We start from the raw sequence: 287775 nt of genomic DNA on the forward strand, positions 1-287775 counted from the left end.
GAGGAGGGAGAGGACAGGGAGGAGAGAGAGAGAGAGAGAGAGAGAGAGAGAGAGAGAGAGAGGGGCGGAGGAGGGGGGGGATGCTTAATACGATTTGAGCCCGAACCAAAGGGATAACAACGGGGCAGAGCAGCGGCGGCTGGGAGCGGCGCGAGGAGACGGAGGAGAGCGGGATACGGTGTTGTACACGGGGTTAGGACCAGATCTGCATCGGGTTTACGACTGATACAAGCGAGATCTGGTTACGAGCAAGTCCTCCACAGAGTATTACTATAGTTTGATTTGTGTAAAGGCTGCGCTTGGTTTAGTCCTGGTTTATAGCACAGGTTTAGATGAGGTTTTGTCCTGGTTTAGTCTTGGTTTAGTTCTGGTTTTGTCCTGGTTTAGTCCTGGTTTAGTCCTGGTTTAGTCCTGGTTTTGTCCTGGTTTAGTCCTGGTTTAGTCCATGATATAGTTCAGGTATTGACCAATTAGTCCTGGTTTATTTATGATTTAGCTCTAGTTTAACCCTGCTCTAGTCCTGATTTGGTCCTAGTTCCACTTTAATCCTGGTTTAATCTTGGTTTATTCATGATTTAGTCCTGGTCTTGTCTTGGTTTCGTCCTAATTTAGACCTGGTTTAGTCCTGGTTTAATCTGGTTCAATGCTGGTTTAGTCCATGGTGTAGTTTTAGCTTAGTCCTAGATTAGTTCTGGTTTAGTCCTGGTTTAGTCCTGGTTTAGTCCTGGTTTAGTCCTGGTTTAGTCCTGGTTTGGTTGGGTCCTGGCCCAGTCCAGGTTATTCTGAAATGGTCCAGATATAGTCCTCTCCGCCTTCTGTTCTCTAGTCTATTGCCTTCTTCTGTCTGCTCCTCCTCTGCTCCTGTCCACTCCAATCTGCTCCTGTCTGCTTCCCATTTGCTTCTCTTTTGCTCCTTACTGCTCCTGTTTGCTTCTGTTTGCTCCTTCTCTGCTCCTCCTTTGCCCCTGTTCTGCTCCTACCTGCTCCTGCCTGCTTGAGCCTGGTTCTATCTACTCCTCCTCTGCTGCTCCTCTCCTCTTGTCTGATCCTTTCTGCTCCTGCCTGCTCATCCTCTGCTCCTGCCTGCTCATCCTCTGCTCCTGTCTGCTCCTGCCTGCTCCTGTCTGCTCTTCCTCTCCTCCTGTCTGCTCCTACTTGCTCCTGCCTGCTTGAGCCTGGTTCTGTCTACTCCTCCTCTGCTGCTCCTCTGCTCTTTTCTGCTCCTGTCTGCTCTTGCCTGCTCCTCCTCTGCTCCTCCCTTGCAGACACAGCCCTGTTCCTGTATCATTTACAGTAACATAATCATGTTTAAAATCCTCTGTTTGAACCTTATCTCCATCATGTTGCAGGCCTCCTCTGCTCCATCCTGAGACAGTGTCCATAACACCACTGTCCACATGTGCACAGCAGAGACATGTCAGGGACAATGAGCTGCAAATTAAAACAAAATGATGCTTTTTACTGACAGAAATCTTATATGAAATAACTTTATTTCATTATTGTTAAAAGAAAAGTGTCCTCCACTCCTTACACTCAATGTACACATGTCCCCTGGAGCGTACGCACACACTACACCACTACACACTACACGCTACACCTCTACACACTACACACTACACTCTACACACTACACACTACACTCTACACACTACACACTACACTCTACACATTACCACACTACCACTCTACACGCTACCACACTACACACTACACTCTACACGCTACAGACTACACACTACACTGTACACACTACACTCTACACACTACACTCTACACACTACACACTACACTCTACACACTACACTCTACATTCTACACTCTACACACTACACTCTACACACTACACTCTACACACTACAATCTACATTCTACACTACACACTACACTCTACACACTACACACTACACACTACACTCTACATTCTACACTCTACACACTACACACTACACACTACACCAGGGGTGTCAAATACATTTTCACAGAGGGCCACATCAGCAAAATGTCTGCTCTCAAAGGGCCAGATGTAAAATAAATCTAACACATTTTTTAACTTGTTAATAACTGTTTCTGTATTTATTACTTATACAAGTTACGAATATTGCATAAGCATTTGCCTAGATGCAAAATATGGCTGTGTAACTGCATATCTCCTGATAAATTGAGATTTTAAAACCATCATACTTTTTAATTTACCCTGTCGAGGACCACACAAAATGATGTGGAGGGCCACATTTGGCCCATGGGCCTTGAGTTTGACACATGTGCACTACACTCTACACACTAAACTCTGCACACTACACACTACACTCTACACACTACACACTACACTCTACACACTACACACTACACTCTACACACTACACACTACACTCTACACACTACACTCTACACACTACACACTACACTCTACACTCTACACACTACACACTACACTCTACACACTACACACTACACTCTACACACTACACACTTTCATTTATGGAACCTGTCGAATCCACCAATGTTTTCAATGATATAAACTGTGATATGGTTTAGTCATGCTTTAGTCCTGGTTTAGTCCTGGTTTAGTCCTGGTTTAGTCCTGGTTTAGTCCTGGTTTAGTCCTGGTCTAGTTCTGCTTTAGTCCTCATTTATACGTGACTGGCACGGAATTATCTCGACTAACCATGTCCAACCAGGAATGTAAAATGTTTACAATGCACGCTGCTGCTACTACTACCACTAGCCTACTACTACTACTATTACTACTACTACTACTTCTACTACTACTAAAGTACTTTGTGATTGGGCTGTTCTGAGTGCACACAATTTAAACATTCAGTGTTTTATAAGGTCGAGGTGTTTGTAAAAATAGAATTACATTTTCTTCACCTCGTCCGTGTATTTGATCACAGACCCCTGCCTCCTCACTACAGCACATACTCCAAACTCATGTGCAGTAGTACTCTCATGTGGGTAGTGCTCAGTTACATTTACTTAAGTAACTTGAAGACATTGTACTTTTCAGAGTACTTTTACTCCTACTTGAGTATTGTTTTTATTGAAGGCAAGGCAAATTAATATATAAATAAATTTGTTTACTCGTACACAAAGTAATTCAAGGTGCTTTACAGAATAAGAAAGACATTAAAACACAATGCAAACAAATCAAAACATAAACAATCATCATAAAATGAACATTAAAAAGGGAAGCTCAGAATAAACCTCTTTCGGTCGTATGCACAGAACTGTTGAGCCTTTTAAACATTCAAACGTCAAAGTAGAGGCCTGTCTCACATCTTCAGGAAAATTGTTCCAGGTTTTAGCTGCATAAAACTGAAACACTGATTCTCCATATTTAGTCCTGACTCTGGGACCAGCAGGAGGCTGGCCCCTGAAGTCCTCAGAGTGTGAGATAGTTCATGTGGCACTAACATGTGGGAGATTTTGACAGTAAACCTTTGATTTATACATGTTTTTAGATGGTAAAAAGCTGCAGATGTTATTGATTTGATGTGGTTGTTAAAGTTCAAGTCTGAGTCCATTATTACCCCGAGATTCCTAGCCTGAGTTGAAGGTTACAGAAAGAGAGTCTGGAGGTGAGCTAACACTTTCTCTATGTTTCTGTGGGCCAAAGATGATGACTTCAGTCTTGTCTGAGTTTATCTGGAGAAAGTTGTTTTGCAACTTTGCAACTTGAGTGTCATCATTGTGTGTATATGTGTGTGTGTGTGTGTGTGGGGGGGGGGGGGGGGGGTGCGTGTGTGTGGGGGTGCGTGTGTGTGTGTATGTATGTGTATACGTGTGTATGTGTGTACACATGTGCTGTGTGATAAACCTGATGAGAATATTCCTCCTCTCTTTGGGTTGGTCGGTCCATGCGGAGGATTACGGATTACTTTAGTCTGGATTAGGCCAAACTGTGTAGAGGAGGGAGGAGGGCGACACATAGAGAAGCACATAAACTGAAGTCTCTGTACCTGATTTTTACTGTCAAAAAACAGAACTAGTTGATTTAAACAGTTTGTAGTGCTCCAGAGTTATTCCTCATTTACCTTATGCATTCAGAGCTTCATAATGATTCACCAATGAGTTTAATAAGCACTTTCACAACTCTCAGAAAACTTTTCACTTTTGCTTTCACTTTTAAGCTAACACCAATTAGCATGCTAACATTCTCTTCCTGATGCTCAGACAATAAAACACTTAATAGATGCAGACAGGACACAGCTGACTTATTATGAGAGCTGCAGTATGTCTGTACTGAGACAAGACTAGTTTTACTCAAGTACATGGGAAAATGGATAAAGGACCTAAAAAATACAATTCATTATTTCAGTAATTCTAATTTTTACATGAAAAAAAAGCTTTAAGTTGGATTTCCTTTGCCTTGCACATATTTACTAAAAAAAAACAAATGTAAGATCCACTAATGTTAAATCTTGTCTTTTATGGACTGGCTCATTGTCACATGTGTGTCATGTTGTGTGTGTGTGTATGTGTGTGTGTGTGTGTGGGGTGTGGGGGTGTGTGGGGGTGTGTGTGGGGGTGGGGGTGTGTGTGTGTGTGTGTGGCATGCGTGCGGGTGTGTGGGTGTGTGTGTGTGTGTGCGCGCGCGCGTGTGTGTGCGTATGTGTGTGTGTGATGGTTTAGCTTCCTTTTAACTCTTGTACCTTTTATCTGATATCCGTCACATCTTTGGGGTTATATCTGCATCACTTCAGTTTCTATTGTGAAAAAATCATCTCACCTGTGTTTATTTAAACTGACAGAGGAGAAGTGGAGTTTGGGCCAGTTTGTGTTTCATGTGGACAGGCCCATTCATCAGAGATATTAAACATGAACCAGGTCCACACATCTGTAATCTGACAGTTACACAGAGAACTCCACCTGAGGATTCTCACCCTGATACTACATGTACTACAGGTACTACAGGTACTACAGGTACTACAGGTACTACAGGTACTATATGTACTATATGTACTATATAAAGGCAGATTATCTGTATTAATTTCTTAACAAATTTGGTACAATTTTCTTGAGGATCTATCATTTTTCAACCCAAACTCCCCTTTGTCTCCTGTGGCTGATGTGTCTTATGTGCAATGTATCAAAAGTATCACAAATTAGATAATCAGTACTGAAACTAGATACTCAAGTGTTGATACTAAAAAAGTGACATTCACAGGACAGAAATTTATATGTTTAGAATGGTCTTGAGTTGTATCTTTCACAAGTATAAGACACATAGACTAGTATAAACCCATGAACCACTATGGAACCTACTGGACACTGAGGATTACACAGAGATAAAACACATGGGAATAGAAAACAAAATACAACATTTAATGTGTTTTTATTATGACCGTGGTATCAGAATCGATTTCGAGTATGGAGTCTATTTCTTAGTATTGAAATCGAGTTTGAAATGTCAGTATCGAGACAACACCAGTGGAAACATTAGTCTGCGTGAATGGAGCCTGAACATCTGGAGTAGTTAAAGATTATTTGAAAAAAACGATCATATGAAGTCATTTTACAGAATCAGCAAAACGTTTAAATGTGATGAGGCAAATCTGTCCAATACAAGACAAATGAAAGTATAAAACAGGAATATAATCTGGGTTATGACACAAATAAATGTTTTAGGGACAGGAGTATCTGGACAGAGAGGAGCGGAGTATCTGGACAGAGAGGAGCGAAGTATCGGAACAAGGAGGAGCCGAGTATCTGGACAGAGAGGAGCAGAGTATCTGGACAGAGGAGCGGAGTATCTGGACAGAGAGGAGCAGAGTATCTGGACAGAGAGGAGCGGAGTATCTGGACAGAGAGGAGCGGAGTATCTGGACAGGGAGGGGCGGAGTATGTGGACAGAGGAGCGGAGTATCTGGACAGAGAGGAGCGGAGTATCTGGACAGAGAGGAGCGGAGTATCTGGACAGGGAGGAGCGGAGTATGTGGACAGAGGAGCGGAGTATCTGGACAGAGAGGAGCTTAGTATCTGGACAGAGGAGCGGAGTATCTGGATAGGGAGGAGCGGAGTATCTGGACAGAGAGGAGCGGAGTATCTGGACAGGGAGGAGCGGAGTATGTGGACAGAGGAGCGAAGTATCTGGACAGAGAGGAGCGGAGTATCTGGACAGAGGAGCGGAGTATCTGGATAGGGAGGAGCGGAGTATCTGGACAGAGGGGAGCGGAGTATCTGGACAGGGAGGAGCGGAGTATGTGGACAGAGGAGCGGAGTATCTGGACAGGGAGGAGCGGAGTATGTGGACAGAGGAGCGGAGTATCTGGACAGGGAGGAGCGGAGTATCTGGACAGAGAGGAGCGGAGTATCTGGACAGAGGAGCGGAGTATCTGGACAGGGAGGAGCGGAGTATGTGGACAGAGGAGCGGAGTATCTGGACAGGGAGGAGCGGAGTATGTGGACAGAGGAGCGGAGTATCTGGATAGGGAGGAGCGGAGTATCTGGACAGAGAGGAGCTCAGTATCTGGACAGGGAGGAGCGGAGTATCTGGATAGGGAGGAGCGGAGTATCTGGACAGAGAGGAGCTTAGTATCTGGACAGAGGAGCGGAGTATCTGGACAGGGAGGAGCGGAGTATGTGGACAGAGGAGCGGAGTATCTGGACAGGGAGGAGCGGAGTATGTGGACAGAGGAGCGGAGTATCTGGATAGGGAGGAGCGGAGTATCTGGACAGAGAGGAGCTCAGTATCTGGACAGGGAGGAGCGGAGTATCTGGATAGGGAGGAGCGGAGTATCTGGACAGAGAGGAGCTTAGTATCTGGACAGAGGAGCGGAGTATCTGGACAGGGAGGAAACGGAGTATCTGGACAGAGAGGAGCGGAGTATCTGGACAGAGAGGAGCTTAGTATCTGGACAGAGGAGCGGAGTATCTGGACAGGGAGGAGCGGAGTATCTGGACAGAGAGGAGCGGAGTATCTGGACAGAGAGGAGCTTAGTATCTGGACAGAGGAGCCGAGTATCTGGACAGGGAGGAGCGGAGTATCTGGACAGAGAGGTAGAGGCAGGTACTGATATTAAAAAAGGCACATTCTCAGGACAGAAATGAACCTTTCCTGAATATGTTTAGAATGATCTTGAGTTGTATCTTTCACAAGTATACCACACAGACTAGTATACACCCATGGACCACTATGAACCTACTGCACACTGAGGGATTACACACATATAACACACATGGGAAGAGAAAAGAAAGTACTACCATTTAATGTGGAAAATCACATTCTACTGTCGAAATAAGAGTGCTTTTATATTCTCACCGTGATATTGGAATTAGTTTCAACCCTCAGTCTACTCATTAATGCTAACGCTAATTTTGAGACATTAAAAATCTAAAAATAACACCATAAACTGAAGTATTGTACATTTAAAAACAATTGAGTTGCCTTTATTTTGTTTTAATCATCTTGAGAAACAAAACACCAAATTATAACATAAACATCTTGGCTGTTATGTCAAGACAGGTTTATTTGTGCAGCACAATGTAATTCAAAGTACTTTACAGAACAAGAAAGACGCTAAAATCACAATATGACTAATCAAAACATAAATAATCATCATTAAAACTGAAAAGTGCAGAATAAAAACCTTTCAGTCATATGCACAGATAAACAGAACAGTTTTGAACCTGGATTTAAACATTGTCACAGTAGAGGCCTGTCACACCTTCAGGTTTTAGCTCCATCTTCATAATTAAGAATAAATGATCATTATAATTGTTACCGTAAACAGTGTCTTTGATTTGAACATGTCCACCTCGTCTCTGGGGACACACGTAGCTCCAGTTTATTGAACATAAAACCCAACCCACACACACAGCTCCAGTTTCATTTAACCAGGAAAGTTTTCTCTTTTTCAAACAAACAACACAAGAATTCTCTCATCTCCAGTTCTGAATACTGATCTACACCAAAACAGATCTATGGAGACGAGTAAAAAGAACATCACCAAAAAATGTCTAAATCCTGCTCCGATTTATATATTATCTGAAATATTTAGGATGGAAAAGCTAACTTACACAATAAACATCCAGAGGAACTCATTTCATAATATTTGGAACAAGTGGATCAAGTACATCACCTCGACTAGAACAGATTTTTTGTGACGTCTCTATTTCGGGTGAAGAATTATTGCATTTAGACTGTTTGATTGCATTTTGTTTTTCTTGTTAGCTCCCCGGTTCTTGTAAATAGTTTTGTTTTTCCTTTTAACTCTTTAAATATAACAAAATGTGATGGGCCAAAGAACACGGCAAGTCTATGAAAAGCACCTTTAAGGGTTTTTGAATAATAATGCTCGTTTCATACTCTGTTTGAACTGAAGAAGTGTGTGTGAACAGTATGTGTTCTTCTCGAAATAAAAATGTAATGACTATTTGAAGTATAAAGCCTGGGAAAATGGGAAAAATGAATGGGAATTTGACTTCCAGAGCCAGAGTGGACGTGTGTGTGGACGTGTGCAGGACTGCTCCACAGATTTTAGGTACCTGTACTTTACTAAAGTACATTTTACCGTGCATGCTTTTTACTTTTACTTCAGTACATTTCAGAGCAGTATCTGTACTTTCTACTCCACTAGACTTTTGAATGGGACTGAGAAGTAAAAGTACTTTATTATTGTTATTATTATTTTTTTTTTATTTTAAAGTTTTTCATAGGTAAAGTAAAAAATATATATATAATAATGATAATAATAATGAAATCAATACACAAAGTAATTACACGACATATAATAAATAAATAAATAAATAAATAAAATACAATTAAATAAATAAATAAACAAATAAATTACAAATAAATAAATAAATAAATAAATAAAAGAGCATATTCACCTTTTGTCAAAGTACTCCACAAACACATCCCAAGTCAAGTGAAAAATGTCCACTTTTCCTCTAAGTTAATTTTTTTTTTCTTTCTAGTTGGACATGTTTCATTATGTCATACAATAGATTCATGTAAATTGGACTTGTTTTTGGTTTTGTTTTGTTTCCAATTTAGTAAGATAAGTCTCCAATAATGTAACAAATTTGACGAATGATTTTTGTTAATTCTGATGATTTGCAGTAACTGAGGACACACCAAACAGACTGAGCACAGGATCAGGACCAAACTGCCACAAATATCGAAGAGCATGTGAAATATTTTTGTCCAATAGGAGGATATTTTTGGACAACTCCAAAAGATATGAGTGAGTGAGGCTTGGTCCTGTCCACAGCGGTCATAAACTGTGTCCACTCCAGGGACATTTTGCAGAGTCGCACCTTTGACAGATGTAGTCTATGTAAAATGTTAAATTGCAGTAGACCATGACGGGCACAGAAGAAGAGTGGACATTGTCTCGAGCTTTAGTCCTTTGAATGTCAGTTATATTCACTCCAGTGTCCTGTTGCCAAGCTTCCTTTAGGACGTCCAGTGTAGGCATCATATTTTCCAAGTCCAACAGGTCATTGCAGATTGTAGAGATGAGCCTTTCTTCAGTGGGTCCTTCAGAAGCACAATATCAAGTTCACACTCAGGAGGAGGACAGGGGAATTACGGGAACATTGTCTTTACAAAGCTGCAAATTTGTAAAGATTTGGTTGTTTTTAGCATGTTCATGTAACATCCTGAGTAAAGTTTTCAAATTCAACCTTTGGCTTTGAGCAAATGAAAATAAATACACCAAATTCATAACAAAAATAAAGAAATAGATTTGTATTGTTTCTGTTGAACAAAATCAGTTTTAATGATCATTATTACATTGAATACTTTTACTTTTTACTCTTAAAGTACATTTTTAAACAATACTGTAATCTCTGCAGACTCGAGTGGGGTCTGTTCTGATATGAAGGCAAAATCATTCTATTTTAAATGCGTAAATCCAAATAAAAATGTATTCATAGGCTATGGAGCAAATATGGTTTGTTTATGTATCCATTTACTATACAAAGATGATTTTTAGGTATGATTTATGTTTATATATAAATCCTTATTACATGTGTGGCCACATTATGAAACCGGCTGCTTCATGTCACACTGTGGTTTGCTGTGGAGCATTTATGTCCTGAGGATGAGAAGCGCGCTCATGTTTTCCTTTTCCTCATCTATCTGCGTTTTAGACATAATTCCCTCCACACATCGCCCTCGCGCTCCTTTCTGTCTTAAAACTACGTCCTCGTGACACTCTCTCATGTTGCGTGCTTCTGTCACGTCTCTCCGGGTTTTTACAAAAAGCCAATCCCACGTTGGCATCATCTCTGCCGGGACTCGAACCCGGAGCCTCTGGATTAGAAGTCCAGCGCGCTATTCCATTGCGCCACAGAGACACACATCCATTTTTTTCGATCTGATTCGGGTTTAAAGCTCCCCTCCTCCTCCTCTGCTGTGCGCCGCATCCTCTGCTCAGACTCAGCATCAGCACCGTGGCCCCGCGCATGCGCCGTGCCGCTCCAGCAGGGGGTGCAGAAGAGGCCCGGGACATGCAGAGGAGAGCGGCAGAGAGAGGGGGAGGGATGGGAGAAGAGGAGAGTGCAGAGTGGAGAGAGGGGGAGGGCCGGGGGTTTGAAAGAGGCGCTGACAGGGCGCTATCTGGAGCGATGTGCGTCAATAAAGTGTCTACAACGCGTTTAGGATTGATTTGGCGCAATTAACTGGCCTTATAGTGCGGTTATACTGGAGGTAAAACGCGGATATGTGAAAAAAGGTTGTACATTAAAGAGAGAGGCTGTACGTCCCTCTAACAGCGCGAGACCAGGGCCACGAGGCAGTCACTGCAGTTATGAAACTGAGGAAGAGCAAAACTGTCTGTCCCGCAGGCTGGAGCCACTGGAGCATGTACTACTGCTACTAATACTACTACTACTGCTACTTATGACTACTACTACAACTACTACTGCTGCTACTAATACTACCACTACTGCTGCTACTAATACTACTACTACTGCTACTTATGACTACTACTACAACTACTACTGCTGCTACTAATACTACTACTACTGCTACTTATGACTACTACTACAACTACTACTGCTGCTACTAATACTACTGCTGCTACTAATACTACTACTACTTATGACTACTACTACAACTACTACTGCTGCTACTAATACTACTAATGGTACTTATGACTACTACTACTGCTGCTACTAATACTACTACTACTGCTACTTATGACTACTACTACTACAACTACTACTGCTACTACTACTACTACTACTACTACTACTACTACTACTACTACTACTACTACTTATGACTACTACTACAGCTACTTATGACTACTACTACTGCTACTTATGACTACTACTACAGCTACTTATGACTACTACTACTGCTACTTATGACTACTACTACAACTACTACTGCTGCTACTACTACTACTACTACTACTTATGACTACTACTACAGCTACTTATGACTACTACTACTGCTACTTATGACTACTACTACAACTACTACTGCTGCTACTACTACTACTACTTATGACTATTACTCCTGCTACTTATGACTACTACTACTGCCACTTATGACTACTACTACTGCTACTACTAATACTGCTACTTATGACTACTACTACTGCTACTTATGACTACTACTACAACTACTACTGCTGCTACTAATACTACTACTACTGCTACTTATGACTACTACTACTACTGCTACTTATGACTACTACTACTGCTACTTATGACTACTACTACAACTACTACTGTTACTTATGACTACTACTACTACTAATGACTACTGCTACAACTAATACTGCTGCTACTAATACTGCTGCTACTACTGCTACTACTGCTGCTGCTACTACTACTACTACTACTACTACTTATGACTACTACTACAGCTACTTATGACTTCTACTACTGCTGCTACTAATATTACTACTACAACTACTACTGCTGCTAGTAGTACTACTGCTACTGCTACTTATGACTACTACTACAACTACTACTGCTGCTACTAATACTACTACTACTGCTACTTATGACTACTACTACTGCTGTCACTACTACTGCTACTTATGACTACTACTACAACTACTACTGCTGCTACTAATACCACTACTACTACTACTTATGACTACTACTACTGCTACTTATGACTACTACTACTGCTACTTATGACTACTACTACAACTACTACTGCTACTTATGACTACTACTACTGCTGCTACTAATACTACTACTACTGCTACTTATGACTACTACTACTGCTGCTACTACTACTGCTACTAATACTACTACTACTGCTGCTACTAATACTACTACTACTGCTACTTATGACTACTACTACAACTACTACTGCTGCTACTAATACTACACTAATAGCTTACCTTATGACTACTACACTGCTGCTACTAATACTACTACTACTGCTACTTATGACTACTACTGCAACTACTACTGCTGCTACTACTACTACTACTACTACTTATGACTACTACTACAGCTACTTATGACTACTACTACAACTACTACTGCTGCTACTACTACTACTACTTATGACTATTACTCCTGCTACTTATGACTACTACTACTGCCACTTATGACTACTACTACTGCTACTACTAATACTGCTACTACTGCTATTTATGACTACTACTACTGCTACTTATGACTACTACTACTGCTACTTATGACTACTACTACAACTACTACTGCTACTTATGACTACTACTACTACTAATGACTACTGCTACAACTAATACTGCTGCTACTAATGACTGCTGCTACTACTGCTACTACTGCTGCTGCTGCTACTACTACTACTACTACTACTACTCCTACTACTACTGCTGCTACTTATGACTTCTACTACTGCTGCTACTAATATTACTACTACAACTACTACTGCTGCTAGTAGTACTACTGCTACTGCTACTTATGACTACTACTACAACTACTACTGCTACTTATGACTAATACTACTACTACTGCTACTTATGACTACTACTACTGCTGTCCACTACTAACTGCTACTTATTGACTACTACTACAACTACTACTGCTGCTACTAATACCACTACTACTACTACTTATGACTACTACTACTGCTACTTATGACTACTACTACTGCTACTTATGAACTACTACTAACAACTACTACTGCTACTTAATGACTACTACTACTACTGCTACTTATGACTACTACTACTGCTGCTACTAATACTACTACTGCTACTTATGACTACTACTACTGCTGCTACTACTACTGCTACTAATACTACTACTACTGCTGCTACTAATACTACTACTACTGCTACTTATGACTACTACTACTGCTACTTATGACTACTACTACAACTACTACTGCTGCTACTAATACTACTAATGCTACTTATGACTACTACTACTGCTGCTACTAATACTACTACTACTGCTACTTATGACTACTACTACAACTACTACTGCTGCTACTAATACCACTACTACTACTACTACTTATGACTACTACTACTGCTACTTATGACTACTACTACTGCTACTTATGACTAGTACTACAACTACTACTGCTACTTATGACTACTACTACTACTGCTACGTATGACTACTACTACTGCTGCTACTAATACTACTACTACTACTGCTACTTATGACTACTACTACTGCTGCTACTACTACTGCTACTAATACTACTACTACTGCTGCTACTAATACTACTACTACTGCTACTTATGACTACTACTACAACTACTACTGCTGCTACTAATACTACTAATGCTACTTATGACTACTACTACTGCTGCTACTAATACTACTACTACTGCTACTTATGACTACTACTACAACTACTACCGCTGCTACTAATACTACTAATGTTACTTATGACTACTACTACTGCTGCTACTAATACTACTACTACTGCTGCTTATGACTACTACTGCAACTACTACTGCTGCTACTACTACTACTACTACTACTACTACTACTACTACTACTGCTGCTACTAATACTGCTACTACAGCTACTTATGACTACTACTACTGCTACTTATGACTACTACTACAGCTACTTATGACTACTACTACTGCTACTTATGACTACTACTACAACTACTACTGCTGCTACTACTACTACTACTACTTATGACTACTACTACAGCTACTTATGACTACTACTACTGCTACTTATGACTACTACTACAACTACTACTGCTACTTATGACTACTACTACAACTACTACTGCTGCTACTACTACTACTACTACTTATGACTACTACTCCTGCTACTTATGACTACTACTACTGCCACTTATGACTACTACTACTGCTACTACTAATACTGCTACTACTGCTATTTATGACTACTACTACTGCTACTTATGACTACTACTACTGCTACTTATGACTACTACTACAACTACTACTGCTGCTACTAATACTGCTACTACTGCTACTTATGACTACTACTACTACTGCTACTTATGACTACTACTACTGCTACTTATGACTACTACTACAACTACTACTGCTACTTATGACTACTACTACTACTACTTATGACTACTGCTACAACTAATACTGCTGCTACTAATACTGCTACTACTGCTACTGCTGCTGCTGCTACTACTACTACTACTACTACTACTACTCCTACTACTACTGCTGCTACTTATGACTTCTACTACTGCTGCTACTAATATTACTACTACAACTACTACTGCTGCTACTAGTACTACTGCTACTGCTACTTATGACTACTACTACAACTACTACTACTGCTGCTACTAATACTACTACTACTGCTACTTATGACTACTACTACTGCTGCCACTACTACTGCTACTTATGACTACTACTACAACTTCTACTGCTGCTACTAATACTACTACTGCTACTTATGACTACTACTACTGCTGCTACTAATACTACTACTACTGCTACTTATGAGTTCTACTACAACTACTACTGCTGCTACTAATACCACTACTACTACTACTTATGACTACTACTACTGCTACTTATGACTACTACTACTGCTACTTATGACTACTACTACAACTACTACTGCTACTTATGACTACTACTACTGCTACTTATGACTACTACTACTGCTGCTACTAATACTACTACTACTGCTACTTATGACTACTACTACTGCTGCTACTACTACTGCTACTAATACTACTACTACTGCTGCTACTAATACTACCACTACTGCTGCAACTACTAATACTACTACTGCTGCTACTTATGACTACTACTACTGCTGTTACTAATACTACTACTGCTGCTACTACTAATACTACTACTACTGCTACTTATGACTACTACTACTGCTACTTATGACTACTACTACTGCCGCTACTACTAATACCACTACTACTGCTACTTCTGTAAGGTCTACTGCTACTACAACTCATACTACTACTACTACTGCTACTTATGACTACTACTACTGCTGCTACTACCCATACTACTACTACTGCTACTTTTGACTACTACTGCTGCTGCTACTACTAATACTACTACTACTGCTACTTCTGTAAGGTCTACTGCTACTACAACTCATACTATTACTACTGCTACTTATGACTACTACTACTGCTGCTACTACTAATACTACTACTACTTCTGTAAGGTCTACTGCTACTACTAATAATACCACTACTAGTGCTACTTATGACTACTACTACTGCTGCTACTACTAATACTACTACTGCTGCTGTAGGCTACTCCTGTTATCACAAATATGTTTTTGCACAACTACAACTACTACTACAACTACTACTAGTACTACTACTACTACTACTGTTGCTGCAACTAAGAGGTCTACTAATACTACTAGTATTTAATAGTAGTAGTAGTAGTATCAGTAGTATTGCTGCTACTACTAATACTACTACTGCTACTGTAGGCTACTGCTGTTGTCACAAATATGAGAAAAGTATTTGTATTAACTTGATATTACTTCAGCCTTTATTATCTACACATCTGCCACAAGCTTTGAGTGTCAGGGGCAGTGGTAGAATGAAGTAAAAATAAAGTTGAGTACTTGTTGAGGTATCTGTACTTTACTTAAATACATTCTTTTTAACAGAGCTGAAAAGTAAAAGTATATTTCATGATTGTTTGAGACCTGCTGAAAAGGCTGACGGTTTATTTTTTTTATCAAGGTCATATTTATGAGATTTTTTATTTTTTTTATTTATTTCTTGAGAAAGTTGTTTTTATGCAACTGCAACGGTTTTTAGAATATGTTACTGTCCTAGAGAAAATGGAGTCTGGTCCAGGTCACAGGTCACATTGGTCTGTCTGATGCCAGACGCCCTGTGTTTTCACTTATGTTTTGACACAGTCGTCCACATCCACTCGTCGTCTCACCTTAAGGACATCGGCATTTGTGGCATCGCACTTTCATGGTTCTTGTCATATCTGTCTATCATATAGGACGTTTTCTGTCAGGATGGTGACCTGTCCTCCTCAGTGGCCTCCCTGTCCAGTGGAGTGCCCCAGGGCTCCACTCTGGGGCCCATGTTATTTTCATTGTGCATGTTGTCACTGGGCGAGGCATAGACTAGTTTTTCATTGTTATGCAGAGGACCTGCAGATTTACTTACCTGTTTGTTTGTGCTCTTAAATCTGTGAGTGACTGTGTCACAGACAGAATTTCCTTCACCTAAATGAGGATATATTTTATTTGGTGGCTTTTCTTTTTTTTGTATTTTATATTTTAGTCATCGTCATAATTGTAAGGAATCTGAGTCATTTTTTTTATAACAATTTTTAAATTTGACTAACAGATCGACAGTGTGGTCAGATCAAGTTTTATTGAAAGTAAAACCTTTTTTAAATTTACACCAACCTTGAAAACACTTGAGGCTTTTATCAGCTCCAGAACAGACGACTGCAGTGCACTTTATGTGGGTGTGTCCGTCCTCAGTCACCTCCGTGCAGGACGCTGCAGCTCGTTTTTAACCAACACCTCCAGACATCAGCACATCACTCCAGTGCTTTTATCTCTTCATTGGCTTCCATTTTCCATTAGAGTTTGATTTTAAAATGTTATTGTTTGTTTTTTAAAGCTCTTAACGTCCTCGCTCCTTCCTGTTTGACTGATCTCCTGTCTGTCCACAGCTCAAATCGAGTGTTAAGGTCCAAGAGCCGCTCAGACACTGGGCTGATGGGACATTCTCTGTCACGAGCCCCAGACTTTGGACAAACTGCCCCTGATTTGCCACAATCACTTTGTCCCATTTAAATCCAGGCTCATAATGTATTTATTCAGACTTTGAAGTGGCTTTGAACATGTAGTAATACAGTGACACTTTATACAGTTTGTTTTTTATTTTATTGTTTGTTTTTAAATGTTGGTATTGTGTTGGTTTATTGAAAAGTACTCACAGAGGTCACAGAGTACAGTAAAGGGCTTCTAAGAATAAAGTTTGACTGATTGATTAATTTAAGCAAAATAAAAAAATAAAAATAAATAAATTAAAACAGCTACAAAAAAAAATTGATTCAGTTGTTTTCTGTTGAACAAAATTCAGCACAAATCTTTATTAAAATCACCATATTTTTAAGCTTTTATAAGACTCAAAATCTGAATGACATACTTTTACTGTTTTAGTCTTTAAGTACATTTTTAAACAGGTACTTTAATACTTTTACTAGTATAAGTAGATTTTGTGTGTGATACATTTACATTTAGTTAGTATTTTGTTCTTCTAGTATCTGTACAAGTAACAAACTTGAATACTTCTTCAATGTGGAATTTCCATGCTCTCCCTGTGTCTGTGTGAGGTTTTGCATGTTTGTGTGGAATTTGCATATTCTCCTGTGTCTGTGTGGAGTTTGCATGTTCTACATGTGTCCTGTGTGGAGTTTGCATGTTCTATGTGTGTCTGTGTGGAGTTTGCATATTCTCCCTGCGCCTATGTGGAGTTTGCTTGTTTTCCCGTGTTTATGTGGAGTTTGCATGTTCTGCCTGTTTCTGTGTGGAGTTTTGCATGTTCTCCCTGTGTCTGTTGTGGAGTTTGTGTGGTTCTCCCTGTGTCTGGGACAGTGGGGGTTCCTATGGGTGCTCCCACGCCTTTCCTGACAGGTTTCACCCACAGACAGTGAAGGATGTGTCAATGTCATGGCAGGACATGAAACATATTGTAGAAAATCTGTGTATTTAACTAAAATGTGTGATGTTTTTGTGGTGGAAGTGGAGAGTTTTTAGTTCAACCCAAATCTTGCTTTTGTCAGTTCAATTCAGTTCATTTCAAGTATATTCCTATAACACATTTAAAGCTACTTCAGCCGACCAAAATGCTTCACATAAAAGTAAAAAATATATATATATAGATACAGATAGCACAATAGATGCGATAAATATTTTTACTGAATGTGATGTGAAGCCTTGAATCTGCCCATAGAACAATTCCCACGAGCCTCTGGAGCTCAACAGTGTCCGCCCCCTCCTGGTTCTGGAAGTAAAGTTCTCATTCATTTTTTCCATAGATTTTCCAAAAAAATAAAAAATGATTTAAAAAAAACACTTTGAAAGCTCATTGCTAATCAGCTCTGTGGTAACTTATGAACTAATAAACCACCGCACAGTTGTCAGTTAGCATGCAGCTGGTTAGACTATGGACAAAATGAATAGAAAAAATATTATAAGTAAAGTCCTGTACTTAAGTAGAATTTTTAGGCATCTGTACTTTACTTAAGTACATTTTACAGTGGATACTTTTTACTTTTACTTCACTACATTTGAGAGCAGTATCTGTACTTTCTATTCCTCTACATTTTTGAACTGGAAAGTAAAAGTACTTTTCATGTGATTTGAAGCGTTATTTTTACCATGTCCGTGGAAACATCCTGACTAAAGTTTTCTAGTTCAAACTTTGGCTTTGAGCAAAAATGAATACACAAAATTCAGGAGAAAAATTGATTTGTATTGTTACTGTTGGCCATTTTTTATGAATATTTTTACATTTACACTTTAACAAATGAACAACACTTGTGAAATACTTTTACTTTACAAGTACATTTTTCAACAGGTACTTAAGTAGACTTTAACTTTTACTTGAGTAACTTTTTCCCTCTGTATCTGTACTTTTGCTGAAGTAACAACATTGTGTACTTCATCCACCCCTGGTAAATACATCATTAGTACCATTACTGCACATACGAGTAGTTTAATCACATAATACCTGTTAATTATGTAATTATTCTCCCACCTTTCTTCGTCCAAACACTTGTATGTGGTGAGTTTGTAAATCTTAGAGAATGAATGAAGGATTATGTAGTATTTTGAAGAAGCTACAGTGCTGTGTGTTTGTGGCATCAGACACATATAAAAGAGCCCATTAGAAGACAGATTACATAAGGCATTATAATGTAGGTCACGGCTAATTTTAGAGGCGCTCACACCAGTAACAAGTGCGCTAAATGGGTCACGTTTCACTTTTCACTCAGCACCAAAACACTGCCAAATCATATCAGCCAGAACTGATCATTTCAATTCAGAAAAGTAACCATGAATACTCACAGTAATTCAATGAACCCACTGTAGACTATAATAGGTCTTCCTTTGTATGTCACTCTATGTAAAAACTACACAAAAACATGACTTAAAGGGCACGTTTCACACTATTTCTGACCTGTTATGTCGTTTCCTCGCCACAAACAGACCTGGAGTTGCACATTTTGGCTGAGTTCGTCTCTCAAACTGAAAACACCCAGTTCCACCTTGTGATGTCATCATGTGGTAATACAGGAAGTGCTCAACCATGTTTTTAAACTCGATAACATCTTCACTAGAATCATTTGGATCATTCCAGCCCTGGAATTACCAATCTCTATTGAACAAAAAGGTAAAAGGAGCTGTTAACTTGAAAACTACCACTTCATGACATCACAAGGTGGAACACAGCATTTTGAGCTTTTAGGTATAATGCAGGGTTACTCAAATAAAACACAACTCCAGGTAGGTTTTTGATGAGGTAGCAACATTATAACACGGGTAAAATCTCACGAGGGTCAATTTTGTGTAATTTTGCACCTTTAAGACAACAAAAATATAACCAGATATTGATATTGATACAAGTCAAGAGACCAGATTTGCATTGTTTTTCCAATCAGAAGTACTGCGTCAAGGTGTATTATTTACTTATCTATTCATTTGATAGGGACAAGTCTGTACATTAGACGTGTAACATACTGCAACATTTATATCTCAGGCTAATCTGTAGTGTCCCTCCCTAAATGGACTTTGTATTTATGATTTAACAATATATAGGCAAATGCAGGTCCGACTTCTCTTTAAAACTCATTTAAGCTCATGTTTAAAATCAGCCCAGTCCAGGTCCAGTTTCAGCTCAAGGCTTAGAGTTCCAGAGTTCAGCGCCCTGGACAGAGATGGGATGCAGACTGGGATGTTTTTCTCAGGGGCACCTTCACATTTCCATTAGAGGCGCCTCGTGTGATGGAGCCTGCTGCTTTGAGTGGGACCATGAGCCGACGGAGAACACCTGCAGCTCCACTCTGCAAACATTTATACATCAATTTCAAATTACAAAACCTAATAACATTTTAAAAGCTAAGAAAGTGGAATCTCTGCTGTATCTGGCTCTACAGGCTTGGAACTATTTTTGCCAATTCCAGCCATAGTGATGTAGTTGGTTGAGGCAGGAAGGGCATCTGGTTTAAAAGGTACAGTACGTAACTTTGTGGAGGTGGCATCTCACTTCATTCATAGAGATAAGATGAGATTTAAGCAATACTGTGGAATATTATAGTTCAATATTTGTTATTAGTCATTATTGTATAAATCATCTCCATGGAAACAAGCAGGAAGCATCCTCCTCCATGCCAAGAGTCATTTTTGTGGAGAGGCAAGCTCGCTCACAGTAAGGATTCAGGTTTTTTGAAAGTTTTTCAATGCAAAAAAAAAAAAAAAAAAATGAAATAAAAAAAAAAATAATAATAAATCATTTAAAGCTTTTTTGGGGGGGCTAAAAAGTGACATACTGAGGCTTTAAAAAACAGCAGTTTTGCTCAGACCCCTGCAGAATAATGGCCCAACTGAAACTAAAGAAAACATTTGAGGTACAGGACTGTCAGATTGTAATAAAAAAAAAAAAAAAAGATAGAGACAGAAACAATAAATTATACTTAATAATAATAATAATAATAATAATAAATGACAGCAGATACTAAAATTAAGATTGATTTTGTTCTGAATTCAAGTCGTGTCAATTCCACAGTGAACCAAAAGAACCAAAAAAAAAAAAAACACACCCCACATCATTTAAAGTGCCGTATATATTTTAATGTACAATAAAGATAGACCAGAATACAACAGAGAGCTCTGAGTACGTGAGGATGGCTGCTTCTTCAGACGAGGAAGGCCACAGCGACGGAGGTGAGCACAGACAGGCCGATCACCGTGTAGCCCGTGCGGTACACCTCGGGGATCTTGAAGCCTTTTCCGATGTCCCACCACTGAAATCAAGCAGAACACAAGAGGAGAATGAGGAAGGCTGCACTCGTGAGTGTGTGCAAATATCAAATGTTTTCTTAGTAAAATGGGCAAACACAGAGATATTGAAAAGCAGCAGTGAATTTAAAGTAGTTAAAGGGGACAGTTATGGATTTTGTAAGGGCTTTTTCATAATAGTGAGTAAATGTCAGGTTTCGAGGAGGAGAGCGGAGCCAGCATCGGATGAACGTAATTAAACTTAACAATATATTACACTGTCTGTCAGGGATGAGCCAGTATGGATTTGTTTCCGCAGATTGTGATATTCAATGTCTGACAACCAATATTGCCATTTTAAAACCAAGGTATTCAACTTCCAAAATGATTCTGTGGCTGATCGCTTTTGGAATTTGGCAGTCCAAGAAAATCTATGACAATTTCTAAAGTAAGATATAATGTATAATAGAAAATTAGGACGGTCACAATAACATATTTTTAAGTGTGATATATTGCTGAAGTAAAGATGAACTATAATGAGTCATAGTTCATAATTTGACCCTCCAAATCATTGTGAAACAGAAAAATAACCAAAATTTCCCCAATACTGTAAAAAAAAAAAAAAAGTCCAACGATAAATATTAGCCCCCAAACATTGTTGACATGAGTGATAAGTCCATATAGTCCATACAGTACTCATGGTGACAGGTCTAACTACTGTACAAATGAGTGCGACTGGACAGTACATTGGTATCACTGATATCAGAGGATTTTCTATTGAGAAGTATTGAAATAAATCCAGATATCTGGCGCCAATATGTTGTTGTGCTGTGCCCCAGTCTGTGTACGCCTGTGCATCATTACATTTTGTCTTTTTGAGCAGATTCTTGAGGAGCAACGGAAATACAAGAACAAAGAAGCTAAAGAGGGGGGTGGTTTGTTTACATTGTCATAAAAAATTTAAAATCATACTAGACTGCATTATATTATTATGTATTCAATTGAAAAGTAAATTCATAAACTCTGCCAAAATATCACTTGGGGTCTGTGCAAGAGACACATTTTCCTGTTGATTATGCTGGACTTACAAATGTTGAACCTGATCTTTGTTATTATTCACCAGAACCCCTTCTTCTTACAGCAAAAATCTGCATTTGACCAATATTCATTTTAGTCCTCTCCATCTGTATTAAATAATATTGCCCTAATACTTTGCTAAAGATTCCACCATGTGATGTCACTGCAGTTACCATGGTGGCACAATGCACACATTAGCAAACACAAAAGTTGTAAAATAATTTGAAAACTCGAGAAAAAAGGGAATTTCATGTATTCAGAGCAGTACCTACAGTTAGCATCACACCCCTCTGAAACCCAGCCATAGTAGTTTATATTGGACTCCATATGTGACTCTCTACAAATGCCTTGACTTGCTACAGCCCCGCCTCACCAGGTGCCGGATGCCGTTGTACGTGTGGAAGGAGACGGGGAACGTGATGCCGATCTTTGCCAGAGCGATGAGCGCAGGCCCCACCCACAGGGAGTGGATCAGGTCCAGGTAGAACGGGTAGTTACCAGGTAAGACCAGAGCGGCCAAGGCGAAGGTCGAGATCGCTGTGGAGAGACAGAGGGAGGGAGAGAGAGAGAGGGAGAGAGGGAGAAACAGAGTGAGGGAGTGACAGAGGGAGGGAGTGAGGGAAAATTTGGATTAGTCAAGTAATTATTTAATTTAAATTATAAGGACATTTATATGAGACAAAAACAGAAAGGAGAAGTGAGTGAGTCAGCTCAAGATTTAATGTTTTTATATTTATCTGTAAAAAGGCAGTTTAAACTCATGATTCACCAGTTTAATTGGATTTAAAATAAATACTTTGTTTCCTAGAACTTTACTCTATATAAATAGTTGTTTTTGCATGAACTCCCCCTGCAGGTGTTGTCTTGTGAGTGCAGTTTGGGTTTTTCTGACAAACATTGTGACTGTGATTAGGTTTGCAATTTATGTTTTAATACTAGGATTCTGTTCGTAGTTTATATTTTAAATGTGTCCACAAAAAGACTGAGATATGAACAAACAAACTGATACAAGAATCACATTTGAGAACATGTTTGTACAGATCCAAGCTACAGGGTTAGATGTTTTTATGCAGAATAAAACATGCTGTTTGTGGTGGAAATCCTTTGTGATTTGCTAATTTTGTCCATTGAAATTGCGATTCTGATGTGATTGTGATTAAACTTGCAGCCGTAGTGTCTTGCCTAACAACACAACAATAATATAAACAGATCAGAGCTGGGATGGTAACCACCGGCCTTCCAAGACACTGTCGCCAAACTTGCGCATAGGTTTAAGAAATCGTTGCCATATCGATTAACAAACCCAAAAAATATTCTTATCTTTTGAATGTTAAAAGTCCTCCGAACGGGGCCTATGAAGTGTGGCATTAATATTTTAAAAGCCAATTAATTTGAGACACATTCAGGTCTGAACAATAACTTCAAATGCTCTTGACCTCCATTAACATTTGTTCTGTGCTTTTTAAAATGGACCAGAGTGGCCTCCATCCTCCGCTCTCACTTTGATAAAACAAAGTGCCTTATGTGGGTCACCGCCGTAAGACTATCAGAGCATTAAAACAGTGGGGCAGCGCAGGCTAAACTTCACTCAATGATTCTGGCACTGATCAATACAAAAGCATCAGAAAAAGCACGAGGACGCCTGCGGACGCTTTCAGATCAATCCAAATGTGACAACGTACAGATTAGAAACAACTCAACCAGGAACGCGCCAACTGGGCAAAAGGGAGCACAATATATGGCTTTAAATATTAATACAAATTACCAATAGAATTTAAGCTGGCAGTTCATATTAGTAAGATTGCTGTAACACTGCTTAAAACCAATTGGCCTGAATATATTTAGGCACTAATAAAAAGAGCTAAGGATAGAAATATTTAGGACTGACACATATGAGGTCATTCCTCTGTGGTGTACAAGGACAGAAGAACTGATTTTCACCTTTTTGAGTTCATACAATAAATGCATTTGAATGCACATGTATGTATTGATTCATGTTAACGTTTTTTTTTTTTTTTTTTTACTAAAAATGTATTACAAAATAAGAAAATTACCATTAAAGATTGGCAGTTTGAATCCTGCTCTTGACATAAAACATCATTGGTTGAGCGGTCACATTCACTGCTGAATACTGTCATTGTGTCCTTGGGCACTTAACCCACCTGTGTGTACACTGGTGTGTGAATGTGTGTAAATGTTTGAGTGGTTCCTTTATGTAAAGCGCTTTGAGTGCCTTGAAAGTGATGCTATATAAAAATGTGACCCTTTACCATATATTAAAAGATACACAGAAAAAAAAAACCCTCTAAGCCCATTTCCAAAGTGCAAATTGACCAGTTTGTATTTAAGTCACTTTTCTCTCTGGATTCTAATAAGAGACTTTGTGTTACTTACCTCCACTGAGGGCGATGCCTGTTCCTCTGTGTGTGACTGACATCATCATCGGGACGGACCATCTGAGACATACAATAAGGCGCATTTTAAAGATGACACTGCTAAAATGAAAGAAACAGAGCAGACCACAGCACACACACAAAAACTGCAGCCTGCCATTCTGATGATGTTCACTGAGTGGACGAGCCTGCTCCAGTGAGATTATGATGTGTGCAGCAGCATTTTATTTCTAATTATAATTATAATCTTTATTTGTACAGCAGTTACACAATTTTACGAGTGCTTCACACTGCAATTAAAATCTTACTCAAGACCCAAATACAAAAATAAACTAGAGAAATAGCAGCAAAAACCCAAAATAAAAAGAGACAATGAATAAAAAGTCAAAGAAAACTAGAAGTCTGGCACTACATGACATGTTTTTGTTCTTTTGTTTAGAGACATTTACTTATGGACCTGTACAATGATTTAGTTTGACTTTAGCCATGTAAACAATGGTTTAAATTGATTAAATGCTTAATTTAAAAATACTTCTATTAATTGTAATACAACTCATGTCACTGTCGCAATCATGTAGCTTTAAAACAGACATATTTGTGCTTGTTTCTGCTCTATAGTTATAATCTATGACACCTGTGGATCATTATGTTAGAAAATGCTAAATTCTCTAATTTTCTAAAACAACTTAATAAAAGAAACAAGTCTGCTGAAACTGCGGTGTCCAATGGGAGCTGACGTCGCTGTAAATGTTATCACAACAAAGAGTTAGCCGCTCCTATGGATAGTTGCACTTTGCACTAGTGAGTGGCAGATTTTTTTTTTTCCATTTGTATCAAAATGATTACATGATACTGCAGAACATGCACAAATCACTCCAAAAACAACTGTGAGAGGGTGAACAACTATAACATGAAGCTAAAGCTAAAGCTCAGAAAAGTCCATTTTGCAGAATAGGTCTGCTTTAATTTCACTTGAATGTTCACCAGAAATAAACACACATTTATCACCGAATAAGAATTTAATCCAAACTATCTGTGATCACAGCCATTAGGAAACACAGCCACGGTTATTACTAAATGGAGTATTCTAATCTGTGCAGTCCTCACCTGTAGATGGTGAGGTGAGGGGACATGGGTCGGTTCAGTTTGGCGTTTTTGGCCCAGAATTTGTTCATTTCCTCTTTGGCTGTTGTCCCCATCGGAGCAACACTGAAGCCAGAAAAGAAGAGCTTTAGAGTCAAAAACATCATCTTAATAATATCAAATCACATCCTAATCACAAACTGACTGTCTGCAGAGGAGAGGGGAGATCTGGAGAGAGGGGGTCCTGGACAGACACAACCCCTGTCGAGCCAACGACCTGAAAAATAAGGGACAGTTACAGCGTGTAGACAATACAACATTAGGACAAACTGATCTAAAGAAGTTACTGAAATTATCAGCAACTTAATATATTATTAGTATTAACTATCTCATTTGAAAATGTGGATATTTTTATATTGTGACACCCACATTTTACACACTGTGGCATCAGGATTCTTCTGGTTTATTTTGGGTTATTAGTTGTATTTCATAGCTAAGCTCATTCATGCTGTGATTCAACATTACAGTATTGCATAATGATGTCTTTTTTCTGAAACTGTTCCATAAAACCATAACCCTGTGGACAGAGAAGTGCTGTCAACATGTCGGCTTCCAGTTTCAATTTACTTTGAGACTATGACAATCTTTTGACAATTTGTCTAGAGACGTAACTATTCTGTGACCAAGACATTCCCTTGTCAATCAAATAAGTGGTTCCGAGTCTAGAAAATGAAACTATGATGCAAATGCACGTTTTGTGATGTGAAATCTGGGGACATAGTTCAAGTGGACAGCGATAACACTACGACTGCTACCGGCACTGATGCTGTTACGACCGAAACAAGCTCAATATTTGGAAAGTAGTGTACTGTATCACGTCGTATCCATTATATGCACATTTTATTACCATCGTGTGAGCATAAATACTTCTCAAGTAAAGAGTCTGTTGTTTAAAATCATTTAACGCTCTCGGTGTAAGTTGGGTTAGCATTAACTTTAGCCACGTCGAGTCTTTCTCACGATAACCTCAAATCAAACTCTACTACGCCTTCAACGTGATTACAGCAGGTGCAAATGTTTTATCTGAGATGTCCCATTCACAGAAAAAAAAACCCCAAACACAATAAAATCTTTGAGAAAACGAGAGGAGCAGAGACGCACTGACCTTAAGAGCAGCGCCATGTTGGATTTACGGTGTGCGGAAGTGACGTAGCGGATGTTGTTATCAGGCCGAAGTGTGAAGAAGGTCATTCTAGGTCAAGAAAATATAAAAGAAATGTAAAAGAAACTATTAAAAGTATTAATGGACTAGCCTGTAAGTCAAAGTGAAAACTTTCAAATATATAAGTATAAAAATGTTGTAATTATGTGAAAGAATTTTGTTACTTAAGTAAAAGTACTTTTTACAGTAGTGTCCACTGTAATATGGATTTCAGTAAAGAACAGATGCCCAAAACTCTACTTAAATGCAGAACTTTACTACTTTTACTTCATTACCTTCCATCTCTGCTTAACAAACAGTGCACTGAGGATGGGAGTACAAATGTTATTTAAATATTGTAATGTTAAGCTGACAGCCAGGACAATAATGAGTGAAAACTGAACTAAACAATGTTCGAAATAAATTATTATTATTATTATTATTATTATTATTATTACTATTATTATTATTATTATTATTATTATTAGGACATTTATAAAGGCTAAATGCAATTTGTAGGAGCTTCTTTTATTATTGTTTTTATTTTTTGTTCATATCAAATTAATTTACTAATTAAGTTTAGCTAATTTGCATATTTAATGTATTTAGCTATGTTCATCCATCCATCTATCCATTTTCTTCCGCTTATCCAGGGCCGGGTCGCGGGGGCAGCACTCTAAGCAGGGACTCCCAGACTTCCCTCACCCCGGACACGTCCTCCAGCTCCTCCGGTGGGACCCCAAGGCGTTCCCAGGCCAGCCGAGAGACATAGTCCCTCCAGCGTGTCCTGGGTCTTCCCCGGGGCCTCCTCCCGGTGGGACATGCCCAGAACACCTCCCTAGGGAGGCGTCCAGGAGGCATCCTAAGCAGATGCCCGAGCCACCTCAGCTGGTTCCTCTCAACGTGTAGGAGCAGCGGCTCTACTCCGAGCTCCTCCCGTGTGACCGAGCTCCTTACCCTATCCCTAAGGGTGCGCCCGGCCACTCTGCGGAGGAAGCCCATTTCAGCCGCTTGTATCCGCGATCTTGTCCTTTCGGTCATTACCCAAAGCTCATGACCATAGGTGAGGGTAGGAACGTAGATTGACCGGTAAATCGAGAGCTTCGCCTTCCGGCTCAGCTCCTTCTTTACCACAACGGACCGATACAGCGACCGCATCACTGCAGACGCTGCACCGATCCGCCTATCAATCTCACGCTCCATCCTTCCCTCACTCGTGAACAAGACCTCGAGATACTTGAACTCCTCCACTTGGGGCAGAGACTCACCACCCACCCGGAGAGAGCAAACCACCTTTTTCCGGTCGAGAACCATGGCCTCGGATTTGGAGGAGCTGATTCTCATCCCAGCCGCTTCACACTCAACTACAAACCGCCCCAGTGCCTGCTGCAGGTCCTGGCTCGAAGAAGCCATCAGGACAACATCATCTGCAAACAGCAGAGATGAAATCCTGTGGTTCCCAAACCAGGCCCCCTCCGGCCCCTGGCTGCGCCTAGAAATTCTGTCCATAAATATAATGAACAGAACCGGTGACAAAGGGCAGCCCTGGCGGAGTCCAACATGCACCGGGAACAGGTCTGACTTACTGCCGGCAATACGAACAGAGCTCCTGCTCCGGTCATACAGGGACCGAACAGCCCTTAGCAAAGAGCCCCGGACCCCATACTCCCAAAGCACCCCCCAAAGGACACCACGAGGGACACGGTCGAATGCCTTCTCCAAATCCACAAAACACATGTGGACTGGTTGGGCATACTCCCATGAGCCCTCGAGGACCCGATGGAGAGTATAGAGCTGGTCCAGTGTTCCACGACCAGGACGAAAACCACACTGCTCCTCATGAATCCGAGGTTCGACTATCGGTCAGATTCTCCTCTCCAGTACCCTGGAATAGACCTTACCGGGAAGGCTGAGGAGTGTGATTCCCCTGTAATTGGAACACACCCTCCGGTCCCCCTTCTTATACAGAGGGACCACCACCCCGGTCTGCCATTCCACAGGTACTGTCCCCGACCGCCACGCGATGTTGCAGAGACGTGTCAGCCAAGACAGCCCCACAACATCCAGAGACTTGAGGTACTCAGGACGGATCTCGTCCATCCCCGGAGCCTTGCCACCGAGGAGCTTGCCAACCACCTCAGTGACTTCAGCCAGGGTGATGGACGAGTCCGCCTCTGGGTCCCCAGTTTCTGCTTCCTCCTCGGAAGACGTGACAGTGGGATTGAGGAGATCCTCAAAGTATTCCTTCCACCGCCCGACAACATCCCCAGTCGAAGTCAGCAACTCTCCACCCACACTGTAAACAGTGTTGGTGAAGCACTGCTTCCCTCTCCTGAGGCGTCGGACGGTTTGCCAGAATCTCTTTGAGGCCGTCCGATAGTCCTCCTCCATGGCCTCCCCGAACTCCTCCCAACCCCGAGTTTTTGCCTCTGTGACTGCCCGAGCCGTGGCACGCTTGGCCCGTCGGTACTCATCAGCTGCCTCAGGAGTCCCACGAGCCAACAAGGCTCGATAGGACTCCTTCTTCAGCTTGACGGCATCCCTTACTTCCGGTGTCCACCACCGGGTTCGGGGATTGCCGCCGCGACAAGCACCACAGACCTTACGACCACAGCTACGAGCAGCCGCATCGACAATAGAGGTGGAGAACATGGCCCACTCGGAGTCCATGTCTCCAACCTCCCCCGGGATCAGGGAGAAGCTCTCCCGGAGGTGGGAGTTGAAGACCCCCCTGACAGAGGGCTCCGCCAGACGTTCCCAGCAGACCCTCACAATGCGCTTGGGCCTGCCAGGTCTGTCCGGCTTCCTCCTCCGCCAGCGGATCCAACTCACCACCAGGTGGTGATCAGTTGACAGCTCAGCCCCTCTCTTCACCCGAGTGTCCAAGACACGCGGTCGGAGGTCAGATGACACGACAACAAAGTCGATCATCGACCTCCGACCTAGAGTGTCCTGGTGCCATGTGCACCGATGGACACCCTTGTGCTCGAACATGGTGTTTGTTATGGACAAACTGTGACTAGCACAGAAGTCCAATAACAAAACACCACTCGGGTTTAGATCGGGGAGGCCGTTCCTCCCAATCACGCCCCTCCAAGTGTCACTGTCGTTACCCACATGGGCGTTGAAGTCCCCCAGGAGAACAACGGAGACCCCGGTTGGTGCACTGTCTAGTACCCCTCCCAGGGACTCCAAGAAGGTCGGGTACTCTGCACTGCTGTTTGGCCCGTAGGCCGACACAACAGTGAGAGACCTGTCCCCGACCCGAAGGCGCAGGGACGCGACCCTCTCGTTCACCGGAGTGAACCCCAACACGCAGCGGCTGAGCTGTGGGGCAATGAGCAAGCCCACACCAGCTCGCCGCCGCTCCCCGCGGGCAACGCCAGAGAAATGGAGAGTCCAACCCCTCTCAAGAAGTTGGGTTCCAGAGCCCAAGCTGTGCGTGGAGGCGAGGCCGACTATATCTAGCCGGTAACGCTCAACCTCCCGCACAAGCTCAGGCTCCTTCCCCCCCAGCGAGTGACATTCCACGTCCCCAGAGCTAGTCTCCATGTCCGGAGATCTGGTCGTCGAGGTCCCCGCCTTCGACTGCCGCCCGGATCTCTCCGCACCCGCCCCATTATGTTAGAATATTATGTTCATATTTCTTATATTTGTGCTAATTTCAATGCCTTATTGTTTACTTTAGCACCTTTTCTGTTGAGTTTAGTCCATGGTCGCCTTGGGGATAAAAGTGGTCACTTTAGCCTGACCAGAGGGGACCTGTGTGGCCCTATGGGTTTTTGCCAGTCTGCAGGAGAGGCAGCAGGTACACCAAACAATCCTGTTGTTTGTCTGTTCACTTAGAAAAAAAAACCTGGAACTTCATCTCTGGAACTGGACAATGACTTTGTTGAGTCCCAAGGGGGGAGCTAAGGTCTTCAATCTAGATCCTCACGTAACATGTAAATACAGAACCTTTTAGCAATGCAGTGTACTCTCTACCATTTTTACTTTGCTTTTAAGCAAGTTTAAATATAGTTGGCCCCTGTAGTGATTTATAAAACCAAACATTTCAATTCCTTTTTTTATTGCAGTGTCATTTTGAAAGCTCTCTTAAAATAAAATTAATGGCAAATAGTGATTCAGAATTGGTCAATGTTTCTACATAATGACTAGTAAAGATTTTACATTAAAATAATAAAAAATATGCAACTTTGTCTTGAGTAAATTTTATGATCTGATTTATGTTTAAGTAAGTAACTAATGTGTAAGTATTTCCAAAAGTTAAAAGGATAATAAAAAAAATTGGTGAATAAAAAACACATCTCAAAGGTAGGTATGAGAAATAAGCAATAAAACACACTCAAACATTTTGTCAACACATTTATTCTAGACATTTCATTTTGCAAACAGTCTATTTTCATGTTTCTCTGTGAATGTGTCCACTTTGCATCACAGTGGACAGATCATAATGTACCGACGAAAGATTCAAGTCTAGTATTTTCTACAATAAAACAAGTGATTCATGCACTTCTCCTGCTCGTACAGGCTCGCCGTGGAGGAGGTCAAAACACCACCAGGCTAATAATATGTTTCTTGCTCCACCCAACCTGACAGAGAGAGAAAGAGAGAAGAGAAAAAAGGAAAGAAAGAGAAAGAAATGCATTATTATTAGTAGTACATGATCAAACAGCATGTTGACCTGAGCATATGTGCACATTATTCTTAATTACACAAACACTGGACATGAGAGTCAAGTTGTTTTTTGTAATAATTTGGTGTTTTAGTTCAAGACAGTTAATGAGCCTCACATGAGTCTCTCATTTGTGTTGCCAGTTTCAAAGCTGAAATCCAGTTGTTTTAAACCTAAAATGTGTCTCTCTGATCTGAACGGTCACTACCTAAACCCCAGCACCTGCAGAACAATCATGAATCAGCGCCAGTGCAGCCTCTGAAGCTCAATAAGTGAATTCTGGAGGTTTATTAACATGAGGCCTGTCCATAAACTGAGAATGAAAAAAAACTTGGAGGTTAAAGCTCTGGCAACATATGTTCAGTTATGACTTTAGTACTGTACTGTAAGAGCGCAGGCTACATACAGCTCCTTCCAAAACTTTGTGTACCGTCAAGGACCATTTTCAGTTTCCAAATTGCAGTTGTTATATCCAATCCAGTCCACTTTATTTAAATAGCACATTTCACAAACAAATGCAGTTTCCAAAGTGCTGCACAAATACATAATAAATAAAAACAACTAATTAAGTAAATCAACATTTAGACTAGAATCAAATAGCAAAATTAAAATAATAAATATGTATATAAAAACAATAAAACAATGAGACACAGTTACTCTGATCAGGCCGATGTGATTACAAAAGTACAAAATCTAATCTTTTATGAATACCAATTAGAATACTATTTTACACAACAGTATATCAAACCATAAGCAAGTAATATTACTCTGACATTATCTGAACATTAGATCACTTTACAATTTGTTCCACTCATTCCTCAGTCACGCTCATTCTTCTATCCTCTGGTTTCAGAATGATGAGAAATTACTATACCTGCCACACCTGCCCTGCGTCAGACTGACAGAAACGTGGCTGCATATCTGTGCCTTTGTCCTCTACCATCATTCACACTGATATATTCATACTAACGACACCCTTTTATCCTCTGTGGCTTTTGTCAACCTAATTTTTCATCCCTGCTTTGTGAAAATCAAACTCGAATCGACAGCGACTTGCTAATCCTTTGTATCAAATTGAAAAAGTCTGAAAAGCGTTGGAGCAGATCTGTATTGAAGCCCCCGTCACGCCCCCCTCCTCCTCCTGTATCCCCGTGTCTGTATTCAACGCGGTGTCTCTGGCCTCGGCCTCTCCCAGTGGCCCTGGTTATTCGCCTGTGATGGAGCAGATTAACAGCGATGAGTAACTGTCAGATCGGATTGGGTTTGCGCGGCAAGACAAAATGGCAGAGAGCGGTGTTTTAATCTGAGGTTTCGAGTCATCAGAGGTTTGATTTCTGTCTGTTCTGTCCACCGGGGCCGGACAGATGTCGTGATCACACACTTTTGGAGGTAAGTTTGTGACAGAGATAAAGAGGTCTTTACATGGACACGAAAGTTTACAGTTCTTCGTCTAGGCCTGTCACGATAACACGTTTTTAACACAGCGAAGAAAAAATCCACTGATGGAATAACCTAGTCATTCAGTATATTCAGGTGTCAGCTGACCTCTTTCTTTGAGCACAGACTGTTGCTGAACCTAGACCTGACCAACTGCAGCAACCACAACATATTTGCTTAGTTAAATCCAGGTGGAGACTTTTTTTTGTTCAGGCACTGTATTTCTACAGAGGAATATTGAGATAAAACGATAATACTGAAACTACTTTGTGCCGCTGACATAAAGCAGGATAATCCCAGTAAACCTTTTTAAACAGACAGAAAGCCTGAGCTGCAGCAAATAAATGCCAGAACGAGCTGATAATTAGCCATAGAAGTTTTTTATTCTACTCTCTACAGCTCAAATCTGAACTCATGACATAAAAATGGCAAAGAAACAGTCCCAACGATAAATACTGAGCCCCAGAAACATATCTTAGAACAATAAATTAACGTGCTTGTCTCCATGGAGATGCTACGGATTTGCCTGGGATGTGACAATAATGGAAATCAACTCATCGATCTCCTTGAAGATAAAAAAAAAATGAAAGTCGCACTGGAAGTTAGAGATCAGATCTGTGGAGAGGCGAAGTAAGAATGCATGTTTTTTCAGGTCATTTTGAGCAATAAAAATACGTGGAATTGAGTAAAAGCAAAACAGATGAATTTAAAGCCACACATCAGGTGACAGAGAGTCCACCTTTAACTGTCAAATGATTAAATGCAACTTATTAACTTAATTTAATATCAGATTTTTTTGTTTTTTTGTTTGTTTGTTTGTTTTTTGGGTCAGTGGGTCATATCTCGTACTTGTTCTTTGACTGTGAACAATGAGCTTTTAGGGCAAATATATTCTCACTCGTCAAAATGTACTGGTCAGATACACAGATGTACTTAAATCCAATGTCTTCTTATTAACCTCAGTGATGTAACGCTGCTGTAGTTCCCACATGTGGTCTGCGTTTGACCCATTTTAATCATGTGTCACACACAGAGGCCGTAGTGTCCCTTCTAATCCCCAATCAAACATGAAATCACAATGAGACACACATGTTTGAATGGACAAGAGAAAAGATAGAGGAAAGGAGGGAGGGGAGGAACAGGAGGTGGAGAGGATGCAGAGCAGAGGAGAGGTAAAGGAGAGGGGGAGGAGAGGAGGTAGAGAGGAGGAGAGGAACAGAGGAAAAGGAGAAGAGGAGGAGAAGGAGGAGGAAAGGCACAGGAGACAGGAGCAGAAGAGGAGAGGAGAGGGGGAGTGGAGAGGAGAGGAGGAAAGGAGGAAAAGAGGTGGAGAGGAGTAAGGGGAGGAGATAAGAAAGGAAAGGAGGAGGAGAGGTGGAAAAGAGAGAGGAGGTAGGAGAAAGAGAGGGGAGAGGATGAGAAAAGAGGAGAGGAGAGAGAGGAGGATAGGAAAAAGAGGGAGCAAAGGAGGGGAGGGGAGGGGGAGTGGAAAGGAGAGGAGGAAAGGAAGAGAGAAGAAGAAGAAAGGAGGTGGAGAGGTGGAGAGGATGTAAAGAAGAGGAGAGGAAAAGGAGAGGGGGAGGAGAGGAGGAGGAGAGGAGAGGAGGAGGAAAGGAGGAGGAGAGGAGGAGGAAAGGAGAGGAGGAGGAAAGGAGAGGAGAAGGAGAGGCAGAGGGGATGGGAGCAGAAGAGGGGAGGAGATAAGAAAAGGAAAGGAGGAGGAGAGGTGGAAAGGACATAGAGAGGAGGAGAGGAGGAAAGGAAAAGAGGAAAAGGGGAGGTGGAAGAGGAGGTACAGAGGAGGATAGGAAAAAGAGAGGGGGAGGAGAGGGGGTAGAGAGGACGAGAGAAGGAGAGGAAGAAAGGAAAAGAGGAGGTGGAGGAGGAGGTATAGAGGAGGAAAGGAGGAGAGAAGAAGAAGAAGAGGAAAGAAGGAGGAGAGGTGGAGAGGACATAGAGAGAAGAAGGGGAAAAGGAGAGGGGGAGGAGGTCAGGAGGAGGAGAGGAGGAGGAAAGGACATGAGGAGGACATGTGATTGTGCCGATGGTAAATATGCTCCAACTGCTGCAGTTTAGATCAGATCAGACATTAGAGAGATAAAACAGGAGCAGAGGAAAGATGGAGGGATGTGACTCTGAACAGTGTGGGAGGAAGAGTTTACACAATGACAGGAATAAAACAAATACAGAGGCCCAAGAGGGACTATGTCAAATAGAGACTATGTACAGTATCATCTGTGTCCTCTGCATTTGGCCCGTCCTTCAGTGTCTCTGGGTCAAATTTGCACTTGACCCACCCTTCAGTGTTTCTGAGTTAAACCTGCATTTGACCCATTCTCCAGTGTGCCTGGGTTAAACCTGGATTTTGAAACATCCTTCAGTTTCTTTGAGTTAAACCTGGATTTTGACCCGTTCTTCAGTGCCTCTAGGTTAAATCTGCATTTGACCCATTCTCTACTGTCTCTGGGTTAAACCTGCATTTAACCCACCCTTCAGTGATTGACGGGAGAAGAAACCCACCCATCAGGTCCAAAGTCTCACACTGTAGACCATTGCCATGATGACGATGTGTTTACCTTCTACTCTGACAAGAACACCAGTGTTACATAACATTAATATTAACCACATTCTCCATTGATTTGTCATATATTTCCACATCCCAATGAAATCAAAAGCAGAACTAACACATCTCTGCTCCTCGACCTTCACGTCCTCACAAACTGAATTTCATTTACATCAATCCTGTGCATATTTATTATAGATTTATTGTGTGCAGATCGGAATATAAGACTCGTATTCTTCTTCAAAACACCTTACGTCAATGAACCTCTCAAACATTCACACACACATTCATACACAAGTGTACACAGACACTGGGGAAAGAGGGGGGTTAAGTGTCTTGCCCAAGGACACAACGACAGCATTCATCTGTGGGAGCTGGAATCGCACCGTATCATAGTAGTAGTAGGAGTAAACCACAGCGATAAAGCCCTCATCACCCCTTTCATTCCTGATCTGACATTTTTCACTTAGACCTTTTCCCTTTTTCCTGAGGAGTTTTGACATTGGAGCAGCTCTTCGTCTTCTTCTTTTCTTACTCTCAAAGCCCAACAGAAGCGAGTGGAAGTTTAGACTCGCCAAGGACAGATGAGGGCAGAAACAGGAACAAGATCATGGAGTTTAAAAGAGGGAGAGACGAGGCTAACACTGCACTGGGTCTGTCTGGTTGGGTTAGTAATCAGAGGTTTGATTAAAATAGAAAAAAACAAAAAACAACTCTTAATATACGGAGGAAATGGGCAGAATTAAACATGGAATAAATGAAGATTCAAACTGGACAAAACCTGAACTGAACTAGCTAGGTCGAAATCAGCACTAAACCAGGACTAAACCAGGACTAAACCAGGACTACAGCAGGACTAAACCAGGACTAAACCAGGACTAAACCAGGACTAAACCAGAACTAAATCAGGACTAAACCAGGACTAAACCAGGACTAAACCAGATCTAAATCAGGACTAAACCAGGACTAAACCAGGACTAAACCAGGACTAAACCAGGACTAAACCAGGACTAAACCAGGACTAAATCAGGATGAAACCAGGACTAAACCAGGACTAAACCAGGACTAAACCAGAACTAAATCAGGACTAAACCAGGATTAAACCAGGACTAAATCAGGATGAAACCAGGACTAAACAGGACTAAATCAGGAGTAAATCAGGACTAAACCAGGACTAAACCAGGACTAAACCAGAACTAAACCAGGACTACACCAGGACTAAACCAGAACTAAATCAGGACTAAACCAGGACTAAACCAGGACAAAATCAGGACGAAACCAAGACTAAATCAGGATTAAACCAGGACTAAACCAAGACTACACCAGGACTAAATCAGGACTAAACAAGGACTAAACCAGCACTAAACCAAGACTAAACCAGGACTCCACCAGGACTGAACCAGGACTAAACCAGAACTAAATCAGGACTAAACCAGGACGAAACCAGAACTAAACCAGGACTAAACAAGGACTAAACCAGCACTAAACCAAGACTAAACCAGGACTCCACCAGGACTGAACCGGGACTAAACCAGAACTAAATCAGGACTAAACCAGGACTAAATCAGGATTAAACCAAGACTAAACCAGAACAACAACAGGACTAAATCAGGACTGAACCAGGACGGAACCAGGACTACACCAGGACTAAATCAGGACTAAACCAGGACTACACCAGGACTGAACCAGAACTAAATCAGGACTATACCACGACTAAACCACGACTAAATCAGGACTAAACCAGGACTAAACCAGGACTAAACCAGGACTAAATCAGGACTAAACCAGGACTAAACCAGGACTAAACCAGAAGTAAATCAGGACTAAACCAGGACTAAACCAGGACTAAACCAGAACTAAACCAGGACTAAACAAGGACTAAACCAGCACTAAACCAAGACTAAACCAGGACTCCACCAGGACTGAACCGGGACTAAACCAGAACTAAATCAGGACTAAACCAGGACTAAATCAGGACTAAACCAAGACTAAACCAGGACAACAACAGGACTAAATCAGGACTAAACCAGGACTGAACCAGGACTACACCAGGACTAAATCAGTACTAAACCAGGACTAAATCAGGACTAAACCAGGACTACACCAGGACTGAACCAGAACTAAATCAGGACTAAACCACGACTAAATCAGGACTAAACCACGACTAAACCAGGACTACACCAGGACTAAACCAGAACTAAATCAGGACTAAACCAGGACTAAACCAGGCCTAAATCAGGACTAAATCAGGACTAAACCAGGACTAAATCAGGACTACACCAGGACTAAACCAGGACTACACCAGGACTAAACCAGAACTAAATCAGGACTAAACCAGGACTAAACCAGGACTAAATCAGGACTAAATCAGGACTACACCAGGACTAAATCAGGACTACACCAGGACTAAACCAGGACTAAACCAGCACTACACCAGGACTAAACCAGGACTAAACCGGGACTACACCAGGACTAAACCAGAACTAAATCAGGACTAAACCAGGACTAAATCAGGACTAAATCAGGACTAAATCAGGACTAAACCAGGACTAAACCAGGATTAAACCAGGACTAAATCAGGACCAAATCAGGACCAAATCAGAACTAAACCAGAATCAATTCAGGACAAAACTGTAGGTCTAAACCAGGACTAAACAAGGGCAAGTGTACACTAGGTTAAAACCAAGACCAAACCAGGACTAAACTAGGACCAAACTAGATCTAAACCAGGACTACACCGGGACTAAACTAGATCTAAACCAAGACTAAACCAGAAACAAAGGATCTCTAAACCAGAGCTAACCTAGAAACCATGACCAAACCAAAACTTACCCATTACCAAACCAAGACCAAACCAGGATTAAACCACAACTTAACCAAGACTCAACCAAGACTCAACCAGAACTAAACCGGACCAAACCAGGACTAAAATCAGCCCAGACCAACAGAAAACCAGGGCTAACGTTGGACTAGCAGAATGCTTTTGAACCCTTCTAAAACCTGCACTACTATAAGTGACTTGATACTTTTTCTGGTGTTTTTCTTACCTCCGGGGCACCTCCTCAGGATGTATTTGCGCACTTCATCGTAAATGAAGATGAGGAGGCTGTACGGCAAAGCGCAGAACCACCACAAGATCCTGAGAGCACAGAGCCACAGTGTCATCAGAGCAGAGCACAGGGTAATGGGGCTCTATTAGGCCTAATGTAAAGAGGCTATTTGTCGCTTGAGTGGAGTTATGCGTGTGTGTGCGTGTGTGCGTGAGCGTGCGTGAATGTGGTACTTCCCTCCCTTTAGCACCCAGGGCTAAACTGTGCAGAGTGGAAGCGAAAAATGTTGTGTAAATAAAAGTGTGTATACTTCGATTAAACAAAGTCCAGTATCATTGCAAATGTATTTATTAGAGAATTTGTATTATTATTACTGCATTTAGTGGTGTGTGTGGGTGTGTGTGTGGGTGGGGGGGGATTTTACTTGGATTAAACCGTAGCAAAGTCCAGTGTCACTGCAAATGTAATTATTAGAGAAATGGTAAAAAAATAAAAAAAATAAATCATCCTCATATCTCATCTTGACCCTCCACAGGTGGTGTCATCCTTTTTCCACTGTCGGGTCCTGGGAGCCTGAGGGGTCTATGCAGTATCTTTGCTGTTCCTAGTACTGTGGTTTCCTGGACTCAGCTCATTGTTTCTGTGTTGGTTGAGGGAGGGCTCTCTCAATGCTGCATTCACATCTTCCAGGAGACTTTGAGATGGTACTTCACTTAGCGTCTGTACTTGGTGTCAGGGTTGCCTTGTGTTCATTTGGGCCATGATCTTATCTTTCAGGTCAGTCACTGTCTCATTCAGTGTGATACTTATTGAGGCTTCGCACCCAATCTCCGGTTGGAGAGTTGATGTTAACTCCCCTCTGACTTAGCCTCCTGGCTCCCTCTTGCCGTAGCATTTGTGTTGTACCTTGTCAGTCTCAAGTTGTGATAGCAGTTGCTGTTTGCAGATATTGGAACACTAACCTACTTGTTGCTTAGCTATAAGCTTGGACTGTGTAACTATTTGTCCCACATCCTGTTCATGTAACCCCTCTGACTCGGGTCACTGGTGTAGTAGCATTCCAACAGAACCTTGTTCTTGCATCTTGCCCATTTTCATCTTGTTCCAATCGCCAATTTCTCATCAAGGTGCTCTGGTTCCCCAACACCTGACGCAGACCTTGTTTGGCCGTGCGACGTCTGAGCATCTCATAGGTTTGATTTGCACTCTGTCTGAGGTAGAAAGCAGTGCGAAGGTTCTTGGCCATGTATATATATATATATATGTGTGTGTGTGTGTGTGTGTGTGTAGACCCTCAGTCGTCCAGGTCTGATCCATAGCAAACAATGCAGTTAAATAAGATAAGATATGCTTTTGTTAGTCCCATAGTGGGGAAATTCCAGACAATTCTAGACAAATCTGTCAACTGGACAAATCTTGTGAAGATGTTTCGCTGCTCATCCAAGCTGCTTCTTCAGTTCTGGTCAGAATGGTGGTGGCCACTGCCTTTAAATCTATCTGAGGGGAGGGGCTAACTACACTGAAACTGTAAACAGCTATTGTCTCCAGTTTCAGCTGAAACTACCCTTTTCAGCCCTTAACGACCCTGCTATTGTTCTCATTGTTCTGGGTCTGAGGATGGCGTTGTAGGACTACAACTCCATCCTCCACCCAAGGTGTAGGCTGTGCAAAGAGGCCCCTGAGACAATCCCCTGAGAGGTCCCTGAAACAATAACTGCAGGGAAAACATACATGGAGCGGCTAAATTCCTTGAATGTTGTGAAAAGCACTTATAAACTCAGAATACATAAGGAGTAACTTTGGACCACTTATAATAAACTACTGTTTTTCACGATTTTAAGACAATAACAATTAGGTACAGTGCCTCCATGTAGTTGTGAAGGAAAGTTGAGTTGTATGTCATCAACTGATACCTTTCAAGTGATGCCATGAATAATTCTTTGGGTGGGTGAATCTAACTAGAGGCACTGCTCTCTCTAAAGCATTGTTACTCTCTCTGTTAGTCTGAGCTTTATTTTAACACAATCAGACCAGAAAAAAAATGGTTTAGCTGGAACTACAACAGGTGAGCTGATTTATGCTGTTAAACAAGTCCCTCAGTATGCAGTCCTCATGTATGCAGTGTAAATGTAGGTGGCGTACTTGAGCGGGTACATGCGCAGAGCCACGTCCATCCCGGGGCAGTAAGACAAGAAGGCAGCCAGAGCCGTCTCCACAAACAGCCCGAAGATCAGGATACGGTTTCTACAGGAGGCAAAGGGACAGAGCAGAACAAGAGCTAGTAACTTTTATACTCACCCAAGTTCATTTAATTTGCTTTACCTTCTACGATATGTCTACGATATGTGTAACAGGCATGACAGAATACTTTTAACCAATAATAAATTCATGACCAATTGTCATGTGCCAATAGAAGCCAATTAATGGGATTTTTTTATATCAATACCTGGTCAAATGAGTATCTGGTTTGGATACTAGTTTTAGTATCGATTCAGACAAATAAACTCTTCAGTAAAACCACACCTCGTTCTTAACTCCTTTCACGTGTCAGAAGTGCTGCGTTTACCTCTCTTCACTCTTTCTCCTCTTCACTGCATTCTGTCTAAGCACCAAAATATTCAATAAACTATTTTGTGCATGTCTCCAGTTCCCTTTCAGCGAACTAAATACCTCATGTTGTTGACCTTTTGAGGACATTTTAAAATCAGACCAATATAACAGTTGTCTTATCTCACACACAGACACACAGTCCATCTCTACACTGGGGTGACATTTGGGAGGGCCGCACATTCGGTTCATGTTTGCTCACTTAATCCCTGTGTTTTTTTGGCTTCAGAAAAAGGCCAAACTCAGATCAATGCTTTAAGAATGGACACGTGGGGATAAAAGAAGGATGTGGAGACTCAAAGGGAAAAATATCTGTCACAGTTTAACAATAACACTCGACTAACTTTGTGCAAAAGCATATAATAACAGTACTTCAGGACAAAATAACTACTGACCTTATCCTTAGACAGTTTAAAGGTGCACTATGTAAATTTTCTGGCATCTGTTTGTCTCTATGGAGAAGTTAATGCTTTTTAAAAGATTTTTTAGATAAATATCTTCAAGCATGTCTAAGAGAATATGCATGGAATTTTCTACAGCATGGCATTAAACTGACTTATTTTGCATTTTCAATTATAGTTGTTTTTATTGCCTTATAACCGGGTTTTCCCAGTGGTCTCCCATCCACGTATTAACCAGACCTGACGTCCGCTTAGTTTTCCAAATCAGGCAAGATCGGGCATTGTAAAGTAGGTTTGTCCTTATTCTTATACAGCAATGTGGTATAATTGAGGTGCGTTTGTTTTATGTACCTACAAATGTGTTTTTGCGATATTCCTGGGTTTTAACTGACAAATTCAGCATTTTATTGGCTAATATTATTAGTTTTGCCATGGCTGCACCACTGTGGCACCTTGTATTCCCAGATAAACAAAATGTCATACTGTGAAACATTCCAGGCACAGGAATTACAGATAGTGTACAAAGAGTTTGGATGTCTTTTCCTTCTGCATATGTCTTTAGAGAGAGAAAAAATACTATACTACTATATTGATGAGAACAGATTTGCCCGAGTTCCTTTGCCCCAGCTAGGACAGGTGTGTGTGTGTATCAGGTGTATGGTGTGCCTCACCTCATGCCCTGCTGGTAAAGAGAGTTCCTCCTGGTCTTACAGATGATGACGTCGGCCCACTGCACAATGACGATGCTGCTGAAGAAGGCCGTGTGACAGGTGAACTCCACGATCTTCCTCTGCTCGTACGTCTGCACAGAGACACAGGTTAAACGCACATCATTCACAAGATAAACATATATATTTATCTCATGTAGTGACATCAGAATCTGCACTTTGTTACTCCTCAGTATTGGTACCTACACTTATGTTTTTGTGGTATTGTTGGGTTTCACATGACAAATTCAGCATTTTATTGGCCAATATTATTTTTACAGATACATTTTATTGTCAAAATGCAGGTTTTGTTGTAATACAGTGAGTTCTTTGGTCTAGTCACTAAAATAAATCACCAGGTGCAACATTTGTGAATTTATCTTTTGAATAACTCCATCTGAAAACCACCAATAATAGAGGTGTGTTTGATTTACATACCCACTGCTGCCTGTAGGGGTGTTTGGAGGGCGCTTGTTTTACGTACCCACTGTTGTCCATAGGAGTCCTCCAGGTCGTTAACTTCCCGGTCGTCCCATTGGATCCTGACGCCCACCAGACTGCTCGGGAGGAAACCGTTCTCCGCCAGAATCACAAAGTATGTGAAGAAACCGGCCAGCGCCTGGATCATGCCTGCAGCGACAGGAGTACAGGGTGTTGTTACAAATACAGATACTGTATAGAAGAGAAAAGTATATGTTTGGGTTTGAATGGAAAAATTTAAAATATATAAAAAATACAGTCTATGTGCTGTATCTGATTTTTACTTTTACTTTCTTGTCTTAAAATGTGAAAAACAAAACTAGTTCATTTTAAACAGTTTGCAGAACATCCTAATTATTCACCACAATGAGTTTATAAGAGCTATTCACAACAAAACTAAAAACAACTAGCTAACTGCGCACTTCCTGATTCTAATAAAATGCTTTTTAATCATATGCAGACATCACACAGCAGATTTATTTTGACCTCAAGAGCTGCTTATACAATATATTTGCACTGGGACAAGACAGATTTTGCTCAAATACATGGGAAGAAATCATGTACAGGGCCTTTAAAATTCAACTATAGATCATAACGTTAGGTTCTGTTCATTGTAAACCTCAAATATTAATCTAAAACAGGAGTCTCAAACTAGCGGCCCAGGGGCCAATTGCGGCCTGCAAGACAATATTTTGTGGCCCATAGGACAATATTAAAGTTTAATGTTAGTGTGGCGTTACCATGTTTCATGTCGAAGATTCCGCCAAATCAGTAAACTCCAAACACACGTGTCACTCGCGCTGTGTACTCCCGTCGCAAAAGATTCAACAAAAAACAATGTCTGTAAAATCCACAAGAATTGACATATTTCCTCATGTATGTTGAAACGATTTAGAAGATTTTAACCAAGCTTTTTTTGTGCAATACTGGCCCAGCCTCACCCAGACTCTAATTTGAGTCTAAAATGTCCTTACTTCCTGTTCAAAACTACAGATCTGTAAAGTGCTAACAACAGATCTGAATCGATATTTTTAGTGCTGGAAAATGGCTCTGATATTTTGAAACCCTACATGTATGTTCCAGTGTCAGAATTTTTGTTTTTGCAATTAAGTCCCAAGCTGTGGGGGCGGGGAAAGGGGCTAAGTGAAACCAGACATTTTCTGAGCACTCAAGGTTTAGATCCAGAGCTACAACGCTGAGTAAGCTAATGATAATGGAAAACTTTTACGACATGGCTTAAAAGCTCTTTACATTTTACATAACACTTCCCCTTTAAGACAGAGCACAGTTTTATATAAGAGAACCTGTATTTGTCCCACTGTGAGGAGATAAATAAGACTACAAAAATAGACCTTTAATCTACGGGTTTAAATGAGAAGGATTTTAAATGAGAGTATTTCTTCTCTGAGGTACTGGGGTTTAATTGTCTGTAAGTGTTTTTGATGTGTCCTCTCTCTGCCGCTGAAAACCGGAGACGTAATGGGACTAAATGGCTTCTTCTCCAAACTCCTAATGGACGTTTAAATCTATTATTGTTTTTAGTTCTTCTCATTACCAGATCTTACCCGCAAGACGCAACCTCTCATCAAGCAACATGCAAAAAGCAAAATGACTGCCATCATCTCTTTAAAGCCTCAGTATGTAACTTATCAGCCAAAACATTGACTAAAATAAAAAGCGTCATTACTGTGATGTGCCGCCTCCAGAAAGTTACATACTGTACCTTTAAATGCCAATCATGTTTTGCTATATGTTTTGAAGATTAACATAACATTAATTAAACTCAAAGCATGTCCTGATTGAACCTCCAGAAAAGTTGCACAGTCCATCTTTAAATACCTTTAGTTAATTTTATCCAACAAAATCTGCTAAGAAACAACAGATATTTGTACCATCATCTTAAATGTACAGTACGTAACTTTCTGGAGGCAGCACTTCACCTGTATGACTCCATGGAAACCACACTTTGGACCATTCTTAATGTAGATAGGCATGTTTTAGTATAGTATAGCTAAAGCAACTAGATTTCCATGGAAACAAGCAGGAAGAGGCAGTCCTCCAAGCCAAATAAGAGCCAGGTTTGTGGATATGCGAGTAAAGATGCATGTTTTTCAGTGCGATTAAAACAACCTACAAACCTGAAGGATGATGCCATATTCTTGTAAATTTCCGTATACATTAGCCGCACAGTTTTCCTGTGTATGTCTTTAGCCTGTTGCGCTTAAGCTAACATGACAGCAGCGCTAACACCTAAGCTAAAGTGACAAGAATCCCCTGAACGCACCACAATTTATAGAGCCATCCTCAGTTCTGACGGGGATATTTTTACACGTTTAAATAAAAACTCTCCCTGTGGTTTGACGAGGAGCAGTACGCCTCAAGTTTGTCATAAAATATTAAAATCAAAAACGACACAGCGATCACGTACTCTTTCAAACGAGTAGTACTCAGTTACTTTACATGAGTAACTGTTTTCTTATACTATATACACCTTGAGTAATATATAGTACAGTGTAACAGTACTCTTACTCGAGTAATATATGGTACAGTGTAACAGTACTCTTACTCGAGTAATATATAGTACAGTGTAACAGTACTCTTACTCGAGTAATATATAGTACAGTGTAACAGTACTCTTACTCGAGTAATATGTAGTACATATATAGTACAGTGTATCAGTACTGTTTTTTGAGTAATATATAGTGCATATATAGTACAGTGTATCAGTACTGTTACTTGAGTAATATATAGTACATATATAGTACAGTGTAACAGTACTCTTACTTGAGTAATATATACTACATATATAGTACAGTGTAACAGTACTCTTACTTGAGTAATATATAGTACATGTATAGTACAGTGTAACAGTACTCTTACTTGAGTAATATATAGTAGATATATAGTACAGTGTAACAGTACTCTTACTTGAGTAATATATAGTACATATATAGTACAGTGTAACAGTACTCTTACTTGAGTAATATATAGTACATATATAGTACAGTGTAACAGTACTGTTACGTGAGTAAAAGTTGTGGTTCCTCTTCTCTCTGCGAGTGAGTCTACAGCAGGGGTGTCAAACTCATTTTCACTGAGGGCCACATGAACAAAATGGCCGCCATCAAGGGCCAGATATAACTGTGCGGCAAGATAAATGCCACTAAATGTAAGCAAATGTCATGTAAAATAAATGTAACTACTTATTAACTTGTTAAATAACTCTTTCTATTGTTAAATAACTTGCTTATTCAAGTTGGAAATATTTAAGTTTATCAGTGGATACACAGTTACAGACATTTTTAAAAGTGTATCGGGGCACACCTGCTCACAGACCTTCAGCACTGCTTCAAAAATAGCTTTTTAATTATTGGGCAATTTGTTGTTTTTCTTGAAGGCTAACGTTTGCATACTTGGCTCCGTATTTGGTCTCAAAATGCAGACGTAGATTGTACTTTTTCACAACCGACAACGCCTCATAACATAAAAAACATACAGGTTTTTCTCCTTGAAGCACAAACTTGTGTTCACCTTCAACTTTCTTGAAACTGCCCTCCATGTCCACACTTATCATCTTCCTGAACATTTTGGGATCATTATCTTGCAGGCCACATAAAATGACATGGCGGGCCGCATTTGGCCCCCGGGCCTTGAGTTTGACACACATGGTCTACAGTGACAAAAGCTGATAACTCTTTATAATGTAGAAGGTCTGCCACCTGCTCCATCTCCATGGAGATGTTCTTACTTTGCTTAGAATGTTCCACCATATGGCATTGTTGCACCATTAGGTCAAGTTATAGCTCAGATCTGTGGAGAGAGGACCTCACTCACAATATGAACACATGTTTTTCAAGGGTTGGAGTAATTTTTTTCTGCAAAAAACAAACAAAACCAAAACATGTCCAATTGCAGCTTAATGCTTTACTGTGGAACATTCTAGGTAAAGCAATAGCATTTTCATGGACTCAAGCAGGTGGTAGAACTGTAATTCATACTGCACAAACAGTTTATTAATAGTTAGGTTATTAAGAAGGATTCGGGCTAAGTAACAGCTTCACCTGACAAACCCAAAGCCCTTATTTAGGAACAATAGTAATAGTAATCATACAGTGTGACCCAAAAGCTTTATGTCGACAGTTTTGTGTTTCTTGCAGCACTCCTTCAGTTTGCCTCATTTTTGTGTTTATATCTTTTTGAAAACACCACAATTAGTGTTATTTAATATTTAGGTGGTATCCCTAAATGACTCTTCATCTCACCTGTGAAGTAGTTTTCTCTGAAATATTTTTCCTGGATCACTATTTTGTACTAGGACGTAGCAAAAAAAAATATGTAATTGTGATTTTTCTGACAAGCATTGTGATTAGATTAAATTTGTGATTTCTGATTTACTAAAAGATTCTGTTCAAAGTTCATATTTTAAACACATCCAGAACAACTGACGGAAAGACTGAAATCTGAACTGACAAACTAAAACAAAAATCACATTTCAGAACATGTCTGTACAGATCTAAACCACAGAGTGAGCACAAATTGCCTCGTCTTCGCGTCTATTCAAAGTGCAATTTCGATTTGATTTGCTATTAATCCTACAGCCCTACTTTGTACTTCTACTTGAGTATTATTTTGAAGTAGCTGTACTGGCGTGACGAGCGAGGACTGCAGTTCTTAAAGCCAATGACGTGGTTTTAATTGCACGTTGGCAGATGTGTTTTGTCAGAATGGGCGGAGCACTTTCAGCCTGATGGACAGCCGGTCGGAGACGTTTTGCAGTGGAGGAGAAGTACAGGCCGCTGTTATTAGGATCATTTACACTGATGTGATGGAAGTATACACTGACTTCATTATTGGGTAGAGCAGACAAAAAATAATATTCCAGGAGTACTTTTACATCCAAATAATATTACTCAAGTCTAAAACTATAGGGGAAATGAAAAGAAATTGTAAGAGGAACAGTCTGAGAGGGGTGAGTATGACCACGAGGAACATGCTTTTCTTTTGCTGTACTAGAATAAAGTGTAATTGCACATCCACTACAGTAGGTGGCAGTAGTGCTCTCATTGTCAGAGTGTGCACAGGTAGTATTAGCTCTGTGGTGTAGGGTTTGAGCGCATACAAAGAGCAGGAGATAGTGAACAGATCGTGAACACAGTAAGGGATGAAAACAAAGACAGAGTTAGACGGAGGTAAAGAGATAAACGAAAATCACCTGAAAGCTAAAACGAGGAAGTGTGACGAAGCATATGTAGCACTCGGCTTCACCGTGACTACGATAGGAGATGAGGAAAGACCGGTGTGTCTACTGTGTCTAAAATTTTGGCAGTGGAGAGCGTGAAGACAAATAAATTAAGACGTCACTTAAGATGCTGCAGAGAACATTCAGGTTTTTAAAAGCAGGCTCAAGAACCATCTTTTTAGCATAGCTTTTGATTAGTATTTATCACTTTAGTTTACTTCTCTACTTATTTAGGCTTATTTAGGCTGGCAAGTGTGTTTATGTTGATATCCATGTTTTACTTATGTTTTATTTACTTGTTTAGGTTTGATTTATTTTATTTCTTTTAATAATTTTAGATTTGCCAGTGTTTCCTCTGAGGAGCCCTCTGCACCGGGAGCTGTGGTTGGCTGTGGCTGCTGGGCCCTGGCTCCTGGGCCCTGGAGGTTTGGTCTTGACCTCATCTCTTCTCTGGGCCCTGGGCTGGTGTCCTGTGGCTGCAGGTGACCCTGCTCCTGGTGCAGATGGTTCCTTTGGTGGCGCTCTCTCATCTGGTTCATCTTTATCCTGCCTATTGCACTTAAACATATTTTAATGAAACCAAAGGTATTTTTACATGTGTTGGGGTGGTGGGTGGGAGTGTGCGTTGGGGTGGGGGGTTGTTTGGTTATGTTTATTGATGTGTTGGGGTTGGGTTGTTTGGCTGTGGGGTGGTTGGGTGGGTTTGGTGGGTGGGACTGTTTTTAATGCACTGTAAAGCACTTTGTGTTACATCTTTTGTATGAAAAGCGCTTTATAAATAAAGTTTGTTGTTGAGGACATCACACCCAATCACGCTGATAAGACACTTGAGTTTTTGCAGCAAAAATGTGCCAAATATTGTTAACGATCATCCCGTTAGCATCATATCAGGTGGTGTACCAAATTGCTCAGTGTAAAAAAAAACAAAAACACAAAATAGCAGAAGAGTTGATACTGCCTGCAGGGTTAGACATGGTCTAGTCATTTTTTGTCATACGTTGATCTATATTTCTTTCATTTTTTGTTTTTGTTTTGTTGTTATGTAGTACTTATGACAGTTTTATAGACAAATTGTATGAATATAGGAGGGGCACAACTAAAAATAATTAAGAAGCACTGCTATAGGGCAATATTTAACACAGATGTGGGCAGTTTCAGTGAATACTTTTCAAATACAGAGTTGTGTTGTAATGCACTGAGGTCATGGATAATGGAGTCACTCGCTGAAAAGGTTTTAAGAAGACTCCCGCTCATTGCCTCACTCTTGAGTCACTTTTATTAGTACAACGTTTTTTGGGTATAAGGTCAGCCTCTTCCTCTCCCCTTATATAAGTTAAGGGACCGCGCCTTTAAGAGTAATCAACCAATCACAACATACCCCAATGTAGCTACAGTGCTGTACGTAATTAAAACACATGGATCACAATTAGAAGAATAAAAAGATTGTTATTATCAGGCTGTTATTTGGACTTTTTAGTGTTGGATAACAGCCTTAAATCTCCAGCACAGCCCCATATTTTGTTTTGGTTAATCTGCTGCTTAAAAAATACACATAAAGCTTTATAATAACACTTTAATATGAAGAGATAGATGCACAAGACATGACTACAGCTCTAAAAAAAACAGGTCTTGGGGGGAGTTTGTAGTAAATTTAAATGACATAACTTGAGTAAAATAATCAAATATCAACCCAAAAATATTAGCAGATATTATTGACCATTGGTTGCTCTGGATTCTAAACAATCAGTGTCGAAATCGGCCATGAAAAATCCAATATCGGTCGATCTCTAAAAAATAAAAGTGTGTTGCATCGTCTTTTCCACTCGGTGCATCTCCTCCAGTGCACCTGCAGCCCTGTCAGGTGTGCAGAGGCTACACGGAAATAATGTAATCCATATGAAACACTATCTCTCGCCTCCATCTGAGAGTATGACATTATTATTTTACAACAGAGCCAAAATATATCAGCCAAAATATGAGCCACCCTAATCCACATGTGAACAGTGTTATGTGCATGTCTCCTCTGGGTGCTCTGGTTCTCCTCCCACTAAAAACATGTACAATAGGCTCCTCCCCTGAAAAACAGATTCTAGCACTCGATATTTGGACTACCCTGGTTAAACAACGCTCCATAGATCAATCATTAAAAGTAGTAAGAGTCATAAATGAGATGATATTATAGGAGAGAGGTCACAGTACAGCACCAGCACATCAATATGGGAGTCCAAACTACAGCCCATTTTTACTTTTATGAGGCATTACTTTTTACTGCAAATGTCCTGTACTTGATTTATTTCCCACGTATTGGAGCAAAATGTGTCTTGCCCCAGTACAGATATTGTGTAAAAGGAGCTCTAGAGGTCAAAATAAGTCAGATGTGCTCTGTCTGCACCTAATTATAAAGTGTTTGATGATCTGATAATCTGGAAGTACACTGTTAGCATGCTATTTATCGATATCTTTACCGTACTCTGCTCTCGTCTCTGAAAGTTGTGACAGCGTTTAAGAATTCATTGTGGTGTAAGTGAGGAATAACTGCAGAGCTTTAACCTGCAAACTGTTTAAATTAACTAGTTTTTCATGTTTTTAAGACAGTAAAAATGATGTATAGGCACTTTAAGTATTGTACCACACTGTAATAACCTCAAAAACATCAGATACAGGGTGATGCAAACCTCAAATGGTCTGATCCTTACTGTGGCTCTGTGTAAAATAGTCCATCAGTGTGCGCTCCTCTACTGTCTATATGTGACCTAAATAAACACCTATATAATCCTATTGATGAAAAACACAGCACTCAAACATCATTCTTCTCCACATGTAATTGGAACCATACAAACTACATGCATGCATCACCACTCCACGCTGCACGTTTACCCATAATGCCCCTCACCTCTCGCGTGTGAAGTGGGCCAGTCTGATTTCTTGTATTCGTCTTATAAAGGCCAGAGCAGGTGCGTTTAAACATTGTGTACCGCGAATGTCATGCCAATTAGCAGCAGATTGGCGTTCTGGTGCTGTGTCATCCTCTGCCCCATCTAAGTGCTTAAAAGCACGGGGTTACGTAGGTAAAGACGTCGAGTTAAATGTCAGTGCTTATTATGGGATGTCTATAGTGTTTATATGGCCACAGGTTAGCACGTGCCTCCTCCTGTCGCGGTGATTCATGTTGAGAAGATCAGGGAGCAAGCTCGCGTCTACAAATCATTTTCACGGACTGTAGGTTGACGGAGGAGTGTTTTGTTTTGGCTGTGTCGTATAAGTACAACACAGAGAAACAAAAGGGTGAATAATGGGTTGGATTTCATGCAGTTTACAGGCCGTATGGGAGGGCCAGCAGGACACTCTCAATCTGTGATTCTTAACCACAGTAGGGCCGTGAACGCCTCCTTTAGGCCCCCACAGTCCATCCATCCATCCATTTTCTTCCACTTATCCGGGGCCGGGTCACGGGGGCAGCAGTCTGAGCAGGGACTCCCAAACTTCCCTCACCCCAGACACGTCCTCCAGCTCCTCCGGTGGGATCCCAAGGCGTTCCCAGGCCAGCCGAGAGAGTCCCTCCAGCGTGTCCGCGGCCTCCTCCTGGTGGGACATGCCCAGAACACCTCCCTAGGGAGGAGTCCAGGAGGCATCCTGAGCAGATGCCCGAGCCACCTCAGCTGGCTCCTCTCAACGTGTAGGAGCAGCGGCTCTACTCCGAGCTCCTCCCGTGTGACTGAGCTCCTCACCCTATCCCTAAGGGTGTGCCCAGCCACTCTGCGGAGGAAACCCATTTCGGCCGCTTGTATCCGCGACCTTGTCCTTTCGGTCATTACCCAAAGCTCATGACCATAGGTGAGGGTAGGAACATAGATTGACCAGTAAATCCAGAGCTTCGCCTTCCGGCTCAGCTCCTTCTTCACCACAACGGACCGATACAGCGACCGCATCACTGCAGATGCTGCACCGTTTCGCCTGTCAATCTCACGCTCCATCCTTCCCTCACTTGTGAACAAGACCTCGAGATACTTGAACTCCTCCACTTGGGGCAGAGACTCACCACCCACCCGGAGAGCGCAAACCACCTTTTCCCATCGAGAACCATGGCCTCGGATTTGGAGGAACTGATTCTTATCCCAGCCACTTCACACTCGGCTGCAAACCGCCCCAGTGCCTGCTGCAGGTCCTGGCTCGATGAAGCCATCAGGACAACATCATCCGCAAACAGCAGAGATGAGATCTGTGGTTCCTGAACCAGACCCCCCTCCGGCCCCTGGCTGCGCCTAGAAATTCTGTCCATAAATATAATGAACAGAACCGGTGACAAAGGGCAGCCCTGGCGGAGTCCAACATGCACCGGGAACAGGTCTGACTTACTGCCGGCAATGCGAACACAGCTCCTGCTCCGGTCATACAGGGACCGGACAGCCCTTAGCAAAGAGCCCCGGACGCCATACTCCCGGAGCACCCCCAAAGGACACCACAAGGGACACAGTCGAATGCCTTCTCCAGATCCACAAAACACATGTGGACTGGTTGGGCATACTTCCATAAACCCTCGAGGACCTGATGGAGAGTATAAAGCTGGTCCAGTGTTCCACGACCGGGACGAAAACCACACTGCTCCTCCTGAATCCGAGGTTCGACTATCGGTCGGATTCTTCTCTCCAGTACCCTGGAGTAGACCTTACCGGGAAGGCTGAGGAGTGTGATTCCGCTGTAATTGGAACACACCCTCCGGTCCCCCTTCTTATACAGAGGGACCACCACCCCGGTCTGCAACTCCACAGGTACTGTCCCCGACCACCACGCGATGTTGCAGAGACGTGTCAGCCAAGACAGTCCCACAACAACCAGAGACTTGAGGTACTCAGGACAGATCTCGTCCACCCCCGGAGCCTTGCCACCGAGGAGCTTGTTAACCACCTCGGTGACTTCAGCCAGGGTGATGGACGAGTCCGCCTCTGAGTCCCCAGTCTAATGACGGGGGGATTGAGGAGATCCTCAAAGTATTCCTTCCACCGCCCGACAACATCCCCAGTCAAGGTCAGCAGCTCTCCACCCGCACTGTAAACAGTGTTGGTGAAGCACTGCTTCCCCCTCCTGAGGCATCTGACGGTTTGCCAGAATTTCTTTGAGGCCGTCCGATAGTCCTCCTCCATGGCCTCCCCGAACTCCTCCCAACCCCGAGTTTTTGCGTCTGCAACCGGGGTTGGCACGCTTGGCCCGCCTGTACTCATCGGCTGCCTCAGGAGTCCCACGAGCCAACAAGGCTCGATAGGACTCCTACTTCAGCTTGACGGTAATCCCTTGCTTCCGGTGTCCACCACCGGGTTCGGGGATTGCCGCCACGACAAGCACCGCAGACCTTACGACCACAGCTACAAGCGGCCGCATCGACAATAGAGGAGGAGAACATGGCCCACTCGGAGTCCATGTCTCCAACCTCCCCCGGGATCAGGGAGAAGTTCTCCCGGAGGTGTGAGTTGAAGACCCCTCTGACAGAAGGCTCTGCCAGACGTTCCCAACAGACCCTTACGATACGCTTGGGTCTGCCAGGTCTGTCCGGCTTCCTCCTCCGCCAGCGGATCAAACTCACCACCAGGTGGTAATCGGTTGACAGCTCAGCCCCTCTCTTCACCCGGGTGTCCAAGACACGCGGTCGGAGACCAGATGACACGACAACAAAGTCGATCATCGACCTCCGACCTAGAGTGTCCTGGTGCCATGTGCACCGATGGACACCCTTGTGCTCGAACATGGTGTTTGTTATGGACAAACTGTGACTAGCACAGAAGTCCAATAACAAAACACCACACGGGTTCAGATCAGGGAGGCCGTTCTTCCCAATCATGCCCCTCCAGGTGTCACTGTCGTTACCCACATGGGCGTTGAAGTCCCCCAGGAGAACAACGGAGCCCCCAGTTGGTGCACTGTCTAGTACCCCTCCCAGGGACTCCAAGAAGGCCGGGTACTCTGCACTGCTGTTTGGCCCGTAGGCCGACACAACAGTGAGAGACCTGTCCCCGACCCGAAGGCGCAGGGACGCTACCCTCTCATTCACGGGAGTGAACCCCAACAGTGGCTGAGCTGTGGGGCAATAAGCAAGCCCACACCAACTCGCCGCCTCTCCCCGCGGGCAATGCCAGAGAAATGGAGAGTCCAGCCCCTCTCAAGAAGTTGGGTTCCAGAGCCCAAACTGAGCGTGGAGGCGAGGCCAACTATATCTAGTCGGTAACGCTCAACCTCCCGCACAAGCTCCGGCTCCTTCCCCCCCAGCGAGGTGACATTCCATGTCCCCAGAGCCAGTCTCCATGTCCAGAGATCTGGTTGTCGAGGCCCCCGCCTTCGAATGCCGCCCAGATCTTCATGCACCGGCCCCTTACGGATCCTCTTACGGGTGGTGGGTCCACATGAGGACGGCCCCACGTCACTCCTTCGGGCTGAGCCCGGCCGGCTCCAGGGTTGGGGCCCCGGTAACGCCGGTCCGGGCGACGTAACTTGCCTTGATTGTACTCTTTTCATAAGGGGCTTCTGAACCGCTCTTAGTCTGTCCCATCTCCCTGGACCTGTTTGCCATGGGTGACCCTACCAGGGGCATGAAGCCCCCGACAACATTGCTCCCAACAGTCAGTAGTATATAAAGTATTTACAGTTGTCCCTCGCAGTTCACCTTTCACTGTTTCACGGATTGTTTTTTGTACAATTTTTCATGCTTCTTTACAGTGTATGAACGTGCATTGTGTTCTGTGTCCTGATTGGCTAAGGGACTGTAGACCATTGTCCATCAGTCTCCTCCGTGCCGTGTCTCCTGTACAGTACAGAATGTGTTCAGACAAATTTACATAAATGCTGGATCACACTGTGACTCTGAAGTGCTGTATGTTTGCAAGTTTTCTCCCAGACAAAACCCACAATGTCGATGAAACGTTCTGCACCGACAAAAGCGCCTATGAAGGTTTGAACTTTGAGAGTGTTTAAACAAGAGAGGACTAAACCAAGACTAAACCAGGACTAAACCAAGACTAAACCAGGACTAAACCAGGACTAAACCAGGAGTGAACTAGGACTAAAGAAGGACTAAACAAGGACTAAACAAGGACTAAACCAGGACTACACCAGGACTAAACCACGACTAAAACAGGACTAGACTAGGACTAAACCAGAACTAAACTAGGACTAAACCAGGATTAAAACAGGACTAGACTAGGACTAAACCAGGACTAAACCTGGACTAAACCGGGACTAAACCAGGACTAAACCAGGACTAAACCAGGACTAAACCAGAACTAAACTAGGACTAAACCAGGATTAAAACAGGACTAGACTAGGACTAAACCAGGACTAAACCTGGACTAAACCGGGACTAAACCAGGACTAAACCAGGACTAAACTAGGACTAAACCAGGATTAAACAAGGACTAAAACAGGATTAAACCAGGACTAAACCAGGACTAAACCAGGACTAAACTAGGACTAAAACAGGACTAAAACAGGACTAAACCTGGACTAAACCAGGGCTAAACCAGGACTAAACCAGGATTAAACCAAGACTAAAACAGGAGTAAAACAGGACTAAAACAGGACTAAACCTGGACTAAACCAGGGCTAAACCAGGATTAAAAAAGGACTTAAACAAGACTAAACCAGGACTAAAGCAGGACTAAACAATGTTTGAACTTTGAGACAGTTTAAACAAGAGTGTATAAAGTGTGTGGTGAGGGGTTTTACAGCTGCAAAACATATCGAATAACTGTAAAAAGTAAAGCTGATACTTTGCAGGGACCACTGTAATGTGAGTTTGGGACATGGGTTATTAGACCCTGAGTGAAAAGGTTCAGCTCTAAATTACATTTATCAGCTTTATATCTTTGGGCAGGGTTTCTAAAGCAGAACAATGTTTTTGAACCTAAAATGTTTAGGCTGCCATCTAGAAGTTATTTTCAATCTGAAGGTACAAGTCTGAGTAGGTCTGGCACGATAACACATTTTAAAGTTTGATATATTGGTGAAATAATATAGATGATAAACGATAATAATGAACCCAAACCATAAAAGAGAATTATCCCCCAAAAACTGTTCTACTATATGTACAGAACTGTTAAACACGAGCGGCAATAAATAAATGACAGAACACAGCACTAGTATTTCATTTGTATCTATAATGAGTCAGAGAAGGTCATAATTCAACCTTTTACATTTTTTTTTCCATTAGTGCATAAATACTGGCCCCTAAAAAGTATTGTCTCATCTGTCATGTACTGAACCATAAGTTGATATTTTCATTATGACAGGTTTAGGTTCAAGAAGGTAGAATATGTTCAAGGACGCACATGTCCTATTCATTTATCCCATAGACTTTCTTTCTTTCTTTATCTTTATTTACACTGAGGAACCCAATGAGAGCACTTGGACTCTCATTTTCATGGGTGTCCTACTGAAAATAAACATAAGTATATACAGTAAGTCCATGTTAAACACTAAAAACAGGTTCAGGAGTATGTGAAAAAGTTTGTTACCAGACTATTAAATAGCAATTGTAACATCTCCAGCTTTTCCTTGCAGTGTATTCCATTTTTATGAAGCAAAACAGCTAAAAGCCTGCTTCCCGTCTCAGTTGTGGTGCGGCTCGTCCTTAGCCTGATGCAGTCATGTGACCTGGTGTTAAATGCTCCTGTATCAGTGACTAACATGCAGGTGAAGAGTTCTGGCAGTTTTTGAAGTCGTCCCTTATAGACACATTTCATACAGTGCTGCTCTCTGCTGACAGACAGTGATGACCAACCCAAAGACATTTTAAGTTTGAAAGCTTGCTCAGGGTTAATCAGCCATAAGACCAATAATTTTATGTAATATCTGTTTCTGGAATTGTATAAACTGCTTTGTTAATGAAATTTTTTTTTCCAAATCTTGCGTTTTAAACATATATACACATGCTTTTGGTTTAAAGCAACTGCATCACGATCATTGAGTAGCCTCCACGATGCCTTTGAACACTTAATATTTGAAAGTCTATGTGAACCTGATTGAGATATTGACATCCAGAACCTGAGCTCTTTTGAAGTTGTTGGACGCTACCCTCAGAATAGTCGGTTTTCACAAGTTGTTGCTTTGATAGTTGGACTTAACTTTGACTTTATGCCACAGAAACACAGCCTCGTGAAAGCTTTTATTGGACTCGTTCATGTTTAGTGCCTAATTACGCTTGTCTAATTTACGTGATGTGACCAGTAAGAAAGAATACTGCACTCTCAGACAGGGCTCAGTGTCACAGTCTAGCCTTGTGCCGTGGCTTTTCGTTCAGCTCATAATCTGTACTGTATATGTGGAGTCTTTAAACACAGTGTGCTCCTTAGTGCACTGACCGATCTGCCCGTATGCCATACTGATAAGCCTCTCGTTCACCAGTTTGTCCGTTTTGGGGTTTCGGGGCTGGCGCTTCATGATGTCACTCTCTGCGGTCTCATAGGCCAGAGAGATGGCAGGGACCTGGAGGAGAGGAAGAGAGGAGAGAGTGAAGACAATGGAGGAGCAGAGTGGAGCTTGTTCAGAGGACAAGACACTGGGATGGAGCGGACAGATGTTTTAATTTAAAGGGACCGGGCGAGACAAACAAATATCGATGGGGTTTACAGTGGTGGACAATCAGGATTACAGTGGTCCTTCATGGTTCAGCTTTCACGGTCTCGCTGTTTTGCTGATTTTTTTGTGTGCAATTTTACATGTTTTTTATAGTGTATGAGCATGCATTGTGTTCTGCGTCCTGATTGGATAAGGGATGTGTTGTGTCTCCTGTGCAGTACAGAATGTGTTCAGCCAAATTTACATAAATGTGGGTTCGACACTACAGCGGAGCGACACCAGGACGAAGAGGCACGGTCAGAGGAACTGTGAAATACACGAGTCACTATTAATGAATTAAACAAGAGAGAAATGTGGGAAAATGTTAATGTCTGTCTGAGAAAAGTGTATAACGTGTGTGGTGAGGGGTTTTACAGCTGCAAAACATATAGAATAATTATAAAAAATAAAGCTGACTACTTTGCGGATTTCGCCTATTGCACGTTTTTTTAGAATGCAACCCCTGCGATAAACCAGGGAACATTGTATTGCCATTCTAATCTAATAATCTAAATCAGGGGTGTCAAACTCAATTTCACATCAGCAAAATGGTTGCACTCAAATTTGCATAAATGTAAAAAAAAATATGACTGTGTAATTGTGTATCTCCTGATAAACTGACATTTTAAGACAGTCATACGTTGTAATTTACCTTGTCACGGGCCACATAAAATGAAGTAGCAGGCCGCATTTGGCCCACGGGCCTTGAGTTTGACATATGTGGTTTCAGAGGTGTCTGAACAAGCATTTAAAAATTGAGACGTTTTGACTCCTATCCCTAAAGGAACTGTATGTAAGATTCTGTTTGTAAATTACCCAACATGTTCAAATCAAAGACAACTTTTAGACAAAACTTGGATATAATGTCCCTGGAGGTTCTGAGCTTTCACATGAGGCCTGTCCATAAACTCAGAATGAGATAAACGTATATGTCTGCAGGTTAAAGCTTTGGCAACAGATAGAAGGCCACATACATTCCTTTTAAGCCAATCTGAAGACAGGAGAAATATCAGGTATAACTCGTCCCTCAGCAGGTCTGATGTAGCTCAGGCCTGTATAAAGTCCAGCTTCTCAAACCAGCGCCCTCAGATGGAAACGTCTCCATTTCAAAAACAGTGTCCTGATGACTACCTTTTCTACCATTTTACACTGATTTGATTGTAATAAGGTAAAACATTCTGAATTCAGGTCATTATGATAAAATAAATGTTCCCTTTTTGCCGTGCAGGGAGCAATTAAAAAGACAGAGAAGTACGAGCCGGGTCTAGCACGTGGGGCTAAAGGTCCCTGTAATAAAGATCTCATATCACTTGGGTTTTGCGCAGACGCAGCGGTGCAATATGTGTGACTTAAGGACGGAAATCCAGGACTTATGTGGATCTGCGGAGGTCTGAGCTGCCAGCATACACCGGAATACACCAGGAAACAGCAGGGAAAAACAGGAGGGAAAACAGAAGGAAAGACAGGAGGAAAGACAGGAGGAGAGGTACAGAGGAGCCACTGTACAGAGACAAGATGAGACAGAGACTGATGGACTGGGGTTATAGGGGTGTTGTCACGATACTAACATTTCAAACTCAATTTCGATACTAAAAAACACTTTATTTAGACAATAGAATGTAATTTTCAACATTAAATGGTAGCACTTTCTTTCTCTTTCTTTCTCTGTGAATGGGACTTTATTAGTATTGATACTTGCTCACATGAGTGTCTAGTTTCGATACTAGTTTTCGTATCGATTAGTATCCGATTTTTGGTTGTGGCGTACTCCAGGCATCTATAGCATGGATAAAAACGCATCACACAAGTTTGCATTTTGTTTTCCTTGTTGCCGGCCTTTTTCATGCAATAGCAAATCTGTGGGCATTGTGGACGAGGTGTCTTGCCCAAGGACACAACAACCTGATGGCAGCAAGTAAGATTTAACTATATATCAATTATTCAGTATTGCAGATATGATTTTTGTGTTTGGGATCCTCTCATATTCACCATTGTACACTGAATCTACTTGAGCAACACCAGGGCCGGTCCAAGCTTTCAGGGGGCCCTAAGCTGAATTTGTCTCTGGGGCCCCCTCCTGGCTCAGCTGTTGGTGATTCACATTTGACACATTATGACTCTGCTCTCAAATTCTAGACATTTTTTCTTCGTTTCTGGTGGATTTAATGTGTTCCAGTTGGTGACAGTGGGCTTACATTTACATTATGTTGGGTCCTTACACATAGCTGCCCTCACCTCTGCCTGACTCAATAATAAACGTAGCAGCAGATATTTTACTACTAATTGTAATTAATTGTATTGTAAAACACACAAGCCCTGTGTCTAATAAAACTTGACAAATTATTTTCAATATAAATGTATGGGCTATTAACTAAGCAGAACTGAACTGGAGCTGAACCCACAGAGTTCTCCTTCAGTCAAATGAAGCTAATCAAGGCTATAGGGGCAAATTTAGAGATTTAATATTTGAAATAAAAATAGATTATGTAAGCCAGGTGAATGCAAACATTTTAAAATCAGCAGCAGTTACAGAAAGAGGGGACACAGTTTTTCAATATAAAGTGAATTGGAGCCAGAATCAAAGGAGCTGGAAGTGCACTCATGCTAACTTCCCATTTGAAATGCGGCGGCTAATGAGTTAGCTATGTCCATATATATATATATATATATATATATATATATATATATATATATATATATATATATATATATATATATATATATATATATATATATATATATAATATATATATATATATATATATATATATATATATATATACAGTCTATGCATTAATGGCACTTATTTTGGCCATGATACACTCACACGTTTAATCTCTAGTACGTACTTAAGTGAATATCTGAACATGAGCTGTGTTTGTCGCTGTTCAAAGCAGAGCTACACCCATGGTTACGTCAAAGAGAAACCAACGATAAGGAGGGAAGCAGCTCCAAATGAGCCCAGCAAACAAGCGGCCATTATGGACTAAAGTCAAGAAGGAAACCAGAGAGACATAAATAAGATAAACACAGAGGTGTGATCAAGATCAGATACAACTGAAAAAAGAGGGTAAAGACACACTGTAAGAGAAGGAGAGCAGAATTGGCTGATCAAAGCCCTGGAGAGAGGGGAGAGCTGAGAGAGAGAAAGAGAGAGAGAGAGGAGAGAGAGGGGGAGAGAGGAGAGCAGAATTGGCTGATCAGGGCCCTGGAGAGAGGAGAGAAGAGAGGGAGGGAATAGAGGAGAGAGAGAGATAGCAGAGAGAGCAGAGTCGGCTGGGCCCTGCTGCTGTCGCTCTGTGTGGGAGCTGTGGGGAGTGGAGCTAAAAGATTTCACACGTTCATCATTATTACACAGAAAGAAGCTCATCTAAAGAAACCACTGTGACATCAGAACTGAAGAGGTTCCTCACTGACAAGACAAGATTGATGCTACCGGGCTAATGCTAACGCTAGCGCTAAAGAGCTGTGGTGCCCGGCCCATAATTACCTCAACAGTCAAAGTAATGCATTTGTTATAAGTCAGCAGTTTGCAGTCACTTTATAATCCCACGCATTATAGCAGCGACAAGTGTCTGGCCAAGAGCACAACAACGACAACAACAACCCGTCAGAGCGAAGAATCAACAGTAAACAAGAGTGAAATGACAGAGGAGAGAGAGAGAAGGAAGAGGAGCAGTGAACAAGGGGGACAGAGATGAGAAGATAGTAGAGGGAAAGAGACAAAAACGGGAGGACTCAGAGTGGAGTGAGAGAGAAAAGGGAAAAAGAGATGGAGAGGGGGAAATGGAAGGAGAGAGTAGAAGAGAGAGTGAGAGAGAGAGTGTGAGAGAGAGGAGGAGGGAGAGAGTAGAGGAAAGAGAGAGGAGAGGAGGGATAGAAGAAAGAGCAATTGGGAATAGTTGATGTATACAACTGCCTTCCCCTCTCTTCTGTTTCTCTCTCACTCCCTCTCCCCTCTCTGTCTTCTCTCCCTTCCATCCCTCAGTCCTGTCCTGCCCTCTCTCTCTCCCCTTTCCTCTCCCCCACTTTCTCTGTCTCTCTCCTCTCCACCTCTCTCTCTGTCTCTCATCTCCCCCTCTCTCTCTGTCTCTTTCCTCTCTCTCTGTCTCCCTCCTCTCTCCCCTCTCTCTCTTTCTGTCTCACTCCTCTCTCTCCTCTCATCTCCTCTCTCTTTCTGTCTCTTCCCTCTATCTCTGTCTCTCTCCTCTCTCTCTGTCTCTCCCATCTCCTCTCCCCCCTCTCTCTGTCTCTCTGCTCTCTCTTTCTTCTTCTCTCTCTTTCTGTCTCTCTCCTCTCCCTCCTCTCCTCTCCCTGTCTCTCTCCTCTCTCCCTCCTCTCCTCTGCCCCTCTCTCTGTCTCTCTCCTCTCCTCTCTCTCTCTGGCTCTCTCCTCTCCCTCCTCTCTCCTCTCCCTCTCTCTCCTCTCTCCCTCCTATATCTGTCACTCTCCTCTCCTCTCCGTCCTCGCTCTCTGTCTCTCCTCTCCTCTCTCTCTCCTCTCCTGTCCCTCCTCTCTCTCTGTCTCTCTCCTCTCTCTCTGTCTCTTTCCTCTCCTCTCTCTCCCTCCTCTCCCTCTTCTCTCTCTGTCTCTCTCGTCTCCCTCATCTCTTTCCTCTCTCCTCTCTCTCTCTCTCTCTCTCTCTCTCTCCTCTCCCTCCTGTCTCTCTCTCTCTGTCTCTCTCCTCTCCAAACATGACCAAACATGCTCACACTAACAATACCAGACGGGTATTTTGCCATCAGGTGTTACCCTTGTGGGTATCACCTGATGGCCCCCAGATTACCAGATCAAATGTTACAACATTACATTGCACATTGCACATTGCACTTTGCACTTGGATGGTTAGATGGTTGGATGGGTACAACATTACATTACATTGCACATTGCACTCTTAACTTTTTAACTTTGACGGGTACATTGCCATAAGATGTTACCCTCGTGGGTATCACCTGATGGCCCCCAGATTACTAACCTATAGTGTTACTACATTACATAACATTACACTACATTACATTACATCACACATTGCACTTTTAACTTATATTTACTTAACTGTATATTTGTATGTTGTTCCTGTGTTATATTGCTCACATTTTATATTGTATTGTATTATATTGCTTATATTTTACATTGTATTGTATTTTTCACCTGTTCAGGGACTACAGACGGAAACTAGCTTCGGCTATAATCTGGTGCACAGCATTTATTTATGTTTTTTTGCACACTGTCCCTTCAAATAAACTAATAAACTAAACTAAACTAAACTCTCTCTCTCCTCTCCCTCCTCTCTCTCTGCCTCTCTCATCTCCTCTCTCCTCTCCTCTCTCCTCTCCTCTCTCCTCTCCTCTCTCCTCTCTCTCTACTCCCTCCTCTCTCTCTCTCTCTCTCTCTGCCTCTCTCCTCTCTCCTCTCCCTCCTCTCCTCTCTCCTCTCCTCTCTCTCTGGGCTGATGTATAGCGCCCCCATGGCTGTGAGCTCGCCTGTGCCTCCTTGTGTTGCCATGGGGAGTACACAGCACAATGCCTCTTGTGTGAAATCTTCTCAAATATAAAAATACATTGCTCCACACAGCTGCAGCCTATAGTGCAAACGAACGCTCCAGGCAGTGCTAGCTCACACCGTGGCTAACGCTGTTTCGCTACATGTCACCTTTGGCTAGCCCGCAGCTATCCAACATGCTAATAATTAACATCCCCCGTTTTATATCGATTAAAAGAAGCAGCTAAATGAATTTGCGGAGCCTTGGGAATACAGAGTAACAAAAATGAAGCACGAGTGTGTTCTGTTTGAGGCAAAAAGATGAATCATAAATATCTGAGAAGTTCTAGTTCATTTTTAAAGAGGAGACGTACACAATATTAGCTCTACTGGAGACTACACTGGAAATACTGCATGGACTGAACACAGAATGGGGTCTAATGCAGTGGTGGAACTATGATGTAAATGTAGTAAAAATTATCTGCACTGAAGTACATTTTACAGTGGATACTTTTTACATTTACTTCACTACTCTCCTCTCCTCTCCCTCCTGTCTCTCTCTCTCTGTCTCTCTCCTCTCCAAACATGACCAAACATTCTCACACTAACAATACCAGACGGGTATTTTGCCATCAGGTGTTACCCTTGTGGGTATCACCTGATGGCCCCCAGATTACCAGATCAAATGTTATAACATTACATTGCACATTGCACATTGCACTTTGCACTTTTAACTTGGACGGGTACAACATTACATTACATTGCACATTGCACTCTTAACTTTTTAACTTTGACGGGTACATTGCCATAAGATGTTACCCTCGTGGGTATCATCTGATTGCCCCCAGATTACCAACCTATAGTGTTACTACATTACATAACATTACACTACATTACATTACATCACATATTGCACTTTTAACTTATATTTACTTTACTGTATATTTGTATGTTATTCCTGTGTTATATTGCTCACATTTTATATTGTATTGTATTATATTGCTTCTATTTTATATTGTATTGTATTTTTCACCTGTTCAGGGACTACAGACGGAAACTAGCTTCGGCTATAATCTGGTGCACAGCATTTATTTATGTTTTTTTTGCACACTGTCCCTTCAAATAAACTAATAAACTAAACTAAACTAAACTCTCTCTCTCTCTCTCTCTCTACTCTCACCGCCTCTCTCCTCTCCTCTCTCCTTTCTCTCTACTCCCTCCTCTCTCTCTCTCTGCCTCTCTCCTCTCCTCTCTCCTCTCCCTCCTCTCCTCTCTCCTCTCCTCTCTCTCTGGGCTGATGTATAGCGCCCCCATGGCTGTGAGCTCGCCTGCGCCTCCTTGTGTTGCCGTGGGGAGTACACAGCACAATCCCTCTTGTGTGAAAGCGTCTCTTCTCAAATATAAAAATACATTGCTCCACACAGCTGCAGCCTATAGTGCAAACGAGCGCTCCAAGCAGTGCTAGCTCACACCGTGGCTAACACTGTTTCGCTACATGTCACCTTTGGCTAGCCTGCAGCTATCCAACATGCTAATAATTAACATCCCCCGTTTTATATTGATTAAAAGAAGCAGCTAAATGAATTTGCGGAGCCTTGGGAATACAGAGTAACAAAAATGAAGCACGAGTGTGTTCTGTTTGAGGCAAAAAGATGAATCATAAATATCTGAGACGTTCTAGTTCATTTTAAAGAGGAGACGTACACAATATTAGCTCTACCTGAGACTACACTGGAAATACTGCATGGACTGAACAGAGAATGGGGTCTAATGCAGTGGTGGAACTATGATGTAAATGTACTAAAAATTATCTGTACTTTACTGAAGTACATTTTACAGTGGATACTTTTTACATTTACTTCACTACATTTGAGAGCAGTATCTGTATTTTCTCCACTACATTTTTGATCAGGACTGAAAACTAAAAAAATTTGTATTATTACATGAGACCTGCTCAAAAGGTTGAGGTAATTTAATACTTCCACTTAAGTAGTAGTCAATTTGGGGGGAAAAAGTTACATCCTCAAAATTAAGACAAATGTTTTGCTTAATATAATATACTCCGTGCACAGGCTGACGGCTTCTCTTCCGGGTGAGAAGTGTTAGTGTGAACAGTTCTGTTCCATCTGTGAAGAGACTGTGGAGTGACAGCATGTTTGTTTGTGAGAAGAGGAATTGAGTTTGTTTAGTGTTAAAAAAGCCACTGGCCTTTCAGACTGCTGGGGTTTCAGCACTCCATTGCCTCTTTGTCTCCTCACGCTACAATTGAAACCTTAGTCTCCATTTCCTGTGGGTGACACAGGCCGTGTCACCTAAAATCCAGAGGGAGAACTGTACTCCCACCAAAGGTGGTACAGCTGCTGCCATGTCATACCAGGGCATATAGTGGCAACCCCCGGGGACTGAGAAAGTTAAAGAAAGGCCCTGTGCCTTTGCTGTTCCAATGGAATAACTCTGCCCACACCAACCCTCAGTGTGTGTGAACATCAGCAGTGAAGAGTCCTGCTGCAGAGTCCACTGAGGACACCTCGCACTCTGATGTGGAGGTCTCAGCTCCGTATCAGAGTATCACAGAGAACATGAATAACTGCTAATGAGTTTCAGCATCATAGCATATCTGCTACACGAGGTAAGTTTTGATCAGTTAAATTAGTTGTGAAACAGACTATAGTATTATCTGCCAACAGTGAAGTCTGTTATGCCTTTGACTTCAACTTGTTTTCACTGCTCCACATGCACTCGATGTGTTTACATGTGTATGTCCCAACTCCTGTAGCATATGTTTCATGTTCTCCTTTTCTTCCTCAAGTAAACAGTCATGTGTTTTTTATAGACCTGTAGCTGTTCATCTCACCTGCACTACTTGGCTCATTTTAATGCTATGTGCTGCAGGTCCCGTGTGGAGCGTGCGTGACTTTCATTTCCTTACTCAATCCAAATGTACCTCTTGACATTGATCACAAACGATGTTAGTGATGTGTTCTGGATTTGATCTGGCTCTTTCCCCACTATCCCAGCGTGTACAAGACACAGTGCAACCACTGCGTTTTTTGGAGACCTAAAGCGCGGAGCACCCGTTCTCCCTGTGCCACCCACCTACACAGTCCCATGTGCACATTCAATAAGCCGCTGTCTGATGTCTCTATTCTCTCTGCTGAGCGTGGACATAATGTGAGCCTGATCTGGAACAAAATGTGTGCAGGTTGTGCTGTACCCAGCCTCGCGTAAATTTGTTTAAATTCCCTGTGCGCAAAGTGGTACATGAGGAACTGTAGCGCCCTCTTGTGGCAATACTGTCAATCTATACATGAACAATCAGAGTCAATCTCACAACAACATACCTCATGCCTCCAGATGTTTTGTATACATATGGTCTGATTTTTTTGCTTTGTTTTTTTTTTTACAGAAACATCCTCCTGTTGATGAACTGTTGTTCCTCGTGTACCTTTCTGTTTCTTCTACTTTAAGATCTTGCTGTGAGGTTTGGCTTCCATCACTCAACAGTGAACAGCATAATGACCACCTGGACCAACTTTCCCAGCTGCTTGGAAGCAAATATCTGTGGTTGTCATATGAGGTTGTGAGGAGGCTCCTTCCATTCTGTGACACACTAGTGATGCTTGATTGCACAGAGATGTACTGCCAGACACCATCACATCTCCTCTTACAAAGTGAGCAGGGTTTCACATACAGGTCACACTCCACACTCATGGGACCTCATGGCACTCATATTAGTTTCCGTCTTGTACACTGGATCTGAAGGCAGCGGGTTTAAAACAGAGCCATTGTTTTCTTGGTTTTGCTATGTACCACTATATAAAGAAGTGGACTAAGTGACTGTCACTTCACCCAGTCAAATGAAGCTCATCGAGGCTAGAGCAGTTATAGCTGTGAATTTGGAGCTGAGTTCCATAATTGGAATTCCGACCACAAGTATCATAGCCGTCAATCTGGAGTGAGGCTGATGATGGTAACGCCCCTTCCCCGCAGACACCACTGGTTTAGCAGGGAGCGGGCGCTTAGCAACACCGTCAATCAAAGTCTTTTATTAAAGTTCATATCTTGATTTACCCATGCTCATGGCCCACTTCCTATTTGGAATGCGGTGGCTAGTGCATTAGCTATGTCCATTTATATATACAGTCTTGAACCGGAACTGTTCACGTTAACACTGGTCACTCAGAGGAGAATTACCACTGTGCACAGAGCCTGTTCTCCTCCACAGCCGCACCGCTAAAGCCGTGTTTGATAGTGCCAGAGGAGTGGTTGTGTTTGTCTCTATAACGAGCCCATATAAAGTACATTCCCCCTCTCTGTATAATGCATTTGCCATATGTTTGTTTACACAGCAGCACAGCCTCTGCTTTGGGCTTGTTATGTGGAGCTGTCCCACACTCACCACAACAAACTCAACAACATGTCTCTCATTATCTTCCCTCCTCTGTCAGCGCGCTGGAGAAAGATATATGTGCATGCATTAAAGGGCATTACGTAACTTTTCTAGAGGACGGTACGCCATCTGCTTGGAGATGTTATTGCTTTGCCTAAAATGCTCAACAGTATGGCATTAATCTTATCAAGTATCTTAATGGCGGCAAACAAGGGATGCCATTAGGCCAAGTTACAAGTCATATCTGTGGAGAGGCAGTACTGCTCATAGTAAGAATGCATGCGTTTCTAAGGAATACAAGAACATGTAATGAAATAAATGATATACATAGATATTTGAATGCCATACTGTGGAGTAATACAGGCAAACTAATAACAACTATTGTGTATTCGCTCTCACCATGTCTGTCCCCAAGTCGATGCAGAGGATGGTGACTGTTCCCAGAGGCAGCGGGACACTAGCGATGATGAAGAGGAGGAAAGGAGAGATCTCTGGGATGTTGCTGGTCAGAGTGTAGGCGATGGACTTCTTCAGATTATCAAAGATGAGACGCCCTGAGAAGCAAAAACACAGACAAGGTAAAGGACGCCAAAGTACCACCTTTGCAGAGGTCCAAAGTTATTCCTCACTTTCTGCATTCTGAACATTCTAATTAATCACAGTGACGAGTTAATAAGCGCTTTTCACAACTCTCAGACCATCGACAACTAGCATGCTAACGCCCAATTCCTGATTCTCTGAAGAAAACACGTGATAATCAGATGCAGACGCCTGGCAGTGGACTTATTTTGACCTCACGAGCGGCTTATACAATATGTCTGTACTGGGGCTTGTTTTGCTCGAATACACGGGAATAAATCAGGTATAGGCCCTTTAATAAATAATGGATAGAGATGTGAACTATAATTTCAGTTAATGCTTTTATATTCAAGGGTTTGGCTGTTTGGGTTCCTGTTATAAGCAATATTTTGAGGATTTTTCCCATTCAAAAGATGTAATATTTTGTTTTAAATTGTTAATCACTATGGCAGTATAATAGTACTAGTTTTACATAATTCTAAAATCCATGGATAGACCTAGTTTCTTGATTTAGTCGGGTTTCGGGGGTTAGAACAAAATCACCCACATCACCATATATTTAACCAAGAGTTTCAATATGACAAAGCGACTCTGCTGTCTTTGAACTTGCAGAAGAAGTGGAGGAATACATTACTGTCAGAAAATGATTGAAAATAGGACAAGCGCAGAGTCATTTCGTTACAGTTTTCAGAATGGGAGCGCGTTTTGCATATGTCTGATTTGTCTAAATGCGTACAGCTAAAGCGATCTGTTTCTTGTACTTTTACTGTTAAATAATACAGCCCCGGTTCGTCTCTCCTCGCCTTCGTGTTGTCGGCTGATTTTAGCATTTCAAAACGTTAGCGACTTCTTTCATGTTTGCGATGCTAACTCTCACCGGACCTCCTCACACGGATTTCTCATACTTGACTTGTGTTGTTTGGAGCGGCGGAGATCTGAGGCAGCAAATATGCATCTAGACAAGATGCTAACACTGGCGCTAATGCTAACAGTGAGGAGGGGTCTCAGGTGGGCCTCATAAAGAGAGAGTGTGTGTCAAAGTCCTTGTTTAAATGAACGTTACATGTTTGTGTAAAGTGGTTCAATGCAACACAAGTGTTTATATTCTCAAAAGGGGCCCGTGGTACTCAAGTTTGCACACTGGGGCTTACTCAACCTTTTCAAGATGACTGCAGATGAGTGAGAGGGAGAGAGGGAAGATATGTTTCCAAACTAATGTGGGCAGGCGACCATTGTACTTAAAGGTGCTGGACTAGTTTATTATTCCCATAGTCTGTATAAAGAAGTGGACTGAGTGAGTGTGACGTCACCCACAGCGTTAAGCTCCAGTCAAATGAAGCTCATCGAGGCTAGAGCAGCTTGGGGCTGAGTTCCACATCTGGAATTCTGAACAAAAGTATCAAAGCAACCAAAGAGCCAATCTGGAGGCAGTTGAAGGTAATACCCGTTCCTGCCCACTCCCTACTAAACCAGTCATGCTTAGCGACGCTGTCAATCAAACCGGTTGCTAACGCTAGCCAGACCAACCTCGGGAAAAGAAGGCATCTGATTTGTCTTTTATTAATGTTCATATCTTGATTTAGAGACAAATAGCAAAATAAAAACCCCAGTATCATGTAGAGAGGCTTAATATAAACATTTTAAGACCGAAATGATGAGTCTGACAGGAGCAGTTACAGAGAGAGGGGACAATTTTTCAATATAAAGTGAATTGGAGCCAATGGAGCCAAGTCCATTTATATCTTCACCAGTGCCTTCAATACAATCAAACCTCAAATTCTGAGAGGAAAGCTGGAGGTGATTGGAGTGGATCCCATGTTAATCACTTGGATTCACAACTACCTCACAGAACGTCCACAGTACGTCAGGGTGGGTGGCAATATCTGAGACAGTGGTGACAAACATTGGGGCCCCGCAGGGGACAGTACTGTCGCCGTTTCTCTTTACTCTATACACTGCTGACTTCACATATAAGTCTGAATCCTGTCACATCCAGAAATATTCAGATGATACAGCAGTGGTGGCATGTGTAAAAGGAGAGAATGAAATGGAGTATAGAGACCTTATTGCTGCCTTCACAGTCTGGAGTGAGAGAAACGGTCTTGTTCTAAATACATCTAAGACAAAGGAGATGATTGTAGACTTCCGTAGACCGAAACTCCCTCCCCATCATCCAGTTGTAATTGCTGGTGAGAGCATTGAGGTTGTCCAGTCTTATAAATATCTCGGAGTTCATCTTGACAACAAACTGAACAGGTCAGCGCACACAACTGCAGCTTACAAAACAGGACAAAGCAGACTCTTCTTTCTTAGGAAACTTAAATCCTTTGATGTCTGTAATGAGTCTCTGCATACTTTTTACCATTCTGTTGTAGCCAGTGCTGTGTTTTTTGGAGTGGTGTGCTGGGGAAACAGCATTACTGTGTGGGACCGTAACAGGCTTGATAAGCTAATCAGGAAGTGTGTGTCAGTGATGGGTGGGAGGGTGGACTCTGTTGGGGAGCTGGTGGAGAAGAGGATGAGGAGTCTGATGCAGACCATCCTCAACAACAGCAGACACCCGCTGCACAAGACTGTGTCAGCTCAGAGAAGCAGCCACAGTACCAGGCTTCTCTTGCTGCACTGTAGAACTGAGAGGTTCAGTAGATCAGCCATTCCTGCTGCTATAAGACTGTATAACAGCTCTTGTTGATTGGGTGCACTTTATTATCTTATCTTTGTATCCTTGTGATTTTATTCCTGTGTGCAATTTGTGTTGTGTCTCTGTTTTGCTGCTGGACAGGTGAATTTCCCTGGCTGGGGATTAATAAAGTATGTATGTATGTATGTATGTATGTATGTATGTATGTATGTATGTATGTATGTATGTATGTATGTATGTATGTATGTATGTATGTATGTATGTATGTATGTATGTATGTATGTATGTATGTATGTATGTATGTATGTATGTATGTATGTATGTATGTATGTATGTATGTATGTATGTATGTATGTATGTATGTATGTATGTATGTATGTATGTATGTATGTATGTATGTATGTATGTATGTATGTATGTATGTATGTATGTATGTATGTATGTATGTATGTATGTATGTATGTATGTATGTATGTATGTATGTATGTATGTATGTATGTATGTATGTATGTATGTATGTATGTATGTATGTATGTATGTATGTATGTATGTATGTATGTATGTATGTATGTATGTATGTATGTATGTATGTATGTATGTATGTATGTATGTATGTATGTATGTATGTATGTATGTATGTATGTATGTATGTATGTATGTATGTATGTATGTATGTATGTATGTATGTATGTATGTATGTATGTATGTATGTATGTATGTATGTATGTATGTATGTATGTATGTATGTATGTATGTATGTATGTATGTATGTATGTATGTATCTATCTATCTATCTATCTATCTATCTATCTATCTATCTATCTATCTATCTATCTATCTACAGTCTGTGGTTATTCCTCACTTAGCTTACACATTGTGACCATCCTAATTATTCACCTCCATAAGTTTATAAGCACTTTTCACAACTTTTGGAGGCCAGAGTGGAACCACTAGTATACTAAAGTGCACTTCCTGATTATCAGACAATAAAATGCTTTCTAATCAAATGCACACAGTACACAGCAGACTTATTTTGACCTCAAGAGACTCTTACCAACTATTCATGGGTTTCAGCTTCCTGTTTATAGGCGCCACTTACGAACACTTTTCACCATTCTAATGATATAATCATTCATTTTAAGTTGCCAATTGCTATGGCAATGCAGCCCATTTTCCCTCCTTACTCACCCTCCTCAACCCCGGTGACGATGGAGGCAAAGTTGTCATCAAGCAGGATCATGTCCGCGGCCTGTTTGGACACATCTGAGCCGGTGATCCCCATGGCGACGCCGATGTCCGCCTTCTTCAGAGCCGGAGAGTCATTAACGCCGTCTCCAGTCACCGCCACAATGGCTCCCTGCACATGGGGAGAGCAGCCATAAGCCTGTTATTTTGCATTGCACATATAGGGTGTGTGTAGGATTTTGATCCAAAAAGGAAGGAAAGAAGGGCATCTGGTTTAATAACAATGAATATTCAAGTCACTATGATGATTGTCCCAATCCTAAACAAATGAAGGATGGGAAACCAATGGAGTACTACTACTACCAAGACTATACAACTATAATTATTACTACAGCACTACAATAACTACTCCTAATAACATTTCCATTCCTATTACTATTCCTACTCCTGCAACTGCTACTACTACCACTACTACTACTACTATTACTATTATTACTACTAGTTTTTACCACTGCTGTACAACTACTACTGATATTCTCATTCCCATTACAAGAACTACTACTACTACTACCACAGCTACTGCTACTAGTACTACTACTGCACTACAACAACAACTACAACTACTAATATTCCCATTTCCACTACTACTAATACCACTACAAGCTGCTATTGCTACTACTACTTATTATAACTATTATTAATACTAGTTTTTATTACTGCACTACAACTATAGTTACTACTAAGACAGGCAGGGTTATTTTCAGTGTAAAGCGCAATTTGTACACAAAGTAATTCAGAGACCATAACAGAACAAGAAAAGATGCATTACTTTTACAAAAGAAGCAAATACAAACAAAAACACTGAACTTACCACCATGACTACTACAGAATACATACAGACATACATACTTCTAATACTATAGAATACATGCATAAATACTTCAAATACTACAGAATACATGCATAAATACCTCTAATACTACAGAACACATGCATTCTTCTAATACTACACAGTACATGCATGCTTCTAATACTACAGAATACATACATAAATACAGGGGAGGTCTTAGATCTTAAACTAAACTACCATTGCTGATAAAATGGCTAATGTTATGTTAGTATTACTACTCTTACACTAGTAATATTAGACTTTGACTACTGCAAATGTCCCATGTATTTATGGGCATGAGTTAATTTTATTCCCCTCCTCTCTTCATAAGACCTGTTCAAAGTCGCTCTGGGAAAATGAAGAGAGACATATTCCGTCATGTGACACCAGCGAGAACCGTAGCATGACCTCAATATACGCACATGTACATCGCAATTTAAGACACATCTACAGAAGTAGAGCAGATACGAGTGCAGTTAATATACGGCCTGGAATCATTTATATATGAATTCAGTATGGGCTGTATATGTCTATCTATAAGCAGCAGCAGAGAGGGGGCTGAACAAAAACCTGTGCAGAGGGACTATACAAAGAGTGAAGCGTTAAGATTAGCACTAACTATGGCTTATTCATGGACTTAACCTTCTACTAAAATTAGACTTCAAAGTACAAAAGGTGATGGATTTAAAATATAGAGTCGATCTGGTGGTTTGAGATGGCGTCATTTTGAACTGCCAGAGGAGTAGGGATTCATTTTCAATGTTGAGGGTAAAGGAACTGTGTGCAGCCTGCACTTTTATGTTTTTAAAAATATATTACAATTACAACTGTGCTGGGGTTTAGACAGTGACCATTCAGATCGAAGAGAAGCATTTTAGGTTTAAACCAGCTGGATTTCAGCGTTGAAACTGATGACACAAATGAGACGCTCTTTCTGCTTTCTGATTGGATAATTGTCTTGAACTGAAACACCAAATTATAACAAAAACCATGTATCCATCATGTCCAATGTTTCTAGAATTAACCAAAAAAATCTGCATTATAATTGTTATCAGTAAGAGCTGCTGCTGCTGCTGCTGCTACTACTACTACTAAAACTACTACTACCACCATTCCTATTACTACTACTACTACTACTACTACTACAACTACTGCTACCACCATTCGTATTACTACTACTACTACTACTACTACTACCACCATTCCTATTACTACTACTACTACTACTACAACTACTACTCTACTACTACTACTACAACAACTACTACTACCACCATTCCTATTACTACTACTACTACTACAACTACTACTACAACTACTACTACTACCACCATTCCTATTACTACTACTACTTGTACTACTACTACCACCACTCCTATCACTACTACTTGTACTACTACTACTACTACTACTACCACCATCCCTATTACTACTACTTGTATTACTACTACTACTACTACCACCTATTACTCCTCCTCCTGCTGCTACTACTACTATTTACTACTACTACTAATATAACCATTACCAATCCTGTTACTCCTCCTGCTTCTGCTACTACTACTACTACTACATATTCTCATTACCATTCCTATTACTCCTCCTGCTACTACTACTACTACTCCTCCTGCTGCTACTACTACTACTACTACTACTACTACTACTACTACTACTACTACTACTACTACTACTACTACTACTACTGCTATCATTACTACTTTTTACTACTGCACTACAACAACTTCTACTACCAATCTTTTTATTACCATTACTACTATTATAACTACTAGTTTTTACACCTGCATGACAACCACAATTACTACTACTACTATTACTACTACTACTACTACTACTACTACTACTACTACTACTACTACTACTACTACTACTACTACTAATAATAATAATAATAATAATAATAATAATAATAATAATAATAATAATAATAATAATAATATTACGATTCCTACTACAGTCTTACAAACTAAAACACCAAATTATAACATAAACGGGTTGTCCATCATGTCCAGTGTTTCTGTAACTGAGAATAAACCAGCGTCACAATTCTTCTCAGTAAAATCTATATTTGATCTAAACATGTTTACCTCGTATTTGGTGACACGTTTAGGTCAAATTTGAATGACATAATACTGCTGCTGTTGTTCATTAGGCAAAACAATGTCCCTACAGGGCCACCATAGCTGTCCAAATGCTCAGAAAATGCTGTGATAAACAAAAGTGAGCATTTGCGCCACTAAATGTCATCAGCTGTGTGTCTTTGTGCGTCTCAGTTCACACACAGTCCATAAACAAGGCCATTCCCAACTGTGCTGCAACAGATTAGAAAGAATCACATTATATAAGTGTCTATTCAACTCTGCAAATCGCAACATTATAAACATGAGAATAAAAGCAGAGCAATATGTCAGGCCTTGTACTCTGTAGTTAGGTTCTGAAGTTGTGCTTAAATTTGTGCGACTGTACTCTGAGCAGAACTTTTGAGACATTATATATGTAATTATACAAATACAGAGATATATTTGATTTGACATTTGTCGGAACTTTTATTTAGATGATAAGGATTTATATGTGACGAGAGTTGAAAGGAGAAGTGTCTGAGTGACTGAGTGAGCAGAGGATTTGGTCTTTGGTCTCATGCTCCTGAACCACTCTTTCACAATTTGAGCCTGATGAATCCTGGCATTGTCATCTTGAAATATGCCTGTGCCATTAGGGAAGAAAAAATCCACTGATGGAATAACCTGGTCATTCAGTATATTCAGGTGTCAGCTGAACCTAGACCTGACCAACTGCAGCAACACCAACATATTTGCTTAGTTAAATCCAGGTGGTGACTTTTTTTTCCTGTATTCTTTCCTAGTACTTTTGTCTACATAAATCGTAGTTTTTGCATGAACTCCCCCTGCAGGTGTAGTCCTGTAAGCGCAGTTTGTGTCAGATACATTTGCCTTGTCCCATTTCAATGGCTGCACCCTTCGAAGGCCTACACCACGGAGCGTACATCAACCACTGTCTGTGTGCTTACATTACATTGCTCGTGACTCCATTTTCTCCCGTAGAAGAAGTGACGCGCGGTGCATGATGGGATATAGAAGTCCGCGAAGTCTGCACGTTTTGTTCACGGCTGATCTCCATGGAAACGCAAGGCACTTTTGTTGGCTGCATTTGTTGCCTTTTCGCACCAGAAGTGACGTACATGCCCTGCAGTGCAGCCTTCGAATTGGGACACGGCAACAGAAATGCGTAATAGTTTAAAGCGCTTTTGCCACACCCCTTTTTTAGCCGACCAATCGATTGGCAGCACATGTCTTTGGTCCACTAAGAATTTCTTCAGTCGACTACAGCCCTAGAAATAAGCAATAAATGACAATATTTGTGTTGTATTGTGCAGCAGATAAATGTGTTTTTTCATTCAAATCCATTTCTTTTTATATAGTCCAAAATCACAGGAGCTGCACAAAACAGTTCATTTACCCAACAATCGTTATTTATTACTATTATAGAATTGCAAGCTAAAACATGCTAACCTTGCACTTTGCTTTTCTCAAACTCAATCTTGTTCTGTCTGCCTAAATCTGTCTCCTTTAAACTCCTCTTCTCGTATCTTCTCCCTTCTCTTTTCCTCTCCCCTTCTCTCCCCTCTCCCTTCCCATCTTTTCTAATCCTCTACTTCCCTCTCCCATTCCCTTCTCTCCTCTCTTCACCTCCCATCTCTTCTTCTCTTCTCCCCTATCCTTCCCTCCTCTCTCCTCTTCCTCTTCTCTGCCCTCCTTCCCTGCTCTCTCCCCTCCTTTCTCATCACTCCCTTCTGGCACTCTTCCCCTCTTCTCTTCCTTTCCTCTGACTCTCTCTTTCCCTTCCCTCCTCCATTCCCCCCTCTCTTTTCCGCTCCTCCTCATCCTTCCTCTCCTCTCTCCTCTACCTCATCTCCCTCTTCTCTCCTACTGTCTCTTCTCTCCTCCCCTCCTTTCAATCCCTCTGTCCCTTCTCTCTCTCTCTCTCTCCTCTTCCCCTGTGCTCTCCCCTTCTCTCCTCCCCTCTTCCCTCCTTCCCTCTCCTCTCCTCTCCTCCTCACCCTCCTTCTGTCCCTTGTCTCTCTCCTCCCCTCTCCTCTCTCTAATCCTCCCCTCTTCTCTTCTCCCTCCTCCTCTCCTTTCCTGTCCTCCCCCCTCTCCTCCTCCCCTCTCCTCCTCCCCTCTCCTCTCCTCCCCTCCTCTCCTCCCTCCTCTCCTCCCTCCTCTCCTCCCTCCTCTCCTCCTTCCCTCTTCTCTCCTCCTTTCCTTCTCCCCTCTTCTCTCCTCCTTTCCTTCTCCCCTTTTCTCTTCACTCCTCCTCTCCTCTCCTCCTCCCCTCTCCTCTCCTCCCCTCGTCTCCCCTCTCTTCCTCCACACTGTTCCCTTTCCGTTTCCCCTCCACTCCTTCTCCTCTCCTCCTCACCCTCCTTCTGTCTCTTCTCTCCTCTCCTCTCCCCTCTCCTCCTCTCTTCTCCTCTCTGGTACAGTCTACATGAATAGTCCTGTGAGAGTCCTGGTGTGTGCACTTTTGTTCAGGACAAATGTGGGACTGAGAGATAAACTGACAAAGCTGTACAGAGGAGGCGGCCATTTTAAACTTCCAGCTCTGTTATCGCCATGACAACAAATATAATGCACATGTTTATTTCCATGTAAATGTATAGGTGTGCAGTAGTCCAGAAAGTAAAAAATAAAAATCTTTACAATGAAAACATGAAAACAGTTGTATAAATTTGTATGTTTAGTCAATGGACCTGCTCAAAACACTACACTTCCACTATGTGTTTAAAAAGTACTTCAATACAGTACTACAGAATGAGACTTAAAAATAATACACCGTAATAAACTGTCAAAATAACAAAATTAAAAACTTGATTGATAACGTAATAATCTATTTTATATTGTTGAACCTCACTGTTAGCGTCACTACTTCCTGTCCAGTTGTATCTCTATAAGGTTTTTGCTGAGTCATGCTAAAATGAAGAAACACTTAAAGATGAGGCAGTGACAGGGAGTTGCAGGTGGATGTCACTAACAACATGTTAAACATGACACAAATAAAATGAATCCTTCACCAGAGATACTTCTGTGTTTAGAAGGAGACTTGTTTGTGTCTCAATGTTAATGCTAATGCTAACGTTGAGCCATAAAAAAATATAAAAACACCACAAACTGAAGTATTCTACATTTATTTTTATTAATTAGAATTTGAATAGGTTGTTTATTTTATATTTAATGATTTTAATAAAAGTTAGCATTAGCGTTGAGACACAGCGTGCTAGCTAGCATGCAGCTGAGTAATTTTTGACTGATCTGATCTTCGCCAACAGTAAAGATTGTCATTTGTTTAGCCAAAATACAGAAAAAATTGCTTGAAAATGACAAGAATACAAAATATGTACTAAACTGTACTGACTCACAACAAGAAAAGTGAAAAAGTCATGAATGGACTGAGTGCTAATAATATTCTTATTTACCCTCTTTTCATATTTGTATTATTACTAAACACCTCAACCTGGATGTGTCCAGTTTTTTATTTTGTAAATCTGGTCACCTAAGCTGTGCACAGAGCCAATTATGAATAAGATCATTTTAAACTGTTCAGGAAAGGTATTTTATGGATTTTGTATTGATTAAAATGAGAATTTAGTTTCGATACAAGTTTTCTTATTGAGTTTCTGTGAACATTTTCAGACAAAACTATTTAACAATGGAGTGAAATGATTTTTCAGAAGAAAATAGTTTGTTTCCTAACATTGTAAAACATTGTAAAACAAAGGGTGTGTTCTTGATTCTAGTAAGAATCACATTTCTAGTTTGTGAATTTTGTGAGATTTGTTCACTGACAACAACATTTTTATGTTTTTTTTATTTTCAGTCTTTCCCTTCTTCACCCAGTGGAGGAGGGAAAGACTGTTGTCAGTGTGGGGTCTGAACTGTTGAAATTTTAAACTGTTCCCTGTCTCTCCTCCCATTGTCTTCTTGTTATTGTCTTGCCACATTTATAGATGTGGTCCATAAATACAACTCTCCTTGTGCTTGTTAGTGCAGCCATTTGACCTGAGGCATATACAAAATCTTGTATTTTCACATCATTATCTGCTCACATATTTTGGGTTCTTCTGGGTTCTTTCACCAGCCCTGCATTTCAGACATAACTTTGTACCAAAAACTCCACACTACCTCTCCTTCTGGTACTCCCTGACCTGGTCCCCTACTACAATCTCACCCTCCTCTCTCCTCCCCCGTCTCGCTGCAACTCCTTCACTTGACTCCAGCACCCCTCCCCTCTGCCTCTCATCCCCTCTGTCCCACTTTCTCATTCCCTCTCTCTTCTCCTTCTCCCCCTCTCTCCTCCTCCTCCCTCACCTCTTTCTGGCACCCCTCCCCCTCTCTCCCCCTTCTCCCACACCTCTTTCTGGCCCTCCTCCCTCTCTCCCCCCTCCTCCCTCACCTGTCTCTGGCCCTCCTCCCCCTCTCTCCCCCTCCTCCCTCACCTGTCTCTGGCCCTCCTCCCCCTCTCCCCCCCTCCTCCCTCACCTGTCTCTGGCAGCCCTCCACGATGATGAGTTTCTGTTGGGGTGACGTCCGAGCAAACACGATCTCAGTGTGGTTCTTCAGCAGGTCGTCCAGGTACTCCGAGCTCATGTCCTTCAGGTCGGCCCCGTGCACCACACACGCCTTGGCATCCCTGAGGAAACAGAAATAAGTAAAGAATAAAAGCAGAAGTCAGCGGAGGGGAGGGAGAGCAGGCAGAGACACCAGGAACCAGGCCAATTATGCAGAAGGAGCACTGACATTTTCTCGCCTTCTCCTCCGCTCTTCTGCCCTTTTGCTCCTATAGACATGTGCACTATGTGACAAAAACACATCCTATATCGCCTGGTTTCAGTATACATGTAAATATTCCAGAGATTACCAAAGTGTTCCGTTCCTCCAAAAACATCCAATAAACTCAGGACCCCCAGTGAACTGAAATAAACTGTGTAATCATTTTAAGTGGGAAAACATGCTACAAGTTGAATGTTGTTTATTGGAATAATCTATTCTATTACATGACCTAAGTTAAATATAAAAAATACTGTTGTGAATTACATTATAGATTAAATACATACATACACTGTAACATTTCAAAACAAACTACTTAACTCTGAATACAGTGTTTGAATAGCACTGTCTACTGTTCCTAGTTCTTTTTTAGCAATGTTACTGCAAACTACCGTACATTTTCGACTATAACCTGTTACTTTTTTCCCACGCTTTGAACCCTGCAGCTTATACAACGGTGCCGCTAATTGATAGATTTTTACTGGCTATCAGCCACCGGTAGGCACTCTCTACCAGTGAATGCAAAAGTGAGCCAGACGTGGGTAAAAATTATGCGCTGCTAGTTTTGATTTTGAACTGTCACTTTGCGCATCATGCACACACCCTCATCATGGAAAACACACAACGAAATGCAAAAGATGCAGCTTTAAAGATATATGCAATGGATTTGTCCATCAAAGAAACAGAGATACTGCATGAAAGTTTGGCATTAATAATCGATGGTGCGACGTTGGAGGTGGCAGCTGGAAGAACTTAGTCAACATAAAAAGTTTTCAGAGGAAGTAAAAGCATCTGGATTGTGTTGCTCTTTTATTTTCTGAAAATGCAGGTGTGTTCATCCTGTGTTGATGGCGTGTTGATGGCGTGTTGGTGCTGTGCTGCCAACCTTCATGCTCAGTTTGAAAAAAGCCTGTCTTAAATTAAAACAAACAAAAAAAAAACCTCCTTGTACTGTCTTTCTGTGTAAATATCTCACAAAATGACTGTGTGCTGCCTCCTGTGGTCACAGGCATTTCAAGCACTATGTGACATCACACAGGACTGTTTGATTGCAGCCAGGTGTTTCTGATTACAAGTACATCACTGCAGGGGCGGAGTTTGAAGTGTGGATACCTGTTATAACTGTATCCCTGTGTTTAGCATCAGCACAGACCTGTACTGTATCCCTGTGGTTAGCATTAGCACAGACCTGCACTGTATCTCTGTGGTTAGCATTAGCACAGACCTGTACTGTATCCCTGTGTTTAGCATCAGCACAGACCTGTACTGTATCCCTGTGGTTAGCATTAGCACGGACCTGCACTGTATCTCTGTGGTTAGCATTAGCACAGACCTGTACTGTATCTCTGTGGTTAGCATTAGCACAGACCTGTACTGTATCCCTGTAGGTAGAATTAGCACAGACCTGGGGTTGACTTCGCTCAGGGAGATGTTGAGTCTCTCGGCGATGTCCTCCACCGTCTCGTTGCCCTCGGAGATGATGCCCACTCCTTTAGCGATGGCTTTGGCTGTGATCGGGTGGTCTCCAGTCACCATGATCACCTGAGTATAAACACAACATTAAACACCCAATAAAATACCTTTAAAACAACACTCAACACTTTTTGTTTCCTTGATTAGATCTGTGGAGAGGCAAGCTCACCTACAGTAGAACGCTGAACCAGAGAAAGCCTGTTTTAATGTGATCTCGGAAGCTAAGCAGGACTGGGACTGGATAGTAGCTGGATGGGAGACTGCTGAGAATACCAGGTGTGACAGTGGGGGCAGCAGTGTCATTGTGTCGTTAGGCAAGACACTTCACAGATTTCCATGAAAATAAAATGCAAGATGGATAAGTTTAATGTGCTACATATATACCAAATATCATGGAGACAAGCAGATGGCAGAACGCTCATCACAAAAGTGTACACAGTGCAGCTTTAACTATTGGTATTCAGTATAGGCTCTGCTTTGCTTAACTCTCAGTGTCTCTTTAGACTTATTTAATATTTGTGGTTTTGCTGTGCCACATTTAAATTGATTTCTCACTACTCGCTCTGTCCACTTTACTTTCTCTGACCTTTGCTGCCCTCTGACCTTGTTCTGACATACTCAAAACAACACAAGCTTTTACAGACAGCTCGAGTGGCACGACCAAATCTCCGTCCGCCTACACTGTACCCAGCATCCCACTGTCACGTCTCCAATGTCAGGATTTCATTCGAGTCTCCCTCTCCGTTTTGTCTCTCTGCGTCTAACCTTTTGTTCCGACACTGAATAAAGACTAAAGAAGTGAGTACGATTTTACCAGAAAGCACACCCGTCTCCGTTTCATCAGCGCTCACAAAAGAAGCGCTTCATTATTCAGTTTGTGGAAAATGGCAGTGCTATTACTAGAGTGTTTGTGTGGCGTTCTGACAGCTGCAGAAAACATATTTAAAACAAAGGGAAGGCTTGTAAAAGATGCCTCAGGATGAAAAACAACAAGGAAAAATGACAAATAACTAATCTGTTGTTTAAAGACAGGTCACAAGAATAACTGTGTGCTTCCATCTTCCCAGACATCTTCTCTACATTGCCCACTGAGATATTAGGGGAGTTGTGTAACACTATAAAGGGCCTGTACCTGATATTTTCTGTTTTATTTGAGTGAAATGTATCTTGTCCCCCCCCCCCCCCCCCCCCAAAAAAAAAATAAAAAAATAAAGTCGCCACCTCTAGATTTAACTAAGCAAATATGTTGGTCAGACTCTACCATCATCAATGCAAGATCTCGGTGAAAAATTAACGCAACACTGGATCGAAATAAATCTTGTGACATTGCAGAAACAAAATCAAAACAATGCCACAACCAAATATTAGAGTGTGTGACCTTTTTTTTTTTGGTGGAGACTTTTTTTTTTGCCAGTCGGTGTACATTGTAAAAGCAGCTCTTGAGGTCAAAATAAGTCTGCTGTGTACTGTCTGCGTGCTTATTGTCCACGTATCAGGAAATGCGCAGTTAGCATGCTAGTCGCTGTTATCTTTACCGTGATGGCAAAACTCCGCTCAGGCCTCTGAAAGTTGTGGAAAAAAATTACTTTTTATTGTTGAAAAATTGAACTAATTCATTTTCAAACCCTTTGTAGTGGTCCAAAGTTATTCCTCACTCACCTTACTCATTCAGAGCATCCTAATTATTCACCATGATGAGTTTATAAGTGCTTTTTGCAAGTTTCAGAGACCAGAGCGAAGTTTTACCATCACTGTAATGCTAACAACTAGCATGCTATTGGACAATAAAACGCTTTATAATTAGAAGCAGACAATAGCTGATCTCAGTATCTGTTTATACAATATATCTGTACTAGGGCAGACAAATTTTGCCATCTGACTCTAAAATATTCATATTCAGTGTATTTTGCCCCCTCATCTGCTTTCTTCCTCGTGACAGAATACAGTCCGTCTGATCTTCATAAGAAACACCTGACCTTCACTGAGGATCTTACATATTTATTCTCCTCTCATTCAAGCTGCTCATTCACATTTATGACACAAAGGGTTCAAGTCTTCACTCTAAATGCCAACCGCTTTGTCCTAAATATGGAAAACCACTAAATAACTTATCATCTTGACACTGTTTGAAATAGTGGCCAAAGAACGTTGACATTCAAAATAATACATCCTCAGGCCTCCATCCATCTACGCCTGGCAAGTCCACACTGATAACTCTGTATATTTTATGCAGAAGGATGTCAGTCTGGTCACCACTCCCCCTCGAGCCAGGCTCAAACATGGCCAGCCAATCGGATTTGTTTATTTCAGTGACACGTTTTTGATGAGGGAACATTATAACATGTTTAAAAGTACATTTTTCATAATATGTGTCCTGTATATGACTGTCTCTGGTCCTTGGGCAAGACACTATTGATACTTTGCAGCTGATGTCATCAACATTTCCTGGGTGGTGATGCTAACTGTAGACACTGACAGAGTGCAGAGTTTGACAGAGTTTGTTAGACTTTAATCTAAGTTTTATTTTAACACAATCTGACCAGAAAGAACTGACTGGAACTACAACAGATGAGTGGATTTGTGCTAAACAGGTCCCTCTAAAATAACATTACAGTCACAAGCTAGCTAGCATTAGCATTAGCATTAGCCACCAGTTTTTCAGTTAGTCACTGTCACCTTTTTGTTGAAAATTAAACCCCTAAACAATCCGTGGACACTCAGATTGATCACAGGCTCCTGAAAATGTGCTGTTTAAATCTTTTTTGTTTTGTTTTTGTTTTTCTTGAGTTTTTAAACAATTGATGACTGTCCAATTGATTGACCATGATAACGACTGAACATTCTACTATAGTAAGCAAGTATCAGTTAGTGTTTTTTAGATACAAAGTGATGATGATGTCATACTCCCAGATGGCGAAAACGAGCCAGAGTTTTCTATTAATAATGATATTTTCTATTAATAATCCTATAATTAAAACATAAATCGCAAATCTAATCGCCATCTCAATGCTTGTTAGAAAAAATATTTTGATAAGATATTTTTCCCAAATGGTTCCATGTATTGTATGAAACCGTGAGGGACCCTACATCAAAATATGCGGTGGTGACCGGCCTATGTGTGAGGAGCTGGTTCTGAGTATAGAATGTATTGCTTTGTTTCAGATGACTTCACAACATTCTACACGCCAGGGGTCTCCAACCTTTTTCCTCTGCTGAGCTACTTTTACAAAACAAAAATGCTAGAGAGTTTCTCATTTTAACAGTTGCAAAAAAGAGAAGAAGAAGAAACAAGAGCCGCGGGGAGCCTTAGAAGAGGTACAGTTAGACGCCTATAAAACATAAACCATGAGCCATTTATTATTGTACACATTTACAACGGGAATAGGCATTTAATTCATCACATTTGAGTTTTTCGGTAAAATACATAGAATTCAGAAATCCCATGGTGAGCTACATGGAAGGGGCTGGAGAGCTACTGGAGAAATGAGATCAACCAATATGATTTTTTTTCATGGTTGATGTCGATTTTTTAGAATACAGAGCAACTGATGACCAATAAGCTCTGTCGGTATTTTTGCGTTGATATTTTGGGCTGATTTTCATTATTTTCATCATATTATGTCATTTCAAGTTACAACAAACTCACCACAGCCCTAGTGTGTGTACCTGTGTGGTGAGGGGTTTTACAGCTGCAAAACATACAGAATAATTGTACAAAATAAAGTCGATACTTCACGGATTTCGCCTATTGAGGGTTATTTTTAGAACGTGACCCACGTGATAAACCAGGGAGCACTGTATTACATTTTGTGCAGCTGTGTTTTTGTATTAAAGTGTCTATATAAAGTTTTGTGTGCACTTTTTAGGCAGCAGATGGACCAAAACATAATACTTCTACTGGACGTATAGGCCAATTTTACAAAATAATATAGGACAATAATATTTCATTTAACACTGTACAGACTGGAGGCAGCTAAAATGAATATGATTTTGCTGTAATATTAAGTCTAGTCGCTGATATAAATGATCAGGTTCAACATTTGTGAATTCACCTTTTGGATATTTCATGACAAAGTACAGCGTAATCTGAAAGTGGCTGTGTTCACCTTGATGCCAGCGGAGCGACACTTGCCCACAGCGTCCGGGACGGCGGCACGCGGGGGGTCGATCATCGAGATCAGCCCCAGAAAGCACAGCCCCTCGATGGGGAAGTTTACATCATCAGTGTCAAAGGAGAAGCCACGAGGGAACTGAGAGGAAGGGAGGAGGAGGTGGCAGAAACCTGGGAAAAGGAGAGAGAGAGGAACATGAGAGAAAGAGAGGAGAGAGAAGCATGAGAGAAAGAGAGGAGAGAGGGGAGAGAAAAAAAGAGAGGAGAGAGAGGAGCAAGGGAGAAAGGGAGGAGAGAGGGGGCAAGAGATGGGGTTTAAGAAAAAGAGAGGAAAGAGAAAGAGAGAAAAGGAGGAGAGGGGGAGAGAGGGGGTATGAGAAAAAAAGGAGAGAGATGAGCATGAGAGAAAGGGAGGAGAGGGGGGAGAGAGGAGTAAGACAGAAAGAGAGAGGAGCAAGAGAGAAAGGCAGGAGGGGTGGTACAAGAAAAGAGAGAGGAGAGAAAGGGAGAGGGAGGAGCAAGAGAAAAAGGGAGGAGAGGGGGAGGGAGAGGAGGGTATGAGAAAAAGAGAGAGAGGTAGAAAGAGACAGAGAGAGAGAGAGAGAGAGAGAGAGAGGAGCATGAGAGAAAGGGAGGGAGGTATGAGAAAAAGAGAGATGAGAGAAAGGGAGAGGGAGGAGCAAGAAAGAAAGAGGAGAGAAGGAGGGAGAGGGGAGTATGAGAAAAAGAGAGGAGAGAAAGAGCAGCAAGAGAGAAAGGGAGAAGTGGGGGGGCAAGCAGAGGGCACAAGAAAAAGAGAGGAGAAAGAGAGGGAGCGAGAGAGAAAGGGAGGAGAGGTGGGAGAGAAGAAGAAAGAAAGAAACGAGAGATGAGAGAGGAAGAAGAGAGAGAGGGAGTAGGGGGAAGAGAAAAAGAGGGTGGAGAGAGGGGGAGAAAGGGAGAGAAAGAGCAGTAAGACAGACAAAAGAGAGAAAGGGAGCAGAGAGAAAGAGGGAGAGAAAAAGAAGGAGAAAGAGAGAGGTTAATTGGATAAAAGAAATGTCATTGGCTGTGTTAACACTTTCACACACCAAATCAAAACTGGGATTAAACCAGGACTAAACCAGGACTAAACCAGGACTAAACCAGGACTAAACCAAGACTAAACCAGGAATAAGCCAGGACTAAGCCAGGACTACACCAGGACTAAGCTAGGACTAAACCAAGAATAAACCAGGACTCAACCAGGACTAAACCAGGAATAAATCAGGACTAAACCAGGATTAGAACAGGGCCAAAATCTGAACTAAATCAAAACAAAACCCAAACAAACATCAACAAAACCAAACAGGCCTTTTATAATTCTGTGGCTCATTTCAACCCTCAGACCTAATTAATATAAACACACAAATGCTCCACAAATGCTCCTCTAGACCTGGTTTCAAAATATGTTTTTCAAATTGCATAGTATACAGAGCATATACTGTACAGTGGTCCCTGGTTTATCGCAGGGGTCACGTTCTAAAAATAACCCGCAATAGGTGAAATCTCTGTAACTGCTGCTGTCAGACTTGTCATTTTAGTCTCAAAATGTTCGGATTAACCCACTCTACATGATCTGTGATGATGATGTTTTTATTTTGCCATTATGTCCGTAAATCAAGATATGAACATTAATAACAGACAAATCAGGCGCCTTCTTTCCACAAGGTGTCTAACCTAGCACGAGCAACAGGTTTGATTGACGGCGTTGCTAAGCTACAGCCATGCTCCTGATTAGCTCTTTGGTTTCTATGATGATGCTCCTATAACTGCAAGCCTCTGTGATTTTAATTTGACTGGAGCAGAACGTTATGGGTCACACTCCTTTAATCCGCTTCTTTATACAGTCTATGGGTCAGAGACAATCTTTCTCTGTAGATAGAAGGAGGCGGACGTACGGTCAGTCTGGACGCTCCCTTTTTCAACTCTGATTTACAACATATTTGAGTAAACTGCTTTGATGGAAAAATCTGATTGAATATCTTCTCTTCCGGAGTGTTCAGGTGCCTGGATCAAAGTGAAATTGTCATACAGGTCATACAGTAAGTCAAAAAATCAATCACCCCATGAGACAGAGAATATGGCCGAGATACATGGAGGCAGACATATGGTCAGTCTGGACACTCCCTTTTTCCAGTCTGATTTACAACATATTTGAGTGAATTGCTCTGATGGAAAAATCGTCTCTGTTCAGGTGCCTGGGTCAAATTGAAAATGTCGTACGGGTCATACAGTAAGTCACAGAAACGATCACCCCAAGACACATACTGAATGAAATATAGAAACGTACGATGAAACTCTAAAAATCATACAAACACTGGAATGGCATCGGAAGTAACTCCAAAATGGCCCAAATGAATCAAATCAGTGGTAAATTAATCGTATTTAAACAGCACTTCTTGAACTTCAGGGTATTCAAAGACACTGGGGGCGGGATAAGTGTCTTGCTCAAGGACACAACAGCTGGAATCACACTGCCAACCCGAGGTACAATGGATCTGCTACTCTAACACCAGCAGAACAATCAGCCATAAGATCATTCTTCATACTGCCATCCATAAAATGTATAAGTTTATGGGACACACTCCACACAGACACAGGGAGAACATGCAAACTCCACACAGACACAGAAACAACATGCAAATTCACACAGACACAGACAGAACATACAAACTCCACACAGACACATAGAGAATATGCAAACTCCACACAAAGACACAAAGAACATGCAAACTCCACACAGACACAGGGGGAACATGCAAACAGTACACAGACACAGAAAGAACACGCAAACGTCCCACACAGACACAGGAAGAACATGCAAAGTCCACACAGACACAGTGAGAACATCCAAATGCCACACAGATACGGGAAGAACATGTAAGCTCCAACCAGATACAATAAGAACATGCAAAGTCCACACAGACACAGGGAGAATACGTAAACTCCCCACACAGACACAGAAAGAACATGTGAACTCTACACACAGACAAAGGGACAACATGCAAACTCCACACACAGACACAGGAATAACATGCAAACTTCACACACACACACACACACACCCACACACACACACACCCACACACACCCCCACACACACACCCCCCCCCCACACACACACACACACAGGGAGAACACACTAACTCCACACAGATGCAGAAAGAACATGCAAACTCCACCCAGACACAGTGGGAATGTGCAAACTCCACACAGACATAGAAAGAACATGCAAACTCCACACAGAAAGGCCAGGCTAAATACACACATATTATAGATGGATAAAAAGATAAATTTTGTTCATTTTATTTTATGTAGATATAATTTTCAGTGTAAAATTGTCGAGCTGCTGCATACAGACTCACATCATGTCCATTGTGTCCAAACATCCTGCGTGTTTGAGATGGTCTGATATGTGAAAATGAAACCTCCAGTATTCCTGCTCCTCTGATCCTTTACCTTTCCCTGCATACAAATCCATTTTAATTTTAGATGTACATTTTGAAATAGCGACGCTCGCTGCTCAAATTGAATCAGTCATTTTGATTAATTTATGACAGTCGCCTAGTGAAAAATGCATGGTCCCTATAGAGTCTGCTCCTGTTATAACGCTAACCGCTAGCTAACCGCGAGCTAACCGCGAGCTAAAGGCACGCTCAATAATTGACATCATCAGTGCACTTTTCACACACTCCGCTCCACTTTTGTCGTTTGGAAAAAGAGACTCTCACTCCAGCGAAAATGAAGCTTGTAATTGTTACCTGTGGCAATTTATAAAGAAGCAAGCTAACTTTTCAGCGCTATGTCAAATTTCATCATTTACAAGCTCGGAGAACTTGAGAAGACAAATCGAATGTGAATGTTTGGAACAGGAAAACTATTTTGGCACAGTAGTTATCCTGTCTCCTCCCTTCAGTGAGGAGGTTGTGGGTTAGACTCCTGATCTCTCTGATGTGAATGTTGGAGGCTAAAATGAGTTTATTAAAAGAATGAGTGTGTTTGTAGCATTGATTTATGCTAACAGAGCATTGTTTAATAATGTGCTCTGGGATACAAAATGAAAACGATCTTAATTTTGACGAGTTGTTGGATAAAGGCTCTCATTGATCGGTCTGTCTTCTATAATGGATTTGAATGGGGATTAAAACAATGAGGAGTATTGATGAGGCTCACAGCACAAAACACATCATAAATAATGAACTAAAAAGTCTATTTACAAATGAACGGGTTTTATAAGAGAAAAGATATTGTTCCAACATAAAAGATGATCACATTTACTTAAGTACATTTACTCGAGTAATTTTTTAATTAAAGATGTAAAGAGTTTTCAGACACCATAGTGACTTACTCGAGTAATATATAGTACAGTGTAAAAGTACTCTTACTCGAGTAATATAGTATACAGTGTAACAGTACTCTTACTCGAGTAATATAGTGTACAGTGTCACAGTACTCTTACTCGAGTAATATAGTGTACAGTGTAACAGTACTCTTACTCGAGTAATATAGTGTACAGTGTAACAGTACTCTTACTCGAGTAATATAGTGTACAGTGTAACATTACTCTTACTCGAGTAATATAGTACAGTGTAACAGTACTCTTACTCGAGTAATATAGTGTACAGTGTCACAGTACTCTTACTCGAGTAATATAGTATACAGTGTAACAGTACTCTTACTCGAGTAATATAGTACAGTGTAACAGTACTCTTACTCGAGTAATATAGTACAGTGTAACAGTACTCTTACTCGAGTAATATAGTATACAGTGTAACAGTACTCTTACTCGAGTAATATAGTATACAGTGTAACAGTACTCTTACTTGAGTAATATAGCATACAGTGTAACAGTACTCTTACTCAAGTAATATTGTACAGTGTAACAGTACTCTTACTTGAGTAAAAGTGTCTAGGCAGCACAGTGGCTGAGTGGCAACACTCATGCCTCACAGCAAGAGGGTTTGGTTCGATCCCTGGGTCACCAGGCCTTTCTGTGTGGAGTTTTTCATGTTTCTCCCCGTGTCTGGATGGGTTTCCTCCGGGTACTCCGGTTTCCCCCATCAACCAAAACATGAACGCCCTTTGAGACAACTGTTGTTGTGATTTTGGGCGTTACAAAAATAAATGAATTGAATTGAATTGAATTGAAATGTTGTGATTTCTCTTCTCTCTGTGAGTGAGTCTAAAGTAACTTGAGTTTTATGTAAGAATATGAAATTATTTGAATATTTGTTTCTTGCAGCTCCTTCAGATATGATTTAGTTTGTCTCATTTTTGTGTCTGTCCTTTGAAAATACCAGATGTGGTGCATTATTTAAAGATACAGTATGAAACTTTCAGGTGATACCATGTCACCTGCATTAGTGGTTCCTAGAGTGTCCAAAAGTACAGTGGGAGGGAGAGCATTCAGTTACCAAGCTCCTGTGCTATGGAATCAACTCCCTGCTGATGTTAAACAGGCCCCCACAGTCTCTGTATTTAAGACCAGGCTTAAAACCTTCCTCTTCGGTATAGCGTATGACCAGGTTACTTAGTGAGGGAGTTAGGGACATTAAAACCCGGGATAAGATAGGCTGCAGTAGGAGATAACTAGCTGGGGGAAGTATGGCAACCTGAGCACTATCCTCTACTTTGTCCTATTTTCTCATCAGCAATGCTATTCACATGTTGTCCCCTGTCCCACTCCCCCTGTGGAGTGTAACTCTTTCAGATGCCCCGATGACAGCTGGACCCTCTCCTCCTCCCCGCCTGGCCCTCCTCCTCGCCTGGCTCTCCTCCTCCTCGCCTGGCTCTCCTCCTCCTCGCTCTCCTCCTCCTCGTCTGGTCTTCCTCCCCCTCGCCTGGCAGATTTTTCTTGTGTTGTCTGATTTTTCCTGTTGTGTCTGATTTTCCTGTTGTGTCTGATTTTCCTGTTGTGTCTGATTTTTCCTGTTGTGTCTGATTTTTCCTGTTGTTTTGTTTTTGTGTGTAGGCGGCACGGTGGCTGAGTGGCATCACTCATGTCTCACAGCAAGAAGGTTGGTTCGATCCCTGGGTCACCAGGCCTTTCTGTGTGGAGTTTTTCATGTTTCTCCCCGTGTCTGGATGGGTTTCCTCCGGGTACTCCGGTTTCCCCCATCAACCAAAACATAAACGCCCTTCGAGACAACTGTTGTTGTGATTTTGGGCGTTACAAAAATAAATGAATTGAATTGAATTGCATAATTCCATGGAAATGGAGAGTTAAAAGGAACTTTCTTTGAGCCAAAAGAACAATATTCCCATGGAAACAAACCAGGATAAATAAGAGTCTGTGGAGGTCTGTGTAGATACAGTAAGGACACATGTTTCTCAGTGCGATAAACACAACTACCATGGAAAAAAACACATGCTTTTATTGATTTTTTGGCTAAAAGCTACACAGTATGGCTTTAAATTGTAAATCAGATGTTACAGTTCATCGTGGTAGTTTCTCCAAATCCTTTCTCCAAATCCTTTTTTACCAGCAATTTCTTGACCACTACTGTACTTCTTCCTGACTAACATTATTTTGAAGGAACAGTACTTTTAGCTCTGTTTGTGTCAGAGCATGGAACCAGTAGTTGCAGAAGGATCCAAGCCAACATGAACTTGCTTTGGCCTTTCTCTTCTCGCTACCTCCACCAGAGAAATGGGACACGAGCAAAACTTAGACAGCCCCATTAAAATTTGATCACGCCTCAAAATCCCACAACAACACCACTCCACGCAACACAAAGCACCACATAATGTTTATTCTGCAGAAACAATGGAACTTTACACACTCGAATAACCATTTTACAAACTTCACCATAAACCTCAACTGTCTCATGATTAACAGTGTTATGTGTTGATTTCATCCTTCTGACCCTCTCCTCTGCATCCTCTGCTCCATCTGACCCTCTCCTCTGCTCATCTGACCCTCTCCTCTGCTTATTCTGCTTCATCTGACCCTCTCCTCTGCATACTCTGCACCTCTGACCCTTTCCTCTGCTCCATCTGACCCTCTCCTCTGCATTCTCTGCTCCTTCTGCTCCATCTGACCCTCTCCTCTGCTGCCCCTGCTCTTTCTTTCAATCTCCTCTGCATCCTCTGCTCAATTTGACCATTTCCTCTGCATCCTCTGCATGCTCTGCTCCATCTGACCCTGTCCTCTGCATCCTCTTCTCCTTCTGACCCTCTCCTCTGCATCCTCTGCTCCATCTGACCCTCTCCTCTTCATCCTCTGCTCCATCTGACCCTGTCATCTGCATCCTTTACTCCTTCTGACCCTCTCCTCTGCTGCTCCTGCTCTTTCTGACCCTCTCCACTGCATCCTCTGCTCAATTTGACCATTTTCTCTGCATCCTCTGCTCCTTCTGCTCCATCTGATCCTGTCCTCTGCATCTTCTGCTCCGTCTAACATCTATCCACACCATATCCACAGTTTAGTACCAAAGCAAACAGTTTTAGTGTCAGTTCCAGTTGAAATAGTAGTTTTTCTCTTCTTACCGAGCACTCTCTCTCCCAGGCCGCCCAGTTCCAGATAAGCGTTTTGGAACGACTCCCTCCACATGTCGTCCAGAGGCACTTCCTGTCCGTTGAACATGATGGTGGAGCATCTGTGAGGACAACACAGGTTTGTAAACACACAACATTATGATTTCTTATCGCAGTAATTATCTATTAGGGCTGAACGAAGAATTGACAAAAAGGCTGAAATGTGAAACGACAAACTGATACAAGCGTCACATTTCAGAACATGTTTGTACAGATCTAAACTACAGGGTTAGACGTTTATATGCAGAATAAGACAGGAGATTTTGTTATTTGTGGAGGAAATGATGGTACTTCAAAATGGCAGCCTTGGTGATTTGCTAATTGTGTCCATTAAAATAGTGATTAATCTTTAGCTCTATTATCGGTTCACGTAATAAACCTGAAAATGTTCATCCCACCGTATAAACACCAGCGCTCCATAGTCAGTGGTGGAAGAAGTACTCGATTTTGTTACTTAGGTAAAAGTATTTCAGTATCTGTTTAAAAATGTACTTAAAGAGTATAAAGTAAAAGTATTTCATGCAGAGTTTGAGATGTAATGAAGCTTCAAATGGAGTGATTTTGATAAAGATTTGTGCTGAATTTCAAAAGACACAAACTAAATTGATCATTTTCTTTCCCATCTGTTTTTATTTGTATTTTTGTTTCCTCAAATTATGAACATGTTAAAAAATAAACCCTCTGGCTTTTCAGCAGGTCTGAGACAATCAGAAAAAAATACTTTTACTTTTCAGTCCTGTTCAAAAATGTAGTGGAGTAGAAAGTACAGATACTGCTCTCAAATGTAGTGAAGTAAAAGTAAAAAGTACCAATTTTCATCATCATCTCTGAGTTGTGAAAGTACATTTTACAGGTTCTGTTAGGAATGGGTCAACATTTCCTGCAACAAGATCAAAAATAAAAGTGCCAAATGCAAACATCTGGAAAATGATTCTTTTTAATATGTTGCATTTTTTGAGACGCTTTAGCTCCAAAAAACAGTGGTAAATGTAAAACGAAATCAGCTCTGTAGCCTCAATTGTGAACTTGCACAATTTATTCATTACAAATAAGGTCAAAATCTGGTCTTGTTTTTATTTTATTTATTTATTTATTTATTTAAATTAGGACTTTGCATATTAATCAACATTTCAACAAACACCATCAATGTAAATATGCTGGAATTAGCACAATAGCGAGTTTACATCCATTGTCCTAAGGCAGGTCAAAAACAGAACATTTAAAGAAACACACAGACGAGACAAAAGTGCACATAGACATGACAACAAGTGAACCACAATAGACCATTCTCTCAGTTTAAGAGGCCACAAGAAGAAAATAATCTACATGTGAGCATGTTGTCTCGTTCTTATGGACCCAATCTCATGTCTCATCTCATTTTGTGAAAACTGTCTCTCTAATATTCATGTAAACATTTGCATAACAATATTAAAATGATATCAGTCCGCACATATACTATCTCTGTATCTGCTGCTCTGTGTAAACCCTCGTCTTGAGCCATTCGGTCTCCTCCTCCTCCTCCTGTCCTATGGTCTCCTGTGACAGAGGAACATATGGACCAGTCTGAGCTCCAAACGAGCAGCCGGACTCAGTGACTCAGTGTGACCTCAGATCTGCACTGCGCTTTTCTATTGGGTTTAGCAGTAGCGCACGCAGGAGACTCGGCTAAACAGTACCCCGAGTTAGGCAGGGATGTACCATCATGGATCGCTGTGCTGTTTACCTCTGAACACTGATACTGCGAACATGACCAAACTTTACAGAACAATAGAAGATGCCGGGCCATACGCCGAGCAGCTCGCATGTGTCACCAACAGCCAGTTTCCCCTGCAAGCCACAATAGTCAGCTCATTTAAATCTCTGAAACATGTGACCGCGCAGACTCATTATGAAGTACAATATGGTAAATGGTCACTACTCATCCATCCGCTCACACATTTGTACAATGGTGTGCGCAGACACTGGGGGCGAGGAGGGTTAAGTGTCTTGCCAAAGGACACAACAGCAGCGTTTATCTGTGGGAGCTGGAATCGCACCGCCAACCTGTGGGTCAGTGGATCTAACCGCTCTACCAGTGATGTTTATGTCGGATCTTCAGATCAGAGGACGGACACTCTACCAACTGAGCTACTGTCGCCCGCTATCTAGTTTTCTGTATCGTTTGGGCTGTTTACCATGTTATTTAGATTTTGTTAATAAAAGATGCCAAAATATGACCGCTCTCCCTCATTACCCTACTTGTTTTTTTTCTGCCTTGTTTCATGACCAATTATATAAAGCACATGTGTCAAACTGAAGGCCCGGGGGCCAAATGTGGCCCACCATGTCATTTCATGTGGCCCGTGACAAGGTAAATTAAAATGTATGACTGTCTTAAAATGTCAGTTTATCAGGAGATACACAGTTATACAGTAATTTTTTTTCTCTTTTTTTTTTTACATCTATGAAAATTTGAGGGGAACCATTTTGCTGATGTGGCCCTCGGTGAAATTGAGTTTGACACTCCTGATGTAAAGCGTCTTTGGCTTGCAGTGAAAAATGCTATATAAAACCATTTATTAGAGGAGGAGAGGAGAATCCGACTGATAGTCGAACCTCGGATTCAGGAGGAGCAGTGTGGTTTTCGTCCTGGTCGTGGAACACTGGACCAGCTCTATACTCTACATCGGGTCCTTGAGGGTTCATGGGGGTTTTCCCAACCAGTTCACATGTGTTTTGTGGATCTGGAGAAGGCATTCGACAGTGTCCCTCGTGGTGTCCTTTGGGGGGTGCTCCGGGAGTATGGGGTCCAGGGCTCTTTGCTAAGGGCTGTCCAGTCCCTGTATGACCGGAGCAGGAGCTGTGTTCGCATTGCCGGCAGTAAGTCAGACCTGTTCCCGGTGCATGTTGGACTCCGCCAGGGCTGCCCTTTGTCACTGGTTCTGTTCATTATATTTATGGACAGAATTTCTAGGCGCAGCCAGGGGCCGGAGGGGGTCTGGTTCGGGAACCAAAGGATCTCATCTCTGCTGTTTGCGGATGATGTTGTCCTGATGGCTTCATCGAGCCAGGACCTGCAGCAGGCACTGGGGCGGTTTGCAGCCGAGTATGAAGCGGCTGGGATGAGAATCAGCTCCTCCAAATCCAAGGCCATGGTGGTGAGTCTCTGCCCCAAGTGGAGGAGTTCAAGTATCTCGGGGTCTTGTTCACGAGTGAGGGAAGGATGGAGCGTGAGATTGACAGGCGGATCGGTGCAGCGTCTGCAGTGATGCGGTCGCTGTATCGGTCCGTTGTGGTGAAGAAGGAGCTGAGCCGAAAGGCGAAGCTCTCGATTTACCGGTCAATCTACGTTCCTACCCTCACCTATGGTCATGAGCTCTGGGTAATGACCGAAAGGACAAGGTCGCGGATACAAGCGGCCGAAATGGGTTTCCTCCACAGAGTGGCTGGGCGCACCCTTAGGGATAGGGTGAGGAGCTCAGTCACACGGGAGGAGCTCGGAGTAGAGCCGCTGCTCCTACACGTTGAGAGGAGCCAGCTGAGGTGGCTCGGGCATCTGCTCAGGATGCCTCCTGGACGCCTCCCTAGCGAGGTGTTCTGGGCATGTCCCACTGGGAGGAGGCCCCGGGGAAGACCCAGGACACGCTGGAGGGACTATGTCTCTCGGCTGGCCTGGGAACGCCTTGGGATCCCACCGGAGGAGTTGGAGGACGTGTGTGGGGTGAGGGAAGTTTGGGAGTCCCTGCTTAGACTGCTGCCCCCGCGACCCGGCCCCGGATAAGCGGAAGAAAATGGATGTATTATTATTATTATTATTATTATTATTATTATTATTATTATTATTATTATTATTATTATTATTATTATTATTATTATTATTATTATTATACTGTCAAAGCCAGACATAGAGAGACTTATCAATGCCTTTGTTTCCAGTAGGTTAGACTACTGTAACGGCCTGCTCACTGGCCTCTCCAAACGAGCCTTAACCCACCTGCAGTACATCCAGAACGCTGCTGCTCGGGTCCTGACTAGAACCAGGAAGTACGAGCACATAAGTCCTGTGCTCAGGACTCTGCACTGGCTTCCTGTAGCTCAAAGAATAGACTTTAAAGCAGCTCTGCTTGTGTATAAGTCTCTCCATGGCCTAGGTCCAAAGTATATCTCCGACATGTTAGTGCCATATGAACCATCTCGCAATTTGAGGACCTCAGGGACCGGCCTCCTGCTGATGCCCAGAGTCAGGACTAAACATGGGGAATCAGCGTTTCAGTTTTATGCAGCTAAAACTTGGAACAGTGTTCCTGAAGATGTGAGACAGGCCTCTACTTTGACAATGTTTAGGCTCAAAACGGTTCTGTTTAGCTGTGCATATGACTGAAAGGTTTTTATTCTGCACTTTTCTCTTTTAATGGTAATTTTATGATGACAAAAGAAACATGGACTGACGGACTTTTATTAGACATAGTAAAGTGACAGGAAAGTAATTGAGAAGTGACAGGAAAATTTTGTAAAGTAATGGGAAAGTTCTTAAACTGAGCAAGACAGTGTTTAAAGAGTGTGAGAGAGAGTTTTTAAAGGGTGCAAACGAGTGGGTGAGAGAGTTGCAGATTGGGTGATTATTTATGTTTGGATTTGTGTGATTTTAATGTCTTTCTTATTCTGTAAAGCACTTTGAATTACCTTGTGTACGAATTGTGCTATACAAATAAACTTGCCTTGCCTATTATTATTATTATCATTATTATTATTATTATTATTATTATTATGAAATTTCAATGTTTCAATTTTAATCTAAAATATGACATTAACATCTGCCATTTCAAGTTTAAAACATTTAATTTCACTTGTTTGTAAAAGGCACTTGAATTAAAATATGAATGCATAAATCATTATTTAGTTTTAAATTTGCAGTAGTGTCTCTTTAAAGACCTTTGCTTCATGTTGTCTCAGATTAATGAGTTTGTGCCTAAAAATAAGGTGAGGTGTGAGGAGAGGAGGGACATATGGAGCACTATGGGGGAGACACAGAGGGAGCTTCACTCTCCACAGTGACAAACTGTGGCCCAAACCCAAGTCTGTCAGGCTGCTGGCATTACACTGTAACGTCAACATGTACAGTAATGTTATGTAAGGCAGGGTGCATTTCACTTGAATAACAATTAAGGCTGTGGTAATTAGCAAAGACTCTAATTAGGCATGTCTCTATGGAGTGTCATTATGTATAAACCTGCTTACCCTATATAAACATGTTCTGATATGCATGAAATTCTTGTGTTTAGCAGTTGCTTCATGTTTCAGCCTCAAACGTTGACACTCTTGGATGTCTTTAAACTCTGCACTGTGAGGTTTAAGGCGAGATAAGTTTTACATGAGCAGTACATTTGTTTTAATGTGCAAGTCAAGGGTCGGGTTCCAACATTTGAACCCATTTCTTCGCGTCGGCTTGGATTTGAACTTTGAACTTGAGCGGGGCAGGTCAGGAAAAAAGCTGTCCCACGCATCATTAGTACTTTATTACCTGTGTAGGGAAATGTGTCCTCTGCATTTGACCCACCCTTCAATGACTCTGGGTTAAACTGCAGGAGCTTAGCATCTTAGCTGGAGGATTTGACATATGGTGTGTGGTATGGCTGATGGAGGAGAGCCCAGAGGACACCCACACAGACTCAGGGAGAACATGCAAACTCCGCACAGGCACAGAAAGAACATGCAAACGCCACACAGACATGGGGAGAACATGCAAACACCACACAGACACAGAAAGAACATGCAAACTCCACACAGAAACAACATGTAAACGCCAGACAGACACAGGGAGAACATGCAAACTCCACCTGGACATAAAGAGAACATGCAAACTCCACCTGGACATAAAGAGAACATGCAAACTCCACACAGACATGGGGAGAGCATGCAAACACCACACAGACAAAGAAAGAATATGCAAACTCCACACAGACACAGGGAGAACATGCAAACTCCACACAGAAACAACATGTAAACGCCAGACAGACACAGGGAGAACATGCAAACTCCACCTGGACATAAAGAGAACATGCAAACTCCACCTGGACATAAAGAGAACATGCAAACTCCACACAGACATGGGGAGAGCATGCAAACACCACACAGACAAAGAAAGAATATGCAAACTCCACACAGACACAGGGAGAACATGCAAACTCTGCAGAAACACAGGAAGAACATGCAGACTCCGCACAGATACAGGGAGAACATGCAAACTCCACCCAGACACAGAAACATGACATAACATGCAAACTCGACACAAAGAGAACATGCAAACTCCACAAAGCATACAGAGTGAACATGCAAACTCGACACAGACACAGAGAGATCATGCAAACTCCACCCAGACACAGAGAGAACATGCAAACTCCACACAGACACATGCAGAGCATTCAAACTCCACCCAGACAGAGAAATAACATGAAGACTCCACACAGACACAGAGAGAACATGCAAACTCCACACAGACACAGAGAGAACATGCAAACTCCACACAGACACATGGAGAGCATGCAAACTCCACCCAGACAGAGAAATAACATGCAGACTCCACACAGATACAGAGAAAACATGTAAACTCCACACAGACACAGAGAGAACATGCAAACTCCACACAGACACAGGGAAGCATGCAAACTCCCTCAGAAAGGCCCAAAATCTTGCTGTGAGTTGGGAATACTACTAATACCCTTGACACTGTTACAAATACTGCATTACTATATATAATAAATATAAAGCTCAGGGCTGATGTGAAGTGTGACTCACCTGTCCAGGATCCTCTCTGGCGCCCCCTTCATGACCAAAATGTGTCCTGCAGGGGTCTCCTCACACCCGTGAATGGAGAGCTGCAGAGACACAGTAGCAGCGTTACACACAGTTTTTAGACACACACACAAACACACACACACACACACATCAGTCAAGAATTAATTTGTGAAGAAAAGTTGTGAAGAAAAATATGCTGAAAACGACAGGAAGTAGAGAGTTATTTTAGAGAGTTCTGTACTGTTGACACTACAGAGAATTCTATCCAAACGTTTGGCACATCTTTTGGACAGATAATCATTTGTGAGTACATTAGAGGGGTCTTGGACCAGTGTAAAAAGCGGTTGCTTGGTAACAGCTATGGAATTCCCTGGCGTGTTGTCATCATTTCTAATGGGGAAGTACAATTTTGAACTTATAAAACTGGAATTTAAAAAAAATAATAATACAAAAAACTAACTTTTTTAGCTAAATCTCTAGTAAACTTAACTGTGTTTCAGTAAAATGAGTGGTCCAACCTGTCAGAGGCACTTTAAGTAATATCTCTCACATTGTGGAGACTAAAATCTGAATACACATTTTAGGGGGAAAACAGGTTAAAGCAGATCTATTGTGATGTTGTTTAAGGTGACATCAGCTCCATTGGACGTCACAGTTTGGTGGACTTGTTCCTTTTATTATGACGTTTTATATCAACATTGCAATTTAAAATGTCCAAATTTTAATGGGTGTCATAGATTATAACTATTGATTAAAACAGCAGCAGACACAAGCCCAATATCTTCAGGGGTTTAGGTTAAGTTAGGCAAGTTGTGCCTATGGTTAAGGTTCGGATCTGTCTAAAGTGAACCGTCCTGCCCTGTCTGAGGGATCTGAAGTGTACGCTGGAGAGTACTAGCTCCCAGGGACAACCAGCATAGTACGGATCACTTTAGCAAAGGCATGGCTACACAAGAAATGAGATGATTAGACAAGAGAGAACTCAAGACGACAAAAAGCTGATATAAACAGAAAATAATCATTATTTACAGTTGTGACAATTTCATATGTTGTGCCGATACATGTCGCTAAACGAAGCACAAATGCAGCAGCTGTTTTCTGTTTATTGATGCACAGAACTCACCTATAAAGACCAAAAATATAATATTTCCAGTGTGTAATGTATCTAACATGAGCCAAACCCATGTGTTACATAAAGAGATGCTGAAACATGGAGCAGAGGCACAGAGAAGTGACAGAAATGGAGAAAAAACTGGTGATAAAGCAGAAGACGTTTTATGTTTACCACGTGTCACAGCGCCACAAACTAAACACAAACTGTGCCTGGTGCGTGGAAACACAACTGGGCTGGACTGATCCGCCCCAAGGTGACCCCAAGTCATTCGTGCTAGAAGAAAAGAGGCTATAATGTCCCAAGAAGTATAGAAACCAAACATGTGTGTGTGTGGGTGTGTGTGTGTGTGTGTGTGTGTGTGTGTGAGGGGGGGGGTGTGGGTGTGTGTGTGTGTGTGTGTGTGAAGAAAAGAAGGATAATATATGGTCTGTGTCTGCCCAAACACCTTGTCAACACAACAAAAGCAGCCCCTTCAAATGCATTGTGACTGCTCCCACCATAGTGTCTATAATAACAGTAATAATGCATTTAAACTCCTCTCACACATCTGGTCCTGCACTTGTGTTTTGGAGCTGCTGGTCTGCACATTTGTCATATTCCTCTGCTCACTTTTTCAAAACAAAAGCCTCATATTGAGTCGGACATGACGGAGAACTCTGCAGAGAGCATTTGTTTTCTCTACTGACGGAGCGTTCATTCATTCACACCTCCACCTTCCCCCTCCTTCTCTTCACATGCATGCTCCTGTCACGTGCACTCTCTCTCTTCACGTGCCCCCTCTTCTCACGTGCACGCTCCTCTTTCATTCAGACCAGAACCTTTCACTGTTTCTTACCCTCTGCTGTTGGACTCTACCCAGATTGACATGTGCAGCTCTGAATGAGTGTTACACATGCTCTTACTGAAAGTGATGGGGAAAAGGGACGTCATGATAATACTTGAATCTGATTGGTTGAAGCATCATAAGACAAAAAAAACCCCAAAAAAAACAAAACACTCTTTTGCTACTTCCAGTTGAGAGAAAAGAATAGACATCTTTCCTTCCACAAAAGCATCATTATGTTTGTCTTGGGCGTGTCACCTCTGGCTCCGCCCAAACCACAATACTGCTCTATGATTGGCCTATTGCGCCAGTGAGAGCCTGCCAGCATGTAACACTTTACACCTGTCACTTTAAAGAAGTGAACTATCAGCGAAACTACTTACACTGATCAGTCTTCCTACATATACACAAATTTCACAGTACTGTATATTTTTGTATTAGTATTCAGTCAAAGACTAGTGTCAACTGACAACAGCAATAACAGTTGAACTTGATCTCATTCACATGCACTTCCTGTCATGTGCACGCTTTTGTCACATGCACATTCCTATTACGTGCACACTCCTGTCACGTGCACTTTCCTAGCACGTGCACGCTCCTGTAACAAGCGCGCTCCTGTCACATATACATTCCTATCACGTGCACACTCCTGTCACAAGCACGCTACTGTCACATGCACTTTCCTATCACGTGCACGCTCCTGTCACATGCACATTCCTATCACATGCACGCTCCTGTCACATGCACATTCCTATCACGTGCACGCTCCTGTCACAAGTGCACTCCTGTCATTTGCACGCTCTTGTCATGTGCACACTCCTATCACATGCACATTCCTGTCACATGCACACTCCTATCACATGCACGTGATAGAATGTGCATGCTCTCGTTATGTGCATGCTTCTGTCACGCGCACGTTCCTGTCACATGCACACTCCTGTCACCCGCACACACTCCTATCACACGCACGTTCCTGTCACATGCACACTCTTGCTATGTGCACAGTCCTATCACGTGCACGTTCCTGTCACACGCACACGCTCCTATCACATGCACACTCTGGTCTTTGCTATCGGAGTCACAGCACATCTAATATCTGTAAAATTGCCTTTTTCCTGTTGCCTGTAGCATTGCCATTTTAAAAACAGGTGTTGTCGCCAAGTCAAATCTCCAGATGGGATAAGCAAGGCATGAAAGTGCACGGTTCAACTCCCCTCTGCTTCTTCTAATTGCCCATATGCCCATGAGCAAAACGGTATGGCTTAGCAACCTTTTATAGTTTCAAAGTTAGCAATTCAAGTCAATCCCTTTAGCGACACCTTGTAATTGATGCTAACTTTTCTCCATAAACCGCTACTTTTTGTGTTCGTCTGTCACGCCATCAACAAACAGACTGCGATAAACTATAAAAATGGGATTTATTGGGAGTAGGTGTAGCTTTGTGCAAGTTTACAACGTAGAGTTTTAGTGCTTTGGTAGTTTGAAGCCAGACAGAGGGAGAATGCTAAGCAGGAAACGCAAAAAACTAAAGCTAGCATAAAGCAGGATGAGAAAGGTTAAAATGAATATGCATGAATCTGAAACGTCGCCAAAACAATGGTCACTCCAAGGAACAGTTGAGTTTTTGAAAAGTTGAAATTGCCCTATATCTGTGTGTAATATCTCACTGCAGGTACAGACGCAACTGCCATATGTTAACAGTGTGGGATAAGATAAGGAGGAGGGAGAGGAGGAGGAGGAGGAGAAGGGGGGATAAGAGGAGGGGGAGGAGGAGGGAAAGGAGGAGGAGAAGGGAAAGGAGCAGGGAGAGGAGGAGGGAGAGGAGGGAGAACAGGAGGAGGGAGAGGGTGGAGGAGGAGGGAGAAGAGGAGGAGGGAGAGGAGGGAGAAGAGGAGGTGGGAGAGGATGGAGGAGGAGGGAGAGGATGGAGGAGGAGGGAGAGGATGGAGGAGGAGGAGGAGGAGAGAGAGGATGGAGGAGGAGGAGGGAGAGGATGGAGGAGGAGGAGGGAGAGGATGGAGGAGGAGGGAGAGGATGGAGGAGGAGGAGGGAGAGGATGGAGGAGGAGGAGGGAGAGGATGGAGGAGGAGGAGGGAGAGGATGGAGGAGAAGGAGAAGGAGGAGAGAAAGTAGTAGGGAGAGGGTGGAGGGAGAGAAGGGAGGTGAGAAGGAGAGAGAGGAGGAGGAGGGAGAGGAGGAGGAGGACAGAGGACAGAATCAAATGTACCTTCACTTTAGCTGTAAATGTCTTGGTTTTGGCTACAATAATGTGCGTGAACAGATGATAAAACCAAACCCAAAACCTGCAGAAATATCACTGTGTTCACTCATGAAATATCACACTGTAAATAGTTTTATTCTATTTATTTTCAAGCCCTTTTAATCATTTTATGGCCTGCTCAATATTCCAACAGCCATATGTTCCGCCTACACACTGAGGAGCACAGAGCTCTATACGGGGGCCTTATATCTTGAGGTGAAATAAACTGTTAAACCTAAAAATACAACAAAATTAGATATTTTACCTCCCATATGTACAGTATATGGAGTGCAAGTAACGTGTTTTATTCCGTGACACAACAGCAGAACATGTATGTTTAATTACCTATGTTAAAAAGTGTAAATGTATTTTTGTACACGACCAGTCAAAAGTTTGGACACACTTTTTCATTTACGTTTCCTGATTATTCACACTGTAGATTCTCACTGAAGCATCACAACTATAAATGACACAAGCGGAATGTTGCAAAAAATAAACTCAAAATAACTCATTTCAAAACAGCCTTTACCCTTTGCTTTAAACCCTGGTTTTCATTTTTGTCATTTCTTGACCTTGACAGAACAGCTGTGAAGTGAAAAACGCAGATGTAAATATAAATAAAATATAAATGATTTAACTTTTTTTCTTCACTACACAATTCCATGTATCTAGCTTCATGTATTTGATGTATTCCTGAGGTATATAACATGTAGAAAGTAGTAAACATTAAAAAAAACATAACATAGTGTCCAAACTTTTGACTGGTCCTGTATAAATAAATTTATCAAAAGTGTGTCTTTAAATGTATTGGAGTTGCCTCACCTGTCAGCCCCGTCTCACCTGTCGGCCTCCTGCATCACCTGTCAGTCCCCGCCCCCAGCCTCACCTGTCAGCCCCGTCTCACCTGTCAGTCCCCACCTCACCTGTCAGCTATCTCCTCACCTGTCAGCCCTGTCTCACCTGTCAGTGCCCGCCCCCAGCCTCACCTGTCAGCCCCGTCTCACCTGTCAGTCCCCACCTCACCTGTCAGCTATCTCCTCACCTGTCAGCCCTGTCTCACCTGTCAGTGCCCGCCCCCAGCCTCACCTGTCAGCCCCGTCTCACCTGTCAGTCCCCACCTCACCTGTCAGTTATCTCCTCACCTGCCAGACTCTGCTGTTTAACCCCAGAGCAGCAGACTTCAGAGGGGATACACACGTTTCCATTGAGCAGAGATATACAGCCCATCTCTGTGGTCAGGCCTTCATTACAAGCCTGACCGCACAGCACACGCACCATCTACACATCTGCACATCTGCACCAGGAGGCACACCCGATAAAGAGCCAGTGTGGGTTAGCTAAGGCACTGAGGAAGGAGAGGAGGAAGAGGAGGAAGAGGATACTGACAATACTGACAAAAATGTGTATCTCCATTTCTTCAAAAATCTGTCAGAAATGTGTCAGAACATACCTGGAATCGACCCAAAACATGCACAGTGGGTCAAATCCTCCCGCTAAGGTAGTCCTGACCAAGACTAGCTCAAGATCTGGAGATGGGTCCACTGCTCCTGACAGGTTTAACCCAGAAACGCTAAAGAACGGGTCAAATGCAGGTTTAACCCAGAGACAATAAAGTGTACCTTCTAGCCTCCTCAATATTCCAATATGCAAAAAGAGCCATTTTTCAATATATGTCACACCTGTAGCTGGATGTTTTTTGAACACACTTTGACAATTTCACAGTGTCCCTGAAGGGCCACCGTATCTCCCCAAAGCACTAAAAGGCAAACACGTGTACACATAGCTCTACAGATGTGTCCAAAATGGAGACAGCGTGACGCCAGTGGTACTTTTCAACCAAAAACTAGGCCATCAAAACAGGTCAGAGCAGAAACCAACAAGAGGAGAGGGGAAGAAAAATATGGGTTGGAAAGATATGCCAAAAAAATAAATAATAACAATTTAACTGCAGCTTTGATCAAATTTAGAAATATGTTTACAGTAAAAAATGAAATTACAGTTGTCATTTCTGATCTAATTTCTGTTTTAATCATATCAGATAGAAAAGCATCACAAAAAGCATTAAAGGAGCACTATGTAACTTTTTTGGTGTAGCCAAACTAGCCTCTTGACTAATTCTGGCATGTTAAACAGTTACTGTTGGTCAACATGCACTGTCCGCTATAAATAAATAAATAATAAATAACTGGCCACCTGCCCATCTCCATGGATGTAACACCTTTGCCTGGAATGTTTCATAGCAAGGCATTAAAGGTCCTGTATGACACAAAACTGATTTGTGTAACTTAGTCATGTTATAATGTTGTTTCCTCCTCAAAAACAGACCTGGAGTTGTGTTTTGTTTCATTCACACATGTTTGAGTAACACTTTATTATTAGTCTGTCTACATTTCCAAAGCTCAAAATGCTCTGTTCCACCTTATAATGTCATTTTGTGGTACTTTTCAAATTAACAGATCCTTTAGTTCAGTAGAGAGTGGCAGATCAAGGGCTGATTGTAATGAAGGTGTGTGAGTTTAAAAACACAGTGGAGCACTTCCTGTATTACTGCATGACATCACAAAGTGGAACAGAGTGTTTTCTATTTGAGAGAAGTTTGAGAGAACTCCTAAATATGCAGGGTTTGTGTTAAACATATGTTAATGAAACTAAACACAATTCCAGATATATTTTGACGAGGAAATAACATTATAACATAGATCAGAGAATAGCATAACATGGGCCCTTTAAACATATCTGTTTCCATGGAAACAAACAGCCGATCCCCTTTAATTGAACAAATGCAAGATGAACTTGCCACAAAAGTTACATAGAGTGCCTTTAATATTCTGAATTCAAGCCATATATGAAGTAGTCTAGATATTTCAACTTTTGCACTTATTACATCTCTGCACATTAACACAAACACTATGTTTACATGTAAATAAAGGAATGATGAGTTTGCACAGGAGGTAATATCCAAGCTTTCAAAGCCAGAGGAAACAGTCCCGTCCCCCTGGCATGTGCAGTCTCTTAGCCTCATGCTAATATTTACCCAGCATAAATAAATATGCAGAATCAGGATATTAATGTTCCAATGCTCTGAGGGAAACACCCACACCACATGAAACCGCTAACTCAACATGTGCTCTATGTGGTCTGCATGCGCAAACACGTTTGTCTTCATGAGTACAGTGTTACATGATCATTATGGCTTTAATGTACTCTGAAGGGTCAACTATTTATAAGGCAAAATAAAACAAGAGATGTTCAACAGCTTAAACATGGCAGACATTGTTCAGATTCTGAAGGTGTCACTTAAAGGTGCTGTACCTGATTTTGAAACGTGAAAAAAGGAACATTCTTTTTAAACAGTTTGCAGTGTTAATCCTCACTTAACGTATGCATTCTCACCATGATGAGTTTATAAGAGCTTCTCACAACTTTCAGAGACCAGAGCTAGTTGTTGTTGATGTTACAGACATTCGCTGCCACTGTAAAGTTAACAAGCTGCACACTTTCTGATTATGCTTTCTTCTTACATACAGAGAGTACACAGCAGACTTATTTTGACCTCAAGAGCTGCTGATATATATATATCTGTACTGGCACATATTCTTATATCAGGTACAAGCTCCTTTAAATTTAAAGGAGCTGTATGCAGCCTGCGGTCTTACAGTAAAAAGTACTACAATCACAATTGAACCTGGGTTTGCCCGCATCATAACCTACAGACAGAAGGTTGTCCTCATTTTCTCAGGCTTCATGTGAAAGATCAGAACCTCCAGAATTCACTCCCTGAGCTGCACAGGCTGCACTAGCACTGAGTCATGATTGTTCTGCAGTTGCTGGGTTTTAGGCAGTGACCATTCAGATCAAAGAGAGGCATTTTAGGTTTAAACCAACTGGATTTAGATGTAGAAATGGGCAACCCAAAACTAGAGAGTGCACAAACCATAGTTTTTTTGTGACAGGCCCATAGAGTACATCTCCTCCCACATGTCCTCCCTGCTCTCTCATGGAGCTTTCAGAGCCCTGTATATTTGATGTGCACGTGTTTAAACAATGAGAGCTAAAATGAAAACGCACACCCAGCAGAAAAAATGTTTAATGCTTGATTTCACCTTTATTTGACAACTGTGATTCTGCAATATCTGTTATCGCTCTTTAAAGAAATGGAGAAGACAGAGCCTTTACTAAAAGTGCCTACACCAGGAACAAATCTGGACTAAACCAGGTTTCAAAAACTATAAAGGACCAGATCAATCATGACTGAACTTTTTCTGATGCTAAATGGAGCCTGTAAACTGCATCTTGGGCCTGACCTCGGTGGCCTCTCACACACAGGCCTTTGAGCTGCTGTATTTTTGATGTGCACATGTTTAAAGGATGAGATGAGAATATGTGAGAGAGCAGAGTCTGCGGAGGAGGAGAGCTTTAACCCGGGACTGTTTGGACCGGGTCTTATCCCCTCTGAGTTCTGATGGGTGTGAGGACTGGCAGGTGGATTAACCAATCACATTCATTTCTGGTCACACATTGTGGCTTACAAGTAAAAAGTAAAATGATTTTGTAGCCACAGCTGCCCTAGAGCAGACTGATGAAAGTGAGTCTACCAATCTCCCACCACCAACACTCAAGGTGCTTCAATTGGAAACTAAAATTGAAAGATTGTTGCACTTTTCATTGGGTACAGATCACGTTCTCCACAAACTTCAGCTCAAACAAAGATAAAACAGAAGATATCTCTCGTCTGAGGTGGTGCTGCATCACAAATAAAGCGGGAAATGACAATGAAGCAGAAACCACACTCACCTATTGGCTAGAGGAAAGTCCCTACCTGTGTTACTTGTCAATAAAGGTTAGGCTGCATCAGATTTTAGCAATGTTTGGATTTCGTATTTGGATTTAACAATTATATCTGACATATGTGCATGGAGCTGGGCCATCAGAGGCAGCTAACGAAGCGTCAGACCATTAGAAAGTTTACTTCAGAAAATGTGACAGCTGCATGACAGGAGGCAGACAAACCACAGAATTATGACAACTTCATCACCTCTATCCAGACAATAAAGACACACATCAAGGTGATACATGACTGTACAGGCCGTTAGAGCATTATACCAGCGTAAATACATGTAAATGCTGTGAGGATTAGCCACAGCTCTTTACTTTACCAGCCCCTGTAACTGATGAACCTGTCAACTACACTGTTCCTTGTGATCTGTGATATATTTTTGTCTAATTGTATGAAATGGCAGAGATCGTTAATTTCCTCTTGTCATTGCCTATTTTTCCTTCCTTTTCTATCCTTTCCTTCCTTTTCATTCTGGGGTTTATTTTATTCTTGCTCCACAAACTACGGAGGCTTGTTTAGGGCAAAAAGTGTGTGTTGGATCAAATCAAGACAGGTTTGAACTGCCGCCTTGCTGTTGGTGGATGAACGCTCTTCCTGGTTCTTATTGTGTTCACGTGACATCACAACTGTAGAATCTCTTTAGTTCAACACTGAGCTGGGACAGGTCAGTTTTCAGGTGAACTTTGACGTGTAACTGTCAGATTACAGATGTATGGACCTGGTTTATGGTTAATATCTGTGTAATCACTGGGCTTATCCACATAAAACAAAAACTGGCACAAAGTTCAATGTCTTCTGTCAGTAAATACATAAAAATGAAAGGACTTTACACCATTAAAATAATCTTTGGAGCCAGTCCCACACAAAAACTGATAAGCTTCAACATTTGTGTGTCATAAGTTTGGAGATTTCTTTCAAAAACAGTGAGTTCCACGTTTACCTGGTACTTGTTGGTGGAATTGAAGGGGATCTCGGCCACTTTGGGGTTTCGGTTCCTCATCTCGGACACACTGCCGCAGCAAACCTCGATACATTTGAGCAGAGCCGACTCCGAAGCGTCTCCGGCCGTGTCACGCTGAAAAAACAAGAACAAGAGGATGAGAGGGTGAGGAGATGTACTGTTATTGTACAGTTTGGATTATAATATGGAGACAGTGAAGTTCTGTATTTGACTAGGACATCTATGTATCCCATGTTATTAAAATTCATGTTTTTTTGCTTTCATTGCGGTAGAAATATCAATCAATTTTTCTTTGAATCTTGGTACTTTTTTAAAGCTAATTTAATTCTTATTATAATTATTATTATAATTATGATTATTAATATAATTATAATTATGATTATGATTATGATTATGATTATTATTATCATCCATCATTTTTTCTTAGAATCAAAATTAAGTTTAAAATTTCAGTATTGTGATATTTAACGTGGGCCATGCTGCAAAAAATAATACAATATAATAATAATAATAATAATAATAATAATAATAATAATAATAATAATTATTATTATTATTATTATTATTATTATTATTATTATTATTATTATTATTATTATTATTATTATTATTATTATTATAAATACTCATCAAGTTTTGTTTTTTTTCATTGATCCCATCATCGGTTTTATTTTGTCTAATTTAAAAAAAACAAAACAAATAAAAATCATTTCAATATTATTTCCTGAACATACACAAAACAGCTTTAAAATCCTCATGTTTTTCCAAACCACATGTTTTAACTGACCGAGGAGTGACCGTAGACCTCTTCTTTAAAAACACCATTACAAACGACTCAATTGAAACGTTATTAAATGCATAGCCCTAATTTGGCACAATCACATCCATGGACCAGCTGAGCAGCCTGGACACCTTTAGGTACTGCTGTGCGAAGTCTGAAAGAAATCAGATCACTCACATCAGATGGAACCGTTCACATGACATTTCAGTAATCTGAGAACTCCAGAAATCAGACTTTGGTGTTGTACAGTATGTCCACACCTCTCCACACTTCTCTCTCCAGTGTGTTACAGTGGCTCAGAGGAGTGGTGTCTCGTCTCCGTTGCCGTGTCTCGTCTCCGTTGCCGTGTCTTCTCTCTGTTGTCATTGATTAGACTGAACCTGAGAGCTCATACTTTAGCTCCATTATGCTCCTCATGTATTATTCAGGGGCTTGTTTTATCTTCAGAGCGCCGCATGTCTCGTCTCATCGCAGCTTTAGACTCGCACAAACACAGATGGAACAGACGACTACATTTCCCAGATATAACATTTTCATCGAAATAAGTCATATTTAAACATTTAGGTGTTTTATGACTATTACTGTGATTTCTTAAATAGTTTGAGTCAAATAAGTTTTTTCTGTCAGTGTGGTGTTGAACTGGGAGGTCATGTTGTAGCTCTGGATTCTCAAATGTCTTTAGCGTTTTTGGCTGTTGTTCAGTTTGTAAAAATAAACTTCCGTCATCCAACAACTCATTTGACCCGTTATCAACAAGTGCTGGTGTTAACAGTGACTGATTCTGACTGATGAAGAAACTTTTGATTCTTAATAAATATCGGGGTGCATTATTTTCTGTTTTCGGCTTGGAGTATATATGTACTTTTAACTCTGAATGAGAGCATTTTTAGCTTCTGTACACAAACTGAGCACATAAAAGTTGCTCTAAATGGAATGTTTTTAGCGCGTTAGCTTCAGATTCAGAGCACAGGGATGGGATCTTGCTCTCAATGGGGATTTTTTTTTTGCCTGTTAGCTTCAGTACAGTCAAAGCACATGAATATGGCTCTGAATGAGTGTTTTTTTTGTGCGTTACTTTGTGAACACAAACGGACCACGTGTTAGTTGTTCTGAATAAGAGCAGTTTTAGTACTTGAACTTTGCGACTCATGGCACTCATTTGATTCATAAGAGGTACATTTTGCTTACATTTTGGGCATGTTAGAAGTATTTTAGTGGCTGGAGTATTCAGGGGCTAGCCAGGGGAATATTTCATTCAGAAACAGACTGTTGCTGTTATTTTTTAGCTCGCTGTGATGCCACTACATGCACAATGATTGTTCTGTTCTGTTTCCTCTCAGGCTGCAAACAGCAAGAGTGAAATATAAAGAACGGCACAAGTACATTTGCTCTGAAGGGCAACAAAGCTTTTCTTCATTTTTGGCAAATGTTAAGTCTCTTTTTCATGTAGTTTTGAGAATATGCTTAATCTATATTGGGTGTTAAGTTCTCATGATATAAACATCTGAAAATGCAGGAATAAGAGCTAAAAATGCCATGTGTGTGGCCTCGTGTGGGTCATTTTACTGTCATCTCACTTTTAAAAATCTAAAGTAACACATTTAAAGGCACATTTAAAGGCACATTTAGCACGTTTCTGTTCGCTTGACATATCCAGACTGAATATTGTTATTGTGATGCTCCAAACCACATCAAAACATTCTACTGTTTGTTCATCTTTTACACAGAAGAGTACACATATTTGTCTGTGGTTCATATGGTACTAATATACACATTCAAATCCATCTCACACTCTGAGGACTTCGGCTGGTCCCAGAGTCAGGACTAAACATGGAGAATAAGCTTTTTAGTTTCATGCAGCTAAAACCTGGAACAATCTTCCTGAAGATGATGAATCAAAGACCGAGGTTGCTGAGGGCGTGTTTGAATTTCTTCTTAAAAACAAGGTCTGGGTGAACTTGAAATTTGTTCTCCACATGAAGAAGGTTTGTGATTTAGCTTTTCTTTATCTACGTTCAGTGCACCAGGTTTACTTTTTACCTCAGGGACCGGCCTCCTGCTGGTCCCAGAGTCAGGACTAAACATGGAGAATCAGTGTTTCAGTTTTGTGAAGCTAAAATTTTCTTCCTAAAGATGTGAGACAGGCCTCTACTGTGACGATGTTTAAATCCAGGCTCAAAATGGTTCTGTTTATCTGTGCATACTGGTTTTTGGTTTTATTCTGCGCTTCTCTTTTAATGTTCATTTTATGACGATTATTTTTTTATTTGTTTATATTCTGATTTTAATGTCTTTCATATTCTGTACAGCAGTTTGAATTACTTTATGTATCCATTGTGCTGTACAAATACACTTACTTTGATTTGCCTTTATATTAACTTGCAATAATTCATCCTGTATTTTGCAGATGCTTTGAGTTCCCATAAACAGCCCCTCTGAAAGCTACAGTGGAGATAATGAGGGTGATTCTGATGACACAATGCTACTACAGCATAGCCCTGCTTCAGTGAAGAGTAAAGAGGACACTCGCCTCTCGTAAGCTCAAGGATCATTCACATGTAATGTCAACAGTGATGTCATATTATATTAGTTGGAACTTTTACGGTACATGTTTTTTGTTTGTGTGAGTCTGCAGACAATTAAGAGCATCCTAAAAAACAAACCAGGAGATGATGGAGTCCTAAGTGAGTATGCTCGAACAAAAAGCCAAGATGGAAATAGCTCTGTGCTGACGGAAAGGTCGTGTTGTGAAGCAACGGCACTTATGAAGCACACACCTGAAGAAGGAGTAATCAAAGAGAAGATGAAGCAGACTTTCCACCGTCGTAAAAACTTGATCCATGACCCTCAGAACTCTTCAGAGATCTTCAGTCTTTCAAGATTTCTGGACATATCAGGGCTGTAAGCTATTCTGTCATGAAACTATTCTTTTGACAAATTTGCCTTTTATTTTACTATTATTTTAAATAGTAATTTTAATGTTTTCAAACAGAAGACTTCAGACTTATGTTTGGTGATCCAACCTGAACGTCAAGATCTGGCCCTATGCTGAGTCTCCCTCAGAAGTTGAAGATATGTTTATATGTTTATATATTGTGGGTGGATTGTCATTTGTATAAGTGTGTCATCTATTTTGATTCTTCTTCACCTTCTGCCTCCACCTCCTCATGAGTGCTGGAGGCCAGGGAAGTTCTAAGCCAGACAAGCCAGTCATCAGCTGAAGAAGTTCCTCAAGGTGAGTCCTCAATAGTCCTACATGACTTGTCTGGTTGATTTATTATCAAAATAATTTTATTTGAAGACAGATTATGAAGCTAAAAGGAATCTGTTACCCCAGTTTAATCTGAAGGACCCCCTCAAAAACAAACCATGCTCCATGTCAAAAGGTTTATCCTCTTAAATAAATGTGAATTCAAGCTGTTTTTACTCTATAGTGGTGTATGGAATGTGTATATTGGCTCCACCAGTATATTCAGCTTGCCTGTAGACGATAGAGAGACCATGGACTAGAATAGTGGTGGAAAGGCTGAGTAATGATTTTATTTTCTTATTTTAGACAGGGACCATCACCCAAGATCACCTGCACAGCATTAAAGAAAGTCAATGCTACTCGCCTGTGGCTACACAAAGAGCATGATTCACAAGTACAACATCCTGAATGACAAGCACGCTCTACCATGTGAGTCACCGGACTCTGTTGCATTTGTATATGGCATCTCCTATGACAAAGATCTAATAAATGTGTACAACGTCTTTTCAGAACACCATTTGTGACATAGATGTCGGTAACAGTAAAGTCAGTCTCAGGGTTGCAGAGTTATTGCAGTGATTTAATGAATGTCATATTTTTCTTTGTAAAATTATTTGTAAAATGCCCATGCCAGAGAATGTGCTAATGGACATTGTTAAGGAAAAACACTTAGGATTAAATATGCTCAAAATGGTTGGTAAAAGATTTATGGAACCTTTTCCAGGTTTAGAAAGCATCTCACAAAGGCACATGAAAGTCATTCCAATGTTCCGGTTGAAGGCCCCTCTCTAGAGGATGTTGTGATTTTGATGAAGCTGAGACCTGAGTTCCTCCTGTAAAAGTCTTGTTCAAAGTTACCAGAAAGTTCTGAAAAGTTCTTGAAAGTTGTGCTGCTACAGTAGTTGGTATACAAACACTCTACACTAAACTGCATGATACAGTGATACAGGTTCAAATGAAAACCGTGCAAATTTCTGTAATAGTTACAAAAATGACAAGTTGCTTTTTGTCACTTTTGCCTTAAAATGCATTTGTCTTGGTGGACATTTTAGTGCTTTTAAAGCTGCAGGTACAACAGATGGGCTGAATGAAGTGAATTTTACATCTTTTCACTTTTAAAGCATTTGATAAACATCTGTCATACTGTGATCAATCACACCTGTTTATTGTGTCACTGTTTCATATAAAACACTGTAAAGCAGTATGTGTTACACTGTGTGCAACTGAATCAAGATTCCATTGTTACACATACTGATTTTGTTTTGTTTAGAAACAGTAAAATTATGATCTTGTTGCAGTAAAATATTGGAGTAAAATAATGACAGAGTAAGTTAAGGATTCATCTTAGAGCAAACAGTAGGACCAAATATATATATTTTTTCACAGTACAATTTTCTTCAATTAGAGTAAAATGTACTGTGCAGGGTCTAGGATCAGCAGCAAACTGGACACACCTCAAAGACTATGACCACTCAGACTCTGTATTATCTATAGACATGATGGTTTCAAAGGGTGGTTAGTGCAGGGGTCTCCAACCTGTAGCTCTGGAGCTACCAGTGGCTCTGCAGCCTCTTCCAAGGAGCTCACCAAGGGTCTTCTGAATTATACGTTTTATCATTGTAAATGTATCATTTTGATGCTCAACTTTGTGCCCTAATAAACTGGATAATGGTTTATGTTTTATAAGCATCTAACTGCGCTGCATCTGAGCCTTGCTGTGGCTCTATGTACTCGATCTTTAGCGACCACTAAAATTAGTAGCTCTTTGGCATTTTCATTTTGTAAAGGTACCTCAGCAGAGGAATAAGGTTGGAGACCCCTGGGTTAGTGCACGTCTAGAGTGAGAGACATAAGTGCATGTAGGGCTTTCAAGATTAAATGCATTTTGAAAGATGGAAAACATGACTATAATCAAAGGTGCTGTACCTGATTTTTACTGTATTAAAATGTGAAAAACAGAACTAGTTAATTTTAAACAAATCCCAATTATTCACAGTGATGAGTTTATAAGCACTTTTCACAACTCTCAGAGGCCACAGTGGAGTTTTACCATGATGCTAAAGCTAACAATTAGCATCATAATGGGGTACAGGGCTGGTCATCCATCATTTTGATTAACAGAGTTTAGTGCTCTACTTGATTTTGCAGAAATCTGTGATAGTTTTCAGTCCCCTGTGATACTTTCTCCCCTTTTTCCTTGTAAGCAGCCTTATTGTTTTGATACGGACAGACCATGCATGTCTCTGATTGGCTAATCCACCTGATCCAATCACTGAACTCAGGGAGATTCACCGGTGACCAGACTCACACCTTCATAAAGTGTAAAGAGTGTATTGTTCTCTTAACAGCTCAGCTTCACATGAGACAGCAAGTGTTTGACAGCAGGAGCTCCACACTGATTCAGTTAGTGCCTTTATAGCACCTTGGACCTGATTCATGATGTCATGATTTAAATGAACAGAGGAAACTAAAGCAACATTACAGCATTGTCTGCCAGCACAACACTTTCACTAATTGGCTTTGTGCATCAGCTCAAACTCGAAACTCTCTCATTCCCTGCGTAGCGGTGGTCCTATCTGCTCCATTTTGCTCCACTCATAAGTTACGTAACAACATCAAACGGCTCTCTGAAATGGAACCGAGCCTGTGTGATCTGTTATTGTCGTAATAAATGCAAAAACGACCCGTAAAACTCGCAAATTACACGTTTTTCTATGCATTTAAATGTTGTGTATTAACTCTGAGACTGTCCCGCTGCAGTCTATCACACAAACGGGATCAGGAGGTTGTTTTGGAGCCCAAATTCCGATTATCCTTGTTTTGGATGCACGGCACTCCAACATTTGTTTTTCATGCTTTCGTGGCTTTATCGATTCAGACGTGGGTGACACTAAGTTGTTGTTTTTAGGGGAGATTTTGAATGAGGGAAATTCATTACCTGTGAAATCCAGTCTGATGATCATTGCAAATCATCCCAGCAGCAAAACCAATATATTAAAATGATGTTCAATACCCACAAGGAGAGGGAGGGGGCGGTGGTGAGACAAGAGAAGGCCTTTTATTCCTGTTTACTGATTCATGACAGTGTTCGGAGAGATGTGTCCTGTTTGGGATCGTCATGAATGGGAAAGCAGAGGAAGGAATGGCATTTGTGTGTCGTCAGCTGCATGGGGGACTTGGTTGCTTTCATTTAAAATACACTACAACATTTTTACTTGTGTGTGATGGAATTGTTCAGATGGAGGTAGCACGAGAGCAAACAGTAGGTTAAGCAGGTCGCCATAAACAAAATGCTATAGTACTTTGGAAACGGTCCTTTTGTCTTCAATTACAACAGTTATAGTTTGTCTCTTTTAGGCAGATGAAACACTAGTGAAGACGAAACGAGATGAAAACGAGAAACGAGATGATGTAACATCCCTCATTTGTCCAGGAGTGGTCCAATGTGGAGAAGGTTTCAGCAGTTTTTAAATCAAGATGTGTTGGCTCACATCCAGAAGCCATTTTCAATTTGATAGTGCTGGTTTGAAGTACTAGGATTTATACTACACTGAGGTAAATAAATCTAGCCCCAAATGGAAGCGTTTTAGACAGGGGTGGGGCCAGATATTTTCAGTTGGAGAAGTGTACCCCCCACCCCCTACTGTTTAAATGTAGTTAGCCCTTGTACTGAGTGAAAAAAGCGAATATAGAAATCTTTTTTTTTTTTTTTTTTATTGTAGTCTCATTTTGAACACTCTGGTTGCTATTTGAACATTTTTAGTCGGAATTAGATGGAGCTATGGGGGTGCACTGGCCATTCTAGAGGAGGCTAGTGCCCCCTCAAGCCCCCCCTCTGGCGCCACCCCTGGTTTTAGAGCAAAACAGCCCGGTTCTTGTTCACTCGTTGTCTAATTATGGCTTGCCGTGTTGTAATTTGCCTGACGTACCTTCACTTCATAAGGTGAGTCTCATACGTAATATAAATCAGTACCATCAAACTGAAAGTGTCTTCAGAATTGCAAAAAACAGTGTCCAGATGAGCATCTCTGAAACCTTCTCTACATTCTAATCCCCTTGTTGACATGTTTGGGCTGTCCCCGGTGTCAATGGGCCCCGCGGTGGATTAAGGAGCCATTGAAATCAGGAAGCTGTGCACAGATAGCATCAACCGTTACTCGTTTCGCACGCACCTGGGACACACTCCAAGGACCACCGCGCGTCAGGAGTAACAACAGCTATGTGAAGATCTGAAGATGTGTCACAGCGAGCAGCCCAAACATGTCAAGGTAAATACATTTCACTAACAATGTTGTTGAAAAGAAATTCACTATTACACTACTTTCTGATCTTTGTTATAATGTTCTTTTCCTCATCAAAAACATGTATGTTGTTAGTTTCATTCACTTCTCTCAAACAGAAAACACTCTGTTCCACCTTGTGATGTCATCATGTGGTAATACAGGAGGTGCTCAACTGTGTTCTTGATCTCCACACACCTTCACTAGAATCATTTGGATCAATTCAGCCTTGAAATTGCCCATCTCTACTGAACTAAAGGTAAAGGTTAGCTGTTAGCATGAAAACTACCACTACATGACATCACAAGGTAGAATAGAGCATTTTGAGCTTTGGAGATGTACAGACTAATAATAAAACTTGGCTCAAACATGTGTGAATGAAACAAAACACAACTCCAGCTTTGTTTTGATGAGGTAACAGCATTATAACATGGCTGAAACCTCACTTTTTGCATAATATAAGGCCTTTAAACATCTACTAATAATTGTTGAAGATTTAAACTGTCAAATGAATGTCCCTTTTTCTATGTACAGCTCTCATTTCCCAAGTAAACTTCATCAACAAATGACAAACTAAAGCCAAACGCTGCCCAAACACCAATGCGCCGTGAGCTGGTTCAGGATTGGCCTCGTTCCTGTAGGTGGCGCTCTCCTTCAGACCAACCGTTTGTATAGATCTCTGTGTGTTTGGCCAGAGCAGAGATCCAGGTGCTTCCACTGGCGCGTGGGCTCATCTCTAGCCTGGATCGGAGCCTTCATGCTGGGGAGGTGTTATGTGAGCTCTGGTGCCTGTGGATCACTGGACTCAAACGATATCGACCGCTTTTTATAGTCTGTTTTACTCACGGTGGGAGCGGAGTTAAGAGCGGCGGAGAGCGGAGAGGGGCAGAGAGCTGTCAAGTTACGAGAAAAATACACATAGGGCTGCAAGATTAATCGCAATCAAATCGGAAATCGCAATTTGAATGGACGCAATTAAACAAAACATCCTGTCTCGTCTAACCCTGTAGTTTAGATCTGTACAAAAATGTTCTGAAACGTGATTTTTGTATTAGTTTGTTCACATTTCAGCTTTTTGGTATGGTATAGTATGATTTTTATTTGTACAGGGGCAGTGCACAACAATACTTTAATCAAGACAAGTCATAGGAGAGATGCTGGTGCCCGGTTATAGCCTGAACGCTCATTTACACCTGTCATGCCTGTGCAGGTCGGTGGAAATACTGAAAATATGAATCCAACATATATATATACATACTGCCAAAACACACACACACAGAGACATTCTACTGATCATTCAAACCACATTCATCCCATGTGTACAAACTTGTCCAGACATCAGCAACTTCTTTCTCAGACGTGCAGACATTTGAAAACCTGCGCAGGTTAGAATCTCTGTTGGCAAATTATTCAATGACGCACAACAACAGAGGAAAAAGACGATTTGGTGACTGCGGTCTGACATTTGGGGGCACTGCACAGGAGGATGAGCGTGTTTTTTTCTGCGTTCTGTAAGACAAAACCCTTCAGAGGGAAAGCAGCACCATCAGTCTATTCTTCTGGACAGGTTTAAAATGTGAACAGGATCATATTATCATAACATAAATAGCAAATCTAAACGCATAAAAATCATGCATAGTGATATTGGTAATGTTCACCCTTAAGACACATGACAAGTTTGAATAAAACGCGCTAAACATAGTACAGGAGAAGTGTTGCTTGACCAGTCAGTCTTTTATACATCTATCATCTACAGGGTTTGGAATTGGACCATAGAGCAGGACAAACCTCCATTCTAACCTGGGAAGGTCCAACTACAGCCACTAATTTTCATAACATTCAGAACAAAATAACACTTATAACTTTGTCCATAAACTGTATAAAAAAGTGGACTAAGTGAGTGTGACGTCATCCACAGCATTCAGCTCCAGTCAAATGAAGCTCATCGAGGCTAGAGCAGTTATAGGGGACAATTTGGAGCCAAATTCCAACCACGAGTATCATAGCAACCAAAGAGCCAATCTGGAGCCAGGCTGTTGAAGGTAGCGCCCCTTCCCGCCCACACCACTGGTTTAGCAGGGAGTAGGCTCTTAGCAATGCAGTCAATCAAACCTGTTGCTAAGTCAATCAAGTGCCTCAGAGAAAGAAGGCGCCTGATTTGCCTACATTCTAAGACCAAAATGACAAGGCTCACTGCAGCAATTACAGAGAGAGGGGTGACCATTTTTCAAATTGGAGCCAGACTCGATGGAGCCGGATTTTGAACGTGGCGGCTATCAGCTTTGCTATGTCCATCTATATATGCAGTCTATGGCTTTTTCAGTCCCTTTAGTTTTTTTCCCCCTATTTTTCTCCTTTTTTACTCCTAAACCCATTTTGTTTTTTACCAGAACTGACTGTGCATCTCTCTGATTGGTTAGTCCGCCCGTCAACCACACCCTCTGGAATCGTGGAGTCAGGATGCGGCTCCAGACTCATTTGTCTTTGTAAGGATTTGTCAAAAGCGTGTAGTTCAGGCTGGACAGGTAAAGGAGAACTGGGTAGAGACGGCAAAAATTCTACTAAAGTAAAAGTACTGTAATTTCAAAATCATATTACTCAAGTACAAAGTTGTGGTCCAAGAAATGATTGAAGTAAGATAAGCTACTATTCAGCTGGATTTCCTGGTATCAGCTCTTGTGATTATGTGATTATTCATGATTATTCAATGCAATACTGTGGAACATTCCAGACAAAGCAAAAACATCTCCATGGAGACGAGAAGGTGCAGACTCTCCCCGGTTCCTGTCCATTGTGTCAGTGTTTGTCTGTAGATGTAGTTCAGTCCTCTGAGCAGGTGGATCAAACCTGTGCCACAGACGCTCGTCACATCTCATCACACAGCAGATGTTTGGTCTCACACACCTTTACACACAGGATCCTCACGTCTATATCGAGACTAATGCCACACATGAGACACTTTATCCCTCAGGTCTTATAAGGGGTGTAACCTGATTTTCATTGTCTTAAAAAAGTGAAAAACAGGAGTAGTTCATTTTAAACAGTCTGCAGTGCTCCAAAGTTACTCTTCACTCATCTTTTACATTCTGACTATCCTAATTCTTCACCATGTCAAGATTATAAGTGCTTTTCGCAACATTCAGAGGCCAGAGCGGAGTTTTATGTCACAGGAAAGCTCACAACAACTAGCATGCTAATATGTACTTCCTGATTTTTGTACAGTAAAACAAGAAATTTTGCTCAAGTTTTTGTACATGAGAAATATTCGTTGCAGGGGCTTTAAAGACCAGCAGCATATTAAAATGAAACACAGTTAAGGAAAATAATTCTGCTTTTGTTCTTATGGGTCAAAATTCATGAATAATTCTTATACTGTGATGTTTCTTCTTATAATAATGGCAACACAAATTAGATATGGTGACATCTCTAGTCCTTATGTGAGTGTATATTCATACAGTCAGTGTCAGATCACAGCTCGCTCTCAGTCTACAGCAGTTAAGTGGTGCTGTGTTTGTACAGGACGCTCTGATCTGTGCTAATGTGAGAGAGTCCTGTCCTGTGAATGATGTGCCTGTGGCCTTAGACTGGTCTAAACCAGAGCTCTTTGATCCTAATACTGCAGCTCCATGTGGCTTGGGAAAAGAAATTAAGTATTTGATTGAAGTTTTTATTTTTTTTGTGTTAGGTTTCTTTTTTAATTGTAGTTTAAATTGGAAGATTATTGTGATCTTGAAATACTAAAATAAAATTATATTTTATTATTTTTCGTTGCTCAAAATAAGTGCCAAATTTGAGGAAGACAGCTCACAGTCCTGTGTAAAGATGAAAGTGACTTCAGCCCTGACAGACACAGACGCTGTGCAGAGGGTCAGAAGAAGTCTCTGTAGCACTTCAAGCAACACAATATACAAAGCGTAAAGGTAAAAAAAAAAACAAACAATATATACATCTTACATTATATATATCTTCATTTTTAGATAAAAAGTATTTGCAGCTCCCAGTGTTTTTTTTCCGTGGAAACCAGGTCCAAAGGCTCTTTGGATGTTGCCGACCCCTGGTCTAAACCAACAGTGCATATTATTTATTATGGACTGAATCATGTGGTGTCACTGTAAAACAGACTGGATTTAGAGAATTTATACATGTTTATCATGACTGGATTTGCAAAATTTCAGGCCAGTTTTGAGAAAATTCTATTTAATGTTTCAAATTCTTCGTCAGTGGGGAACCGAAAATCAACTTGATACAAAATCAACTTCCTTTCTCGATGAATGATTTTAACAAGTCAGAAAAGACAATAAAAATTAGTCCAAGCTAATCAAAACAAGACGGCATTTTAAAGGGGAACAGATTTTTTACTTTCCAAATCTTGCCCTTTAGTGAGTGAACATGTGCCTTTTGGCCTCTGTTCATGACTGTGTAAGTACAATACATGTATAGTGTTAACTGTCCAATATATATACATATATATATATATATATATATATATATATATATATATTATATATATATATATATATATATATATATATATATATATATATATATATATATATTTAAGTATTATATAATTTTTCAGCTATTTAACATGAAACTATAACATAGATTCTTATTTTGAAATGAGTTTGCTGTAAAATCATATTGATCTAAAACGGCTTAATAACAGACTAAACTAAATACTGACTTTTTGTTAAAAAATGTGGAACTAGTAAACTAGAGATGGACGGGTTATATTGGTTGGTGGATATATTGGGCTGATATTTGCACCTTTTAGCACATCAGCGTTAAATTTCCTCCATAAAGCTTTATTTGAACACCTCAGTGCAAAGTGAGAACTGCAGAACACGTGAGTACACAGCGCTCTTTAAGCTTTGTGGTAAAAAGTGCTTGGTGGGGGTTTGTAGTAAGTTTAAATGACATCATTTGGGAAAATAATAAAAATCGGTCCTACATATCGGCTCAAAAATATCAGCAGAGTTTATCGGCCAAGGGTTGCTTTGGATTCTAGTCCATGGTATCGATATCGGGCAGGATACCCGTATGGAACCCATATCGGTCGAACTCTATAATAAACCTCTTATTATAGGAGCAGATTTGTATTACTTTGTAATATTTTTTAAGGATATATGTTTTTCACAAGCAAGTACAGAGCAGTGGGTGGAGAAAGGGGGTAGGTGAAAATGCACCTTTCAAACACATCAGAGAATGCAGAAGAACACAGGATTACACAAACACGCCTGAATCTACTGAAATACAACTCTGAGTAAGGCGACATAGGGTCAAAATAAACCCCCTTTTAATTTGGAGTAAATTGTAAAATGCGCTCTTTACGTCCAAATCAGACACACTACACACTGCAACTAATTATAAAACAAAGGCGGTGTCCGAATGTCTCTTCTAGCACATAACCCCTCATTCACTACTCAGCCCTGCACTCTTTAGCAGACTTTAATAGTGCCTCATTCACAGAGAGATTTGGACAAACACTTCACTACTGTCAGGTCACATGACTCTGGCTGAAAAAAAGTCTAAAGGCTAAACCTAGATCATTATTTATTACAGAAATCAAGTTTTATAAGATTCAACTGGCACAAGTATTTATGGACTAATAACAGTTTATTTAAGAGTTTTATTCATAATTAGGGGTGAGATAAACAAGTGCCCCTCCCCGAACCGCCACCTTAACGTGGTGGAGGGGTTTGAGCACCCGAATGATCCTGGGAGCTATGTTGTCGGGGGCTTCATGCCCCTGGTAGGGTCACCCATGGCAAACAGGTCCTCGGAGACGGGTCTGACTAAGAGCGGTTCAGAAGCCCTTCATGAAGAAAAATACAACAAGGCAGTTTACGTCGCCCGGACTGGCGTTACCGGGGCCCCACCCTGGAGCCAGGCCTGGGGTGGGTGCTCGGCAGCGAGCGCCTGGTGGCCGGGCCTTTCCCCACGGGGCCCGGTCGGGCCCAGCCCGAAGAAACGACGTGGGGCCGTCCTCCCGTGGACCCACCACCTGCGGGAGGAGCCATGAGGGGCGGGTGCGGAGAGATCCGGGCGGCAGTCGAAGGCGGGGACCTCGACGACCGGATCTCCGGACATGGAGACTAGCTCTGGGGACATGGAATGTCACCTCGCTGGGGGGGAAGGAGCCTGAGCTTGTGCGGGAGGTTGAGCGTTACCGGCTAGATATAGTCGGCCTCACCTCCACGCACAGCTTGGGCTCTGGAACCCATCTTCTTGAGAGGGGTTGGACTCTCCATTTCTCTGGCGTTGCCTGCGGGGAGCGGCGGCGAGCTGGTGTGGGCTTGCTCATTGCCCCACAGCTCAGCCGCTGCGTGTTGGGGTTCACTCCGGTGAACGAGAGGGTCGCGTCCCTGCGCCTTCGGGTCGGGGACAGGTCTCTCACTGTTGTGTCGGCCTACGGGCCAAACAGCAGTGCAGAGTACCCGGCCTTCTTGGAGTCCCTGGGAGGGGTACTAGACAGTGCACCAACCGGGGACTCCGTTGTTCTCCTGGGGGACTTCAACGCCCATGTGGGTAACGACAGTGACACTTGGAGGGGCGTGATTGGGAGGAACGGCCTCCCCGATCTGAACCCGAGCGGTGTTTTGTTATTGGACTTCTGTGCTAGTCACAGCTTGTCCATAACAAACACCATGTTCGAGCACAAGGGTGTCCATCGGTGCACATGGCACCAGGACACTCTAGGTCGGAGGTCGATGGTCGACTTTGTTGTCGTGTCATTTGACCTCCGACCGCGTGTCTTGGACACTCGGGTGAAGAGAGGGGCTGAGCTGTCAACTGATCACCACCTGGTGGTGAGTTGGATCCGCTGGCGGAGAAGGAAGCCGGACAGACCTGGCAGGCCCAAGCGTATTGTGAGGGTCTGCTGGGAACGTCTGGCGGAGCCCTCTGTCAGGGGGGTCTTCAACTCCCGCCTCCGGGAGAGCTTCTCCCTGATCCCGGGGGAGGTTGGAGACATGGACTCCGAGTGGGCCATGTTCTCCACCTCTATTGTTGATGCGGCTGCTCGTAGCTGTGGTCGTAAGGTCTGTGGTGCTTGTCGCGGCGGCAATCCCCGAACCCGGTGGTGGACACCGGAAGTAAGGGATGCCGTCAAGCTGAAGAAGGAGTCCTATCGAGCCTTGTTGGCTCGTGGGACTCCTGAGGCAGCTGATGAGTACCGGCAGGCCAAGCGTGCCGCGGCTCGGGCAGTCACAGAGGCAAAAACTCGGGGTTGGGAGGAGTTCGGGGAGGCCATGGAGGAGGACTATCGGACGGCCTCAAAGAGATTCTGGCAAACCGTCCGACGCCTCAGGAGGGGAAAGCAGTGCTTCACCAACACTGTTTACAGTGCGGGTGGAGAGCTGCTGACCTCGACTGGGGATGTTGTCGGGCGGTGGAAGGAATACTTTGAGGATCTCCTCAATCCCACTGTCACGTCTTCCGAGGAGGAAGCAGAAACTGGGGACCCAGAGGCGGACTCGTCCATCACCCTGGCTGAAGTCACTGAGGTGGTTGGCAAGCTCCTCGGTGGCAAGGCTCCGGGGGTGGATGAGATCCGTCCTGAGTACCTCAAGTCTCTGGATGTTGTGGGACTGTCTTGGCTGACACGTCTCTGCAACATCGCGTGGCGGTCGGGGACAGTACCTGTGGAATGGCAGACCGGGGTGGTGGTCCCTCTGTATAAAAAGGGGGACCGGAGGGTGTGTTCCAATTACAGGGGAATCACACTCCTCAGCCTTCCCGGTAAGGTCTATTCCAGGGTGCTGGAGAGGAGAATCCGACCGATAGTCGAACCTCGGATTCAGGAAGAGCAGTGTGGTTTTCGTCCTGGTCGTGGAACACTGGACCAGCTCTATACTCTCCATCGGGTCCTCGAGGGCTCATGGGAGTATGCCCAACCAGTCCACATGTGTTTTGTGGATCTGGAGAAGGCATTCGACCGTGTCCCTCGTGGTGTCCTTTGGGGGGTGCTCTGGGAGTATGGGGTCCGGGGCTCTTTGCTAAGGGCTGTCCGGTCCCTGTATGACCGGAGCAGGAGCTGTGTTCGCATTGCCGGCAGTAAGTCAGACCTGTTCCCAGTGCATGTTGGACTCCGCCAGGGCTGCCCTTTGTCACCGGTTCTGTTCATTATATTTATGGACAGAATTTCTAGGCGCAGCCAGGGGCCGGAGGGGGCCTGGTTTGGGAACCACAGGATTTCATCTCTGCTGTTTGCAGATGATGTTGTCCTGATGGCTTCTTCGAGCCAGGACCTGCAGCAGGCACTGGGGCGGTTTGCAGCCGAGTGTGAAGCGGCTGGGATGAGAATCAGCTCCTCCAAATCCGAGGCCATGGTTCTCGACCGGAAAAAGGTGGTTTGCTCCCTCCGGGTGGGTGGTGAGTCTCTGCCCCAAGTGGAGGAGTTCAAGTATCTCGGGGTCTTGTTCACGAGTGAGGGAAGGATGGAGCGTGAGATTGACAGGCGGATCGGTGCAGCGTCTGCAGTGATGCGGTCGCTGTATCGGTCCGTTGTGGTAAAGAAGGAGCTGAGCCGGAAGGCGAAGCTCTCGATTTACCGGTCAATCTACGTTCCTACCCTCACCTATGGTCATGAGCTTTGGGTAATGACCGAAAGGACAAGATCGCGGATACAAGCGGCTGAAATGGGCTTCCTCCGCAGAGTGGCCGGGCGCACCCTTAGGGATAGGGTGAGGAGCTCGGTCACACGGGAGGAGCTCGGAGTAGAGCCGCTGCTCCTACACGTTGAGAGGAACCAGCTGAGGTGGCTCGGGCATCTGCTCAGGATGCCTCCTGGACGCCTCCCTAGGGAGGTGTTCTGGGCATGTCCCACCGGGAGGAGGCCCCGGGGAAGACCCAGGACACGCTGGAGGGACTATGTCTCTCGGCTGGCCTGGGAACGCCTTGGGGTCCCACCGGAGGAGCTGGAGGTCGTGTCCGGGGTGAGGGAAGTCTGGGAGTCCCTGCTTAGACTGCTGCCCCCGCGACCCGGCCCCGGATAAGCGGAAGAAAATGGATGGATGGATGGATGGATAAACAAGTGCTTCTATCTGTGTCATTCAGTCGTGTTGTGTCCAGTTTATAGACTGTATAAAGAGTGGACTGTGAGTGTGATGTCACACATAGAGTTCTAGGGCTGAATTTGGAGTCAGGCTCCATATTTGAAATCCCAAGTAGTAGCAATACTAAACCCAACTCTCCCAGTGCATTGTGGTCTATATTGACTGTTCTAGTGACCACTGATGCCCACTACTAAAGTGCATTGTTGGAAATTTTGAGTGCACTACTTTTTCACCAACTGGTCATTCAGACACAACAAAACAATGTCCTAAGTAGGGAGGAGTGCAGACTGGAGGCTGACGTCTGTTTATTGTGGGTTGTGTTGGGATAGGTAATTTTTTCACAGAAGAAAAATCTATATTACTATACTATTACTACTATATTACTACTATTACTATTATTACTATATTACTATAAAATACTTTTAACCAAACTAAAATTCATCTACACTGGCCTATGTTTGACTGTGTTTGATGCCTATAACCTGACGCCACCGTGGCACACTGTGGCGCGCCCCCTTTGTGCAGCATTGTGCTCTACCCACACTCACCACTTTAGCCAATCGCAGGCATTTGCCACAGTAAACAAAGCCAAAAACAAGTGATTTGGAGATGGAAGATGAGGTATTATTTTGTTTTGAAAGGAAACTACGGCTGGTTCATCGTATTTATTTATTTTTTTTATTTATTAGTTTATTTGAATAGGGACAATGCACATTAATCGACATTTCTGTAAATGCGCCAGTATTAGCTATACAGCTAGTTTCCAACTGCAGTCCCTATGGCAAGATGTAAAATGCCACCACACATAAAATACAAGATTATAAAAAGTTAGTTTGGTAATTAGTAAAATGTTTTAAAAGTTAGTACAGGTAACTAGGCAATTAGTAAAACACTGTGATACAGACAGACAAAATCTACAGACAACACAGAACAGATGAGGCTGGCAGGCAGCACATGGCAGCACAATTTCACATTTGATGATCACAGGTATTGAAAGATTCACTCCCATTATGTCTGTTTTCAAGCACGTTTTCACTAAAATAAAGCTGCATTTATTGACATATTTTTACAGTGTATTTAATAATTGCGGGTGCGTGTCGGGCGGGTTGTATAAATAGATTCTGCTGTGCCGGGCGGGCTGAGGTGGGCTATATATAATCAGAAATGCGGGACCCGGGGGATGGAAAAAAACCTGACCTGCATCACTCTCTAGTATGGACATTCAGACACAGACAACATTTTGAAGCATCACGATACATCAATATTGGTAAAGCTGCACCAGGAAGTAGAGGTGCAGGTAACACCTCCTCAGCTTTACTCTAAGACAGATATTCTTGTGTTTATTATTCCAGGCTTGGTTTTCTAACAGCAGACAGAATGACCATTGATAAATGATTGTCATAGAAAAGATTGTCTAAACTTTTGGGTTTGTTGACTGGAGAGTACTTCCTGGAGTGTGAGTATTATGTGACAGTTGAGACTAAGTGTGAGCTCTTTCAGAGGACATGAGGAGATGACTTAAACATGTAAGAATCAAATATAAAATCTCTGTACCATGGGGATGGGAACGTGATCCTGATCCGCTTTGAAGACGGCGCGGTTGCACAGTCCGGCCACACGGGACAGCGATGCCCAGGTAGCAGAGGTCTTGTCAAAGCCCGACCCTGAAGAAGAAAAGCAGAGGCGCGTTTCACTTCCTCATTCAGTATTTATGGCCTGTGTGCAGCTCGTAGTAGAGCTCGTGTCCATGTGAAACTATGGTTAAAGGTCCTGAATTACACACAATTGACTCTACTAGCTTTAAGCCATGTTATAATTTTGTTTCCTCCTCAAAAACAGACCTGGAGTTGTGTTGTTTCATTCACCTCATGTTTGAGTAACACTTTATCATTAGTCTGTCTGTCTGTTCCACCTTGTGATGTCATGAAATGGTAGTTTTAACAACTCTTTTTATCTTTTGTTCAGTAGAGATTGGAAATTCTAGGGCTGAAATGATCGAAGTGATTCTAATGAAGGTGTGTGGAGTTAAAAAACACAGTGGAGCACTTCTTATTTTACCTCATGGCATCACAAGGTGAAACAGAGTGTTTTCTGTTTGAGAGAAGAACTCAGCATAAGGTCGTTTTCATACTGTCACTAGATAGATTGGCGTAAAAGAGCATTTGCTGTGAGAGCAGTGCTTGGCCCGTTGTGAACAGTCACACTCTGGACCACACTAAACGGCCGGTCCAAGAGCTCTTGAAACAGGAGGTCTCTGAGCGGCTCCACTCTCACTCTGGAGCAGGGCCAGTGCAGTGTGAACACGGCTGACCTCGGGCTGACCTCGGGCTGACCTCGGGCTGACCTACGTAGTCCACTGTGACAGTAAAAGCGTTTGAAATTGGGCAAAAAAGTGTTTGAATCACTTGTATGAATGGGCCCTGCAGAGCTGCTGTTTGACACGTTCATCTGACGAGATGATTTGGATCAGTTTAATATCAGAGTCTCCTCCTGCCTCTGTCTGTGCAGGTGAGTCTGTGTGTGTCTGCACAGCTGAGCCTGTGGGGGTGTGTCTGCGCAGGTGAGCCTGGGTCTGTCTGTGTGTTATTCAAAAAGCTTTTTTCTCCTCTTCCACCAGCGTGTCATCACTGTGTATTTATCCAAAGGTAAAAGAAAAGACACTGTACAGGTGAAGTGTGTGTGTGTGTGTTCACGGGGCTCTGTCTCTTGAGACTTGTTGTAACAGAAATAAGTTCTTTGATCAGTTGATGGACTCTCGCGGCTCATGTGTAAAAGTAAAGTAAGCAGACCTAAATCTAATGCCACTGGGGGCGCCACAGAGCCACTCACATGTGTGAAAACCACTTAAATATACTAGCTTTGGGGGATTAAACATGTGTGAATGAAACATAACACAACTCCAGGTCTATTTGTGATGAGGAAACTACATTATAACATAGATCAGATAGAGTAACATAGAGCCTTTAACACAATAGCAGTGGGCACGCTTAAAACGCACAAAAACATAGTTAACAAAATTATATTTAAGATTTTACTTTTTTTTTTTTTTTGGTTTATAATTTCCCCTCCCCGAACCGCCACCTTAACGTGGTGGAGGGGTTTGAGTACCCGAATGATCCTGGGAGCTATGTTGTCGGGGGCTTCATGCCCCTGGTAGGGTCACCCATGGCAAACAGGTCCTGAGAGACGGGTCTGACTAAGAGCGGTTCAGAAGCCCATCATGAAAAGAGAAACAACGAGGCCAGTTACGTCGCTCGGACTGGCGTTACCGGGGCCCCACCCTGGAGCCAGGCCTGGGGTGGGTGCTCGGCAGCGAGCGCCTGGTGGCCGGGCCTTTCCCCACGGGGCCCGGTCGGGCCCAGCCCGAAGAAACGACGTGGGGCCGTCCTCCCGTGGACCCACCACCTGCGGGAGGAGCCATGAGGGGCGGGTGCGGAGAGATCCTGCAGCAGTCGAAGGCGGGGACCTCGACGACCAGATCTCCGGACATGGAGACTAGCTCTGGGGACATGGAATGTCACCTCGCTGGGGGGGAAGGAGCCTGAGCTTGTGCGGGAGGTTGAGCGTTACCGGCTAGATATAGTCGGCCTCACCTCCACGCACAGCTTGGGCTCTGGAACCCAACTTCTCGAGAGGGGTTGGACTCTCCATTTCTCTGGCGTTGCCCGCGGGGAGCGGCGGCGAGCTGGTGTGGGCTTGCTCATTGCCCCACAGCTCAGCCGCTGCGTGTTGGGGTTCACTCCGGTGAACGAGAGGGTCGCGTCCCTGCGCCTTCGGGTCGGGGACAGGTCTCTCACTGTTGTGTCGGCCTACGCGCCAAACGGCAGTGCAGAGTACCCGGCCTTCTTGGAGTCCCTGGGAGGGGTACTAGACAGTGCACCAACCGGGGACTCCGTTGTTCTCCTGGGGGACTTCAACGCCCATGTGGGTAACGACAGTGACACTTGGAGGGGCGTGATTGGGAGGAACGGCCTCCCCGATCTGAACCCAAGCAGTGTTTTGTTATTGGACTTCTGTGCTAGTCACAGCTTGTCCATAACAAACACCATGTTCGAGCACAAGGGTGTCCATCGGTGCACGTGGCATCAGGACACTCTAGGTCGGAGGTCGATGATTGACTTTGTTGTCGTGTCATCTGACCTCCGACCGCGTGTCTTGGACACTCGGGTGAAGAGAGGGGCTGAGCTGTCAACTGATCACCACCTGGTGGTGAGTTGGATCCGCTGGCGGAGGAGGAAGCCGGACAGACCTGGCAGGCCCAAGCGCATTGTGAGGGTCTGCTGGGAACGTCTGGCGGAGCCCTCTGTCAGGGGGGTCTTCAACTCCCACCTCCGGGAGAGCTTCTCCCTGATCCCGGGGGAGGTTGGAGACATGGACTCCGAGTGGGCCATGTTCTCCACCTCTATTGTCGATGCGGCTGCTCGTAGCTGTGGTCGTAAGGTCTGTGGTGCTTGTCGCGGCGGCAATCCCCGAACCCGGTGGTGGACACCGGAAGTAAGGGATGCCGTCAAGCTGAAGAAGGAGTCCTATCGAGCCTTGTTGGCTCGTGGGACTCCTCAGACGGGCCAAGCGTGCCGCGGCTCGGGCAGTCAAAGAGGCAAAAACTCGGGGTTGGGAGGAGTTCGGGGAGGCCATGGAGGAGGACTATCGGACGGCCTCAAAGAGATTCTGGCAAACCGTCCGACGCCTCAGGAGGGGAAAGCAGTGCTTCACCAACACTGTTTACAGTGCGGGTGGAGAGCTGCTGACCTCGACTGGGGATGTTGTCGGGCGGTGGAAGGAATACTTTTAGGATCTCCTCAATCCCACTGTCACGTCTTCCGAGGAGGAAGCAGAAACTGGGGACCCAGAGGCGGACTCGTCCATCACCCTGGCTGAAGTCACTGAGGTGGTTGGCAAGCTCCTCGGTGGCAAGGCTCCGGGGGTACCTCAAGTCTCTGGATGTTGTGGGACTGTCTTGGCTGACACGTCTCTGCAACATCGCGTGGCAGTCGGGGACAGTACCTGTGGAATGGCAGACCGGGGTGGTGGTCCCTCTGTATAAGAAGGGGGACCGGAGGGTGTGTTCCAATTACAGGGGAATCACACTCCTCAGCCTTCCCGGTAAGGTCTATTCCAGGGTACTGGAGAGGAGAATCCGACCGATAGTCGAACCTCGGATTCAGGAGGAGCAGTGTGGTTTTCGTCCTGGTCGTGGAACACTGGACCAGCTCTATACTCTCCATCGGGTCCTCGAGGGCTCATGGGAGTATGCCCAACCAGTCCACATGTGTTTTGTGGATCTGGAGAAGGCATTCGACCGTGTCCCTCATGGTGTCCTTTGGGGGGTGCTCTGGGAGTATGGGGTCCGGGGCTCTTTGCTAAGGGCTGTCCGGTCCCTGTATGACTGGAGCAGGAGCTGTGTTCGCATTGCCGGCAGTAAGTCAGACCTGTTCCCAGTGCATGTTGGACTCCGCCAGGGCTGCCCTTTGTCACCGGTTCTGTTCATTATATTTATGGACAGAATTTCTAGGCGCAGCCAGGGGCCGGAGGGGGCCTGGTTTGGGAACCACAGGATTTCATCTCTGCTGTTTGCAGATGATGTTGTCCTGATGGCTTCTTCGAGCCAGGACCTGCAGCAGGCACTGGGGCGGTTTGCAGCCGAGTGTGAAGCGGCTGGGATGAGAATCAGCTCCTCCAAATCCGAGGCCATGGTTCTCGACCGGAAAAAGGTGGTTTGCTCTCTCCGGGTGGGTGGTGAGTCTCTGCCCCAAGTGGAGGAGTTCAAGTATCTCGGGGTCTTGTTCACGAGTGAGGGAAGGATGGAGCGGGAGATTGACAGGCGGATCGGTGCAGCGTCTGCAGTGATGCGGTCGCTGTATCGGTCCGTTGTGGTAAAGAAGGAGCTGAGCCGGAAGGCGAAGCTCTCGATTTACCGGTCAATCTACGTTCCTACCCTCACCTATGGTCATGAGCTTTGGGTAATGACCGAAAGGACAAGATCGCGGATACAAGCGGCTGAAATGGGCTTCCTCCGCAGAGTGGCCGGGCGCACCCTTAGGGATAGGGTGAGGAGCTCGGTCACACGGGAGGAGCTCGGAGTAGAGCCGCTGCTCCTACACGTTGAGAGGAACCAGCTGAGGTGGCTCGGGCATCTGCTCAGGATGCCTCCTGGACGCCTCCCTAGGGAGGTGTTCTGGGCATGTCCCACCGGGAGGAGGCCCCGGGGAAGACCCAGGACACGCTGGAGGGACTATGTCTCTCGGCTGGCCTGGGAACGCCTTGGGGTCCCACCGGAGGAGCTGGAGGACGTGTCCGGGGTGAGGGAAGTCTGGGAGTCCCTGCTTAGACTGCTGCCCCCGCGACCCGGCCCCGGATAAGCGGAAGAAAATGGATGGATGGATGGTTTATAATTTTACTTCCTAGATATATCATAAAGTTACCAACCACAATGTAAACAAGGGCCTAAACTGCACAAATCATGAAAAACATGTTCCTGTATTTTGGATGTAATCTTCACTCACTGTTACTTCCTATATTTCTGTACTTTTTTCAGTTTCTTTCCACACACTGCTGCTTACTTGATGTAAAACTATGATAAATATTTATTACAGGTAGCCTACTATCCCACCAAACCCAGTGATAATTAGAGAAACATGAAACTCTGTCATATGCTCTTTAAACAACAGCAGTGGGGCCGCTTAAGCTGACAGATCATCTCTGCTTGACAGAAAGTGTATTTGAAAATTCCCCAGTCGCAACATGGCTGAATTTTGAAGTAGAATAACTAACAGGAAAGCACCAGGTCAAAAATTCTTATATTAAAATTTCATCTTTCTGCTGCGATCGAAGCGAAAACGACCTTGTGGCGCTCCACACCTGATTTATTTCTGGTTCAGCCTTGAGTTTGTACAGAGACCAGACCATGGTATGAAAATGAAAGTGATGAATCAAGCTGCACACATGCAGCGTCCACACAGACAGGACACACAGGGCTTACTCTGCTTACATTCATGGTTAGCAAGCAATCTATGGTCAACAGGCCCACAAGAGCAAAATCACTATTTCAAACAGTAACAAAAAGCAGTTCTTTTTGGTAATATATGTCTCGTAGCTTTGCATATATATGTAATATATGTGTGCAACCTTGCACAGCAAAACAGATTCTCATGATATTTGTGAGTCCACGAGAATACATCGTGTCAGACTCCCACTGGTGTGATGGGGCCCGGAGACTGGACCAATCACAGAGCAGCATTGCGGTTTGGGCAGAGCCAAAGACGAAGCGGTCTATTTTAGCAAAAACACAGACTACTTTGTTTATGAAGACTATGCAGAGGGAAGCACTGTGTGTATTTGTGAACAGGGAAGAAGGATGTGCTTTTCTCTCAATTGGATTTAACTAAAGTTGTGGCGCTTCAACCAACCAGCTTGGAGTATTTTGAATGTCCTGATAGGCTCTCTCTTTCAGGGAGAGTTATTCCAGATGATTCAGAGTGCTTCACATATTAATTTGGTGTTAGATTATATGTTTTGTGCAGGAAACGTAGTGTCACTGTGCTTTCATGGGGTCTTATTCTGTTTAAAAGCTGCTGACTCTGGAGTTTAGACCTCTACAGTGGCGAAGTGGCACTTGGGAGACACAGGAGATTTCCTGGCGGGTCAGCAGCCTCTGTGGGCCGGTGTCGGGGTTTGTTTGATGCCAGACGGAAAAGATGTAAGAGGGGTGCATGGCTGAAGGAGTTGGGTACTGTTGCACTATCTTACAACCACACATCCCTCTCACATCTCTCCTGTCTGGTCCAGAGTGACTGTTGTGGCTGATCCTACAGTAGTACAGGCCCATTGCACAGGTTTAAGCATAGATGAGCTCTCATCAAGTTATTATTGTCTTATTATTGGCAAAAAATTATAACAAAATGTAGCGGAACACAGGAATTTATGTGATTTTTTTGCAAAATTCTCCTTCCCCCATAAACCCCTCTTCACATGTGGGTCATTTGTATTGATAGGCTGCTGCATTGCAACGCTCACAGTTTATTTCAGAGCTCCACTCGCCCCTGGACCTCTACAAACACGCTCTGAAATGCATGGAATTCTTGTATTAGTATCAGTTCAGATTCAATGTTAATAAAATAAAAATACTTTGTGCTTTACAGTCTCGTCGAAGCCTCTCCACACTCAGAGGTTAATATTGTTTTCATTGTTTTGTTTCATGTGGATAGTTCCAGAAAGGTACAAATGCAATCTGTAATCTGACAGTTACACAGCAAATCCCACCTGAGAATTCTGCCCTGTCTCCAGCTCAGGTTAAATTAGAGGGACTGTACAATGTTGTGATGTCACATGACTGCGGCCTAATGAGTGTCTTTTTATGTTGGATGCCACACAACTCAAACAAACCAAGTTAATGACTGTGTCTCTGGTGAAGGTAACAACATTTTTCTAAAGACGATTGAGCTAAGAGACCCTTGTGAACATGTGACTACTTCCATACTTAATGTCCACACTTGATAAACTGAGCGCACATTCTTAGTGCACTGAATGCGCTCTACGTCTCCCCGACATGTGCCTGGGTGCAGTGATTGGCAGCAGATATTGACAGCTCGTTCTGACAGTGGCTCGTCACGGGATAAACAAGTGTTAATTAAAACTGATCCCTCAGACAGACTGCAGCAGAGTGGAGGAGAGGGAGATATTAAATGTCTAAGTTCTTCACTAACGCTCTATCTGTGTACAAGCAGAGGTAGATCTTACTGCGTTTTACAGATAGTAAGATAGATAGACGATACTAAAATTTCAAATCCAATTTTGATACTGAAGAATATGCTCTATACTCGTTACTGACTTTGAAATCCATATGATCATTTTAAAAGCTCTTTATTAGACAATACAGTTGTCCCTCACTATTGGCCAAGGGACTGTAGACCATTGTCCATCAGTCTGTGTCAGTTATGTGCTTTTTTTCAGTATCAATACTTAAATAGTATCTAGTTTGGTACTAGTTTTAGTATCGTTCAGTATTTGATTTTAGCAGATCGTATTCCTATATTGGTCCATTGGTATCATCATAAGAAATATCTAAAAAACGAGAAAATTCAAAAATGTACTGTACAACTACATCAAGAACTATATCTGCAAATTAAAACTGCATTATGGGACTTTTCTGCTTTTCTTTTCTGGAGAGTGAATCACCTGCTTGTCTCCATGGAGATGTTGTTGCTTTGCCTAGAATGTACTATGCATTAAACCTATCCGGCAGGTGTTACAACCAGGTCAGATCTGTAGGGAGGCAAGCCCGCTCATAGTAAGAATGCATGTTTTTAAACATATTTATTTATGCATTTGTTTATAGCAATTAAACTACAGCTGAATAAATACAATTACAATCCAAGTAAAGCATAGCATCTCCATGGAGACTAGGTGAAAAGGTACATGGTGCACCTTTAAATGAAGCCATTGAACTTGAGTTGTATAAATATAAATATAGAAGTATGTATTCCTGTTATAGGCAATATTTTGAAGGCTTTTCACCATTTAAAAGATAACATATTCTTTTTGAAATTGTTAATTGCTATGACAACAGTCCTGATTTTTCATCATTCTGAAACCCATGTATAGGTGGTAGTAAATGTTTGTGCTTTTTAAGTTGTCCAAAAGTGCTGTGCCAGTATCTCTCGCCCTCACCTCCCAATGAACTAATCCACCGTCATGTTGAATACATCAGAGGTCTCCCTCAGCTATGGACTGTCAGCCTTTCTACAAGATTTTCTGATGTTTTATAAATCCGACCTGCTACGAGAAACTGTCCACGCCGCACTATTCAAACAGACCCAGGTAGTGTATTTCCCACAAGATGTGTTTTTAAAGAAAGGAGGAGAAGAACGTGAGGTACAAACCTGTCAAACACAACCTGATCAGATGCTACTGTTGTTAGCGGCTACGTGGGCTAACCTGTCAGGAGCAGCGCCCAAGGATCCAGCTCCAGATCTGAGCCACAATCCAGGTCAGGAATACTAAAGTGGACCCTATTCTAGACCTAAAGCTCGCTATGCACTACAGCAGTTTTCAGGAGAATCGGATGAGAGCTTGAATGTCTGAGCGGAAAGACTGCAGCGAAGAGACCGCACACCGCAAGCTAAAAGTTGTGAGCGCACCTCGACTCAGCTGTTTACAGTAAAACGACTCATTTTGAAGTATTCCAAAGATCAGAGCATTGTACTTCTGCTTTAAATAAAGAACAGAGTCATAGTCACTGTGGCTAAACTGTAGCAGCTTCACCCTGATCCTCGCTGTGTGGATGTAAACAGACACACGTGTGGATCTATTCTCGCCTTTTTACTTCTTAAAGAACGCTTCAAACTGGATAATAGCACTGTTTTGTGGACTGAGGGTCATTATTTGCAGAGGACACACGTCTAATGGATAATATGGATGAGAATATTACAGTTTAACTTTACAACTTTGGGAGCCAAGTTGCCACGTCGTCTTAAAAATCGCTCACAAAGATCCAAAATCGGGTCACACCTCTGTAAAGTCGGGGAGAAGCAAATCGGGTCCTAAATGGGGCAAATTATCCTGCAGTGTTTGACGGGATATAGATTTGAGCCAGAATCTTGTTCAGGTTTCAGAATGATGGACAAACTAGGACTGTTACCATAGAAATTAACAATTTAAAACTAAATCATATATATTTTAAATGGTCAACTGTCCTTAAAAGGGCTTCATATCTTACTAGTCATGGAAACAATAGCACTAGACAGCTACTTGAGATGGTTGTATTGGAGAAAGAGAGGAGGAGAGAGGAGGAGAGAGGAGGAGAGAAGAGGAGATAAAGACAGAGAGGAGGAGAGAGAGGCAGAGAGAGGAGGAGAGAAAGACAGAGAGAGGAGGAGGGAGAGGCAGAGAGAGACAGAGAGAGAGTAGGTGAGAGGAGAAGAGAGGAGGAGTGAGGAGGAAAGAGGAAGAGAGAGAGACATAGAGAGGAGGCGAGAGAGAGGAGGAGAGAAAGACAGAGAGAGGGGGAGAGAGAGGAGGAGAGAAAGACAGAGAGACAGAGAGAGGAGGAAAGAGGAGGAGAGAGAGACAGAGAGAGGAGGAGAGAAAAGGAGAGAGGAGGAGAAAGAGACAGAGAGAGGAGGAGAGAGAGAGAGAGAGAGAGAGAGAGAGCGCACTGTTGACGACATGTTTCAAATGCATTAGTGGTTTGCATGTAGCCTGAAATATCTTCGGTTCCACTTGGTCAGTCATGTTCAGGAATTCTGTGATGGAGGAAAGAGAGAGACAGAGAGAGAGATGGACAGGGGAGAGGAGGAGGAGGGGAAGAACAAGCGACACCTTTGCCTAATTACTGTGATGAGGCACAAAGAGAAGAGAGAGAAGAGAAGGAGGAAGAGAGCATTTTGAGTAGTTATTGAGACGGGGACTAGAGAAGAAGAAGACGTGTGAGAGAGTGAGAAAAGAGAAAGCAAGAGAGAAAAGGAAAGAGAGAAAGAGAGAGGAGAGGTGCTGGCGTGTAAACAATGGACAGATGATAATCAGCAGGAGGCTCAGCTTGCCCTCATCACTACAGCCGCACAGACACAGCACACACTGATCTGTTCTCACTCTACACATGAGACACAGAGCCAGCACTTCACACCAGCTTTTCACATTCACCAACAGCTGCATTTTAAATAAACTGATTACCACAAGGGGTTCAACTCAAAACCAGATCTCTCTCAGGACAGCGTTTGTTATCGGTTCTTACACTTTCAAAGCTGAGGCGGAGCTAAATGACAATTCTGAGGAAAAGATTCAGAGTACACATAGTAAAAAGTAACCTGGCTAGATTGATTTGAATTAGTTCTACACATTCATCCGGGATGCCTCTCGCTGGAAGCACCAGTGGGAGTCTGGCCAGATGGATTCTTGTGAGTTTGTGAACTAAAGGTCTAAACTTCCTCTCTTCCGCTCTCTCACTTGTTGAACCATATATGAGCCACAGTCATGCATTCTGGGTGAGTGTGCCCGTTTCCTCCCCCGCTGGCCCCTTCCCTCCCATTTTCCTCCCTCCCCTCTCCTCTCTCACTGCTCTGGTCTTCAGTGGTATCCGCCTCGTGCACCATGTTGTCGAACCACATATGGGAGACAGTCATGCGGTTTTGGGTGAGGGTGCCGGTCTTGTCGGAGCAGATGGTGGAGGTGGAGCCCAGCGTCTCCACAGCCTCCAGGTTCTTCACCAGACAGTTCTTCTTGGCCATGCGTTTGGCCGTGAGCGTTAGACACACCTGGAGGAGACACAAGGTCAGAATATAATGTCACAACACAAGATGATTCAATATTTGTAGTAATTTGTAGTAAAAAGGGGAAATCGTGTTCATGTTTTTGTATATTTATGGAGGATTGTCGTGTGAGAGCATGGGTGACGTAGGCTTGTGGGTGGAGCACTGTGGCTAATTACACATTTATTGTTAATTGCTATACTTTTTCCTCTGCATTTGACCCATCCTTCAGTGTCTCTGGGTTAAACCTGTCAAGAGCAGTGGACCCATCTCCAGATCTTGAACTAGTCTCGGTCAGGACTACTTCAGCTGGAGGATTTGAACTATTGTGCATGTTTTGGGTTGATGGGGGAAAGAGGAGACCCTGGAGGAAACCCACCCAGACACAAGGAGAACATGCAAACTCCACAAAGAAAAGGGTACGGTGACTGAGTTTTCTGCACTCTCACTTCAAGGTAAGAAAGTTTCAGGTTCAACTCCCAGGCTGAACCATAGACTGTATAATAATAGAAGTGGACTAAGGGAGTGCGACGTCACCCATCGTGTTTGGCTGAAACCAAATGAAGCTCATCGAGGCTAGCAGTTATAGCAGCTAATCTGCAAACAGGGACCATATTTGGAAATCCGAGCATGAGGTGGTTGAAGGTACGTGCCCCCTCTCATCCGCACCGCTGGGCTTAGCAACGAGGCTGTCAATCAACCTGTTGCTAACACTAGTGGGAGGACTGCGAGGAAAGCAGGCTCCGGATTGGTCTGTTATTAATGTTCATATTTTGATTTAGGAACAAAATGGTGAAATAAAAACAGCAGGATCATGTAGAGCGGGTTTATAAGAGAAGTTTAAGATCAGACGGCAGGACTGACAGCAGCAGTTACAGAGAGAGCGATGAAGGATGAACTGCAAACATGCTCACCTCCTATTTAGAGTGCAGCGGCTAGCAAGTTAGCTATGTCCATTTATTTATATATATCTGGAAATTCCTCTTGTTCTTTTTGGATTGTTGCTTCTTTAATGTTCACACTTGTTCATCTAAAATCAGTGTATTAAAACTGATGAATCCTGACGTTTTGAAGGAGAGTGGGATAGAGGGATGAGGGGCCTTAGGAGAGGAGGAGGACATGGTGCTCGTTAGAGGAGGAGTGGCCGTGTGGGGTTTGTGTTTTGGGAAGAGGAGAGGAAAAGAGAGAAAAGGAGCGAAGGAGGGGAGGACGAGGAGAGAAAGAGAGAGGCATGAGGAGAGAAGGAAGAGAGAAGAGTGAGGAGAAAAGAGTTTGGTTGTTAGCGGAGGAGTGACCATTGGATCATTCTCATGTTTGTGCTTGGGAGGAGGAGGGAAAAGGAGAAAGGGATGAGGAGGAGAGAGAGACGGTGATTGATAGTAGAGGAGTGACAATTGGAGCTTTCTCGTGTTTGTGCTTGGGATGAGGAGAAGAAAAGGAGAGGAGAAAGGGATGAGAAAGAGAGAGTACAGAGGGATGAGGTGGTGGAGGAGGAGGAGGAGGAGGAGAAGGAGGAGGAGACTGTGATTGTTAGAGGAGAAATGATCATTGGAGCATTCTTGTGTTTGCGCTTTGGAGGAGAAAAGGAAAAAGAGAGGATAGAGGGATGACGAGTCTAGAAGAGAGGGGGAAAGGGTGATTGTTAGTGGAGGAGTGACCTCTGGATCATTTGTATGTTGGTGCTTGGGAGGAGGAGAGGAAAAGGAGAGAAAGAGAGATGGATGGAGGAGGAGCAGGAGGAGAAGGTGATTGTTAGCGGAGGATTGACCATTGGAGCATCCTCGTGTTTGTGCTTGGGAGGAGGACAGGAAAAGGAGAAGAAAGAGGGGTGAGGCGGAGGAGAAAAGGAGAGAGGGATGAGGAGGAGGAGGAGGAGGAGGAGGAGAGGGTGCTGTTTGTGCTTGGGAGCTCATGCGTGGTACAGGTGCTGCTTGTTGTGATTTCTTGTCTCTGCTCGGCTGGATTAGGAGCAGGTGCAGGAAACATGAAAAGACATGGCCCATATGCTGAGGCACAAATACACACATATATACTGTTTAACTGTGCATTTTACTCTGTACTGGCTCCACATATACATATACATCTTCCATTTTATTCTGTATGTTAATATATGGGACTTGCCGCTGGTCCACAGTGGTAGTAGAGGTGATTTTGTAACTGTTACCTAGCAACCGCGCAGTAAACAAGGGTCAGTTATGATTAAACTAATAAAAATAATTAAAACACCTTTATTTTGTGAAATTAAGGTTTAAACTCGTTGTTACTTCCTGTATTTTTGTACTTTTCTTTTCAAAAGCTGCTGATTAAGCACTTCCTGTATTGGTGGAATGGAAAAAACTCAGCCTAAATCTGCAGGGTTTGTGTGTTAAACAATGTGTGAATGAAACAAAAACTCCAGGTCTGTTTGAGATGAGGATCAGAAAATGGCGTAACATAATCCCTCAGTCGTCCCGGCAAGAGCCATAGTAAATTGAATTCTTCTTTTACTACATAATATGGCTCCTTTAACAGCAAATTCTCCCATAAATCTGGACCTGTCCTCCAGCCCAATTTTAAACCGTGGTCTATAAAATATTGTGATGTTTTGTGAATCTAAATTATTCACTCACAAACGCTCAAACTCCAATAAAAACATGTGTAATCTTCTTCTTTGTGCGTGGCATCGATGTGTCTAAATGCGGTTATTATTTGGCTCAGTGGCGCAGCCCGGTGGTGAATGGGCTTGTTCGCGCCTCGTAGAGCACACATTACTGTAGTCCTTTTCAGATCAGACGCATTATCTGAGCTGGAGCTGATAAAGAGGCTGATGGAGCCATTGTGCGTTTCAAAATGCTCTTTGTCAAAGGTAAAATATGATGTTTGGGAAAATAATTTGACTTACTGAAGTGATGATCTTCCAAAGTTTAAAGGAGCACGGAAAAGGTTTGATGATAAAAGAAAAAATAGAAATGAATGGAGCCTGTGTCTCGTAAGTGATTTTATCGATGATTCGTTCTCCTCTTTCATTTTGATTTCTAAATGCCGCTATCAGACTAAATCTGCAGCATTTTCTGGTATTTTGCTTGCCTCAATGGCTTTGCCTGGAATGTTCCCTAGTATGGCATTATTAACATTTATCTTACAATTACAGGTGTTTTACAGCAATAAATAAATAAATAAATAAATAAAAAATGGAGATAAATAAGATTACTTTCATTCTGTGAAACATTCCAAATAAAGTCATAACATCTTTTAAAGAATCATATTTCTATCTATAACCTACATTTACATGGGTCAAATGCAGAGGACAAATTTCCCTACAGCGACAATAAAGTATAACCTTAATGTTAATCTTACAGCAATGGTACCGACGTGGACAAAGTGTCTTGCCAAAGGGAGCAAGAACAGAATGGACTATGGTGTTACACATTCAGCGTGTTCTACCTCTGTTCTACATCATTCTACACGGGGGCATGGGGGTGGGCTACATGTCCTGCCCAAGGACACACTGGCTGTAATCATTAGGGGGACACAGGGATTGGATACATCCCAGTGTGATACATTTTGTGGATTAAGAGACTGGAGTGAGGTGGAAGATTAAGGTTCAAGGTAAAGTTAGTCTTTATTGTCCCCACATTGTCCTCTGCATTTGACCCATCCTTCAGTGTCTGAGTCAGGAGAAGTGGAGCTTCTTGAGCTACTTAGGCCTGTCACAATATGTCGATTACTTTATCATGTGCACAATTCTTTGTAAACGTGGGAAGTTTTGGGGTATTTTTATTCTAATACAATAATATTTGAGCTGTAAAAGGTTGAAGTGAAGTGACTTTTACGGCAAATTATTGACCAATAATAGTTAATTTTGTTATTTATAATGAGTGAACTATTTCAAAATGGTTCACTGGCTTTATCGTGCATTACTGTTATTGTGTCAGTGGTTTAAAGAATTTTCAGTATTATCGTTTACTGCAATATACCTCTGTACCAGTATATAGTGCTCTGAAATGTGTTATCATGACAGGTCTAGAGCTGGTTTTGGTCAGTACTACCTTAGCTGGAGCATTTGACCTATTATCCATGTTTTGTGAAGAAATCCTCATCTAACTTCACCCTGTGCACCAAAGGACACCATTACATACAGACTAAACAAAAACAAAATCATCTCAAACGGAAAGCAAAACCCAGACTGTTGTATATCTTAAATCATTCTGAACTGCTCCATCTTGACTTCCCCCCTCACAATAGACTGATTTGTTTTGAATGATAAGATCCTTTGACATTCTCCATCTGTCTCTGAATATAAGTGACATCTATTGTCCGGCATTTTAAACACGACAAACTGCGAGATCGTCCGCACGAGCCAAGAGTCTGCAGACACTCGGAGAAATGGGAACCGTCAATCTGCCCTCGTAAATGAACTCGCACACGGCAGACGGCCACTGTGGAAATGGACTGGATTCTGAATATTCCGGCGTGGTAGAAAAGATTTAATAGGTAGTCATCAGTGCAATGGTTTGGAGACATTTGAAGTAGTTTTTACTCCTCAGGCGACAGTAGCTCAGTTGGTAGGGTGTTTTTCCACTGATCCGGTTCAAAATCCCAGTCAGATCCACAGGTTAGCGGTGCAATTCCAGCTCCCACAGGTGAACGCTGTTGTTAAAACACTTAATCCACTTCCCCCAGTGTCTGCGTACTCTGGTGTATGAATGTGTCCGTGAATGGGTGAGTGGTTCCCTGACGTAATGTGCTTTGAGTGCTTTGAAGATGGAAAAGTGCTATATAAAAACGTGGCCAATTACCATTTACTACAAACCACAGGTAACAAGTATATGCCATCACTTACTGTATTGAAGTACTAAATTAGAGACAAGATACTATGCAATTTTTGTGTTTAACAGAGCATTACCACCACCCGCCAACTGTAAATGGTCTCAAAGATGGTTTACAGACTATCAAATGTACCACGCAAGATTCAGAAAATGAGAAATAAAAAAGAAAATCTCTCTCTTATGTTATTTAAACTGAGCTCAAGATAGAGACTGAACCTCTTTGTGTACTTGCTCAACAGTAATGTTCTTAATACCCAAATACTGTGCAGCACACTTCGAAACAATGTGCACTTTCTAAACCTGGGACGTCCGGTTTATGAGCTCAGTCATAAAATACAAAAAGTCAGATTAGGTGTTAAAACTAGAAACTTGCCCTGAACTTGTTTACTTGCCTCACTGCGCTATTTACCTGATTCGTCTCTGACTGACTGTGTTCTCTGCCGTGGTTTGAGGAGACTGTTCAAACCATCCATTCTCTCAGTTTAAAGTCTATAACTCACTGCCTTTAAATAAGTGGTATGTGGCATTAAGTTAAAGGTGAACAGCAGACTGTAAACCAGAATGTGAGTGTCGTCTGTGCTGATACAGTCTTTGGTGCAGCGGTTGTTTAGTTTATCCAATGTAATGTATCAAATATAAGGCAATGGCTCAACAGTTTCCACCCAGAACCACAGTCTTTTTTAATGTAATGAGAATGAGCCGAAAGTGCGTCCATGATCACTTCCTATTTGGAACGTGGTGGCTAGCAGGTTAGCTATGTCCATTTATATATACAGTCTATGGTCAGAACTGAAGAAGCCTTTTGGACGAGTGATTAATTCTGCAGAAATACGTTATGTTTTTCAGTCCTGTGATATTTGTTTCCTTTCTTTTTTCCACAAGCAGCCATATTTGTTTTGATACAAACTGTGTGCGTGTCGCTATTTGGCTAATCCACCTGTCAATCACGCCGAGCTGAACAAGTCTTAGAGATTCACAGGTGAACAGACTCACATCTTTGTAAAGTATTTAAGCGTGTACTCTGATTCCAGGCAAATGGTTGATATAAACAAACTAAAGCAGTAAGCAAGTATGCACGGTGTTGTTACTCACAGTGACAGTGGCCAGCAGCCCCTCAGGAACGTTAGCAACGATGATTCCAATGAGGAAAATGACGGCCTCGAGCCAGGTGTATCCGAGGATGAGGGACAGGACGAAGAAGGACACTCCCAGGAACACGGCCACTCCGGTGATGATGTGAATGAAGTGCTCGATCTCGATGTTTATGGGTGTCCTCCGCACCTCCAGCTCTGAGGCCAGCGTAGCAATGCGCCCCATTACCGTGCGGTCACCGGTCGCAATCACAATACCATGGGCCGTACCTGAGGAGAGGAGGAAATGGCATCTGTGTGAAGCATATATTTGTATTTACTAACAAGGAAGTCCCATTGTGGCGGAAGGTATCAAAGTAAAAGTAGTAACGTAGTTAATTAAATTTTACAGTGGATACGTTTTACTTCACTACATTCGAGAGCAGCTTTCTACTCCACTATATTTTTGAACAAGACTTAAAATTAAAAGTATTTTTATTATTGTTTGAAACCTACTGAAAAGGCTGAGGGTTTATTTTTACCACGTTCATAATTTGGGCAAAACAAAAATATACAAATAAAAACAGCTAGGAAAGAAAAAAGTAGTTTCTGTTGAACAAAATTCAGTACAAAACTTTATCGAAATCACTACTTTTGAAGCTTTATTAGATCTCAACCTTTGCGCAAAACACTTTTACTTTTTACTTTCATACTTATGTAAAAACATCACATGAAAAAATTTGTACTTTTACTTAAGTAACAAAATTGAGTGTACCACTGTGTCGCATTTACAAGTTTCAAAAGGTCATATTTCGTGACTATTATTGCTTCTTTTTTTTTACTGTAAACTTTTTTTTCAGTTCTAAAAAATAATAATCCCAAATTTTTGGATTATTTTGCACAGCACTAATCTATCCTCTCTTCCACTGATTGACCATAATGTCGGCCACAGCTGCTAATAACACACTGCTCAAACGTAAACGTAAAAATGTTGTGAGGATCCTGTATTTTTAAATCAAGTTATAGTGTAAGTTTATTTCTCTGTGCCGGTGTAGACCCTCATTTGCCCAGGTACGTTCAGTCACTGGGGGCTCAGTTGATAAAAAAAATTGATTTTCCTGCACAGTCCACATGCTCCACACGCAGGTTTACATTCCGCTCACACACACACATAAATACTGTTGTATAAATACAGGATACAGCTGTAGGCAGAGGTCAGGGGGTCACCGAGCTGCACTTTGACTTTTGACCTATGACCCTGGCTCCTCTCTCCTGCTCTGGATGATGTGGAGGTGAGTTTTAGCAGCAGGTGCTTAAATCCCAAGTGAGAATGTTAGCTTTGCTCGTGCTGGACAGTGAGTCTAAGATTTCCAGATTTATTTCAGGAAATACTGGTTCTGTTTTTGTGTATTTTATGTTTACATTTTATATAAGCTTATTTATGATTTATCTCAGTGTTTCTCAGACAGTGGTACTTGAACAGCTCTTGGTGTTGTTGGTGGGTTTGTGTAATTAAGATTTCATTTGATCCATTTGTTAGTCCACTTTTAGACCTGGTTTAGTCCTAGATTAGACCTGGAATAGTCCTGTTATAGACCTGGTTTAGTCCTAGATTAGACCTGGAATAGTCCCGTTATAGACCTGGTTTAGTTCTGGATTAGACATGGAATAGTCCCGTTATAGACCTGGTTTAGTTCTAGATTAGACCTGGAATAGTCCTGTTATAGACCTGGTTTAGTCCTGGATTAGCCCTGGAATAGTCTTGTTATAGACCTGGTTTAATCCCAGATTAGACCTGGAATAGTCCTGTTATAGACCTGGTTTAGATCCGGTGGTACTCGGAAAACCAAATCTTTTTTCTTTTTTTGGTGGTACTTCTTGTGAAACTGTTTTATCTTTTCTATGTTCTGACTGATGCAGTTTAGGGTTTTCTTGTAATGTTGTCTCCTGCCAAGTCAATCTTCAATAAATCTAATCTAATCTAATCTAATCTAGGTTCTATAAAGAAAATGCATAACCTTTACAAATCCAAAAACACACACTAGAAAGTGATGTGAAGCTATTTAAAGAGGACACATCCAGAGTAACAACCAGAGGTGGATTGAGCAGCCAGAACATCTCACAACTCTAGTAAGAATAAATAAAACCAATTTAACCTTCTTGTTTCCATAGAGGTGCTCGGAATGTTCCACAGTAAAGCATTACCATCACTATAAATATAGCCATCCCTATGGAGATAAGCGGTTGCTACAAAGACAAGCAGTTGATGCGTCATTTTTAGCAATAAAGACACCACAATTGCAATAAATAACATAAATAAGTTTAATGCCATGCTGTGGAGCATTCCAAGTAAAGAAATAATATCCTCATGGAGATAAGCAGGAGATAGAGCCCCAACCAGTAAAGTTACAAAATTGCAAAAAAAAGTTGTGACCTTTTCACAATATAAATTTGGAAATCAACTCATAAAATAAACCAAATTTTATGTAGAATAATCAAAAATAATAATAATAGTACAGTGTTTTCCAGTTCTTACTCATGTAGACGATATTAAAGTAGTCCCTCATTTCCACCTCTGCACTCTGCCTAACGATAAACACTGAGCGATGGTGGATGGCGCGTTTGCCTGTAGCTCGCAGCGTGCAGACTGTACTGGGGTCTACAGGGGGCGCTGTACTCTGCAGGGGGGGTCAGGCAGAGGTGAGGATGGAGGGGCAGGACACTGATGGATGGAGCGGAGCTGAGTTTAAGCCTGAGTCAGTGATTGATGTGAGGGCTGTGATTGATGTGAGGGGCGGCCGAGGGGATCTAGACGGAGTGAGGGAGTGAGTGCTCACATACAAATGAGCCGCTGACACTGTAACGGCTCTATTAGGACAGATACGCCAAGGAGGACCATCATACAAAGGTTTCAAATAGTCGTTGATCTGCTTGGGTGTTTTTTAAAGGGCCTGTATTTGCATTTATTCTAAACAGGACAAATGACCCTTACATCATGCCAGGGCGCTCGGGTTTTATTCTAGTCTAAATATCCTTTTTAAAAATTAGATGTGTTTTTATTTCTCTTCCTCTTAGTGAAGTTTTAGTGACAGGACTTTTCAGAATGGACTCGAAATATGTCCCCAATTTACCCTATCGAGCCAGAAGGACAAAACACTGAGGCTGGACCTGTATAATCGTGCAGACAGGACACACATCAGAGAGACAGAGGACAGCAGGGGAGTCCGTTTATTACACTGGCTGTTTTTGGTTGTGGCTCGTCCTTTTGTCTCTAAATATCAGATGATGTGAGTGAAGTTAAAGCGTCACTGCTCCTGTGTCACATTAACAACGTTGATTATGGCGGAAACCTTTGTTATATCTGCTGGACGAACGACCTGTGAGTGACTCCTGAATGTTGTGAATGCTCATATAGGGATGCACTAATACCACTTTTTGCAAAACGAGTACCAGTACTTAATCTTGAGTACTCGCCGATACCGAGTAAAGATTCTGATACCAGACATAGTTTTTACTGGTGTTTGATTATAGTAGTAAATCGAATTCATTTCATATGATTTTTATAGTATAGCCGACTTTTCATCTTAGAATACTTATTTGAGGCTGTTTTAAATTTCTACTGAAATCACTGTAGTCAGGGATAATTCAGATATAATGTATTTACCGTAGATAAACACCTGGTTTTAATATTTTCCACTTTGTCTTCGCAGCTGTGCTAACTGCTAATCAGCTAACTGCTAATGGGCTAACTGCCTTGCCTGCCTGTCTTACTTTGACCAAAGCCACACTGTGGTTAATATGGACTTGCTCTTTTAAAACCTCTGAACTCGCTCTGTTCAGTCGTTAAATGTGTTTGTCAATTACAATAAGTTACAATGCAGCACAACCAAATAATCACCAGCACCACTTAGCAACGTTAGCATGCTACTATCCTAAACACAAGCACTCTGCTGATGTCCTCTGAGAACTATAAAAACCTTTAGAGTTCTAAATATTTGTATATTTCATGTGACAGTCACATGTGATTACAGTTGAGCTTAATGTGCAGAACAGTGAATGTGCAGCTTCATGGTCACCTCTGCACATGTGCATCATTGATATGTGTCTTTACGCGAAATCTCCTTTCATTTTGTATGCAAATTTATGTCCCGTAACTCAGCTCTGCATTCAAATAAATGCTGTGATCCTAAAATCTTCTCTTATTTAATGTTCAGTCTAAATGATCTGATGATTATAAATCTGATGTCATGTCCAGGATGTTTCTCTTAACTTGAATCACTACTTTGTGCTTCTTGAATGATATGATTTTGAAGTAAGTGTACTCTTGCTTAAGTACATCTATCCAAGTTTGCATTTTATTACATAAAGAATTGATAAATGTAAGCCCACTTTAGTCAACTGGAACACATTAAAATGCACAGAGAAACCAAATCAAGAAAATATGTGCAGAATAAATAAAATTTTCTGTCAGACCCCCTTCCCTACATGTTTCTACACTTACACCTGTGGCTGTTGTGAGCCTCTAAAATTTTCAGTCTCTTTAAAACTGGTTGTGATGATGTCTTAATTTTCTCAAATATGAATACGTGACACTGAAGTGGTGAGGGCCCCAATGGCACATTCAGAGCCGGCCCTGGATCATGCATCATAAGCTACTAAATAAGAAATAAATGAGACAGTAAAGTATCATCTATTCATTTTACATAGTCTCAGAGACAGATTCACTGATTTTCAATCAGGCACCTTGTTACTAAGAATCATGGGAAACAACTGCCTGACACAGTCCCAAACACTTGATTCTGCCACTGTGATATTGCCCCATGACAAAGTGCTCCTAACTCATGATCTGAAATCAGCTACAGGCCCATATTTGTGGTGTATTTGTGTGTGTTCTGTAGTTATAATCTAACACACCTGTGGATCTTTGTTATAATCTGGACATTTTAAATTGATAAAACAACTTTATAAAAGAAAGAACTCTGCTGACTTCAGCGTTGGAAAACTGCAGAGCCTAAAGTGAGCTGACGTATCACAACAAAGAGCTGCATGCTGTCAGCACCTCACACTAGTGAGCTGCACATTTTGATTTATTTGTTATTTATAACAAAATGACACAATACTGCTGAATCCTACCTCACCGATTAAGAAAATAAAACTGTAGAGTGAAGTACAGAGCAGTGGATGTGTAACTTTGGCAGTTTTGATTTGAGCAGTGTCATTTTGTTCAAAATGATGAGTGACCAATGAGCTCCTTTGTAACACATGTGCTGGACAAACATATTTGGTTGTGGCTCAAGGTGAGACCCTCTCACTGTATAAATACACAGGGCGATGTCAGTGTGGACTCTGTTTTGGATACTGGTGTATTACTTTAAGATTAGCTTCCTTATAATTCTTTCCACATATATTTCTTGTATATTTTATGACTTTAATTTAATGCATTTTGATGATTAATTCCTGCTTAATCTTGGTCCAGTCTCTGCTCTTTAGATCTACAGCCAGGAAATATTCTGACGACGCAGATTATTTAAATATGGACACCGCACTGACAGTTTTAATACGTACATCTGAGCGAAACGCCTGACAGACCGAGCAGCCCTATATCTGCGCCGTTTCATCCGTAGTGGTCAAAGGGGCTTTGTTGATTGACGAACGACTTTACGCTAAGAATAAATAATGAGTTGGAACTGTTCAGTATTCAGGCCACACTCTGAGAGGGCTTCAGCCCTGGAGAATTACGTGCATTTGTCAATCTTGGAAAATAAGTCTAAGCTGAAATCTTTACAAAGAGAAGAGTCAATAGTGAGATTAAAGGCACTGTACCTGCGCGCTGTCCCAAGAATCTGAGCAAAATGTGTCCTGTCCCAGTACAGATATTTGTATAAGCAGCTCCTGAGGTTAAAGTAAGTCAGCTGTGTTCTGTCTGTATTAGAAAGCATTTTATTGTCTAAAAAGCAGGAAGTGCGCTTTAGCATGGTAGTTGTTATTAGCTTTGTCATCACAGCAAAACTCTGCTCTGTCACCAACCTAACCTGGTCTGATTTTTAACAAAAAACAGAACTAGTTCAAAACAGTTTGCAGTGGGCCAAAGTTATTCCTCACCTTCTGCATTCTGAGCATCCTAATTATTCACAGTGATGAGTTTATAAGCACTTTTCCCAACTGTCAAAGACCAGAGCAGGGTTTAGTTGTGACGGGGATCAGCAGACTTATTTTGACCTTAAGAGCTGCTTGTACAATATATGTGCACTGGGGCAAGACTCGTTTTGTTCAAATACATGGGGAAAATACTCATGTCGTGGGTGGTGCAGTGTAGTGTAGTGTCCAGGTGTTTGTACAGCACCCACAGCACCCATGGGAGCCCCTCACTGCAGCTGTGGCTCACTGACCCTCCACACAGTTGGTGGAGAAGAAGCAGATGTTCCTCGTCTCCAGAGGGTTCTCATGGGTGAAGTCTGGAGAACGGGTCTGAGGCTCCGACTCCCCCGTCAGGGAGGAGTTATCCACCTGAAGAGAGAGAGAGAAGAGAGAGGAGGAGAGAGAGAAGAGAGAGGAGGAGAGAGAGGGCGGAGAGAAGAGAGGGACAGGGAGAGAGAGAAAGAGGGAGGACAGGAGAGGAGAGCGACCGGGAGAGAGGAGAGAGAGACACAGGAGAGAGAGAAGAGGAAGAGGGAGGAGAGAAAGACAGAGAGAGGAAAGAGTGAGAGGAAGGAGAGGAAACAGAGACAGAGAGAGAAGAGTGAGAGAAAGGAGAGGAGAGAAAGAGACAGAAAGAGAGAAGAGTGAGAGGGAGGAGAGGGGAGAGAGACAGAGAGAAGAGTGAGAGGGGGAGAGGAGAGTGAGACAGAGAGAGGGAAGAGTGAGAGGTAGAAGAGAAGAGGAGAAAGAGAGAGAAGAGTGAGAGGAAGGAAAGGAGACAGAGAAAGAGAGAGAAGAGGGAGAGAGAGACAGAGAGAGAGAAGAGTGAGAGGGAGGAGAGGAGAGAGAGACAGAGAGAGAAGAGTGAGAGGGAGAGAGAACAGAGAGAGAAGAGTGAGAGGAAGGAGAGGTGAGAGAGAGACAGAGAGGGAGGGAGGAGAGGAGAGAGAGACAGAGAGAGAGGAGAGTGAGAGGAGAGAGAGAAGAGTGAGGAGAGAGACAGAGAGAGAGAAGAGTGAGAGGAGAGAGAGATGAGTGAGGAGAGAGACAAAGAGAGAGAAGAGAGATGAGAGAGAGAGAGACAGAGAGAGAGAAGAGTGAGAGGAAGGAGAGGAGAGCGACAGAGAGAGAGAGAGAAGAGAGAGAGGGAGGAGATGAGAAGAGAGAGAGACAGAGGGAGAGGACAGCAGAGAGGGACAGAGAGAGGGAAGAGAGAGGAGGGAAAAGGGGGAGAGGAGAGGGGGAGAGAGGGGGGAGAAAAAGAGGTGAGGGAGACAAGATAAAGGAGAGAGAGGTCAGAGAGCGAAAGAGGGAACCGGGCAGAGAGAGGGTGAGGGGGAGAGAGATAAAGAGAGAGGGGAGCAAAGAGGGAGGAGGGAAAGGGAGGGAGTGAGAAGAAGGAGAGAGAGACAGAGAGAGAGAGAGAAGAGAGAGTGAGGGAAAAGGGGGAGAGGGTCAGATATAGAGAGAGAGAAAGAGAGAAGAGAACAGAGAAAAAGAGGGGAGGGAGATGAGAAAAAGGAGAGAGAGATGAGAGGAAAAAAGATGGGAGTGGGCAGAGAGAGTGTGAGGGGGAGAGAGACAAAGAGAGAGGAGAGAAAAGAGGGAAGTGGGAATGGGAGGGGAGAAGAGAGGGGACAAGACGGTGAGAGAGAGGAGAGGGAGAAGAGAGGAGAGGAAACAGATTGCAGAGAGAGAGCAGAGGGAGAAAAATAAAAGTTAGCACTTGATTGATGTGATGAGCTGTGATGTGGCTCACTCACAAGAGGACAGTGTCAGTTACCATGAAACTCTGAAGATATCATCATTTTGAAAGACACAGACAATAGAGTCAACCATCACACACAGAATATTGAACTTAAAGCCCCAGTATTATGCAAAATCTACTTTTTTCTCATGTCATAATGTTCCCTCATCAAAAACCTGCCTGAAGAGGTTTTATCTGTCATCCATGCTTATCTGAGCAATTTTCAATAAATATACTAGAGCAGGACACAAAACAATAGACTACAACTTCACAGTCCTGATGTGATGTGCAGTAGTTTCATTAGTGAGATGCAGCTGATTGTGTTGTGGTCACGCTCTTAAGGGTAAGTGACTTAGCACGGAGAGCAAAGAGCAAGGAGGCTCAGTGTGAAAAACGAAAGTGAAACTTAAAACATGTTGATATATTGTTTTGGGTCAATATAACATTTTCAAAACAATAAAAAAGTAACATAGTGATCTGAATATGTTATGTGTTACAATTAATACCCCATAGAAGTAAAATACCCCCTCTTTAATACCCCATAGAAGTAAAATACCCCTTTTTAATACCCCATAGAAGTAAAGTACCCCCTCTTTAATACCCCATAGAAGTAAAATACCCCCTCTTTAATACCCCATAGAAGTAAAATACCCCTTCTGTAATACCCCATAGAAGTAAAATACCCCCTCTTTAATACCCCATAGAAGTAAAGTACCCCCTCTTTAATACCCCATAGAAGTAAAATACCTCCTCTTTAATACCTCATAGAAGTAAAATACCCCCTCTTTAATACCCCATAGAAGTAAAATACATCCTCTTTAATACCTCATAGAAGTAAAATACCTCCTCTTTAATATCTCTTAGAAGTAAAATACCCCTCTTTAATACCCCATAGAAGTAAAATACCCCTCTTTAATACCCCATAGAAGTAAAATACCCCTCTTTAATACCTCATAGAAGTAAAATACCCCTCTTTAATACCCCATAGAAGTAAAATACCCCTCTTTAATACCCCATAGAAGTAAAATACCCCCTCTTTAAGTGCATTTGAGCTGCACTTTTTCATTTACAAATTGTTCATCTTTGTCCAGATGAATGATTGTGTTTGCGTATTTTGACTTGAGCATATGTAGAGTGACTGTTCTATAATCTGAGTGAGATTACAGACGAGCTGTGCAGTGCTCGTGCTAAATGCCATAAACACTTCTGAGGTTAACAGAGTCAGATTCATTGAACAGGGATTAACTTTTCTAATCTAAACGTCTTTATCTGCAAACCACACTATCTACGTAGTGTCCAATCACAGACCGGGGAAATAAAGGACACTCTGAAGTTTGTAAAATCCAGGTAATCATCAAGAAAACAATGTCAATTTAGAGCAGCAGCATCAATATTTTTCATAAAGTAGAATACGATTTGCCCTAGTACAGATATATTGTAAAACCAGCTCTAGAATATTCCGCAGTATGGTATAAACCACTCTATCTCCATGGAGACAAGCAGCTGATGTCATGGGGCCAAGTAACAGGATAGATCTGTGGAGAGATCACCCTGCTCACAGTAATAATGCATGTTTTTCAGCAATAAAAAACATTTGTAATTAAATAAATGAAAGCTAGACAACTTTAATGCCATACTGTGCAACATCTCAGGCAAAGGAAAAACATGGTTGTGGAGACAAGCAGGTGGCGAACATCTCCAAAGTTACACAGTTCACCTTTAAATGGGATTAAAATGCCGTAAATAAACCTATTTTTTGCCTTAATATTAATGGGTTATGATACACATTAGCATTAGCATTAGCATTAGCACCAGTGATGGCTTTATTACGGTACCTTCATTGATCCATCCTTTTTGCATCAAACCAAATCGTGCACAGAACCATTGGAGCAAAATCCCCAAATTGTACTTCTTTTGAGACTATATAAATTCTTCCATCAACTGTTTCAGAATCTTTGCCATGAGCAAAATGTGTAGTTTACTCTTCTCTACCTATGGCTAATACCCAAAAGTCAAAATCAAAATGAAGTGAAAAGTGGAGTGATGTTCACCCTACGGCTACCCTCTGGTTTCTTACCATAGACTTTATGATCTGGAGGTGTGAGGGATTACATGGAGAAAAGAGGCCCAGGGACAGGTTCTGCGAGTCCCTGGGTGATGGGGCCTGGCAGTGTTACTTTTGGCAAGGGATTTTATTTAGTTTTAGTCTTGGTTTTTAGATTAGATGGTTTTTAGATTAGAGTAGATAATTTTTGTAGTCGACTAAATCAATTAGGTTCTAGTCAACCAGAAAATATATTTGTATTGTGACTGTAATGAGTTGTGATTATTTGATGGGACATGTACAGTAGTAGTGTATGTTCAGCAGTGGGCAACAGTAGCTCAGTAGGTCGGTGTTTGTCCAATGATCTAAAGGTTGGCAGTTCGAATCCCACTCTCAACATAAGCATCATGAGTAGAGCGGTGTGATTCCAGCTCCCACAGATGAGTGAGTGAGTGGTTCCTTGATGTAAAAGTGTTTTGAGTGGCGTGAAGGAAATGTGCTATATGAAAATGTGACCACTTAGTTTTTATTATTTGAGAGGAAATATGTGTATCCAAAATATTTACTTACCTACTCTACCTAGTCTTAGTCAGTGAAAGTGAGTGGTCCCATGGGTGCTTGGGTGTAATAGGTGCTGGTTCCCTAGTCAGTACCTTGTCCCCTGGGTGTTTGAGTGTTAGGTGCATGGGTCCCTTGGGTGCTTGTGTGCCTGGTTTGTACCTTGCAGCCGCTGGAGGACACAACCCTGAGGTCGGCTGGGATCCTGTCCCCTCCCTTGATCTCCACCAGGTCTCCCTGCACCACCAGCTCGGCGTTGATCTGCATCTTCTCACCCTCACGGATCACCAGGGCTTGCTGCACAGCCAGAGGAAGAGGAGGGTGATACACAAGTCAAACTGTGCTTTTGTCTGCTGTATAATCTCTTATGTTGGATCATGTTCTTTTCAGATTATAAAATGTGATGATGAACACTCAGATGGAGGCAAGACAGTTTTTCCTATTGATTACATTGTACTTTGCCCTGAAATATTCAAAAGGCAAATGCACAAATTAACCAGATTTTATTAATGACAAAACCCCCTAACTTCCTGTATTACTACAAACAACAATATTCATTTTAGCTGTCATCTGAAACCCTGCAAAACAATTATTAAGAGTCATAGTTTGGCAGAATGCTTCACTTTTGGCCTTGGTCACATTCATTGGTGAAGTGGGTGACACAAAGAAAGTAACAAAACAATGCCAATAGCGGGAATCCATTTAGCAATCCTTATCCCTTAGAGATAGGGTGAGTAGCTCAGTCACACGGGAGGAGTTTGGAGGAGAGTCACTGAGGTGGTTCGAGCGTCTGTTCCGGATGCCTCCTGGACACCTCCCTGTGGAAGTGTTCCGAGCATGTCCCAACGGCAGGAGGCTCCAGGGAAGACACGCTGGAGGGACTATGTCTTTTGACTGGCCTGGGAACACCTAGGGCCCCACTGGTGGAGCTGAAGGAAGTGTCTGGGGTGTGGGAAGTCTGGGAGTCCCTACTTAGACTGCTGCTCCTGCGACCCGCCGCAGGATAAGTGGAAAAAAATGGATGGACGATATTTACATACCTTCCAACATGTGCCACATTACGCCACGCTAAATGCTGGTCAACAGTTCCAGTTTCAAGACTGATCATGATATATTCTTAATTTTTCGATGAATTTCACCATGAAAAACCCAAATCCGACTTTAAGATAACTTTGAGCAAAAGCACTTCATAAAACCAGATAGATTTTAAAGTCAGACGTCCATAACAAGCAGTTATTTACTTGTCTAAAGCCTCTTATTTCCGTATCAAAGTCAAGCCTGCAGAGCGGCAAATGTGTTCATTAAACTATGAAAGAAAAGAACGTCTAGACGTGTAAGTTTAGAGGAAGCAAAGGATTCAGAGCAGAAGCCGAGCCACAGGCAGAAGGTAAGTGAAAGGGGAGAGAGATTAGACTCAACAGATTAAAGAATTATGGGAGCGCTGGAGGAGGTCGGCAAACATCACTAAACGCACTCTCTTTGTGATGCTCCAATTTGAGTCGGAGACAAATTTACGTCAAAATTCGATATGCGTATGCCCTGATGTTTCTGCACACACTCACAAGAGCTTGTCATCTACACAGCGACACATACACAGATAATAAGTTAAATATGAGCCAAACGTCAAGGTTAACATCAAGGTTAAAGGTCCTATATTACACATAATATACTCTTGTGAGCTTTTAGCCATGTTATAATCCTGTTCCCTCATCAAAAACACACCTGGAGTTGTGTTTTGTTTCATTCACACATGTTTGAATAACTCTTTATTATTAGTCTGTCTACATCTCCAAAGCTCAAAATGCTCTGTTCCACCTTTTGATGTCATCAAGTGGTAGTTTCCAAGTTAACAGCTCCTTTTACCTTTAGGTGTGTAAAGTTTAAAAACACAGTGGAGCCCTATGAGTTCACACAACATTATAATGCAGGTCAAAAGTACCGTAATATGGCCTTTTAACAGATTTGAATGTATAATATTTACGGCCTCCATGTGCAAAACTGCGAGTATAAACTAAAAAATATCATGTGCAGTTTGTGGGCGTGTTACTATTGCTACGTGTTTGTTATTTCAGCTGATAAAATAGTTTGTTTAAAAAGTTTACCTGCCTCTGCTCCTATGGGCTGTTGAATTGTACGTGTTGTTGCATATTAACGTCTGCTCTACCTCAGGACGTGGCTCGTGGCGTTTGGTTTGAGGAGCATGTGACCGGGAGTCATGAAAACTTATAACAGCTTTAGGATCACGGGTTGAGAGAATATGTGCATGAAAAAGTGTGCGCCTGTAACCATGATCACTAAATCAGCTTCGATCATTCAATATATGAAGCTGGAACTATACTTTTTTACGGTCGTGTGTACTTTTCTTTGCACTACATGGAAATTTGGGGGTATTTTTGGGCTATAGGATAAGATTTAAGCTGTAAAACATTGAATTAATAACTTCTATGGCTGATTATAGATGCAAACTAAACGAAAGTGTTTTATTCTGCTATTTTCTCGGGTTTTTGTGTCAGTGGTTAGTTTCAGTCTTATCATTTATCATCTATATTTACTTCAGCTATATTCAGCGCTGTGGTGACAGGCCCTCTCAGTCTCTGCTTTAGGACATGGGACAGACTCGTAAAGGCCCACCTTGATGGACAGCTGCTGTACAAGGCTCCGGTTCAGTGGGAGTCAGGGCCAATGTGTCGCAGATAAATACTTTATATTTTATTACTGCTGCTTTGAAAAATGTTATTATCTTATCTGTCCTTGTTGGTTCTTTTTAAAACAGTTTTGAAATCACTGTCAAATGCCTTATTGTGCACACACTGGAGCATCTGTCTTGAAGAGAGTGTGCACAAGTGTCTCTAAAGTACTATACTGCTGTAGCTCTCATAGTTGTGATAAACTTCATTTTCATTTTCTTTGTCTCAGATTTTGTGCATTTTGGCAAAACACATTCATTCAGTCATAGGATGAAAATTGCGCCACATCTTTTTTAGCGTCTCTGTAAGAATTTGTGTCGTTCATTTGTTTTTCGTTCTACTATTAGCATGTTTACGACCATTTTAAGACCAAAGTGACGAGTCTGACAGTGCACCCATGCTCACTTCCTATTTGGAATGCGGCGGCTAGCAAGTTAGCTATGTCTATGGTTAGCTTGTGAGCAAAACGCCTGATAAATAACGCCCTAGAGCACATGTGTCAAACTCAAGGCCCGGGGGCCAAATGCAGCCTGCCACGTCATTTTATCTGGCCCGTGAGAAGATAAATTAAAAGGCATGACTGTCATTTAAAAAAAAAAAGTCTATGCTGCTTCAATGTGTGCACTGACAATAAACTAATGAGATTTTCCCAGCAAGTGGAACTGAGAAATATTTGCAAATGATCATCACAAAATGCTCATGAAGAGGAAAATTGTTGGCATGGAAGGAAGTTGGAAGGAAGAAAGGTGAAAGTGAATACAAGTTTGTGCTTTGAGGAGAAAAACCTGTATGTTTTTTGTGTCATGAGGCGGGGTCGGTACAATCTACGTCGACATTTTGACACCTAACGTGGAGCTAATTATGCAAAAGTTAGTCTGCAAGAAAAACAACAACTGTCCAACAACAGCCAAAAGGCTGTAAAAGGCCATATTTGAAGCAGTGCTGAAGGTGTGTGAGCAGGTGTGTCCCAACCAGAAACACACTTTTAAAAATGTTACTTTATCACAGAAACCATTATTTAACAAGTTAAAAAGTAATTGCATTTATTTTACATGACATTCGGTTACATTTAGTGATATTTACACTGTTGCAGTTACATCTGGCCCTTGATGGCGGCCATTTTGCAGACGTGGCCCTCAGTGAAAATTAGTTTGACGCTCCTGTCCAAGAGTACTGCATCAATTGGGTTTCTAAAAGTAAAAGATGTGAAACTCTCTATTTAACTTAAATAAATGGCCAACTATGGCATAAACTGACTGATGACATTTTTAACTGTTTCTGGCAAGCTAACAACTAGCATGATTGACACAAATTCTGCAAAAGGCTCAAACTGGGAAAACACGCTCTTTTGTGAGACTTATGAGATCTGTGCTGAAGCCAGAGAGCGCAGGGATGTGCACAGACAGTAGGGGACGCTCCACTCACCTGAGGAACCATCTTCTTGAAGGAGTCCATGATGCGAGAGCTCTTGGCCTCCTGGAAGTAGGAGAAGCACCCAGTGATGATGACCACAGCCGCAAGAACCACGCCCAGGTACAACTGAAAGATGAAGAGGACAAAGAAGAGGAAGAGGGGGAGGAGGGAGAGGAAGAGGAGGAAGGAGAGGCCAAGGAGGGAGAGGAGGGAGAGGAGGAAGGAAAGAAGAGAAAGGAGGAGGGAGAGGAAGAGGAGGAAGGAGAGGCCGAGGAAGGAGAGGCCAAGGAGGGAGAGGAGGGAGAGGAGGAAGGAAAGAAGAGAGAGGAGGAGGGAGAGGAAGAGGAGGAAAGAGAGGCCGAGGAGGAGGAAGAGTTAGAGGAGGAAGGAGAGGAGTAAAGAGAGGGCAAAGAGGGGGAAGGAGAGAAGAGAGGATGAAGGAGAGGGCGAGGAGGAGGAGGAAGGAGAAGGGAGAGGAAGAAGAGGCCGAAGAGGAAGGAGAGGCCAAGAAAGAGGAGGGAGAGGAGGAAAGAGAGGAGGAGGGAGAGGAGAAAGGATAAGCAGGGAGAGAGGAGGGAGAGGAGGAAGGAGAGTGCAAGGAGGAGGAGGGCGAGGAGGAGGAGGGAGAGGAATAAGGAGAGAAGAGGAGGAGGGAGAGGAATAAGGAGAAAAGAGGAGGAAGGAGAGGGTGAGGAGGAGGAAGGAGAGGAGAGACAGGAAGAGGGAGAGGAGGAGGAAGGAGAGGTGCGTCAGGAAGAGGGAGAGGAGGAAGGAGGGAAGACAGGAGGGGGAGAGGGAGAGGAAGAGGACAAAGGAGAGGGCAAGGAGGAGGAAGGAGAGGGCGAGGAGGAGGAGGAAGGAGAGAGAGGAGAGGAGAGAAAGAGCAGGAAGAAGTGCAGGAGTGAGAGGAGGAATGCAAGAAGAGAGGAGGGAGGGAGAAGAGAAGGAAGGAGAAGAGGAGGAGGAGAGGAGGGGGAAAAGAGGAAGGAGAGGAGAGAGGAGGAGGGAGAGGATGATTAGACTCAGGGTACACTGCATGTAATTTGATAAACCATTTGAAAGAAAAGATGAACATAAGCAGAACAAAGACTTACTTTACATAAATATAACTGAATGTTCAGAAGCTGTGCCTCTGTGTCGGCTCTGTGCACTCACCTGCTTCATGTGTTCAAATAATCATCTGCTCTTTTACATGTTAAACCCTTTATAAACACAGACGTGTGGTGCTTGTGTCTGCTCTATAGTTAAAATCTATATATACTGCAGATACCATGAGTAGATAGAGTAACCAAAGTGACTCTGTGATGCTGCCAAATCCTACATGTATCACTAGTTACGAAAATAAAACTGGAAAAGGAAGTGCGTATGTCACAGTGGGCGTGTCCAGGTGGAGGTGTGAACGGGATGACTCAAATACGCACCAATTACCTTAAATACAACAATCAGGGTGATGGAAACAATTAGAACATCAAGCTCTAAAACGTCATGTCTCCTTTAAAACCCGACAGAGTTTTCCTCACACCAGGCGCACTGCAGACTGCTACACCACAGGACGAGCGCTCTGCTTCAGAAAGAGGCGAGCGCTAAATTCTCCCAAGCTATTTCTGTCTTTAAACGCCTCATTCAGCGTCCATCCAAGTGAACAGCTGCTCCCTGCAAACCTACAAACCAACACAGCAACTTTCTGGTTCTTCAAAGGCTTCTCCGGAAATACAGGCCCCTCTCGCACTTTGTAGTCGTGTTTTCAAACCATTTTGGGAGACGCGCGTTTTGACTACGGCTTTCGGTTATGTCGTGTTACACTTGTGTTCTGGTTTTGGAGATGAAAGCGTGGAGCAGGTGGTGGAACTCGAGGAAAAGTGTTGGATATAGAAGTTTGTTTGGGCGAATACTGCAGTAGTGATGTGACAGAGCAGCAGATTGCACTGTTTTACACTCGGGTGCGTTTTATCTTTGCTCCTGGGAGTTTCACAGCAGGAGGTACGGGGCCCATAAGGAGGACGGACACCGCAGAGGAGGAGACGGATCTACAGACTTATGTGTCCTCCTGGATCCGTAATCCTCACATAAACTCATTCATAAATTTCTGTAACGCTAAGGTTCAGGGATAACATATTAGCAAGAGGTAATTAGCATGCTAATTAGAGGCTATTGGGCGATTATATAAGCTTTTATAAAACACTTAAACTTTCTAAAGAGCAGCTCAACAGTTCCACCACTTCTGGAATTAAATGTCCCTTTATTTTTTGCTATACAGTTTTCGAAAATGTCAAATATCAAGAGTTTAAAAGTCGGACAGAAGCAGTGGTGGAAGAAGTACTCAGTTTAGTTACTTAAGTAAAAGTACAGATAATGGTAAAAGTATCAAATTAACAAATTTCCGTAAGTAAAAGTATTAAAGTTAAAGTATCTGTTTAAAAATGAGTAGAAAGCAAAAGTATTTCTCACTCTTTAAATTAAGATTTGTGCTGAATTTTGTTCAACAGAAACAACTGAATCGATAGTTGTTGTTTTTTTCTTTTAGCTGTTTTTATTTGTATATTTTAGTTTCCTCAAACAACAAACATGTTAAGAAATACCCCCTCAGGCTTTTCACCGGGTCTCAAGCTATTACAAAAAAATACTTTTACTTTTCAGTCCAGCTCAAAAATATAGTGGAGTAGAAAGTACAGATACTGCTCTCAAATGTAGTGAAGTAAAAATAAAAAGTATCCATTGTAAAATAGACTTAAACACAGACACTTACAGTTTATAGGTGCACAGTACTTACTACTTTTACTTTTACTTCATTACATTCTACTGCTGACTAGCTACTCCAGTGAGGTTCATCTGGTCTTCCATTAATTCCTCAGAGCAATATTAAGTCATCCAAACTGTATGAAAACAAACTAAACATTGGTCTGGAAAAAGAATCGATTAAAATATTGTAACGAGGTAACGATGTTGTGATAATGTGGCTGTTTGTCGGTCAAAAAAAGTACAGTTAAAATTCAGCAAAGTGTGAATAAATAATAAATAACATGGTGTTTTAAAAGCTACATTTCAAACACTGATGAAAATGCACAAACTGAACTAAGGAGCAAATCTGAGCAGAGTTACTGTTACTGTTTACTGTTCCTGGGACTTTATTTATTATTGATTGTAAAAGAAAAATTCTAATGTGTCAACTGGACAAGAAGCTGTAGGAGTGAAGACGTTCAGCTGCCCATCCAAAGACTCGAACGTGTCTTTTACTCTGAATCATACCTGGACGACTGAGGGATTACACGGGATTTATATTATTCTTGATCAAACCAAAAGAGGAGCCTTTGTTGCCTCCAAAAAGGAAGAATTTGTCAGGAACATCACGCAATGAAAATAAACTGTTCATATCTTATTACAGGGTCAGGAGTGAAGTGCAGCGGGTTAAGCATTCAACCACAGCCACAAGGTCACCAGTTCAAACCTCGCTTAAGCACATTACTGTTGTGAATCACACTTACAAAAAGGGGAACTCTCACCCGCTGACTCATACAGACTCTAGAGGGTGAAGTGTCTTGCTCAACGACACTACAGCAGCATATTTTAAATGTATTTATTTGGAGGACAAGCCTTTTCACAGAGGCACCATAGTGTAGTAGAAATATGAAACAAAGCAACGTCTGACCTTTGAACCACCAACTCCACTACCTGATCACTACTTTAAAGTTGTTTTTTGATTATGACTTGTTCAAAAAAAGAGCTAAAGTGTCTTGCCTAATGACACAATGTATCACAATGTATCTGGAGGACAAGGCCCCTGTAGAAACATGAAGCAAGAAGGATTTAGAGCCTTGCCCACAGACACAGCTGGATTTAAACCAACCTGATCTGTACTTTGAAACTAAAGTTCGCTTTTGGGTTATTTATTGTATTTACTGATTATGTCTTTATTAAAAAATAGATGTGAAGTGTCTTGCCTAAGAATACAACAATAGTATATGAACTGAGCGTATTTGAATATCCTCGGAGCACATGGCTAATTATGCAGAGTAAACGTGTTAGCGATGTTGTCGCATTAACCCTGTTGTCATGTTGGCGCTGTTATTGTGTTAGCACTGTTGTGGTATTAACACCGTTGTCATGTTAGTGCTGTTAGCGCTGTTGCTGTATTAACACTGTTGTCATGTTAGCGCTGTTGTGGCATTAGCGCTGTTAGAGTTGTTACCACGTTAGCGCTGTTGTCGGCTGCACTTTCCCTAGTTATTTCCCCAAGTTCAGAGGGAAACTTTCCACTTCAAATGCTAAATGTAAGCGTCAAAAGCTAACACAAACATCTTTTCTGTCATTATTATCGTGCTCCACAGTCTGCATTTAACCTGCTCTGGGCGTTAGCATTAGCATTAGCCGCAGACATCAACAGCTGCAGTACTCGTGTCTACGGGTCCTTATTCTGGAAAATACAGAGTGGTATCAGATCGGTGATTTGTTCTGTGAACTCACCGATACCTGAAAACACATGGTATCGGAGCTTTTACCGATACCAATATCTAGACTTGTCACGATAATCACTATATCAATTTATCGTTCAGTATATGAAAGCTGGAAATATATATTTTGGAGCTCAATATTTATTGTGTGTACAGTTTGTTTGGAATATCGTGGAGATTTTTGTAATTTTTTTAATGTAATAAAGTCAACCTTGAGCTGTAGAGTTGAATAAATCACTTCTACGACTAATTATCCTCTAATTATCGTCCAGTATTTGATGTGTTGCAGCACAGGCCTTGAAATGATGCTGTTATGTAAAAATGAGTTTAGTGGGACTCTCCTGCTTTGTGTCAGAGGCATAAAGTAGTTTCAGTATTATCATTTATCTCAATTTTCTTTGGTATCGGAACAATCCTGGCTAAGTGTTTTGCCAAAGGACACAACAGCATTGACCCACCCTGTGCTTTGAGACTACAGTGTGTGATTGGTTCGCGTCTTGTTCTAAAAGATCCATCATGAGAACACTTATAAAAGGTTTTGTTATTTTCCGGGTTTTAAATGTGAGCGTTTCATCTTTCTGCGGGCGCGGCTCCTCCTCTCGACATCTGCGCAGAATTAAGAGCCACATCTGTCCACATCAATAACATGTTTAAGTAAAGCTCGTTTTCAGCATTAGCACAGACAGCGCCCGAGCAGACGGCTCACAAGACCATCTTTATAAAGACATAAATCTGAGCTCTTTAAAATCTACTCATCGACACACACTGGAGCACAACGCGACAACAGAGGGGGACACGTAGGAGGATAATGTGAGGAGAGAGGGAGGGAGGGAGAGGGGGAGAGAGGGAGGGACAGAGGGAGCGAGAGGGAGGGAGAGACAGACAGACACTGGAGCAAATGACAACAATACAACAGAGGGGGACACTCAGAAGGATAATGTGAGGAGAGGGGGAGGAAGGGAGAGAGGAAGAAGGAGAGGGGGGATAAGAGAGAAAGAAGGGAGACACAGAGGGGGGCAGGGAGAGAGACAGACAGACAAACAGATACATAGACAGATAGATAGATAGATAGATAGATAGATAGATAGATAGATAGATAGATAGATAGATAGATAGATAGATAGATAGATAGATAGATAGATAGATAGATAGATAGATAGATAGATAGATAGATAGATAGATAGATAGATAGATAGATAGATAGATAGATAGATAGATAGATAGACAGACAGAAAGGAGCTGGGGAGAGAAGAGAGAGAACAGAAAGGCAGGGCAGGTGAAGAGGTGGGGGAGATAGAAAGCGAGGGTGAGAGAAAAGAGAGAGAAAGTGGGGGGAGAGAGGAGAGAGGGGGTGTGAGGGCAGAAAAAGGAGGGGTGAAGAGAATGAGGGGGGACAGAAAGAGGGGGCTGAAGAGAAAGAAAGAGGGAGGAGAGAGGGGAAGAGAAGACAAAAAGACAAGGAAGATAAGAGAGACAGAAGGGAGGCACAAAGAGAAGGGGGACAGAGAGATGGGAGTTGGGGAGAGAACAGAGAGGAGAGAAGGAAGAGACAGGAGAAAGGGAGAGAGAGGACAGAAAGAGAGGAGAAGGTGAAGATAGAGATTGGGTAGAGAGAGGGAGGTAAGGAGAGAGAAAAGGGATGAGAGAAAGACAGGCAGACAAAAAGATGCATAGGTCGCAGTTGGGGAGAGAAAATAGAGAAGGCAAAGAGAGGAGAGGGGAAGAAAGGAGAGCGAAAAGGGGGACAGAATCAGGATGGGGAAAGAGAGACGTAAGGAAGGAGAGAAAGATGGCAACGAATAAGAGTGAAAAGTAGCAAAGAGTAAAGATGGGATAAGCAAGGAGAGAGACGGAGAGAGAAGAGGCAGAAAGAAGAGAGAGAGGTGTGAGGAGATGAGAATGAGAGAGAGGCAAAGTGTGGACAGAAAGAAAGCAGAGATAGAGACAGGGATAAAAGAGAACAGGGGTCGTGGAGAGAGGAACAGAGAGAAAAATATGAAAGAGCAGTAGGAAAAGAAAGAAGAGGTCAAACTGGAGAGAGGGAGACAAATAAAAACGGTATTGGTCAGAGGAAAGAGAAAGAAGTGAGATGAAGAAAATCAAAAGAGAAAAAGATAGAGGTTCCTTCTATAAAAAGAAGAGAGAGGGAGCAGTGAGAGAGCGTGGAGGGTGGGAGAGAGGGAGGGAGGTGAGGAGAGATAGAGCAGTGAAGAGAAAAGAGAGCGGAGAGATAGCAGAGAGTATTTCCATCTTAAACGAGTGCTCCCGTTCTAAAGGCATAATGTGGCGAGCAGAGGGTAAAGTGGTTCAGTGGAGCATCAGCTGCACTCAGATTATATCAGCAGGATTAGAGAGAGAGGGAGGAGGAGGAGAGGAGGAGAGAGAGAGGGAATGGAGAGAGAGAGGGAGGGGGGGAGAGAGGGAATGGAGAGAGAGGAGGAGAGGTGAGAGGGGGAGAGAGTGAGAGGAGAGAGAGGGAAGAGGAGAGAGAGAGGGAGGAGAGATGGAATGGAGAGAGAGATGGGACGAGAGTGAGGAGAAGAGAGGGAACAGAGGGAGAGAGAGGGAATGAGAGAAAGCAAGGAGAAGAGGAGAGAGAGAATGGAGAGAGAGGAGGAGAGAGAGAGGGAATGAGAGAAAGCAAGGAGAAGAGGAGAGAGAGAATGGAGAGAGGAGGAGAGGAGAAGAGAGGGAATGGAGGGGGGAGAGAGTGAGGAGGAGGAGAGAGGGAATAGAGAGGGGGAGAAGGAGAGGAGAGAGACAGAGAGAGAAAGGGAACAGAGAGAGAGGGAAAGGGAACAGAGAGAGGGAAAGGGAACAGAGAAAGGGAGCGAGGAGAGGGAGAGAAATAAAAGAGGACAGGAGGGGGAAAGCGAAAGAGCTTAGGGGAGGGGAGAGAGGGAGACAGGGAGAAAAGGGATGAACAGACAATAAAAGAAGGGAAAGAAAGAGGAGGAGAGACAAAGAGCGATACAGATGAGAGACAGTGAGGGATGGAGAAAGGAGGAGAGAGGGAGAAGAGGAAGTGAGAGAGAGAAGGGAGAGACTAAAAGAAGGAGGAGGAGAAAGGGAGAGAGAGAAAGAAAAAGGAAAGAGGAGGGGGGGGGGAGAAGAGAGAATAATTGTAGTGTAGACCTAGTTTAATTTACCAGTAGTTATTTATTGATTTGATTTGTCCAAACTCTAAATGCTCAAAGTTCTCATGTCGAGCACCACCTGCCCCATAACGGCACTTCGAGAGGTTCAGGTCTTCCAAAATCACAATCAAATAATGACAAAACGACCTCACCAGTAAATCACATGACCACGACAAACTGGAGCCACGATGGACACGCAACATCAAGAATAACACTAACTACCTCAAATCATCATCAAAAAACAAACTCCATACACTTTCACTAGAATCATTTGGATCATTTCTACTGAACTAAAGGAGCTGTTAACTTGAAAACTACCACTTGATGACATCACAAGGTGGAACAGAGCATTTTGAGCTTTGGAGATGTTACAGACTAATAAAAAAGAGTTACTCAGACATGTGTGTATGAAACAAAACACAACTCCAGGCATGTTTTTGAGGAGGAAACAACATTAGAACATGGATTAAAGCTACAAGAGTCAATACTGTGTAATGTAGGGCCTTTAAAGCAACACTATGCAACTTTCTGGAGGTGGCACATCACCTGCATGAATCCAAGGAAATAGAAAGTGGAAACCTTACCTAGGAATATTTTCCATGTGGAATATTATAGCCAAAAGAACATTTTCCAGGCCAAATAAGATGAGGTTTGTGGAGGTACGTAGGACAAGTGGTACGCAGTAAGGACACATGTTTTACTACGTTTTTCAATGCAATAAAAACAACACAATGAAAAAAAAATGTGTTTGAGTCTATTTGAACCTTTCTTGGCTAAAAGGTTAATGTGAGTATATCAGTGTGCTCTTACATTGTCATTGACTGGCTCGTCCTCAGTGCCGACCTGGATGCTGTAGGCGAAGAAGCAGAGGATGGCTCCGATCCACAGCAGGATGGAGAAGCCCCCGAACAGCTGTCGGCAGAACTTTACCCACTCGGGGGTGGTGGGGGGCGGGGTCAGCGCATTGGGCCCATCTCGAGCCAGAACCTCTGCGGCTTTAGCCCTGGTCAGGCCCTGGAGGAGACATGAAAGTCACGTAAAAACATCTTAAAAAGGTGAAAAACAGAACTACTTCATTTTAAACAGTTTGCAGTGGTCCAAAGTTATTCCTCACTGACTTAATGCAGTCAGAACATCCTAATTATTCACCATGATGAGTTTATAAGCGCTTTCACAACTTTCAGGCACCAGAGCGGAGTTTTACAGTGAAGGTAAAGCTGTATTGTGTAAAGCACTTTGAATTATCTTGTGTACAAATTGTCCCTTGCCTAAAACTAACAAAAACTAGCATGCTAACTGTGCATCTCCTGATTATCAGACAGTAAACTGCTTTCTAATTAGATGTAGACACCAGGTACACAAAAGACGTTTTGACCTCTGCTGCTTAGAGAACATAACTGTAGTCTAATGTGGGGCAACAACGATTTTGCTCAAATACATAGAAATAATGGGGTACAGGCGCTTTATGAAAGCCAAACACTACAACTGCTCTTTCATAATTCATAACACCATCTGTAAAATGAAGATTCATCTCCAGATTTGTGCTATAAAAAGAAGGATTTGTTCAGCTGTATGAAAAACACAGTATTTTGCTACTTTAAATGGAGCAGAACAGGCAGAATGCATGTCCCTCAAGAGGAGCTGTAATATATCAACACAAAGGATTTTACACCTGTTTCAAATGACTGTTTCTTATGGGACTCAGGTCACATGTATATTATATACCCATTCATGTACAAAGATGGAAACAATGCTGATTCTTCTGAGAGTTCACACTTCACTGTGATTTGTTAAATCCACCTGTCACTTACTAAGAGGCTGATCAATAGGATGAGAAGGAGGGTGTGTCTGTATTTGAGCAGAGAGCAAACTATTGTTGTATCACACACTGTAATGTCATAGATCAAACTTTGTCTAAGCTTTATGCCACAGTGCGGAACATTCCAGGCAAAGCAACCAGATCGAGTCAGGTCTGTGGAGAGGCAATTATGTTTTAGTGCAATAAAAACAAATGCTTTTTTTTAGTCTACCATTTGGCTGAAATTAAGTTACTCAGTTAGGCTTTAAATCTAAAGATAAAGTTAACATAAGATAGACAGTATTTTCCTTGAAGGTAAATTTCATCTGTGTAGTTGATCCACAGGAGACCCCGCTCCAGATCTCAGATAGATCTGCTTTTAAAAACAATACATTTTGTGCACTGTGCTGTGGATATCCTAAGTGCAGCAGGAGTTGAACGACTTGAGCCACAGAAAAAAGGGGTAATGTTTCATAATATACTTACTACATTTTTACTGCTACCTCTACGCTCTTTATGTTGTCTTTGTCTTGTTTTTATGTGGTGATGAGCCAGAGATTAATTTGTACCTCAGTAGACACAGTCGGTTTTGCCTGGGTTACAGAATACACACTTCTCCAATACTTAATATGAAGATGGGCATGATTGACAGGTGGATTAGCCAATCAGGAGCATGCATGGTTCATCTGTATCAAAACAAATATGGCTGCTTGTGACGGAAAAATACCAGAGGACTGAAAAACATGGTGGATTTCTGTGGCATCAGTGAGCGACTCACTATACTTTGTTAATCTAAGGTGAAAGAAGTTTGATTTTGTTTGTAAATGACAGCTGACCAATGAGCTCCTTCGTTTTACATGCGACATTGAAATAAACAAATCTGATTGGGCATTTGTGGCTCGAGGCATGATGCGTTTGACCAGGCTGCACACTTCCTCTGTATAAAGAGATATTAGTTTAGATTAGTCAACAATATTCATTCTATTCAGTTCTTAGTGAAGAGCATGTTACATTAGCATTTGCCACTTTTGCAGGGAAAAGACTTGGAGACAACCCGCCCAGACACAGGGAGAATATACAAACATGAAGCCTTATTATAACAAGTGTACAACCTGCCACTGCCGCAGCAACACATTGAGACCACTACATCTGCGTTCACTCCAAACTTTCTATTGTGTAAAACGCTGTCATCACCACACTTCTTTAGAGCGATTTGGGAGTGCTTTGTCCATAGCCTCAGACTGCACCCGGGGACCTCATTACAAAAGGGCAGCCCATTTTCAGTGCACTTCGGCGGGCTAACTCCGAGCAGCGAGTGCGCGGAGCGTCGTAAAAACCTGATGCCCTCCCTCCAGAGGTGATGGGCCATAAAAACACAGGAGGTGCTTTATGGAGGCTGTTACTGCTTTAAATGGCCATCATGAAGCTCCCATTGACGAACACAGCACAGATTCTCACTAATACTACAAATATAGAGGGATACTGCTACATGACATGATGGAGGCGAAGGTTAGAAGAGACAACGCGAAAAGAACGACTTTATTTTGTGATCAGACTAAATAAAGATGCACTATGTAACTGTTGTGAATCACTGTCTCCATAGATATATCACTGCTTTGCCTGGAATGTTCCACTTGTGTTTTAATTACTTGACATTATCTGGAAAAGAATGTATTCCTAATGTGAGTGGGATCGTTGCTCCGGAGATCTGACCTGTAACTTGGCCTGGTGGCTTCAGCAGCTTGTCGCCATGGACACGATTAAGTTTGGTCATACACTGGTGCATTCTAGGCAAAGCAATAACAATAACATTTCCATGTACACAAGTAGGTGGTAGACCGTGTACCAGAAAAGTTAAAAAGTGCATCTTTATTACTTTTATTTCTTGCAGTATAGTTTTGACAGATAGTTTCAATGTGCTATGGTAAACATGTTATTTATGCTTATGCTTTTAAATAAATATATATGTTGAAAATACTCACAAAAAATGATAAAAAAAATATATATAAACTTGTCAAACTCAAATCCAGATTCGCCCTTCGAGACAACTGTTGTTGTGATTTTGGGCGTTACAAAAATAAATGAATTGAATTGAATTGAATAATTTGTTTGCATTGTGTCAGATAAAATGTGTTGAAATATGTTCCAGCTGATATGTAAGACACAGATCTGTCACCATGGCGACGGAGTAAGACGAGGTAACGGTCTGTGAGGACAGTTTGTGACAAGGAGAAGAAATACTTTGCCGTGACCTCAGGCTGGGGGTGTTCTACATGCATCTCTAATGGTGGAATGTTGAGGGGTTACCATGGTGACACGACACACGTATTAGCAAACACTGACGAATCGTTTTAAGATCGTCTGAGAAATAAAAAAATAAAAAAATAAATCAGCACATTTTGAGGAGCATGTGATCAACACGAGAGTTCATGGCCCTGTTTAGTTTGATTTACAACTTTTAAATTTATGAGTGTGAGTAACTGAAAAACTGTTGGCTAATGCTATCTAGCTTGTGACTATAATTTTATGTGTGAAAAACTTGTTTAACAGCACAAATCAGCTCACCTGTTATAGTTCCAGCTAAGTTCAGTTCTTTATGATTAGATTGTGTTAAAATAAAGCACAGAGTAAAGTCTAATAAAGCCACAGACAGAGCAGTGCCTACAGTTAGCATTACACACTCAGGGAATGTAGACGCAGTGTGGTTTTCGTCCTGGTCGTGGAACACTGGACCAGCTCTATACTCTTCATCGGGTCCTCGAGGGCTCATGGGAGTATGCCCAACCAGTCCACATGTGTTTTGTGGATCTGGAGAAGGCATTCGACCGTGTCCCTCATGGTGTCCTTTGGGGGGTGCTCTGGGAGTATGGGGTCCGGGGCTCTTTGCTAAGGGCTGTCCGGTCCCTGTATGACCGGAGCAGGAGCTGTGTTCGCATTGCCGGCAGTAAGTCAGACCTGTTCCCGGTGCATGTTGGACTCCGCCAGGGCTGCCCTTTGTCACCGGTTCTGTTCATTATATTTATGGACAGAATTTCTAGGCGCAGTCAGGGGCCGGAGGGGGCCTGGTTTGGGAACCACAGGATTTCATCTCTGCTGTTTGCAGATGATGTTGTCCTGATGGCTTCTTCGAGCCAGGACCTGCAGCAGGCACTGGGGCGGTTTGCAGCCGAGTGTGAAGTGGCTGGGATGAGAATCAGCTCCTCCAAATCCGAGGCCATGGTTCTCGACCGGAAAAAGGTGGTTTGCTCTCTCCGGGTGGGTGGTGAGTCTCTGCCCCAAGTGGAGGAGTTTAAGTATCTCGGGGTCTTGTTCACGAGTGAGGGAAGGATGGAGCAGGAGATTGACAGGCAGATCGGTGCAGCGTCTGCAGTGATGCGGTCGCTGTATCGGTCCGTTGTGGTAAAGAAGGAGCTGAGCCGGAAGGCGAAGCTCTCGATTTACCGGTCAATCTACGTTCCTACCCTCACCTATGGTCATGAGCTCTGGGTAATGACCGAAAGGACAAGATCGCGGATACAAGCGGCTGAAATGGGCTTCCTCCGCAGAGTGGCCGGGCGCACCCTTAGGGATAGGGTGAGGAGCTCGGTCACACGGGAGGAGCTCGGAGTAGAGCCGCTGCTCCTACACGTTGAGAGGAACCAGTTGAGGTGGCTCGGGCATCTGCTCAGGATGCCTCCTGGACGCCTCCCTAGGGAGGTGTTCTGGGCATGTCCCACCGGGAGGAGGCCCCGGGGAAGACCCAGGACACGCTGGAGGGACTATGTCTCTCGGCTGGCCTGGGAACGCCTTGGGGTCCCACCGGAGGAGCTGGAGGACGTGTCCGGGGTGAGGGAAGTCTGGGAGTCCCTGCTTAGACTGCTGCCCCCGCGACCCGGCTCCGGATAAGCGGAAGAAAATGGATGGATGGATGGAATGTAGACGACATCAGCTGCAAAGTATCATTAATGTAGAATGTGTGAAAGGTTTATTTATATGGACAGTTTCATACTAAATATACTGAGTTAATTCTCATTCTTAAAACCTGTTTCCACTTAGTTTTGTGTGACACCAGGTGTGTTACAGGTCTGATCTGTGGAGAGGTGACTGGCTCAGGGTAAGAATGTTTTTTCCAAGGTAATTTTGTAACCTGCCCAGTGTTTATGAGCTCACAAACTCATGAGAATCCATCTGGCCAGAGTCTTGCGTTTGCTATCGGGCCCGGGTGGTTCAGACCAATGACAGAGCAGTAATGGTCTGGGCGGAGCTAAAGGTCAAACGCCCAAATTAACTCATAATTCTTGTTTTTTCTGATGTTGTGATGCTTCAATGATGATCAATCACGTTCAAATTTGTCATGATATTCCGAATTTTCCCAGTCGCTTTCAGTAAAACCCATTCGTTGTACAGTTGTCCCTCGTTATATCGCGGTTCACCTTTCGCAGTATCGCTGTTTCGCAGATTGTTTTAGTGCAATACAATTACTATTAATGAATTAAACAAGAGAGAAATGTCGGAAAATGTTAATGCTTGTGTGAGAAAAGTGTATAAAGTGTGTGGTGAGGGGTTTTACAGCTGCAAAACATATCGAATAAGTGTAAAAAATAGCTAATACTTCGCGGATTTCGCCTAGTCCGGGTTATTTTAGAAAGTAACTCCCACGATAAACAAGGAACCACAAGAGCTAGGACACACAGGGCCTCTGCTGTCTCAGGACATACAGTCATGATAAAGATAATATCATGCTGAGGCCCTGTGATGGAGCTATATCTACAGTTACACCGCGTAGACTGATTAACAGAAGGACAGTTAGACTGTCCAATCAGAGACATTTAGTTCACATTCCCTGTAAGAAGATAACATCCAGTCCTACTGAAACTAATCTGAAACTTGCTGTGCTCAATGTCAGATCTTTATGTAACAAGTCCTTTTTAATTAATGATTTTATTTCTTCTTTTAGTCTTGACTTTATGTTTTTAACTGAAACATGGCTCGACAAAAACACAGGTAATGCAATTCTAGTGGAATCAACTCCACCCAACTTCAAATTTGAATCTGAAACACGAGTAAACAAAAAAGGTGGAGGTGTGTGCGCATTTTTTAGAGATAGTTTAGTTACTCACAGATTGTCATTTGGAGTGTTTTCATCTTTTGAGTATGTTTCATTCAAAATGGAGCTAAAACAATCCCCCTCCATACTCTACTTAGTCATATACAAACCTCCCCAGCACTGTCTGAGTTTTATTGATGATTTTACTGAGATGCTTTCAGTCATATGCACAGACTTTGATGGTTTAGTCATTACAGGTGATTTTAATGTACATGTGGATAATGTGTTTGACAGGAACGCTAAAGAGCTCAGTTCTGTCCTTGAAACCTTTGGCCTGACTCAGCATGTCAGCGAGCCCACCCACAACAGAGGACACACTCTGGACTTGCTCATTACAAAAGGAGTAAATATTTCAAATGTCAATGTGGTGGATGTTGCTCTGTCTGGTCATTTCTGTGTCTTCTTTGACCTGTCTGTTATTCCCAAACCAGCGGCTGGTCCTGCAGTTGTTCGAAGGAGACACATAAATGATAACACAGGTGCACTATTCATGGAAATGATACACTTTGAAAATGCCTCGTGTTCTGATGTTGATGATTTGTTGAACTCTGTAACTTCGAGTGTTTTGAATGTTCTGGACACCATTGCCCCGATGAACGTTAAAATGGTTAAAGATAAGCAGAAAGCGCCATGGAAGAATGATGACTCGGTCAGGGCACAGAAAAGGGAGTGCCGGAGGGCCGAGCGGGAATGGCGCAAGTCAAAGCTCCAGGTTCATTATGAAATTTACAGAGAAAAGATGCACATGTACAACCACAGTTTATGTAGAACAAGGCAAAGGTATTTTTCTGACATTATTGGAAGTTGTAGTAAAAACTCTCGTATCCTGTTTGCAACGGTAAACAGATTAACAAACCCCTCAGCTCCACTGCCGTTAGAACTAATTTCCACATCTAAGTGCAATGAGTTTGCAGTATTCTTTAATGACAAGGTTCAGGGTATTAAAAATGCCATAAATTCCACAACACAAATAACAACCCAGCACCCACCTAGACACTTAGAGCTGACTCACTTTACACCTGTAACTGATAAAACTGTCCAAGAGATTGTCACCAGTCTGAGTTCATCTACATGCTGCCTCGATGTGCTACCCACTAAATTTTTAAAGTCTGTGCTCAACAGTTTGCTGTCACCACTCACTCACATAGTTAATATGTCACTTCAATCTGGAACATTCCCAAGTGCTTTGAAAACTGCGGTTATCAAGCCTCTCCTAAAGAAGAGCAGTCTTGATGCCACAATATTGAACAATTATCGACCAATCTCAAATCTGCCATTTTTAGGCAAAGTCCTTGAAAAAGTTGTTTACCAACAGCTTATTAACTTCCTCGAAATGAACAACTCCTTTGATGTTTTCCAATCAGGTTTTAGACCCCACCACAGCACTGAGACTGCTCTTATCAAGGTGACAAATGACATCCGCCTGAACACTGATGCAGGCAAAGTCTCAGTCTTGATCCTGTTAGATCTGAGTGCTGCTTTTGACACTGTTGATCATGGGATCCTCTTACAGAGACTGGAGGACTGGGTGGGCATCTCTGGTACGGCACTAAACTGGTTCAAGTCCTATTTAGAAAACAGGGAGTACTTTGTTGAAATTGGAAAATGTATATCAGATAAAATGTCCCTGACCTGTGGGGTGCCCCAGGGTTCAATCCTGGGACCCCTGCTGTTCAATCTCTACATGCTGCCGTTAGGCCAGTTAATACGCAGCAATAATGTGTCTTACAACAACTATGCAGATGACACTCAGATCTATGTCTCACTAGCAGCAGGTGAATATGGACCAGTGGATTCACTCTGCCACTGCATCCAACAGATCAGTGTGTGGATGCAAAACAACTTTCTTCTGCTAAACTCAGACAAGACTGAAGTTATCATCTTTGGCCCACAGAAACATAGAGAAAGTGTCAGCAGTCACCTCCAGTCTCTCTCTCTAAAACCTTCAAATCAGGCTAGAAATCTAGGGGTATGTCCAGGTAATAATGGACTCAGACTTGAACTTTAACAGCCACATCAAATCAATAACATCTGCAGCTTTTTACCACCTAAAAAACATTGCAAAAATCAAAGGTATACTGTCAAAGCCAGACTTAGAGAGACTTATCCATGCATTTGTCTCCAGTAGGTTAGACTACTGTAACGGCCTGCTCACTGGCCTCTCCAAACGAGCCTTAACACAGCTGCAGTACATCCAGAACGCTGCTGCTCGGGTCCTGACTAGAACCAGGAAGTATGAGCACATAAGTCCTGTGCTCAGGTCTCTGCACTGGCTTCCTGTAGCTCAAAGAATAGACTTTAAAGCAGCTCTGCTTGTGTATAAGTCTCTCCATGGCCTAAGTCCAAAGTATATCTCCGACATGTTAGTGCCATATGAACCATCTCGCAATTTGAGGACTTCAGGGATCGGCCTCCTGCTGGTGCCCAGAGTCAGGACTAAACATGGGGAATCAGCGTTTAAATTTTATGCAGCTAAAACTTGGAACAGTCTTCCTGAAGATGTGAGACAGGCCTCTACTTTGACAATGTTTAAATCCAGACTCAAAACAGTTCTGTTTAGCTGTGCATATGACTGACAGGTTTTTATTCTGCACTCTTCTCTTTTAATGTTAATTTTATGATGATTATTTGTGATTATTTATGTTTGATTTGTGTGATTTTAATGTCTTTCTTATTCTGTAAAGCACTTTGAATTACCTTGTGTACGAATTGTGCTATACAAATAAACTTGCCTTGCCTTGCCAGTGTGTAGAAGCCAATTCAGTATGCTACACATATCAATCGGATTTTGAGAAATAATCTTTTTGACATCTTTTATCTAATACTCAGCGGCCCTTGAGAGAGCACTTTTGAAATAAACAACCAAAATGACAGCACGCATCTGTCTTTATGAAACTTTGGACGTGGCGTTGATGTTTAACTTATCAGTCTATTCTCGCTTATACATTACATTAGCGCCGTTATTTCCCCGTTCAACAGCGGAGGACCCAGAGAGGAGCGGCGCAGATGGAGCAGATATGCCTAAACGCGGTCACAATCACAGTGTTTTTTTTTCCTGAGAGAGATAAAGCTGCAGAGGGAGGACGGCCTATCAGATCCTGGTCTAAAGAGGAGGGAGGGGAGAGGAGAGTGGGTGAGGAGGGGAGGAGTCTAAAGATGCAGGTTTAAGATTGTTATTGTCCTGTTCTGTGGAGTTTATCTGCGTTTGTGTACTGGGAGTGCAGCGCGGCGTGTACGAGGGATTAGAGGGAGGAGGGAGGAGAGAGGAGGGGAGAGGAGGGGTGAAGGTGAGGGAGACGGGGGGTCAGGCTATTTCCTTATGGCTCTCGTCCAAGAAAATGTCTCCTGAACGTAAAGCCGATATTATTCAGTCAAATTTTGGTCTCAAACTGCTGCTTTTGAATAGAGCGTACGGAGTAAACAGCCATTTCCTCAAGTCAAACGAATAAAAGTCAGGTACAGCCTCTTAAATTTTACTCAAGTATTTATGTCCAAGCTATTTTATTTCTATGTTTTATAATTCATCTTAGTGAAAAATCGTCGTGCCTGAAAGCATTGATGCCGGGATCCAAACTATAGCTCAAAAATATTCGGTTCTCCGCAGACCTGACCTGTTTAATAACTTAAACAAATAAAAAAAGGAAAAAAATAATAAAATAAACTTCATCACTTTGAATGACCAATCACAGCACAGCATCCCTCCTGACCCTACATTCTAGCATCAACTGCCCTGAAACAGTTCAATGAAGGGCAACTCAGACATCATTTAAGAGCAGGGTATGTTAAAAGTATCAAAATCAGTATCCAAGTATGAAATAATCAAGTTTAGCTAAAAATATAAAAGGCCAATGATCTAATGTTGTGCTGGTGGGATGTAGCGGGGTCGTACTAGGCCGGGTGAGTTTGTGGGGACAGGAGGACGTCTGACTGTTGGACACAGTGGAAATGTAACTCAGTCAATACAGATTATTTCAGTTATTCAATACCAATGATGAACAGAAGTAGTGTAGAGACATGAGGAGCAGAGGGAGGGGGGTGAGGAGGTGTGGTGTGGTGTGGTTGAGAGAGAGTGGCGAGAAGAGAGGAGGGTAAGAGAGGGATAAGGGAAGGATGAGGGAGGGGGTGAGAGAGAGGGATGAGAGAGAGGGGTGAGAGAAAGATGAGAGAAAGGGGCGAGGGGAGGGTAAGAGAGAGGGATGTGGGAAGGATGAGGGAGGGGGTGAGAGAGAGGGGTGAGGGGGTGAGAGAGGGATGAAAGAGAGTGGCGAGGAGAGGGGTGAGGGAGGGTAAGAGAGAGGGATGAGAGAAGAATGAGGGAGGGCGTGAGAGAGAGGGATGAGAGAGAGGGGCAAGAGAGGGATGAGAGAAAGGGGCGAGGGGAGGGTAAGAGAGAATGATGAGAGAAGGATGAGGGAGGGGGTGAGAGAGAGGGATGAGAGAGAGGGGTGAGAGAGGGATGAGAGAAAGGGGCGAGGGGGGTGAGAGAGAGGGATGAGAGAAGGATGAGGGAGGTGGTGAGGATGAGGGAGGTGGTGAGAGGGCAAGAAGGGGTGAGATGGAGGAGTGAGAGAGAGGAATGAAGAGGGGAGTGAGAGAGGGATGAGAGGAAGGTGTGAGAGAGGGGGTGAGGAGGAGTGTGCGCTGGGACATTTTCTCGTACGACGTGTCCTGTGTGAAAGACTGATTTATCTTTTGGCTGGATATAGTTTTTCTTTTCGCAACTTGCCCCCGCTGTTCCACAACTTGGTTTAGCTCAGATATTTTAGATTCTTATGTATTCTTTTTTTCTTTTTGGTGGACCTTCTTTAGGCGATAGAAGAGGTTTGTTGTGTTGCCGTCACGGATAGTCTTGTAACGTAGTTTGCATATGGTTGTCTTCTGCTCCGTGTCGGACCTCTTAGACCCAAAATGTCACCAAATCACAGACATCCCTCTTTTCAGTAAAAGTGCTTCTTCTTCTTGAGCTGCCTGCTCTGCTTGTGTCTGTTGCGTCTCTGGTCATTAAACTTCGTTCATCATTCAGCACTCATGAGTTAAGTAACATGTCTTTTTTATTCTTCTTTATTTTCACTTATATAAACTTGGAGTCTGCATAGTGATAAGACAACACTAATACAATCATCGCAATCTATTTAATGATATATTTGCTATAATAATTGATAAAATTATGTTAAAAATGACAGAAATGGAAGAGAAATGACACAATAGACACTTTTCTATCGTGCCCATGATATGTATCATCATATCGCCCAGTACTACACAACTAACTTGATGTTACTGGTTGGATGGAATGATAAGACTTCTGTTACTGACCACTGTACCATCCATAGAGAGGCATGAGCATAAACCATATAAATGTAAAGAAAAGGCCATGGAAAAGGTCAAATGGCCCTATAAACTGCTGTGTCACTGCTGGTAAAAACATTTATCACATTACACTGCTACAAGAGATAGATCGATACTTGCACTTTTTAGCGTATCACATATCGGCCTTAAATCTCCAGCACAAGTCGATGTTTTGTTTTGGCTGACCTGCTGTCTAAAGATTACACCCAAAGCTTTATTTTAACACCATGAGATAACTGCACTGAACTTGAATACACGACTCTTTTGGAAGTGTGGGGTAAAAAAGTGCTTGGAGGAGTTTTTAGTCAATTTAAATGACAAGTTGTGGAAAATAATCCAAATCTGCCCTATATATCATCTCAAAAACATTGGCAGAGCTCGTCCACCATCGGTTGCTCTGGACAAAAAACATACTCTAAAGCCGCCAATCACTAGAGGATCATTTGCCAGATTTAGGACCTGATTTGCCTCTCCCTCGCTGTACTCCTCGTGTGTGTGATGTCAGTGCGACTCTGAGCGGCTCTGTCATATCGTGACCACAAAACATCACCACAGCAACAGCTAATCAAACAGAGCACCGGGGGCAGATGGAGCAACGGACACACAGGCGCAAGATACAAACTTAGGAAAGAGTGGGGAAAAAATGAGGCGACTTGATGACTCACCTCTTGTAAAGTTAAAATAGAACAGAAGCTATAAACAAACAGGTGTGTTAGCTTCAGTGTAGTTAGCTCCTCCTTCAGACAGATATAAGGCAGTGTCCAGCAGGAATCTGACCAGAACTGAAGAAGTGGCTTGGATGAGCAGCCAAACGTCTTCACTCTAAAACTTCTATCCAGTGACAGAATAGAACTATTTCTTTTACTACGGATCATACCTGGGCGACTGAAGGATTACACAGGTATCTAGTAAAGTTATAAAGTCAAACTGCAGTATTCTCATCCATATTATCCATTAGAATTTGTCCTCCACAAGTAATCTGCCCCAGCCCACAAAACAGTGTGAATCTATTTCCTGTGTAGTTTATCTCCAGTCTTCTGTGTGTTAAAAACATTTATCTGAACAACAGCACCACATTTCACAAATGATGACACAATTTTGACTTGAATCTAAAGTAGAAGTGCACTGCTCTGATCTGTTGAACACTTAAGAATCTCCAAGTGAGTCATTTTAGTCTGGACAGGAATCAGCTGAGGCGAGGTGCACTCACAACTTTTAGCTTGTGGTGTGCGGTCTCTTCACTGCGGTCTTTGGGTTCAGAAATTTAAAATTTCATCCAATTTTCTTTGTGTCTGTGGTCAGTGCTTTTATCACGTTTAAAAATCGTTCAAGACTGAATAATCCTGAGGTGGGCTTAGTACAGAGATGGGCAATCTACGGCCCAGGAGCCACACATGGCCCTTTGGGCTTATTAATCGAGCCCACCGAACATGACCAAATGATATTAAAATAGGTCAGGGTAAACCTTGTTCAAAGTTTTTCTGCTGTGTATATTTAAGTGGAATTTTATAAATTAATTATTAATTTAAATCCAATTCAATTTATTTTTGTAAAGCTCATAAATGTACTATTTATTATTTTTAAATCTCCATTAGTTTAACATTAAGCTAACTGAAAATTTCTCATACAGCGACACACAATAATGATTTATGCCCAGCTACATTGTTCTTGCTAATATTCACTTGTAGCTGTTAACGTCTATTACATATTTATTTTTTCCACTTGCATGTATGTATGCATTTATTTTCCATGTTGCATGGGCGTACCTGAGCGAGGTCGAGGCCGTATCGGATGGCCAGTTCCTCCGGGGGGGTTTTGTGGTCATCCTGTGGACAGAAAAACACTTTGTAATTATAGTGGAAAATGAAAATATCAATTACACAAAACAAATCTAGATGATTTGGATGGGGAATCATGACAGCACAAAGAACGCACTGCTTATAATGATGCCCCCATTACAGCGCACAGCAGGGCAAATACAGCCAGCTATTAAAAGGCTATTGGACAAAACGGGGCGCTGGCCTTTATATGCTCTGTGGTGATGCGGACCTTAATATCATAAAAAATAAAATTAAAATTAAAACACAGGAAAGCCTCAATGTATTTGCTACATGGAGTTAGCAGTGGTCCCAAGTCTGGTTAATCTCAAAGGCGCATCAGGAAGGGCATCTGGGATAAAATCTCTTTCAAAACAATAATGAAAATCTCAGAAAATCAGAGGCAGATGGTAACAAACAAGATATTTCCTTTACATTTTTTTTTGTATTTTACATAAAAGCTGCTAACCCTGTAGTTTAGACCTCTACAAACATGTTCTCTAATGCCTAGGATTCTTATATTTGCTAAGATTTCAGTCTTCTTTCAAAAGTTAATGCAGGTAAACAAGGTAGAATCAATGAAATAATCGTTATTTTCTTAGTCAAAGGTTCTGGAGAAAAACGTGCAATGTGAACTGTGGTCGTGTCCTTAGGCAAGACACTTCACTCACCTTGCCTCCAGTGTTGAAGTACTTGTTTGTATGAATGAGAGTGTGAGAGCAAATGTAACACAACAGATGAAAATGAGCCCATGGGTGAATGTGGTGTGTTCTTCTGTACCATGTATGTTCTTTAAAGATCCTGTACCTCCTCCTGTACCTCCTCTTGTACCTCCTCCTGTACCTCCTCGTGTACCTCCTCCTGTACCTTTCGTCCCATGTGCTTGAGTCAAACGTGTCTTGCCCCAGTACAGATATATTGTCTCAGCAGCTCTTAAGGTTAAAATAAGTCCACTGTGCACTGTCTGCATTTATTGTTTTTATTGTCACATTAGAATGCTAGTTGTTACCGTCACACAAAACCTGTCTATGGGCTCTGACAGTTGTGAAAAGAGCTTATAAACTCATCCTGGTGAATAATTAGGATGCTCTGAACACATAAGGTAACTGAGGAATAACTTTGGACCACAACTGTTGCAAACAAAATGAACTAGTTCTGTTTTTCAAGTTTGTAAGACAGTAAAAACTCAGATACAGTGACTGTACATAGACTGTACATAGAAATGGACATAGCTAACTTGCTAGCCGCCCTGTTCCAAATAAGAAGTGAGCACGAGTGCACTTCCGGGTCCATTGTCTTTGACTCCAATTCTCTTTCTATTCAAAAAACATCACCCCTCTCTCAGTAACGGCTGCTGTCAGTCTCGTCATTTTGGTCTTAAATGTTCGTATTAACCAGCTCTAAACGATTCTGGTATTTTTATTTTGCTATTGTATCTGTCAATCTCACGCTCCATCCGTTGTGACCGTTGTGGTAAAGAAGGAGCTGAGTCCAAAGGCAAAGCTCTCGATTTACCGGTCAATCTACGTTCCTACCCTCACCTATGGTCATGAGCTCTGGGTAATGACCGAATGGACAAGGTCGCAGATACAAGCGGCCGAAATGGGTTTCCTCCGTAGGGTGGCCGGGCGCACCCTTAGGGATAGGGTGAGGAGCTCAGTCACACAGGAGGAGTTCAGAGTAGAGCCGCTGCTCCTACACGTCGAGAGGAACTAGTTGAGGTGGCTCGGGCATCTGCTCAGAATGCCTCCTGGACGCCTCCCTAGGGAGGCCCCGGGGAAGACCCAGGACACGCTGGAGGGACTATGTTTCTCGGCTGGCCTGGGAACGCCTTGGGGTCCCACCAGCTGGAGGACGTGTCCGGGGTGAGGTAAGTCTGGGAGTCCCTGCTTAGACTGCTGCCCCGTGACCCAGCCCCGGAAAAGCGAAAGAAAATGGATGGATGGATATTGTATTTGTGCATCAAGATATAAACATTAATAACAAACAAATCTGGCGCCTTCTTTCTCCAAGATCGCTCCCTCTAGTGTTAGCAACAGGTTTGATTGACAGTGTTACTAAGCACCTTCTCTCTGCTAAACCAGTGGTGTGGGCAGGAAGGGACGTTACCTTCAACAGCCTCGCTCCTCACTCGGCTCTTTGGTTGCTATGATACTCGCGGTCAGAATTCCAAATATGGAACTCAGCTCCAAATTGGCCCCTATAACTGCTTTAGCCTCGATGAGCTTCATTTGACTGGAGCCGGACACTCAGTCCATTGATTTATACAGTCTGTGGTTAGCATAGACAGCTAATGGCTAACATCAGCTCTTTGTGTGATTGTCTTGCAGAGCCTTATGTAGCTAGGCCACTTTAGGTCAGCTCAAAGGCAGTAAAAACCCCAGGAAAGCTTTTAAAGCTATTAAACCACATAAAGACAAGTGTATTTAATCTCGTCTGGTTGGACATTTTTGGATGTTTTCACTTTTGGTATATTTCAGTTGAGTATTTTCTACATTCAAAAATATTTCACATTCTTCAAGACAGAACCTTTAATTGAGGTCAATGGTGCACTAACTTTTCTGGTTGAGCTTCTGCCACCTGCTTGTTTCCATGGTGACTGTATTGCTTTGACGTGAATGCTACACAGTATGACTTTTTTCCTGGCATTTATTTAATTCAGGGTGTTTTTATTGCTCAAAAGTACCTTGACAAACAGGTTTTCTTACAGTAAGCAGGGTCACCACTACTCCACAGATCTGGGCCTGGTTTGTCTTCGTGGAGATAGATACGTATGTTTAATGCCATACTGTGGAATATTCCAAGCACAGAAATAACATGGTTTGGTGGGATAGTACCTGTGCTAAATATTTATCAGAGTTTTGCATCAGTTAAGTGTCAGTTTGTAGTAAAAAGGTTTGCAAAAAGTTCACAAGAAAAGTACAAAAATACAGGAAGTAGTGCTGAGTTTCGTAACACTGACATTTGAAAAAAGCACTTTCTGAAGCTATTGTGAAGAAATAATTTGACTTTTTGTTTATTTATACTGACAGAGATAACGTTGAACTTTGATCCAGTTTTCGTTTCGTGCGGATAGGCCCGGTAATTCCAGAGATATTGCAAAAAAAAACCTGTATCTCGCTCTGATTAAACTCTTGAGATTGTAGAAAGTCGTGATGTCACTGATACAAAAACAGCGAGATCAGATTTATAACACAGAGGCTAATTGAAATGCGTTGCACAGTCTGTGGCTCACTTGTATGCAGCCATAGCGGACATCAGTGCTTGACCTCAAAGATGGATCAGGAAATATGAAACAGCTCAGAGACAGTCCATCCAACGTCAGTTTAATCTGCTCCTCCGTTTTAGATTCTCCACACAACGCATCCCACATGGAGCCTTTGATAAATCGTAAATCATGCATTAGGCTTGTCAAAAGTATTAAAAAACTGATACTAATCGATACTAAAACTATATCGAAACTATATCCTCATTTGAGCAGGTATCGATACTAAAAGGTCCCATTGACAGAACAGAAATGAACCTTTCCTGAATATGTTTACAATGATGTTGAGCTGTATCTTTCTCAAGTATAAGACACATAGACTAGTATACACCATGGACTACTGTGAACCTACTGCACACTGAGGGAGTACACACATATAAGACACATGGGAATAGAAAAGAAATTGCTGCCGTTTAATGTTAAACAATGACATATGAGTGTTTTTTAATTATTATCATTGTGGTGTCAGAATCGCTAATGAGTATCAAGTATGTTCCTGAGTATTGAAACATTAGTATCGAGACAACACTACAGTGCATATGACCAATTACACTTTTAATTTAGCTAAAATGTAGTTAACATTGCTATATTTAAGATTTCACTAAAATATTGCTTATATTTTTTTTTTACTTCCTGGTTGGACAGAGGTAATTCCACAACTGTTACCTAGCAACCATAATGTAAACCATAGACTGTATGTGTAAACAGACATAGCTAACCTGCTAGCTGCTGTGTTCCAAATAAGAAATGATCATGGACACGCATCCAACTACATGGACTCTGGCACCAATTCACTTTACATAAAAAACTGGCCTCTGTCTCTGTAACTGCTGCTGTCAGACTCATCATTTTGGTCTTAAAATGTTCATATTAACCCGTTCTACATGATCCTGGTGTTTTTATTTCAGTATTGTGTCCGTTACTCAAGATATGAACATTAATAACAGACGAATCAGGCACCTTCTATCTCTGTGATTAGCAACAGGTTTGATTGACAGCGTTGCTAGGTTACCTTCAAGAGCCTAGGTCCGTATTGGCTCTTTGGTTGCTATGATACTCACGGTCGGAATTCCTCATATGCAACTCGGCTCCAAATTAGCCGTTATAATTGCCTCGATGAACTTCATTTGACTGAAACTGAACGCTGTGGGTGATGTCACACTCACTCAGTCCACTTTTCTATGCTGTAAACAAGGGCCAAAAAAAACTGTTTGACAAATAAAAATAAATGGCAGCACCTACATGTTGTTAAATGAAGGTTTAAACTGTCAGAAACATTTGCAGATACATTATTTCTGTATTTTGGATGGAATTTATCGTGTTGATGACAGAGGCGGAGCTTAAAATACTTCCTGTGTTTTTGTGCCTGTCTCCTCAACTTTTTTTTTTCCACAAACGGCCACTTAAAACTATGAAAAATATTTAGCACAGGTATGATTCACCAAACCAGGTCAGAATTATAAAAGCATGAAAAGCTGCCATATGCACTTTAACTACTGCTCCTCTGCACAATCGCCACAAAATGGAAGTCAGTGTTTTGACCCCGAGCTCCAACGCATTTTTTTTTTTTTTCTTTTTCAGAGTCGAACTGAAATCGAAAAGAATGGCATGGATCATTTTTAATGTTAGCTCCACTGACCTTATTTCAACTGGAATGGGACTGTGAAAGGCTATGAAAGACCTGCACAGGACGCATATAAACCAGCGGATTAAAATACAGCGGCTCAGAGGAAAATGTCTTCACCTTTTCTTCCTATACTTTTTATTTTTGTGCCAAATTTATTTCAAATGTTTCAGAAGTTTCAAAGGTTTTTTGTTTTTTTTTCTTGTCGGGGAGACCACCAAGAGTTTGAAGACTCAATGTGTCAGACTCAGCAGGAAGTGGAATGCATTATTTTTGTCATTTTGAAACACTGAAATAACAATGTCCAAAATTCCACCATGGCTGAAAATCTAAAGAACTAAGAGTTTTTATTAACCAATGATATAGAAGATATCACATAAAGAGCCTGTATTGCGCTGTTTTCTGATCTATGTTATAATGTTGCTTCCACCTTCCTCTTTTCATAATTGTTTAAACTATATAAACGATGTCTTGTTTGTGTCTTGAAGAGATTCGGTACAATTTGTCAGCTCAGCGAGACAAGTTCATGAAAACTTGAGGACCTTTTATTGATCACATGAAACAGAGAGCGGCTCAACCTCAGACCTCAAAGAACTGATCTTTCTTCATTTCTTTCATTTGAACTTTCTGGACCTTGCCATATGGGCTGTTTTTGTTCATATTACTGTGCACTGGCAGTCTGTGTTTTCTAATGAAACAAGATTAAAATAATAAACAATATATTGAAAAAAAACACACACACGCCTGGAGTTGTGTTTGTTTCATTCACACATATTTAACACACAAACCCTGCATATTTAGGCTGAGGTCTTCTCTAAAACAGAAAACACTCTGTTCCACCTTGTGATGTCATCATGTGGTACAACAGGAAGTGCTCCACTGTGTTTTTAAACTCCACACACCTTCACTAGAATCATTTGGTTTATTTCAGCCCTGGAGTGTTCTATCTCCACTGAATTAAAGGTAAAGCTGTAGAGCTGTTAACCTGAAAACTACCACTTCATGACATCACAAGGTGGAGCAGAGCATTTTGAGCTTTGGAGATGTAGACAGACTAATAATAAAGTGTGACTCAAACATGTGTAAATGAAACAAAACACAACTCCAGGTCTGTTTTTGAGGAGGGAACATTATAACATGACTTAAAGCACACAAGCTCACGTCCTTTTTGTGTAATGTAGGAGCTTTAAAGTGCATATGTCCAGTGTTCATGTTTTTTTAATCATGACTTGGTTTGGTGAGTCGTACCTGTGCTAAATATATATCACAGTCTGACATCAGATAAGTGGCAGTTTGAGCAAAAAAAGTTGAGAAAAAAATGATTAAAATACAGGAAGCAGTAGAGACATCTAATACAGAATAACAGTTTCTGACAGTTTAAAAATTCATTTAGCAACATAAAGGTGTTATCATTTATTTGTATTAGTCTAATCATAACTAGTGTGATTTAGACAAGGTTTGGCCCTTGTTTACAGCATAGAATGTGGAAGGAAGTGGACTAAGTGAGTGTGATGTCATCGAGGCTAGAGCAGTTATAGGAGCAGAGTTCCGTATGTGGAATCCCGACCACGAGTATCATAGCAACCAAACAGCCAATCCAGAGTGAGGCTGTTGAAGGCAATGCCTTTTCCCAACCACACCACTGTAAACCAGCCAAGGAGCAGGCACTTAACAACACTGTCAGTCAAACCTGTTGCTAACGCTAGCGGGAGTGACCTCGGCGAAAGAATGCTCCTGATTTGTCTGTTATTAATGTTCATATCTTGATTTACAGACACAATAGTGAAATAAAAACACCAGGATCATGTTAATACAAACATTTAAATGACGAGTCTAATAGCAGCAGTTACAGAGAGAAGGGCAACACTTCACTTCACTATCAATAAAAAGTTAACTGGAGCCAGAGTCGATGGAGCCAGAAGTGCACCCATGAGCACTTCTTATTTGGAACACAGCGGGTGGGTTAGTTATGTCCATTTATATATACAGTCTATAATTTACAGTATGGTTGCTAGGTAACGGAACTGGAATTACCTCAACTAGCGAGCATTTTAAAGTTGGACCACTCCACATCCCCATGGAGACAAGTAAGTGGCAAAGTAAAATTACACAGTACACTTTTAAGATCTATATGTCCGTGTTGTTATTGGAATGTCTATGTTTAAATGCGCTATGGCTTCTTTCAGATTGAAGCCATTTTTGGTTCCTTCCATATATTTGGATTTCCTGCTCAGTATTGCTGTGAATGCCGTCTTCTCTTCACAGTTGTAACAAGCACATTTGGGCCGATCAGCTGTCAGTAGCTCCAGTCCCCCCACTGTTGTTTTATTCATCGCAGATGGAGACGGGTCCGACACAGAATAGAAAAATACAGCAGCCGCCACTCAAGCAGCCTGGGACACTTTGAAGAGAGGAATATTTGGGACGCTTCGGAATCCATATTTGTATTCGGGAAATATTGGTTCTGCTGTGATTTAAAGGCGCAATATGTAACTTTTCTAGGATCTGCCACCTGCTTGTTTCCATTCTATAGGACAATCTTATTTAACACAGATGGGGCAGTTCAAATGAATATTGTTAAAATGTGACTAAAGTGTGACTCTGAAATGCTGTATGTTTCCAAGTTTTCTACTCAACAAAACCCACAATGTCGATGAAACGTTCTGCACCGACAAATTTCAGAAATGCTTTGGACTTTAGTGTTTCTCTGCAACACATTTAAAGAGATCATCGAGGAAGAGGGACATAATATACGAAGGTTTGAACTTTGAGAGAGTTTGAACAAGAGAGAAATGTCAGAAAATGTTAATGTCTGTGTGAGAAAAGTGTATAAAGTGTGTGGTGAGGGGTTTTACAGCTGGGTTTTTACAGTTTTACATCATCACATTCACTCTACAATATGAAAACCACCAATAGACAATTTATCACTTTGTCCATCTCCATGGAGACAAGCAGGTGAAACTGCTAGGCCAAGTTACAGGTCAGCTCTGTGGAGAAGTGACCCTGCTCACTGTCAGAATAAATGTATTTTTGTGCTGTGAGAAAATGTGAAACACAGAACTACTATTTTAAACAGTTTGCCGTGTTCCAAAGCTATTCCTCATTTCCCTTTTGCATTCCACGTTTTCACGTCTGAGCGGAGTGGGCTAGCATGCTAACGTGCACTTCCTGGTTCTCAGACAATAAAACAGACAGTTCACCATGGAGTTATTTTCCATCTACAAACATTAACTCCTGAACTAGAGTGCCTTTACCATTTTACCATAGCAATTAAACCTATTGTGATCTGCTTCTTTTAATTTAAAACTAAACAAAACTACAGATACCTGCAAGGGCCAAAAACATGTTGGCTCCCTGGTTCTGGGCACACGTGTGAATGCATTAGGATGAATCGCCCTGGCAGAGTCACTTAGCCCGGTGCCACATCCTCCGGCTCTAGTGGAACTTTACGAGCAATAACAGCATCATTTGGACCCAACACAAGGCCCAACGCAGCCAAACGACCGAGTTATATGTGATTTAAACATGTCGCTCCGTGCCCAGACTAACTCAGGGAGGAGGAGGAGGAGTGCAGCTGATAAACAAAACGGAGAGGAAGAAATGTTTGAATACTCCAGAGATTTTGGCCTGTGCAACAAAATGGAGAAACTGGTCTAATACTGTAAAACTGTTCTCGTTTGAGTGGAAATAAAAGCAACCAAAGCTTAAGAGGAGCAGAGGATGAAGAGGAGAGGGTCAGACGGAGCAGAGGATGAAGAGGAGAGGGTCAGACGGAGCAGAGGATGAAGAGGAGAGGGTCAGATGGAGCAGAGGATGAAGAGGAGAGGTCCAGACGGAGCAGAGGATGAAGAGGAGAGGTCCAGACGGAGCAGAGGATGAAGAGGAGAGGGGCCGACGGAGCAGAGGAGAGGGTCAGACATGGCAGAGAATGAAGAGGAGAGGGTCAGACAGGGCAGAGGATAAAGAGGAGAGGGTCAGACGGAGCAGAGGAGAGGGTCAGACAGATGATGATGGACACTTAAAGGGGAGAAGTATCAGACCTTGTATAACTCGCTAAATTAGCCGCTAACTGGTCATTAGCATCTCCTCCTGCTGTTCGTTCTTTTTAAGTTCAAGTAAGTCTTTGTTGTCAGATCCTGCGCCTCGTATTGATCGGCTGCTGTCTGGTTACTTTATTTAATTCTCTGCAAATTACTGTCTGGTGAAGTGGAGAAGGAGCAGACACTTTGGGTTGAAAAGTGGAAAGTTACATGGAAAGGCTTTAACTGAACTTGGCCGCAGGAGGAGGCAGTAGATATCTTAAAAGTGCATATGACAGGTTAGAGTACTATTTTCACTAAAACATCAATACATTTAATATCTTAATAATTTTTTTTATTCTAGTTGTTTTAATTTAGGAGAAGCGTATCATTTTACTTCCAGATTGGACACGGGCAGCAGTTGTAGCAACACTGTTAGCGACACTACTCCCTGTACAGTTTTATCTCTATGAGGTTTTTGCAGAGTCACACTAAAATAAGTATTTAAAGCGGAGGCAGTGGACAGAGCTGCAGGTGTGTCAGGGGTCAGAGGTCAGAGGTTAGGGGGTTAAGGTCAGAAAATGTACAAGGAGCTGCAGGTGGATGTCACTGACAACAAGTTAAACACTGCAAAAACAAAATGAATACTTCTGTGTTTAGGAAGAGGGATGTTTGTGTCTTAGTGCTAATGCTAATGCTAATTTTGATGCATAAGTATAAGTATTACGTATTATAAGTAATAAGTATTAAAACAACACCACAAACTGAAGTATTCTACATATATACTTTTAATATACTTTTAATTAATTAGAATTTTTTTAGGTTGTTTATTTTATTAAATATTTACGCTTTTAATAAAAGTTACTCTAGGCTTTAAGACCATGGACTGTATATATAAATGGACATAGCTAACCTACTAGCCACCACGTTCCAAATAGGAAGTGAGCACGGGAGCACTTCTGGCTCCATGGCTCCAATTTAATTTCTAATGAAAAGCTTTGGTCTCTCTCTCTCTGTAACTGCTGCTGTCAGACTCATCATTCTGGTCTTAAATGTTCGTCTTAATCCGCTCTACATGATCCTGGTGTTTTTAACTTCGCTATTACATCCATAAATCAAGCTATGAACATTAATAAGACAAACCAAGTGCCTTTTTTCATCACAGTTGCTCCCGCTAGCTTTATTGATTGACAGCGTTGCTAAGCGCCTTGTCCCTGCTAAACCAGCGGTGTGAATGGGAAGGGGCGTTACCTTCAACAGCCTCGCTCCAGATTGGCTCTTTGGTTGCTATGATACACACGGTCAGAATTTCAAATATGAAACTCAGCTCCAAATTAGCCGCTATAACTGCCCTAGCCTCGATGAGCTTCATTTGACTGGAGCCGAGTTCTGTGGGTGACGTCGCACTCACTTAATCCATTTCTTTATACAGTCTGTGTTTGAGATACAGTGAACTAGCGCAGAGCCAATTCCATAACTGTTACCTAAGAATATTAATAAGGGCCAAAACTTGTCTAAATTACACAAATTACACAGAGTTTAAACAGTCAGAAAAATGCCTTCCTTGTGCGTAAACTGTATCTGACACAGGCGGAGGGATTCTGTTCAAGAAATCAGCGCTACTTCCAGTATTTCTGTAATTTTTTTCACAAACTGCCACTTAACGGATGTAAAACTATGATGAAACATTTACCACAGGTACTATCCACCAAACCAAATGATAATTAGAAACGCATGAGAACTTGTCTAAAGCTTTTTCAGTCTTGTCTCTTCTTTCATCAGTTCCGGTCCGGTTTGAGAACTTAGCCCAGATTTCAGAGCCGCGCGCCGCTGGAGTCTGACAGCTCCTCAAAGAAAAACACACAAGAAAGTGAGAGCTCAAAGAATGGTGGCCCAGAAATTATTCAGCGTCCTGTTTGAGCATTGAGAGGGGAAGCTAGGGGGCGCTGTGGAGACGAGACAGTGATGGAGACACTGGTTTTATTAATAGATGGAGAATAAAATGGAGCAGTGGGATGGATCAGTCAGTACAGCTGTCACAGAATATAACCAAAGGAACTAAAGCGCAAACTTCTACCAAGGCGTCGGATCCAAGTTGTACCCACTCAAACAGAGAGTTAGACTTTAGAAAATGTCTGATCCATACATTATTGTCTCCATTGAGGAATTTGTCCTCAGCATTTGACCCATCCTTCAGTGTCTCTGGGTTAAACCTGTCAGGAGCAGTGGGCCCATCTCCAGATCTTGAGCTAGTCTTGGTCAGAACTACCTCAGCTTGAGGATTTTATCTAGGTTTCACCTTGTTTCAGACCTGGTTTAGACTGGGTTTAGTCTAATTTCAAGCCTGTTTTAGACTAGGTTCAATCCTGTTTTAGTCCTATTTTAGACCTGGTCCAGAACTGGTGTAATCCTGGTTTAGTCCTGTTTTAGACCTGGTTTAGTCCTGTTTCAGGTCTGATTTAGTCCTGGTTCAGTCTTGTTTCAGATCTGGTTTAATCCTGGTTTAGTCCTGTTTCAGATCTGATTTAGTCCTGTTTCAGACCTGGTTTAGTCCTGTTTCAGACCTGGCTTAGTCCTGCATCAGACCTGGTTTAGTCCTATTTCAGACCTGGTTTAGTCCTGTATCAGACCTGTTTTACTCCTGTTTCAGACCTGGTTTAGTCCTGTTTCAGACCTGGTTTAGTCCTGTTTCAGACCTGGTTTAGTCCTGTTTCAAACCTGGTTTAGTCCTGTTTCAAACCTGGTTTAGTCCTGTTTCAGACCTGGTTTCATCCTGTTTCAGACCTGTTTTAGTCTTGTTTCAGACCTGGTTTAGACCTGGTTAAGTCCTGTTTCAGACCTGATTTGGTCCTGTTTCAGACCTGGTTTAATCCTGGTCTAGTCTCTATACATTCAGATACGTTTGATAGTTAGATCAGGTCTTCAGGTTCAAATATCTTCTCTAGTACTTTTAATTGCAGCAAGCACCGATATGAAACTATGTTCAAATCCTTAAAGTTGTAAAACTTGAAGAACGCAGACCTGGCACTTAAAACATCTTGGACCCAGGCAGTAAAAACAGATCAAATCCAATTACAAAGTTGCCGTTCTCTTGCCAAACAGAAGCACCCTGAAGACATTTGAGTTTTGGAGGACGGGGAGAGTCTTTTTTGCATATTACATTTGAGAGATTGTAGATATAGGTTGATCACTGCAGAAAATGTGAATAATAAGTGCATGTATGTGGTACCAAAATACAAAATACTGCAAGAATACTTCTGAAGACTTACAGACCCAGCTCTAAGTAAGACGTGAAACTAGATCTAGGCAGTGGAAAAAGGTAAAGAATGAGACCAATTTGTGCAGATTTTGCCAACTAACAAACTTACCAGACAAAAACATTTGACCATCTGAACAAGCGATTTCCTCTGGTGTCTTTAGTGATGTTTTAAAGTGCTGTACTTGACTTTTACCGTCTTAAAAACATGAAAAACACAACTAGTTCATTTTAAAAATTTTGCAGTAATTATTCCTCACTTACCTTATGCATTCAGAGCATCCTAATTATTCACCAAGATGAGTTTATAAGCACTTTTCACAATGTTTAGAGGCCAGAGCAGAGATTTGCTGACAATAACTATCGTAACTCATCATAACTATTTTCTGATTCTCTGACAAGAAATTAGACATTAGATGTGGACAGCACACACTGGACTTAGTTTTACAGCATGTACGTCCCCTCTAGGGCTCAACCATTTGGGAAAAATATTAAATTCTGATTTTTCTGGCGAGCAGTGTGATTTCGATAAGATTTGATTTCTGTTTTAACCACAGGGTTCTGTTCACATTTTAAACATGTCCAGGGAAACTGAAAATTGAAATGACAAAATAATACAAGAATCACATTTCAGAACATGTTTGTGCAGACCTAAACAACAGGGTTAGCAGCTTTTACACAAAATAAGATTTCATAGTTCAGTTGAGATTAACCCTGATTCCACAATAAACAAACAAAAGTGAGACCATTACATAACTGCACATGTGTGAGTGTTGGTACAGGAAAATATCAGCTCCTGTCTTCTCCATTGGTTCACAGCAGTGTGTGTGTGAGTGTGCGTGTGTGTGCGTCTGTGTGTGAGTGTGTGTCTGTGTGTGGGGGTGAGTGTGCGTGTTTGTGAGTGTGTGTGTGTGTGTGTGCATGTGTCTGTGTGTAGGGGTGTGTTGGGGTGTGTCGGGGTGTGTGTGTACGTGTCGGGGTGTGTTGGTGTGTGTGTGTGCGTGAGTGTATATGTGTTTGTCTGTGTGTGTGTGTGTATATACGTGTGTATGTATCTGTGTGTGTATATGTATGTGTGTGTATATGTATGTGTGTGTATATGTATGTGTGTGTATATACGTGGGGGTGTGTCTGTGTGTGTGTCGGGGTGTGTTGGTGTGTGTGTGTGTGCCTGAGTGTATATGTTTGTCGGGGTGTGTGTGTGTATACGTGTGTGTGTGTGGGGGGGGGGTATGTGTGCGTGTGCTTCTTACCAAAGACACCTCTTTCTTCAACTCGTCCAAATCCTGATCCTTTTTTCTTTTCCTTTTCCCACCATTTTCGGCTCCACGCTGGAGAGAAAAAGAGAGAGTGAGAAGAGTGAGAGAAATATATGGAGAGAAAGATGGAGAGAGAGAGGGAGGGAGGAGCAGGAGGGGGAAGAGACACAAAAGATTAAGCAGAAAGAGAGGAAGAATAGGGGGGGAAGAGACAGGGAGGAAGGGAAAGCGAGGAAGCAGATAGGGGAGCAAGAGTGAGATGAGAAAAGCGGGAAAGAGAGAAAAAGGGAAGGAGACAGAGAGAGAAACTGAGAGAGGGATGGAGAGACACAGAGAAAGAGAGAAGGGGAGGAAGGGGGGGGGGGAATGAGGGAAGAACGAGGGAGGAGATTCGTCAATAAAAGTCATGCAAAATCCATACAATCATATACAGTCAGCAACCTCACAGCACTACAGATAGAAGGAGATAGAGAGAGGGAGAGAGTGGGGGATAGAGGAAGAGAGAAATAGAGAGAGAGAGAATAAGAGAAAGGAGAGGAGGATACAGGGAGAGATGGAGACACAGGGGAGAGAGAGGAGAGAGTGAGGGAGATGTGACAGAGCAAGAAGGAAGTGAGAAAGGACAAAGGAGGAAGAGATGGATAGAAAGAGAGATGCTGAGAGAGAGTGAAGGAATGGGTAGAGAAAAAGAAGGACGAGAGTGAGAAAGAGAGTAGGTGAGAGATGGAAGACAGTGGGAAACAGGGAGGGAGATAGACTGTGATAGAGAGAGGAAGAGTAGTGATTAGTATTGGACAGGCTTGTAAGATATCACCCAAACCACAACCTCCTCCTCCATTCATAATTTCCACATTGACTCTGCACTACAATATTACACTCCCCTGAGAGAGGAGGGGAGGAGAGGGGGTCTATCACCTCCTATTGGACAGAGAGAGGAGGGGGGGAGAGGGGGTCTATCACCTCCTTTTGGACAGAGAGGGGAGGGTCTATCACTTCCTACTGAACAGAGAGAGGAGGGGAGGAGAGGGGGTCTATCACCTCCTGTTGGACAGAGAGGGGAGGGGAGGAGAGGGGGTCTATCACCTCCTTTTGGACAGAGAGGGGAGGGTCTATCACTTCCTACTGAACAGAGAGAGGAGGGGAGGAGAGGGGGTCTATCACCTCCTGTTGGACAGAGAGGGGAGGGGTCTATCGCCTCCTATTAGACACAGAGGGGAGAGGTCTATCGCCTCCTATTGGACACAGAGGGGAGGGGTCTATCACCTCCTGTTGGACAGAGAGGGGAGGGGTCTATCGCCTCCTGTTGAACACAGAGGAGAGGGGTCTGTTGCCTCCTGTTGGACATAGGGGAGGGTGGTGGGGGTCATATTTTGGTGGGTGAGCGGGTGGCAGCGCGAGTGGCAGAACAGTTGGGAGAGTGGTGCATCATGGGAGTCATTTGGCGCTGTCAGTCTGCTCACAGCGGCACAAGAGGGGGAGGAGCGGGAGGAGGGGGAGAAACAACTGCACTGTAAAAATGATATCAGTGTGAGATAAATGACCACACTAGTGTTTTTAAAGGGGCACTATAGAACTTTTCTGGTGAAGGGTCAGCCGCCTGCTTGTCTCCATGGTTTTTCAGCTAGAATCTTGCAGAGTATAGCATTAAACGTATCAATGCAGAGTAGGTCAAATCTGTGGAGAGGTGACGAAAAACAATTAAAGGAGAGAATATAGGAGGGGCTGAAAACTTATATTCTCCATGGAGATGTTGTGTTGCCTGGAATGTTCCACAGTAAGGCATAAAACTTAGCAATCCCCATAGAGACAAGCAGGTGACTCCATCAAATATCATCAAGTAGTTTCTCTGGATTAACTGAATGAATGAAAGATAGACACGTTTATACGGTACGGAACATTCCAGGCAAAGCGATTACATTTTCACCAAAGAAAAGTTTCTTAGTGCATCTTTAATTTAAACGGCCCATATTTTATGATGTATATTATAATGTTTCCTCATCAAAAACAGACGTAGAGTTGTGTTTTGTTTTTTCACACATGTTTAACACACAAACCCTGCATTTTTTTGGCTGAGTTCTGAAAAACTGAAACGGAAAACACTTTGTTCCACCTTGTGATGTCATCATGTGGTAATACAGGTGCTCCACTGTGTTTTTAAACTCCACACACCTTCACTAGAATCATTTGGATGATGTCAGCCCTGGAATTGCCAATCTCAACTGAACAAAATTAAAAATGTTAACTTGAAAACTACCACTTCATGACATCACAAGGTGGAACAGAGCATTTTGAGATTTGGAGATTTCGACAGATTAGCAACGCAGGATTACTCAAACGGTGAATCAAACAAAACACAACTCCAGGTCTGTTTTTGAGGAGGTAACAGTATTATAACATGGTTTAAAGAGTCAATTTGGTGTAATACAGGACCTTTAATATGGTTTCGTTACGAGATTATATGATTTTTGCGTGACACACGAGGGACTATGCAAATGATATTCGTTTTGGTTTTATAATCTATTTCAGGAACAAAAATGCCAAATAATCCCATTGACAGATTGTGCATTTTTCTTTCCAGTCCAAATTATTTTCCAAAATGACTCATTGTGTATTCTGTTTTTTGCAGTGTGGGAGTGAACGAGAGACGAAGTAATCACGAAGCAGCCGAAGAGCGCGTTTCAGTGCTGGAGCCGTGGCAATTTCCCACCACTATACAGGAGGCAGATTACCCATCAGCCCCGCGCCGTGAAGAGGAACGGAGGGCCCCAACGGAGGAGTAAAAAGCAAATGACGTAATTACCCCAAATAAACGGCACTAGCGAACGCCATCCAGCTGAATGTTACGATTAGCGCATGCGGCTAACGGCTTGGGCTCAGCTGTGGGCCATATGACGGACAGCGGAGGAGGAAGAGGGTTTATGCCACTTGAGTAAACAGAATGAGAGTGAAGGTTGTGTCGGAGGGGGGCATTTATGAGATAATAGAAATGAAATGAGAAGGGTTGAGGGCGCAAGTTGTTTTCAAAAATCAAAGAGGACAAATTGAAAATAGCGATTGGGCTGCAAACATTGTGATTGTGATTTGCAGCTTGCGTTTCAGATTTGTTCAGTTCACAGTAGCACACAGTCCAGAGAGAAGACTAAACAAGAAGTAACGACAGGTTCAGCCATTTTATTAAAAAAATATGTATTGTATTTTCAGGAGTCACATAAGTCATAAGTCACACTTTTTTCATAGTTTGGCCGGGGACGTGATTTATACTCAGATGCGACTTATATGTGAAATATATGTTTTTTTCTTCATTGTTATGCATTTTTTGGCTGGTGCAACTTATACTCCAGTGCGACTTGTACTCAGACTTATACTCTGGTGCACCTTATACTCAGACTTATACTCTGGTGCGCCTTATACTCAGACTTATACTCCGGTGCACCTTATACTCAGACTTATACTCCGGTGTGACTTATACTCAGACTTATACTCCGGTGTGACTTATACTCAGACTTATACTCCGGTGCACCTTATACTCAGACTTATACTCCGGTGCACCTTATACTCAGACTTATACTCCGGTGCGCCTTATACTCAGACTTATACTCCGATGCGACTTATACGCGGGTGTGTCTTATACTCAGACTTATACTCCGATGCGACTTATACGCCGGTGTGTCTTATAGTCAGACTTATACTCCGATGCGACTTATACGCCGGTGTGTCTTATAGTCAGACTTATACTCCGATGCGACTTATACGCCGGTGTGTCTTATACTCAGACTTATACTCCAGTACGACTTATACTCAGACTTATACTCCGGTGTGGCTTATACTTGGAAAATACGGTACTTGCCATAATTCTAATTGAAATTTAAAGGTGCACTATCTGGTTATCTGGAATTTTTCACAGTATGGCATTACACATAACTTTCTTGCATGTAACAGGAATTTCTATTAATTATAAAGAGCAGGCATGATTAGACCTGTCATGATATCAAATTTCGAAGCATGATATATCGCTACAGAGAAATCGAACGATAAACGACAATATTGTAACTACTTTATTCTACTGACACAAAAACCATGAAGCAGGAGTATCCCAGTGAAGCATTTTATAAATAGACAGATAGCAGAATGAAGCAAAGTGAAGTGACTTGTTCAACGCTCTACTGCTCAAATCTCACTGTAACACAAATCTCTCCATTATTGTAAAGAAAATGTAGACAGTTGTACACATGATAAATATTGAGCCCTAAAACATGATGGGGCTGATCCCTCAATATATGAAAGCTGGAACTATGTGTTTTAAGGCTCAGTATTTATCGAGGGGATTGTTTCTTTGCGATACTGTGGAGATTTTTGCCATTTTTATGTCATAAGGTCAGATTTGAGCTGTAGAGAGTAGAATAAAAAACTTCTATGGCTAATTATCAGTTCATTCTGCCATTTATTTGCCGCAGCTCAGGTTTTCTAATGTCTGTTTAAGGCATTTTCAATATTATCGTTTATCCCAATATTTCAAAATGTGTTATTGTGACAGGCCTAGTATCTGGTTAACTGGAATGTTCCACAATATGACACTGTATCTTCCATTTAGTCAATAACAGGAATTTCTATTGTTAAAAAGCTTTGGCAAAGACGTGTGGGTCTGGAGAGATTGCCGTTAGTTTTGTTTGACAAGCAGATTAACCAATCAGAGAAAGGCACACATTAAAACGTATTTATCTCACGTAGAAGAAGTTGCAGATTTTGTTTGGGATCATATGAGAATTTTCGAGAGGGGATGTCTGCTGCATTTAAGAGACACGTGATACAAACTGGTTGTAGCTGTGGCTGTGGTTGGATTGTATCAAGTTGTACATGTTTGTGTATGGAGGAATATTCAGCAGTTACCATGGTGACACAATGCACACATTAGCAAACACTGTTAAGAAAGTTTAAAGATAATCTGAAAACTCAAGAAAAAATGCAAAATGGATTTAAACAGCAGAAGCCTGTGTTCTTTATTATTATTATTATTTTTTTTTTTTTTTTTTTAACTATGGACCAAATAAATGCCATAAATAAATAAACTAAATATGAGCATTTATGGTCCTGCTTAGGAGTTAGATTTTTGACAGAAACTTGAGAGTGATTAAGTGAAAAACTGTTGGCTAATGCTAACTAGCTTGTGACTGTAATGTTATTTGAGAGGGACTTGGGGCTGCACAGAATCAGATCAACTGTCGGAGTTCAGCTGAGTCAGTTGTGTATGATCAGACTGTGTAAAACAAAGCCTCAGACAGAGCAGTGCCTGCTATCATGCCCCCAGGAAATGTTGATTATATCAGCTGCAAAAAACCTATTCACCTTATTCTGGAAGTTGCCACGTGCTGCCATAGTCATTTGAGTTGTATTATTTTGCATGAACACAGAACATTTTACACATATTAACCACTATATATCAGATTTTCACTTTTCCCAAATTCTCAATTGAAATGAATGGGGTTTTCTCTTAATCAAAAGTGCCACCACAAAGAAAGTGCAGTTGAGTCACATTTATGGCAAATGTGGGCAGGGCCAAATAAGGTCAACAGGGACTGATTGGACAGGCAACCTCTCCACAGATCTGGCCTGCAACTTTGTGGTGTTATAGCACCATGTAGATAGACAAGTTGAATACTATACTGTGGAACATTCCAGGCAACACAATCACGTGGCAGACCTTTCAGCAGAAAAGTTACATAGTGCATATTTCATTTTTATATTGATATAGCAGTCCTGACACTAACAACTCTGTAACACAAAATAATGTCATGTATAGAAATGATATTGTGCAGCTACATTAACAGATTGTAATCAAGCTCAAACAAAATCAATAGTTTATATTAGAAACAGTGAATAAAAGCTTTTAAATAACGGGATGAATGAAGCTGTAATTTTCCATTCACGTGCCACATGTCAGACTCACATAATCCAAGTCACTTCAGCCTTTGAATCGAGATACAGGCTGCAACCAACAACTAGCGTATCCTGTTTATCTAATAATAGCATCAGCACATTTTTCATAAAGCCTCTTAAAACAGTGAAATAATCGTAAAGATGAAACTAATATTTAGCAGGAGTTTTCATTGTCTTGTTTGTGTCAAAAAATGAATTCTATTTTTGTGTTATGGTTATGGTTATGGAGTTACAAATCAGCACTGTGCAAAAATAACTGTCCGTGCACGTGTCACAGACCAGTCCAATCAGCTGATCCATGTGGCTTAAACTATTTAAATAACCAATTCCTCTCAATAAAAAAAAAAAAAAAACAATTAGCAAGTCTGTTATAAGGCTAAACATGCAGCTTACCCCTCGACCCATGCTGGCTGCCGGTTACAGTGAAGTGGGGTTCTCGTGTGGGGGACTCGAGGACTTGAGGACTTTTTTGGGCCTGCTCTCCCCAGCTCCGGTGCCTCTTTCCTGGGTAACCTGAGCCGGACTCCCCCCTCCCTCCTCCAGCTGCTCCATGCTCCAAATCATGTCTGCACCTACTCAAATGTGTTCTCTGGTATTGGTATTATTGCAATTATTCACGTTAATATTTTGACATGCAGTCATATTTATGTGGTGTTGGGTAAGATCCTTCAAAAAAGTAATTAGTTATAGTTACCAGTTTCTTTCCTCCCAAAGTAATTATGTCAGTAACTGCGTGATAAAAGTAACTAATTACTAGACAAAGTAACTATTAAATTACTAACAAAAAACCCCCTCAAAAATACACGCCCGATTTTTTTCAAGTAAAAATGAGATATATTCAGCCATATTTGAAACATGTGTGAAACATGTGCACGCCCCATGACAGCGCTGAAACTTGTGTGAAACATGTGCACGCCCCATGACAGCGCTGAAAAATGTATAAAATGTGTACGTCCCATGACAGCACTGAAACATGTGTAAAACATGTGCACGTCCCATGACAGCGCTGAAACATGTGATACAGGTGATACAACGCTGCTATATTTAAAGTGTTATTCCTAACACTGTATTTATGTAAAACTCTTAAGACACTGCAAGTAAAGCTGAAGTGACTATTTCAAGTCTCAGTTCTGTCTGTATCACTTATTTAATGAAGAATAAAGAATGTTATTGAAGATGTATCTTATAGTTAAACAGGAACAGGTAACACCACCATTTCCTGATTTAGGCCTGTACTTGGTTTAGTGAGTCCTAGTTTAGTCCTGGTTTATCTGTGGTTTAGTCCTGGTTTAGTCCTGGTTTATCTGTGGTTTAGTCCTGGTTTAGTCCTGGTTTATCTGTAGTTTAGTCCTGGTTTAGTCCTGGTTTATCTGTGGTTTAGTCCTGGTTTATCTGTGGTTTAGTCCTGGTTTAGTCCTGGTTTATCTGTGGTTTAGTCCTTGTTTAGTCCCGCTTCAGTCCTGATTCAGTCCTCATTCAGTCCTAGTTTAGACCTGATTTACTCCAGATTCTGTCCTAGTTTAGACCTGTTAATAATAATATCACAAAGCAGAAGAGGTTCACTGCTCACCTGTTGCACTGACAGCAGTTAATTATAGTGTAAGTCATATTTTTGGCCACATACAAACAAAACGACAAAAAAATAAAGAAATAAAAAAATAAAAAAATAGCAAAGTAATTTAATACTGAACATTTACAAAGTGCATTTTTGCCCTACATTTTCTTACATATTAACACATTTTGCACATACCACCTCCAACTCCCACTGACGACTTTCATGTATGAATAGCAAATCCTATAGAAATAAACAGAGGAACAAATAAACATCTTTAAGTCGCAGACGGCATGGGCCTAGACTTTGCATCTGTTGTGTCTCAAAGCACAGTACTGTGTCAATAACATGTAGTGTGTGCAGTCAAAGTGAGAGCCTATTTAAACACACAGGCTTCAGCTGAAACGGGCGCTAATGATTTTCTGTGCAAACATATGTGAGCATCGGCCCCACCCACACAGAGCTGTCACTGTCCTCTCACTGACGCCCACGAAACGATGAAGACATACGGGGATGGGCAGTACAAGTGCTATTGGAACATCACATTTGGTGCATTTGACAGATTTGTATATTTTTCTAATTCTGACTTGGTTTGGCGGGATAGTGCATGTGCTAAATATGTATTATAGTTTTATTTCAGTTAAGTGGCAGTTAGTGGACAGTTGAGAAGAAAAGTACAAAAATCGCTTTACATGTTGTGTCCCTAAAGCAAGATATGAAAATTAATAACAGACAAATCAGGCACGTTTCCCCGGGCATTAGCGAGGGTTTTGAGAAGGGGTGTTGGCGAGAAGGAGCGTTATCTTCAACAACCTCACTCCAGATTGGCTCTTCGGTTGCTATGATACTCGCGGTCGGAATTCCAAATATGGAACTCTGCTTCAAATTGTCCGCTATAACTGCTGAACACTGTGGGTGACGTCACACTCAGTCCACTTTATAAACAGTCTATGTTCTATTATATCATCCACACGGAAAATTCTAAAATATAAAATGCAGGGATAATTTACACCCAAGAAAGACTTTTTTGTATTAGTTTTATCATAGTTATGGTTTAATTTGGACAAGTGTTGGCCCTTGTTAACATGGTTGATAGGTAACAGCTACGGAACTACTCTATATATGTCATATCTGGAGCCAGTGTCACACCAGGAAGTAACAGTGTAAAACTTCACCAAAATAGGCTCTGAGCTCAACAACGCCCTCTACCTCACTGTCAGTGTCACTACTTCCTATCCAGTATTATGATGTATCTATGAGGTTTTTGCAGAGTTATGCTAAAATGAATAAATATTTAAAGTGACAGGGAGCTGCAGGTGGATTAGGGCTCAGAGGTCAGAGGTTAGGCGGTTAGAGTCCGACAGTGGACAAGGAGCTGCAAGTGGGTTAGAGGTTACACAAAAATGAATCCTTTACCAGAGACACTTCTGTGTTTAGAAAGAGACATGTTTGTGTCTCAATGCTAATGCTAATGCTAATTTTGAGGCATGATAAGTATTAAAATAACTGAAGTATTCTACGTATAAAAATAATTGGGTATTCTGTGTTTATTTTAATGAATTTGAATTTTAATAGGTTCTTTAATTCATGTTTTCCAGTTTTAATAAAGGTGACAGTTAGGGTTGAGACCATAGACTGTATAAAGAAGTGGACAAAGGGATTGTGACGTCACTCGAATTCTGACCATGAGAATCATAGCTACCAAAGAGCCAATCCGGAGTGAGGCTGTTGAAGGTAGCACCTATTCCCATTACTGCTAGTTTATCGAGGAACAGGCATTTAGCAACGCTGTCAATCAAACCTGTTGCTAACGCTAGCGGGAGCAACCTCAGGGAAAGAAGGCACCTGATTTGTCTGTTATTAATGTTCATATTTTGATTTACAGACACAATAGAGAAATAAAAATACCAGGAACATGTAGAGCGGGTTAATACGAACATTTTAAGAGCAAAATGACGAGTCTGACAGCAGCAGGTACAGAGAGAGGGGCCACAGCTCTTCAATAGAAAGTGAGCCAGAGTTGATGGATCCAGAAATGCGCCCATGATCACTTCCTATTTGGAACGCGGCGACTTGCATGTTAGCTATGTCCATACAGTCTATGTTTGAGACAGTGAGCTAGCTAGCACACCAAGGTTCACAGGGCCAATTGTCAAAATCTTAAATATATTGGTGTTAACTACGTGTCATGAAATATGCTGTCTGACCTGTCACCTGCCCTTTGAATGAGATTTATTGCGCAAAATCCACTTTTCAGAGTTTCAGCCATGTTATAATTTAGAGTGATTCATGCATATTTGAGTAATCCTTATTCTTCTATATTCAAGATGTCATTCCTCAGACCTACCCCTCTTTTCACCACCACCGGTACACGGGCGCTGTGACGGACTTACTCCAGTTTTTGATTTATCAGTCATGTACAGGGCCTTTAAGATGAAATATTTCTACATTCCTAAAAGCAAAAAGCAAAAGCTCCAATACATTTATGTGAAGACCTGGGAGAAGACCTGTGATTGAGCTGATCCTGGGTTACAATTCAAATCCAATTTCTTTTCATTTTTAATACCAAAAATAGAGAAAAACGGACATAAATCGACTTACCTGTCTCCGCCAGTAAATGAGGGCAGAAGACATCTCAATCCACAGAGCAGAGGCAGTAGAAACGTGCTGATAATAACTGTTCAAAAAGTGACAAATCTGAAACAAATCCAATATAAACCCAGTGTTTTGTGTCTGAGAGTCAAATAGGAGATGACTTTAAAGCAGGTTCGTGAAGATTTTCTGTAGTTTGTCCAAAATTCAGGTTCACTTCGTCCAAAAATAAACGTGAAAGTTAACACTTAATCTCAGTTTGGAAATGTGGGATTTTATGGCGGTTGCTGTAGAAACACACTCAGATGATGATGTCATACTGTCAGACTCCTCTATTGTTTGCACTGTACTTTGAACAATGAAATATCTAAAACACAACTAGACCCAAGAACTCACTGTGTTACAACACAAATCAGCTTTTTAACAATAATCATTTTATCTGGCCCCATCTGTCAGGTCTATAGAATGAACACAGCCATAGATTCTCAGGTATCACAAAAATATAGTGTTGTTCTGTTTATTTTAAGACATCATACCATAGGGGATCTCTCCATTTGTCGGGGTTAAGTACAAGCTTTAAAAATATGATAAGTGTGGCAATTGTGTGAGAAACGATGATACTCTTTTGACCTCTGCTCTTGACACTAATCCAAATGTTCCAGTAGGATTTACAAAGCAGACGAGCTGATGATTTTCTAACTTTCTGTTGGTTAAATTAATTATCATGTGTTCAGCCCTAAGAGGCAACTGCTGCTGTGATTTTGGGCTTTACAAATTAAATTGAATTGGTTTGCTGTTCTCTTACTGTTTTAACAAAGGTGCTGCAATCACAACAGAACCTGGGCCCAGTGCCTTAACCTGCATTAAAGGGGATGCATACATGTTTTTCTCATTCTGCAGTGGCGTGTGTGTCAAAAGTATAAAAAAAATAGTTACTAAATATATCTGCATAATCCTGCTTTAATTCTGTTTGAAGCATGGTTGAAGTGTCCGTGTCCTTTAGTACACCCTACTGGCCGATGAGCAGACTGCATCACCCGCGGTTGTGTCTCATTAACAGCTCACACAGCGCTGAATAAACCCCATGATAAACCTGGAGGAATGGGACATGAGGAGATTTGTAGTGAGTGCGCTCATGCAGCAGGAGACCACAACAGCAGACGCAAAAATAAATCGATTTTGCACCAAGTCATTGTTTGTGGATTTGTGTTTGTAATGATTAGATGTCAGTCATTTAATCAAACATGAGCCGGTTTCATGGTTAATTTGTGTGAAATGGAGGATCTGGGCGGAGCAGTGGAGTGACAGTGTCTGGAGAAGAGCCCATCTGGTCTGTGACCTGTGTGTTTATGAAGGAGCGACAACATGTGGCTCCTCTTCAGGGAAATACAGGATGTTTGTTCAGAAAAGACGTGGTTTTGATTTGCATCTGAGAGTTGAGTGTGAGTGCTGTTTTAACGCAGTGCAGTGTTTAAGGGGACATTTGTGATAATGAGACTGTATTATAAGTGCTCCTGTCTGACCAGTGCACTGTTGTTGGTGTCTCTTCATGAATGTACATTTTGTGTAATAATAGCATTGCTCATCTGTAGTCCTCATATGTTTCTAGATGCATAATAATAATTCCATACATAACAAAAGAACTGAATACTCTGCATAAATGAGGTTTAGGACAAATCTATGAGAAACAAACAGTCCACTGACAGACCGCTGACTAGTCCTGTTCAGACAAATACAGTCCAATATTTACAAATCTGAACACACTCATTTACTATTACAAGCCTTATATGAAAATCCTCCAGAATTCACTCCCTGAGCTGCAGAGGCTGCACTAGCACTGAGTCATAATTGTTCTACAGGTGCTGGGGTTTAAGCAGTGACCATTCAGCGAAAGTCATTTTAGGTTCAAACCAGCTGGATTGAAACTGGCAACCCAAATGAGAGACTCATTCTGCTTTCTGATTGAACAATTGTCTTGAACCAAAACACCACATTGTAACAAAAACAACTTCCATCATGTCCAATGCTTTTATAATCAAAAATAAATCAGCATCACATTTTTTATCAGTCAAAGTTATATTTGATTTGAACCTGTTGATGTGATACCTTGGGAAACACTCATCATAGAGCTCCTGCATCACATGACTACATTTGATAGGGACGCCATATTGGCAGTGGTGAATTGTGGGTAAAGAATGGCACTTTAGTCTGCTTTTGGTGTTTTTTTGTTTTTTTCTTTAAAATATGAAATCATAGACATTGATTTATGTTCAAACTAATCTGATTAAACATGAGTGACCCTTACCTGGCACTGGTGTTATTATAAAGAGCATAGATCACATGGATTTTGCCTTAACTCTGCAATATGTGGACATCTGGTTTACTTTTTACTTTCTTATATCATCACAAAGGGACCCTGAAGAGGTTTGTGAAAAATAGACTTTATTATAAGTCCCTGTACCTATAATGTTTACTTTTTAAACTTTATAACTTTAAATGATGTGAAATAGATGAAACAGCAAAGGCACAATGTGCTCTGACTAATGTGCAGATGTTGTAGCCGGTAGCAGCTAAATCACTCATGTCAGTGTAATAAACACAAAAAACATTGGTACAACTTTAGTTTGTGATTTTATTTTCTACAATCCACATTTCAGAGCAGTCCATTAAAGTTAAGAAAATGAACAGTGTTTAGCAAAAAGCATTTGGGATCATTTCTCTTCAAACTTCTCTCTCTCTCGGTCTAATTTGTAGAGTATAACGCTCATGGCAATACACAAACGCACAGTTTTTGAATCCTTATGAGTCTGTGGTTGAATCATTCAAATAAAAACAATAAAAAAACAACAGCAATGTATAAATGCATTCACAGCTTAATTAATGTCTGGCTTGATTAGCTAGAGCTCGTTTAGCCGCAGAAATCCACTTCTCTCATAAATCTTGAGTTTTGTAAATCCGATAAAAGACTCAGACTCCTTCTGCACTTCACAATGTGAACATCCCACTGTGCAACAATAATCCACAATCTCTGAAACTCACATAAAGTTTGTTCATTATGGCATTTGGACTTTGGAGGTGCATGCTGGGATTGTCTTATGGCAGCTGCAGGAGCTCTATACCATTATACCTCTTACTTAGCAAGACTGCAATTTTGAACAGGTTCAGCCCAATCTGCTGTGGGTCAAACCAATGTCTTCACTTGTCTGTGTGGTTCTGCATATAGATTGAGAAAAGTGAGAGTGAGAAAAAGAAAAACCTACAATTGCAACACCAATCACTTCCAATTTAGTGTGTTTTTTTCTGTGGAAGAGGAAAGGGCAGAGCAGTGGAATCTGCTGTGTTAAACCTGCCATAGATTACATGATCGTTATGTGAAATGACATGTGGTCTGCCTATCCTCCCCCTCACTTTATAATGGACTCTACTGTGTAATGGTGTGGACATGTAACTGAACCTTTCACTTATTTTCCCTATTTTCACCACCACCGGCATACGCCCACTGCTCTGTATATTGTTCTTCTATATTATTTTCTTTATTGATACGCGTAGGATTCAGTGTAGACATTTTGGTACTCATGAAAAACAAATCCACTGTTCGCTAGTGTGATGTGCAGCTGTCCACGGGAGGATCTGACAGCTTGCGGCGCTTTGTTGTGATGACGTTTACGGCGACATCAGCTCACACAAACTCTTTAATGTTCAAAAGCTCATTTAAATCCATTGCTTTTACCTCATGCACTAATCCTCATACCTCATCGTGACATAACAGTGTTGAAGCAGAGTCAGTTCAACCCTGTGACAGCCCCGTCATGCTAACTGTGTGTTAGCATTAGCCTGTATTTGCAGACTAAACAAACAGGTGTGTTAATTAGCTAGCTTCATGAGCACGTTTGGCCATTAACACAACCCAAACACGAGGACTCCGTGTTCCGCTAAGCTAACAAAGCAGCTCCAAAGTACTTAAGGGTAGATGTTATGAGCGGGTAATGTGTTTCTTTTTCACAGAGAGGTACAAGAGAATGGTTTAATCAGAGTTTTAGGGTTTGCTGCAGTTAATAGTGTAAATAAAGCAGTAGCATGAGACTGAGACATGAGACTGTTATATCTGTCATGCGGAATATTAATATTAGCCTACAATGAATAGTTTATGAAGCTCAACGGGGACCACTCTGCTTCCAGAAGTCAATTTTCTAATAATTTTTTCGCAGACTTTTCGAAAAATTCAAATACTGCTAACTAACTAACCAGCGACGTGCTAACATACAAACATAACGTGGTTGTTTTAAGTCCAAAAAGCACATTTAAAACACAAAATTGAGTGAACTGCTTTAATAACTGTGAGGTGGTGGTTTATAAAGTTTCAGAAACAGATTTCAAATAATAGAAAAAGTTACAGGTCTTGTGGTCAACCCTGAGCTTTCAAACTTCTATGGGAAAAATGAATGAGAACCATACTTCTGGGACCAGGGTGTGGGCGGTCCCTGTTGAGCTCCATTGGCTGCAGATACCATAGCAACTATTAAAAGAATATGCAAAAGTTTGATGTATTATGTAACTTTTCTGGATCTTTGTTTTGTTAGCTTTTCCTGATATATTCAACATGATGACATCTTTATCTATTCACTGAGTTACAGGTGTTTTTATTGTCATACAACACCTTGAAAACCATGTATTTGTGAGCCTTTCCATAGATCTAGACCTGTAACTATGGATGGGGCAATAAACAATAATATTGTTTACCGTGAAGGGCAATAATCGTTTGTGGGAGATTTTATATAATCGTGATAATTGCCAACAAAGAGAATCACCATTATATCTCCAGACTTATCCACAGGGGAGTCAACGAGGGGGGCCTGTCTGGGGCCCCAGAGTTTAGGGGCCCAGAATTGAACCCTCTTCCTATTAATTTGTATTACAGGGGGCCCATGTGAGGCTTATTGCCCCGGGCTCCCAAATTTCAGTTGAAGGCCCTGCTCATCCAGAATATTCAGTTAAAGTTATAATTATTCATATTCATAACAACTGTAATCGATATATAATTGTTAATCGGAATTATTTTGGCCATGATAATCATCACACAAAATTTCAGTATCGTTCCATGCTTATCTGTAACTTGGCCTGGTGGTGCGGGGCTATAAATATATATTTATGTCATACTGTCGTTTAACTGTTCAAATCATTTATGTCTAAAGTCTATTGTTAAAATAGACCTACTTTGCTAAATTGACTTCTTTGACCTTTTAACCATGTTGTAGTTGTTTCCCCTCACTCTTTTCTCACATGAGTTTGTATTTGGAGTGATGTATGAGCAGTCTTAATCGCTTATTTTCAAGACGCCATATTGCCGATTAACGCCCACTGTGATGTACTTACTCTGTTCTCCAGTTTTATTTTCTTAATCGGTGATACTTGTAGGATACAGCAGCGTTTCGTAGTCATTTTTGTACAAATGAAAAAAAATTAGCTACTCGTTTGTGTGATGTGCTGCTATCCATCGGAGGTGGCGACGTCAGCTGCCATTGGGCACCGCTGTTTTCTAATGCAGAAGTTAGTGAACGTTTCTTTTTAAAATGTGCAAATTATAACATAACGATCCACGGGTGTCAGACATTAGAACTAATGAGCACCGTGTCTGTGATTGTTGTTGCAAAAAACATGGCTGATTAAGGAAATATTCTTCTTTATGTACCTTTTTGCCCAAAAAATAGATTGAAATAAAGGCATGTTTTTCATTGTCGTAGTGTTTATTGCACTGAAAAACTTCCTTACTGTGTTCCAACTGTGATCGGCCTTGCACCTCCACAAATCTGATTCTTATTTTTCCTGCTTGTCTCCATGGAAATGTTTTAGGGAAATGTTTCTTTTAGCTATAATATTCCACAGTATGGCATAACACTAATCAATCTGTGTGAAGTAAAGAGTAGTGGCGTGTAGGATGGAGAATGTTCTGAAGGATGGTTTAACTCTTTATTTCCATGGAAACATCCAGGTGACCTCTAGAACAATCTTTATGTAATTCATAATTCAGTTTCTCCAGTATTAATTGCTCATTATTGTGCTGCCGTGAAATGAACAAAAGTATGTTTCCACAAAAACGTAAATATAAAATATGAGTCTGCACACTCTGCCATTTGAGTGGACGGCCTCTTCAGTCTTTATTTTGTGGTTTTCCAAGTGGCAGTGTGGTAATTGTGCCATTACTATAACTATGTTCCCACCGTGCAGTCGCGTGGAGGTAATCAGCAAAGGTCAAACTCTGCTCGCTCCGTCAGGAATTATACTTGTCTGAAAATGATCGTTCTGTGCGCTGACAACGCCAACATAATCTGTGCTATTTGGCCAACAGCGACATGCACACAATGTATATGTAAGAGACCATTTACACTCATTTTTGTTGCTCACCGTCTGGACTAGTCTGGATACATCACCTGCTGTCGACCAATGCATCGCCAATTGCAAATGTGTTGACCTGGTTTATGGTTAGTATCTGTAATTACTGCACTTATCCACATGAAATAAACACTGGCACAAACTCCAACGTCTTCTCTGTCAGTGTAAATAAACATAAGTTAAATCATTTATTCACAATATCATCAAAGTGGAGCCATTTTTTGACCCCAGAGATGAGAGAGTCGTCAGGTGAAAGGACTTTAAACCCTGAGATTAATATGACAAGTTTGTGGAGTGAATCTTTCACAGATAATGACTTATACTCCAACCATAGCCTGTACATATAAATGGACATAGCTAACCTGCTAGCCGCTGCGTTCCAAATAGGAAATGAACATGGGTGCACTTCTGGCTCCATCTACTCTAGTTTCAGTTCACTTTCTATTGAAAAACTGTTGCTGTCAGGCTCATCATTTTGGTCTTAAAATGTTCGTATTATCCTGCTCTACATGATCCTGGTGTTTTTATTTCACAATTTTGCCCCTAAATCAAGATATGAACATTAATAACAGACAAATCTGGTGTCTTCTTTCTGCTGAGGTTTCTCCTGCTAGCTACCCGCTCCGTGCTATAAACCTGCATTGTGGGCGTTACGTTCAACAGCCTCACTCCAGATTGGTTCTTTGGTTGCTATGATACTTGTGAATTTCAAATATGGAACTCCAACTTAGCCTCTATAACTGCTAGCGTCGATGAGCTTCATTTGCTGAACACTTTGGGTGACGTCACACTCACTTAGGCCACTTCTTTAAACAGTCTGTGCCCCCAAAAACAAACCAATAACAGTAGAAATCATGGTCAGTTAAATGATTATAAAAGTGTAATAACTCATCTTTTATTAATTACGTCTGACATTTACTCATTTCTTACAGTCCAGCACAATATTTTTCCACAGCCCAGTACTTTTTACACTTTTATTGTTGCTGCCCATATTTCATTTTGCACCATCCATTTAAAATCACCACGATTTTTCACAGATTTGTGCTCCACTTTGAGGCAGACGTGGTGCCGCACAGCCCCAGGGAAGTGCCTCCGTTTTGGGGTGATTCTTGTGGATTTGTGGCCTGGCTTTGCACCTCCAGATATCACCAAAGCTCCTCCATCTTTCATATCGTCTTTCTTTCATGTTTTTATTCCGTGCTAAATCTGAGCTGAGGCCAGTTCTTATCTGAATGCATCTGCTGTGTCTACTCTGCTCTGTGTCTCTGTGAATAACAAAAAGTGATACAAAAACTACCGTAATGCAACAGAGAGGAGCTTTCCAAGACTATTACTGTGATGTAGATGTGAGTTTTGGTTTAATATGGTACTTTTTTTTTAAAGTTTGGTCAAATAGTTTATTAAAGACTCTCTATCCATTTTTATTTTCCATGTGTTTGCGCGAAATGTGTCTTGTCCCAGCACAGATATGAAGTAAGTAAACAGCTCTTGAGGTCAAAATAAGTCCACTGTGAACTACTCTATGAAGCTGTATTGTCTGATGATAAGGAAGTGCACGTTAGCATGTAAAACTCCACACTGGTCTCTGAGAGTTGTGAAAAGTGCTTATAAAGTCATCATGGTGAATCATTAGGATGCTCAGAATGCATAATGTCAGTGAGGAATGAACTAGTTCTGTTTTTCAGGTTTTTAAGACAGTAAAAATCAGGTATAGTGCCTTTAAGTGTGATTTAGGCTTAATAACTACTTAACTGAATGGTTAGGAGTTATGGTAATAATTAAGTAGTAAGTAAGCCTGAACCATTCTTAATAAACTGTTAGTTCATTATGAATTAAGTCAGACCTGGAGTTGAGTTTTGTTTCATTCACACATGTTTAACACGCAAACCCTGCAGATTTAGTTCTTCTCTCAAACTGAAAACACTCTGTTCCACCTTGTGATGTCATGAGGTAAAACAGGAAGTGCTCTACTGTGTTTTTAAAGTCCATACACCTTCACTAGGTTTGGATGATTTCAGCCCTGGATTTGCCGATCTCTACTGAACTAAAATTAAAAGGAGCTGTTAACTTGAAAAATACCACTTCATGACATCACAAGGTGGAACAGAGCATTTTGAGCTTTGGAGATGTACAGACTAATAATAAAGTGTTACTCCAGGTCTGTTTTTGAGGAGGTAACAACATTATAACATGGTTTAAAGCTAAAAGAGTCTATTTTGTGTAATACAGAACCTTGTGTAATTATTGTAAAGTGTTTCTAAATGGTCTTTGATTTAAAGTTTACCATAGAAAAGATAGAGGTGGTTTTGCTTATCCTGGAATGCTCCACAGTTTAGCATTAACCTTACATATCTCTATGGAAACAAGCAGATGACACCATCCTGCAAACTTACAGGTTAGATCTGTGGAAAGGCAATCTCACTCACAGTTTTGCTCTGTAATTTTTTAAACAATAAAACACTATGAATTAACAATAGATTAATTTAAGGTAGATATGTTAATGACGTATATTCTAGGCAAAGCAATGGTGTCCACATTGAGACAAACAGGTGACACAATCCCCACCAGAAAAGTTTCATAGTGCACCTTTAGAGCAGAACATATGTTTTTGATACTTATTTGAGCAATAAAAACTCCTGTAATCAAAACATATGTTTTTAATATAGAGAAAGATTGAGAAAGATAGATACATTTATGCCGTACCGTGAGACACTTCAAGCTACTATAACATCTCCATGGAAACAAGCAGGTACCAAACCTCCTAGTAAAAAGTTACATAGTGCATCTTTAAACTGAATTAGCACACTTTGACCATTGCTTAGGTAAAAAGCACTCTTCAGTCTTGCTTCAGTCCAGTGTTGTCTTCACAAAGGGGGGTCGGAGGAGTGAGCAGCGTCTCTCACTCAAGAGGCATTTGAAGGACGAGTGAGGGACGAGTCGGTCGATGGACGGACAGAACACTGAGGAGAAGAAGAGCCAGAAAACGAGTGATAGACGGAGGATTGGACATCGAGCGGTGGGCCTGCGAGACTGATAAGAAACAGCTTAGAAAGAGAACAAGGGGAGAGAGAGGGAAGAAGGAAAGAGGGGGGATAGAGAGGAAGAGGAGGAGAGATGGGGGGAGGACAGAGAGAGGAGGAAAAGGAAGGGAGAGAGATAAAGAGAGGAGGGAGAGGAGTCTACATAGTTGGTAAGTACTTTCACATTTCTTTGAAAAAAAAATAAATAAATTGGCCCAGGTTTTCGTTATTTGATATTGCTTAAAAGTGAGCAACAAATATCTGTCAACTCAAATTTCAAATATTGCTATGATCCTTTGTTAAAGATATTTGCTTTTACTTAAATTAAACACTCGAAAATTCAATGTGCAATTTATCATTGTGGAACATTTATGCAAACGAGTATCACTTCGTGTAGGTGAAGCAGAGCTGAAGGAGGCCGTGGGTGTAGCAGGTGTATGTCCACACCTGTGGCTTAAGGTTGTAGAGGAATGTCCATACCCACCCACCCGTTTAGTTCAGAGGCGACTAAAGGCAGACCACGGATAAACATGAATGTTGTTGAATGTATGGACACGTATTAAGGATTTTGTGGGATCTTAACAAAAGGATGAAACTTTCATAAATTCACAAATGAATAATCTATCAACTATACAACACATACATATGTACATATGTAGATGTACATATGTATGTATGTACATATACACTTATATGTATGTACATATACACTTATATGTATGTACATATACACTTATATGTATGTGTATGTACATATTGGCTAGCTCATCTGGTAGGTCATCTGACTTTCACATGGGGGACCCGGGTTCAAAACCCCACCTCCTGGAGTGTAATGAGGAATTAAAAAGGGCTTAGCATGAATAGCATGACTGTCATAGAAAAAAGGGGCACTCACTAAGGGGCAGGACTTAGTGTTACACTAGTTATACTAGTCACATGAGGGGGGCGGGGCTTAGTGCAAATCATACAAGATTAAGGCGAAGTTTAAATGAAAAAGGGGCAGGTCTAGCATGAATCACACGTGGAAAAGGGCAGGGCTTAGCTTGAATCATATAAAAAGGGGAGGAGCCTAGCGTGAACGATGCCTGAGAAAAGGGTTAGCATGAGTCACATGACTGTCGCAGAAAAAAAATGGCAGGTCGTAGTGTGAAAATGGGCGGGACTTAACATGAATCATACGAGAAAAAGGGCGGGGCTTAGCGTGAATGATGTCAGAGAAAAGGGGCGGGAATCGCGCAACTTTAGTGTGAATCGCACAACTCACACGAGAAAAAGGGCGGGGCTTAGTGGAAATCCCATGAAAAAGGGGCGGGTCTAGCATGAATCACATTAGAAAAAGGGCGGGGCTTAGCGTGAATCAAACAAAAAAGGGGAGGGGCCTAGCGTGAATGATGCCTGAGAAAAGGGTTAGCATGAGTCACATGACTGTAGCAGAGAAAAGGGCGGGGCTTAGTGTTAATCATACAAGAAAAGGGGCAGGGCTTAGTGTGAATCGCACAATTGTCACAGTGGGAAAAGGGGCGGGGCTTAGCATGAATCATATAAAAAGGGGAGGGGCCTAGCGTGAATGACACCTGAGCTAAGGGTTAGCATGAATCACATGACTGTCACAGAAAAAAATGGCAGGTCTTAGTTTGAATCACACAAGAAAAAGGGAGGGGCTTCGTGTGAATGACGTCAGAGGAAAGGGTTTAGACTTAACGACTTAAAGGGAATTGCGCGACTTTAGCATGAATCGCACAACTGTCACAGAAAAAGGGGCAGGGCTTAGCATGAATCATACAAAAAAGAGCAGGGACCTAGCATGAATGACACCTGAGAAAAGGGTTAGCATGAGTCACATGACTGTCGCAGAGAAAAAGGCAGGGCTTAGTGCAAATCATACAAGATTCAGGCGAAGTTTAAATGAAAAAAGGGGCAGGTCTAGCATGAATCACATGCGGAAAAGGGCGGGGCTTAGCTTGATTCATATAAAAAGGGGAGGAGCCTAGCGTGAACGACGCCTGAGAAAAGGGTTAGCATGAGTCACATGACTGTCGCAGAAAAAAATGGCAGGTCGGTGCATGTTGGACTCCGCCAGCTTAGCATGAATCATACGAGAAAAAGGGCGGGGCTTAGCGTGAATGATGTCAGAGAAAAGGGGCAGGTCTAGTATGAATCACATGAGAAAAAGGGCGGGGCTTAGTGTGAATGCCATCAGAGAAAACGGGCGGGAATCGCGCAACTTTAGTGTGAATCGCACAACTCACACGAGAAAAAGGGCGGGGCTTAGTGGAAATCCCATGAAAAAGGGGCAGGTCTAGCATGAATCACGTTAGAAAAAGGGCGGGGCTTAGCGTGAATCATACAAGAAAAGGGGCAGGGCTTAGTGTGAATCGCACAACTGTCACAGTGAAAAAGGGGCGAGTCTTAGCATTAATCACATGAGAAAAAGGGCGGAGCTTAGCGTGAATGACATCAGAAAAAAGGGGTGGGACTTAGCGTGAATCAAACAAAAAAGGGGAGGGGCCTAGCGTGAATCAAACAAAAAAGGGGAGGGGCCTAGCGTGAATGATGCCTGAGAAAAGGGTTAGCATGAGTCACATGACTGTAGCAGAGAAAAGGGCGGGGCTTAGTGTTAATCATACAAGAAAAGGGGCAGGGCTTAGTGTGAATCGCACAATTGTCACAGTGGGAAAAGGGCTTAGCATGAATCATATAAAAAGGGGAGGGGCCTAGCGTGAATGACACCTGAGCTAAGGGTTAGCATGAATCACATGACTGTCACAGAAAAAAATGGCAGGTCTTAGTTTGAATCACACAAGAAAAAGGGAGGGGCTTCGTGTGAATGACGTCAGAGGAAAGGCTTTAGACTTAACGACTTAAAGGGAATTGCACAACTTTTGCGACTTTAGCATGAATCGCACAACTGTCACAGAAAAAGGGGCAGGGCTTAGCATGAATCATACAAAAAAGAGCAGGGACCTAGCATGAATGACACCTGAGAAAAGGGTTAGCATGAGTCACATGACTGTCGCAGAGAAAAAGGCAGGGCTTAGTGCAAATCATACAAGATTCAGGCGAAGTTTAAATGAAAAAAGGGGCAGGTCTAGCATGAATCACATGCGGAAAAGGGCGGGGCTTAGCTTGATTCATATAAAAAGGGGAGGAGCCTAGCGTGAACGACGCCTGAGAAAAGGGTTAGCATGAGTCACATGACTGTCGCAGAAAAAAAATGGCAGGTCGTAGTGTGAAAATGGGCGGGACTTAACATGAATCATACGAGAAAAAGGGCGGGGCTTAGCGTGAATGATGTCAGAGAAAAGGGGCGGGAATCGCGCAACTTTAGTGTGAATCGCACAACTCACACGAGAAAAAGGGCGGGGCTTAGTGGAAATCCCATGAAAAAGGGGCGGGTCTAGCATGAATCACATTAGAAAAAGGGCGGGGCTTAGCGTGAATCAAACAAAAAAGGGGAGGGGCCTAGCGTGAATGATGCCTGAGAAAAGGGTTAGCATGAGTCACATGACTGTAGCAGAGAAAAGGGCGGGGCTTAGTGTTAATCATACAAGAAAAGGGGCAGGGCTTAGTGTGAATCGCACAATTGTCACAGTGGGAAAAGGGGCGGGGCTTAGCATGAATCATATAAAAAGGGGAGGGGCCTAGCGTGAATGACACCTGAGCTAAGGGTTAGCATGAATCACATGACTGTCACAGAAAAAAATGGCAGGTCTTAGTTTGAATCACACAAGAAAAAGGGAGGGGCTTCGTGTGAATGACGTCAGAGGAAAGGGTTTAGACTTAACGACTTAAAGAGAGAAAAGGGGCGGGAATCGCGCAACTTTAGTGTGAATCGCACAACTCACACGAGAAAAAGGGCGGGGCTTAGTGGAAATCCCATGAAAAAGGGGCAGGTCTAGCATGAATCACGTTAGAAAAAGGGCGGGGCTTAGCGTGAATCATACAAGAAAAGGGGCAGGGCTTAGTGTGAATCGCACAACTGTCACAGTGAAAAAGGGGCGAGTCTTAGCATTAATCACATGAGAAAAAGGGCGGAGCTTAGCGTGAATGACATCAGAAAAAAGGGGTGGGACTTAGCGTGAATCAAACAAAAAAGGGGAGGGGCCTAGCGTGAATCAAACAAAAAAGGGGAGGGGCCTAGCGTGAATGATGCCTGAGAAAAGGGTTAGCATGAGTCACATGACTGTAGCAGAGAAAAGGGCGGGGCTTAGTGTTAATCATACAAGAAAAGGGGCAGGGCTTAGTGTGAATCGCACAATTGTCACAGTGGGAAAAGGGCTTAGCATGAATCATATAAAAAGGGGAGGGGCCTAGCGTGAATGACACCTGAGCTAAGGGTTAGCATGAATCACATGACTGTCACAGAAAAAAATGGCAGGTCTTAGTTTGAATCACACAAGAAAAAGGGAGGGGCTTCGTGTGAATGACGTCAGAGGAAAGGCTTTAGACTTAACGACTTAAAGGGAATTGCACAACTTTTGCGACTTTAGCATGAATCGCACAACTGTCACAGAAAAAGGGGCAGGGCTTAGCATGAATCATACAAAAAAGAGCAGGGACCTAGCATGAATGACACCTGAGAAAAGGGTTAGCATGAGTCACATGACTGTCGCAGAGAAAAAGGCAGGGCTTAGTGCAAATCATACAAGATTCAGGCGAAGTTTAAATGAAAAAAGGGGCAGGTCTAGCATGAATCACATGCGGAAAAGGGCGGGGCTTAGCTTGATTCATATAAAAAGGGGAGGAGCCTAGCGTGAACGACGCCTGAGAAAAGGGTTAGCATGAGTCACATGACTGTCGCAGAAAAAAATGGCAGGTCGGTGCATGTTGGACTCCGCCAGCTTAGCATGAATCATACGAGAAAAAGGGCGGGGCTTAGCGTGAATGATGTCAGAGAAAAGGGGCGGACTTAGCGTGAATCAAACAAAAAAGGGGAGGGGCCTAGCGTGAATGATGCCTGAGAAAAGGGTTAGCATGAGTCACATGACTGTAGCAGAGAAAAGGGCGGGGCTTAGTGTTAATCATACAAGAAAAGGGGCAGGGCTTAGTGTGAATCGCACAATTGTCACAGTGGGAAAAGGGGCGGGGCTTAGCATGAATCATATAAAAAGGGGAGGGGCCTAGCGTGAATGACACCTGAGCTAAGGGTTAGCATGAATCACATGACTGTCACAGAAAAAATGGCAGGTCTTAGTTTGAATCACACAAGAAAAAGGGAGGGGCTTCGTGTGAATGACGTCAGAGTAAAGGGTTTAGACTTAACGACTTAAAGGGAATTGCACAACTTTTGCGACTTTAGCATGAATCGCACAACTGTCACAGAAAAAGGGGCAGGGCTTAGCATGAATCATACAAAAAAGAGGAGGGACCTAGCATGAATGACACCTGAGAAAAGGGTTAGCATGAGTCACATGACTGTCGCAGAGAAAAAGGCGGGGCTTAGTGCAAATCATACAAGATTCAGGCGAAGTTTAAATGAAAAAAGGGGCAGGTCTAGCATGAATCACACGCAGAAAAGGGCGGGGCTTAGCTTGATTCATATAAAAAGGGGAGGAGCCTAGCGTGAACAACACCTGAGAAAAGGGTTAGCATGAGTCACATGACTGTCGCAGAAAAAAATGGCAGGTCGGTGCATGTTGGACTCCGCCAGCTTAGCATGAATCATACGAGAAAAAGGGCGGGGCTTAGCGTGAATGATGTCAGAGAAAAGGGGTGGACTTAGCCGGAATCACATGAAAAAGGAGCAGGTCTAGCATGAATCACATGAGAAAAAGGGTGGGGCTTAGTGTGAATGCCATCAGAGAAAACGGGCAGGACTTGGCGGGAATCGCACAACTTTCGCGACTTTAGTGTGAATCGCACAACTCACAGTGGAAAAAGGGGCGGGGCTTAGCATGAATCATATGAGAAAAAGGGCGGGGCTTAGTGGGAATCCCATGAAAAAGGGGCGGGTCTAGCATGAATCACATTAGAAAAAGGGCGGGGCTTAGCGTGAATCATACAAGAAAAGGGGCAGGGCTTAGTGTGAATCGCACAACTGTCACAGTGAAAAAGGGGCGAGTCTTAGCATTAATCACACGAGAAAAAGGGCGGAGCTTAGCGTGAATGACATCAGAAAAAAGGGGTGGGACTTAGCGTGAATCAAACAAAAAAGGGGAGGGGCCTAGCGTGAATGATGCCTGAGAAAAGGGTTAGCATGAGTCACATGACTGTAGCAGAGAAAAGGGCGGGGCTTAGTGTTAATCATACAAGAAAAGGGTGAATCGCACAATTGTCACAGTGGGAAAAGGGGCGGGGCTTAGCATGAATCATATAAAAAGGGGAGGGGCCTAGCGTGAATGACACCTGAGCTAAGGGTTAGCATGAATCACATGACTGTCACAGAAAAAAATGGCAGGTCTTAGTTTGAATCACACAAGAAAAAGGGAGGGGCTTCGTGTGAATGACGTCAGAGTAAAGGGTTTAGACTTAACGACTTAAATGGAATTGCACAACTTTTGCGACTTTCGCATGAATCGCACAATTGTCACAGTGAAAAAGGGGCAGGGCTTAGCATGAATCATACAAAAAAGAGGAGGGACCTAGCTTAGTGTGAAATGCATGGCTGTCGCAGAGAGAGGGGGTGGGGCTTAGCGTGAATGACGTCAGATAAAAGGGGCAGGGCTTAGCATGAATCATACGAGAAAATAGACGAAGCTTGGCGTAAATCCTACAAGAAAAGGGGCGGGGCTTGACGTGAATCATACGAGAAAAAAGACGGGGCTAAGTGTGAATGACGTCAGAGAAAAGGGGCGGGGCTTAGAGTAGAGTTGTATGGACCTTTTAAAATACCTGAGGATAAACTTAGATGTTGAGTTTAGGGATGAACAGGTTGAGTTGGAGCAGTTCAAATCCCAAAGTCTGTAACTCTTTAGATAATAGAATATTCAATTTTTATAGAAAACTCCTGTCCTTGTAGTTCAGAGTCTACAATCCCTGGATTAGTTTAAAGTTCAGATTTCAGCAGTGGTGGAAGGTAACAAAGTATAATTAGTAAAGCGCTGTACTTCAGTAGAATTTTCAGGTATCTGTACTAAAGTACATTTTACAGTGGAGACTTTTTACAGGGGAATCACACTCCCCAGCCTTCCCGGTAAGGTCTACTCCAGGGTACTGGAGAGGAGAATCCGACCGATAGTCGAACCTCGGATTCAGGAGGAGCAGTGTGGTTTTCATCCCGTCGTGGAACACTGGACCAGCTCTATACTCTCCATCGGGTCCTCGAGGGTTCATGGGTGTTTGCCCAACCAGTCCACATGTGTTTTGTGGATCTGGAGTAGGCATTCGACCGTGTCCCTCGTGGTGTCCTTTGGGGGATGCTCTGGGAGTATGGGGTCCGGGGCTCTTTGCTAAGGGCTGTCCGGTCCCTGTATGACCGAAGCAGGAGCTGTGTTCGCATTGCCGGCAGTAAGTCAGACCTGTTCCCGGTGCATGTTGGACTCCGCCAGGGCTGCCCTTTGTCACCGGTTCTGTTCATTATATTTATGGACAGAATTTCTAGGCGCAGCCAGGGGCCGGAGGGGGTCTGGTTCGGGAACCACAGGATTTCATCTCTGCTGTTTGCGGATGATGTTGTCCTGATGGCTTCATCGAGCCAGGACCTGCAACAGGCACTGGGGCGGTTTGCAGCCGAGTGTGAAGTGGCAAGGATGAGAATCAGCTCCTCTAAATCCGAGGCCATGGTTCTCGACTGGAAAAAGGTGGTTTGCCCTCTCCGGGTGGGTGGTGAGTCTCTGCCCCAAGTGGAGAAGTTCAAGTATCTCGGGGTCTTGTTCACGAGGATGGAGTGTGAGATTGACAGGCGGATCGGTGCAGCGTCTGCAGTGATGCGGTCGCTGTATCGGTGCGTTGTGGTGAATAAGGAGCTGAGCCAGAAGGCTAAGCTCTGGATTTACCGGTCAATCTACGTTCCTACCCTCACCTATGGTCATGAGCTCTGGGTAATGACCGAAAGGACAAGATCGCGGATACAAGCAGCCGAAATGAGTTTCCTCCGCAGAGTGGCTGGTTCTCCTCACCCTATCCCTTAGGGATAGGGTGAGGAGCTCAGTCACACGGGAGGAGCTCGGAGTAGAGCCGCTGCTCCTACACATTAAGCGGAGCCAGCTGAGGTGGCTCGGGCATCTGCTCAGGATGCCTCCTGGACGCCTCCCTAGGGAGGTGTTCTGGGCATGTCCCATCGGGAGGAGGCCCCGGGGAAGACCCAGGACACGCTGGAGGGACTATGTCTCTCGGCTGGCCTGGGAACGCCTTGGGATCCCACCGGAGGAGCTGGAGGACGTGTCTGGGGTGAGGGAAGTTTGGGAGTCCCTGCTTAGACTGCTGCCACCGTGACCCGGCCCCGGATAAGCGAAGGAAAATGGATGGATGGACTTTTTACTTTTACTGTAAAAAGTACTTTTCCTATGATTTGAGGAGTTATTTTTATCATGTTCATGGAAACATCCTGACTGAAGTTTTTGAGTTCAAGCTTTGGCTTTGAGAAAACAAAAATAAATTCATAAGAAAAATTAAGAAATTGATTTGTATTGTTACTGTGACCAAAATATGTATAGTTTTTAATCATTATTACTGCATTTACACTTTAACAAATGTACTAGTGTGAAATACTTTTACTATTAACTACCTTTTTACACTGGTACTTTAATACATTTACTTATGTAGATGTTTTCATTTGATATTTTTACTTTTTCTTGAGTAATTTCTTCCAGATTTTTAGCCTCTTAAAAATGTAAAAAACTGAACTAGTTGATTGTAAGCCGTTTTGCAGTGGTCCATAGTTATTCTTCACTTGCACTTCACTGCATCAGATCATCCTAATTATTCACCATGATGAGTTTATCAGCACTTTTCACTAACTAACAACAACTAGCATGCTAACGCGTACTTTCGGATTACTGAAGACTAAAATGGTCTGTAATCAGTTGCAGACATACACAGTGGACGTATCGTGCTCTCAGAACAGAATCAAACTTTTTAAACATAAATTACAAATCTAATCTCAGTGTGATGTTTAAATCGTGCTCTCAGGAGGATCCATCTTGGCGTGTTCCCACTGTGAGGTTAAACGAGTGGGTTGACCAATCACAGAGCAGCATTGAGGTTTGCCAGAAGCCAAAGGTAGAAGGCAGAAGCGCTCAAAACAAACACGGCGACGCTGGCAGACAAACTTCAGCCTATTTTAAAATACAGACTATTTAGTTTGTGAGGAACATTCAGAACATCAGAGCTGTGTGTGGAACAGGGACCATGCCTGTGCTTTTCTCTCAGCTGGACGTAACTAAGTTTGATTTTTTGTCTTGTTCTGATCTCTTTGAGTGAGAGCCGTCACAGATTGTTCATGTGTAGAAGTTTATTCAGAGTGACACAGGCTGGAGTGAGGCAGGTCACTAATCTCTGATGTTTACAGTGACTTTATAGTTTAAAACATACGGGGAGCTGTCTATAATTGAGCAATCATTTCGTCTCAATGGCAGTGCTTGAATTATTTTGAAGCAGTGACTCATTCAGCATCATTTTAAATTATGCTCAGAGTCTGACATGGCTCACAACAATAGAACAGATTTTTTATCAGACACAAGACATTTTAATGACCAGACCTCCTGGGCTGGGCCTAACCAGGACTGGGCCTAACCCGGGCTGGGCCTAACCAGGACTGGGCCTAACCCGGGCTGGGCCTAACCAGGACTGGGCCTAACCAGGACTGGGCCTAACCAGGACTGGGCCTAACCCTAACCCGGGCTGTGCCTAACCAGGACTGGGCCTAACCAGGACTGGGGAGACTGCTGGGAATATCAGATGCCACAGGGGGGCGCCAATGGCAAAAACTGTCATTGTGTCCTTTGGCAAGACACTTCACCCACACTGCCTGGTGTGAACGTGGTGTGTGTGAGTGTAGGTGGGAGGGGCCAATGGGGCAGATCGGCAGCCTCACTTCAGCCAGTCTGCCCCAACAGAATCTCACCACCACCGAGAGTGGAGCGAAAGAAGAAAAGAAACTGACCATCTGGAAAAGAGCGGTAAGACCAATGCAATATTATTATTATTATTATTATTATTATTATTATTATTATTATTATTATTATTATTATTATTATTAGAGACAGACAGATAGAGAGAAAAAGAGAGAATGAGAGAGACAGAAAGAGAACGGAGGAGAGAGGCAGACAGACAGACAGAGAGGAGAGAGATAAACATAGAGACAGACAGATAGAGAGAAAGAGAGAGATGCACCCAGACAGATAAAGAGAGAGATAGAAAGAGAGAGAAAAGGAGAGAGAAAGAGAGAGTAGGAGAGAGATAGAGAAATAGACAGAGAAATAGAGAGCGACAGACAGATAGAGAAAGAAACAGAGAAAGAGAGAATGAGAGAGACAGAGAGAGAAAGGAGGATAGAGACAGACAGACAAACAGAGAGAGAGAGGAGAGAGATAAACAGAGAGACGGACAGAGAGAAAGAGAGATACACACAGACAAAGAGAGAGAGAGAAAGGAGGAGACAGAGAGAGATAGAGAGAAATAGAGAGAAAAAGGAGGAGAGAGACAGACAGAGAGAGAGAGAGGAGGAGGAGAGTGAAATGTGATCTAAAATAGCTCCGGAGAAGCCGTCTGTTGTGGTGGACCTGAGTGTGAGGGGACTTACTGAGCACGTGCAAACTCATGTTCAGCTCTGACCACCTGTTAGACTATGGGTTTGACCTTTGACCTCATTCTTCTCCTCTATTAAAGGAGACGTATCATGTGCTGCTCTTTGGTAGATATTTTTGGACTTTCAGTTAGTAATTCTTGAACAACTTAAGATTTAAAATGAATGAGTTCTGTCAGCACCAATTTAAATAGAAACAATAATAAAAGGTGCACTGCGTAACTTTTCCACTGGATGGCCTACTTATCTTTTTGTTTCCATGGAGATGGTTTTGCTTCTCCCAGAATGTTCCACAGCGTATCAAGCGTGTAGTTCATTACAGGTGTTTCTACAGCTCAAAAATGTGAGTGGGCTTGCTTTTTCACAGATCTGACAGACCTCTAATTGGTCTGCTTGTCTCCATGGAGATATGTAAGCTCAATGCCATACTGTGGAATATTCCAGTCAAAGCGATAACATCTCCATAGAGACTGAGGTTGGCCCCAGTGTAGAATGTGCAGCTGGTGTAAGTCCAGTCTGTTGTGTCCAGGAATAGCAGCAGAACGCTCATGTAACAGACCACTCCACATTTCTCCTACTTGCTCTCTCCATTTTCCTCCTCTCCTTTTTTCATCCTCTCCGCTAGTTTTCTTCCTCTCCTCTTTTTCCTTCTCTCCCTCCTTTCCTTTAGTCTTCCCCCTCTCTTCCTCTCCTTCTCTCCTTTTCCTCCACTCTTCTCCCCCCTCTCTTTCCTCCTCCCCCTTTCTCCTCTGCCCTAATCTTCCTCCTCTTCCACCTCTCCTGTATCCTTCCTCCTTTTCCTCCTCTCCTCTTTTCTTCCTCCCCTCCTCTCCTTTATCCTTGCTCCTCCTCCTCTTCATCCTCTCCTTCCTTCCCTCCTTTTTCTCCTCTGTTGTAATCCTTCCTCCCCTCCTCTTACACTTCCTCCTCTTCTTCCTCTCCTGTATCCTTCCTCCCCCCTTTTCCTCCTCTCCTCTTTTCGTCCTCCCCTCCTTTTTCTCCTCTCCTTTATCTTTTCTCCTCCTCATCTTCATTCTCTCCTTCCTCTCCTCCTCTGCTGTATCCTTCCTCCTCCTCCTCTGCCTCTCCTCTTCCTCATCTTCATCCTCTCCTTCCTCCCCTCCTCTTCCTCATCTGCTGTATCCTTCTGCCTCTCCTCTTCCTCATCTTCATCCTCTCCTTCCTCCCCTCCTCTGCTGTATCCTCCCTCCCCTCCTCCTCCACCTCCCCTCCTCTTCCTCTGCTGTATCTTTCTGCCTCTCCTCTTTTCTTCTTCTTTCTCTCCTTTCTCCTTCCCCCTCCTCTGCTGTATCCTTCTGCCTCTCCTCTTTTCTTCTTCTTTCTCTCCTTTCTCCTTCCCCCTCCTCTGCTGTATCCTTCTGCCTCTGTTCCTCTTCCTCCCCTCCTCCTCTTCCTTTCCCTCCTCCTCCCCTCCTTCTCCTCTCCCTCCTCTGCTGTATCCTTCTGCCTCTGCTCCTCCTCCTCTTCCTTTCCCTCCTCATCTCCCTCCTCATCCTTTCCTCTCCCTCCTCCTCCGCCTCCTTTCCTCTCCCTCCTCCTCCTCCTCTTTCTCCCTTCCTCCCCCTCCTCCTCCCCTCTTCCTCCTCCTCCTCCTCCTCCTCCTCCTCCTCTGTCGTTCCTGTCCATGTGAATGCTGTAAATCTCTTAAGTCCAGTCCATGTTCCGGGTCCACTCGTAAACTCTACACATATAGATTGGATCTGCTGCAAACTGGTTAAGGCTTAAGTGCTTAAAGATTCACTCTGTCACTTTTCTGTTATTGCTCTGCCTCAAATGTCCCACAGTCTGGCATTAAACCCTTCTCCCTCCATGAAAATATGAAGATGAAGCCACAGAGCCACATTACAGGTCAGATCTGTGGAGAGGTGAGCCCAATCACAATGGGAACATGGGCAATATAATCTCCATGGAGACGAGATGTGAACAATAAAGATACATAGTGCAACTTTCCTACTTCGTGTTCGCAACGCTGGTGGGTGGGATCTTGGGGAAAGAAAGTGCCTGAAAGCTGCCTTTGTCTGTTACTAATGTTCATATCTTGATTTACAGACACAATAGTGAAATAAAAACACCAGGATCATGTAGAGTTAATACAAGGGTCAATGGAGTTGGAAGCGCATCCATACACAGCTCCTACTTGGAGCGTATTTGGAGTTAGGTTGCTCTTTTTCTAAATTCAGTCACTTTCAGTAAAATTATTGTGATCATTCATTTTATCCACATGTTTGTTTTGTTTGTCGTTTGGATAATGTCTTGTTTAGAAGTACAGTGGGAACAATGTAGTGTATATTTAGTCCTGGTTTAGACCTGGTTTAAACTTGGATTAAACCTGGATTAGACCTGTTTTAGATCTGGTTTAGACCTGATGGTACTTGGAAAGCCAGATTTTTACTTTAGTGGGCAAGCACCTATTGTTTTCAACTGTTGAACTACTTCCCCCTCGTCAGTTTAATGAAAGACTGAGTCCCTGTGCCCTCTGCTGGCAACAGTGATGCTTCTAATCTTGTTTTTTTTTTTTTTCCTCTTTTAGTTATGCATCCTGAAATACCACAGAGAAGGCATTTAAAAGCAGTTTAAAAGCATGAATCATAAACTACCTTTAAACATTATCGACACTTTGTAGCTGATCATCCACATTCCCTGAGAGCGTGATGCTAACTGTAGGGACTGCTTTGTCTGAAGCTCTGTTAGACTTTAATCTGAGCTTTGTTTTAACACAATCTGACAATAAAGAACTGACTTACCTGGAACTACAACAGATCTTATTTGTGTTGTTAAGCAAGTCCCTCTCAAATAACATTACATGCTAGCTAGCATTAGCCAACAGCTTTTCAGTTAGTCACTCTCACCTTTTTTGTTGAAAATTCCACACCTGAATAGGACTAAAATGTCAAAATCTTAAACATTTTTGACAGTGTTTGCCAATGTGTGCATATTGTCACCACGGTAGCTGCTGAACATTCCACCATAGGCATACATGTAGAACACCCCCAGTATCAGCAATGCCCAGTATAGAATTCCACATAAAATTAATAAAATTGAAACTGGTATTTTTGAGGTTATGAAAACAGTGAAAGCTCAAGTCTTGGTAATGGAAGTCAAGTTTTATTTATTAGGCAGTATTTACATCGCTATGGTTACAGTAACATCACTTTGGTTTGACATTAGAAACTTACATAAGTACAATGCATCAGAGGAAGACATGGTTAATATTACAGTCAATACATCTCCACATACACTATTTCAAAGCTGTATTTTCAAAGGTAAAATGTTACAAAGTGTTGCTTTAAGCTCCATCGGTATTGTACATGATGATCTATGGTAGAAAATGATACTGATCAGGCCTAGAGCCAGTGGTGACTGGAAAGAGGGAATAACATGGGGAATATCGGAGGCTGCGTCAGGCGAGGCAGGAAAAAGAAGGGAGCGCCAAGACAGTTGTGCAGAAGTCAAGCCTTTGTCTAAAAAAGAGAGAAAGAAGAGAGGAAAACAAGAGGAGGACGGGGAGAGAGAGGGAGGACAGGGAGAGAGGGAGAGAAGACACAAAAATGGAGGGAAGGAGGTGAAAGAAAAATAGAGGGAAGGAGAGAGAGGCATATTGAGGAAGGGAGAGAGGAAGGGAGAGAGGGGAGTAAGAGAGAGAAATGATAGGAAAATGGAGAGAGAGGAACATTGAGGGATTGAGAGGAAGGGAGGGAGAGAGAGGGGGTGAGAGAGAGGAGACAGGAAAATGGAGAGAGAGAAGACAGGAAAAGAGAGGGAGAGAGGAGAAAGTGGTTAGCATACACATCACATTTGCTATTTGCATTAACACAAAAAATCCAGAAATTGGAAGAAGAAACTGGAGAGAGAGAGAAGAGAGTTAGCGGTTGACACATTGAAAGGACAAAAAGCAAATTGGCTTGTCCCCGTGGCGACTGGAGAGGTGATGCGTATCGGATGCACTTGGAAAATAGGATAGGATCGAAATGAAAGAGAGAGAGAATGAAAGAGAGAAAGCAGAAAGCCAAATCAACAAAAATACAGGCTTTTGTGAGAGATTCTGTTTGTCAGAGAAGTTCAAAAGTGTCCATGAAATCACATGGGGAAGGTGAGGTTATGTATCAGATCACACTGAAAACATTACGGCCACAATGGTGAACGCTGAAAAAGGCCTTTGTTGGAGCGTTATAAGTGCTACTGATGACTGCACTTTACTCAGCCTCTGGAAGGGCACCATTTTTCTACACATTTCACAATAATAATAACTAACAGGGGCCGGGTCGCCTCAACTGCTCCAATGTGGAGGAGCAGCGGATCTACTCCGAGCTCCTCCCTTTTGACTGAGCTCCTCTCCCTGTCTCTAAGGGAGATAAGGTGAGATGGCTTCTATCCGCCATCTTGTCCTTTTGGTCATTACCCAAAGCTCATGACCACAGGTGAGGCTAGGACCAGAGAGCTAAACCAGGGTTAAACCAGGACTAAACTAGGACTAAACCAGGACTAAACCAGGACTAAACCAGGTCTAAACCAGGACTAAATCAGGACTAAATCAGAACTAAACCAGGACTAAACCAGGACTAAACCAGTGTAGGACCAGAGATCGAAACCAGGACTAAACCAGGACTAAATCAGGACTAAATCTGAACTAAACCAGGACTAAACCAGGACAAAACCAGTGTAGGACCAGAGATCTAAACCAGGACTAAACCAGGACTAAACCAGGACTAAACCAGGACTAAACCAGGACCATAGGTGAAGACAGAATGTAGATTAAGCGGTAAATTGACGACCCAGCCCCGGGTAAGCGCAAGAAGAGGATGGATGATAGAATAAGCACCACTATACCAAGCTCATAATCACAACATAAACAAAAATGAGGCAGATTCAGTAAGGTTGCTATGCACATGTTTGCTTGTTCTTCTAATCACTGAGAGTTCGAAGGTAGAATTATTAATTTTTTTGGCCTTAATTATTAAAATGGTCAGTTGTGTCTTACATTATCTAAATGCATAAACTACAGACTCTGTACTAACACTGGAAATGCACACTACTTTACATTATTAGCACCAAAACATGGGGATTTGTTTGGATAATGTTCTCAACCTCTCTTCTCCTCAACCAATCTTCTGTAGAAAAACTGATATTTCAGTGAATCTTGATCTATTTTGTATGTGACCTGGCCAAGTGTTCTACATTGCACACCAACATAAGTTACAAAAACATTATTACTTAGAAAATTATATTAAAAAAATGTAAATTAGATTCTGAACAAATACAGATTCCCTCCCAAAAAATCCCATTGTGATTGTTGGAAGCTGCAGGTGACAGTAAGCACCAAACCCCTGGATCAGAAACGATTCAATAGGCTGCGTTCACGTTTTAGAATCTGAAGTTATAAATTCAGATGTTGTGCAGGGGTCTGTATAAGTCTGTGGGAGATTCACTTACGATCCAGAAATGTTGAACCTTATCGTTTTTAGTTTGGGATTAGCTCCACAGACTTGCCGTATTAATCTTATTGTTTAAATTTCCCCTGAGAATTCTGACCTGTCTCCAGCTCAGGTTAAACTACAGAGACTCTGCAGTGTTGTGATGTCCCATGAACGCAACCTACGTGATATCTTGTGTACGAATGTATTTTGGTTGTACATTATCCAATACGGAGGAGGTGTGCAAGGCGAGAGAGGAGATTGGGTTCTTTCAGTGCTTGTGCCTCATCTTGGGCCGATTCTCCATTTTTCCGGATCATCTCTAGCTCAATGGTCATAAGCACTCGCCTCTCTCCCCCATCCTTCACCCCTCCTCCCCTCTGTTCCTCCCCCCTCTCCTCCCAGGGCCAAAGCAGACTGAGCTTGGGCAGCCTACCCCAGCCCGAATCCCAATCCTATTTCTTATCCTTGCGAGATTCCGGGTGTTTCTTCTTTTCGGAGGAGGAGGCGGACACGGTGCCGGAACTGGCGGGCTTCACTTTGGAGGGGTCAGCCTGAGACGCAGGGCCCTGTGTGGGGGGAGGAGGGAGGGGGGAGGAGAGGGGGAAGAATGGGTCAGTCAGGAGTAGGGATGTCAAGATTAAATGATGTTTTTTTTTTTTTGTTTTTTTAATGTCAAAATATAATTAACAAATCAACTGGACTTTATCGGGCATTTGATTCATTAAAAGTCAAGTTGATAAGTTAAGTATTTGTTTTGAAAAGTGTTAAATATTTACCTATCAAAGCTACAATATATCATTTAAAGGTGCACTATGTAACTTTTCCGGAGTGGGGTCCTACAAGTGCTTGTCTCCATGGAGATGCTACAGCTTTGCCAAAAATGTATGGCTAAACTCATCTAAAATGTCTTTAGTCAAGTATTTGTTAGGAAAAGTGCTAAACACGTACCTACACAGACTACCTAGAAGCGACAATGATGCAAAGATGCACTGTGTAACTTTTCAGGAGAGGGATCCTACATGGAGATGCTAAAACTTTGCCAAAAATGTATGGCTAAACTAATTTATATAGTCTATAGTTAAGTATTTGTTTGCAAAAGTGTTAAATATGCATCTACACAGACTATCTAGAAGCAGCAATATATGATCTAAAGATGCACTATGTAGCTTTTCTGGAGTGGGGCTTGTCTCCATGGAGATGCTAATGCTTTGCAAAGAAAGTATGGTATTAAACTTCTATTCAACACTGATCTATATAGTCTATCGTCAAGTATTTGTTTTGAAAAGATTTGTTTTAAATAATTACCAGAAGCTATTGTGATTTAAAGATGCAATATGTAACTTTTCAGGTGAGGGGCTTGTCTCTACGGTGATGCTAATGCTTTGCCTGGAATGTATGGTATTAAACTTCTAAACTGAGCTAAAGTGTAAAATAATAACTACCTACACAGACTATCTAGAAGCATTGATGTATGGTTTAAAGGTCCATTACGTAACTTTTCTGGAGAGGGGTCCAACATGTGCTTGTCTCCATGGAGATGTTATTGCTTTGCCTGGAATATATGGCTAAATTCATCTACATAGTCTATAGTTAAGTATTTGTTTTGAAAAGTGCTAAATAAGAACCTACAGAGACCATGTAGAAGACCGTGTATGATTTAAAGGTCCATTACGTAACTTTTCTGGTCCATTATTGCTTGTTATTGCTTTGCCTGGAATGTTCAGCAGTATCGTATTGAACTTATAATCTATAATATGTATAACTTCTTCAAGGTGTTCTATTGCTATAAAAATACATCAAAAATACTTGGCCTGGTGGCGTCGCTTGATTGTCTCCACGGAGATAGATACGTATTGTGCCGTACTGCGGAACATTCCAGGCACAGGCATCTACATCTTCATGGAGACAAGCTGGTGCTAAACCCTCCACCAGAAAAGCTCCATAGTGCGACTTTAAACATGATAACAACAGTGTGAATAAATGTGATTGCTTTAATGCCATCGGTAACAGACGGCATGAAAGCTCACAGTTATGAACGGAATTTGGCATCGTGACATCCCTATTCAGGAGGAAAGAGTGAAAATGAAAGACTCAGCGGAGGAGGCTCCTAAGGATGGAGACATGGATGGATGGAAAGATGGAGGGATAAAGGAGATAGCTGCAGAAGAATAGAGATGTTATTGAGGGAGACTGAAGAACAGCTACAGTAGAGGCAGTTGTGTTTCCCACTGAGCTCGTTTATCATATTTTTGTATTGTCAACATGAGCTTTGTGTTGTAGTGACCAATTTGAATTACTTTATCAGGTTGCAGGTTGGGGGCGCTCTACCTGATTTAACTTGAACTTTAACCTGATTAAACTAGTTCATTTTAAACTGGTTTGCAGTGGTCGAAAGTTATTCCTCACTTTCCTTATACATTTGAATGCATGTTTTTCACAACCAGAGAAGAGTTTTGCTGTCACGATATCGACAACTAGCATGCTAACGCGCACTAGCCTTACTTCCTAGTTCACTGACGATTTTTTAAATGTATAATTCGATGCAGACAGCACGTATTTTGTCTCATTTTGACCTGAAGAGCTGCTTTTTTGATGAATGAATGTTACGTTAATATCCATTTCCTCTCGTCTGGCGTCTGACGGGTTTAAGTGTCTGAGGTGATTGTCTTTGTTAAATTCCAAACAGCGAATCTAGTACAAGTTAGTGCTCGTAAAATTCTTATTGACATCAAGATTTCGGATCATTGTCAATGGGAACACAACCATCGCTGCGTGTTTGAAGAGAGAGGGAGGAGGGGGAGGTAGCGGAGGCGTTCACGGCATTGGAGAGATGGTGAGAGGGGGCGGAGTCCAGAGCTGTGGGCGGAGACAAAGGGGTCAGAACCCAAATACACTGAAGTCCTGTGAACAACGTCAACTGTCAGTCAAACCTGGAAATATTAAATGAACAGCGTAAGTCAACAGCACATCACATTCAAACCCAAGTTATTTCACAACATCAAAAGATTAGTCAGTTTCTGTGTAAAATGATTAGAAAGAGAAAGAAGAGAACACTTTTATTGGAATAATGTTCTTAAAGAGGGGGTATTTATTTGACTTCTATGGAGTATTAAAGAGGGAGGATTTTATTTCTATGGGGTATTAAAGAGGGGGTATTTGTCTTCTGTATGATTAGCATTGGGGTCCGTTTACCATCCTCTCTGTGAATTGTCTGAAGCCATTCCTCAGGTCCTTCCTGGCCCTTCTGTTGTTGACCACGTGTTAGAAATGACTAAATGTAGTTTTTGGATGATAATTTGAAGTGCACAACCAACACTCATCCTCATTCATTTTAATGTTTTTACCCAAAAAGGGGCTTGAAACTTTTGGCGACACAGGAAGTGTGGCTGAAGACACCTGTGTCTTAATCAGCGTCTTCCATTTCAGCAGCAATGGAGGAAGTTTCAGCCGCCTTCCCTCTACTGGTCCCTCTCATGGTCTCTCTCCTGATCCCTCTCTTGGTCTTTCCTCTTGGTCTCTCTCCTGGTCCCTCTCCTGGTCTCTCTCTTAGTCCCTCTCCTGGTCTTTCTCTCGGTGTTTCTCTTTGTCCCTCCCCTGGTCCTTCTCCTGGTCTCACTCCTGGTTTCTCTCCTGATCCCTCTTCTGATCTCATTCCTGGACTTTCTCTCAGTCTCTCTCCTGGTCTCTCTCCTGGTCCCTCTCCTGGTCTTTCTCTTGGTCTCTCTCCTAGTCCCTCTCCTGGTCCCTCTCCTGGTCCCTCTCCTGGTCTTTCTCTTGGTCCCTCTCCTGGTCTTTCTCTTGGTCTCTCTCCTAGTCCCTCTCCTGGTCCCTCTCCTGGTCTTTCTCTTGGTCTCTCTCCTAGTCCCTCTCCTGGTCTTTCTCTTGGTCTCTCTCCTGGTCCCTCTCCTGGTCCCTCTCCTGGTCTTTCTCTTGGTCCCTCTCCTGGTCTTTCTCTTGGTCTCTCTCCTGGTCCCTCTCCTGGTCTTTCTCTTGGTCTCTCTCCTGATTCCTCTCCTGGTCCCTCTACTGGTCTTTCTCTTGGTCTCTCTCCTCGTCTTTTTCTTGGTCCCCCTCCTCCATGTTTCTAAAGGCAGAGTTTTTTCCACTACATTATTTATGTTTGAGGCCTGTAAAAGACAGAAGCCAGAAGCGCGTGAACAAGTCAGCGCACTTGGCTCTGCTTATCCACTGATTTGTCCAAAGTTTGGTTTTCACTCTTAAGGCCCCGTGGAGACGTTACAAAGGTAAAACAAATGCTATCCCTGTCATTAATAATGTTTTTAGTGGTTTTAGAGCCTCCTCAGTCTGTGTTTAAGCTGCTCTGAGCGTTAGCAGAGTCAGCTGTGTCATATCAGGTATTTGTGTTTGTAGCTTTGCCTTCAATAGCTTAAATTTTTCCATTTGTTCATCATCATCGTGCTCACTATTGATAGAGCTATTCACAGGTTTCAGCTTCCTGCTATATGCAACATTTTGAGTACTTTTTCCTATTAACAAGATATAATATTTCATTTTAAAGTGTTAATCGCTATGGCAACTGTCTTCATTTCTCATCATTCTGAACTTCCTGCTTCATGCATGTTGCCCAGCTCATCCAAAGAAGCATGAAGAAGACGCAGCTGATGTGTGCACGTTAGAGACACAAAACTTTTAGCGTAGTGTCGTATAGTGCTGCAGGGACATACTCAAATGCGTAGTAAATATACCCCTATGTGTCTGGCCCGGCGCAGATATATTGCATATGCAGCTCTTGATTTCCACTGTGTACTGTCTGTAATTAGAAAGCATTTCATTGTCTGATAAGTGCAAATCATCGTGGTAAATGCTGACAGTAACTGAGGAATAACTTTGGACCACTGCAAAACCGTTAGAAAGACGTAGCTCTGTTTTTCACATTTTAAAAATCAACTAAAAATCAACTTTACTGGATCTTGCTCTTTGCCGCGTTTAAGCTGCCGAACACTGTAAGCCTAGAATATATTAATCGTATTGTAGTGAAAACAGTGGGTCAGTGAGCATTGAAAAACCTACCAGACACTGCTATTCTCTGCTCTGATAGCCCCCCGCTGATCACAAAAGGAAATTTATCATCTTTAATTACAAGAAAACAACACATGCGCTACAAGACAGCCTATTGATGCCAGGCTGCTACGCTAGCCCCATCCACTGTCATTAGCATCCATCAAGACCTAGCGCGCTCATAGATCACTGCATTGTTTACCGTTCGGACGCCCACGCATCGTTGGCTAGGCTAGGTTTATGCTAATCGCCGTGCACCACCTCCGCCGTGGCAATGAGCAATCAACTTCAAAGAAAAGCAGGAGGGAAAAAACGCTACAGAATGTAAATACGGGCACTCCGGGGAAAACGTGCATGTTTATGTGTTTATAATGTGTTTATAATGATTTGGAGAGAAATAGCTTTTTTTTTTTTTTTTTTTTTACGTGTAATCTGGTATAAGTCAATGAATGTGTTTGAATGTGTGTGGGTGAGGGTCAGTCAAAGCCAACAAGCAGATTGGCACACAGTTAAATTGATAAAGATTTATTTCATTTTAGGCACGATTCAATGATAACGAGAGAGATGTGAGCTACTTTTTATGGGTTAATCCAGGAAAATGGATGTTGAGTAGTGTATGATCTATATGGTCATTTTGTGTTAGTTTAAAAGTTCATGTCAGTTTTCCTCCAAACTATTAAAACACTCTGTTCCACCTTGTGATGTCATCATGTGGTAATACAGGAAGTGCTCCACTGTGTTTTTAAACTCCATAAACCTTCATTAGAACCATTTGGCCCTGGAGTTGCCAATCTTTACTGAACTCAAGGTAAAAGGAGCTGTTAACTTGACAACTACCACCCTAGGGAACAGAGCATTTTGAGCTTTAGAGATATAGACAGACTAATAATAATGGATTACTCAAACATGTGTGAATGAAACAAAACACAACTCCAGGTCTGTTTTTGATGAGGAAAATGTGCTGTCATTTGTCTTTGACGTGTGAATATGTGGTACATGCTTTGGTTTCCTCCTTTGGTTGAGGAAACAGATGCACAGGGCTCTTCAGCGCAGTGAGCGAGCAGCTGTGGAGCCCTCTCCAGCACTTAACCAAAGTCTGTCTGCAGGATTATCTCCATGTTCTGTAGATAAAACATTTTCTATAAGCTATGTGAGGGAATCCTGGAGCAGAAACTAAGGTTGATGGATCTGATGGAAAATGAAAGACAGAACACAGAGGAGCCACAGGATGAAATGGCTCTTTTGTGGATGTAAATGGATGTTTCCTTCTCTGGTGGCATGTATGTTTTGGTCTTTTACTATGTTTTTGCCTGTAAACATAGTTAGAATGGGCTGCATATAAACGTGATGGATGAACGTCAAATAAATTGGGCTTACTTGAATATAGGAACAAAACCATCAGACTTACAAATTTGATTTTGGCAAAGAAAGGCTTTTATGAGAAGACCAAAGAAGCCACACAGACAGATCAGCCTCTGAAACTTTCAGATGGAGCCATGTTCTGTCACTCTATGTACATACTCCAGGGCTTCACTGACAAACATGGACTCTAGATGACGGAAAAGGAGACTTGACATTTTTGTGTGACATGGAGCAGCAGCTGCTGAATCCTCTGTTTAAAGTTAAACTACGTGATTAACAAGGGAACTGCTCATGCAATGCAGGGGTTTAGTCTGAAAGTACCTTTAAACAGCTTAAAGCTCACAAGAGTCTTGTTTGTGTAATGTAGTTTTAAACGTGCAAGTTTACATAATTGGCCTTTTATCAAGTCATTAAGAGTTTCATCCTGTATTGTCCTGTGTTTAAAGCTTTATTGCTCAGTTTTCACCCCCTACACTGCCCAGCATATTTATTGATGTTTAAATACGGGTTCACAAACTCATGAGGATCCAACTGGCCTGGACCCGCTGGTGTGACTGGACCGGCCCATTGACTCTCACTGGACCAATCACAGTGCAGCAGTTTGGGCGGAGCCAAAGGTGAAGCACCAAATTAACACATTTTTGTAGAAAGTCTGGATGTAACAAAAGTTTGATTTCTGGGATCGTGATCAGATTCAAATCATCATCTGGATAGTACGGCCGCTTTCACCCGGAGCCGTCCTGCCTCGATAAATGTACAACTCAACTCTGAGTGCTGCACATATCCCTCTGGCACCATCCAGTGATGTAGCCCTCTCTCCTGGGCCTTACTCAAACGCTTCTTACACATTCTGTGATACAAAACTGAACTCAACAACCTGACAAACCTGATGTGATGTGCAGTAGTTTCATTAGTGGGATGCAGTGTTGTGTTGTGACAGTGCTCTGAAGGGGGAGGGACTGAGCACAGGGAGCAAAGGGAGAGGGGGATATAAAAAACGTAGAAAAACAAGTTAATACGTTGTTTTGGGCGAATATACCATTTTCAAAATGGTAAAAGGTACCATGGTGATCTAAATATGTTATGTGTTAGCAGATAATACCCCATAAAAGTATAATACCCCCTCTTTAATACCCTATAAAAGTAAAATACCCTCTCTTTAATACCCTATAAAAGTAAAATACCCTCTCTTTAATACCCTATAGAAGTACAATACCCTCTCTTTAAACCTGTGAAATCCAGATGTGTCACATAGACATGAGCAAAGCTCAGATGTGAAACAGAGAGAGCATCAGACACAATCCCCCAGAGCCCTCTGCTCTGCATCTAAACCTGCAGGAAGATGAGCTACGAGAGCTAAAGATTTTATGTCCAAAGAGCGGCCAACCTGCTCCAAGAACACACTGAAGAAAGACTGAGAGAAAGGAGTGAAAGGAGGAGAAAGGAAGGATCGACACGGAGGTATAGAGGGTTTCACACCATCAACAAAGAGGAGACACTGCAAAAAATATGTGTTTGGATGTATACACACACCCGACAGTGCTGTAATTTTATTAGCAGGATGCACGCTGATTGTGTGATTGTGCTGATTGTGTTGAGATAGTGCTCTGAAGGGGGAGTTAGCAGTTAGCTGTTAGCAGTTAATATCTGATTCAAGTAAAATGCTGCGTCTTTAAATATTTTGGTGACATAAGGTGACTGTTTAGGGTAAGTTTTTCACTTCTTTTCTTTCTTTTTATCTCTTCTTCACAGTGAAGGATGGGACTGAGGGGAGAGGAGTTAGGATGAAGGGATGAGGGAGGAGGAGCAGAAGAACTGGAGGATGGAAAAAAAGAATGGGCCTCATCAGATCAATACAAGCAGAAATGATTGAGCCTAAACTACTACTACTACTACTACAACTACAACTACAACTACAACTACAACTACAACTACAACTACTACAACAACTACTACTACAACTACAACTACAACTACTACAACTACAACTACTACTACTACACGTAATGGGGAGCACGCTGCATTAAAATAAGGTAAACAGACAAAGCTGAAGCAGAAAGCCAAGTGTAAAAAAAAATGTGTATTTCAGTTTTAGTCCATATGATCGAGTGCATCTGTATCTCTGGAGTGTTATTTGTATGTTTATAGTTATTTGAGTTGATTAGCATGCACACATATAAGTGACGAAAGGATCTTTTTACTTTTAGTGCTACTCTTATTTGGTCTGGAGGAAAGTCTCTCCTGCTTGTTTCCATGGAAATGTTCCTTTAGCTGTAATATTCCACACAAAGTGTGGTTTAACTTTCTATTTCCCAGGAATCATGCAGGAGAGATGGCACCTCCACAAAGTTACATACTGCACCTTTAAATCAAGCAATTAAAAAAAAAAAAAAATCAGTTATTTTTCTTCTTCTTTGCAGTGTCTGTCAGTCTTTCTCTCTCCTCTTTTGTGGTAAATGGGTGGAGATGGGGCAGTGGAGTGGAGCAGTCTGATGGAGAGTGCTGATGTGTCAGCATTGTTTCACTAATAAAGGCGATTTGATCAAACAGGCTTTTAAAGGAGGAGAGCGGGTCCCAAGGGTGCTCCGAGGGTGGGAGGAACACCACCCAAACAAAGAAAACTCCGGTGAAGAATACCTTTTGATACAATGTCCTCACTACGTTTACATGCAGAGATTTTATTTAAAACAATGAACTTACAGACAATGATTTCATTTAACATAATAAATGTGCAGAGAATGATTTAATTCAAAATAATAAACACGCAGAGGGAAGTGCTTTGTGTTTTTGTAGGGAGAAAATGGATTTAACTCAAGTTTGATTTCTCAGCTTGTTCCATTTGTAATCCGGGTTATATAATACACCTGGCCTGTGTAATATTGTTTGACTAAAGCTCTTAAGAGCCATTTTAATCCAAATGAATGACTCTCTTACCAGTGCAACTTACTACTGTTTTCAAGCAGCTAACAATACACTGGAACTGAACTGAAAGATTAGTGCTTGTTTAACATGATCTGAGAATGTTCCTGATGATTAGTTCTGTTAAACACAGGCCCTGTGTGCCCGAGTCACAGTGAGCTGGAACCAGACACACGAGCCTCACTGCTGCCTCTGTCTGTCCTCTCACTGCACACACCTCAGAGACGAGACCTTCTGATCAGGCCCATTACACTTTTGTCCAGCAGGACCAAACAGATACATGTTGTTGTGTTGCCTGGGATCCAGAACACACAATACTGTATGAAGATGTGCCTTTGCTGAGTCACCAGTGAATCTCCTCGAGTTCAGATGGGCCTGATTGACTGGTGGATTAGCCAATTACACGCATGGTCTGTCCACATCAAAACAAATACTGCTGCTTACAAGAAAAAAAGAAAGGAAAATATATCACAGGGCGCTGAAAAACATGGCAGATTTCTGCAGAATCAATGAGTGAAGCACTAAACTGTTACATCTGAGGTGAGAGAAATATCATTTTATTCAAAATAATGAGTTACCAATAGGGATGTCCCGATTCAGTTATTTTGGCTCCCAATCAGATTTTTTATATTTGCAATTACTGATACTGATCCAATACCAATCTCAACCCGAGACTGAACTTCTCATTTTTAATGATTTACTTACACAATTTAGGCTGTGCCTTTGAAAATACTGAAGTATTCCATGGTGAATTTAACTCCAGTTATAAAAAGGCAGATGTAATGAGGTCAGACATGAGGTCATGTTTTATCTCACTGTTTCTAAAGGCAGGGGGCGCTATAAGCTGTATCAGCCCAAATCTGATCCAAGCCGATACTCTAAAAATGACTAAATCAGCAATACCGATACTAGTATCCAACCGGGATATCCTTAGTGACCAACATGGACAGGAATTGAAAACTAGTTCTGTGCTTTTTCTCTTTCACTACAAGCAAATGTTTTTACTTATGTGAAGCCTTTGACATACGCTCCACACCACACAGTCTGGAAATGTTTTTACACACACAACATCTGACACCGGGGTTAGATTAACTGCAGGGAGGGTCCAGGTCATTTGCAGACTGCCTGTTACACCAACTACAACAACTGCAGTGCTGCTAGCATTAGCATCAGGTTTGATTGACAGAGTTGCATAGCGCCTGCTCCCTGCTAAACCAGCGGTGCAGGTGGGAAGGCACGTTACCTCCAACAGCCTCACTCCGGATTGGCTCTTTGGTTGCTATGATACTTGCGATCAGAATTCCAAACATGGAACTCGGCTCTTAATTCTCCTCTGTAGCTGCTCTAGCCTCGATGAGCTTCATTTGACTGGAGTTGAACACTATGGCTGACGTCACACTCAGTTAATCCACTTCTTTACACAGTTTATGGTATAACGCAGTGTAACAAACAGGCTTTGAGAAGTTTACAATTTCTTACATTGTAGTTTTAGTCATAATGAGGCATACATATATGTCTGAATAGTCCATTATTGGTCAAATTTTAAGTATATAAAACTAAATACATAAAAAATACATATCTTTCTTTTTCATTTAGGAATCAAGAAATGTTAAGGAACCAGATCGATAAGAGGAACTGACAATGCCATTGATAAAAGTTCGTTCAATTTCTATCACTAGTGACCAATGAACTCATGTTTGGTTCTGGCCCGTGTGTGTCCCTGATTGGCTAATCCACCTGTCAATCACGTTCATCTGAACTTGGGGAGATTCACCGGTGAGCGCGTGTTCTGCATCCCAGGCAAGTATAGAGTCTAAAATGCATTGTACTGGTGAATAGACAGGGGACTACATCACCCATAATCCTCCAGTTTGTATGTTAAAATGTGCTGGTAATAAAATGTGAATGTTTTTGTGTCCCGGGTTTAGACTGAGAGGAGCGCAGACGACAGCGCTGTCACATATCTCTGCCTCGGTTTGGGTTTTGGCTTCGTCTGGTTTATTTATTCATATATGCAGTGTCACCGCCCAAGGCACTCCAAAAGAACTGTCTGCTGCACACGGAGAGGGTGGCAATCACACACAGACACACAATGGAGAGGAGGAGGAGAGGAGGAGAGGAGGAGAGAGGGAGAGGAGAGAAGGAGAGGAGGAGAAAGGGAGAGGAGAGAGGGTGGCAATCACACACACCAACACAATGGAGAGGAGGAGAGAAGAGAGGCAGAGGAGAGGGTGGCAAATCACACACACCAACACAATGGAGAGGAGGAGGAGAGGAGGAGGAGAGAGGAGGAGAGAGGGAGAGAGGAGGAGGAGAGGAGAGAGGGAGAGGAGAGAGGGTGGCAATCACACACAGATACACAATGGAGAGGAGAGGAGGAGAGGAGAGAGGCAGAGGAGAGGGTGGCAAATCACACACACCAACACAATGGAGAGGAGAAGGAGAGGAGGAGGAGAGAGGATGAGAGAGGAGGAGAGAAGGAGAGGAGATAGGAGGAGGAGAGGAGAGAGGGTGGCAATCACACACAGACACACAATGGAGAGGAGGAGGAGATGAGGAGAGAGGGAGAGGAGAGAGGAGGAGAGCAGGAGAGAAGAGAGAAGGAGAGGACAAGAGAATGGCAATCACACACAGACACACAATGGAGAGGAGGAGAGAGGAGAGAGGAGGAGAGAGGGGAGGAGAGCAGGAGAGAGGAGAGGAGGAGAGTGTGGCAACCACACACAGACACACAATGGAGAGGAGGAAGAGGAGAGGAAGAGAGGGGGAGAGAGGAGAGAAGGAGGCAATCACACACAGAAACACAATGGAGAGGAAGAGGGAAGGAGAAGAGGAGGAGAGAGGAAAAGGAGAGGAAAGGAGGAGGAGGAGGAGAGAGGAAGAGGAAAGAAGGAAGGAGAAGAGGAGAGGGTGGCAATCACACACACCAACACAATGGAGAGGAAGAGGAGGAAGGAGAGGAGAGAGAGAGGAGGAGAGAGGCAGAGAAGAGAGGGTGGCGATGTACACCAACACAATTGAGAAGGAAGGAGAAGAGGAGAGAGGCGAGGAGGAGTTCACCAATTAACTAACGAAAGAGGAAGGAGAAGACAGAAAAGGAGGTGAGGACATCAGCAGAAAAGGAAGCTTAAGAAGTAGAAGTTGAGAAGTGGGAGATGAGGAGACAAAGGGAGGACGAGGCAAGGAGACATGAGGAGGTAAAGGGAGGAGAGACAAGGAGAGATGAGAGAGGAAAAGTGATGGATCTAGAGCTGCTGATGCTAGCTCTTTAATACTGGGAGTTCCAAGATGGCCTCCGCCACGGCCTTTGAGTTAGTTTGTGCCTCTAGGTCCCAGAATGTGCAGTGGACTCATCCTCACAATAATTTATACAGTGTCAGAAATGAGTTCTGGTGTGAAGGAGAGCGAAGGATGACTTAAATTATTACAGATAAAATAGAAGAATAGGAGCAGAGTGCAGAGCTGGACACAAAGCCAAATGCTAAATAGATCTGGCCTAAAGCTCCTGGTGAGGATTTTACAGCAGGAAAAGAAACGCTGCAAAATTCAAAATAAATGATGATCGCTTCTGGTCACTGGGCAGAATTTCAATCAAATTTTAATCTTATTTATTTGACCCCAAGACAAGTCCTGACAAGAGATCATTAAAGTCACTGTGCACTCCTGCAGAAAGCAAATGTTGAGTTTTAGAAAGATGTGTCTTTGTGTAGGCCATGATACTTTTATGTTTTTGTAATTATGACCTGGTTTGGTGGATAGTACCTGTGCTAAATATTTAACAGTTTTACCTCAGTTTGAGTCAAAAGAAAGTAGAAAAGAAAGGTACAAAAATACTGGAAGTACCATGGAGCATAGACTGTATATATAGATGGACATAGCTAACCTGCTAGCCACCACATTTCAAATCTGAAGTGAGCATGGGCGCACTGCAGTTCACTTTCTATTGAAAAAAACTGTGGTCCCTCTCTCTGTAACTGCTGCTGTCAGACTCGTCGTTTTGGTCTTAAAATGTTCGTATGAACCCGCTTGACATGATCCTTGTGTTTTTGTTTCGCTATTTTGTCACTAAATTAAGATACGAACAATAATAACAGACTAATATTTCCTCTTTCCTCATTCTCCAGTGTCGCTCCCACTAGCATTAGCAACAGGTTGTGCAGACTGTGTCTTCAGTGAGCTCATTCCAGACTGTTCTGTTGGCTGCCATTATCCACCCGGTCAAATATGGAACTCAGCTCTAAACTAGTGGCTATAACTGTTAGCCTTGATTACTTCATTTAACTGGAGCTGAACACTGTGGGTGAAATAACACTCACTGAGTCTACTTCTGTTATAGTCTGTTAAGGCAGAATACACCTGCCTATGTCATCAGCAACAAAAACTGTGTCCGTGTGCAATTTATTCAGAAGGAAGGCATTTTTTCTAACATTATAAAGGCGTTGTCATTATTTTTATCAATTTAAATTTTACTACTGTGTAATTTAGACCAGTTTTGGCCATTGTTAACATTATCGTTGCTGGGTAACATTTATGGCATTACCTCTATGTCATATCTCCTGTCCAGAAAGCAACACAAACAGGTCATCTACACCTACAGCTTCCACAAAGGTCAAATTATGTGGTGACCTTTCTGTTTCAGATCATAAGCTTTTTCTTAGCTCAAATCCTTCAGTCGTCTTAAAAAGAGTTTTTTAATCTTTAGCTTTGGCAGGGTGTGCTTCGCTCTAGCTACTCTCGCGCTGATTGGTCAAAGTGGCAGCGTAGGAGCAGGACGGCCACTGTACTTAGCTGCTAAAGGCTAATCTAAAGACATGCACCATGGAGCTCGGCCCTTTCACATAAACGGTCGGCCATGTTTACGCCATGGGGCAGCCTCTCCCACCAGAAAAGTTACACAGTGCACCTTAAATTAATAATAATTTACTTTAACAGTAACACATACAATAATCTCTCTTTACCTTAAACTCGCTCAGGATTTTGTGATTTTAATTTATTTTTCCTCTATGTTTATGTAGAACGGGCCTTTTGTGTTTATTGTAATTGCACAGCTGGAGATTCACGCTAAAAATACCTCACATTCAACATTTAAAAGCACCAGTAGTTTTCTCCCAATAACATCCAGCTCCATTCTCCCTGTGCGTTTCTATGGAGACTTCCTTAAATTCTGTGTGCTATCAATAACCATTTTTCTCAATTTTCAGGCGTTTGTGTATATCAATTACTGCCTCATTCACGGGCCTTTTTGGATTTGATTTGGTTCCCTGCTCTCAGCTGCAGAGTGGAGTCTATGTTGTGTTCTCGTTCAATTTCATTATGTTATAATTTCAGACGGAGGCAGGGCCAATACAACTCTATGGGACATTCACTGTTTTTGAAAGAAATACATAAAATATACACAAATCCACAAACGTTATCATGATTTGTTACTGGTTCCACAAACCTAAAATATTCATCTTGTATCTTAAAGGTGCTGAACCTAGTTTTTACAGCTTTAAAAACATGAAAAACGGTCCTAACCCTCAATAGTTCATCTTAAATGGTCCAAAATTATTCCTCAATTACCTAATGTAATCCAGTAATCCCAGTTATTCCCCATGATGAATTTATAAGCACTTTTCACAACTTTCAGGCCGGAGTTTTCTATGACAGTACTGTTAGTAACAATTAGCATTCTAGCAGCGCACTTTCTGATTATCAGACAATAAAGCACTTTATAATTCAATGCAGAAAACAGAGGTCTTATTATTACCTCAACAGCTGCTAATACTGTAGACAGTCTGTTCTGTGTTTGACCCCAGAGGCCTGGAGGTGCAGTGCGGGATGACTGGGGGAGTGGGCTTTATTATACATATTTTACCGTAAATTTCGGACTATAGAGCGCACCTCAATATAAGCCATACCAGCTAAATTTGAAAAGAAAATCAATTTTGTACATATATAAACCGCTCCTGAATATAAGCCGCAGGTTTTCATATTGTAACATGAGATATTTACACAGAAAGATGGTGCACCGACTCCTGTCTGAAAATTGGCACCAACACGACATCAACACGGGATGAACACACCTGCAGGTTTAGAAAATAAAGCTGCACCAACACGGAAAATCTGCTTTTATTTCCTCTGAAAACTTTTTTCATCTTTTTACATTGACCAAGTTGGATTCATTGATGGCGAGCTTACGTGCAGTGGCTCTATTTCAGGGGTCGGCAACCCGTGGCTCCGGAGCTGCATGCGCCTCTTTCAGCCTTATACTGCGGCTCTGCGTGGCTTGGGAAAATAAATTTTAAGTATTTAATTGAAGTGTATTTTATTTGTGTTAGCTCTTTTTTGTTGTAGTTTAAATTGGAAGATTATTATGATCTTAAAATAAAATTATATTTTCTTATTTTTTGTTGCTCAAAATAAGCGTCACACTCGCGGAACAATGTTCAAAACAAACACCGCTCACGTCTCACAGACACAGACACAGCTCACAGTCCTGCGTAAAGAGCCCTGATTTTCAGACGCTGTGCGCACAGGGGTCAGGAGCAACTTTCACCCGTCCCTAATGACGCACTAATAAGCTCGTCCGTATCATGAAAATCCTGCTGGAAATCGCCACAGAAATCCATTTGATGTAGTAGCAAGTTTATTATCTGCTCTTGTCTCCGCGATGACGTATCACGTATAACACATCAGACATGTCGCCCAAAAGTAGAGCCACAAGCGAATGAAAATGAGCCAAAACAAAAGTCTTTGGAGAGCTTTTAACAAAGGGGAAAAGGACAACTGAGGAGTCAGAAGAGGAGACTACGACCTCCAAGAAAAAGAAAGATAAATTTAACAGACAATACCTACTTAAAATCTGGGTTTGTCGCTACAGGTGACTCTCACGCACAGTCCGCTCTGCGTAACATGCGGGAAAAGCAAATGAGGCAATGAAACCTTCAAAACTGCTTTGGCACATGGAGAATAAGCACCTGGGATTAAACGATACGCCTTTAGAGTTTTTGGGTTTTTTTTTAAAGAAACTGCGGAGCAGAGTAGACATAATCACATAATCAGCGCAGAGCTCACACTGATGCAGCGGTTTGGTGAGTTGTATTTTTTTATGCACTTAAGTTATTTTTGCCATATTTATCTGCCACGTGTAGAAGGCTTGTCCGTGAAAATAAAACCTACATTATTCTGTTACATTATTATTATTATACACAGTGTTATCTTCATTTTAGATGTCAAAAATATTTGCGGCTCCCAGTGTTTTATTTTACGTGGAAAGTGGGTCCAAATGGCTCTTTGCGTGTTAAAGGCCGACCCCTGCTCTATTTCCTTCTTTATCTTAAAAACTGCATCATATCCATTTCATGATGCGCAAAATGATCATTCAAAATCAAAACTAGTGAATTCTTCAGAGCAGAATCTTTCCCCACGTCTATCTCACTTTTACGTTTACAGCTACAGAGCGCCCCCCAGGGGCCGTTATCCAGTAAAATTTTATAAATAAGCCGCACTGCTGTATAGGCCGCAGGGTTCAGAGCGTGGAAAAAAAGTCGCGGCTTATAGTCCGAAATTTACGGTAGTTAATCTTACATATTTTTCAAAGTTAGAAATCAAAAATATTTTAATGAATTTAATAGCCTATTTGGATGACAGGGCCCTGGTCCTTTAACGGCGACATGTTGTGACTGTAGTTAGCGCATTAGCTTTCCTCTGCTGCTAACAACAACCAAGTCCCGGGGTCTAAACATGGACCACTGAAGTCAACGGGTCGTGCTCAATGCCACATGTCACTAGTTTAGCCATTAGCGGATGCTAGGTACATCCAGTCCTGCCCTGCCCATCGACCATGCACCGAGGAGCTACCCCCCTGAGACTCTGGGTCAGGGTTAATAATAGTACACAGGAGTTTATTCTCAGTTTGTCAGTTTATATAAAACACGTGTAAACGCAGCAGAGGCAGGGCCCAGTGAATTTTTGGGGGGTATTTTAAAAAACACAATTACCCCTAAAAACACATCTGCATCTTACAGTTACACAGCAAAGTCCACCTGAGAGTTCTGACCTGTACCAGGTCAGGCTTAACTGTAGTGTTCTGAAGTGTGACGTCACTCCGGGTCCAAGGCGCATCAGCTGACTCAAACTATGGACATGTTTGAATTTCATGTTGTTTTTTTTGTGTTTTTTGCAACGACACATCTGGTGTTAAAAGAGGAGTGCAGTCGTCTAAATCAGAGTGTGACCAGAAGAGTACGGGGGAGGTTGAGGTAAGAAGCTACGCTAGGCTCAAATACCATTAATAGTGACCAGCAGTTAGTGAGAAGTAATCCTACGTTAAAGCAGATTATTACTACATTATTACATTTACATTACATATTGACATCATCACTGAACAATCCCATAGGGTTGTACAGTGCTATAAATGTCACTCAAGCAGAAATGTGTGTCACCATGAGACGAGGATTCATTTGCCTCATTCCCAAACCAGATAAAGACTCAAGCCCTGTAAAGACTCAAACCTGGTAAAGACTCAAACCTTATAAAGACTCAAACCTGATAAAGACTCAAACCCGATAAAGACTCAAACCTGACAAAGACTCAAACCCGATAAAGACTCAAACCTGATAAAGACTCAAACCTGATAAAGACTCAAACCCGATAAAGACTCAAACCTGATAAAGACTCAAACTCGGTAAAGACTCAAGCCTGATGAAGACTCAAACCTGATACAGACTCAAACCCGGTAAAGACTCAAACCCGGTGAAGACTCAAGCCCGATGAAGACTCAAACCCGGTAAAGACTCAAACCCGGTAAAGACTCAAACCCGGTAAAGACTCAAGCCCGATGAAGACTCAAACCTGATAAAGATTCAAACCCGGTAAAGACTCAAACCCGGTAAAGACTCAAATCTGGCAAAGACTCAAACCTGGCAAAGACTCAAATCTGTTAAAGACTCTTCTTTATTTGAAAATTGTAGGCCAATTATTAAACACAGATAAAAGTCTGGCACACATTTTCATAAAACTTTTAAAAGTCACTCATGAATCTCAGACTATTGAGATCTCATAATCCCGTGAATATTACATAGTATTGGATTTGATTGATTACCCTGAATAGACTCAGAAGCTTTTTTTCCTCTTCATTGCACTTAAAAATAGTCAAAGCACACACACGTAGAGACACACACACGCACGGAGACAGGTGAGGAGGAGAGAGGAGCAGGGGGAGACAGGTAAGGAGGAGACAGGTGAGGAGGAGAGAGGAACAGGAGGAAACGGGTAAGGAGGAGACAGGTGAGGAGGAGACAGGTGAGGAGGAGAGAGGAGCAGGAGGAGACAGGTAAGGAGGAGACAGGTGAGGAGAAGAGAGGAGCAGGAGGAGACAGGTAAGGAGGAGACAGGTGAGGAGGAGAGAGGAGCAGGAGGAGACAGGTAAGGAGGAGACAGGTGAGGAGGAGAGAGGAGCAGGGGGAGACAGGTAAGGAGGAGACAGGTGAGGAGGAGAGAGGAGCAGGACGAGACAGGTAAGGAGGAGACAGGTGAGGAGGAGAGAGGAGCAGGAGGAGACAGGTAAGGAGGAGACAGGTGAGGAGGAGAGAGGAGCAGGGGGAGACAGGTAAGGAGGAGACAGGTGAGGAGGAGAGAGGAGCAGGAGGAGACAGGTAAGGAGGAGACAGGTGAGGAGGAGAGAGGAGCAGGAGGAGACAGGTAAGGAGGAGACAGGTGAGGAGGAGAGAGGAGCAGGAGGAGACAGGTGAGGAGGAGACAGGTGAGGAGGAGAGAGGAACAGGAGGAGACAGGTAAGGAGGAGACAGGTGAGGAGGAGACAGGTGAGGAGGAGAGAGGAGCAGGAGGAGACAGGTAAGGAGGAGACAGGTGAGGAGGAGACAGGTGAGGAGGAGACAGATGAGGAGGAGAGAGGAGCAGGAGGAGACAGGTGAGGAAGAGACAGGTGAGGAGAAGACAGGTGAGGAGGAGAGGAGCAGGAGTTGTTGGCCAAGTTGGGCAGAAAGAGTTGACGACATAACTATGGATGTTACAATGTGAGGTGGAACTGTGCAACGAGTGGAATGTGCAATATTTTGGATGGTGCAATAATGGGAATTGTGCAATAAGTGTAATGAGCAAATACGAGAACTGTGCAATGTGCCGCTGTTTTAACAGGGAGCGGGCACTGTCAATCAAACCTGTTGCTGATGCTTTTGCAGGAGCGACCTCAGGGAAAAAGGTTCCTCAATGCCATTTGTTGATGCTTTCCAAACGCAGTATAGCTTATGTCATTTTGTGTGTGTGTGTGTGTGTGTGTGTGTTTTTTCTATTTGTTCTTTATGTCCTATTTCATGTGTTTGAAATGAAATGTCTGCCTATCACACATGCACCAGGATCCTGAATTCACAATACAATTTATGCCACTAAAATGTCTGCTTACACCGGTACCAGAGGCTATCCTGCTCCCATGAGGCGAAAAAGCTAAAGAAAAAGTGGAAGCTGAAGCTGGGGAGCTCCTTGGACAGCAGCTGGGCGGGTAGAATAGGCCCAGTCATCTCATTTGACTCCCAGTGAGAGAAATCAGCAGTCAGTGTTGGTTTTCCCTAAAGCTAACATTAACAATGCTTTTACAAAGGGGAGTTAGCATTAGCGGCGTGACCGTAGCCGCAGCAACACAGCAGCTAGCCTGGCTTTAGCCCGCAGGATGTTTACATGTGTCAAGCTGTTTGGACATCGCCCCCTGGAGGAGTGACGAAAGAGAGAGGGAGAGAGGGAGGGAGGCAGTGAGAGAGGCGAAAGAGTGAGGGAGAGACAGAGAAAGAGGGAAAGATCAGGAGAGGTGGAAGCAGTGGAAAATGATGGAAGGGAGGGGAGGAAAGTGTTAGGGATGGAAGGAGTGACGAAAGAGAAAGAAAGAGAGGGAGGTGAAAAAGGGAGGGTGGGAAAGAGAGACTGAGGAAAAGAAAGGGGGAGAGAAGGAGGCAAAGAGAGATAGAGGGAGATAAAGGAAGAATGAAAGAGCATTGAATAGTTAGAGGGAGGTGAAAGGCGGGAGTGTACATGGGGTCTGGAGGAGTACTGCTCTGCTCTTATTGATTAAAGTCAACGGGATGTTAATATCAGACCGCATCAAGTTGTTCAGAAATAAACTAGGATATTTTTAGATTAAAGCCACTGCCTGGAGTTCACTCAAAACTATCTGACACAACTCATGGGCCTCATCTTCATTTTTATGCTCACCATTCAAAAGATATAATATTTTGATCATTAATCATCACTCAAACCCATAGACTGATAAATGCACTTCCCACTGGTGACTCAGCAGTTTGGGCACGCTGCTCTAGACCATAAACAACAGAGAGGGGCCCGCGGGCCAAACGTGGCCCTCCAGGCGGTCTAATTTGGCTCACGAGGGGGCTCTGAGAGCTTAAGAAGAATCTATTTTGATTCAATTTTGTCCTGAAAAGACTGTCAGGAGATAGAAACGAGGCCAAGCCTGTCTATATCCTAATATTTCAAGTCAAGTTAATAATACATGTCTTTGCAGAAGAACATTTTTATTTACAAACTGTTATTAGACTTGGCCCTCGACCCACTAATGGGCATTCATTTTGGCCCGCTGGGTAAATGAAGTGATGTCTTATGAAGTACAAACTCATTCATCCGTTTCATTGCTAGTTTCTTAATGATGATTCATAAATGATTTAAATATTCAACCATGTGTTTGATTATTAGGTCCAAACATAATACTGGTGTTCACTGACGTCAGCGATTAGCCAAACTGTAGCTTATGATAAAAAATTTAAAAAAAGCACACAGACAAGGTTAACATTGTTTTATAGTTTGTTCCTAAACCACTAAACTATAAAACATAGACATGAGCAGGTCTTTTGTCATAAAAAGTGAGGATTGACAGATGCATATACATCCTTATATGATTAGCACTGGGGTCTGATTCCAATCCGACTCCATCAACTCCAGTTCACTTTCTATTGAAAAACTGTGTCCTCTCTCTGTAACTGCTGCTGTCAGACTCATCATTTTGGTCTTAAAATGTTTGTATTAATCTGCTCTACATGATCCTGGTGTTTTTATTTTGCATTAATAACGTCTCAATTAGCTCACAATTTTCCCAGAGGATGCTCCTGCTAGCATTAGCAATAGGTTTGATTGGCATTTTCGGTTAAGCAGGAATACCATTCATTTCAATGAAGAATTTATGAAAAGTTTTGTGGTTAAAATCTGATATGATGTAGTGTTGATGTGTAAAATGGTCTATGTTCATGTGACCAACAAGTCCACACTGCAGCGATTCTCTGCAGGCTTTAACGGCTCTGTCCCTATAGAACTTATTTACTGTAAAATCGGCAGCTTCATGCAAAGTAATTCAACCCAAAGGACGATGGCAGTGCCCACGGCAACTTCTGGAATAATGTGAGCAGGGAACTGAGCATGATGTTGAAATACACATATAACAATGTTTACATGTGTTTTAAGCTTCACAAGTTTGATAAACCCTCAAAAGGATACACTGAAATAATTCATTCAATTCACACTTGGTTGTGGTAAAATACTTCTATAGCTACACCTGCCCCGGGACAGACTGACAGAAGCGGGTCTGCATCATTGCCAATCTGAAACGTTGGCTCAAGAGGAATCAGATCTGAGTAATCTTTATAAAATACATGAAAACCTGTCATATGAACTTAAATGTAAATTCTACCAAGTCTGATCACATGACAAACACTAATATTGCACTACACTCCAACAGGACATAATATAAACTTCTCATTTCTATCAGTGTTACGTAGTCTTCTTCCTCCTCCTCCTCCTCCTCCTCCTCAAACCTCTTCAAACTCTGGATCTTGCCCTAAACCTGTGATTAGCTGCAGACTGTTGGACTTTTGAATGGCATGTTGTTTTGTTGTTTTGTAGATTTGGTGCTTGGGGGAGTGAGCGGCCATTTTGAATCTGACACATATTTGGAGATTATGAAACTGTGCTGTCAGGGTTTTCTAAGGAGAGACGGCTACTGTAAAATGGTCAAATATTTTTCATGACAAGACTTTTTATTCTTGAGGCTATTGTAGTCACTGTCAAAAGGAATGATTTTAAGCTTTAGGGATGTAAGATATAATATACAAACTAATATGCACTGGACTGGCTTATTCCATTTTCAAAAGATGAGCAGGTGAACTGGAGACTTGAAATATCCCACAGGAAATAGAGTTGACCAAAAAAATCAATACCAGGTACAAACACGTATCAAAAGTACTATCAGAACTACAGGCTGATTTGAACAAGTGTCAGTACTGAAAAAACTCTCAAATGGGCATCAACACACTAAACTGAGACCAGACCAGGACTAAACCAGCACTAAACCAGGACTAAACCAGGATCAGACCAGAACTAAACCAGGACTAAACCAGCACTAAACCAGGACTAAACCAGCACTAAACCAGCACCATACCAGGACTAAACCAGGACTAAACCAGGACTAAACCAGCACTAAACCAGGACTAAACCAGGACCAGACCAGGACTAAACCAGGACTAAACCAGGACTAAACCAGCACTAAACCAGGACCAGACCAGAACTAAACCAGGACTAAACCAGGACTAAACCAGGACCAGACCAGAACTAAACCAGGACTAAACCAGGACTAAACTAGCACTAAACCAGGACTAAACCAGCACTAAACCAGAACCAGACCAGGACTAAACCAGGACCAAACCAGCACTAAACGAGGACCAGAACAGGATTGAACCAGGACTAAACCAGGACTAAACCAGCACTAAACGAGGACCAAACCAGCACTAAACGAGGACCAGACCAGGACTAAACCAGGACTAAACCAGCACTAAACGAGGACCAGACCAGGACTAAACCAGGACTACACCAGGACTAAACCAGGACTAAACCAGGACTAAACCAGGACTAAACTAGCACTAAACGAGGACCAGACCAGGACTAAATCAGGACTAAACCAAGACTAAACCAGCACTAAACGAGGACCAGACCAGGACTAAACCAGGGCTAAACCAGGACTAAACCAGCACTAAATGAGGACCAGACCAGGACTAAACAGGTCTAAACCAGGACCAGACCAGGACTAAACCAGGACTAAACTAGGACTACACCAGGACTAAACCAGGACCAGACCAGAACTAAACCAGGACCAGACCAGGACTAAACCAGGACCAGACCAGGACTAAACCAGGACTAAACCAGCACTAAACCAGGACCAGACAGGACTAAACCAGGACTAAACCAGGACTAAACCAGCACTAAAACAGGACCAGACCAGGACTAAACCAGGACAAAATCAGGCCTAAACTAGGACTAAACCAGACTAAAACCAAGATGAGACCAAAACTAAACCAGGACGAGACCAGAATCTTGGGGTACCTCTGCCACAGATCCACTGTGAGCTTTACTATCCTGGATAAGACTACTAACACATAACATGTTTAGATCACAATGTTACCTTTTATTGTTTTGAAAATGCTATATTCGCCCAAAACAGCATATTCATTTTTGACCCTCTGAATCCTCTCTCCCCTTGCTCCCTGCACTAAGCCCCTCCCCCTTCAGAGCAATATCACAACAAAATCAGCGTGCATCCCACTAATGAAACCACTGCACATCGCATCAGGTTTGTGGAGTTGTATTATACAGTTTTGTATCATATTTTTGTATATATATGGAGGATTGTGGTGTGGGAGCTTGGAGGATGTAGGCTTGTGGGCGGAGCTTTGGACAGAATCTTACAGTTAACAGTAAGGAGGGTTTGAATAGGGTTCAGGAGAGATATTGTTCCATAATTTGGTCTTATTTTGTGTTGAAATGACATTGTGTTGTCTAAACAAGTGTGTTTTATCATCACTGACCTATCAAAGTCTGTATCAAGCCATTTACCTCAAATCTAAATTGTAGGATCATGACACTTGAGTGAATAACTATAGTTCAGTGAAAATGTAGTCAAGAGTATCAGGCAAATCATTCTTTCCTGATTTGAAGTTTTTTGTTAGACATTTTCACATTCAAAAGGTAAAATATTCTGATTTGAATGGTAGTCATGTTTAAATGGTTCAAATGGGTACAATAAACCTTTTATTTAATATTAGATTTTTTGAAAGGGCAGTTAAAGTGTGAAATGGAGAGAGAGGGTCGAGACATTCAGCAAAATTAAGCTGGACAGTAGACATATGAGCCACACCTTAAACACCAGACTACTGCTATGCACCAGACGTATTTTAATAGCAATTCACTTGGTGAGTGAAAGTGTAAGTGAAAGTTGTAATTGAATCTAAACTACACGGCTATAAGCGCTGACTGCACTTTGGAAATATTTTCTTTGGTTTCCAATGAGTGGAGCCATACCTAGGCATCACAGTTTATCACCAATTTAACTCTATAGATACTTTGAGGCCGATGTCATCAAAATTCCTTGGGGGTGTGACACTAACTGTAGGCACTGCTCCGTCTGAAGCTCTGTTGGACTTCTGTCTTTATCAATCTGACCATAAAGAACTGACTTAGCTGGAACTACAACAGGTGAGCTGATTTGTGCTCTTAAACAGGTTCCTCTCAAATAACATTACAGTCACAAGCTAGCCAGCATTAGCATTAACAGTTTTGCAATTAGTCACTCTCACCTTTTTGCTGATTTGAGCACAGGATCCTGAAAATGTGCTGTTTAATGGTGCTGTGTTTTCAGAATAGAACAGATATGAATAGAGCTCTTTTCATAGAGCAGGTATGGTGCATCCAAAACAAACATGTAAACACGAACAACCTGTGCGTAATAATTTAACATTACCATATAGCGGAGACTTCTAAAAATCCTGCATTACTACATTTAAGAAGGATTCCAAACTGCGCCCATAGTCATCTTTACATGGTTAAAATGACGTCTCTTGTTTTACATTAGAGGGTCAAGGAGAAGGAAAGAAGACAAAAAGCTAGGAGGTAGGAGACAAGGGTAGGGCACTTGCCTGTCTCTGTTGCGTCTCCTTCTTTTTCTTCCCATGTTTGCTGGAGGGAACAAAACAAAGACAATGTCAGGATGTCGCATCTATCTCCCCCTGGTGGTGAGAGGGCAGTGGTGCCCGGGAGACATCTTAAAAATATTGTCTTCTTCATCTACGGCCCTGTCTCAAACGCTCGCCTCGGGTTAAAGGCTTAAGAGTGGAGGGGTCCATTTAAAAGGGGATGTGATTTTTTAGACAACAAAATACACTTCTATATCAGCCGGGGTAGTAGAGAGAATTGAGTTTACAGAAAGAACAGAAGAACAGTAAAATGACCTAAAGGTGTACTATGCAATTTTTCTGGTAGAAGGTCCGCCATTTGCTGGTCTACATGAGTATGTTATTTCAAAATACAATATCAGCCTCTTACTGTCAAAGCACAAAATGTATGTCACACTTGGTTTAAATAAAATGTCTGAGGCACACTGATAAAAGTCCTGTATTATTACAAATGGGACCAACACATTTTGATCTATGGAGGTCTTCAGCAGGACCAGGCCCGGCTCTACAGGGGTGAAAAAGTGTGCATTAAACCCTCATTTAAAAGTGTTTGCACCTTCATTTTAGGCAGGTTAAATAATGACAATGGAAGAGTATAATGACATGATGACATTTAATGGACAGGACTGTATTTGGATCACTTCGATGCACCCTCATTTTGGTCTGGACTCGAGCCTGATCAGGACAAAACCCATGTCAAAACTACATATGGTGCTTAATAGTAACTTTCATATGGATAGGTCCACAAGACACAACACCAGTACATACAAGCAATATAATGGGCCTACCTGTTTGTGGATAATCACTGCGTAATCCGGTTTGTAATACTACTACTACCGGTTTGGTTTCAATATATTGTCCGTATGTAACGTGTCCAATCCATGTGAAAGTTACCAATTTAGACCCACGTGTAGTTTTGACATGGTTTTGTTCACCTCATCATGTGTATTTCTATATCATCATGACTCTTTGATGTGATACCTCTTAATATGAACACATGTTATCTGTGATTATCTTTTAAGCCCTACTGAAGGCCTCCATTGGCGTCCCATTGGTGTCCCATTGGCGTCCCATTGGAGTTCCATTGGCATCCTATTGGTGTCCCATTGGTGTCCCATTGGCTTCCCATTGATGTCCCATTGGCTTCCCATTGGAGTTCCATTGGTGTCCCACTGGTGTCCCTTTGTCGTCCCATTGGAGTTCCATTGGTGACCCATTGTCGTCCCATTGATGTCCCACTGGTGTCCCATTGTCGTCCAATTGGAATCCCATTTGTAATAATAAAGGATTTTTATTTTTGTAACACGTGAGCCTCAGACATTTATTTCAAGCCCGTGTGACATCCATATTTGTGCTACGACAGTGAGAGGCTGATCTGGCGTTCTCATGATATTCGCTTGTCCTAGAGAAGCACCTGATTTCACCTGTCCATGTTATTGCTTTGCCTGGAATGTTCCACACTAAAACATTAAAAGTATCCATCCCTATTATGGACTAACACGTGACGTCACCAGGTCAACGTCCATTTCTTGAGCAATAAAAACACCTGTAACTGAATAATGCTATACTATGGAACATTCCAGGCAAAGCAATAACGTCTCCATGGAAACGGATCCCACCAAAAAAGTGACATAGTGCATCTTATTTCCCATGTTAATAAACCAAAGTGAAATAATATTTTTACATATTATAAGCATTAAAAAGGAGCATCATTTGGCCTGCCCTTTGGCCACGCAGGTCTCGGTGCCGGGGATGGGCTCAGGTTGGAGTTCGATTCCCTGGCACAGAACCCATGAGCAAGGCACTGACCTGACGTTGAGGCTGAAGACGCGGCGAGCCACCAGGAACCTCATGAGGTAATAAATGACCACGATGAGGATCAGCAGCCCCAGAACTGTGCCAATAATGGAACCGGTGATCACTCCAGCCTGGATAGGAACTGTGGAGAGGAGAGAGGGGAGAGAGGTTAGAATCCTGAACCTCATTCACACACAGGTCCCACTCAGCACTGACCCCGATTCACACATGCACCAGTCCCAACACATTGTCTCTGTTCACACCATAGACTGTATATATAAATGGACATAGCTAACCTGCCACCAGCCACCACTGACTCTGGCTCCAATTTACTTTCTATTCAAAAACTGTCGCTTCTCTCTCTTTAACTGCTGCTGTCAGGTTCCTCATTTTGGTCTTAAAATGTTCATATCAACCCACTCTGCGCATTCCGGGTATTTTTATTTCGGTATTGTGTCAGTCACTCAAGATATGAACATTAATAACAGAAAAATCAGGCACCTTCTTTCCCAAAGATTGTTCCCACTAGCATTAGCAACAGGATTGATTGACAGGATAGCTAAGCGCCTGCTCCCTGCTAAATCAGCAGTGTGCGTGGGAAGGGGTATTACCTTCAACAGCCTTGCTCCAGATTGGCTCTTTGGTTGCTATGATCCTCGCGGTCAGAATTCCTAATACTCGGCCCCTATAACTGCTCTAGCCAAGCTTCATTTGACTGGAGCCAAATAGTATGGGTGACGTCACACTCAGTCCACTTCTGTTATACAGTCTGTGGACTATCTACACGAAACAAAAACTGACACGAAGTTATTCTCACCAAAAATAAACCAATGTGAAATTAATTTGCATCATTGCTTCATAAAGTTGTGCTACTCTTGTAATGCTCTTTACAGCCTTATCAAAGCCTCTCAAAGTGCTACACTGTAGTCATTCATTCTATATTTGGTGGTAGTAGCCACAGCTGCCTTGGGGCAGACTGACAGAACAGAGGTTGTCAATCTGTTCTATTGGCCCCTCTGACCCGCACCACAGACACCACACACATCCAAGGCAATGCCAGTGAAGGACACAATAACAGAACTCCAAGCACGCTACGATCCTGTGACCTTCAAGTTGGGGGACCACTGCTCTACCACTGAGTCACTGTAGACCTCTGTAGACACGGTAGGCCCCTGTAGGCCCCTGCGCCATTGTAGAATGTGAATAGAAAGTACACTGCAGTATAGCTGCAGTAACTTCCTCCACACAAACACATACATGTGCAGGTGAAGTGGCCGCCCAGACACAAATTTTTAAACTTTTTTGTGAAAAAGGTTGATGATATCAGGGCAAGTGTGAAACCATCTCTGGGTAGTACCCCCTGTGTTGGTTCTCCGTTGTGCTCTTGGGCTTCATTTATGCCTGTGAATTTGGAGGATGTTAGTGCTTTATTAAAAAAGATGAAACCCTTTTCTTGCCCACTTGATGTTGTGCCCACCTCACTGTTTTTAAAGGTGTTTGATGTGATCGGTCCACATATTGTCAGATTGAGAAATATTTCTCTGTCAACTGGGTCAGTATCAAGGTCTCTTAAACAGGCAGCTTTAAGTCCTATTCTGAAGAAGCCAAATTTGGATCCATCGGAGCCAGGCAATTACAGGCCAATATCAAAATTGCCTTTTCTAGCTAAGATTGTGGAGAAAGTAGTTGCAGGGCAGCTGACCACTTTTCTGAATAGTCAATGTATTCTTGATAAGTTTCAGTCTGGGTTCCGCAGGATGCATTCCACTGAGACTGCCCTGCTAAAGGTCTCTAATGATATATTGATGGCTGCAGACTCTGGTCAGTACAGTGTATTGGTTTTATTAGATCTGTCCTCAGCTTTTGACACAGTTGACCACAAAATACTGTTATGTCGACTGCAAAATGAGATGGGAATTTATGGGACTGTGCTTTCATGGTTTTCTTCTTACCTGACCAACAGAACTTTTGCCATGTTTGTGAATAATATAATGTCTGAAGTCACTCCCCTGTTACACGGTGTCCCACAGGGCTCAGTCTTAGGCCCAATTCTGTTCCTTTTGTACATCAGCCCTCTCGGTAAAATTATAAGCACCTTCAAAAATGTGTCTTACCATTTGTATGCTGATGACATCCAATTGTACTGCTCCTTCAATGATTCAGAGTTACATAAGTTAGCTGAGCTATTAAATTGTGTCTCATCTATTAAGGACTGGCTTGCTCACAACTGTCTTCAATTAAATTATAGGAAAACTGAAACTGTGATCGTTGCTCCTGAAAAGAAAGTTCCTTTAATCAAACAACACCTGGGTTCTCTGGGCTCCTCTTCCCAGCCTAGCCTCAGAAACCTTGGTGTTCTATTTGACCAGTCAATGTCCCTGGACAGCCATTCTAGACAGTTGGTTAAAAACTGCTTCTTCCATCTGAGATCTATCTCCAAACTGAGGGCAATGTTATCTAAATCTGATCTGGAATTGATTATTCATGCTTTTATTTCTTCTCGTTTAGATTATTGTAATTCTCTTTTTACTTGTTTTAACAAATCTGCAGTCACTCGTTTCCAGTTGGTCCAGAACGCTGCAGCAAGGCTTTTAACAGGAACCAACACACATCACTCCGGTTTTATCCTCTTTACACTGGTTACCTGTCAAATTTAGAATTGATTTTAAAATTTTAGTCTTGACTTTTAGAGCTTTTAATGGACAGGCCCCTGAATATATCTCGGAAATGCTGGTTCCTTACACCTCTGGCCGCTCCCTCCGGTCTTCGGGCCAAAACCTTTTGAAGGTCCCTAAGACCCGGTTTAAAACTCGAGGAGACCTGTCCTTTCAAGCAGTAGCCCCTAAACTGTGGAATGCCCTGCCCTTGTCTCTTGTCGTGTCTCTTGTCTCTTGTCGTGTGGCTGACTCTGTTGACTCCTTTAAAAAGCAGCTGAAGACACTGTTATTCAGACAAGCTTTTAGTTAATTTACTACTCTTTGTCTTATTTTATCTGTTGAACATTTATTGTTGTTGTTTTATCTATTTTTATCTATTTTTATTTGCACTCTTTCACAATCTGTGAAAGGTGCTATATAAATAAAGTTTACTTACTTACTTACACTGGAATAACATGTAAAAACTACACAGAAACGCCTCGCACAATCTGGGAATCAAATCTGTAACCTTCCTGCTGGGGCAACAACCAGTCAAGTATATTTCAGAGCTCTGAAGCTTGTCACAAAATAAATTATCAGAGGACAGAAAGAGGATGATGAAGATGAGGGTGAAGAGGAGGAAGAGCTCTAGGCAAAATTCTGACATGAAAGAAACACAGACAGAGGTGAGAGAGAGGTGAGAGACAGGAAACAGGAACGGGAGAGGAGAGAGGAAGGATGGGAGAGAAGCGAGAAAGGAGAGAGATGGAAAGAGGACAGGATAAAGGTATAGGAGGAGAGGAGCGAATAGGGGGGGCAGAGGTGAGAGAAGGAGGGAGGGGGAGAGACAAGGGCAAAATATATTATAAAGGAGGATAGGGGGTGGGGGCAGGTACAGGAGGGGGAGGGAGGAAGAGAGAGGGAGGAGAGAGGTGAGGGAAAGGATACAGATCTTAGACTGTATGTATAAATGGACATAGCTAACGTGCTAGCCACCAGGTTACAAATAGGAAGTGAGCATGAGCGTGATTCGGCTCCATCGACTCCAAATCAGTTCGTATTGAAAAACTGCCCTCGCGCTGTAACTGCTGCTGTCAGATTTGCCATTTTGATCTATTTGTATTAAACCAATTTCACTATTTTGTCAAACCAAGATCAACATTAATAACAGACTAATAAGGTGTCTTCCGCTAGGGTTAGCAACAGGTTTCATTGACAGTGTTTCTACTTGGGTGTTACTTTGAACACTCTTTCTTTATACACACTATGATACAGACAGAGGAGGAGGAGAGATAGATGGAGAGAAAGAGAAGAGCTGTGTACAGATCTGAATGAAGTCTCTTTTTGACCTTAGGTTTACTTGACTCTCAAATTCTATAAGGGTATTTTCCTGTCTCAATAATATATTTGTATGTACAGTATACATATTGAATGGACCTTCTTCCCATAATGGTATAAAATAATTCTGTGCAAATAAAACTAAAATGATACTAAGATTAAAAGGCATAATATTCACACTTCAAAGGCTGTTGGCCAGAGTCGAGGGTAAGATTTGGTTCTGTCTGAAAACTGTCCACAACTGTAAAATAAAATCAATATCTGAGGAAAGTCTAATTTACCAAAGCAAGAGCACATCATTTAGATCATCCTCTGCTCCTCTGACCCTCTCCTCTGCTCCATCTGACCCTCTCGTCTGCATCCTCTGACCCTCTCCTCTGCTCCTCTGACCCTCTCCTCTGCTCTATCTGACCCTCTCCTCTGCTCCTCTGACCCTCTCCTCTGCATCCTCTGACCCTCTCCTCTGCATCCTCTTCTCCTCTGACCCTCTCCTCTGTACCTCTGACCCTCGACTCTGCATCCTCTGCTCCATCTGACCCTCTCCTCTGCATCCTCTGACCCTCTCCTCTGCATGTTCTGCTCCATTTGACCCTTTCGTCTGCATCCTCTGCCCCTCTCCTCTGCATCCTCTTCTCCTCTGACCCTCTCCTCTGTACCTCTGACCCTCGACTCTGCATCCTCTGCTCCATCTGACCCTCTCCTCTGCATCCTCTGACCCTCTCCTCTGCATCTTCTGCTCCATTTGACCCTCTCATCTGCATCCTCTGACCCTCTCCTCTGCATCTTCTGCTCCATTTGACCCTCTCGTCTGCATCCTCTGACCCTCTCCTCTGCATCTTCTGCTCCATTTGACCCTCTCGTCTGCATCCTCTGACCCTCTCCTCTGCATCTTCTGCTCCATTTGACCCTCTCATCTGCATCCTCTGACCCTCTCCTCTGCATCTTCTGACCCTCTCCTCTGCATCCTCTGAACCTCTCCCCTGCATCCTCTGACCCTCTCCCCTGCATCCTCTGACCCTCTCCTCTGCATCTTCTGCTCCATTTGACCCTCTCGTCTGCATCCTCTGACCCTCTCCTCTGCTCCTCTGACCCTCTCCTCTGCATCTTCTGCTCCATTTGAACCTCTCGTCTGCACCTCTGACCCTCTCCTCTGCATCTTCTGCTCCATTTGACCCTATCCTCTGCACCTCTGCTTCCTTTGCACCTCTGACACCCTCCTCCGCATCCTCTGACCCTCTCCTCTACATTTTCTGCTCCATTTGACCCTCTCCTCTGCACCTCTGACCCTCTCCTCTGCATCCTCTGACCCTCTCCTCGGCATCCTCTGACGAAATCCGCCTTTGTTGTTAAATTAGCATGTTAGGAGACCAGCCTCTTTCTGTATCCAGGACATGATTCCCTCTGTATTTCTGAGGCTATGGCCGTTCTGTGGGGAGATAAAGGGCAAATGAAAGTCAAAGTTTACAGTGAGCGGAGGAAGGAGGAGCGATAAGATACAAGGGATAAAAGCTCGGCAAAAGAACGGAGGAGGAGGCACAGATCCTAATCTCAAACACATGAAATTATAATTGATTTTATTTCACTGCACAGCGGCTGCACTGCCTGGGGTCAGCACTAGGGGGCAGAAAGGAGGGAGAGGGTATATTTGACACAGTTTGATGAGCAAATTGAGATGAATAACTTGAACAAAAATCTGGAACAGCTGGTGTTTTACTAAAAAGACACCAAGCTGGGATCCACAAAAGTAAATCTATCCATAGGTTTTAAGAGATGAAAGATTAAAACCTTTGTCACAGTTAAATAAGAACATAAAAGGAACATTTAAATACCTTTCAGAGCAGAGTTAGAGATGCCAAAACCCACATATGCGCTTCGCTCTAGCTGACTCGCCTTTTGTTTTGGACCCTCACCTTTCTCAAAGACGAGCAGCCGGACACTGGAGGGCCGCCCGCTGATGTCAGGAGGGTTCTTGGCGTCGCAGGTGAAGGTTCCGTTATCTCCGAAGTCCACGTTCTTCAACAGAATGGACCCGTCCCGTCGCGCTGGGTTACCAACAAACTCCAGTCTGTCTCTGAACGGGCCCTTGTTGTCCAGGTAGGGCATTCCACCGGTGTAATGAAAGATCTAGACCCAAGAATATTTTGGTTATGGTTCAAATAATTATGATCAAAACCTAGCATCTGTTTCATACTTTCCAAGCTAACAACTGCTAATATGCTAACGTGCACTTCCTGATTCTCGGATAATAAACGCTCTGTAATTACGCCGTGCTCAATTAATATATTGTACAGAATCTGAATGTGAAAAAGTGACTTCTTCTGGCTAAGTTTGTTCACTGGAAAAAAAAGTCCTATAATTTTGAACTGAGAATAAATTTGACAAAATGCTGGACAATTAAAACTTGAACAATGTGTCTTAATAAACGACGGACCTCAGCTGTGATAAAAAAAAAAAAAACATTCTTCTCCTTTAAAGGACAATAGATTTTTAATGATATTCTGATTGGGTTTTGGAGGAGCCTAAATGTGCACTTCACAAATGGACTGAGTGGTAATTAATGAATATGTGGGTTACATGGACTAAACCAGGACTAAACTAGGTCTAACCTAAGAAAGCAGGACTAAACTAGGACTAAACCAGGTTTAAACTAAAAAAGCAGGACTAAATAAAGACTAAATCAGGTCTAAACAAAGAAATCAAGACTAAACTAGGAGTAAATCAGGTCTAAACTAAGAAAGCAGGAATAAACTAGGACTAAACCAGGTCTTAACTAAGAAAATAGAGCTAACCGAGGACTAAACTTGGTCCAAACGAAGAAAACAGAACTAAACGAGGACAAAACCAGGTCTAAACTACGTCTAGACTAAGAAAGTAGAGCTAAACGAGGACTAAACCGGGTCCAAACAAAGAAAGTAGAACTAAATCAGGAACAACTTATGTCAAAATAAGAAATCACTAATAAACCAGAACTAAACCAGGATAAAACTAGGAAACCAGGACTTATCCAGGACTAAACCAGGTCAAAACTTGGAAATCAGAACTAAACCAGGACTAAACCATATCAATACTAAGAAATTAAGACTAAACTAGGACTAATCCAGGTCAAAACTTGGCCTAAACTAGGACTAAACCAGGTCAAAACTAGGCCTAAACCAAGACTAAATTAGGACTAAACCAGGTCTAAACCAGGTCTAAACCAGGTCAAAACTAGGAAATCAGGACTAAACTTGGACTAAACAAGGACTAAACCAAGAATAAACCAGGTCTAAACCAGGTTTAAACAATGAAAGCAGAACTAAACCAGGTCTAAACTAGAGGGTCAAGACTAAACCAGGACCAAATCAGTACTAAATCAGGTCTAAACCAGGACTAAGAAGAACCAGGACAACTCTAAAACTGATTTGAGCCTAAACCAGGACTCATTTCTGTTTAAATTTGTATCTGTGGGTTTCAGAGTGATGAAATGTAGCAAGTGACAAATGAAAACAAAATAGTATGGGCACATTTACTCAGAGTTAAATGCACTGGAGACGCTAAAAGTGAGACAAGAGCGGACACAGTTGAGATTTTGTACTTTCATTTGTATAGTACCAAACTATTTCACAGTTTATATTTCTAACTTCTTTGATCTCATCCTTTCTGATCGTAGATTCTTCTCCTGATATAATCTTATTGCTCTGAAATCTTAATGTTGAACAGTGTTTGACAAATACGCCATGAAAACCCCTGTCCCGAGATGAGCAGATGGGTGACACAGCCAGGGCCCAAATGAAAGCAGAGGATTAGGCCTGGCCTGGACTCTGGGAGGGCATCCGGAGTAACAGATAAAGACATGAGACAGATGTGGCGCTGATAGGGCGACTGAAGCACAGCACAGTTTAGGAGATATGGCCTGTTTAAAGAAACACTGTGGTTTTTATATTTAGCCGCCGATCACAATCTCTGTTTCATAGAAAGAGGAGAGCGGATTTTGAAGGCCGGGTTATCGCTTGGCCAAAATCGAGTCGATAGTCCACGTGGGCATGTTACACCTCCTTATAAAGCACAGACGCTCGAGATTAAAGACATTTAATCCGATTTACTAACGGATAAATGTGCTGCTGTTTCAATATTTACCCGTGGAGTAGTTTTTGTGTCTGTGATGCTGTGAAAAGTGCTTATAAACTCATCAGGGTGAATCATTAGGATGTTCAGAATGCAGAATGGAAGTGAGAAGTAACTTTGGACCACTGCAAACTGAGTGTCTTGCTCAGGGACACAACAACTTATCTCATGGTTAAAGGACTATTTTCTCTGTTATAATGTTTCCTCGTCACAAACAGACCTGGAGTTGTGTTTTGTTTCATTTTTCACACAAATCCTGCGTATATAGGCTCTTCTCTAAACAGAAAACACGCTGTTCCACCTTGTGATGTCATCATGTGGTAATAAAGAAAGTGCTCATCTGTGTTTTTAAACTCCATACACCTTCACTAGATTCATTCGGATGATTTCAGTCCTGGAGTTTCCAATATCAACTGATCTAAAAGTAAAAGGAGCTGTTAACTTGAAAACTACCACTTGATGACATCCCAAGGTGGAACAGAGCATTTTGAGCTTTGGAGATGTAGACAGATGAATAATAAAGTGTTACTCAAACATGTGTGAATGAAACAAAACACAACTCCAGGTGTGTTTTTGATGAGGGAACAGCATTAGAACATGGTGATCTCAATATGTTTTGTGTTAGCAGTTAATATAAAAGTACAATACTTCCTCTTTAATATAATCATGGTAACTAAGCTTTAATGAAAAGTGCCGTCTAATGATCTGCACTTTAACTCTTTCATTTTGCGAGGTCTTGTTCTATGTGCGATCTCGAGCAGTGGGTGAAGTGTCTTGCCCGAGGACACAGCGCCAGTGTTGATCGTGTGCCGTTACCGAGACGGTGTCCCTGGAGCCGTCCGCCCTGTAGGTCCATGAGAAGGTCACGTCTTCAGAGGTCCAACGCCACGAGAAGAAGGAGCAGGAGAGCCGAACGTCTGAGCCCACCAAAGCATGTCTCTCCCAGCCCGTGTAGATGACTATGGCCCCTGTCTGCTCCGGGACTGAGGGAGGGAGGAGAGGAGGAGGGAGGAGGAGGGAGGGACAGAGGGACAGAGGGAGGGAGGGGAGAGGAGGAAGGAAGAGGAGGAGGGAGAGAGGGACGGAGGAAGGAGAGAGGAAGAGGGCAGGAAGGAGGGCAGTGGGAGGAGAGAGATGAAGAGGGAGAGAGAGAAAGAGAGGAGGGAGAGAGAGAGGAAGGAGGAGGGAGAGAGTAAGAGGGAGAGATGAAGAGGGAGAGAGAGACAGAGAGGAGGAGGGAGAGAGGGAGGGGAAGAGGAGGAAGGAGAGAGGGAGGAGAAAGGAGAGACAGAGAGGGAGAGAGCAAGTGAGGAGGAGGGAGACGGGAAGAGAAGGAGGGAGAGAGGGAACAGGAGGGAGAGACGAAGAGGGAGAGATGAACAGGAGGGAGAGATGAAGAAGCAGGGAGGAGAAGAGAAGGACAGAGAGAGAAAGGGGGGAGGAGGGAGAGAGGAAGAGGAAGGGAGAGAGGAAGAGGGAGGGCAAGGGGAAGAGAAGGAGGGTGAGAGGGAAAAGGAGGGAGAGACGAAGAGGAAAAGAGAGAGGAGAGAGAGAGAGAGGAGAGGGAAAGAGAGAGAGGGAGGAGAGGGAGAAAAGAGAGCGAGGAAGAGAAGGAGGCAGGAAGGCATGGAGGGAGGAGAGGGAGAGAAGGAGGAGGGAGAGAGAGGAAGGGAGTGTGAAAAAACAGCAGAGCGAGAGAGAGAGAGAAAAAAGATAGGGAGAGGAACGGATGGATGGAGGGAGGGAGAGAGAAAGGAGGACGTGCAGTGGGGTAAACACAGAGAAAAATGTATGAGTTTAAACAGCAAAAACACACAGAGCACTGACCCCTGACCCCTGATCACATGTTCACGAACAACAAAACACGTCCCATTGGATTTACCTGGGACCAAAGACCAAACACTCACAGCAGTTATGTAACCACACTACAAACACACAGCACAGTGTATTTGTGCTTTTAGGCAAGACATGCACACTCCACTCAGAGATCAGGAGTCAAACCCACAACCGCCTGGTGAGAGGGAGGGAACAGGATATCCAGTCTGCCACAGTGACACAGAGAGAACATGCACACTTCCCTTCATAAGATCCATACTAAACTTTGCAAAATGAGCAATTTGTTTATCAGTGAATTTTCAGAAATCGAGGGTCTGTTTGCAGTGAAATAAGACGATTCAATTCTGTTTTTTTGAATCAACAATTATCAATTCAGAATTAATTTCAGCCCCAAAAATCTTAACAGTACAACAGACCCATTGTGTCCTGAATGGACCATTGTTTCACTGAGCATCTCAAATCTTCATGAGACATTCAGTTGTTGTGCTCTTTAATGACACTATTGTATTTGTGGTGTCTACACTTAAAGGTGTGGGACTTTTCTGGTCGGTGGCATCGCTCTCGTGTGTCTCTATTGTCTCCATGGAAATGTTATTGCTTTGCCTTAAATGTTCCACAGTATAGCATTTAAAGGGTTCATATTACACTACTCTCTGATCTATGTTCTAATGTTTCCTCATCACAAACACACCTGGAGTTGTTTGATGTTTAACACACAAACCCTGCGTATTTAGGCTGAGTTCTTCACTCAAACAGAAAACACTCTGTTTCACCTTGTGATGTCATTACAGGAAGTGGAAGTGCTAACATACATGACCATTCACACAGACAGTGGCTCCCTCTTTTCTGCATGACTCAAGGAAAAACATCATATACAGGAAGTGCTCCACTGTGTTTTTAAACTCCATACACTAAAATAATGTGTATAATTTTAGTCATGGAATTGCAAATCTCTACTGAACAAAATGTAAAATGTAGCTGTTAACTAGAAAACTATCGCGTCCTGACATATATATGAATGGACATAGCTAACACACTAGCCACATTCCAAATAGGAAGTGAGCGTGGGCTCGCTTCCGGCTCCAATTCACTTTCTATTGAAAAACATTAGCATTAGCAACAGGTTTGCTTGACAGCATAGTAATAAAATACCCCCTCTTTAAGTCATTGGCAAATTTTCTTGTTTGAAGCGTAATTTTCTCAGGACCAGTCAGAAATGTTACAAAATCTAACCTCGTCAAAACCTCTCAAATTTATTTCAGGTCATTTTAACCAAAACTGGTAACAATTTTGTGCAGTGTTCTAGACTACTTTAAAACACCTCCACCCTAATCTGAAAACATGAGCCCATCTCACACCCATAGAAGAAAATACTGATTTATGACTAAACTTATAATAATAGCAATAATATTGTTTTTGGTCTCCATGTTTCAACTCACAAAGCAAAAAAGTACCAAAACTGTGAATAAGCCACTATTGATGCTTTATAGTGACACCACACTGGTGGTGTTCTACATGGATGTCTATGGCAGAATTCATCAGTTACCACGGTGAAAACAATACAAAGATTAGAAAACACAGCCAAAACATTTTAAGATTGTCTGAAAACTCAAAAAAATACAAAATGGATTTAAAGAGCACATCTTCAGGAGTTTTCAAACGAGTATCTTGTGACTATAATGTCATTTAACAGCACAGATCAGCCCACCTGTGTCAGTCAGTTCTTTATGTCAGATTGTGTTAAAACACAGATCAGATTCAAGTCTAACAGAGCTTAAGACTGAGCAGTGCCTACAGTTAGCATCACACTCTCAGAGAATGTCAATGATGTCAGCTGCAAAGTATCGATATAATGTCAAACAGCTGTCAAGAGAATATTCTGACCAGTGAAGAAAGACAAATCATATCCCACTTAAAGGTGCAAAGTGGAACTTTTTGGTCGGGGGACACCTATGTTCTCATGGTGACTGTTATTCTGTTGTTCCACACTATGGTATTAAATTTATTTATCTCCATCGAAAACGACTATAATTGAATAATTGAATAATAAGATAAGATTAATACTATACTGCGGAACATTCCAGACAAAGAAATAGCATCTTTATGGAGACAGGTGGGGTGCATACATACTGTTACAAGTGCATCATAAAAGAGGAAATATGAAAAAAAACACAAGAGAAAACAGTTTAAAGGGCCCATATTACACTGTTTTGTGATCTCTGTTCTAATGTAGTTTCCTCATCACAAACAGACCTGGAGTTGTGTTTTGTTTCATTCACACATGTTTAACACACAAACACTGCATATTTAGGCTGAGTTCTCTCAAACAGAAAACACTCTGTTCCATCTTGTGATGTCATCATGTGGTAATACAGGAAGTGCTCCACTGTGTTTTTAAACTCCACACACCTTCACTAGAATCATTTGGATCAGTTCAGCCCTGGAATTGCCGATCGCTACTGAACTAACGATAAAAGGAGCTGCTACCTTAAAAACTACCACTTCATGACATCACAAGGTGGAACAGAGCATTTTGAGCTTTGAGGACATAGACAGACTAATAATAAAGAGCTACCCAACATGTGTGAAGGAAACAAAACACAACTCCAGGTCTGTTTTTGTGGCGGTAACAGCATTAGAAGAGTCAATTCCGTATAATATAGGACCTTTAAAGGACGGCAAAAATGTCAGTCTTAAATAAGTTCAAATGTATTAAATATAATGCTAGTATTTGTTTTTGGTCTTCAAATAATAGCCACATTTTAAATTAAATAAAAAAGTATTCTGATGTGAAATAAGGAGCAAAAAAAATAAAAAATCAAGAAGGTGAATTTTATAGTTTAGTTCAAGACAAGTCCAAAGTCCAGAAGAGTTTTCCCAGGGTGCACGTGACTTAAAGACATTTGACACATTCATACACTTTCTATCCTGAAATGGTTTGGTGAATAGAACCTGTTCGAGGCAGTTTGTGAAGAAAAGTACAAAAGAAAAAGTTTGAAAGGACAGCGACTCTCTCTATATTATCACCTGTGGCACAACTAAGACATTTTTCTGACACTTTCAACACTGATTCAACAAAAGAAGTCCTAATTCACTCACAATCAAAATTATTTTACTGTAATTTAGACACGTTTTGGCCCTCGTTAATGCTATGGTTGCTAGGTAACTAAAATAACACCCTTCATCAAAATGACAAAACTAGAAAAGATGAGGCCAGATATTTTTTTTTTGTAAAATCTTAAATCTAATGAAGTAATGTGTGTTTGTAGAGATGAGTAGGCTCCCAGGTCAAATACAGCTTAAGAAAAAAACGACAAAAAAGGAACGAAACTGGAAATTAACATATAAATAAAGATCTTTTTGAATTCTAGCAGTTTGGCATATGTATAATGAGTTTCCAGCATTTGGGTAACTCTACTCTAGTCAACACAGCCCAGTACTTTGGCCCGAGTACTATTTCTGTCACTGTTTGTACTTGAGTTTGTACTTTAGATCTAACTGTAGATGGAGCAGAGTTTTACCTGTTCCCAGGATTAGCACTGAAGCTAGCACGGCGATGGTCAGCATGGTGGAGGTCTTCTGTCAACTGCCCAAACTGACCACAAGTTCAGGGATCTGCAGAGTGCACTGGAGACAAGGGGCGGAGTGCAGAGAGAGAGGGAGAGACGGAGGGATGGGGAGGAGAGAGGAGGGTTAGAGAGAGAGAGAGGGAGCTGCAGAGTGGACTGGAGACAAGGGGCGGAGTGCAGAGAGAGAGGGAGAGACAGAGGGATGGGGAGGAGAGAGGAGGGTTAGAGAGAGAGGGAGGGAGAGACGGATGGAGAGAGTAAAGTTAGAAAGAGAGGGATATGCAGAGTGGACTGGAGACAAGAGGCGGAGTAAAGAAAGAGGAAGAGACGGAGAGATACGGAGGAGAGAGGAGGTTTAGAGAGAGGGAAAGAGGAGAGAGAGGCATTTGAAGACAATGGGCGGTGTACCGAGAGAAAGAGGGAGAGATGGAGAGAAGAGTGAGGAGTTAGAGAGAGAAAGATGGTGAGAAAGAGACAGAGAGATAGGGAGCACATAGGGCGGTTAGAGAGAGAGGGAGAGAGGAAAGAGGAGTTGGAGGGAAAGAGGGACAGGAAGATGGGGGGAGAGAGAAGAGAGAGAAAGAGAAAAGGGGGAGTGGGTGGAGAGAAAGAGCAGAGACAGGGGAAGGAAGAGGAGAGAAAAGGGGAGGAGCAAAGGGATAAGAGAGAAGAGAGAGTGGTTAGAAATGGGGAGGTGAGAGAGAGGAGAAGTAGAGGGAGAGGGAGGAGAGCAAGAGGTGAGAGGAGAGGAATGAGGCAGAGGAAACAGAGGGAGGAGAGAGTAGAAAGAAACCGGGAAGGGGAGAGAGAAGTGGAGTAGAGATGATGAGAGAAGGGGGGTAAGCGAGACAGAGAGAGAGGGAGGAGTGAAAGTGAGATAAGAGAAAGAGGAGAGGCACGTGGGGTAGAGATGAGATTAAAAAAAGGAAAGGAAGAGGGGTAAGAGGTAGAGAGAGAGAAGAGAGAGATGTCTGCAGTGTCAGACAGAGAGAGCTCTGTGCTGAGAGACACACCCTTGGACTGTCCTGACCCGGCCTCAGCTCAGAGAGTCACTGCAGGAGAGAAAAGGAGATCATTATTTCAACATTTATACATTTCATCTGCTCATACAAGAATGGGTCACTGGCAGGAGTGTGCACAAGGACCTCCCACTCCCCAGACACTTCCTCCAACTCCCAAGAAAAATACTCCCTCCAGTATGTCCCTAGATAGTTAAAGCAGCTCTCAGGGTCAAAATGAGACCGCTGTGTGCTGTCTGCCAATAATCATAAAGCGTTTTTATCATCCACGAAGCAGGAAGTAAGAGTGGTAACAATGGTAACAGCAAAATGCCATAAAAATCAGGTACAACACCTTTAAAGACTCTGTATCGCTTTTCTTTCCCCAAGTATTAGTCGTGCCCCAGTACAGATAATTTGTTTATGCAGCTCTTGAGGTCAAAATACTGTGTTCTGTCTGCGTCAAACTGTAAAACGTTTTATTGTCTGATAACCAGGAAGTACATTTTAGCATGCTGGTTCTTGCTAGACCATGGTTTACCGTGTTGCCCAAACACTGTGCTGATCTAGGGAAGTTTTAAACTCATCATGTTGATTAATTAGGATGCTCTAAATGCATAACCTAAGTGAGGAATAATTTTGGACCACTGCAAACCATTTAAAAGGTTTTTCATGTTTTTAAGACTACAAAATCAGGTACAGCGCCTTTAATCCTCCAGCTGGGTACTCCTAAGGGTCCCTCATCCTGGCAGGTTTAACCCAATGAGACTGAAGGATGGGTCAAATGTAGAACAATTACAAAAAGTACAATATTCCATAGTGTTTTTTTAGATGTCTCTTTTTTCCCTGATCACAGTCACATGTGAATTAAAGAAGCTTTCGTACTATAACTCCATACTAAGTGTTGATTAGCCTTGTTCTCGGGTCACATCACACTTCAGGTGTAATTTTACTTTGAACTGCAGTGTAATGTTGTAAAATGGTTCATTAATTTCCCTTAAGGTTGGAGGCGTTTGACTGAAAGTAGAACCTCCAAGCAGCAGATGACTCTCTCACAAGTACAGGAACAACACACAGGTCACATCCTTTTGGACTCTAAAGTCTAAATGGATGTGGGCCTGTGTCTAAAGTCCAAAAGGCCCACATCCTTTTGGACTTTAGAGTATTTGTGTTAACATTCTAGTTGCTGCTAGCTTTAACGAGACAGCAAAACTCCGCTCTGGTCTCTGAAAGTTGTGAAAAGCACTTATAAACTCATCGCAGTGAATAAGCGAGGAATAACTGCACCACAGCAAACTGTTTGAATGGACTAGTTCTGTTTTTCATGTTTTTAAGGCAGTAAAAATCAAGTACAGGGCCTTTAAAGAGGCTGTACTCACTTTAAAAAAAAAACATAAACATGAATAAACAGTAGTTCATTGCTGCAATTGCTCCCGTAGACCCATGTGAGCCGTAGACCCGCGTGAGCTGTAGACCCGCGTGAGCCGTAGACCCGCGTGAGCCGTAGACCTGTGTGAGCTCTTGCTAACACGGCTCGTACAGAACACTATGCTCTTTCTTCCATCTCTCTTTGTTCATTTGCTTTAAGTGCATGAGTCTGAAGCTCTCCTCTTTGTCACTTAAAGACACACAGAATTGTCCTCGTGAGCTAATCAGAGCTTGTGCTTCTTGTGCTCACGTTTACACCACATTCAGTTAAAGAGGAGAGTGAGACACCAGCACCTTCTCTCACATCAGGGGCATCAGACACTAGACGCTAACAAAGCACTGGGCTTTAAACATCGCTCATGTTTTTAGGACCAGGATTTGGAAGTGAGAAAAAATATTATGATCTGAAAATAGACAACAAGGTTCAACCCTGCTGGAAATAATTATCACATTCCATGGGTGTGTGACGCTAACTGTAGGCACTGCTCTGTCTGAAACTCTTTGAAAAATAAGGCTCAGGTTAAAGTTCAACACAATCTCACCATAAAGACCTACCTGGCTGAGCTGGAACTACAACAGGTGAGCTGATTTGTGCTGTTAAACAGGTCACAAATAACATCACAGTCACAAGCTAGCTAGCATTAGCCAACAGTTTTTCAGTTGCTCTCACATTTTAGTTGAAAATCAAACTCCTAAACAGGACCATGAACGCTCGGATTGATCACAGGCTCCTGATAATGTGCTGTTTCAATCCAGTTTGTTGTTTTTTCAAGATCTTAACACGTGTTTGCTAATGTGTGCATTGTGTCACCATGGATACTGCTGAACATACCACCATAGACATGCAAACAGAACACCCCCAGCGTGATGTCACTGCAAGGTATTCATTAAAATTCACTGTATGTACAATCTGGAAATGTGGTCATTATATTTCTTGAGTCAAAAGAACTTAGACCATGAACTAAGTGACTGTGAGGGTGGTCCTGCTCAAGGGCACAACAACAGTCTGTGCTGGGATGCCCTCTGCCCTTTTATCAGGCCATTAGCTCAAACAAGGGCCTCTCTCTCCTCCCTCTCTCTTCTTCAACATCCCATCCAAAGACAATAGGTCAGTGGAGTGTCTGAATGCATCTTTCTCTCCCTCTCTCCCCCCTCTCCTCTCTCCTCCTTTGCTCTTCGTTTGCACACGGCCCAAACAAAGCGCACATTGACAGCAGGACCCGCCCACTTCTGGTTTTTTTTCTCCAGTAAAGCAGACAGACTGGGAGTGAGAGACAGCACTTTAAATAGAAGAAGAGTGGAGCTGAGGACAACAGGAGAGACGGAGAGATGAAAACACAGAGACGGGGGGACAGAGAGAGAGAGAAAAGAGAGAGAAACAGACAGACAGAGAGAGAGAGGGGGAGAGAGGAGGAGACAGAGAGATAATACACAGAGACAAAGAGAGGGAGAGAGGGGGAGACAGAGAAATAAAACACAGAGACAGAGAGAGGGAGGAAGAGAGAGAGAGGGGGGCAGACAGAGTGAGGGAGAAAGAGAGGACAGAGAAAGAGAGAGATGGGGAGAGAGAGGACAGAGAAGGGGGAGAGAGGAGAGAGAGTGGGGGAGAAAGAGAGGGGGAGAGAGAGCGAAGAGAAGAGTAAGGGGCAAAGAGGGGAGAGGAGACAGCTACACAGAAAGAGAGAAACAAGGAGGGAGAGAGCAAGACAGAGAGGGGGAGGAAGAGAGGAGAGAGTGAAAGAGGGGAGACAGACAGAGAGAAGGGTAAAGAGGGAGAGAGGGGACAGCTAGATAGAGATAGACAAGGAGGGAGAGAGCGAGACAGAGAAAGGAGGTGGCAGAGAGAAAAGGGGAGAGAGGAGGAATTGAGAGAAAGAAGGATAGAGACAAAGAGAGAGAGAGAGAGAGAGAGTCAGAAAGAGACAGAGGGAGAGACAGAAGGCGAGAGAGGAAGGAAAGAATCATAATTGTTGATTCAAAAGAACCTCTAGCTTGAAAATGTAGTTTTGATCATTTGCTAATTGCTATGGCAACAATGCTTGATTTCCATCATTCTGAAACCCATGGATAAAACTGTTCTTTACATTTGACTCTTCTTCAGTGAGATGAAACTAGAGGAAGCCAAACACAGAATCCACAAATGATCATCATCTGTGGGGACTGACTCCACAATCTCAACATATTAATCTTGAGGCAATATGTTCCTCCAACAACTGTGAATAAGAGAGGGTATTTTACTTCTATGGGGTATTAAAGAGGGGTATTTTACTTCTATGGGGTATTAAAGAGGGGTATTTTACTTCTACGGGGTATTAAAGAGGGGTATTTTACTTCTATGGGGTGTTAAAAAGGGGGTATTTTACTTCTATGGGGTATTAAAGAGGGGTATTTTACTTCTATGGGGTATTAAAGAGGGGTATTTTACTTCTATGGGGTATTAAAGAGGGGTATTTTACTTCTATGGGGTATTAAAGAGGGGTATTTTACTTCTATGGGGTATTAAAGAGGGGTATTTTACTTCTACGGGGTATTAAAGAGGGGTATTTTACTTCTATGGGGTGTTAAAGAGGGGGTATTTTACTTCTATGGGGTGTTAAAGAGGGGGTATTTTACTTCTATGGGGTATTAAAGAGGGGTATTTTAGTTCTATGGGGTATTAAAGAGGGGTATTTGACTTCTATGGGGTATTAAAGAGGGGTATTTTAGTTCTATGGGGTATTAAAGATGGAGTATTTTACTTCTATGGGGTATTAACTGCGAACACATAACATCACCATGTTTCCTTTTATTGTTTTGAAAATGCTAAATTGTGCCAAACTTTTGTATAAGATTCTCTCAGTGTGATGTCTTTGATGCTCCACAATAGATCTGTCCACTTTGTGTAATTTTCAACATATTCTTTCAACTTTTCTTCACAAACTGCTTCTTAATTGGTATAAAATTATTGTTTATATTTAGACCAAGTATAATCCCAACAGATTAAGACAAAATGAGAGAATCCTTAGAACATACTGTACACATTTAAACACCGCACACTCAAAACCCTATGTGCCAATCACAAGCAGTTACACATGGAAAACAGACGCTGACTGGTAAAGGAAATGTACGTACTTGAAATGGCCATACTTTGATATCGCTTTTCTTCTGTCACTCGCTCCATCTCCCCTCTTTCTTCACAGGTCATAAATATGCACTTTTTTGCCCGTCGGCACCGTGGTTCTGAAACATGCACACATTAATGGACTGCTCTCTCACCATCATAAACATGGAGAGCGCAAGGCTTGTACTGCGGTCGTGTAAATGGTATACATATTTCAGAGGCCCCTGGGGACCCAGACACCAACTGATACAACCTTCAATGCAATATATTAAGTCTATATTTGTGTATGTTTAGCAAGTATGTAAAGTGTGAAGATACATGTCTCTTAGGAATCACATCAGTATAATTACCTGGGATCTAGAATACACACTTCTCCGATACTTAATATGAAGATGTGAGTCTGGTCACCGCTGAATCTCCCTGAGTTCAGATGGATGTGATTGACAGGTGCCGATCAGAGACAAACATGGTCCGTCCACATCAAAACAAATATGGCTTCTTAGGAGGAAATATGCTAAGAAAAAATACCCCATGGCACTGAAAACATCATAGTTTTCTGCAGAATCAATGAGCGAAGCACTAAACTGTGTTAATCTGAGAGGAGAGAAATGCCTTTTTATTCAAAATGAAGAGTGACCAATGAGCTCCTTCGTTTCCCAAGTGTCGCTGAAATAAAGAAAGACTGGACGGCTGGAAATGTGGACCAGACTGATATGACTCTATAAAAATATAAATGTACCATGGGGAAATGAAGCTGTAACATCCAACTGTATGTCCCGTTTCTCAACCAATCACCTGTCAAGTTTTTTCTACAAATACACTCCAGCTACACATCTTCACATCAGCCTCTTCAGTCGCTCCTCCTCTTCACTTCCACCAGGTCAAATTCAACGATTAACTAACTCATCTGGTCAAGTTACAGAGCAGTTCTGTGTGCAGTTCATAGTAAGTATGCATGTTGTGAAGGGATTTTAATTTAGCAACAAAAACACCTCAAATAAAGATAAATAAGATAAGATAAAATAAGACAAAGTAATTATTATTATCATCTCCATGGAGACAAGCAGATGGCAGACAGACAACCAGACATAAAATACAAGTTGACTTTAATTAAAAAAGACAAATAATAGATTCAAAGATATTAAATCTAAAACTATAAAAATATCAAATACCAACTGAATTAAGCCAATTCCTATGTGTCCTTGAGCAAGACACTTCACCTAATGTTATTGTCTGATATTAGTGTTGTCACGATACTAAAATTTAAACTCTATTTCAATACTAAGGAATAGACTCAATACTCAATACAGATTCCCACCTGCACCACTGGTTCACCATGGAGTGGGTGCTTAGAGCTGTCAAACCTGTTGCTAATGGTAGCTGGGGCAACCAAAATGATGAGCCTGACAGCAGCAGTTACAGAGAGAGACAGAGTTTTTCAATAGAAAGTGAATTGGAGGCAATGCATCACGTAGACATGATTACTATCTATTTGGAATGCGGAGGTTAGCAGGTTAGCTATGTCCATTTATATATACAGTCTATGGCAAACATGTCAAATTTGGCCCTCGATATAATTATATTTGGCCTGAGAGATCATATCAAATATGTATTAGAACTGTCCCGCCGGCCGCCACGCCAGTATAGCACACCTCTAATTCTACGAATCCCAGAATGCTTTGCAAATGTGTTGGCGCCGGCCCCCACCACTTCTCTTGACTCTCATTATCATCTGCTACCTGTCGCCTCACTCAAATTTAATCCACCCTTCTGAAAAACATGCAGATGCTGTTGAAAATGTTCAATAAATATTTAGTTTGGCCCTCGACTTAGTCACAGTTTTTAATTTTGGCCCTCTGTGAATTTGAGTTTGACACCCCTGTTCTATGGAAATCCCTCAGTGTCCAAGTAGGTTCATAGTGGTCTATGTGTCTTATACTTGTGAAGCATACAGCTCAGGATCATTCTAAACATATTCAGGAAAGGCTCATTTTTGTCCTGAGAATGTGACTTTTTCAGTATCTCACCTGCTCAAATGAGTATCTAGTTTTAGTATCTGGTTTTCAATACTTTGACAACCATATCTGACATAAAAACCTAGTACTGCATTATTAACAGTGACAAAGACAGAAGAACATTTAGTTTTAAAATGCATAATTCCCATTTCCACGCGTTTTACGGTTCATTCCAGAAGTGATTTGCACATTATCAACACCTGCGGGTGAGCTGTTTTTGACACGTTCTGTTCAATTAAATATTAAAGCGGCGGTGTTTTGTGATCAGCCTGAGCGACGAGTCAAAGGGATAACACGTTCTTCCGTCTGTGCAGGTGACGAGTACCAGAGACTGGAGATGTTTGGAGCAGAGACAAAGAGCTCTCTGATCACGGCGAGTATAAAAGGAAAAAAAACCAAACGCTCCCAATCAAACCACTGCTCCACAAACAGAACCAGACACCGCAGTGACAGGAACAATGCTGAGATTTGAGAAGAAAATGAAAAAGTGGTACGTGGTGGAGCTGCTGGAGGAGCTTGTTGTGGGATAATTGTGAAGTTTCCAAAAGGACTGAAACAAAGAAATGTGATTGAGGAGTCAAGTGGTCATTTGTAACAATCTGTGGAGTTGGGACAGTTTAGTATTTGACTGGAGGAGAGCTGCTGCTACTTCATGCACAACTCAATGAAAGTTAAAGGACCTGTACACCATTTTTTCCCCATGTATTTGAGATAAATGTGCATCATCTCAGTGCAGATGTACAGGGTGTCCATAAAGCCTCTTTACAATTTAAAAAATGTATTCTAAAGGCAGTTGATAAGATAAATTTAATCAGATTTGTTCCATTTTACTCAATGGTTTCCAAAGTGTTTGAGCTGATTTAACACACCTCTATATGGGCTCCATGAGTCACAGAAGGACGGGACTGGATTTCCTGCCGTGTTCGCTGTAGCAGAGCCTCATCAGTGGTTGTGTCTTTTGCTTTACTTCAGTAATGTCTATCTTTGTTCGATGCACAATATCTTTAACACAGCCCCATAGAACCAGGACACATACTACGTGACTCCTCCTCCAGAGAAAGTACCATTTCTTATTCTAACCATGCTAACCATTCACTTCCTGATTCTCACACTTTAAATCAGATGTAGACAGTACAGCAGATTTATTTTTAGCTCAAGAGCTGCTATCCGTGTACTGGGGCAAGACAAATTTTGTTCAGATACAACAAAAAAAGGTCAGTATTTAATATTCTATGAGTATCATGTATAATGTCTGTGTATTCAAATCTGCTGACCCAGAGAATTACCACCTCTTCACTCCTCCTCTCTGTCCACTTCTCCTTCCTCTTTTCTGTCCTCTTCTCCCTCTCTTCATTAATCTCTCTTCACTCCTCAGTCCTTCTTTTTACTCCTCTTTTCTCCCTTTTCACTTTTCTCTTCATTCCTCCTCTCCCCCTCTTCACTCCTTCTCTCCTCTCTCTTTTCTAGTCTCTCCTCCCTCTCTCCCACCCTCTGTTTCCTCCGCACTCCTTCGTCTCCAGTTTAGTGTATTTAGTGTCAGATTATCAGCTCCTTCAGGACCTCCTTGGATCCTCTGCTCTCGCTACAAATCCTTCTGTTCCTCTTCAGCTCAAACTCTCTAAAGGAGGATCAGGAAAGTAACACGCACCATCTGCCAGGTACAAGCCGGCTCTGCGATCGCGGCGAGCAGGGCCAAAACTACACATCTTTAACAATTACACTTGATTCTGCCCAGGGCCCAAAGGAGCAGCCGACAGGGGCAGAGGCAGGTGCAAAGTGTGGCAGGCGACCAAATACTACTTTACAACGCAACAAGAGACAGAGGGAGGGGAAAGTCAATAAAGAGGGGGTATTTTACTTCTATGGGGTATTAAAAAGTGGTATTTTACTTTTATGGGGTATTAAAGAGGGGGTATTTTACTTCTATGGGGTATTAAAGAGGGGGTATTTTAATTCTATGGGGTATTAAAGAGGGGGTATTTTACTTCTATGGGGTATTAGCTGTAACACATAACATTTAGATCATCCTGTTTCCTTTTATTGTTTTGAAAATACTACCTTTACACAAAATCACATACAAACGTGTTTTATAAGTTTAATTTTTGCTTATGGAGGATTTATGGAGGATTGTTGTGTGGGAGCATGGGTGATGTAAGCTTGTGGGCGGAGCTTTGTACAGAATCTTATTGCTAACCGTCAGGAGGGTTTGAACATGGCCCGTGGAGATCACTAAATTACTCAAACACACCTCGTCAGACATGTTTCTGATGAGGGAACATCGTTATAACATAGTATATTTTGCATAATACCTCATGTTTAAGGATCCACATTTAACATTTCTGATGAGAGTTGGTTGGTTGTTTACCAGCTTGTTTCCACGGTGATGTGATTGTTTTACCTGGAATGTTTGGTATGGTATTAAACATATCTATTAGGACTGCAGGTTTAATCATAATCAAATCAAAATTGCAATTTGAATGCTAGTTAGTGTAACAGCAAAATTCCAGTTTCAGCCTGGTCTCTGAAAGTTGTGAAAAGCACTGATAAACTCATCATGGTGAATAATTAGGATGCTCTGAATGCATAAGGTCAGTGAGGAATGTTTGTCACGTTTTTAAGACAGTAATAACATCGCCATGGAGACAAGCAAATTGCCTACACATTGCCAAATACTTCCACATATCTGTAATATTTTGGTGCTGAATAAACCCCTGGAGTTGCCCCATGTTGTGCTGTTTAGATTGTAGTGTGAAAATAAATCCATTTATGGCTTGGGACTTTCTGAAATTACAACATGAGCAGCTTCGTCTTTGTCATATGGAAATAAGTCTTATAAAAAAGGAATCTACTTCTCTGTAAAACTCATATTATTTCTGCAGATCTCTCTCTTTATTCAAGCACGAGACTAAAATACGAGGAAGTTATTCATCTTGAGAATTAAACCCCCACTGTATCTTATTTTAGTGAACACATCGTGCACTGGTTTTATTGTTAGCAAACACTAAAACAATCTAAAAATCCACAAACAGAACTCAAACTGAAGTGGTGGGGTTCTGGTTTAGCCCTGGTTCAGCCCTGGTTCAGCCCTGGTTCAGCCCTGGTTCAGCCCTGGTTCAGCCCTGGTTCAGCCCTGGTTTAGACCTGGTTTAGTCCTGGTTTAGCCCTGGTTTAGCCTGGGTTTAGGCCAGATTTTTCCTTGGTTTAGCCCTGATTTAGATGTGATTTAGACCTGGTTTAGCCCGTGTTTAGTTTTGCTTCAGTAATGGTTTCATCCTGCTTCATTCCCACTTTAATCCTGCTTCAATCCTAATTTAGTCCAGCACAGGACTATTGTGTGCCAGCAGTGTTCTGGATGTACTGCAGCTGTCTTAAGGCTCGTTTAGAGAGGCCAGTGAACAGGCCGTTACAGTAGTCTAACCTACTGGAGACAAATGCATGGATAATCCTCTCTAAGTCTGGTTTTGACAGTATACCTTTGATTTATGCTATGTCTTTTAGATGGTAAAAAGTCGATCTTGTCTGAGTTTATCTGGAGAAAGTTGTTTTGCATCCACATACTGATCTGTTGAATGCAGTGAGTGAATCCACTGGTCCATATTCACCTGCTGCAGTGAGACATAGATCTGAGTGTCATCTGCAGAGTTGTGGTAGGACACATTGTTACTGTGTATTAACTGGGCTAACAGCAGCATGTAGAGACTGAACAACAGGGGTCCCAGGATTGACCCCTTGGGCACCCCAAAGGTCAGAGCCATTTTATCTGAAACACAATTTCCAATCTAAAAAAAAATACTCCCTGTTTTCTAGATAGAACTTGAACCAGTTTAGTGCCCTCCCAGTCCTCTAGTCTCTGTAAGAGGATCCCATGATCCACAGTGTCAAAGGCAGCACTCAGATCTAACAGGATCAAGATGAGACTGCATCAGTGTTCAAGCGGATGTCATTTGTCACCTTGATAAGAGCAGTCTCAGTGCTGTGGTGGGTCTAAAACCTGACTGAAAAACATCAAAGAGTTGTTCATTTGGAGAAAATTAGTGAGGTGTTGGTAAACAACTTTTTCAAGGACTTGAGGTGGGTCGGGAGCAGCATCACACCCCCAAGGAATGTTGATGACATCAGCTGCAAAGTATCAATAGTGCAGCTCTTGGTGGCTCTATAATCAGACGCAGACAGTTCACAGAGGTCCCACATAAACCCCAAGAGCTGCATTTACGATATATATGTACTGGGGTTAAACAAATGTGTCTTTATTCCATGAAAAATCTGGTACAGCCCCTTTAATAAAACTGGCTATAAAAGTGTACACAAGCCAGTTTTATCTCTCCAGCTCTCTTGAACTGATCTGATTTGTCCTTTGGCTCGGACACAGTTCTTCTCTGTGTCAAATGACAACGTGGGACAGACAACAAAAGCCCTGCACATTACATCAGCACATCCAAAGGTTAGGGGCAGCCTTCGCACTGCGCTACCCCAATCAGGTTCACTGTCCTGGGACAAAGAGCGCGCCTGTGCCTGCCTCTGTGGTCCGGCATGGAGGAGATGTCCCAGAGAGCGCGGGACTACGGTGGAGGGAGAGAGAGAGAGGGATGGAGGGAGGATGGAGAGGAGGAGAAGAAAGGGTCTGTTTGACATCTGAGAGAGGGCTATTGTGGAAGAGATAGAAGCCGATGGGGACAAGAGTCGGGCCAAATGAGGACACAAGATTGGAAAATGTATAGTTTTAGATAGATATAAAATTAAAGGTGCACTATGTAACCTTCTTGCTCGCCTATAGTAGAGTTTGGAATGTTCCACAGTATGGTATTAAGCATCTATCTTAAATGTGTTGAATTGAATGTGCTTTTACTGAAAACAAAACAAAAAACATTGAGAACGACGTATTGCTACAAGGAGTGGTGTCACCTCTCCACAGATCTTACCTGTAATCTGACATTTTATCAGTATTGTCACTGATGCCGCGCCGTTGTTATGGTACTACATACAACTTTCAATAATAAAAGTAAATATAGACTATGATCAAGTAAAGGTATAGAAAATGGATTATGAATACAAAAATATAAATGGAGAAATTATTGTACTTGAAATGTCCCACTGTATGGCATTAATGTGGAATATTCTCCATATTTTAATTTTCTATCTTATTTGATTGATTTGCCAGGAATGTTCCACAGCATGGCATTAAACTTCTTCATCAACATGGTGTTTTTATTGCTTAAAAAAACAAAACATTGAGAAACATGAGCGGGGTCGCCTCTCCACAGACCTTACTTGTCCGCTTGTCTCCATGGAGTATTTACACCTTTTTGCATCTTAACTTATTCAATGTGTATTCTAATATTGTAGTTAAAGTTACAGTATGTATGTAACTTTCTGGAGATGGCCCATCACCTGCAGGATTCCACAGAAACAAAAAGTTAAAACCATACTTCGGGACGTTCGCAATTGAGATGCCATACTGCGGAATATAATAAGGAACATTTCACCTCCAGACCAAATAAGAGTCAGATTTGTGGAGATGCAAGTCTACTCAGAGTAAGAAACTTTTTTTAAGTGCAAATTGAAAAAAAACAAAAAAACAAAGCTTAGTCTATTTTTTGGCTAAAAAGTTCCATAGTATGTCTTTGAATCTGTAATATTATTTAGCATCATGGCATAGTTTTATTCTCCTGCTGCTCGTGTTCTTTACTTTGCACCAGTGTAATTTCCCCATTATAGGACAAATCAAGGGTCTCTTATTTGATACCACTCAAAACAATAACATCTCCATAGAGACGAGAGCAGGAGGTGTGGTCTGTCTGTTTCCATGACAAATACAAACATCTCCATAGAGACAAGAGCAGGAGGTGTGGTCTGTCTGTTTCCATGACAAATACAAACATCTCCACAGAGACAAGAGCAGGAGGTGTGGTCTGTCTGATTCATCACAGACAAAAACAAGATGGCGTCTGCATTTCTAATATTTCACGCTCCACTGGCTCTGGGATTTCCATTAGGCCTCTGTCTGTCAATCAACCTCACCCAGCACAGCAGCAGCACCACCACCACCACCCTCTAATACTATCAAGGACCACGGCAGTCCTGGTCTAGATCTGGTTTAGGTCTGGGTTCTCGTGGTGCAGTTCTAGTTTAGTCCTGTTTTAGTCTTGGTTCAGTTCTAGTTTGGTCCTTGTTTAGTCTTGGTTCAGGTGTAGTTTGGTCCTGGTTTAGTCTTGGTTCAGGTCTAGTTTGGTCCTGGTTTAGTCTTGGTTCAGGTCTAGTTTGGTCCTGGTTTAGTCTTGGTTCAGTTCTAAATTGGTTCTGTTTTGGTCTTAGTTCAGTTCTAGTTTGGTCCTGGTTTAGTCATGGTTAGGTTCTAGTTTGGTCCTGGTTTAGTCTTGGTTCAGTTCTAGTTTGGTCCTGGTTTAGTCTTGGTTCAGGTCTAGTTTGGTCCTGGTTTATTCTTGTTTCAGTTCTGATTTGGTCCTGGTTTAGTCTTGTTTCAGTTCTAGTTTGGTCCTGGTTTAGTCTTGGTTCAGTTCTGATTTGGTCCTGTTTAGTCTTGGTTCAGTTCTGATTTGGTCCTGGTTTAGTCTTGGTTCAGTTCTAGTTTGGTCCTGGTTTAGTCTTGGTTCAGTTCTGATTTGGTCCTGGTTTAGTCTTGGTTCAGTTCTAGTTTGGTCCTGGTTTAGTCTTGGTTCAGTTCTGATTTGGTCCTGTTTAGTCTTGGTTCAGTTCTGATTTGGTCCTGGTTTAGTCTTGGTTCAGTTCTAGTTTGGTCCTGGTTTAGTCTTGGTTCAGTTCTGATTTGGTCCTGTTTAGTCTTGGTTCAATTCTGATTTGGTCCTGGTTTAGTCTTGGTTCAATTCTAGTTTGGTCCTGGTTTAGTCTTGGTTCAGTTCTGATTTGGTCCTGGTTTAGTCTTGATTCAGTTCTGATTTGGTCCTGGTTTAGTCTTGGTTCAATTCTGATTTGGTCCTGGTTTAGTCTTGGTTCAGTTCTAGTTTGGTCCTGGTTTAGTCTTGGTTCAGTTCTGATTTGGTCCTGTTTAGTCTTGGTTCAGTTCTAGTTTGGTCCTGGTTTAGTCTTGGTTCAGTTCTGATTTGGTCCTGTTTAGTCTTGGTTCAGTTCTGATTTGGTCTGGTTTACGGTGCATTCACACTTGCACATCCATTACGTGCACATTGGAACTAAGTCAGGACTAAACCTGAAACAAAACCAGGACTAAAACAGAACCAAACCAAATCACTAAAATCCTCCAGTCACGGTTTAGCCCTAGTTTAGACCTGATTTAGTCCTGGTTAAGACCTAGTTTAGTCTCTGTTTAATCCTGGTTAAGGCCTAGTTTAGACCCAGTTTAGTCCTCGTTAAGACCTAGTTTAGACTCTGTTTAATCCTGGTTAAGACCTGGTTAGGACCTTGTTTAGACATAGTTTAGACACCCTATTTGTTAATTCAGATCCTGGTTAAGTCTTAGTTTAGACCTGGTTTAGTCCTGGGTAGTCCTAGTTTATACATTGTTAACATTAGTACCTGTATTACTTTACTTAAGGTCTTGGTTCAGTTCTGACATGGTCCAAATTTAGACTTGATTTGTGTTAAAGTCCATATGTTTAGTCTTGGTTTAGTCCTGTGATAGTCCTACTTTTTAACTCAGGTTTAGGATCTGTAGTGTCTTAGTTAAGGTCTTGGTTTAGTTCTAAGATAGTCCTAATTTAGACCCGATTTATGTTAATGTCCATATGTTTAGACCCGTTTTAGACCTGGTCCTTATTTTCCACACTTTCTCAACACATCCACAGGTATCATATCAGACAAACCCAGTATGACTCCCATTTTCAAATATGGAACAAATAATAGACATTTCCTTGTATATTTTGAGAACAGATTCTGCATGATTTCAAACCATGTGCTGAATGAAAACAAATCTTGTGTCGGAGGAAAAATGCAGTGAATTTGGTATTTGCGAAATTACCTCTTTGACAATGGCGTCCTCAGAAGACGCCTCCCACTCTGTCGTCAAAACAAACAGCGGGCGTCTCATTCTGTCCATAACAACTCGAGATGGAGATGCAAAAATGCAGCATCTGTAAATGTGACAAGATGAGACGACAAACACAGGAATTAAAGGTTTCAGATGTATTCACAGGTACTCTGTAACTTTTCTGGTGGGGGTGTAATCTGCTGTCTCAACGTGTTACACATCAGATCTGTGGAGAGGCAGTAAGAATTCATGTTTGTCAATGTATTTTTGAGCAGAAAAACACCTGCAATTGAATAAATACTAATACTTAATAGAGAAGCTTATGCAACTTTTAGCTATAAAATAGTCACATTTTATTGCACTGAAAAACTTGCGTCCTTGTCCTAACCGGGCTTGCATCTCCACAAACCTGACTCTTATCTGGCCCGCAGGACAGCACCTTCTGCTTGTTTCCATGGAAATGATGTTCCTTTGGCTATTATCTTCCACATTTGGGCATAAATCTAATCTATCTCCATGGAAAAAGTATCAAAGTATGGTTTTCACTTTCGGTTTCCATGGAATCATGCAGGAAATGTGCCAACAGAAAGTTACGTACTGTACCTTTACCATACTGCAGAACATTCCAGGCACAGTAAAAGCATTAAACAAACCAAATGGCAGACCTCACACAAGAAATGTTCCACAGTGCTTCTTTAAATCTAATCTTCCAGACAAGCAGCAGTAGAATCAAGTCATTTTACTAGTTCTCACAATTGCATTATCTTGACACATAGGTCATGATATTTGCACCATTTAGTTTTGGGAACAAAATTAAAAAACAAAAAAATAAAATAAAAAACTTAATTTTGAATACTGATAATATTTGAATGACTATTGTGATGGTCATATTGAGCTTCACCAGTTCGATACATACCTGCTTTTCCTGTTTGTGTAATCCTTCACATTCAGTCATCTCCTGTTCCACCTGATGATGTCATGAAGTGGTGCCCTCCTCCACCATGACAAACTCCTTCATGTTTTTAAGGTCCACAGTAGGGTAGCAATAATGATAACACTGGTAATTAGTAATAGCAGTTTATGTAGTAAAATAAATATTTGCATAATTTTTACACAAACATG

At 42.2% G+C, this 287775-nt stretch overlaps 3 protein-coding genes and 1 non-coding gene across 7 annotated transcripts; all 4 read right to left on the bottom strand.

The window, feature by feature from the left end:
* Positions 1-10231: 10231 nt before the first annotated feature.
* trnar-ucu (transfer RNA arginine (anticodon UCU)) lies at positions 10232-10305 on the bottom strand. Its single transcript has one exon. It is a non-coding gene; the product is annotated as a tRNA-Arg (tRNA).
* Positions 10306-21304: 10999 nt separating this feature from the next.
* On the bottom strand, positions 21305-27159 carry sdhc (succinate dehydrogenase complex, subunit C, integral membrane protein). The gene is made up of 6 exons (XM_033982587.2): positions 27109-27159; positions 26149-26220; positions 25968-26069; positions 24862-24923; positions 22841-23004; positions 21305-21416 (listed from the first exon to the last, which is right to left on the bottom strand). The coding sequence occupies exons 1-6, from the start codon at positions 27123-27125 to the stop codon at positions 21309-21311; spliced, it is 525 nt and encodes a 174-aa protein (XP_033838478.1). The 5' UTR covers positions 27126-27159; the 3' UTR covers positions 21305-21308.
* A 4340-nt stretch (positions 27160-31499) lies between these two features.
* On the bottom strand, positions 31500-201395 carry atp1a2a (ATPase Na+/K+ transporting subunit alpha 2a). Its single transcript, XM_055228471.1, has 24 exons — positions 201295-201395; positions 194962-195039; positions 181494-181553; positions 168308-168511; positions 159925-160038; positions 155975-156109; positions 151715-151832; positions 145348-145616; positions 139255-139453; positions 128760-128869; positions 109818-109952; positions 99844-99923; positions 93022-93131; positions 85508-85683; positions 81334-81470; positions 79641-79791; positions 72183-72351; positions 68174-68328; positions 57648-57771; positions 43069-43214; positions 42549-42679; positions 41012-41113; positions 38867-38958; positions 31500-31736 (listed from the first exon to the last, which is right to left on the bottom strand). Exons 1-24 carry the CDS (start codon positions 201304-201306, stop codon positions 31708-31710), a joined length of 3036 nt encoding a protein of 1011 aa, XP_055084446.1. The 5' UTR covers positions 201307-201395; the 3' UTR covers positions 31500-31707.
* Positions 201396-228249: 26854 nt separating this feature from the next.
* Positions 228250-271247, bottom strand: mpz (myelin protein zero). 4 transcript variants are annotated; one of them, XM_055228475.1, is made up of 7 exons: positions 271105-271247; positions 266564-266730; positions 263554-263767; positions 257682-257811; positions 255837-255876; positions 231008-231140; positions 228250-228621 (listed from the first exon to the last, which is right to left on the bottom strand). In XM_055228475.1, the coding sequence occupies exons 1-6, from the start codon at positions 271148-271150 to the stop codon at positions 231027-231029; spliced, it is 711 nt and encodes a 236-aa protein (XP_055084450.1). In that variant the 5' UTR covers positions 271151-271247; the 3' UTR covers positions 228250-228621; positions 231008-231026. The 4 variants fall into 4 exon arrangements, with proteins under 4 accessions (XP_055084450.1, XP_055084452.1, XP_033837877.2 ...); XM_055228477.1 differs by lacking the exon at positions 231008-231140; XM_033981986.2 differs by having other exon boundaries at positions 228250-231140.
* Between the last annotated feature and the right edge of the window lie 16528 nt (positions 271248-287775).

Source organism: Periophthalmus magnuspinnatus, chromosome 17 (genome assembly GCF_009829125.3).
Source record: "Periophthalmus magnuspinnatus isolate fPerMag1 chromosome 17, fPerMag1.2.pri, whole genome shotgun sequence".
Lineage (NCBI taxonomy): Eukaryota > Metazoa > Chordata > Actinopteri > Gobiiformes > Gobiidae > Periophthalmus > Periophthalmus magnuspinnatus.

Coding starts and splice junctions, on each gene's coding strand:
- sdhc (XM_033982587.2), bottom strand. Junction 23,005..24,861: donor AGGCATCGCCCTCAGTGGAG/GTAAGTAACACA, acceptor GTCTCTCCACAG/CGATCTCGACCTTCGCCTTG. Junction 21,417..22,840: donor ACAACGGCATCCGGCACCTG/GTGAGGCGGGGC, acceptor GCTTGATTTCAG/TGGTGGGACATCGGAAAAGG.
- atp1a2a (XM_055228471.1), bottom strand. Junction 43,215..57,647: donor TATGGCATACGGGCAGATCG/GTCAGTGCACTA, acceptor CTGTCGCTGCAG/GCATGATCCAGGCGCTGGCC. Junction 41,114..42,548: donor CTTTACCAGCAGGGCATGAG/GTGAGGCACACC, acceptor TGCCTCCTGTAG/AAACCGTATCCTGATCTTCG.
- mpz (XM_055228475.1), bottom strand. CDS start 271,150: ATGCTGACCATCGCCGTGCTAGCTTCAGTGCTAATCCTGGGAACAG. Junction 257,812..263,553: donor GCTGCTCGTCTTTGAGAAAG/GTGAGGGTCCAA, acceptor TCCTCTCCACAG/TTCCTATCCAGGCTGGAGTG. Junction 255,877..257,681: donor GTCTTCAGCCTCAACGTCAG/GTCAGTGCCTTG, acceptor TGTTCCCTCCAG/CAAACATGGGAAGAAAAAGA.